This window comes from Xenopus tropicalis, chromosome 7 (genome assembly GCF_000004195.4).
Source record: "Xenopus tropicalis strain Nigerian chromosome 7, UCB_Xtro_10.0, whole genome shotgun sequence".
Lineage (NCBI taxonomy): Eukaryota > Metazoa > Chordata > Amphibia > Anura > Pipidae > Xenopus > Xenopus tropicalis.
Window position 1 is genome coordinate 94,661,613 of NC_030683.2, and position 234,302 is coordinate 94,895,914.

Genomic DNA, 234,302 nt, shown 5'->3' on the forward strand with positions numbered 1-234,302 from the left:
GTAGGAACCCCCGGCTCCAAATGAATCTCCCACACAGGAACAGTGCAGCCTTGGGCAGGAGCGTGGCACATAACACGGCATACATAGAGCATGTAACCATATACTAAGGGGTATATTTATCAAAATTCTAAAAAAACGTGAATGTTACCTTATTTATTAAAAAATGTATAAAAAAAAGTGATAGAAAAAAGAGTAAAAAAAATGTGAATACCTCAAATGGGTCGCAAAGTTCAAATAATTTTGCAAAACTTGCACAGCTCAAATTGACTTCTACATGACTCGCAAGCTTTTAGATACCATTGTACATCCTGTATGTGAGATGAACACAAAAGCAAATTTTAAGTTCCCTCCTATTCGAATGAATTACATTAAACCTTTAAGCTGAAGTCATATGGGGTTTTATCTTCTCTGTTTTCAGCAGGTAGAGGCAATATCATGTTATAGTTCTGCGAGGGTTCATTTTTTCAAAACCAGTCCCGACCCGTACCTGCAACCCGCAATTTGACCTGCATGATCCTGTTACCTAGCATATTGTCTATGCCCCAATATGCAAAGTTTGTAAATGATGCGCAGGTTACATGCATCAGTATGGGCACCATGCAGGTGTGTCAGGAGTGGTATCTCCATTTATGTACCATTCAGTCCATACACAAGGAATGCTGATGATGCAGAGCACAAAGGGAAACTTGTGACATTTGTTCAAAGGCAGGTGTAAAGTACAAGGCAGTACAAGCCTCAATCAGAATTAAAATAATATCTAGGGGCAGATTTATCAAAACACAAGTTTGAATCCCAAATGGGAAAAAATCAGATTGGAAACGAAAATGTCTGAAGATCGCAAATATCCCGAAAATGCTTATGAAAAAATTGTATTAGTCACGATAATATCGTATTTGCAATCCGAAAGTCACGGAATTTTCGTACCGAACGATTGTAAACAGCGGCAAAACCGGTCCAATTTTTGTCACGAAAGCGGTGAAAAAGTCACGCAAGGTACAAAAAAGTCACGGAAAATACGACTGGACCGATCGAATGAACGCTCGTAGTGTTCGTGGATAAGTAAATGTGCCCCATAGTCTTGCTAGGAATCACAATATTCAGGCCCTCTGGAATTTGTGAGTAAAAGGGTGGCTATATACTCTGTACTCAGCAAATGTTATTCTAAGTGCAGTTAACTGCATTTATAACTTGTCCAGGTTATATAATAAATTCTGGTGCGTTTGCAGCTCCTATCCAATCACAAATCACTTATTGTTAATAAGGTATATTTAAGGCCACAACTGCACAATATTGAGAGCAAGTCCCCTTATTTTTACCCACCCCACAATGCAGCATTTTGCCCATTCCCCCCCCCCCCCTCCATATTATAATGCAGGTATGCGATTGCTTATCCAGAAAAAAACATTATCCAGAAAGCTCCAAATTAGGGGAAGGCCATCTTCCATACACTCTATTTTAATGAAATAATTCACATTTAAAAAAACAATGATTTCCTTTTTCTCTGTGATAATAAAACATTACCTTGTACTTGATCCCAACTAAAATATAAAAATATAATTAATCCATATTGAAGACAAAACTGTTGGGTTTATTTAATGTGCAAATGAGTTTTTAGTAGATTTAAAGAAAACCCCAGGTCCAAAGCATTCTGGATAACAGGTCCATTACCTGTATAAAGCCATACACATTCCTCTAGCTTGTTAGTATTTAGCTGCACCACTGGATTAAATAATCAGACTACTGGATCTGATCTATCTCTCTAAATAGATCCACGGGTATAGCTGCACAACCTGGTGCTGTATGAGAGAAAACTACTAATTGAACACTGTGATAGTTAAACATTTCCAGTTCAGATTTATTCACATTATAACCAGGGCACTTGGGAATACTGACTTTTACCAAAAGCCAACATAATTATTTCTATCCAGTCCATGTTGCATGCAAGGCAGGGTGAGAAATGCTAAAAAGAGCACAATCCACCATGTTTTTGCACCTTGTCCTGTATGGAGCTTACAACAAACCCCATGTCATGGGGGAGATAATGATTCACTCCAGGCCTTTTTGAGACCTTATTTAATATAATTTCAAAAGGAATTCAGGCCAGAAACAATGGATCATTATCTCCCTCAGGACTTGTGTTTGGTTCACAGTTCTGCCTGTGTTACTAAATTAATTGCTGTACATCTTTGGACCAAAATGTAACATAGATGCTGGATGTTTCCAGTGTTCATGCACTACATCCAATGCTGCTCAGATTCTATATGCATCTATGCATGACCTGCGGCACTATCACCTTTGCTACTGATGTTTTCTCATCTGCACATCAAGGAATGGATAGGTACATTTTTTGCTCTGGACAAGTCAGCTATGATCCAGTCTAACAGATAGTCTAATAAAACAGCCGCTTGAGGTGGTTATAGTATCTGAATGTTTAAGTTACATTATACCTTAAGGGGCGTGACTGATGGGGAGATTAGTCGCGCCGCAACAAATCTACCATCCCACCAGCTAGAATGTAAATTGCCAGTGGGATGGCATATGCGGTGCAGGGATTTTCTGACATCGCTGAAGTTGCCTTGAGAGGAAATTTCAGTGGCTTCAGCAAATTGCGGCACCACATATGCCATCCCACTGGTGATTTACATTCTAGCCAGTGGGATGGCATTGCGGGGAGATTAGTCGCCCGCAACTACGGAGATTTGTCGTGGCGTGACTAATCTCACCATGTGTCACAGCCCTTAAGGGCAAAGACACATATGGTGATTAGTAGCCACAACTTGTTTAAAAGTCGCAGCGAATAATCTGCAAAGTGCAAACGGTATGCAATTATTTTCAGCCACTTGTATGGTAACCTACAGTATGGCGGGAAGGTCACCGTGACCGTCTTTTTTTAAAAATCGGGGTGACTAATCTCCCTATGTGTCCTTGCCCTTAGGCAGAGAGGCAGGCTGGGTAAGAGGTGGGGACAGGAAGTGAGAGTACTAGCATGAGAGAGAAAGCAGAGAAAAGAATTTAAACTGTACAAGGAATAAAGTTGAATTTCTATTTCAGGCTGTATGTGTGATTTATGCATTAAACACACACTGAATCACACAGACATAACAGTGGTCAAACATGCAAACAGAGTCAGGTAATATGGTCAAAATATACCAAGCTGCCCAATCAAAATCTATGCGTGTATGGCCATAGTTGCCCTTCTGGATTTGAACTCTACCTGTTCCCTGGTTTTCTCACTTCAACTCCTTCCTGTCACCTGTCTTCTCACCCTGGTTTGTACCCAGTTCTACTGGAACCCAGCCAGTAGTGAGCTCAGCCCAGCCTTGGTCTTTCCTATCACTATTGCTTAGCTCTCCTGTTAACTCCCAATGCACCCCGCCCCATATCATCCTTGGGCACTGTATTGTGCAAGGTGAAGTTGAAGAGATGTTGCTCTCTTTCATAAATCTGGGACACATACTTGTCATGACAGGTGCAAAGTGCAAAAAGCTTTGAGCTTTGCACTTGTTTTGCACAACCTTTACCCCATTGTTACTGAGCGCAGGTACTGATTGGGCACTTTAGCATTGGCAGTCATGCCCAAGGAGTTAGGAACGTGCTTACTACACTGTTATGCTCCAGTGAGGGTTCTGAGTGTAAACAACCCCAAGAACCCAGGACCATTTTTACATCTATTTTACATACAAAGGTGATAAAACACAAATAATAAAATGCATACTATCTGGGCATGCACTTATTACAGAACCCCAATTCTGCCAGAGGGTACAGTATGCAGACACTTCTTTTATAAGACAGTAAAGGGGAAACATGTTCAGGGCACTTTTGTTATGTTTGTATTAACCCGCTGATACATAGCCAATGAGTGGTTCTCACACCTGTCTGGGGAGCCATCAGTCACACTAGGTGTTATAAGTAACAAATGCATTTGTAACACGTTTGTGCTTTCTCATGCATATATATTGCATGCTCCCAGTTCATTCAAAATTCATTTACTTTGTACTTTGAGGGGGAGGTAGAAAGGCACTGACTTTGTGTTAATACCTTACTAGGCCTTGTTAATATAAATGGAACATTCACACTCTTTAGATATTACTCAGTAATTACAAAAATATCTATCTAGATACACCAGGGATCCCCAACCTTTCTTACTCGTGAGCCACAGTCAAATATAAAAAGACTTGGAGAGCAACACAAGCAACATAAAAGTTCATGGAGGAGCCAAATAAGGGCTAAGATTGGCTATTAGGGAGCCTCTATGCACACTATCAGCTTACAGGGGGCTTTATTTGGTAGGAAATCTTGTTTTTATTCAACCAAAACTTGCCCCCAAGTCAGGAATTCAAAAATAACTACCTGGTTTGGGGGCACTGAGAGCAACATCCAAGGGGTTAGTGAGCAACATGTTGCCCCTGAGCCACTGGTTGGGGATCACTGAGATACACAATGAAAAGATGCCTTTTAAGCACTGTGCATATATGACATTGCCTCTGCTCTGTCTTTTGTTTCTTCAGTAATTACCCTTTTCCAGAAGCCTTGCTTGGCCATGATAGCTATAAATGAGCAGAATTTGAGGTCTGTCATGTCCACCAGCTGGAACCCAGTAATCTGTGATAAGAGACCTAGCCGAGCATGAAAATCACAGAACCACCTGGAAACATGTGATTGCTTGGAGGGCAGAGGAAGGCCAGGGCTGCCTATGGTGTTATTTATAAACAATTCTTTGCAAAACACAATCATACTGGAATTGGTAGTAAATGAATGCAGATTACTTATTTAGAAATTACATCTTGTATAAAATAGCCTTAAGGGTTTTGTGCCTGACATGGGCACTATCACAGGCCTAAATTGTAAAACGCCTAAGGCTATACTGCAAAGAATTATCAGTAAATATCCACACCATAAGCTAAGAAATTCTGGCATATGTACTTGCACCTTAATGTATTTTTTGGTGAATTCCACATTTATTTATGAGCCTCACCTCATTATTTAGGGTTTGTAGGCTCTACCCAAGACCTAACCCAACTGGCAATATAAGTAAAAGAGTGTCAGCGAGTGTGTTAGTGTTGTACAACCTCCACTTTTTTTTCAATTAAGAAATCCTCTAAAATCAGGCTGCATTTATTACAGAATTGCTACTTTTTTAGCTGTCCCAGCTGTGCATCTTTACTAGGCCAATTTTTAAATATGGACATTTATTATTGTATTGTAAGACTGACCGTTTCGCATGTAGAATGATTAGTTATGAGCGTTTTTTTTTTGCCAGGCATGGATTCGCAATGAATTTCGGCATTTCGCCATTGGCAAAGTGTTTTGCGAAACTTACATGAAAATTCGCTGTGGACAAAATTTGCAGCGCGTAAAAAAAATTCAGTTGCAAATGCAATTGCACCAGTCAGGAAGATCTTCCTTTGCCACTTTTGTTATTGTTAGCAAATTGACTAAACATGAACAGATATTATAGTGAAATGTTCAAACCTCAATACTGTTGTTACCCAGCGTATAAGGATGGATGGTTTACTTAGATTGTTCATGGACACACACTACAAAATTCATATGAAACCTCTTCTCTAAGCACAATACCTGTCTTCTTATCGCTCACTAGCCCATAAGGGTCAATGGCCCCAAGAAGACTTAAAGGAGAACTAAACCCTAAAAGCAAATATGTGCAGAAATGCTGTATTTTATGTACTGAACTTACTGCACCAGCCTAAAGTTGCAGAATCTTGACAGTAAGAACCCAGGCCTTCAAAGCTTTGCACAGAAACAAAAAAAATGAATACCAACTGAAAAGTTCTGAAAAACTGGTCATTCTACAACATACTAAAAGGTAACTTAAAGGTGAACCACCCCTTTAAGCTTTGGTTCTCCTTTAATACAAGGACCATCAGTGGTAAATTACCTTGATTCTGAGTGTCTTGTGGAAAATAATAAAAATCATTGCCCTATTATTTTATTTTTGATGCAGTTTCATAAACGGTTTCCCTACCAATGATATGCCCAGTTATACAGAATTTCAAAACTTGCCAAAATCTATGTGTATGCCTATGTTTGTCCAGAGATACATACAACACATCAGCTTTCTGTTTATTGAGATGACAAGAGTACACAAATCCCCTCATTCTATCTCTCGTGTTTTAGTAAATGATCCGGCCCCCAATGTTCAGCATATGATTCTTGTGTTGTGTTTTAATGTTGCGCATTCACAAGCAGTTAAATAAACCCTGTTTCAATGAAAGCCTTTGTTCAAGATGCCTGACGTGATTGAGTTTGGGCCCACGCACTTTAATTTACCCGCTGTGCTGGGGAAACAAAGCAACTGCTCTGACAAGTGCCACCGCGGGCAGGGGTCAAAGTGATTACATTTCTCACAGTGCCGCACGCAGCTCACAGCGCCATTCCTAAATCCTCACACTTATCTGTCTATACCAGCACTGTACAGAAGAAATGTTTGTCTAAAACAGTTTGAGGAAGAAGAGGAGGTTTGTCTTCCCAATGTAGCGGTGCCTATAGTGCAACCCTGCAGCTGTAGTTACAGTGCAATATCCAGGCATGAAGAAATGTCATGGTACGCTGGGGGATGCATAATAGCATGAAAAAGCAGTTACACTGTCATAGTACAAGCAGCTTGTGATCTGCAGTTGTTTCCCGTGCACCCCATCAAACAGAATCAGGACAGGCCAATCGATTTGCCTTGAGGCACTTATATAATTTAGGTCACTCCCCCCACCCATATTCCATGACTAAGGGCGAAGACACACGGAGCTACTTATTAGTAGCTATTTGTTTTCGCCAGAAAATTATGGGGTGCTGTTGGTCCGAAGTACATTTTGTCTACAAAAATACATTCTATATACAAAGAACAATCCCCAGTACACAGAATGAATGTGTGGCCATATACACTGGTAACAAATATACAAAAGACATATTTCTGAGAATAAAATCAATTTTATGCACAAAAGGATATTATTATATTACAAACTCCTTTCTGTAAATTTTAACAAGAATTCTGTCTCACAAATGTATAACATCCATACAGCAGAACTAGTTTTTTTAAAGAATGAATTATGTAAAACAAAACTGAAGGTTAGTGGCGGATTTAACGATCTTTCGTGCGACCGATGGTCGCACGAAAGATCGCAAATCACCACTTGTGTGGCCACCTTAAATGTGCTTTGGACAAATGGCACCCCATAGAAAATACCCTGCCATAGACAATACTGAGCCTCTGCTAAAACACATGAAGAGACAATTATCAGTAAATGATCAGCATTGTCAATTTTAGTAGCTGTGACAAGTAACTACTACTAGTAGCTCAGTGTGTCTTTACCCTAAGACCTCACTGGACGTACTACCATACCCAACTTGAACCCTGACTTGGATTTGGAAATAACTACTAGAGAAACTAGATGTGACAGCTCGCCAGTAAAGGTCACTAGAAGAGTTACTGGCTCCTAAAACTGTTCTACACGGGTGTGGGGGGCCACACTGTGACCTTGGGGCCTCCAACGACTCCATTAAAAACCACCACAGTATCAAAGCACAATTTTATATGGATTGACCCGGGGAAAGGGATCAAGAAAACTTCATGGTTGATGATTGTATTTTGAGGGTTGAAAGGAATCAGGACCTTGTACTTGTAACAATGATATTTTCACTTTCACATTTGATTAGATTACATTTATTAGATTTTTAGACTTTAACTATCTACCTGGCAAAATGCATACAGTACCAACAAGTTTACTCTGCACTTACAAACGGGTTCTTGGTCACAAGTTGACCAGCCAGCAGCAGACATATTATGGTACTTTTTTAGCCCAATTTAGTAAAACACAAATATAAATAAAGGCCAAGTTCTGTTGTTCCAGGAATATGCTAAGCACAAGTAGCACGCAACAGCTGATGTACTGTGTCTGCTTACTACCCAGTGGTTCATATGAGACTGTTGGCTCGGTGGCCTCAAAGAGTCAAAAAGTGCAATGTTAGCAGAACAATAATGGGATGCTTTTTATAAAAGGATGGCTAACTACTGGGTGTTATTCAGTATTCACCCATACATGTCAGACCCCTCCATTCCTTCTGATCAAACAGATGTATTTTTGGTTAATGGGCTTCTGATGTTGCAGTTGACCTTACCCACAACACCCTAACAAAGTTACTCACATTTGAAGTGCATAATGGGGCTAGCCAACTAATGAGAGAAAGGAGGCTTCTCTGAAAGTTCCAGTGACCAGGGATAAACAAAGTCCTACAGTCAGGAGACTGTGGTGCCAGAATCTATTGGAAGTTTTTTGCTCCGTATATAACTAAGCATGAAGTTTTGGATGCTTGTAAAAATATTTCATACAGGTATGGTTGAACTGACACACCGGTTATATTGTAGTAAAATACAATGCCCTTTTTAATCCCTTGTATAGTTTTATGAAATTACAGTATGAAAGGGGTGGTTCACCTTCAAGTTAACTTTTAATAACTTATAAAATGTCCTAGACCTAGCAATGTTGCAGTTGGTCTTCATTATTTATTGTTTATAGTTCTTGACATTTGCTTTACTGTTCTATATCATTCCACTAATAGCTAAAAAACAATTGTTCTATGAGCTTACAATTTTATTATTGTTGTTACTTTGTATTCCTTATCTTTCTATTAAGGCCCCATGCTATTCATATTCCAGGCTCTGCCTGGTTGCTAGGGTAAACAAGGCACTAGCAACTTGATGGCTGGTAAATTTTTCAGTGGAGAGCTGCTGAACAAAAATCGAAATAACTGAAAAACAACAGATATTAAAAAAATGGAAACCATTTGCAAATTGTCTCAGAGTATCATTGTCTATATAACGTACTAAAAGTTACTTTAAAGGTGAACCACCCCTTTAAGAAGGGTGCTTTACAGAACCATATTGTTTTTATGTAAATATAATATTTATAAAAATTACTACATTATAGGGATCATTTACATTTACCTGACCAGAAGTGCAAGAGCACAAAGAGGTTCAAGAGTAAGGGGAGAAGCAGCTGCAGACGGAGCCTATAAGCAGAAAGGCAGTGTGCATGGTGCAGAAAATGTTGGATTTTGCTATTTATTGCACTTACAGCTATTGTGAGTGCTGGTTACTAACTAACACATTTTATTCTTTTCACTAAAGAGTTTGGCATTAGTTGTTTTTCCTATTGTACATTATGAGGATAGCTAACAACAGATCAGAGTATTGATTCAGCGTCATCTAAATGTACCTTTATTACCCTTTTTCATTTGAATTTCACTTAAATTGCTACACAAGTTTGGGAACTTCTAATCTGTAAGAGCCATGAGACCTCTGAATAGTCAAAGCCAACAAAAATGACATTCAAAGCATATACATTATGATACCAGGGAGGCTTGTATGCCTGAGCGGCTTCTATTACAAAAGTCTTAGAAGCCAAGTGCATAAAGAGGAAATGAAGCTGTGCGTGACCTCCAGAATTTCTCCAATTAACACGTGCTTAATAAGCTCTTGTGAAACAAGGTTAAAAAAAAGTTCAGTGCACCTCACCCTTGAAATTCCAAAAGAATCAGTCATGTATGTGTACTCCAATTGTGTTATTAATAATAAATGAAGACAAACTTTCTTTTTTTAATGTCAGTTTTGCTAATAATTAGTATAGAGTTTTTGCTAATAACATGTAGTATATATTCTTGTCCCACATTATGCCAAGGTGCCACATTACACAATGTTGTCTCTATAATATATTGTACTGTCAATATAAATGATGATGATAAAAAAGCAAAAGCATTGCTTATGTATCATATATAATAAATACAGGTATGACATTTGTTATCCCGACTCCATTTTATTCAAATAATTAAAATTTTTAAAAAATATTTTTTTTTCTCTGTAATAATAAAACAGTGCCTTGCATTTGATCCCAACTAATATAGAATTAATCTTTATTGGAGGCAGAACAATCCTATTGGTTTTTTTAATGTTTAAATGATTTTTTAGCAGAATGCCAAGGGTATTCTGGATAAGGGATCTTCCCGTAATTTGATTCTCCATATCTTAAGTCTGTTAAAAATCATTTAAATATTTAATAAACCCAATAGGCTTGTTCTGTCTCCAGTAAGGATTAATTATATCTTAGAATGATCTGCTTATAATGCAGTCTATGGGAGACGGCCTTTCGATAATTCGGAGCTTTCTGGATAACGGGTTTCCAGATAAGGGATCCCATACCTGTACATATAATACATCAGGTGAATGTATTACCCTGTGCTCACTGTTACACACATTTGGATCTAGCTTTGTTTGGGCTCACAAATTACTCCTATAGGTTTCATAGTTAACCTCTCCAGGCCACAATGTGTTAAATCCAAATTCCATGTTCGCTGTCCTTTCCTCTGTGGGTGTTACTATGAAATTCCATGAATCTGTGGACCAGCCCCCTTGCATTCTGCAGGCTGCTTAAACATCAAGACATTAGTGTGTGTATGTTTTTTTATTACTGCTTTGTCCCCTGAGTGCCCTAGAGATTCATTGATGTGTGAATATGAAGTTCTCAGCACCAAATTGTGTCTTGCAGATACCATCCGGGAAGAACCCTTTAATCTGTTGATACTGCACCTGACCATCTTGGTAGCATCCCTCATCCCTTATCCAAGTGCACTGGAATCTACTGAACAGAACTTAGTTGACCCACATCTGTCCTACACATTATCTGAATCTAAGTGGATAACTTTTCACTTCTTGGAAACACAAGGTCAAGGTTAACCAAAAAAAAAAACGATGGCAAATTCAGGATTCCAGCTACTTGGATATTTCCTTGCATTAGGAGGCTGGATTGGCATTATATCAACAACAGCTTTACCCCAGTGGAAGCAGTCATCGTATGCAGGGGATGCCATTATCACAGCGGTGGGACTGTATGAGGGGCTCTGGATGTCATGTGCCTCTCAAAGCACTGGGCAGGTACAGTGCAAAGTCTACGACTCCCTGCTTTCCCTGGAGGGTATGTACGGAAGTGGGCAATGCCTGCACACAGCATCAATGGCCTCTACTGCTATTATTGCACTAGCATATTAGGATGCATTTATTTATACACACATATATATATTTGCCATATATTTTATTTTTAAAAAAGAAAGAAAAGGTTTTGTTTTTTTAATCTCAGAATATTTTAGTATTGTTTAGTTGGTAAGTAACACAAATTCTAACAAGCGTACAATAATTAGCTTATTTTAGATTACAAACACACATTATTTTAACTTAATGACATTCCCATATTTCGGAGCATTCTGGATAAAGGGTTTCCAGATAGTTGTAGTTTCCGTTACTCTTACCCTTGGATCAATAGAATGGCTTTTCAGACAGTTGATTCTGTAAAACTTTTCTTGATGTTTCAGCTACAAGCATTCTCTGCCTCCATAAGAACCAAATATGGGTATGGGACCTGTTATCTAGAATGCTCAGGGCATGCCGTTTTCCCACAATTTGTTTTTGCCTCCAATAAGCTAAGTGTTAAATTATTTGATTAAAACATGGTCTATGGGAGATGCTATTCCCATTATTCAGAGCTTTCTGCATAACAGGTTTCCAGATAACAGATCCCATACCCATACTGCTATTATTTGTGCCTGATGACATTTAAAGAGTGACTGAATTTTTTAAAGGGCTCAGAGTATATGTCATATTATAAATAACCAGGGTGCTTAGTTATGGCATCATCAACTATATTAATTATGGCATGACATTACCTGTGTGTTATATTGCTGACAATTACATAGATATGTGTGTATCTGTGTGTGTTGTGTGTATCTATGTGTGAGTGTGTATCTATGTGTGTGTGTGTATCTATGTGTGAGTGTGTATCTATGTGTGTGTGTGTATCTCTGTGTGTATCTATGTATGTGTGTGTGTGTATCTATGTGTGAGTGTGTATCTCTGTGTGTATCTCTGTGTGTATCTCTGTGTGTATCTATGTGTGTGTGTGTATCTATGTGTGAGTGTGTATCTATGTGTGTGTGTGTAAGTATGTATTTGTTTTTGCTCTTGCAACTGAGTTACCTAGTCTATAATATGTCATCTGCACAAACCATCTTTTAACCAATATTAGTTATATTAGTTATTAAACAAGGACAAATATGGAAAGTATATTAAACCTTCATGGGTCTCCATGGATTTCAGTAGGTCCCATCATTGTGTTTTGAGTTGACTTTTTTACTTACTTTCCTTACACATAAAGAGGAAAAGTAAAGCTTGGTCATTAATGGGTGATGAGCATTTCTTTCATTGCTTTCTGTCCCTGGTGGGATTAGGGCTCTACTGCATGAGCAATTTGTAATCTTTACTATTCCAACATAAGCAGCTCAAGTGCAAGGTAAATCTATGGCAATGAAACAAGAGAAGGGAGGAAGGGAACAAAGAATCTGTTCTGGACAGAGATGAACCTTAATCTTCTGGCAGGGAATGTCACAGTAGCATTTTGTCACTACATGTCTGTGTTAATATTAGATGTACTATGCTGTACATGTATTTACCTTATGAATTTATATGTGAAGAAAACAAGATTACAGTAATATAAAAACAAATATTCCCTTACAGGGTGCATAGATTGAACTGAGAAGGCCAAGATCCCATGAATCATGGGAAATACTAAAGGCTTCTATATCACCATGGTACAACACAGTCCTTTTATCATTCACCATAGAGAAAGAATTTCATTCTTACTTATTGAAAAATAAGCACAAATACTTTTCATTTTTCAGGTACTTTAATTAAAGGGTCGTGTAAAAAAATGATTGGACATGAATGTGTTGTGGAAAGTTGCAGGCTGTGTGATACACTGAGCCACATTTGGTTACCATGATCCAAGTGCTGCTCCTCTCTGTCAGTCCCTGCACTGGCTAACTGCCACACACTAAGTTCACTTCAACATTCTTGTACTTACTTAAAACTACACAACAAGTTTGCACCATTATATGTCACCTCATTAATTGCAAAGTACCCCTAGACATAACATTTTTCTCTTTTATTCACATCATTACCCCTTTGCACTCCGGCACCCAGGACTTTTTGCATTTTGTATCCACCCTTTAGAATTCCCTACCCTGTCCCATTAGACATTTCCAGTGCTTCCATGCCCTTAAATACTCACCTAAAATCCACATCTTCATCCAGGCTTTAATGTAAACCATTAACAACTTGCTTAGCATTTACAACCCCCTTACTCTTCTCCAGAAAACACCTATTTCTACTGCATGTAGTTAGACATACAGAACCACTACTACCACAAAGTAATTACCCCCACCATACTGACTCACACTAATTCCCTTTTAGCTCTTTCAAGCAGGGTACTCCCCCACCACACCATGTTTTATGCAAATGCAACAATGTGTACATGTGTTCACTAAGATGTTATTGTTTGTACCCTGTGCTGCAGGAGACATTGGCAATATATAATAATATGAATAATGACCAAAGCCATGAAGAAAGGTAGGACCTTGTGTGTGGCATCAGACTAGACAAGGTGGCAAGAGACTCTAAAATGTCCCTGATAATCACCAATAGAAATCTCCAATGAGTAGGGTACGCAAAAGCAAACAAAAGTTTTCAGTTTGTCTACTATCCAAAATCCATCCTGAAAAAAATTGTGATAAATGATTGTAACCATTTGATAACACATAACAGAAGAGCATAGATGGCCATGTAAGTAAGTAACTAGTAAGAATTATAGGTACATTGATATACATATATATAAGTAATACCACATATTGTGCTTGATACCTGCCCACCCAAAACCAATGTCTTGTCTCACAAACTCTGCCCCATACACATTCTGCCCTCCTGTGATATAAGTGCATGTCTCTTGTGGTTCCATATGACAGCCCAGGACATGTGAGTGGTTTACAAAGTTACGTTTGTCCTTGTTGGGTAAATATTTATTTCCTGTTTGTAATGCAGTTGGCATTAGGCTCTAATGCGGTCATTGGCTAGAGGTTGCTTTTGCCACAGCCCCAAGACTGCTTTTATGCAGACACAAAGCAACAATGTTATAACCACAAGAGCTTTCACATTCAGCACTTTTAATGGATTTGCAAGTGGTTTAATACACATTCATTCTTGGACTTTTTGCTATACAGGTATAGGATCTGTTATATGGAAATCTGTTTTTCTGAAAGCTCTAAATAACAGGAAGGTCATTTCTACAGACTCCATTTTAATCAAATATTCCAAAATTTTAAAACATATTTCCTTTTTCTTTGTAGTAATAAAACATTACCTTGTACTTGATCCCAACTAAGATATAAACTCTTACTGGAGACAAAACCCTATTGGGTTTATTTAATGTATAAATGATTTTTTAACAGACTAAAGGTATGGAGATCCAAATTATGGAAAATCCCAGGTCACGAGCACTCTGGATAACAGGTCCCATACTTGTACTGATTCTTGTCTGGAAATGTGATTATCAGGTGTTCTTGGTAACACTGATGCCTTCAATCTTTAATGAGCGGATAGCCATGATACCCCACTAGATGAGTGGACTCACTTTATTTTAAAAGGATTGCTGCAAATTTAAAACCATTTTTACCACACATTTGTGCGTATTTGTGTTGCCCCAATTTCTAGTGGAATTATACTAAATAAATAATAACCCTATATTTTTTGCAGCTCAACTTATGAAAACTGATTTGTTAGACTAAACATCCAGTTCATGTAGAGTTATTTGTGCTGCTTCGTTGCTTCCTCCTCAGTTAGGTCTTAAAAAGTTCTCTCAGATCTCGACTGGCATCCACCTAAAAATTAAAATTCCAGTAAGAAAGTTCAAGCAGCTCTACAAGGGAGGAATTAGAAAAACAAAGAGATTATTTCAGATCTCGGCGTTCCCAGCTCTCAAACAAAGGAATGTAGTTTTCTGTAATGAAGAAAAATTCACAAATAAATTCTAGTATAATTCTCTAGTCCGTATCAGTAAGTGACTTGTGATTAACAAAGGCATCTTGTTAAAAGCAGTGCATGCTCAGAATATGATCTTGACTTGCTTATAAAAAGATATAGTGGCATCTTCTGGGCGATATTACAGCTGCTAAATATCTTGTAGGCTGCAAGGAAAACTGGCTGGTTTTCTAAGTACTAAATTACATTGATGACTACATTATATTGGTGCCAAGATGTGAAATATTAACTACTAATTAGTTAGTGTTTCCCAGCAAAGAGTAGCTGTGAATTACTTGGCCAATCAAGCATGATATTAATGCTGTTTGGCTCCCAATGCTTTTTCTTTAATTCCCTAACTTAAGTTTATCTACCCTTTATTATATTATTATATTCCCTTAATATATGAGGGCACATTATCTTTAGATCAAAAATGAGCCCTATGGTGTGTGTGTGCAGAACTTTCCTTTCTCAATTTTTACCACTTATACGTATGCCTGGCAGTTGTCATACTGCTTGCCATACCATAAATTAAACCACTGTTCCCCAACCAGTGGCTTGTGAGTAACATGTTGCTCCCCTGCCCCTTGGATGTTGCTCCCAGGGGCCTCAAAGCAGGTGGTTATTTTTGAATTTCTGGCTTGGAGACAAGTTTTGGTTGCATAAAACTTATTGCCACCCCAGGAACCTTTTTCATGCTTGTGTTGCTCCCCAACACTTTTTCCATTTAAATGTGGCTCGCGGGTATAAAAGGTTGGGGATCCCTGAATTAAACCATGAAGACATATCCTACTGTGTGTGCTGAACATTCATTTCCTACATCTATTGCACTTGCAGATATAACATGGGTACATTCTTCTAAGCCTAAGGCATTCTCCATTTATTGACTTAAGCAATCAGAATCTTTTATGAAAACATAAGAAATGGTTTTTTTTAATCTATGAGGAATGCTCCAGCCATACCATAAATGCATTAAAGGGGTTAACTTTTAGTTTTAGTAGAATGGCCAATTCTAAGTGACTTTTCTTATTTATTTATTTTTTTATAGTTTTTTAATTATTTTTCTTCTTCTAATTCTCCTATTCATATACCAGTATCTCATTCAAACCACCCCCTGGTTGCTATGGTAGTTTGGACCCTAGCAACCAGATAACTGCTGAAACTGCAAAATGGAAAAAATTGCAAATAAAAATGAAGACCAATTGCAAATTGTCCCAGAATATCACTCTCTACATCATGCAAAAAATTAACCAAAAGGTAAACAATCACTTTAATACAAAGAAAAAAGGCATATCCTGTGGAATTAATAAATTGTGCCTTTTAAAAAAAGAAATACATTTAAATCATAATTTATGGATTGTGAATATACTATTTGTAGAAAAAAAGTGTATGCTTGGTGGTGTATTGTATTATGAAATGCATTATCAAATAATAGTGAGGGCACACCTGTATGTATCAGGCAGAAAATCACTCCTATTCTCTGCCTTCTTCTATGTAGTCGGTAATCTAGGTACATTAGGTACTAGAGGCCAGTTAGAGGTGAGGAAAGGACTTATTTTATTAAGAGGTCTATGAAGTCATGGTTAGGCGCCAAATAAGTAGTACTGTATAACACTGAGGAGGTTGTAAGGGGCACGTGAGTAAATATGCCGGATGCCTTAGGTAAAGTACTGTTTTGTAGTACAGTCAAGACCCAGTTCATATGTAACCCTGCTAATAGAATGTTTAACATGTGAATGAGTGATCAGATATACTATGGTATCTTTTAAAAGATATTATTGATTATACAGGCATGCAGTTATTCTTGTCTTTTTCAAAGCACTATAGAACTCGCCCTTTATCACTTCTATTGGAGATGTTGGGGGTCCAGAAAGACTCAAAGCTACGAGTGTTTTTTTGTATTGCAAAATTCACACTGCAGTCAACTGACAAATAACATACAGCAATAATAAATCAAATAAGAATCATACAATATACACCGATGGAGGGATTGTAAACAAGGGAGTTTAAGGGCAATTATTCCAGTTCAGGCCAAAGAGGTTATTTAGATTGGGTAAAGTGTAACATAAGGTGCTGTTTTAGGAAATAAGATTATATTATTAGAGAAGAAGAATGACAGTAGACTGCCATTGGTAAATGCAGACAGGAAGAATGCTTATATATATATATATCAGAATTTGTACAGGGATTGGGATCTGGGGGAGATTTATAAGCAGCCTGCCCGATGGTACAACTGACTTTGCTATGACATAATTGTTTCATTACATTGTGGCCTTTAAATATGTGTTGTAGTGGATAACTACATAGAAATAGATGTTGGGCAGCACATAGCTATAGGTTTGGACAAAGCAAGAAAAATATTTATTAGTAATATTAATCTGAGCTTGTTAAACCAAAATGCTGCAGCAGGGTCGGACTGGGGGGTGCAGGGCCCACCGGGGCTCCCGCCCCAGGGGCCCTGCAGGTGCCCCAGCCGCGTCCCCTAACCCCCCTCCAGGGGCCCCCCTAACCCCCCCGCAGGGTCCCCACCTGACGTCCTCCCCGGGCGTGTCTAAATTGAACGCGTCAGGGGAGGAACAGTCAGTAGAGGGAGCACCGGCAAAGGTCGGACTGGGCCGCTGGGGCCCACTAGGGCCGGGGCCCACCGGGATTTTTCCCGGTGTCCCGGTGGCCCAGTCCGACCCTGTGCAGCAGTCCTAGATAATTTCTTCACCAGGAATTTTCTGTAGCCTTTTCTCACAGGATATGGGAAGTTTAATTGAGGGACAGTCGAAGAATTATTTTGAAATTGGGATCTGTAGTCCAGTAACAGCTGTAGTACTGCATACTGCATGCCAATGGTTTGGATTATTCATAAAGCTCTTAGAATCAACAAGAGCACACAATACATTTGTTTTGCAGATCTAATTTTACACAGCAGGTTCTGTTGAACTTACTGTTGGCAGTACTTTTGTTTCTGTACATATATGTCACCCAAGATCTCCTACTATTTCTTCAGTCTACTTTGGGGATCTGGCAATGTAAATCGTTTTTGAACCATTTTCTCAAAGCTGCTTGCAAATTAAAATCAAAACTCTTATAAACATTGACATCTTATTAGTTTTTTTTAAACTTTATCTTATCCTAAAATCTTAAGGTCCAATCTGGCACCATTACCAATTGATACATTGTTTTTAGACCATGCTGCTTTAGATTAGGGATGGCCAATCGCTACCTCCTCAGCTGCTGCTGCTGCACTGCAACTCTTATTATCTTGTTATTATTTTATATAACCCCTGGGATATCACAGAATTTTGATATAAAGGAAAATCATATTTGTACATGGATAGAGAACTGGCTGAAGGATAGATTACAAAGAGTGGTGGTAAATGGAACATTTTCTAATTGGACCAGTGTTGTTAGTGGAGTACCGCAGGGGTCAGTCCTTGGTCCTTTGCTTTTTAACTTGTTTGTTAATGACCTGGAGGTGGGCATAGAGAGTACTGTTTCTGTTTTTGCTGACAATGCTAAATGTGCAGGATGCTGCCATATTGCAGAGCAATTTGTTGACTAGGCAGCAAACTGGCAAATGACATACAAGGTTATGCATAAATGCAAGTTATACACTAAATGGTAGTGTGTTGGGGAGGGATCCATAATTAAGAAAGATCTGGGGATTTTTGTACATAACAAGTTGTCTAATGCCAGGCAGTGTCATTCCAGGGCTACTAAAGCAAATAAAGTGCTACCCATAAAAATGGGCTTTAAAACATAATGAAAACATTATTTTGCCTCTTCCTAGGTCTCTTTTAAGGCCTCACCTTAAGTACGCCGTGCAGTTTTGGGCTCCAGTAATTAAGAAGGATATTAATGAGCTGGAGAGAGTGCAGAGACTGCAACTAAACTGGTAAAGGGGATGGAAGATTTAAGCTATGAGGTTAGACTGTCACGGTTGGGGTTGTTTTCTCTGGAAAAAAGGTGCTTGCGAGGGGACATGATTACTCTGTACAAGTACATTAGAGGGGATTATAGGCAGATAGGGGGTGTTCTTTTTGCCATAAAAATTAGGCAGTGAGGTTGTGGAATGCCCTTACCAAGTGAAACAAGTGAACAAGCATAATATCCAAGGCTATCTTTAGATCTGAAGTTGCACTATTTTCAGCTTTGAGCCCATACGTGCCACATACTTGCATGCATATTGGCCATAAAACTGTTTAGTAGACCCCTGACATGTTTTATTTTATTATATAATAAATTATGTGAATTAAATGCAGCAAATTGCAATAACTTTAGGCAATTTTTAGAAATGTCATTAAAAGTGAACATGCAAAAGAATGTGCCAAGAAACATATGCACACATTTCATTTTGGGGGCCCTATAGATCACATACTTTGGTAAATCTATGCATATTGGGCATAAAACTGTTCAGTAGATGGAAATAGCAAAATGGCTTTACTTTAAAGTGTTGGTAGACAAGGCTTATTATAACAGTAGGTGGGGCTTATCATTTATGATGGGGCTTATTTTTTTCAGGCTATTATACACACAGTGCACATAGCCTCTCTTTACTTTTTTCACCCCCAATTCAAGCACTGGGGATTTAAAGTTCTATATGTGAGTGTATAGATAGGTAAGTATATATGTTTATATTTCTGCACTGGATTCGTTTGGAGGGGTTGAACTTGATGGACTTTGGTCTTTTTTCAACCCAAATCAACTATTTAACTATGTAACATCTTTAGAGGCACAGTTTACCAATTTGTACTTTAGACTGTAGACTCTGTCTTGTTGCCCTTACTGTGTGCAGTGTTATAGTGGTTACTGGTTATAAAATATTATTATTATTATGTATCTCACAGTCTAGAATATGTTGCTGTTTTTAATGCAAATATTTTGCTACCATCCACAGAATATCTTAATGTTTCTTTAGATGTAATATTATAAAATGTACTGTAAGTTCTTGGCAAATCTGCCGAGCAGTACAAAGCTGTGATGAACAAAGAGCTTATTCTAGGAACAAATATGAAACAAACAAGTCATCAACAAAAGTCCCTTATATTGTCTGGGCCGTTGATTAATGAAGAGAGACTTGTTTTCAGACTGTATTTATACATTGGGTTTTTTTTTTTCCATTTTACAGTAAAGGAATACCCCATTAATTTAATTAATTTACTTAATTTCAGATTTTATAAAGCTAGGTAAATTCCCCACCTTAAGACTAATGAGAGTGTGCAGTGATAGGAGGATCTCATTCACGCTAGTTATTACAAGCACAGGGCACCATCCAGCATCATTAGCATTTTTCTGCCGATAAAGAATACTTATTGTTTACATTAGCATAAAGGGAAAGTAAACCCTGATACAATAGTTATTTAACAGTCAACAGCAATGAGGATCCCAAATAGAGCTCAGAGATCTGCAGCAATTCTGCCAGGCAGGTATGCAGTGTGTAAATGAGCAAAAAATAGGTGCATTGAGTCTGTTTTTTGCACTTTGCAAATGCCTAGTAGATCGTAAATGACCCCTGTGGTAGTATTACTTTTGAGTGCCACATTTTGCCTGGGCACCACATGCCCTGCCCAATACCTTTTCTATCCGCTATTTCACTTTGACACTCACTGCTTCTAGAAAAAACATCTGTTTCCATTAGTTTAAAAAATCGCCACAATGATGTTGGACAGGGCATTGCTGCAAGAGTCTATTGCCATGCTTGTTCAATTATTTTTATTGAGTGTTCCAATAAAACATAGAAGAGTTTTACATAGAATCTTTAAGCAGAGTGATATAAATGAACATAAAGAGTAAGATTGCTGCTTCCAGAGTGGGCAGAGATAAAGGGAAAGAAAATGGTTGTGGTATTATTGGCAGCGCACATAAGGGAATGTAGCAATTTTAATTTTAATTTATAAAATTAATTACCCTCAAGGCAAATCGTGCCATCGCATATGCCATCCCACCGGTAATTGACATTCTAGCCGGTGGGATGGCATTTCGGGGAGATTAGTCACCCACAACAAGGGAGATTTGTCGTGCAGCAACTACTCTCCCCATGTGTCACAGCCCTTGAGTGAATTTCGGACATTTTCACCCTAATTGCATCTTGCCAACAAAGAAGATTTAATTGTGATAAAACATCTTTTCAAGAGGGAGTAGTATCTCTTTACCAAAACAGAAAAAAATATTTTCTAGTTACAGTGGAAAATGAAGAATTAAAAGTTTAAAAAATGAAATATTAAAGTATGTCAATATTATTATTGATATTAATTAATTGATTAATAATAACTATTTATATTAACATTATTAAAACTAGATTTAAGATGTCTTTCCAATACTACTACAGGAGACCCTCAATTAAGTAGACAGACTGGGGAAATTTTGAAACTTTTTCAAATTTTCAATTTAAGACAAATAAAACTTTCTATCATTAATCAGACCTTTTGAACTTTACGACAGCTCCAAATAAAGGGAAATAGATTTACAATTAAGTCATTACATTTTGGGTAAGAGGATAGTTTGCCAGAGCCAATTCTATTGCTGAGTGCACTGAGTGAACCAATTTAAAGTGTTAGACTTTCCAGATCTCGCAAAAGAGACATTTATTAAAGTTATGAATTGAGCTTACTAATTGAGCAGGGGGAATATCATGCTGAAAATAATTAGACCATTTAAGAGCTGAATCCTTGAGAGGGTGGGTTTGGTTTAAGATGAATACCACAACTTTTGGGATATAAGGTTAATATTTAAAGACTCAGGACTTTCCCCAAAACGAACAATAGCTTCAGCTAACCAATGATTGTGAAGAGTGAAAAGATTTTTATCTGAGACCCCTAGAGAATCACTTTTAACAAGAATGTATAAAAAAGGGTCTTTAGATTTTAGACCTAGCTGGCTCTTTAAATCAGCCCATTTAGTAAGGTGTCAGTTGCACGATCAACCAATAAGTCAGGGACCACTTTTCTTTGAAAAAGGGAAAAGAGGTTTATTGCCATGCACTTGTCCATGACATAAAGAGCTTACGTGGCCAGGTGTTATATTGTACTACAAAGTGGAAGAACATTCATGCCCTTTCTAAGTGTTCTTTATTTTGCATGTATGTAGGTGCAGTTTGTCCAGTTACCCAAACCAGGTTTAGTACAAGAATACACACACATTCATATTGGAATATCTGAATAGGATGTAGAATTACATAAGTATTACAGGAGAATGCAAACAGTATCCCATAAATCTACTTATCCTGTCTCTCTTTTTGCAGTTCACATCCAGACCACACGGGCACTCATGGTGGTCGCCATGCTCCTTGGATTTGTTGGTATTATAATCAGTGTGGTTGGAATGAAATGTACTAAAGTTGGTGATAACAACCCCATTACCAAGAGCAGAATTGCTGTCTCTGGCGGAGTACTGTTCCTGCTAGCAGGTAATTCATGCTTGGACTTCATTACAAAAAAAGTCAATATTTTATTGAAAGAATTCAAAATCTAGAATAAAATGATTTCAATACACATTATGCTAAGCTCATCTGGCCACACTCATGCACATACACAAACATGCTCATCAATCATACAGTATATATAAATTTAAACTGTGTTGTTTATTCCTTTCAGGTCTTTGTACCTTAATAGCAGTTTCATGGTATGCAACGCAAGTCACTCACGATTTTTTCAATCCCAACACTCCAGTAAATGCAAGGTAAGCAGAACCAGGGGATTTGAAAAGCTTGGATGCAATAAAACAAATATATAACTCATGTTATACAAGCTTCTTTATTTGAAGCAGTCTGGTTAGATGCCAGTCTAATGACCCTGCATGAAATAACATATAACTCCTGTATGCTCTAGGGCACCTGAACTTATGGGATTTTGTATTAAATACGATACAGTACAATGTGCATAGTGTGTTTGTATAACCACTGGTATGAGTGATAAAACAGAGATTTTAGAATGAGTTACATAACCCCTTTTTCACAATTCTCAGACGTAGCCCTCTTGTGGCAGTAGGTTTTCCAGTCCTGAAGCTGCCCACAAACATTTAAAGGAAATAATTTGATAAATGCTGTAGTATGGAACTCAGGAATAACATGGGTTTACTGATTTTTCTCTCAATCTGATAATCAGCTGACAGATAAAAGAGTGGACAACTCTATGTGGCACCCAAAAATGAGTCCCAGGGTTGATAAGGTCTGATGGGATCCCAAAAATCTCACTTACCAAAATAAAATCAGGGGCTACTAATCAGCCACTTATCTTGTAAGAGTTTTAATAACCTCACAGGGAGCACTCGGAGTTATATGGATACATACCTAAATACATTAGTCTCAGCAACTCTTGTGAAAAACAGTTTAAAATGAAATATTCTCTAGACCTGTGCTTATTACATGTACTGGGCCAATTACACCTTATACAGCATGTTGGGGGACAGGATTCAGTTAAAATGATGATGTCATATAGTAAAGTCTATGGAGCTTCTGAGCAGACTGAAGTCCATAAAAAATCCTTTGGAGGGCCACATATGGCCCATGGGCCTCCAGTTGGACAACTCTGCTCTAGACTATAGTATCTGCTAAAACTAATGTGCTTCCAATTTGTATATGAGATACATTTATAAGAGATAAAAACACCACTCCTCGAGCTGAACAGTAATAAAGCAAAGGACACTTTAAAAAACAAAATTGTGCTATAATTTATTGCACTGATCCAGGCACCATCCTGAACCACAAAAAAGAGGTTATATATTGTACACAACATTAGTATATTAGTATTAGTGCTACAATATTAGTACTTAGACTTAAACATCAGGCTTATATATAATTATTGCTGCTGTAAGTTTAACAACTGGTGCCACGGAACGTAGAATAGAGTGTCCACATCAAAAGAGAATAGTGTCAGCTGTGTCAATTTTATATATGCCTTTGGTGCTTGTATCCATGCCATAATTGTGTTTACAATGCAACACTGGTTATAGATCCATTATTCTTTTCTATAGTGCTCTACAGACCATAGTAAGTTGATGGTTGGCTACCTCATTGGTAGCCTGGGATTCAGCTCTCTAGTTCACATGACAGTGAGTGCATAAACAGATACATAAGCTGCTTGTCTGTCCTGAAAACCCAATCAAGTAACATTTTATATGTAGTATATTCTTGTTTTTCCTTAATAACATGATTCACCACTAGTGATCATCCATTCCAAACACAGGATATACGCCTCAGTACAGCTAGAATTAAAAAATTCCAGTAACTTTGAACAATGGTCTCCAGTACAGAATGATATTAGAATAGTTAGTGTTTACTTTCATGGAAAGCTGTAATTGGTTGATGGAACCAAGGGTTCCCTCTAACTGCTCATTTTCCCTTCATAATATCTAGTTCTCTAACTTTCAAACAAAGTCTTTACAAAAGGAACTAAGAAATAGCATCCTGAAATAAATATAGAAGTATTCAGGAATACAGAATGCTGAGAGCTGGTTTAGGGAAAGAGGGTGCTTCAGCCAGGTTTTAAGTCAACCCAAAATTATTATCAGCCTCCCCATGTCTAAATAATTTACAAATCCATAGGTTGTACTTAATGTTTGTGATACGCCACAGCAAATAAAGATTCCTCATTTGGGCCCAGCTAGTTTGCAGGGGCTGGCTACAGAGGACTACTCAAATCATAATATCCAAATAAGCACTCTCTTATAGAAAGGGGTTCCCCAAAAAACATCTGCTAAGAACTCAATAAAATTAGTCACTAAATGGTACATTGCTAATGTTGGAAGCTGCTTATCTGGCTTTATAGTTCCTCCATTAGACTCATACAGCAGCAGAGGTTCCAAGTTATACAACTTGAATAATCAATTTTATCATAACATTTTGGAACTTGTAGACCATCTAATTCTATTACAGACACCCACACTATTACAGAGAACCCAGCTTGTTCTTTCTCACTACTAAAGGTTTTTCATTGCTCGTCATTTTAACTTAAGATGAAAACTCAGAAGATGAATGCGCCATTAGAAACAATGCCTCTTTTAAATGGAATAGACATAGACACCATTTAAATGCAGCCAGTAAATCCACTTTGTTTCTCTAAATATTTCTGTTTTTATAATGGCTTTTTCTATTGTAGTACTAAATGTATAAACAATTGTTTTATTTCAGATATGAATTTGGCTCTGCACTGTTTGTTGGGTGGGCCTCTGCCAGCCTGACAATGTTGGGGGGATCATTCCTCTGTTGTTCCTGCCCCACCGAGGACAGAAGAGGACAGCAGTACTACAGACAGTCACAGCCTTCAGCTACAACCAGAGAGTACGTCTAGCTCGCAGTCCATCCCTAAACATTCTAAACATTATCATCTGCATGTGTTTGGAATAAGGCAATGTGATATTACTTTGGGGGTTTATATTCTGTTACTCAATAAAGTTCAGCTCATTAACCTTCTATTAACTTAGATCTAAGGTCAAAATATTAACCAGAGATTATCATAAATTGCCTAAATGCCATGTAGCATAACTTGTTCTAATGATGTTTCAATGTGTATTAATGTTGTTATGTTTCTAATCTGTCTCATGTATGGTCCTTTCTAACTCAGGGGTTTGAATTTTGAGCCTACACCAGGCGCTATCCCACCCTGACATGACAAGGTTGAGAATGTTGTTCTCCTATGTCATAAATTTGTGGCTCCCAAAGACACACAGGATAGAAATGCTAGAATGGAGCCTATGATATTTTGAATATCTTCTTTCAGAAACAGTATTTAATCCATTTCTCCTACAAACTATAGCAAACAACAGAAAGCTGATTAGTAAAATGATTGTCTTTTGCAAGCAAAAAACAAAATCCACCAATAAAAGACCAAAGGTATAGCAGTTAATGGACATGTAATAGGAAATCCTTTTAAATGTGACTTCCTACATATTCAGTTAAAACTGAGACAATTTTGAGTCCATCATGGCCTGATCCATAGATTTGGCTCTTGCTTGCCTACAAGAAACAGGGAAAGTGAACTGCTACTACACTTTTATAATGCAAATTTAGAGATAATGTTCATTTACAACAGTTTTGCCCTATGTCATAAAACTTTATGACTATGATGAACTTTTGAATAAGAAAAAACAGTTATGTCATGAGTGTTTTTAAGATTTGTCATAGCTCTCTGCTCTCTCTGTGCGTGTCAGAAACCATTATTTATGGCATAATGTAATCTCCACGTGGAATGGCCATACCTATTGTCCCCCTACTTAAAGAACACCAGCCTGATCCACCACAACTCTTCCCTGATCATCCCTAAATGTATTACATATCGTAGAGACTGTGGGGTTTTTTATGGTGCAGGAGGCTGAAGTGTTTCTCTCAGAACAGGAGCAGGAGGGCATACCCATGCAAACAGTGCAGCTAGAGCTGGAACTGGTGCCATAATTGGTATAAACCACAAACTACACTGGCAAAATAAGAACCAAAGGTGAAAATCTAAATGCAAGTATAAATGATTAGGTCAAGCAGAAATACATTAAAGGAGAACTAATGCTTAACTAAAGGAGTAGGCTAGAAATATTGCACAATATGATTTGGGTTTCTGTACCAGCCCAAGGCAACCCCAGCTCTTTAGCAGGGATGATCTGTGCCCCCAAAGATGCCCCAGTAGCCCCCCATCTTCTCTACTGATTCACTGCACATGCTCTGTGCTGCTGTCACTTACTGAGTTTAGGGACCCACTCACAATATACTGTATTTATAGAATATAAATGTCACAATATAAGGATGATTAGTAAATAATACAGATCAGTACTGCATGGCAGCTCTAAAACCAGTGCAGTTAGTATCAGAAATTAATAATCAGCCCTGTAGCTCTACTAATATTAATTGCCAACCTCATTTTCAGCTTGATAATTTGTTTCTCAGCAGCTGCCCAGAGCTCACTGAGCATGTGCATGTCACAGACACATGTAACAGATGGTGACCCCCTGTGACAACTTTGAAGTACTGGAACATTACTGCTATAGAGATGCTGAACCTTTAGGCTGGATCATTAAGTTCAGTAAATAAAACATGGAATTTCTAGCTAAATTCTTTTTAGGGTTTAGTTCTCCTTTAAAGTAAAATCCTACTGTTAGCAATATACATTACATTACATTACATGTTTATACATTTATTTATAAAGGTATTTCTATTAAAAAAAACAAAACAAAACCTTCACACTGTACGTGTCCATTTGTTGGTTCATACACATCTTTACATTCATCAACTTTTTTTTGCCCATTTGACAAGAAGGTTATTTTAGTGATATTTAAATTCACTGACCCTAAAGGAACTGTAACACTTCTCTTAACTACATGTAGAGCCCTTTATGCCCTTTACCCAGTTTTTCAGCCCATTTACCAGCTATTGGAATCTTGAGAGTATATCTAAATGGGAATTATCCTAATCTTGTCTTATAGCAACATACACTTGGTGCATATAATATAATGTGTAAACCCCCAAAACTCTGCATACAACTAGGGGAATGTAATAAACTAACTATCCTTGCACAAATACACTGATTCTGTTACCAAAGCCTACTGGGCTCTACTATGCCATTCCAGTTACAATACAGATTTCACTGCTTTGATGACCCATGTATCTTAAAATATTGTATTTACTTACCATAAATACATATCTTTATAAATATGTGAGCCTAATTCAATAAATAAACCATGAAGGATCCACTGAGTAATGCAGAGAATGAGAGTAAACATAATTTTCTGTTTGGGGAGTGCCATCCACTCTGCTCAAAAGACCCCGTATGTTTGACTGCCCTTTTAAAGCATAACTAAACCCTAAAAATAAATATGGCTTAAAATGCCATATTTTATATACTGAAGTTATTGCACCAGCCTAAAGTTTCAGCAAAGTGTTGGTCACATGCTCAGTGTGCTCTTAACTGCTGCTACAAAGCTAAGCTTAGGGGTCACAGCAAATTATCAAGCAGAAAATGAGGTTTGTTTGTCTTAAAAGCTGATGCTACAGGACTGGGTAATAATTTCTGATACAACTGCACTGGTTACAGAGCCACCATGCACTAATGATCTGTATTATTGACTAATCATCCTTATATTGTGACATTTATATTCTATATATAAAGTATATATATTATATATTGCTCAGTAAGTGACAGCAGCACAGAGCAAGTGCAGGGAATAAGCAGAAAAGAAGATGGGGGGCTACTGGGGCATCTTTGGGGGCACAGATCTTCCCTGCTAAAGGGCTGTGGTTGCTTTGGGCTGGTAGAGAAGCTCCAAACATAAAGTTCAACATTTCTAGTGTACTTCTTTAGTTAGGCTTTAGAGTTCTTTAGTTCACTTTAAGTACCAAAACTCATCTCTAAACCAGAGTTTTACTAATTGCAGGAAATTGAAATGTCAGTTTTTCCCACTATAGTTCATGGGTGTTGTCCGATAAAGCAGCATTTGTTGCAATACAGATAAATCTATAAACTGGATAAATCTCCTTTAGAAGGTTTCTACTAAAGAAGCTAACTATGGAAAGAATATACAAATGAAATAACATATTAACAAATTTTAATATATGGAATACACTAAAATCTGAAAATATGGATGAACCAGTAAACAGCTACACATATGTTTGGATTAACGGACAACAACCTCAAAACCTTAACTCATTAATAAAAGCAACATGGATCTAAAGGATAAAAAAAAATTTTTAGAACAAGAGAAAACTGTTAAAACATCACAAAAGAAATAAATGAGCTGTGAGGTAGAGCAATTCTTCATTACAAGGTTTCTCCTGTGATGTTTTCACATTCTCAGAGGAAATGATCAGCTCATGATATGCGTTAGTACAGTTGAATGCTCATAAATAATGAACCAGTCTAGTACAGAGTGAGCCCCTGTAATTCAATTAAAGGAACAGTATTTCCAAAAAATCACACTACCCAGCACAAAAAAACCCATTGTATTATATTTAGAGATCTGATAATAGGAACAGAAATGTGAAAAAAATGTTGCTCCAATTAAAAGTAAAAATGCAATTCATAGTAAAAAAAAATTCATTTTCGCTAATTCAATTAAATAAAGTAGGAAACAATTACCAACACTGTGGAACACTGCAGCTCCCAAATAGCTGAAGCATGAATATGTACTAGCCCCCTCATATCATTTAGGCCCATTCTATCGCCTGTGTTGTTTGTTTGGAAGATATCTTTTGCACTAGTGGAAAATACTTAGAATGGGGGTAGCTGCAAATGGCAAAGACTTCAGCACGAACATGATTTATTTGTGAAAATAAAGGCAAGTCCAATATAAAAAATACTCCAAAGCATTTGTAAATAAAATGTCTGAGCTGCTAGACATATATACAAAGGCACAGACAAATATTAGGTAGAAAGAAGTGTAATATGAATCAGTGGATATCTAGGGAGGGGAGGCAGGCCTTCCCTTTAAGATTTGTGACTGAAGTTCAGGCCCAGACAGGCATTAAAGACTGGCCCTGGCATTTAAGTACACAGAGACCCAAACAGCACCAGGAACAGCCCACTAAATAGTGACTGGCTAATGTATCTTATAGCAGCCCCTAGTCCACCATTTGTAGTGTCTGTTAGCCCCAAAATTCATATAGAATTGTCAGTTCCTTTTACTATCCCTTGTGGGTCTGCTAGTTTACATTTAAATTGTAAATATTCTAATTGACTGTAAGCACCAATAAGATATAGGGCCAGTTTAAATTTTCGGGGGTTGGCTTATTTACTAATTCAATTTCAAACTTTCCCATAGACTTCAATGTAGTTGTCATGCTATAGACCAGGGGTCCCCAAACTTTCTTAATTGTGAGCCACAGTCAAATGTAAAGAGATTTCACACAAGCATCATAAAATTACACGGAGGTGCCAAATAAGGGCTGTGATTGGCTATTAGGGAGCCTCTATGCACCCTATCAGCTTATAGGAGGCTTTAATTAGTAATAAATCTTGATTTTATTAAACCAAAAATTTTCCACCAAGTCAGGAATTCAAAAATAACACTGGGAGCAACATCCAAGGGGTTGGTGAGCAACACTGGTTGGGGATCACTGCTATACACCATGGAATAACATGATAGACAATATATTGTACCCAGTTTCTCTGGATTCGCCAAAACCCATACTGACAAACTCTGTCCTCAACAAATAAGTGTCCCATAAATATAATCTTTAAGCCATTCAACCTTTTGCACAATATTGGAAAATAATGCAACAATGAATGTCTTTGTGTGCCTCCCCCTGCCTTCATGTTATATTATACAGGAAAAAGCAAGAGCCAGTAATTACCCCTTTCTGACAGGAGACTGTGTACAAAAATAGATAATCAGTCTATCCCAAAGGGGCGGGCAGTATGGGAACATTCAGTCCTAATTAGCACCTTATTATGTTTATCCTCAACGACAGCAAACTGTTCCACGGATATATTTTAATAGAATCCTTTAATGCATATTTATTTTAACTGAGAGAGAATTAATCATATCAATCAGTCTCCTCGTTCTTATAATGAGCTTTTATAAAAGTGTGGAAAGCAATGTAGAAATATCAGCTATTTTTATTCCACTGTTTGTTTGTTGATCAGCCAAGCGCATGCATAGTATATAGTATAGCTAATAGCTGTGAGTAAAACTACTTGAGTAGTCTGCATAATGTAACTGCCCGGTTTCAACACTTGCACAGCTTTATTCCTGTTTATTTTAATGCATCTTGTTAATTTTAATTATTCCCTATTAAAAAGTAACTAAAACCCAAGTTGAAAATTTGTTTGAAACTTTAACGCAAGAAGCTCATGTATAAGATCAGATGTACCTTATCCCTATAGGAGAAAGGGCTGCCATCTGTTACCCAATGAAAAGGTCTTTAGCACTGCATGTATTGATGCCTATGTCCTTGCATTTTATTTGAACTTGTGGTTCTATACACTGTATAGGTATCTGTGAGGATAGAACCCGCTATGTGCTGGCACCTATGGTGGAGGTACATGGCCAAGACTGCAGCAAGTTGAATCAGGGGTGGGTGGGTTATTGGCACAAAGCTGCTGTGCCACCAGGCCCATGAAACAGCGCTATAACACCTAAAGGGTTATTTATCAACATACATATTTATTTCTGCAGTTCAAAGTTTTTTGCATTAATAATCATGGTTTTGAACTATGCTTTAAAACACATGAAATTTTGATATTAAATGAAAAAAAATGGTATCTGAAGGCTTGTGTTGAAGTCAATGAGAGCTGTCCTGTGCAAAATTTTAACTATTTAGTCAATTCGCATTTTTATGAAATGGAGGAATTCGTTTTTTAATAAATAAGATAACATTTGCTTTTTTTAAAAAAAATTGGGGTTATTCAAAATATAAAAATTGCACAATTACAAGTTTTGATATATAGGCCTCACATAGGCCTTAACAAAGCTCCCACAACATGTTTAACCAAATGGTTATCCTTTAATATATAATACTATAAACCCCTGAATTTTTCTAATTGCTTTTTAAGATCTTTTATATGCTATATTATGTTGCATGACAAAACACTGCAAGCATATTAAACACAACATTTTCTTGCCTGACATGTTATATAATAAATATTTCATATAAAATCCTCCTAAAGGTTTCTGAATAATTCTGGTTTTGTAATGTGCTCATTGTTTTATTTAGAATCACAAAAATGCCTGCCAAGAAAAAAGAAGAAACAAGCTAATTGTGGCAACTATCAGGATTAGACTAAACTTTCTTTGTCAAGAGACTTGGCTGCAGGAAGGACAACAAAGGAGGATTCAGCGGAACATTACAGATGAACTTTTGTAAATGTAACAGCAGCTTGTGATTAATAACAATGGTTTACGAAACAGCAGCACATTTTTGGTGTTCGGTCTCTCTAATTGGCAGCAGGAAGACGGACAGATATTTTCTCTACTGAGGCTTATTTTCAGTATGGAATTCCCCATACATTTCACCTTATCTGTTACTTTAGCTTTGCATCTGTGAATTTGAGAATTATAGATTTCTTAACCTACTAAATCTGCAAAGCTGCAAAATGCTTTGCCCTTAACTTTTTGGGTATCTGAGGAATTACTACAATTAGGTTTGGTTGACAACAGGGTTGGCCTGGCCTGCAGAAACACCAGTGGATTTAGGTTGGGCCTGGATTCAGTGAATTCCCATTAGTCCACCCTTAGGGGCACATTTACTAATCCACGAACGTCCAAAAAGCATCCGAATGCGTTTTATTCGTAATGATCGGTATTTTGCGATTTTTTCGTAAATTGTCACAACTTTTTCGTAGCTGTTATGACTTTTTCGTAAATTGTCGCGACTTTTTTGTAGCGTTAGGACTTTTTTGTAGCCATCGCGCCAAGTACGAAAGTTTCAGATTCATTCAAGCTTCAGCATCGTGACTTTCCTTGGGCCAGGTTGGAGCTGCAGAGTGCCATTGAGCCCTATGGGAGACTTTCCTTGGGCCGGGTTGGAGCTGCAGAGTGCCATTGAGCCCTATGGGAGACTTTCCTTCGGCCGGGTTGGAGCTGCAGAGTGCCATTGAGCCCTATGGGAGACTTTCCTTGGGCCGGGTTGGAGCTGCAGAGTGCCATTGAGCCCTATGGGAGACTTTCCTTGGGCCAGGTTGGAGCTGCAGAGTGCCATTGAGTCCTATGGGAGGCTTCCAAAATCATGCAAAGTCTGAAAGGTTACGAGCGCTCAATACGAAAAAGTCGCGACACTATACGAGCAAATCGTAACGGCTACGAAAAAGTCGCGACAATTTACGAAAAAGTCGTAACAGCGATGAAAAAAACGCAAAAATACGAAAAAGTTGCAAAATGTTCATTTCCAATCCAAATTTTTCCCATTCGGATTTGTGGATTAGTAAATCAGCCCCTTAGTGTGGACTGTTATATAAATCTATATCATTTGGAACATTATTTAATTGCTGTAAATGTGAGCCCAAGACGTCAGGTTCTCTGTGGGCGCTAGGAGAAGCAGTTCAGCACTGATAACATACAGCTTGTTTTACTGGAAATTGTATATAATAAATCTAGAGCTTGGGGGTTTGTATACATGTTTTTTTTTGTGACCATAACCCACTAACTAAAAAAATAACCTGTATAATAAAAACATATCTCTGAATATGAAATAAAAAAATAAATCCCTTTATCTGTTGATTTTCCATGAAAGAAACAAAAATATTATTGAGAAAATTGTTAGATTTCGTTTATTTAACTCTCGGTTTAAATGAAACTATTTTCTCACTCCAAATAAAATATACAGTAAACACACTTATTGTGAGATAATGTATTTGTCAGTGTTGCAGTAAGTTGACACATACAAACAAGTGTTCTACCAGCCACTCCTCCCCTTCCCCTTGCCCAATGCAACCTATACACTGTCACTATTATTAGGCATTGTATCAGGAACGCATTTTGTATCAGTCATTTGGTTGTATTTGCTTTTAAATCCACCCTGTTTTATACCATGTTCTCATTTCATGTAGTTTCCTCATTTCTTGTAATCAAGATTCCCATTTTGGGTTGGTCTGTACACCCTGCACTGGGATCTTTCTACTGGAAGCAGGATTTACTGCACAATGGTTTGCTCTGATTTTTAGGTGAGTCTCTTTCCAATATACATATGTTTTCAGATTTGTGTATGCTTTATGCACCGTCTCTCAATAATTTCTTCATTGCAAATTGCTGCCCTTATTGCAGTCCTCACAGTTATGTATTTACCAGCATGGATCTGCCCTTGTTGCAGGCAGCATTGTATGCAAACTGTTGCAATGGTGTACATAATGTGTCTGGGCCCCACAGCAAATTCATTTTAGGACCCACCAAAACTTTTGGAAGTTAATCTGTTTTACCAATATATATTGAATTGTTTGATTAAAACCTGACTGGGCCCTCTGCAACCACAAGTTTTCCTATTTTATATAGTGCAACACATTTCTGCAGCGCTTTTATAGTCCCTGCCAGAAAGGAGTCAATCTAAGGTCCCTATCACATTCACACACACTATAGTCAGGAGCCAATTAATCTCCCTGTATGTTTTTGGGGTGTGGAAGAAAACCCACACAGACATGGGAACAACATGCAAACTCCTTGCAGATAGTGCCAAAGTCAAGGGAGTCCATATTCATATCCCATTAACATTATGCCATTCTGCTATTTGTCTGACATGTATTTATATTTATTTTAAATATAATGCTACTTGAATGTATACACAGCATTCACACAATGCATTAACTGAATACCCAGTATTTATAACATTATACACCATAAACATTGTATGTACTGACTAATATTTCCATAAGAAATAAAATGTGCTGCTTTTATTGATTCCAAGAAGTCATTTATTTCCTAATTACAGGTATAGGATCTATTATCCAGAAACCTGTAATCCAGAAAGCTCCAAATTACAGGAAGACTCCATTTTAATCAAATAATTCAAAAGTTTTCCTTTTTCTCTGTAATAATAAAACAGAACCTTGTACTTGATCCCAACTAACACATAATTCATCCTTATTGGAGGTAAAACAATCTTATTGGGTTTATTTAATGTTTACACAACTTAAAGTTTGGTGATCCAAATTACAGAAGGATACCTTATCAAAAAAACTCCAGGTCCCTGCATTCTGGATAACAGGTCCCAGCATTCTGAATAACAGGTCCCATACCTGTACAACAATACACATTCCCTTTACTGTTGAACAAGTGCAGTCTCTTTCTACCCAACAACCCCACTCCCCATTATAGCAAAGATAAAAATCAGAGAAGACTGTACTGACCCTTTACACCAGTCAGAGCCAACGCTCCCCCAACCGTTATGCTCGTGATACAGAAATCAGGGTCCAAATAAATTCTTCTGTACTGAAAGGAAAGCCCCATCTGCATACAGTGGAATAAGGAGGTTTCCAGATTAATATTATGTAGCATCCATTATACTTGCACACAAAGCATCAATATGGATACCCACTAGCTCTTGTTTATGTCATATTGTGCCCAGCTTACAGTGGATATTTTTCATAATGGAGATGGCATCACAAGCATGCAGTGTCATTCGCTGTATTCACTTTTTGGCACAAGTCAGCTTCATGTATAGACATAAGCCACTAAGGGAGCTCTGATATTACTGGCAGTTCCAGGCTGCTGGTAATTGCAGCCAACAATGTATCAGTTGTATCTAATTTATACAAGGGTCCTTTCAGTGCTTCACATTGTTATTTTGTTTTCTATCAAAAACCAGCAAACTTGGTTCTGTGGTAGCCAAACCAGTGCTACGAATTCCAGAGGTGATATAATAATAACAAGCTATCCATTCCATGCTCTTTGCGTTCTAACAGCCCAATGATTACACTTAATTAATCAGGTTCTTCCCACATACAACTCTGCCTTGTGCTTGGCTCATCATTTTTCTGCAATGAAATTGAAGGAAAACAACACAGGCAGCTGTTTGTCAGGGCAGGCCCCCGATATAAAAAAATGATTTGCAAATTGCCATAAAACAGTGTTTTCTTGGCCCCTATAAGGAGTGCAACCATTCAATACTGTGCTGCTAATTTGTGCCAGTGGCATGGGGGTTTTTTTTAGAGCAGAACCCCCTTTGTACCCCTTTAAATGGATAACATTCAAATACGAGTATATATAATTGAGGTGTTTTCTGTATTTTAATGAGCACTATAATAAAACATGTTTTGCCTGAAAACAACCTACATCATGTAATGATGATATCATTATAATGCTCATCAATGGGGTACTGATTTAACTGGTCTGGGGAGACTGGCCCACCAGGATACCAGGAAAACTCCTGGTGGGCCCAGGTGTCAGGGGGCCCTCCTGCTTACTGAACCATTTGCCTTGAATCCATCCCTATACCATGGCCATTACTCTATATGAGAATAATCAGAAGAAATAGAGAAAAGATAGATAATAGTATTTAATAGAAATCTAAGGTTTCCTGGTGGGCCCTTGGCACCCCAGTCCGACACTGATTGGTGGGATAATGCAGGGGATCTGGAGAGGAAGGACGTGCAAGAAATAGCCTGGATTAGGCATAAAAACTGAAGGTGATGCCACCGGCACCCTCCCTGCAACCACACCCAGCAAAGTCTATTCAGGGAATTCTTTCTACTGAGCTTGACTAAAGGTGGCCATACACAATAAGATCGTAAAGCAAGTGTATCTTCTCCGGATATCCCCACCTATGGGTGGGCGATATTGGGTTAATTCTGTCATTTGGACATGGGGCAAAATGATCAAATTAGGAAGACATCTGTCCTTGTTTCGGGGAACATATTAACGAGCTGTTGCAGTCCCCATTCCAACAGAAAAATCGAACCTGTCCGATTGAGATCTGCCCAATTTTAGGCCAGATGTCAGTCGGGCAGGCCCGCCGTTCATGCCCATACACGGGCAGATAAGCTGCTAAATCTGACTAAAGGATCGATATCGGCAGCTAGAATCGGCCCATGTCTGGAGCATCATTACCACGCAGTGTTCCTATATCTCTGTGCCAGTATGCCTTAGAAGCCATTAAGTGAAGGCACCTGCAATCAAATGGCAGGCTTCCCAGCCTGTTTGACCAATATTGGTTTGGTTTCCCCTAGGTTAGCCTGATCACCAACATTTATGTGCTCTTATAGGCTGGAGTGTAATCTTGTTTACATTTTAGAGGCACCGCTGAGGTGTTGATTGGGAAGCTAGAGACAAAAGTGTGAATGGATTTGAGAATCCACAAAGTGTTCATCTATTGCAATGGAACTGGACCCCATATTAGTTGATAAAGTAGGACCAGTGAGTTAAAAGAGAACTAAACACTATAAACAAGTATATGTAGAAATGTTCTATTTAATATTCTGAGCTCACTGCACCAGCCTAAACATTCAGAATCCCATCCCTATAACAATAATGATTCCAGTCTTGTATTGAGACTTTTATATTCAATATATAAAGTATATTGTTTGTTGGTCCCTAAGCTCAGTATGTGCAGTGAATCAGCAGATGTTATGTTGATCTTAATGGTAATGAAAAATAAATTGAATGCTAGAAGGAATAAGCCTAGGGTTACGTTTGACAAGGAAAGTCAAAATCTATTAAGCACACTATTAAATAGTACTACTATTGCTGTGTAAAAACGCTATAATTCTGGCTTGCCTAGTGAAAGATTTACAGAGATACACCTGCTACATTCTACATACTTGTTTCAGTGAACGGCGCCACCATTTTGTCAGCACCCCCCCCCCCCCCCCCCGCTCAATCTCTCTCTGGTCCGCTCCCTCCTTGCCTCTCCCCCCACCAGCACCCGCTTTGTTTCGTCAGGACAGTACCCCCTCCGATCTTTCTCTCCGGTCCGCTCCCCCTTTGCCTCTCCCCCCACCAGCATCTTTCTTTAAAGGAGAAGGAAAGGCTAGTAAAGCTGCAGGCATACCTTCAGTTCTCTCAATAGTGCCCTTAAGTCTCCCCATATTTCACCTGTTCAGATGATCAGAAGCCAAACAGGAAGAAAAAAATGCTGAGCTGTGTAAAGAAAGTTCCCATAATGCCTCACTCCTGCACAGACACCCAGACCAGCTCCTCAGTAAGCGCATGGGCATTTAACATATGCTGTGAGCGTGCATTGAAGTAGACAAGCAGGAGCGCTCGCCCTCTGACGGCACCTCCGATTTGGGAATGATGCGCATGCGGAGTATAGAGCGATGAGGGAAAGGAAGTGGGCATCCCTTTTCCAAGATGGCGGCTCCATTCACTAAACTGATGAGAAAGTATGCTGCAAGTAAAACTCTGTTATTCTTGCATTAGTCGAGCCAAAAATAAAGCGTTTTTACTTAACAATAGTAGAACTATTGAAGGGTGTGCTTTATAGAGTTTGACTTTCCTTCTCTTTTAAGGACAGATATCACCTTCAAAATAACTTTAGTGTGATGTAGACAGTGATAGTCTGAAACAATGTGCATTTTTTAGTTTGTGTGGTTTTTAAGTTATTTAGCTTTTGTTCAGCAAAGGCCATTCTATAAGATACTAAAAGCTATCCTAAAGGTAGGTGAACTACCCCTTCAAGAGTAAATTAGTGATAGAAAGAGTTGAATACATCTTGGCCATTTGAGCACATGTTTATAGTTAAAGGAAAACTATACCCCTGAAAAATGTGGTTAAGAATTCATTCTGGGGGGTATAGTTTTTCTTTAAAGAAAACACTGTCAAAAACATGAGAGAAAACAAATCCGTGAGTACAATAATACCTGGAAATGAATTATGGTATCTTTTTGCAAACATGTGAATGACACAAGAGTTCTTGCAAGAAGTTTGTATGTTCTTCCTATGCTTGCCTGGGTTATGCACCAATTTCTAGCTTCCTCTGATAAAAAATATTTTTTATTATTAACTTTAATTTCTTTAATGTTTACTCTGCAAATTATAACCTAAAATGTAGTTATCTCCTAGGACATATTAATTCAGTATATATACAGTCAATCAACTAAACCTCATGGTCACTGGTCATTGAGTTCACTGGGAGACTACAAAGAGGTGTTGAGTAAAACTACTCTCAAAACAAGAATTGTTCTGGATCAATGGCTTTTCCCCGTTTTGGCCTAAGGATATTATTAAGAATCAGCAGTTCCTATACAGTGGAAGTCCAATGCTGTGACTTTTCTAACCCAGTGCAAGCTTGTTCCATTGCAGCCTTACTCCACTACTAAAATATCCAATCAGTAACTATGGCTTACTATATCAGAGCAAAACTGCACCACATTGCTGTGTTGCTTCATTCATGAGAGAAGGGAAATCATGAACTAAAACGGGCGTAAAAAAGCATAAGTCATAGAAAACAATCATTTGCTTTCATTATTCCAACTTCGCAGCTATTTCTTGCTTGGTTCCTGTGGGTTACAGCACTATATTGGTCATTTTTATTTTCAATTTTGCAATTTCCACGTCAGCAAAGCGGTCACATTTTATGTATAAGCCATAGAATTGCTGCTGCGGCAATGCAATGGCACAAACATCATGAATTCAGTCAATCATTTCAGAAGTTTATAACACTCTCTTTCCCCACTGAGTCTCCAAATTTTGTCACATGTACATGTACAAGTGCAAATTAGGCAGCTGTATGAGACTCGGAGATGGTGGATTGGAAACATGTTCTAGGAATAATTGGCTGCTGTATGGGCAATTCCTCTCTGACATAAAAAGAGATCCTCTGTGCTGTGTACCGCATGGATAAAAAATCTGCTGTGAGGTTCCGAGCACAGCGTTAGAGGGTGCAGGCCAGTATTGTTCTTCCTGACTGCCATAGGGCTATAAAGTGGAGTGCACAAGTCTAACTGCATGGGTGATTTTATATTTGCATAGGTGTATGTGTTTGTGAATGTGTGCGTAGGTGAGTGTATAAATGGAACTCAAGGGCAACCAGTGTTCAAGGCACAGAGTACATTTCCTTCTTTCTAACACAGCAGTTAGCCTGCATATAGAAACTTCATTTACTATATGGGCATGTTTCCAACTAGTTCTGCCAACATCCGCCATACTCTTATATGCAAACAAATGTTTTACTTCATACCGAGCTAATTCAGACAAAATCTTCTCACACAAAGAACCCACTTCTAAAACACCATTTGAAATGTACCCAAGAAGTGAGTGCGTCGGACCTGCATCTGTAGCTCTTCTATTAACACAAAAGGAAAAACAGAAAATGAAGTGCACCTACAATCATAAACTTTGAAGGCAATAGGACTGCTAGTACCATTGGTACAAGAACCAATGTCATAGCATTGTAGTTTTTAGATAGAATAATGTATTTCTGTATCATGTTATGGCATTCAGGAATATATTAGTGGGCTTAAGTACAGGAGGGTATGCTGCTAAGATGCCTGTGTAACAAATAAGTGTTTCATAATTTCATAACTACAAGTTGCAATTGACAAAATTCACTAATAATCTGTTGTTGTCTCGTAATTATTTTGTTTTGCAGAATATTTTATAAACTACTGCTTCACAGCTTTGTCTATTTCAGGTTACTGCTATATAGAACTTCACACTAAATATTTACATTCAGAGGTGTCTTTGAGTTTAGCCAAACAGCCATTCCATCCCATGCCTTGCAGCAATTAATCCAACATTTACAGATGCCAGCACATGTTATTTTGGACGTTGCACGCAATTTCCACACCATTACCATGTTAATTAGAATAGAAATCACACAGCAAAATGCAAAGCACATCTGACATGACTTGGAAAAGCTTAAAATAGTACAACGCGGATATTGGCTTCCACATCTGCCAATCCCTGGAAACTTTTCTTTTTTCCACGCAACTAATAGGTGGCTCGAGACCCACTGTTGGTCTTGCCGGATTAGTCTAGTTTTTCCCTATGTTGCCAATTTGACATTTTCTGTAACAAAGTCTATTATCACGGGTCTCTAGCTACTGTGAGGTCAAACGAATTAGTTTTCTGCCATCTCGCCCGCATGGAATAACGACAATGAGTCCTGTTCGCAGGAAAGGGAGGTAACTTAATACAATTCCTACTTTTTTTTAAGAATTTCAAAAAAAGAACTTTGTGGGGTACTTTCTGATATCATGTACATAACGTTTGATAACTATTAGTTATAGTTAGTTAGTTATAAATATTTTAATGTTAGTCTGTTTTACTATATTCTGGCTGCTGGGTTTTATAGAGATACACTTAAAGCTGTTTTGCACAGATGACTATGAGAACCAAGTTTTTTTTTTTACGATATTTGCTCTAAGAATTAGTACAATATTCTTATGTAAGAATATACTGAGTCATATCTATACAGAGCCTAAAATAATGTATAAGGCAAGATTTGGAACATAAAAACGAATGCAAAGCAGTGAGATTCCATTAAATTAAAGATGGGCTTGAACATAATAATCCCATAATAGATGATTACTTTATATTCTAAACCTCCTCTACATTCGTAAAAGAAAAGGTTGTTTTAATGATTCCCGTGGAAATTTTCCTTGCTAGATGATCATTATAAATAGTCCATTGGATTAATTATTAGCACAGTGTAAACCATTATTAAGAAAGGGATGTTTTATGGCAAGGATTTGAGAGGATATAAGAGGAATTAGTAAAACATTAAAGTAAAATGCAAAACAGAAGAAATGTATGAAACATTAGGTTCCCCTACTAGTACTTTACAAGCTCTATTTGCTATAGAAATATAGAGATATAAGTTAGTTATTATATTTAGTATATTAACAGCACTTTGCATTCACAGTTATTAGAATCAGTTGTAATTTATGTAATTTGTAGAATTTATGTAGTTTTATGTTGTGTTTTTTTTAGTCATGTTGTTGTTATTTATGTAGTTTTTAGAATTATTTTGTTATTTGACTTTTAAAGTGCTTTATGCAATATTTTGGTCATGTTGCGGTAAGCTTAAGCTCAGGTAGCATATACAGAATATATGATGAAAAGTAACTGCCATTTTATAATGAAAACTATTTCCCTCACCCAGTAAGAGATTATGCTACATGCTTGAAAATGTCAATTTCCTTATGTTTTGAGAAAAAGAATCATAGTATTCTGTAACTCAAAGCACCAAATGTAATTCCAAAATTGTCTATAACCCACTGAAAATGGGTACTGAGAATTGAATATATCTGCCATTTTACATGGGCATTTTACATGGGACCTGTTATCCAGAATGCTTTTGCCTGGGGTTTCCGGAGAAGGGATCCTTCTGTAATTTGGATCTCCATACCTTAAGTCAACTAAAAAAAAAAGTAAACATTAATTAAATCCAATTGTTTTATCTTTAGTAAGGATTAATTATCCCAACCTTAGTACAAGGTTCTGTTTCATTATAATTGAGAAAAAGGAAATAGTATTTAAAAATCTGAATTACTTTCTTAAAATCGAGTCTATGGAAGATGGCCTTTCTGTAATTCTGAGTAATTCTGAGCTTTCTGGATAAAGGCTTTCTGGATAAAAGATCCCATACCTGTACATATATATATATATATATATATATATATATATATATATATATATATATATATATATATTTAATTCAAGAATAAGAATAGTTTGTAGCTTTGTATTGACTCCATCCCATTCTCTGCAATAAACACATATGATAGTACCTACATCTCCTTTAAATTATTAAGGTCTAATTTTCAAGCAAAATAGTTTTGCCCCAAAATTACTAATGATACACATACATATATTTTATACATATTATACACATATTATTAAACAGAGTATTTATTAAGGGGTAGTTTACCTTAGAAATAACTTTTAGTGTAATGCATTTTTTTATTCTTCAATGTTCAGTTTCCAGTTTTAACTACTATCTGGTTTCTAGGGCTTATTAAACTTATGGGCCCAACAGTCCTATAGAAATCAGAATGGAAGGTCACAATGAGAGGGTCTGAAAAGAATGATAAGCAAATAAAAATAAAAGTTAGAATAAAGTCAAAAAATCCTTGCATCTAATGTCTAGAAATAGGCAGAATGGGATTGCTATTATTTCAAAATTCACAAAGAACAGTTGAATAGTTGTTGGGAATAGGTCCATCAGTAACATAGTTAATAGTAATAGTAACAAAGTTAATGTGGAGGTAAACTTCCCCCTTCATTTCTCAGACCTATAATGAATTAGAAACAAATTCATGCCCCAGGCTTTGAAAATATAGCATTGGCTTACTTAACAAGAATGAATATTAAAAAAAAGAAAGAAAACATGTAGAAGTAAAGTTTTTCAAGCTCTTGGCAGGTTACATTTCCCCCTGCAAATGTTTATTGTAAAGTATTTTTACAACTATACAGTGAAGTTTTCTGTCTGAAAAAAAATTAAAAATAAATATATGCTTCATATTTGTTGGCAAACAAAGCTCTGCTCCCAAAGAAGTCAGAATATATAATAAATGTATAAACTTATAGGGGCTGATTCATTAAATTTCGAATTACATTTGCGACAATTCGCATTAAATACGAAAATTTCTGATGTGTGCTAAGTTTGCGAAAAGTTGCGTCGTGCTTGTACGAAAATATCATGGTATGATCCGAAAGTTACGAAATTTTCGTATCCATACGAACTAAATGGTGCGAAAACCTTTCTGACTTTGAACCTTCAGTGCATGATTTTGGAAGCCTACTCAATGGCACTCTGCAGCTCCAACCTGGCGCAAGGCAAGTCACGATACGGAAGCTTGAATGAATCCGAAACTTTTGTACTCGTTGCGACAAATACGATTTTGTCGCAAAGTACGAAAAAGTCACACAAATTACGAAAAAATCGCAGACAATACTCACAGTTCTAAAACTTAGAAAATATACTCATTTTTAGTATTCTGACACAATTGTTCATTGATAAATGTGCCCCATAGTGTTTTTTCTTGGTAATTTATACAAATTTAGCTATTGACAGATTTGGTCTGTAGGTACCTACAGTAAATGCCTAGGATTCTGGGAGGGAATCTTCAATGTACATTTCATTGTAGCGGTTTTCCCAGCAATTGATATTAATATATTATTATTATATTATTATATTAATTAGCAGCGCTGCGTACATAAGTAGCGCTTTAAAAATACAGATTTACATACATACATATTCTATAGCACATGGGTTCCCAACCTTTCTTACTCGTGAGCCACAGTCAAATGTAAAAAGACTTGGAGAGCAACACAAGCATCATAAAAGTTCATGGAGGAGCCAAATAAGGGCTAAGATTGGCTATTAGGCAGCCTCTATGCACCCTATCAGCTTACAGGGGGCTTTATTTGGTAGTAAATCTTGTTTTTATTCAACCAAAACTTGCCACCAAGTCAGGAATTCAAAAATTACCTGGTTTGGGGGCACTGAGAGCAACATCCAAGGGGTTAGTGAGTAACATGTTGCCCCCAAACCACTGGTTGGGGATCACTGCTATAGCACTTTGGGAACTTACTATCTTAGGACCCTATCACATTCAGCTATGATCAAATTTATAAGGAACCAATGAACCTGCCTGTATGTTTTTTTCTGTGGAAAACCCCACACAGATGCAGGGATAACATACAAACTCCTTACAGGCAGGGCCCTGGCTGGAATCAAACCTAGGACTGCACCATTGCACCACCGTGCTGCCAATTCTTTTATATTGAAACAAAGAAATCTCTAAGAAGGATTTGTTGGCTATCCTGATACTATTGCACAGTTACAGCAACTGGTTGTGGCTGATAAATTCTGTTAGGGAAATGTTTTACTGATAGATGCTGTAACCTCAAATGTCCTTTTTGACTAGTACAGGGCAATAGTTAGTAATAGATATAGGCTATGGCATTTTGCATTAAAGCCTGGGAAATTTTGCCTCGCTTTCCTGGCTTGTAAATGCCATTAATAGTTCGTTCTGTTCCATGCCCTTATTTATGTCTGACCACCCAGAGATGTAAAGACAATGGCAATATTTACATTAGAAACATATAAAGATTAAATAGTTAATGTACCTTTAAAATACTAGGAGGATGTTTGTGACAGCTAACACAATTCCAGGCTTGTTATTTACTACCTTAAAGCTCCCAGGCATTAATGTTGGTTTGACTAATGGGCTCAATTCTGCATAAGAACAACTAATGATAAACTGGTAATGAACCTGGGCGATAATAAATCTTTAACTGTGCAATAAATTAAAATACAAGCTACAGAAAAATTACATATAATTATAGCCATCAGCCATTCATACCTGAATTCAGTTTAATCCGTAAACAGTATTTATTCCATAACTATTCTATAAATATAAACAGTAGTTTTACTACTACTTTAACTACTTTGGTATAATGGTGGTTTAAAATGCTTTATCACAATAATTCTAATACTCTAATTCTACATCACATCAGAGTGGCAGATTATTATACCTCTCAGCATTCTATAACTTTTTACCCAAAAATGTAGATCCTTAGAAAGTTTTTTGTATTCTCAGCTTCCTGTTCTGCAAAACAGGAAGTTCCTTCTGGTCTTCTTTTGTACTTAGGGCTACCAAAGAACTCATCAGTTTATCACCCTGATCTAAGCTAAGTAAACATTGCAAAAAAAGGTCCACAGCCTTGTGTTCTATCATTTAAAAAAAAATGCAAATCTCTCTTCTGGTAAAATATCTTAATAAAATTTAGGAATATTGTCTTATGCTATAAAAGATTAAGGTTATTAGTTTGTAGGATAGATTCCAGAACACAGTAAATCACTGAACTGATGACATAAGAAATTGCACCCTCTATGTGAGCCACACCACATCAACTCCATAAGAATTGGATAAGATCCCATATGGGAACTGGGGGTCTAAACACAGATACGACAGACAAGCAAACATATGTTGGCCTGTAAAGCCAAGCACTTTTGGGGAAACACTGATAGCACCTTAGCCTTCTATATAACTTAACCACTGCCTTATCTCCAGCCTGCGTTATGTATATCATTGTTATATCAGGTGCAATTATATAACTAGCATATTAGTAGCTTTCTTATTTAGTATTAAGGAAAATTCATTCAAATAAAAAAACTTGACTATTTTGAATTTGTTAGTTTACAAACTCAAAAAAAAAACTTTGAAAATCTCCAATTGAAAATATGGCTTGATTTGGAAGGAAAGTTACAGCAAAAGATGGAGACGCAGAAGTCAGTATTCTGATTCCAAACCTAGAGCTGGACACTCTGCAAGCGCAATGATATAACTAGCATATTAGTCGTTTTCTTGTTTTAGATATAATCAGGACAGGTCATGGTACAGCCCTTAGAATCTTACCCCAAGGACCAATTCATTAATCAGAGAAGCCCTAAATTGGAGTGGATAAATGGGTCCCACCATAACATACGGGGGGGCAGAGGTAATATTTAGGATCCCCTTTTTTTTTTCTTTTTCAGATAACGCTTCTTTATCACCTAAGGAAGGGACAGTCTCTTACCTGTTATTGGGAAGAGCCTACTTTTCCATGCAGAGCATATGTTGATATGCTTTACACTGAAACAGTTTTTTGATGAAAATGTACTAAACACAGCATTTTTTAGCAAAGTCAACAAAGTCACAAATACTAATAAACACAGTAGGGGTGATTCACAAAAATGCGTTAAAACGCGCGCTATTTACAGCGTTCGTTAAAAATTTTATCGCGTCTAAATTTTTGCGACTTAACGCACAATTCACTATAAGCATACTTGCGTTAATTTACGCGCGATGCTGCATGCATTATTTTAGTCGCGAAGACTATCTTCGTGCGGTATTAACTCAATGCGCGGTAACTAACGCGTGCGCTACTTTTTGCATGCACGCTAATTAATGCACACGCTGTATTTACCGCATGCGCGCTAATTAACGCACTTAATGCTTTATGTACTTTTGGAAATCATTCGTTCGTATTCTTTTCATTCGCTAATTACCGCATTGCATTAAAATTAACACATGCGGTTGCGCGCGAATTAACGCATGCGATGTGCGACTTAACGCATGCGGTAATACTGTTGTGAATCGCATGCTAATTTTCGTGTCTATTTTAACGCAAAAAAGCATGCGATATTAATTAACGCACTTGTGAATCAACCCTAATATATTTACTTTAAATAATATAATATATATAATGTATATTTGACCAGTCACCTCATAACTGTGATGGTAGATATGTGAACAACAAATTCCAGCAGTTCTAGCAAAGTGCTTTGGGCTGTTGCCTTCACACTGCAAAGCAATGCATCCCATACAAACATACAGATACATTAGTGGGCTTATTTATCAGTTTTCGAGTTTGTAAATTCGAGATTGTTTTTCTAATTCAAATAAACTCACAGTTTGAATGCTTGCTAACTTATTAATAAGGAAAACTCATTCAAATAACAAAACTTGAACACTTCGAATTTGTAACAAACTTGAAAAAAACTTGAAACACTCGAAAATCTTGAATTGAAACTCTGGCTTGACTTTGCCTAGAACACCTCCCACTGACTTCTACATGAACTCGCAAACTTTTAGGTGCCAAAGTTTTACATTCAAGTTTTTTTTATTTTTTTTCCAGACATTCAAGTTTTTGAACCATAATTCGAATTGTGAAACTTTTAGAAAAACTAAAACTGAAACATTGCTAAATCACCCTCTGGGAATGCTCTTACTATTTCTGGTTAAGGAGGACAAAATATATGTAAAACAGTAATAACTGAAATCTGACATGTACAGAAAGGAATACTGGCACAGAACAGTCTGTTGCTTCCATATAAGAGCCTCATAATTTCATTTGTGTTTCCCAATGTCTGATGTTCAGATAAAGGTTAAGAGAGAAAAATGATGGAACTGTTTTGCCTTGGGATCCTCAGTCAGATTTCATTTATTCTTAGATGAGAATATTATAATTCAATTTGCAAAGAATGTCCGTTTTGCTTAATACAGAAGTCTCATTTCATATCTGTGAGCTTGACAGTCAGGGAAGTGAGAATAATTTTATCTTATTAAAGGAATACTGTCATAGGAAAGCGCATCAGTTAATAGAGCTTCCCCAGCAGAATCCTGCATTGTAATCCAGTTTTCAAAAACACTAGCAGATTTTTTTATATTTAGTTTTGAAATTTCACATGGGGCTAGCCGTGTTCTTCATTTCCCTGGGTGCTACAGCCACGTGACCTGAACCCTGATAAACTTCAGTCACACTTTACTGCTGAGCTGCAAGTTGAAGTGATTTCACCCCCCTCCCAGCAGCCAATCAGAAGTAAACCTTTTTTTTCTACATTTAAAATTACTCTAAACAACCCCCAGAATAACATACCTTAGACCAGGGATGTTAAACTCAATCACACAGTCGCTGGCCAAATATTTTATTAAGATACTGTACAGTCAGGCACAGTCACAGTGCAGTCAGGTGATTGATGCTGCACGGTCAGGCACAGTCATCAGGGGCCACATAAAACAGCCAGAAGGGCCGTATTCAGCCCGCGGGCCTTGTGTTTGACACATGTGCCTTAGACCCTGCCTTTAGTCTGATCTGATTTCTGATTTAAAAGTTGAAATCTTCATCTCCTTTCCGCTTCTTCCTGGTACAGCGTGAAGCCCCACCCCCTCTTCCTGTTCAGCTCTTCTCATCTCTTCTCATCTACAGGATGACTACTGAGAGAGGAAAGGCATTCTGGGAATGCACAGTGAGCCAGGCAGTTGTGTACGGGCACAGAAAAAAAGCTTCTGGCTTCTGCTTCTCTGTGCATTCCCAGAAAGCTTCTTCTGTCAGGCATGCACAGGCCCTCCTCTTCGACTATCCTGTAGTCTAAGAGATGAGGAGAGCTGAACAGGAAGAGGGGCGGGGCTTTACACTTCACCAGGAAGAAAAGGAAAGGAGCTGAAGATTTCAACTTATAAATCAGAAACCAGATCAGACTGAATGCAGGGACTAAAGTATTTTATTCTGGGGTTTGTAATTTTTAAGATAGAAAAAAAAAGGTTTACTTCTTCTTTAAAAATACACCTCCCCCCCCCCCTCCTCTCTGGCATTCAATGCCCTTAAAGGGACAGTATACACTCTAAAACACCTTTGCTAAAAAGGATAGCACTAACTGATTTTTTTCACTGTTCCTCCTTGCTCCCCCTTCATTAAAAGGGTAAATAGTTTAGAGTTCCATATCTACCTTCACTTACATGCAGCCTTTGAGTGGCTCATTATCAGAGGGCTTTTCAGTGGCCGGGAAATTCAATTTTCTTTCATGAAAGAAAGCACAAAGTGAAACTCGTTTTATGTTTTTGTTTGATGATAAATGTTTTGCAAAGAACTGATTTTTCAAGAAATTCTGTACCCCTAGAATGAATACTTAACCAACAGATAGTTTATATAATATTAATGGGGGATTTAAAAATGTTCGAGCTTAATTTTTTTTCATGATTCAAGTTTTCTTGCACTAAAAAGACTCAGATTCTAATTATGGTACAAAAACTTGAATGTCTGGTATTTATTAAGTGCAAAAAACCTGACGAGTTTTCCTTATTAATAAATAAGCGAGCATTTGATATGCAAGTTTATTCAATTTAGTAACAAACTCGAGTTCACAAACTCAAAAAGTGATAAATAAGCCTATAAATGACCTATTAAAGTATCTCACCAAACTGGAATATATATATATCAGTAAATATTGCCCTTAAACATCCTTTCCCTTGATCCGCCATTTAGTGATGGGCTGTGTGCTCCCTCAGAGATCACATGACCAGAACTAATGCAGTTCTAACTGTAACGGAAGTAGGCGCCCCTTAATTTTTTAAATGGCAATTTCTATTTAGGATTACCTAATGGTACATACTTCTAATATTTTTATGAAAATGGTTTATTTAGATGAAGCGGGGTTTTCCATGTGCTGCATTACCTACATTGTTTGGGGGTATCGTTTCTTTTAAGTTATGATTGTTGTGTCATATAAGAACATTTACCCATCTGACCCGATAGGAAGAGCTCTTTTGTCATATACCTGCCTATTGACATGATAAAACACACACACACATATATATATATATATACATACAGTATATACATAAATAGTATATATTAGAGAATTTAGAGTCAAATGCTTATGATCAGTAGCTGATGCTGCAGCTTTTGTAGAAGTGGTTCTTTAATGTGTAAACAGATATTTGTGTTTTGGAGTCCTCCAGACTTGAGAATGATTGTTGTACTGCAGTTTATGGCTCTCTGCTTGGCTCTGGTCTCCACGTTATTCCTGATCGTGGCCACCTGGACAGACTGCTGGATGGTTAATGCCGATGACAGCTTAGAGGTGAGAAGAATCCCACAGAATTCTGTTTTTTTAAGAGCAGATCAAATACCTTGTGACAAAACTGAAACAAGCAACAAAAAATTCACATACATGTGTTCTGTTTCTCATGTGGCTGTCTGGCAGTTCATCTTGTATACTTAAAAATTGATGCGCCTTCAACGTCGCCCGTTCAAAATATTTTAACAGCCTTTGCGATATCAGTTGTCTCATCGATCCGCCATACAGGCACTGAATATCATACATAATGAGGTTTCATACGATGCTATTGGTGCATGTACGGCCGGCTTTAGAGTTGCTGAGATCCAATCAAACCAGTAACATGACATCATTGGTTTTAATTAAAAACTCTCTCTCTGGAAAATGTCCTGTCTGTTGTGAGAAAGTGTAAATAAATTGGCACATTTATTAATTTTCATACCTGCATAAATGAATTAGAATGTGTTTAAAACATCAAATTTTGGTAATAACTGATCTGTCTTTACTGCACTTTTGAATCATTTATTGCTCTTCAAATTTCAACTTTTTTAGGTCAGTCAGAAATGTCGTGGTCTGTGGTGGGAATGTGTGACCAATACACAGGATGGAATAAAAACATGTGACCAATATGATTCTATTTTAGCGGAGCACCCGTGTAAGTTTTTGAGAGTTAAAATCTTTGTGCAATATATCTTAGTGACAAAGTAAGGCAAAGTAAATTGTATATTTAGCACCCTAACAGCATATTATACGTATTTTGAAAGTGTACACGTAACAGCCAAACTAAAGGAAAGACAAAAGTATTTCTCTTTAATGCCTGAATGCCTTGGAGGACTGTATGAGGGGGACTGTATGAGGGGGACTGTATGAGGGGGCTGTATGAGGGGGACTGTATGAGGGGGACTGTATGAGGGGGACTGTATGAGGGGGACTGTATGAGGGGGACAGTATGAGGGGGACAGTATGAGGGGGACTGTATGAGGGGGACAGTATGAGGGGGGCTGTATGAGGGGGGCTGTATGAGGGGGACTGTATGAGGGGGACTGTATGAGGGGGACTGTATGAGGGGGCTGTATGAGGGGGACTGTATGAGGGGGACTGTATGAGGGGGACTGTATGAGGGGGACTGTATGAGGGGGACTGTATGAGGGGGACTGTATGAGGGGGCTGTATGAGAGGGTGGGCTCATTGATCACGCTTAGGGTCAACTTTACCTTTCGTTTATTAGGGTGTTACTTTTTTGCCAGAGATTAGAGAGAATGTCATTAAAGAGGTGGTTCACCTTTATGTTAACTTTTAGTATGTTATAGAATGGCCAATCGTTTGCAAATTTTCAGTTGGTCTTCGTTTTTATTTTACATAGTTTTTGAATTATCTGCCTTTTTATTCTGACTCTTTCCAGCTTACAAAAAAAGTCACCAACCCCAACAGGCAAATACAATTGCTCTGTGAGGTTCCAATTGTATTGTTATTGATACTTTTTATTACTTTCTATTCAGGCTGTCTCATATTCATATTTTAGTTTCTCATTTAAACCACTGCCTGGTTGCTAGTGTTATTTTAACCATAGCAATCAGATACCTGCTGAAATTCCAAACTGGAGAGCTGCTAAATTAGAAGCTTTTCAAATCATTGAAAAACCACAAAAAAATAGAAAGTGAAGATCATTTGCAAAATCAAGCTCTAACTCATACTAAAGGTACATTTTAAGGTAATTTACCTGCTGTAAAACCAACTGATGAATCTGAACATAACAGGCTCTAACAAAGGAGTGATATGATCACCTTGTATGAAACCCATGCACTTGACTCTCCCACTCACTATATGGCTTTTTTACAAGAGCAATAGAGTTCTGGAATTTTCTTCTAGACGTTTTGCTGGTATATTCTTGGCTATAGCTTTTGATACCTTTACACAGATTGGAAAGTGCAATGATGCAAAACCTCATCACAATTTTTTTACCCATAATGCAGCAGTTTTCCCATAACTCCTGCATAATAACAGGTGACCCCTAATAAATGTGCTATTGGCTGAATATTGAACTAGATTTCTGTAAGACAATTGGGTAAAGCACAATAGGCTGAGAAGGGGGTGAATGTTGAACAGGACCTTCCAGGCATGGGAATAGTTATAAGAGCTACATACACAAAGGGAAATGGTTATGGAAGGTTAGAAACCTGCAGTCCAGCCATGGCATGAAAAGAAGAGCCTCTATGCTACCAGTATAGTGGATGATCAATGGATTCCAAGCTGCAAGCAGAGATATTTGTAGGTAAAATAAAACATTCCCCCACATGTAATAACCAACCAAAAGCAACCAATAAGATGGGTGACCAGTAAATTCTTCCAGTTGATTGGTTACTATGGGTTGCTGCTCCTTGGCAAATGTAGTGCCTTTTATTAGATAACCCCTTATGCCTCATTTTATAATTACAATGGTTACTATATATATATATATACATGATACATTTTACACATGAATCTTGCATCAACCAAATTGTCTAGTTCCAAAGTTTATTTATACTTATCTCGTGTTTTCCATAGTAAAAATAGTGCTTACAAGAGCCCTGATGATCACAGCAGATATACTGGCAAGCTTTGCTCTAATAATACTGGTTCTAGGTCTCGATGCTGTCAAGTTCCTAAGATCAGAGCCCCATATCAAACTACGCATGTGTTATATGGCTGGCTTCATATTTGGCATTGGAGGTATGTACATAATCTGCATGTCTTGGTTTAACTGCATGGCCACTAAATATTACCAAGGAATTCTATGTGCCTAAAAGTCAACCCTCTACTGCTGATGTTTCTCCAAATTTAAATGTCAACTATATGTTTAATGTATCATTCTATTTGTTCAAACACCACACACAGTAGGGTGCATTCAACTACCCTGACACAACAAGCAAGGTGCACTTTTGGATACAATCACCATGTTTTTTTTCCCACTATGCACTGTGTTTTCCCCAGATTCCATGCGTCATTGCACATGCAAGTGGGTGCTGAACCAGAAGCAATTGCACTGTATCTGAATCTTGCATGCTATTTCTGATTCAGTAAAATGGACACGGCTACATATGTGCTTCTCTGTAAACTGGATGCCGTTTAGCAGAATATTTTTGCAGTCTGCCTGGCGTCAGTTCTGTTTTTCACTGTGCAAGTGACGTCCGTGCCCCATTCTTTAGGCACAAGTACACAGATGCAGCAATGCTCAGTTTGAAACTGAAGGCAGAAAGGACTGATCATGATTGCAACTATACAAATGTACTTTTAATGAAATAGTTTTAGGCGCAACTAACTGCAGGTAAAGTGCAGATTGCCCAATGTCTATTCAGACATAAATGAGCCCTAATGTGTTTCTGACCTCACTACTCTATCTATGTGTATAAGAATGACTGCTAACATCACAATCCCACTTTCTACACCTTTTGCTCTACCCTTGGTTTGAATATTGTATGATTTGTTGTAATCTTTATAAAAAACCATAGACAGCTCTGTCAGTGAAAAAAGACATTGCTTGCAATGATTCTCAATATGGTGGCACAATGGTTAGCACTGTATCCTTTCAGTGCCGGGGTTTTAGGGTTGATTTCAGCCAGGGAAGTATCTGCAAGGGGTTTGTATGTTTCCCCTGTGTCTGCATAGGTTTCTGGATACTCTGATTTCTTCTTACTCCAAAAACATATAGGCAACAGCACTATATTTAGGTTCTTACCTGAGCCCCCCAAACTGTGCATGCACATGGTGAACGTGACGTCACTTCCAGTTGAGTGTGAGATCAGTTCCATTAGTGACACTCTATAGTTGCCAAGGTACCTGGAGAGATGTTTTTCCCCTTAACCTGCCACCCTAGGCATGGGTCCTTGGATGCCTATATATAAATACAGCCATGACAGGCAAGCTGTGGTGTGCATATATTCTACCAAAATAGCTTCCCCTCAGACAATGCCCCCAGCCTATTCTACCAACCCCTCGGTCCAGCCCTGGCAGCAATCTCACCCCCACAGTCAAATCTCTGAGGAGCAGAGTATGTGGGACACCAGAGGAACAGTTATGTATGCAGGTTTTTATGAAGGTGTAGCCCTGCTATACTATACACAATAAACACTTTCTGAAATTGTTACTCTTCCTTTACCATTTACTCATTTGCTGTGAGCTACACTTTGTTTTATTGTCCTTTTTTCTGTTTTAATCAGGTATCCCAGGAATGATTGGCTCAGTGTGGTACGCAGTCGATGTGTATGTAGAAAGGGCGACTCTTGTATTACAGAATGTATTTCTTGGGATTCATTATGAGTTTGGCTGGTCTTGCTGGCTGGGAATGGCTGGTTCTACTGGCTGTTTTTTGGCTTCAATAGTTCTTACTTGCTGTCTTTATATCTTTAGAGGTTAGTAAAGTTCTAACTGCAGAATTCATTACTATTATTTTTTATGTATATAGCTCAGACATATTCCTCAGGACTTTACAGAGGTTGTACACCAGTCTTTGCAGGCTGGGCAACAGTGATACAGATTATTACTATTGCTATCTATTATATCCATTATAAACCCTACTGCTATTGTTATAGCTGCTATAAGTCAATTTGTTTGGTCCAATATGAACTCATTCTAGTTTTGTGGGTGCCCAGGTCAGAAGGTAAATTAATTCCTTGTGGGTAGGGTCGGGTAGCAGAGTGCATAGTGGCAGGTGCAGATCAGAAGGTCTGGGTCGGGCATGGGTCTGTCTGACTGGACCCACACAGAACTCTAGCGTGCACCTCTGCTTGGACACATATCTTTGCTTGAGATATATATATTTTTATATAGATACAAACTGCATCTTTAAAGGGGTGGTTCACCTTCAGGGTAACTTTTAGTATGTTATAGAATGGCCTATTCTTAGAAACATTTAAATTAGTTTTTATTTTTTCTAGTTTTTGAATTATTTGCCTTCATCTTCTGACTCTCTCCAACATTCAAATGGGGGTCACTGACCCCAGCACCCAAAAAACTGTTGCTTTCTGAAGCTATAATTTTATTGTTATTGTTACTTCTATTTCTATTTATGCCCTCTTCTATTGATATTCCTGTGTCTCTTTCTAACAACTGTCTGGTTGCTAGATTAAATTGGACCCAAGCGACCAAATAGCTGCTGAAATTCCAAACTGTAGAGCTGCTGAACAAAAACTAAATAAATCAGAAACCACAAATAATAAAAAGTGAACACCAATTGCAAATTGCCTCAGAATAGCACTCTCTGTATTAAGGTCCCCAAAAGTGTTGGGGAGCAACACAAGCATAAAAAAGTTCCAGAGGTGCCAAATAAGAGCTATGATTGGCTATTTGGTAGTCCCTATGTGGACTGGCAGCCTACAGAAGGCTCTGTTTGGCAGTACACCTGTTTTTTACGTAACCAAAACTTGCCTCCAGGGCAGGAACTGCTTTAAGTCCACTGGGAGCAACACCCAAGGGGTTGAGGAGCAACAAGTTGCTCACGAGCCACTGGTTGGGGATCACTGATCTACATCATACTAAAAGTTAATTTAAAGGCGAACAACCCCTTTATTGTGACATTGTCTGCCATTTTCAATGCCTATACTTGCAATGCTTTGTTGCTTCTCTTATTAACAGATCTTGGATCATATTCAAGGAACCAGCGATCCATTTATAAATATGGAAGAACTGCAACTGGCAAAATGTATGCCATGGACTCCAGAGTGTAATCTGCAAGAAGAAAAAGCTGATCATCTGCACTAAGTCTTCTAATGCAAACCTCCATCTTGTGTGTATGTGTGTATATTTATACCAGATGTGTACAAGTTGAAGGGTGTAAATACAGAATTTATGGTCGTCTGTATAGTTGTCTTTTATAGAGACTTGATGTGAAAGGTCGTTAATATTGTATCTCGCTTAACTGAATGCTGTTGCAAATGTATATTCATTTAAATGTTCTGGTATTAAATCTTTAAAAATGGATAAACCACTGCACTTTAATGGAATATTTTAGAGAAAGTTCTCAAAAATATCCAAGCCACTTTTATTCAAAGGAGCTCAATAATTCAAGCACATGCTGCTAATTTAAGAGGAAACACATATTTATAAATCTATACGTAAACATTTCCCATGACATGGCAGGAAATATGACACAATATTTAAAGGATGCTGGTTGTCAGCTCCCATGTTGCTTCATAATTTAGATGTGGAGGTGTAAGTGACTTGTGTACAGTCAGAGAGTGCTCAGAAAGCAGAACTATTAAAAATGGCTCCCAGCTACTGAAAGGCAGTAATAATAAAATGTGTCAAGCGTTGTCCTGCCTTGAAATATTCTCCCCATATCTTTGGGAATAGTGTTCTTTCTATAATCAGACACCACTGTAGAGTAAATACAGTTTCTGCATGACGACAACAGGATAACAGATTTAGTTTATAACAAGACATCTGTCCATTAAGTTCTCAACTGCAAAATACTCTGCAAGTCGAACCAGATAAAGGCACAGAAAAACCACCATCAGATCAGACATCTGTTCATACACACAGAGTAAGGAGTCTGTATGTGACCATTTCTAGGTACTGGAATATGGGATTGTAGGAGAGCCCTTATGTTTTGTATATTAGAATTGTATAGTACTCTTTTCTAATTAGCAACTAATTAGCAAAGGAAAAATTATGACTGTGTTGGGAGGGTTGACAATAGAATCAGCAATTAACAATAAGTGATAAGGCTAAAACCGTATGGGTCGAACGTTTCACAAATTGTGAGGCAACAGGCAAATTACATAAAGAAAAACTATACCCCAAACAATGTAGGTCTCTATAAAAATATACTGCATAAACAAGCTCATATGTAAAACCCTGCTTCATCTAAATAAACCATTTTCATAAAAATATACTTTTTACTAGTATGTGCTATTGGGTAATCCTAAATAGAAAATTTTAAGGATCATAGAATATACAGTGCACACAAACAAGCCAAGGCACACATACATGCTAGGCCCCATCAGCCAATTCATGGACAGAGATCTGTCTTTTGCTTCCACACTACAGTCAGAGCTGCATTATTTCTGATCAGGTGATCTCTGAGGGAGCACACAGCCAATCACTAAATGGTGGCTCAAGGCAAACGATGTAAAAGGGCAATATTTACTGATATATATATATTCCAGTTTGGTGAGATTCTTTAATAGGTCATTTAACATAATATAAACTATCTGTTGGTTATGTATTCATTCTGGGGGTATAGTTTTCCTTTACTATTAATGAAGATGATGAGGCTTAGTTTCTGGGGAAGCAAGTCTTAATAAAGCAGGGGGATTAATTAACCATATAATGACTTGAGCCACAGTACTACCATATTGTTTGAATTACAACTTCCTGTAGCAGATAGTTAAGGACCCAACCAGAAAATGCTGCACTGGATCGAATGAATTACCTTCCACTAATTACCTTAGGCAAAAAAGTTAAAAAGTATACAGTATACAGTTTATGGTAATATACAATAAACTGTCAAGTGTCTTGTCCCCCAGTAGATATTTCTAAAGGACAAAATATTAGAACAAGTAAGTAACAAAAAGCAACTGGTATTATTATATATAGAATAAGGAGGATCAAGTAACTAGTCCAATATAAATATGATATAAAGAACAATTGTTTTTCTTTTATTATTGCCCAGATTTAAAAAAGATTCATTTGAAATGAATGGACATTTGGTTTCTTTTTCAAGCCTGGCTGCTGTATTAAATATATAAAGTCTATAAGCCTAAAAAGCCTCATTACATACAACCACAGAGCAGTGTGGATGGTGCAATTTTAGGGTGCAAGTCACTGTGTTGCATCGACTGCAATTGTCAGCGCTGCCTCAAGGGTCCTGGCCGCCTGAGATGCGCAAGTTGATGCCGGGGGGGGGCTGCATTGCTAGTGCCAAGAGTGCAATAGCAAATTTCGGCTTTTTGAGTTACTAGGAGCTGCTTTTTATTTTTAGTTTCTCAACTCGCCTCATGGCAGCAGCATCCCTGGCAATTATGAGCACTGCAACAAAATGCTTGCTATTGCAAGTGTGTGTTTTCGCAGGTCAAGCACAATTGCTCCTAACATTTCACAGTAGCAACTGTGTCACTTTAAAAATTACTGCACAGCACTGCAAGCTTGTCTGAATTCAACAAGTTTAAAGAGACCACAGCTACATAGCTACTGGGAAATGTTAGGAGGAAATCAATTTGAAATTTACAGGGTATCTGGCATCTATAAAAGGCCAACAAGGTATTACCCTGTATTAAAAGAGGTATAGTTTCAATGGAAGAGGTGGCTATTCTTCTCTTTTAGAAAGAACTGGTAAGGTCCCAACTAGAATATGCTGAGTGGTTTTGGTTTCCAGTTCTTAAAAGGGATAAAAATAAAAGTACAATCTCAGTTATAAGGCTGGTCAAGTGGCTTTCCTTTATAATAGGAGATTTAGGGGAGGATAGACATCTATGTATAAGTATAAAAACTGCATCATTTACATGAGAGGAGGTTCCATCTTCAGATGCAAAAAGGATTACTTACATTGAGAGCTTTAAATTGAGAACATACAGTAAAACAAATGAACTCTTATAACAAAGTTGATCCAGGGACTGGTCCGATTGGCAACTTAAAGTCAGAAAGGATTTTGCAATTGCATGGTTTATCTCACATGCCTTTTCCTGGTCAACTAAAACTACCCAACAATTACATTTTTCTAATCTGGGGGGTCTCGCTTCTATATCCTACCTAATATAGGACAGGAATATTAGGACATCTGCCCTAAAATAATTTAAGCCTTTTACACCATTTACATCCAAGGTATAAAGGGGTATGACAAAAGCTGCTTTGTAGTTGGTCTCTTATTATGATTTTTCTCAAGGCATTTGTCAACAAAATCAATTTTTCAATTATTTTCCAAAAATCTTTGATGCAGAAATATAACTAATAAAAATTCTTATGTTGTGACTATAATATCTCTGACTTGTGAAAAACCTTACACCCGTAAAAGGCAGTTCATAAAATCAGAGCTCATCACCACAGCCATGTACACTGAATATCCCATAAGCCTCCCTGTTTAAGTTACTTTCTTTTCTAATTTCCTATGCCCCCTTCACTCTGGTTTCTTGTGTCTATGGAAATAACTCACTGTCTGTCCCATGTCAGTGTTGAAGGTGAACCAAAAATAATTTTTTTAATGACCTTCTTTTTTTTCAGTTGCTGTATGCCAAGAACAAAAAGAAAAATAAACTATTAAAACCTGCTGACTGCTGATTGTAGCATTGTGCATTGTGTAGCATGGCACCTGAATGCCCCTTGACCTTACGAGAAACTTCTTTATGTGCTATGCAACACACACATAATGAACATTTTTGGGGTATACTTACAATTGCAATGGCTGTGATTCCCAAAGACCCCATATCAGCGTAGAATTATGGAAAAAAATATACACAGGACATATAAAATAATTCCAGTCACAGAACATTCAGATAACGGCAAAAACTATATGACAACATTGGTTTGTATGAGAGAGGTATATGAGTGAGCAAAACATTGTAGGATTTCCTCATGTAGGTTATATATATTCTAAATAAAGGTGGCAACCGCTTTAAAAAGAAAAAAAGTAAGATAGATGACATCACTATACCTTATGGTCATATTCGGAGCTCTAACTCATATTCTGCACTTTTACTCATATTCGGAGCTCTTACTCATATTCTGCACTTTTACTCATATTCGGAGCTCTTACTCATATTCTGCACTTTTACTCATATTCTGCACTTTTACTCATATTCAGCACTCTTACGAAGGCAGACAAGTGCCTCTGGTGCCATATATAATGTTGTTCCTGCACTGCTATCACTCTTTTCTCCTGCTGTAGCAACTGAAATAGTAAGACAAAAGCATGAGTTAGAATGTTAATTTGCAAATTACAAAAACAATTTAATTATTTTATATATAGGCACATCCTAAAGAAAAAAGCTTTAAAAACTTTAGTGCAAGATTATAATTTTTGAAGGATTAAATGGGCAGAGAAAACCAAACAGTAAGACATATTTGCTTTACATTCACTTAAGCTTCACAACATCCATTCTTCATCCAAATTCTAAGAATCACTTACCTATTTTCGCATCTCTATATTTAGTCAGCGTTAGATTCTCAGGTTTCAGATCATGATGTATAATTTTTAGTTCTTGTAGGTAACAAAGGCCATGAGAAATGAATACAGAAAAAGTGAAAATAGAAACATATTTAATGCTCTTAAAGTAATAATATATACATTTTTTAAACAAATATTTAGAGTAGTAACGAGGAGGCTCACATGTGACATACCTGAATACTTCTCAGCAAATATGAGAAATCCATCTTTCTTCTAAGTAATAATACTGTTTTGTGCCTATTAGGTCATATACAGATCCACCAGTACACATTTCCATAGCAATCTACAACACAAAAAACATATGACGCATATAATTGTGTTTTACTGGGAAGCCTGGATATGGATTAACACACATTTGATGCAGGCATTCTTACTCCCCTCCCAGGGTTTTAAATCTATTTAATGTATAGAAGATATTATACTTGTATCTTGGAAATGAATGAATGTTTTTTTATGCAGTTATACTTTGAAGACCCAAACTCATAAAATAGCAGCAATTATGGGTATTCATTCATCAAAATGCGACTTTGCAAGCTATTGGTTGGCGTACAAACTTTTACTCTATCTAAATAAACACTTCCTTACCTATAAGCCTTCATTTTTTATTGTTCTCACAGTGGCATTATTGCAATATTCTCCGTCATAAAATTTGATAATATTCTCATGGTTAGAAGCCATTTGTAGAATTTCTATTTCAGGAAGGATTTCATTTCAAACAAAAGATACTAAGTTGAATAACCTGGTTGCATTTACCATTCTAGTAATAAAGAAATACAGCTTCTCTATGAAAATGACATAACATGATCAACTCTCTTTTGTTTACTTCTGAAATCCCGTTACACCAGGACATTTTCACCATTCTGTAATTCTTTTAATGTTTCAGCATGTGTTACATTTGGTAAACTCATGGCTGTATTTTACTGACTGGTTAAGACATTGAAACATAATGATAAATGTTTTTTTGATTCTACATAAAGTAGCAGCTTCTCTCCAGTTTGTGTTTTGATGGTCAGTTATATAAGTAGTTGCATGCTAATCTGGGATTTGCAAGTGCTCCTAGTGATATAATCATTATTTGGGTATAAAAAGGTGAAAATGCTTCAAATTATAATTACTGTATAATGACAGTAATAGTATCAAACAACATTTCATCTGTGTGCTTTATTATCTGTACGGCCACTTGTCTGTTCTGAATGTGATGCCATCCCTGTAACAAAAGTAGAGAAAGCAGGTCTGTGATGATTCTTAACGTCAGCGTGGTAAAGCAAACAGACCAACAAGTACATACAGGATCAGTTTATTCATCAACAAAGAAAACAGTTTTTTAACCATAAAGTTAGGTATGAAATCTGTTTTATATATATACAAAATGGCTTTGCTTTTGTAGTCAACAGAATTGAAAAAGTTTTCTCCCAAAAAATAAGCAAATTGGCAAGCTAGAATTCATTCAATCATATAAAACAATCGTGCCTCTACTAAAACAAAACTTTGAAACATATAAATTGCCCTATCCCTTTAAAAGTCAAAGAATCACATAATTATATTAAATTTCTGTGCTTATCACAATCATTTCTTCAATCGTTTCATCTTGTTTCTAAAGAAGAGTAAAAAAAAAGTTTATCACAAAAGAAATGAGCTTGTTTCTGGTAGAACGTTTCAATATATAGAGGGTACTATCCCTTACTCCTTATATGTATTTATAACATATAACAATATCTTCTTCAATTGTTTCTGTTTTCTGGTTGTTTTTAGAGAAGAATTAAAAAAGGTTTTATCACAAAAAAAATAGAAACTAGGCAAACTATAGTCCATTCAGTAAAATAAATAGAATTTGTCTCTGATAAAACAATCATTCTCAATTTAAGGATGGAACTGTCTTTTTAAAAGTAAAATAATATTTTATAGTATAATATTTCTCTCCTTAACACAATAATTTCTCTTAATACTCCTTGTAAGGAGTCTTTTCGTACTTTGGATCTCCATACCTTATGTCTACTAAGATTAATTTTAATTAACCCAATAGTATTGTTTTACCTTCAATGAGAATTAATTAAATCTTAGTTTGAATCAATTACAAGGTACTGTTTTATTATTACAGAGAAAAATGCATTTTTTTAAATTGTATTTATTTGATTAAAATGAAGCCTAAGGGAGACAGCCTTCTCAAAGTTTGGAATTTTCTGGATAAAGGGTTTTTGGATAACGGATCCCATATCTGCAATAGACTCTACAAGTTTTTAAATTACAAGTGTTTTTTTTGTCATTCTTTTTCATTATAGTAAATGACACTATTGTTTCTATTACTGTACACATAACACATTAATACAGATACTATAGGAATGCCGTGTTTTGAGAACAGCATGTTTCCCCATAACAGTATCCCTTTAATCAGAGCACGATAATAATGTTGTAATGAACACTAACAATAAGCAACATATCTGAAAACACTAAGAAATAAACAATCCAAAATATGTTTAATACATTTTATTTAATAACAATGTATTTCTGAACTTGGGAGCTGATCTATTAAGTGCCAGTGGTTTTTGCCAGGAAATAACAGTAATTCCTGCTCAGTAAAACAATAATCATTTTAGACTGAACAATGTATTTCTTTATCACAGCCAGAGCAGCGATATCACTTTGCTATATAGCAGAACTCCATTCTGTTCTCACAACTAATTAATATAAATTTTTCAAGTTGAAGTGCACACGCAATTTTGAATGATTTCATGCATTGGCCGACAGGGCTAGAACTAGGGGTAGGTAGAGGCACCTGCCTAGGGCACAACAGTGAGGGGGCACTAGGCAGGTACCTCTGTTGCCACCCCTAGTTCGGGATCTCTTACCCCGACATTAGATTTTGGATGGCGAACTTCTCTATTTATTTTACACAGCTTTTTACACCATGTTTTCGTCAAATTCATTTTACACCGCATAATAATAAGCCCCTTACTGTATTTCAAACCAACACAAAGCTAAAGATGAAAACTAGAGAACTGCCTATTAAACTCATGCCTGTGGTTATAGCATATATTTGCAGTTCATAAATAAGTGAGTGTAAGCGAAACTGTCAGGAGTGTTACTGACACAGTGGTGCCTGGGGAAACAATGCCACCATGAGGATGTGCCGGGACACCAATATGCAGGCACTACACACAAACAGTGGCTTAGGACTGAACCACACTGGAAAGGAATATTGGGACTCATTATCAGTGGTTTGTCCAATGTGCTGTTTTATTTCTGCATCCCAGGATGCATACCTTTACTGCAGGGGGGTCCCCAACCTTCCTTACTCGTGAGCCACAGTCAAATGTAAAAAGACTTGGAGAGCAACACAAACATCATAAAAGTCAATGTAGGGGCCAAATAAGGGCTAAGATTGGCTATTAGGCAGCCTCTATGCACACTATCAGCTTACAGGAGGCTTTATTTGGTAGCAAATTGTGTTTTTATTCAACCAAAACTTGTCAAGAATTCAAAAATAACTTCCTGGTTTTGGGGGCACTGAGAGCAACATCCAAGGGGTTGGTGAGCAACATGTTGCCCTGAGTCACTGGTTGGGGATAACTGCTTTACTGGCTGTGTGGGATAGCACACTTGGGTAGCATGCTTCACTTGTTGTGCATTCCTGCTTTCTTCCTGGGATAAAGGTAAAATAAGCGTTCTAAAAAAACATAATTTTTCTCTTTGTCTATTGAGGCATCTCCATCATCTCAAAGTTTTCTATTCTAGATTTTGTTTTTCTGAACAACTGATTAAGTAGTAGCTTGCAACATGCATCCTCTATTTCCCGTTTCCTTCCCATTGGTAAGAGTATATGGTATATTATATATGTATAGTGTAAGAAATCACATGTATTTTATAAGATTTACTGCCTACATGACATATTATATTTTTGAAGAAGAAACGTTGGTTAGTCAGTTTATACCTGTACAAAAATACAGTACTTCACTACAGCGGTGTACCAAGAGTATGCCAGACCCCCCAAAAATTTATCAGAGGGGCCTGGTGTGCACATGGTCCTAGCACCGCCACCCCCCTCCCTGCTCACACTAAACCTGCAACTGTGCCAGCTGCTGAACATTTGCAGCGGCCACGTAGAACTTCGCAGATTAGAGTGGCTATAGAAGAAACCAACCCTGTGGTTCAGGCCCCTCTGTCTCCCTGGTCCCCCGCGGGGTCTACTTCCTCTATAGTAACTCCATTGCTTCACTATGAAGCTTATTTACGAATGCAAGTTTAAATGTGGTCACAAAAAAAACAAAAGTAAATGTTGCGCATACTGCGGTATTTGCATCTAAACACATTCCTTCTGCACTGCTGCACTGAGGGTCCATATGTTCATCCAGAAAAATCATGAGCAAGTGCACTTACTGGTATAAAAAGAATCCCATAGAATCATACACTTACCCCCATATGTAATAAAAGGCACTAAGTTTGCCCAGGAGCAGTAACCTATAGCAACCAATAAGTTGTTAGTTTTCAAACTGGCTCCTTCTAAAAGCTCAGACTCAGGCACAATGCACTGAGATACACACCAATATTACAACTAAAAAATACATTTGTTGGTTCAAAAATAAAAGTTTTAATGGTAGAGTGAATTATTAGCTACGTATGTAAACAGTGTCATTAAAAAATAAAAAGTACCCCATAAAAATCATGACAGAATCCCTTTAAAGTACTTTAGATACTGGGGTCTTTTTTTCATCTTATTACAAGCTCTCACTGCAAAAAAACCCTTTCTGAATATGAAGTTGGAACATCTTCTAATACTTGTCGATAAAAAAATATTGTCCAGGGACAAGCCAGGGCCCTGGTGAACCATAGAGCTTCCCATCTGTATTGCCCGCAATTAGGGTTGCCGCCACTGTCTATTGCCTGCAATTAGGGATGCCACATTTGCTAAACCCAAACAAAAGGGGCTTGGCTGATGGAATTGTGGGTGGGGAATTGATGCTGGGAGGGCATGATGATATACGGGGTGGGGACAATGATGTTGGACAGGGTCAGGGGTGTTTTGGCAGCCTAGTAATTGCTGTTTCCTCCTCCTGCGCTTTGTTTATTTTTTGCGCCGGAGCGGGTATAAGGAGGGGCCACATCACTAGAGCACAATAGTGTCCTCTGAACAAGTAGAATCAAAATTCCAATTTAAAAACTAGAATTCCAGCTCTTGAAGTTACCAGGAGCTTTCTGCCCGGTGCGGCCACCTGAGGCAAGTTTTCAACTTGCCTAATGACAGTAGGGCCCCTGGGCAGGGTAATGATGCTGGGGCATCTATTATACATACTGGGGTGGTGTCTATTATACAGAAACCAGTAATCCAGAAAGCCCTAATATACAGCAATGCTTATTCACCCTTTTTTACTAATTTGCTTTTTCTGTAATAATAAAAAAATAACTGTACTTGAGCATGACTAAGCCAGTTGAGACAGACAGCTGAGAACCAAATAGTTCTAAGAAAAACTGAACTGTTATAGTCAAAACCAAACAGGTTGAAACCCCACCTGCAATAGTGTTCAGAAGTGAGGCATCACTGAGGCATAAGAAGTGCAAAATCTTTTGTGCTGCTCCCCTGGATCCTACTATGGAGTAACTTGTTCCTCACTGGAGCCTGCTTTATGTCACTTTGGAGAGAGTCAGCCATTGCTGGGATGTAGTATGGTAGCTTTAGTAACTGCTAATGTTGAAATGGGGGTTTAAATGATACAAGGGACTGATTTGGGGCCTGCAGATAAATGAAGGATAGCAATAAGCCCCTACGCTTGCATCAGCCTTTCCTGTGCCCACACCCAGAACCATTGTGTTGGCCTTAGTATGCATGTCATGCCTAAACACCTGGCCTAAGGCAATAGCTCTGGGTGCAGGCACAGTGAAAGGCTGATGACAGTATAGTTCATTCTCAGCCTCAATGGCATTAGCTTAAGGCTAGTGGCACATGGGGTTTAAACCCATAATTGCATACTCAAGCAGTTTCTGGCTGAAATATGCTGCGTGTGCCTGTAACCTAATCTCCCCGAGTTGCCTTCCCCTGCCATCCCACCGGCGAAAATGTAAGTCGCCGGCGGGATGGCACACGCGGCAGCGCAATTTCCCGAAATCGTTGAAAAAGACTCGCGAGTCATTGTTTTGGTTGTTTCTGGCAGGCTTAATGTCTGCAAACAGTGATTGTTGTTAATTATTTAACCAGCATGATAGGGTCAGCATTAAGCTTTTGTTTGTGCAATGTGCTATCAGCCCCAGTATAAAGTCTTTGGACTTGCACTGTTATTATTTTCATTTGTATTTCCTTTATAATATCTTTAGTTAGTTATCCTCCATTAACACATATGATTACATGTCAGCTAATTAAACTGAATATACAGTAACCTTTATGGAAACCTAACATAAAAGGACAACTGTAACTGTACAATTATTTTCCTTTTGCTTTGCCTGCTATCCCTGGCTTCTATAAGTGTCACTTCTACTGAACTGTAAGTCCCTTACAGAAACACGCAGAGGGAAAACTCTGGTGGGCTGCTAGATTCAATGCAGCCCAGGAAGCCTGTGTATGAATTTGGAATTATTTTTAGCTCACAGGTCCCCTTTTAATGATCAGTAAATCTGCCTCCATGTGAACGTAGCGTTAGGCACTATCAATCTATTGCAGCCACACGGATAAATGAGGCAGAGTATCATCCCCTACGCTGGCATTAGCCTTTCCCTGTGCCTGCACTCGGATCTACTGATTCAGCTGGGTACAGGCATACAAGTGGACAAGCAAAATGCAAGGCCAAAATCTGCACCTGGGCCAATGCAGGCACAGGGAAAGGCTGATGCCAGCGTAGGGGCTGATTCTCTCCATGTGGCATTAACCTCACAGTTACACCAGCAAAGGACAAAAGTAGATCTCCCAAAAAAGTTAGCGGATCTGGTAGAGATTCCGCAAACACCTGTAAGATTTTGCAGTACAAAAGGTCAAAGTAGATATTCCCTTTTGGGTAAAAAATCATTGGCACAAGGCAGTGCAATGCAGGGAGCCCCCGTGTTTATTTATATACAACATTTTGGGGGCATGCCCCTGCAGCCATCTGTTTAATACACTGTGTTTTTGAAGGGGAGTACATGTTCTCTATATTAAATTAGGAGCCAGGGTGTTCTGTGGCATAAATTATTAGGACTATTCTCCTTACAGGAGAACACAACTGACGCCTACACTCTGTTCAACACTTCAGCCAATATTTACATGGTATTTACCCAAAAGGAGCACTTAGCTATGCAAAAGCAACTTCCTGGGTCTTAGTAGGAACAATATTATGATAAAACGTAATTACTTTTTTTCTATCATCACCATGATATGATTTTTTTTTCAAAGGATGTGTAAACTCTATAAACAAATTCAGGTAAATATTTCTCAGAGCGCTCTTCTAAGCATTATACATGTTATTTTTTCTTTTTTGATTCCAAGTTCAGACATTTTAAACAATTGAAAACAAAAAAAATGTATAGCAACCGCGCTTCTTGTTTGTCAGTTTGGCCAAGTTTCTACGGGCAGGAAAGAACGAATTCCAAGAAAAGAAAGGAACACCACCTGGAACACACAGAAGGGCCACTCTGGCTCCAACTGGGCTGGTCCAAGACTGGTATTGGATAGATTCCTTCCAAGCAAATGGCAGGTTGCATGGCCACATTCAGGTGTGTCTCCATCAGTTAAAAAATGGCAGCAGAGAATATGCCCTGTGTTCCATGGGCCTTAGAGACTTGTGGCAGTTCAGTTAATGTAAATCCAGGCAAAACTGATAAATCCGGCATTGGTACAGGTTGCATTGGGAAATAACCATCAATATGCTATTTGCTTTTTTTTTGCCTAAGTTGACATATTTTGGGGGGGAGGGGGGTTCTCTTCTGGTGAAAATGCCCTGCAAAATGTTGTGCATACCAGTTTGTACTGTATAACTTCCAATTTAAGATTTTAATTAAAGGGTTGTATTTCCGTATTGAAATGTCAGTGTGCTTGTCTCCATTCTGTTGCATGTGGAAGGGGCTGCGAGAGGCTCATAGAATCCTACAACTGCAGCAGTTACTGTTATGAGTGGGAACTGGGAGCACAAAGATTTCAACAAACCCTAAAAAATGACATTAGGTGACCAAAGCAATTGGATGGAGATTGAAGAGTTCCGCAAGCTCTTTTTGGTGATCAGAACCCTTGCTTTAAACACTGTTACTGGCACAGCCATTTAAGTCAGACATGAAATAGCTGGCTGCCAGGCCACTCTTGTACACAAAATTCCAGTGTAAGTTTGTGACAGATCCAGTTGCGCTGATAAATAAAACCTATTATAAAAATTACGTTAATGTGCATGCCGAGAGCATTTTCGGGTAAACAGTTACCTACAAGAGCATTATTAAACGGGCTGTTCACTTTTGAGTTAACTTAGTATGTAGAAGAATAATTCATCAAAATAATGAAAAAAAATTACCAAAAAAATGAAGACCAATTGAAAAGCTGCTCAGAATTGGCATTTAGGATATATTACCTTCTTAGTTATACGAACTGCCAATGTTTCAGCACTTGTTTGGCTGTTTTTGCAATTCTGCCATTTGGATCTGCATTATTTATCTACTAAAAAAACATTTAAACATTAAACCCAATAGGATTGTTTTGCCTACAAATAAGAGAAAAAAACTGAGCTGATTAATAATAGCCTAGGGGAGATGACCTTCCTGTAATTCCGATTAATAGGTTCCCAGATAACTGATCCCATGCCAGTATCTGCAAGTAGGAAAAAAGCTGCACGGCTGATAACAGTGGGGCTGGGGTTGCCACCTGGCTGATATTTTACCATTAAGAGGGGTGATCTGAGAAACCTGGTAAAAGGGGGAAACCTTAACCCTCCTTCAGTCTAGAGATCTGCATAAGACTTTTAAAACTAGAGAGCTACAAATATCACTGAACAGAATCACATAAAACAGAGCTAATACAGACCTGCATTTTTTTTTTTCATACCATGCAGCATATACCTAAAATCAAATGAGCCAGTTTAAGGGCCCTAAAGGCTGAACCTTTTCAGCTTCCTATAAAATACACCTCATCCTGTACTCTATGCAACCAAGCAAGAAAAGAAGGTACCCAAGTTAATCTATGGCTTGCCAACTCTATCCCTTAGAGGAATGCTAATATCCATATGCCAAGGGGTAGCAACCAACTATAAAATTAATGTTTTGCTTTGAGAAAAATCCTACTAATGAAGCCGTAAAACAATGTTTGACATAGAAATCAATGAAATCTATTGAGGTTACACAGGTGCAACACATTGTTACAAAATGCCAGAGCCACCAGGGCAGAGAACAGAAAACGACTGGCAAACACTAATTCTAATAGCAGTTATATATACAAATAGGTAAACTATTGCAAATTTGTAATGTATTTTGCTAATTTGCTTAAAAATTCTTTATTTCCATTAATAAGTTACCTAATGTATACTGGTAGTCCCCAGCTTAAAGTGTATGTATAAAGAATGTATCAACCAATATAAAAATGTAAAAATGTGTCTGGAATTTCTTAGGACAGCAACAGATCCCAAAATTGGAGTAAATAAGATCCCTTAGACATAAGACTTTGTTTTGCTTCCCCCATCAAATGGGTACAGATGGAACTATGGCTAGATATTTAATATCTAGTACTAGAAAATACATATTCTCCTCAAATCTTACTTGAAATGATCTTCAAGCTGTGCTTTTCAGGTGTAGGAAAATCAGAGCATTTCTAACTGTACTAGCTAATTTTCAGGCAAAGCCTCCCATACCCATTGGTATAAAATGACTCAGATTGGAAGATCTACCAAGTGGACTTGTGCATTGTTACATGCACAGTTAAAGCTAGAACTAGATAAATACGGTTATTTAATGAAGAGGTTCATGTTTTCTATTGCTAGTAGCAAATACCAGAACCAGAAATGGCCTTGTATCTTTAACCAGCTCCGAATCCTATCAATATACTCAGGGCCAGGGGTGCATTATACAGTAAAGTGTCCAAAGTAAAATATGCCAGGATCACATGAAATAACCAAAGCCAGACAAGAGATATGTTGAGACCTTTATTAACAGATGCTTGCAGTTTGTTGACTCTTGAAAAAAATTAGGTGTACGCTTATTACAAATTAAAAATGAGGTTCTTAAAAATCTTAGTTTGACCAGATAGGAAACAATTTAAAAACCTTTGAAAGGTACATTGAGAAAAAATATGTTTTTAAAAAATTTTCATTCCCAAAAGGAGCTTTTAGAAAAAAAAACATAAAAACCATCTCTGCATTTACCCATGCAGGATGAAGTTATCTGGTCAAGAGCAAAAAGCAAGCACTTAAGGTCTTCAGTTCCAATTCTTTGTTCATTTCTTATTGCTGGAATTTCTGTCTTGACATTTTGATGACAAAAAACTGTAAGGAAAAAGAGTTGAATAAATTATTTCAATTAAAACCTTTACTATATGCAAAAATAAAAATAAGTGCTCAGAGAAAGGCACCGAAGTGATCAGAGCTTCACTGACCGCTGACCACTTTACACTTCTGCTTGACTTCAGCAGAGCATAAAACTTCTCTTCTAGTTCTGCATACATACTGCGTAGTTATGAATGTGATCCAGGTCTAAATAGGTCTGCACTAAACTTCTATGGAGAGAGATTCCTTTTGCTTTTCTTTTTATCATTCCTTTCATCATCTTCTGGGCTAGCATTCATCCAAGTAACAATTCTCTCTAATGCTATATACTGTGCCTGTTCATCCTTTTCTGTAACTGGGATTCTATCAGTCCATTTTTCAAAAGGTTCTCCAGCTTCCACATACACCAGAGGCACAGTTTAAGGCTTCCTAGTTTTGAAAGCCGACATCTCCAGTGTATTTTAAACATGCAAAATATTTGCAGAGCTACAGCCCTGGAATACAAAGAACATTCCCTATTCGGCCTCTATATTCAAAAGTTAAAAATTCAACAGGTTTAACAGAACTAAGGTAACAGACTTCAAGTCTGACCAATTATGGCTTTGCAGTCATCCTGCTTTCCAGATCATTCACTAACCCGGATGGTGGTAGAGTTGGTAAGCCGGTATTTACTCAGCCCCGCCCTGCTCAGCCTCGGGAGCGGACGTGTTCTCAGCTGATGTTTCGGCTGCCTTGGTCTCTTTACCATCTTGTGGTTTAGGGTTTTCTGGGCGTCTGCGTCTGTAGTTAAAGTTACGGCGATACCGACGTTGAGGTGCCTGCTGACTCTGGGTTTCATCCCCCTGATTTTCTTTGTCCTCTTCATTTCCTTCTTCTCTGGGTTGTCTCTGCCGTGGTGGTCCCCTGGAATCACAAAAAAGCAAAAAGACATGGTACATATAGTGTCTAAGGTTTTGACTGCAGCTTCAGTTAAGTATTTAAAAAAAAAAAAAAAAAGCCCCTAATAAGACCTCCTAATAAAGCTTTGAAATACCTGCGAAATCGTGGTCTGAAGCCTCTGTACATATTCTGTCGCACAGGTCTACCTTGATCACCTTGTGAAGAACCTTGACCATCTGATCCCTGGAAAAGGGGGTTATAATAAAACAAGTTCAAAAGCTAATCAAAATGTCTTGTCTAATTGTGAATGCTCCTAGTGGCAAACTGGTTTAGTCCTGTCTACTTCAAAAGTACAAACACACGGATTAAATTCACTGTGGCATGAAAACCACCTGGAAACCCAAAAAGAAAGATAGAAACACAGGACAGTCCTATTAAAGCAGCAACAAAACTGCAAGAACAAACTTCTATAAAATGCTACAACAATATGGGAAAAATATTTCTGCGTAGTATTCCAGTTGCAGAAAAAAAAAAAAAAAGGAAAATAACATCATTTAATGCTACCTGCTGCATCACCATTTAAAGTGAACTTTCCAAGGTAAAAATTTTATTACACTATTTCTAACCTTAGCTAGTAATTAAGTATACACAGATAAATACCTCTGCACCTTCTCCCTGAATAGGAGCATTTGAGTATTGTGGTCTGCGCCCATATGGTCTCCGCAAGTAGTATGGTGGAACACGTCTCCTGCGGTATGGACGTTGCTGATTTGAACCCCCCTCTCCTTCAGGTGCACTCTCATTCCCTTCTGTCTTCTCTCCACTTTCATTATTTTGGTAATTTTGCTGGTAGTTACGTGGAGGACCTCTGCGACGCTGATAGCGCCTGAAATGATTACGGTCTGCTGCATATTTGCTGCCTTGGACTGGAACACCCCCTGGACCAGTTACATTAGCTGCCTCTGCACCCTATACAAAAATAAACGCATTAATAATATGGTTTCAGAGGACATGTACAAAGTTACATAACCCCCCCCCCCCTGCCTCCTTTTATAATTTAATGGGTGGCCTATTTTCTGGGTTTATTTGTTTTTTTAAGCCATGAAAAACCTAAGTTATACAGTAGGCAGTTTCCAAACTCTAGATGGGGCTGTATGCAACTAACGTAACAGACTAAAAACAGACATAGGGATGTAGAAATGGTAACCAAAATGACCAAGTTTCAATGATTTAATATGATCAAGTGGCAGTATAAAATATTATGCTATTTCTGGTATAGGTTATATAGTTCAGAAATGTTGAAGACTAAAAATATACACTTGTAGCTTGTGTAAAACGTATCCTCGTACCCTTTTGATAGTCTTACCTTTTCACCCTCCACTACATCAAACTCAACAGTTTCACCATCTCCCACACTGCGAAGGTACTTCCTAGGGTTATTCTTCTTGATGGCAGTCTAAAAAAAATATATTTTTTTTTTTAAATAAAAAGACATTAAAAGAAATCTGAACAAATGCTGAAAACTGATTAAATCTGCTTTTGCTCTATCTAGTTCCATGGCAATATAAAAAGGTGTAGGAAAATGTCCTATCCAACTGTGGAACAGTCATGACTTTCTATTCAGTATGCATTCTTTTATTACACCAAGGCAATCCGCTTTGATCAACACTATACTCAAATACAAGTTACCATATTAGAAGTTATAGAATACATTTTCTATACTAGATTGGACTAGACATCTGTAAAAAAAACCCAGATAAGTGGAATACTTACTTGGTGTACAAACACATCTTCCTTGGTGTCATTCCTATAAGGATAAAAACAAAATGTTAACGACAAAAGGTAGAAATTTTCACAGCACAACAAAGCTAAACAAAACAAAAATAGATTAAAGGCTTGTACTGTGCAAATTAATTTATATGTATAGGTCAAACACTAAAGGCAACATAAGCACAAAAATAGGAATAATGCTGGAAAGGCATTTTTTCTACCAACCACAAAGCATTGCCTTTAGACAAAGAATGGGCAAATGAAAATATATTTCAACCAGCATCCTTTTTTTCTCCATAAAGCCCACATCATATAGCTCATTTCTGACATTTTAGGAAAGAAGCCATCTTATATAATTGTTTTTAACAAACCGATTTATTTGGTTTATGTGAAAAAAGTACATTTCCTTTCAAAAAGCAGAAAAATCTTAAGATACAGTCGAAAGGATAAGGGAAAGCTGAATTAAAGCATGCCAGCCCTGGCTACTGGGTGCAATTACTGTTTTTGTTGTGTATCTGAATTTCTACAACAGCGACAGGCAAAGATCATTTTCTTGGCACAGGCATTCATAGAAGTACAGCGCTGAAACCGGTAGGCAGTGCTACTTAGGAAGCAAGCAATACAGCAGCTCCCCATCTCTATAAAAACATTTTTAAACTATGCCTTCCCCAAGTGTTAAGTAATTTAAGTAACTTCTGGTATTGCTTAACCGCATATCCTGGAATATATACTTGCTAAACCATATTAAAACAAGCATTTATGGGAAGTACCACGTGCATGGCCCCGAAGGGTCAGGCAGGCTGTAACAAGTTTACCAAATTACTAATCTAAGTTGGGGCAGAAATATGAACTCACCTGTTAATGAAGCCGTAACCATTGCGCACATTAAACCATTTGACCGTACCCAAAACCTTGGTTGCTGAAAGAAAATAAAAAATCGTTAGTTTGGAGTGAGGCACAAGATCAATCTAATATGCACAATAGAGCAATCACTTTCTGGCAGCACAGTAGCACCATAAACACAGGGGGTGGGTGGTGGTTTGGAAAGCTAACTTTTACAAAAAAAAATAATTAGAAATTATAAATACTAGTTACATGCAACTTATTGATCAGCAGCCAGTGAGATACAAGCCAAAGCAATACATAAACACTGCTAGTTTAATGGCTATCTGGACATACAACTTCAATGGCTACTGGGCCAGGCACAGCTATACAGTAATTACATTGAGTAGGATGGATGGGGGTGGATGGGGGAAGAGGAACAAAAACAAAGCCCTATCCCATGGCCCTGGTAGCAACATTTCCTGAGGGAAAGTAATGCAACTGGTTGTGTGCATTCCCACTCACTGCTATATAAACACACGGAATTACAATTAAAGGCATCAGCAAACAAACATTGCTATTTGGGGCCATAAGAGTGTTGTCAATTCTTTTTTTCAAATGAAAAACTACAACTCCCAGAATCCCCGTTTATTGCCAAGCGCTATAAAGGCTGCTACTAAGCAAGCCGAGTGCAAAGATAGACTAAAATGGCTCTCATGCCCCTCCCGCTCAGGCCCAGGCGGTACGAGCAGCTCCGTGCCACAACTACTCACACACCACGTGGCTGGAGCCGGGCCAGAGCCGCAACCCGAGCAGCCGGGACACACGGAGCCGCCAATTCCCAGCGCCATCACGGCCCTCACACTCCCCCGTATGTTTGCAAAGCAAACGTGAGGCCAGAGGCGCTACTGGGGACCCAGCAAAGGCGCGGCGGCATACAAAAGAGGAGGTGGGGGGGGTGTAGGCCGCAGGCGGCGGCGGACATGTTACAGGCCCTATTCCTCTCAGGACACAGGAAGGGATGATGTCACGGCGCTGCGGGGGGGGGGGTGATGTCACGGCGCCGGGGGGGGCAGAGATCCGTCACCAACAACTCCGCGTGGCACGACACTCCACGTCGGTGTAACCGCCACTCACCCGCGCCCTATAGTAAAAGCGAAAACCGCTCCCTCACACTATAAATAAACAGATAACCGCGCCTGTTTGTGCAAATATCTAGTAATCGCCTTAACCAACGTGACTGCACAGGGGATGCTGGGAGTAGTAGTCATATTGAGCCTGACGCGCCAAATACCCAGCCCTGCCTGTGTCCGAGAGGCATCTCTCGTATGCTAATTCAATCGTACTTACCGATGACCTTCTTCTCCCCCACGGTGGCCGCCGGTTCCTGGCCGGCCTTGCCCTCCAATGCGACTGTCTGCTGCTGTTGTGTTTCAACCTCGCTGCTCATTGTGTCTTTGATGGTGTAAGTTGGCTGCTTTCGGAGGTGGTGACTCGGGCCGGCGGTTGGCTCGCTTTAACTTCCCCCCGGGGTGTTGATGGTAACTCAGGCCGGCGGTGGGGCTGCTGCCTTTCGAGCTCCCTGCTGTCCGCTCTCCGCTCCCGCTACCGATCGAACTGCCTGGCAATGGCCTTACAGACGGGTTAATCATCGCAGACATCCCGCCCTGGCTATTATCCTATTGGTCAATTGGCTTGTCAGTCTACGGGTTTAGTAAAAAACTCTGCAGTTGTATGGTCGAATGGCTTGTCAATCAAGAATCGACGCGCTCTGTTTGGATGTGTTCCTTCTGTAATCTTATTGGCTAAGGCAGATGTCAATAACAGGATTGGAGGGATTAGTCTCTGCCTCTAGCGTCTGCATTATTGGATGGGATGTAGCTGTTGAGCTCTAAGGCTGATATAAACAGTGATCAATAAAGTGTAAGGTGTGGGGGGTAGGATAAATGCAATAAACTATTGGGCAGGTACCTCAATATTTGACTTGTGTTTAGTTCAGCTGTTTCCCGGCACATCAGCCCTTATGAGCTGAAGGTAATGATACCAGATCACTCATATAAGGGGTTGTGCTTAGGCAACGGACTCTGTCTATTGTTATGGCGCTGAGTCCAAATCCAAGGTTTTATGGAAGTATGGCGTATTGCTTATTTCCTAATCCTCGGATTGTCTAACGGGCAGGCCCCCCCGACCTCATGTCTTGATTTCTGTTTGTTTCTTCGCAATGGTGTAATTTCTGCCTTATTGCTTATATTTTCCCAAATACATTACACAGCAGAGTATATTAGTGTTTTATAAATGGGCTTTAATAATAGCGGGAATAGTCACATCAGCAGTACACTTGCACAGCCTAACTTGCAGTATGCTCCATAGCTGCAATAACAGCATGCACATCGCAAATACTAATATAAATGTGATAGTTTAAGACACATTAAAATCTATCTCATATAATTTTAATAAAACTCCACAAAAGCAAATGAGAATTAAATAATATGAATTAGTCTTTCTGACTGGTTAGGTCAGATCAATAATGATGTATGAGCTGACAATTCATGGTTCAACACTGACTGATTACTGGTCTATTAAAGGAACAGTAACACCAAAAAATGAAAGTGTTTTAAAGTAATTGAAATATAATGTACTGTGGCCCTGCGCTGGTAAAACTGGGGTGTTTGCTTCAGAAACACTACTATAGTTTATATAAATAAGCTTCTGTGTAGCCATGGGGGCAGCCATTCAAGCTGGAGAAAAGGCACAGGCACATAGCCGATAACAGATAAGACACCATTGTATTCTACAGGATTTATCTGTTAGCTGCTATATAACCTGTGCCTTTTCTTCTTTTGAATGGCTGCCCCCATGGCTACACACCAGGGTTTATATAAACTCTAGTAATGTTTCTGAAGCAAACACACAACTTTTACCAGTGCAGGGCAGCAGTACATTATAGTTTAATTTCTTTGAAATATATACATTTTTTGGTGTTACTGTTCCTTTAATGGGCCGAGACAACCTCCGCAGCAAGGCACCAACTGCATCAGGCCATGGTCACAGTCCTCTCCTGCCAGGTCTTTATGTGTTATATGGACAAAACAAAATATTACTGTTATGTATTAAAATGCTGTCTTTTTTCTGCATTATGTTGACTATGTTTATTATAGGTTGTGTGTTGTTTGTGTTGAAGAGACATTTTGGGGGCCCCTTTATGGTCTGCCATGCTCCAGTGGGCCATGGGTTGGGCTTCTGCAGCAGACACAAGATGGCCTCCTATGATGTCAGAGGGTGGGCCAGATCAGGGTGTAAAGCAACACATGGGGGTACTCTGGGTGCACCTGTACAGCTAGTAAACTGAGAGAGAGGGAGGGAGAGACTGGGGACGGAGGGAGGGGAAGGCACCCTTAATGCCATGGTAAAATTATTATTATATTCCACAGCATGGTATAATAGATGGGTGTATACATTGATCACAAACAGATATACAACAGATACCTGATACAAGAGGTAAATAGAGAACTGCTCAATAGAGCTTACAAGTAACACGAGGTAATGGAAAAAGAGAGAAGGTAAAACAACAGGATCTGCTTAAAGAAGTTTCAAGACCAACAGTGGAAATGTGCAGTAAAAGAAAGAGGAAAATAAGCAGTGGACTGAAGTCAAACAGAAGGAAAGAGAGTAGAGAAAAGGGTAGAAAAGCACTAAACCAAGGGAGGGAAAGTATGTGGAAGAAAGAAGAAGAAATTTGGTAAATGAAAAAGTCAGCCACAATGCCTGACTGAGGAACTATACTAAATAAAGGGAACTAGGGGAGAACCGAGTAAATATTCTTCAAAAGCCATGCACCCCCTAAAAACCTGTTTTTAAACTATGGGGGAGAAGAACTTTCCTACATACATTCATTATACAATGCAAATAGTTTTAAAGCTATTAGTAAATGCTTTTGCAATTGAAAACATTGTTTATCCCTTTCTGTTCTGACTTTTGAAACAATGTTGCTGAAGTCACTTCTGTGAATAAGATAGCTTCTGCTACATTGTTTCAAGAGTCAGAATAGAAAGGGATAAACGCTGCTCTTAGTTGCAATAACATGTACTCATAATTTTAAAACGATTTATATTTTATAATAAATGTTCATTGTTTGAAGAGAATATAAATACCCAGGAAAATTCTGCTTTTAATAAGCAAGTGCATTTACAAATACTATATTGCAAATACACAAATTAGTTTAAAATGTCATTTGAAAAATGTAATTTTTTGCACTGGAAAGTTGCTAAGAATATGTTCTTTTATTAAGGAAAATTTTGGGGGGTGTACAACCCCTTTAATAATTTGTCTTTTTACTCATGACAATTACACAGCAAAGGAAGTCTGCAACTGGAGGAACTGCGAGCACTAGTAATACCTGTGTTGGGAATTCTGACCCACCTCCACCATAACCTGCCCCTTCTTAACCTGTGCCCAAAGCTGTTCAAGATTGAGAAGGGATTTCATGGCCGGCTATGGTGCCCCTGATAGGGACAGACTCTTTAAGCAACACTATCCTGCCATCAAAGGACTAAGTTATGCGAAGCCCAGCCTCAAAGTACAAACCTGTCAGTTGTGCACATACCCACCCACACCTAAACAGGACCCACAGCATGCAGATATGGGTCAAAGTGTAAAAGAACAAACTTTGAGGAGGAAACAGAAGCAGCGTCAAAAACCAAGGCAGTTTGAAAAGGGAGAAACCAAAACTTTGCATTCCATGTGCATCATGACATTCTCTAATGCCCTATTTAGGAAGCCCTGCCTGGTTAGTCTGAGAGCAAGAGTGAGACTCAGACCAGGATAATGACAGCTCCACACCCCACCGCATCTCTTCACTTTCTCTTTATTTGTCCCTGGTCATCTCTTTGGCTTTCTATCAAAGCTGCCACCTTTTCACATATACATGCACCTCTCGCAACTTTCATCCCAAATTCCTCCCTAGGGAACTCTCCCTGAGTCTCAAATATTATGTCCTGAAACACTGTTGGGGAAATTTACTAATCCACGAATCCCAAAAGGGAAAAATTCAGATTGGAAACAAAAATTTTGCCATCTTTTCGTTGCCGTTGCAACTTGTTTGTATTTGTCGCGACTTTATCGTATTTTGCATGACTATTTAGTCACTGTTGAGATTTTTTCATATCGAGCTATTGTAAACGGCGGAAAAACCAATCCGTTTTTTTCACTACGGCGCCGAAAAAGTCGCAAAAGTACCGATCATTACGAAAAAAACGCATTCAGACGCCTTCGGACCGTTCGTGTATATATATCCATAATGTTTCACTGTTAACCCAAGGAAATCCTGAATAACTTGTAGGCAATCTAGAACAAAGGTGAAGGTTTCACTCCAATTTGCCTCCTAAGTCTCCAATTTGCCTCAGAAGGGAAAATTACTTTCTGGCTCAAGAACTGCAACTGAAAGCAGGTTCCGTCTGCCCACAGCTCGCATTGATCTGCCATCCTGGATGAGCTGCACTACCTGAGCCATTTGTGTGGGTGCATGCCCAGGCGTTGTAGGGAGGCCATACAGGCACGTGGAGGCCACACACACTACTGAGCCTCATTTTGACTTGTTTTAAGGACATTACATCAAAGTTGGATCAGCCTGTAGTGTTTTTTTCCACTTTAATTTTGAGTGTGACTCAAACCAGACTTACATGGGTTGATAAAATCTGATTTCCATTGATAATTTTTGTGTGATTTTGTTGTCAGTACATGCAACTATGTAAAGAACGAAGCATTTAATAAGAATATATCATTCATTCAGATCTAGGATGTCTTATTTTTGTGTTCCCTTTATTTTTTTGAGCAGTGTATATAGATCTGTTTATGTGTGTGAAACATGTGGCTTGGGGTTTTTAGAGGAGATGAACTTGATGTACTTTTGTGTTTTTTAAACCCAACATAACTATGTAAGAGTAAAAAGACCGGATTCCTAAAGGGCACCTTTTGTAAAAAAAATGTTTTCTGCACTCCTGGTTAGGGGAAAACTTCCCAGAAGGGAGCCTCTGGTGCAGGCTCGTTTAGCAACACACATGCACATGATGAGTGAGTCCGGCTTGCCCATTATGCTCATGCTTCTTGATGTCACATGCATGTGCATAATGAGCAAAAGCTGGGGCACTATGCTTAGTATCCCAACATGGCCACCCCTACTTTGAGCTCCCTCCCAGTGCAGGTGACTTTTTAAAAAAAAAAAACAAAAAAAAACTATTCTTTCTACCTACCAGACCTCCAACAATAAAATATTTTTTTAAGATGGCCATTGCAGTGTTTGTAGTAATAACTAAAAATAAGTCACACCCCTCATTTCTTTGTATCTATCTATAAAAATGCATGAAATCTATAGGTTTTGTTTCTGAAATATTAACAGCTTTATTAGAGCGCTCCTTCATTCTCAGGATTTGTCTTTACTGCTGAAAACAGTCATGCTGCTTGGCAATTGGGTATTAATATTAACTAAAATGATCATTTAGTACTACCAGCTGCTGCGATCATGCTGGGACTCACAGCATATTGAGTGTAACTGCCTTTATATTTCTATTGATGTAAATCAATCACTGCTACATACTCTGTGGATTAACGCTGCACCGAATGGCCACAGTTTTTCATGAAGATTTTAGCATGCTAGTTTGATGAGCAGCAAAAATTTGCAACAGTGGACTACACTGCCCTGTGTTCTTAGTGACCACAAAAATATAAGTGGCTGGTTGAGGCCATCAGGCAAGTAATGAGGCAATATAGTAAGAGCCCAAAGTGTTATGGACCTTCTGCTAGTTTGTTGAAACATGAACTGGGCTAAAGTGTGGTTAAATAAAAAAAATAATGTAAGTACTTCAACAATTTTTATGCATTTATTTAGAAATAGTATGTTAAAAAAATTAAAAAAAAAAACTTTCAAAAATGAAAAGTGTTACTTGGCCTAGTAATTCCCAGGACTAGTACTTCCTGCATACCGGTATCATCAATAGAAGTCATATTTGGTGCCAGAATGAACAAGGTCTTAAAGTCAGTTGCACAGGATCCCCTGAGAACTAGAAAGGAGCAAATCATTTCCCTTTTTTCTAGTTACTAATGTCCAATTTTTCTTTCATACAAAACTGTGACACCCCAGAGGAACAGCAATAACAGGTCCACTGGCAAAAATGAGATTTATCCAAAAAAGTACACACTGATGAATATCTGAAAAAAAGAGAGAGAGATTACAGTAGGGAACACAGACCATTTTCTACAAATGTTCAATATTGAGCACTCTGCACAGAATGTGTTATATGTATATTTATTTTATTCACTGACAGTAGCTACAGATGATTTGATGATAAAGCCTCTTCCCAAGACTTCCAGTGCTCATATTTTATGACTGTAGTACAGGTATAGGATCGATTATTCAGAAAGCTTAAGACCTGGAGTTTTCCACATAAGGGATCTTTCCCAATTTGGATCTTGATACCTTAAGCCTGCTAGAAATCATTTAAGCATTAAATAAACCCAATAGGATTGGTTTGCCCCCAATAAGGATCAATTATATCTAAAGGTGGCCACACTTGGCGATTTGCGATCTTTCGTGCAAATGATTGCTTTGCCGAATCACTTCACTGAGCCTTAATGATTATTTTAAAGGGGTATTAATTTAAATAGCACCAGATCTGCACTTGTGATATTTTAATCATAATTTATGGCACTGATCACTTTACAGCATTTGCTGCACACTTTACTGCAATGGTCACTTTATGGCGTGTGATGCTCTAATGATAATTTATGGCACAGATCACTTTGCAGCATTAGTTTGCTGGTTCACTATGGATAAATATAACATCGAGCTGGTTAGCATGGTTGCCTTGAGAAAGGTCCCGATGGGGACGAAACGTAAAGTTAGCTGTTCATGGGTTTTTAATACACAATTGATCTTTTTGGAATATAACTCGGTGTTGCTAGTCTTTTTTTGTATAATTAAATCATTTACCTTGCACCCGAGGTAAGAGCTGAAGCAGAGTGCCACCCTGGGTTCGCAATCTTCATTGTCACCTAAACACAGCTCCTTACTCATGACCTGTCCCCAAGAACCACAGGTATATAAAATTATTCATATACAGTAGAAGCCCCATTTTAGGTTCTTCAGGGGACCAGAAAAAAATGGTGCAATATTTGGGAAAATGTAAAATCAGGGAATTTTATTATGTGTTATATAGTAGTGGCACCACAAAACAATGGTGCAAAATGCAGGAAAACTTAAAATCAGGGGATTCACTGTATATAAATATATATCCTGCTTCCTAGAATTGATTCTGAATTGCCAGTTTAAGGAACATTATACAGTGTGTAAATGATTTTAGAGCACTTTGTTTCCTGGTGATACTGGGCCTGTGAGCAGCCACATACGCACACACACCTGCCTGCCATAAAATGTGTCTGTTGCACTAACATTTTCACGGAAACCAGGTTTATCATTACCATATAAACTCACCTTTAGATCTTTTTTCTTACATTTCCCCGCACTGAGCAATCACAACCGGCAATTTGGGTTTGTTGTTGGGACCTGTGGGTACATTCTGGAACAAATGATACAAGCACATGACTGACTGTGCCAATATGCAAAATCTAGATAAATAACACTTTAGCAAATCAAAGCCAAAGTCTGCAACACTCTCCTATAAGCCAAACTATAACTGAAGCAAACATCAGCAGTAATAAAAAGTAGAAAGAAGTGCAAAGGACAGGAAATGGAATGTATAACTATTTAAAAACATACAGCATGTGCTATTTAAGACACAAGACAGTACTGCTTACAGTGTGTACTAAGGATTCCCTTTCTGCATATACATTTTTATACGCGGGCCAAATCCAGGATTAAGGTAGGGATTCGGATTCAGTCAAATCCTAAATATTAATCTGGACCTTTAATGTTGCCTGATTTGTGCTTCTATACCGGTGGCAAATGTTTATTATTTTATCAAAGATTTGGTAACTCCTTATAAAGTTATCAGAGAGCTGCCATATTGCTTGTCTGGCAGGCATTCTACAGATTTCATTACATTTAAAATGCAAATCTAGATAAAGTAGGGTTACCCATACCACACCTTAAGCTCTACCCCCACTGTAAAATAAAATTAAATTCTCCTTATAGATCATTTGCTTTTACTCTTTCTTGATTAGTCCAGCATACTCACTGGCTCAAGTCAGTTCGAAAGCTAACATTTTGCGGTTAAAAGGGGTTAAAGGATAATCGTAAAAAAAACACGATTTCACTCTGCACCTGTCAAGGTAGGCTAGTGCTGTACAAAGTGGTTTAATTAAATATTACCCATGTACCTGTGGCACTTTGTTTAATACATAGCGTGTGACCCATAGCTATGTGCTACAGATCCCAAACCTGCTGTCTGCCTGTATACTTCTTTAGAATTTCCTCCAATGAGACTTAAGGGAAGCTGAGGTCCTCAACATCACCAGGCTAACCAAACAGTCGCAATGGCCAGTAAGGGCCAGGACTGAGTTTATTGGTAGTCATCTGAATTTGAAACTAGTGATCTGCTGGCAGAATGGAAGCACCAAAGTCTGATAGGAAACTATTTCATTTCAAGAGAAATGCACAAAGTGTCTTCATGTTCTTAGAGTGCACCTATCACCCCCATATTGTTTCCCCACCAGCCTCGGGCCAGTGCTAGGCTGCCTGCTCAGGGAAGGGGCTCCAGGTGTGGGCAGCCATGCTGTGCCACAACTTGCCCATTATGCGCATGTTTGTGATGTTGGGGAGTCGCATTATGCACACGCATGCCAATCAACATGGCAGCGCGCACTGGGAGCTCCCTTCCAATTAGGGTAGCCTAGCACTGGCAGGGGCTTTTTTTTTTTTTTAAAAACCCAAAAAACTTATTGTTTCCCCTATCCGGAGTGTGGGCTCTATTTGCCTGCATCTCTAAGGGGGGGGGGGAAACAATTTGGGAATGATAGGTACCTTTTAATATTAGTAATGGGTGAGTGCAGAAGATCTCTTTTCTTTGTGATTCCAAGAGGATGCCTAATGAAATACTGGCTTATTCTAAGTTTACCCCTGGGAGGATGTTAGTTCAGTTGGTATTGCCCATGCTGCCTGACATTATCTGTAGCCAGCTTTATTCAAAGAGAATACATTAAAATAATTTTAGGAAATATAAAACTTATTTACTTCAATCTTACAGTTCATTTTTTAGGTGAACTTCCCTTTTAAAATGTTCTAACATGGATATATTCCAATGTTCCCAAGCACCGATGCCAATTAAGATAAGTAATCAGGTGCTGCTTTCATTTTGTTCACTGGCTGAAAAACATCACAGGCTGGGCTGGGCGAGTTTTAGAACAAAGAAAGAAACTGAGTTCTGCTGTGGGTACTTGATACTGTGTGATCTCTAACATTTTTTGAAAATCACCATCTATCCAATATTATTTAGGCAATTAATAAAATAAAATAATATACGGTGCCTGATTTTAACTTGGGCATTTGACACCTGTACTGGTGATCCATTTACATCCTCTCTAGTCACTAGTTGCAAATGAGCTGGGCATGTGTCTTTCCACTGAAACACAATAGTATGTGTCTGCTGTCCCAAAAAAATTAAGTGCAGTTACCTGTAGTGCCCGCCTAGCTGCAGGGTGCCCACCTTCAATGTTGGCTGCTGTCCTACAGTGCAAAGTGCTAAATTCTGCCAGCTCTCCCTGCACGGCCTGGGAAAGTGGCCAGAATAAGTGCAATAGCTGGCTGCTGTTAGAAGAAAGCTTTTGGTGGGGGGGGGAGGGGAATTTTCAGTACAGCAATATAAAAACCCAACTTATAGGCACATTACTTCTGTTTTTAGAGATATAATGCAACATAACATGTTTTTTTAAAATTTTTTAAAATTATATATTGCCTTTAAATGCACTGTCATGTTGCATATTGCACGTTGCATGATATATTACTGTACTGTAATAATAGTATAGAAGTAACAAGTAACACTGATGTTTGGGTCAAGAAATACTCAACCAGCACCTGACCCTAACCCTACCTGACCCGGCTTCTCCCTTCTGGGGAGAATGGGCAAACGCTAGCTTCAGAACCATTGCTGTAAGACCAACATGCACAATGCTGCTACTTATAGTTCTGTGACATCTCCACAGCCAAAATGTTCTTTTAACTGTAAAAATGGGTCATTTTAAGCAGTCTACTTTTCTGAAAAAGAAGATAAAATTGGTTTTGACTATATTCAGTAAAGTAAAATGAAAGATAAAATCACAGGGAGGAGCTAATTTGTTAGGTACCACCCCCAGTGCCTATAACTAGTCACTTGTGAACCTTGGCTGGCTTTCCACTTCTTGAAAATGAACTGGCCAATGGTCCATTCCGACAATCTTCTTGCCTGTTGCCAAGTATCTTTTGTATCGGTTAAAGCTGGGTGCGTGTGCAGTATCGTAAAGGTGCCCATACACCTTCACCTACGGGTGGGCGATATCGGGAGAATCCAGGCTAATTCGATCATTTGGCCCTGGGGCCAAACGATCGAATTATAACGACGGGTATAGGAAAAATTGGTCCAGGGACCGCATCAACGAGCCGATGCAGTCCCCAATCCGACTAGATTTTTTAAGCTGTCCGATCGAGATCTGGCCGATTTCAGGCCAGATATCGGTCGGCAGGCCCATCGGTAGTGCCCATACTCGGGCTGATTAGCTGCCGAATCGGACCGTGTATGGGTACATTAAGGTACCTACACCAACCCACGGTCACACAGGGAATATAAATGGGCACAGGGATTAAAATGGCTGTGGCACACTCTACAGCAAAGGACCCCAGGCTGCCTCATTTTTTAATTAGAAGGTAAAAGGTTTGTTATTGTGGTCACTGGGGGATGCATAATGAATTGGCAGCCAGTGATTTTACCTTCTGTTCTCCTTTAAAGGAAATAATAATAAATAAAGGTATGGCCCAAAACCTATATCAATATTTTTAAATCACCTCGAGAAAACAGATTGCTCATGAATTTTAAGTAAGAGAGTGATCTTGAGGGTCAGACTAGGTTAAAGTTCTTGTTGCTGATAAATCACCATTCCTTCGGACTAGAACAGTTACAAAAACTTGTTATTCGGATCAAAACAGGTATGTATTCAGTCAATCCACAGAACTGCCTAATGCCTTCTCCCATACACTTTCTGCTCCTCTGACAGTTATTTGACACTGCCCATAATTATGCACACAATCACAAGTAGCAGGGACAGCAATATTACTGTAATAGGCCATGCTAAAAGTTGCTAGGGGTGTCCCTTTCCAGCAAATAGGTAGGCCAGCTCTCACACTAAATTTCTAGGTTTCTTTACAGAGGTAAAAAGGGGGTTTATCCCTATTTGTGACACAAACTTCCAGAAAGCGCAAATATTAATATGCATTAATACATGGGTATAAGTTTGTACAGTATTTACACGCTATATAGATGGTGCTGATGCTGTTCTTGACAGTTGGAAATACCTCATGAAACAATGTTGCACCTCCCTCTCTGGTGTTTCAATAGAAATATGCAGAAGCAGTAGCGAATGCTCACAAACTCTTCTATGCCAACATATGATACTAGCATATATATCCATTTACAGAAAAGGGTATAATAGCCATTTATGGGCAGAATTGCACAACTGCTAGATCTTTTGTTCCAGTGCATCGGAGGAAGTCTTGATTCTTCCTCTGACTGGGGCTAAACATGACTGAGCAAGCTTAGTTTTATCCCATTGTAAACAAACTTCCTTGCCAGAAACTTAACCCTAGAGGAATTACAATGGTTATTTTTTCTGTTATAATCTACGTATATTCAGCCAAAGCATTGCTGTTAAACTACAGCTCCCAGCATCCACAAACAGCCAGGTCACACAAAAAACTGTTGATTAGCAACAAGCGGGTGGCTGAAGTTGGAACATCGCTGCTACAGAACTAGTACTAGAAATTGTGCTATCTTTTGCACGTTATCAAGACAGGTTATTTCAATACTAAAGTATTTTAATTTTTAGTTACTTACATTGGACAAGTGAACCTTTTGGCTTTATTGTTGTTATTCAAGCAGTCAAAATACATTTTTACTTTGGTAAAAACAAGAAAACAAGCAGGCAATTAACAAGTTCTCTCTATATTAAAAGGGTGTGGCCCTGGTATTTCCAGACACACCCAGCAATAAAGCATTCCAAAGTTATGAGATAATGGCACTATACTATACTCTTTCAGTTAAATAACACTTATAACACTTTCAATTTCTCCCAACAAAAACAAATTACCTCAATTTTTCTCATCACAAGAAGTCCATCGATTACTTTACCTGTAAATAAAATAGTCATCTTGATTGTTGTGGATGAAGCAAAAATATTTTTCTATCTATATAAATACATCGGGCAGGTTTTAAAATCCCATAGTGGTGAGGAGTGCATTGGCTCATGCGGTCTTCACCCCAATGGCTTGCATCCTATAAATGTGATCACTTTAATATCGCCCATCTCAAGGTGGGAATATTGGGAACTTGCTTATCAATATGTCCCCAAGGGAGGCTATTTATCATAGTTTGACAACTTATATTTTATATGTAATACAGGGCATATTACTATAGCCTGTCATGGTGTGGCCATCAAATTATTACTAGCCCAGAAAAGGATGCTACTATGAAACCTATTCCTAAGAAGAGTTGGAATGCTGAATTCAAAGTTGAATTTATATTTCAGATAGAGTTAAAAGAATAGTAACACCAAAAAATGAAAGTGTATTAAAGTAATTGTAATATAATGTAGTGTTACCCTGCAGTGGTAAAAGCTGCTTGTTTGCTTTAGAAAAATTAATATAGTTTATATAAGCAAAGCTGTGATATAGCCCAGGGGGGTAGTTTTTAAACTGAAATAAGACCATGGCTTAAGCCACATGGGGCTGATTCTCGGCCTATGGACAAACACAGGCTGAGAATCAGCCTCTACACTCCAATCAGCTTTTGGATGTGCCTGCAACCGGAGCCACTGCGTCAGCCCCTGTGCCGGTACATGGAGTGAATTTCGGTGCCGAAATGTACTGTTTGTATCTGTTATCTGCTGTAACCTGTGCCTTTTCTCCTTTTTAGGGCCGTGGCAGACAGGGAGATTAGTCGCCCGCGACAAATCTCCCCGTCTGCCACGGCCCTTATCCAGCTTAAATAGTTGCCCCCATGGCTACCCAACAGCTTATAGTAGAATTTCTGAAGCCAACACAATCTTTAGGTTGATTGTGGGCCTGCAGAAAAACGCAAAGCCCCTAAGCTGGCATCAGCCTTCTTTGTCTGCACCTGGAACCATTAAACTGAATTGGCCTGGTGCAGGCACAAATGGTGGATATCAGCAAAAAAACTCAAGAGTTTCCATTTCAAAGCTGATATCCACCGGTTGCACAGACAAGAAGGTGGCTGATGCCAGCGTAGGGTCCGATTCTCGGGCTGTGGAAAAATGCCGAGAATTAAACCCATGTGGCATAAGCCCTACCAGTGCAGGGCAACAGAACATTATTATATTTTAATTACTTTAAAACACTTGATTTTTTGGTGTCACTGTTCCTTTAACAATCAAATGAAGACAGTGTTACTGTATTCTTGCTAAAGTGTTACTCCACTGTTTTCAATGGACAGCAGCCCTATGCAACTTATGTCCCCAATATCCCCAGGCTACACAAGTTGTCTGGCCTAGACTTTTCACTTGCACTGTGCCTGAATGTGCAGATTGCCAAAAGGAGTGAAACAATCTGGACATACAATTTCATTTAGTAATGAGCCCCAAAGAAGCATAATGCTGAAAGGTAAGTGTAATTCATGGAGCAAAAATGTATTACTGTACTGAGCATCCATAAAGATACCCTCGGCACTGACACAAACTAATAGGGCAGACTTTCTGCTACAACTTTACTTTGGAAAATAACCAGCCATTGTTTTTGCTGGCTGTATCCTAAACTGCAGAACACTGGAATATCTTACAACATATCTGATCAAAAAGTCACATGTAGGATTGTCTCCCAGATGAACAAGCCTGGCAGGAGCAGCCTGAAATAACGAGCTACTTGGCTGCGAGCCTTGGATGTGTCCTAATGCTAGTGAAATATATTCTGTTAAAAACTCACCAAATACCACATGTTTTCCATCCAACCAATCGCACTTTGAGCATGTGATAAAAAACTGGCAGCCATTCGTCCCTGGGCCACTGTTAGCCTGTGGAGTACAACACAGTGTGTTTTATATTTAGTTTCTTGTATAGTTTGCAAACAAGAGAAACTGTGGACTTGCCAGTGATCTTCTTTTAGCTGTTTAATACAAAAGCCACTCTGTGGGGGTGTAATAAAAAAAAAAAAAAAAAAAAAAACAGCTTGGAAATATAAAGGTCAAGTGAATTATATCAGTGGGAATGGCATGCATGCAACCCTAGCTATAAATCTGTAGCAGGAGTACTTGTGCTTTGTAAGAGGCAAAACACACAGGAAGAGGGCTCTATTGACAATAAAGTTTATCCATGTTTTCTTACTTCTCATATGAGATGGGTATTCCCCCAAGAATATAGGGTATTCCCCCAAGAATATAGGGTATTCCTAGGTCTCTTGCAGAGGAACTCCCTGTGCTAAAATGTATCAGGCTGAGAGACTATGTGACTGCTAGAACAGAATTCTTTGTTATAAGGTGACCAGAATGCCAGTCATAAAATTCCCGTTTTGCTGCTTTTATAAAAGAAGGAGAGACAGGCAAATGTTTAGCATTTTTTGTTTAAGAGACACTTACATTGATTTTTTCATTATTATTTTTTAGAAACATTAATATCTGTTAACAGATTTTGCAGAAAGCGTTGCCAAAAGATTCTTCAAAATGAATGCAGCCCTCTCCTAGTTAAACAACAATAACTTGGAAAAGAGTGCCTCCATAACACTTGGGGCCAATTAACAGGGCAATAGTAACTGGGGCAATTAAAACTGAACTGACACAGCACAGAAATAGCTAGCTGGGTCAGTAGATGGAGCATGCCACACTTTAGTGAGCTAAATGGGCTGGACATGCCTTACAGTAGCATTGATACACAGAAGCTAAACCATGTCTGAAGTGCTTGGCTTGAAAAGAGTTAAAGAGTAAAACCACCCAAAAATGTTTATTTGCACAACAGAAGGTAATGTAACTATAAAAAAAAGTCCAATAACAACATTGTTTAATAGTTTTAGTTATTTGCAATTGAAAGCAGTATTCGATTATCCTTTTCTGTACCCTAGTTCTCACTCTTAAAACAATGCTTCTCCAGGTCTATTAATATGAACAACAGTATAAACTAATCACACATTTGTCTTCTGTTTTTAAACAATGCAAGTCCATTGAAAGCTTATTTGTGATCGACTGCAAATTTTTTTTCTCACTGTAGACTATTTACTTATTAATCAGTGCTTCATATATTACATCATGTACAAGAAAACAGATTTGTAATACATACCATGGATAAAAGTCCAGGTGTAGAATGTTTTTGTTTAAAGTTCTCATCTGCAAATGGACCTCTATATATGCTTGCAACTCCAGTGCCATCCCCCTGGAAAACATGCTTTTGTAAATATAAAGTAGAAGCAAATTCACATAATGTCCTTTTGCAATCGCCAAAAGGATTCCTTTGAATGTGACGAGATGTTCAAAAGAAAGATGCACAAAGGAATTATGCTGAGGAGGTGCTGTATATAATGACTGAGCATACACTATGCAGACCTCGACTGTGGGTTCTGGCAAAGGGGCTGCTGTAAGATACCAAAAATCATTATTTAGTGGGCTGGTGGGGGGCTGTTTGGGCCTTTGTGTACTTGAAATGGCAGGGCCTATTTTGAATCCCAGTCCAGACCTGACACTATGAGGCAGATTTATCAAAGTGTGAGTTTTGAGCTTAATACATACCCATCTTATATTGGTTCCTATGGGATTTTTAGAAGCTTATTTATTAAATGGGGTGTTCTAACTTTCACCCATTGATAAATACGCTTCTAAAAATCCCATAGGAATAATTAGAACATGGTTGAGATTTATGTATTAAGCTCTAAATTCACACTTTGATAAATCTACCCCCCTATGCACAACTGTGGGATTTAAACTGAACAATTTGCTTCTGTATAAACCAATAGTGACTACTGGTTGATAGCATCTGGCTATATAGTTATATGTTTTTGGGAGCTCACAGATAAATGCTACTTTACTATTCTATTTATCTGGTACACCCCTTAATTAGTTTTCTCATTTGCTTATTTTTTTACCATTATCGAAAACCTAAGTTCTGATAATTAAGTAGTTTAACTTTCCCTTTTTTGTGACCATTTCAAGGAGCAGCATCTTCAGTTTACAATTTGATACTTTAGTTTCTGGCATGGTTTTGCTGTTCCAGAATACTGGGTTGACCAGTACTCACAGGTTTACCAAGGGTGGGGTCAGGTCATAAAGATGAGCCCCAGGGTCAGGTGGATGGTCAAACTTCAAGCAGGGCCTCTTCAATTAATAGTGCGGACACCCTCCCACCCTATGTTGGCTGATATTTATGTGATCAGGGAGGAGTTAGGTCTGGTGCGGGTCACAAAGTAGAAGAGGACTTGGTTTGGATGCAAGTTGGGAAGTTCCAGGTTAAGGTCAGGCTGAACATTTTTGACTTGATCACTAGTATGAATAAAACAAATTAAATTAAAAAAAAAATATCCAGGAGGCAAAAATAATTGCACATAGAAAAGGTGGGTGAAGGTGCACTGCACCTGGAGATACATGGAGATTTGCAAGTGTTTTATCTTTTGTCCCTTAGTAAAGCAAGCCATAAAGGGATCCACCTTTTGCTTGGGCTGTTCCTTGGTACAGGCTGCCATTCTGCAAGTTAGTATAGGGGGTGGGAGGTCAGCAATCCCTAAATCTACTGGGACAGTGCAGGACCCAACACCAGATAAGTGTTCAAAATTAAAAAGGAGGGGTAAACTTTAGAATTTCCAATCTCTGAAACAAACTACACACCACTCTTTGTAACTATGTGTTTGCCAGCAAGTCCTGCTGAACAACACAAGATATCAGGTTCTATATTGGGAAGTGTTTATGGATAAATCTGTAAATGTCTAGACATGTTATTTCATATGAAATCAACTTCAGCTATTATGCTTCAATGTTTGCTAAGGGGGAACAAAAAAGTATAATGTTTATTAGGGCACTAATGGGCAAGCAAATTTTGGCTTGACTTGTGGGAGTTGTAATTCAACTTCTGGGGGGTTCATCACTGCCCTAGGTTTCCACTTTTTCTACTAGTATAGCAGTTTGTTTTAATTATGTATATATGAGTCAGAATTGTTCTCCCACTGTTTTTCATTACAGCATCCAGTAAAGGAAGCATTACACAAACAGGCAAAAAAAAAACAGCATTTCTTATTTTTTATTGTATGAAAAAGCTAATAGAACATGTTTTTGTAAGGCTATGGCAAATGTGTTTCAAATGGGATACCAACATGGATTCATGTAGGTAGCAACTTCCAGATTCTGGTATTTTAAACCTGTCTCCTCCACCTGACATTAGCGGTTGGATTAAACTGAGCCAGGTCAGAGTTAGGGATGCATAACTTGGGCCTGGGCCATTTACAGTTGGGCCTGTGTGGTACATTTTCTCAGTATTTTAATCACACCTTAAAAGTAATGTATAGCTTTAGAAGGGGATTCCCTTATACTAACAGGGATCATGCTGACTCACACGCAATAGCATTGCAAAGCACTTATTGGCCCTGTCCATAAACAAAGAACTTTGGTCTGACCACAAGTCCAGATGATAAGATCGCTGGGAACTTTCTTTGTGTGTAACACTTAGCACAGTTCCATAAACATCTCACGCACAACTGACATTTTAAACACAAAGGAAATGTTTCCATGAAACTTACGTTAACAAAGTCTCCACCCTGGATCATGAAATCCTTTATTACCCTGCACAGACAAATACAGGTAAGCATCAATGTGAGCCAGCTATACCAAGCAGTTCAGAATTCACTTTCAGGGGTAATACCTGGGCAATGCCCCCTGTTTCATACAACATACCAGTATACCATGAACAGCAAAAGATTTGTGCATGTGTGGCTAGTGTCTTCTATACATGCCCAATAATATGAACAAGAATCACAATGATTTTGGACTCTGTACCATCCTATATTGAATTATTTGGGGTTACAAATGTTTATGTATTTCTAAGACATCAAACAGGATATATAATAAACAGGTCACACCAACTGTTTATTGTGAGAAGCATTCACGAGTCATGTGGGCTGGGCAACATATCTTTTGTCAGGCACCATGCTGCATTGTGTATGGCATTCAGAGATATGTCAGTGCTTAGTAAACAGTGAGGCTAATGGTATACGTGGTGTTTTAGAAAACGCTGATTCAGCCTGTTAACAGTGTGCACATTTTGGGCAGAACATAATAAAGTGTGCATTTTCCAGACAAAATCTGCCCTCTGTGCATAGTGACAGATTCCATTCTGTAAATAAACAGAAATACAGGGGGCAAATCATTTTCTTCACTGGCATTTTTTCACTAGTATAGGAATCACTGTGTATGCCATTAGCCTTACACTTACAAGCTACTGAATGTTCTCTTAATTTTCCATTATTTTTAACCATGTACTTTAATACAGACCTGAATACTTCAAAACACCCATATAACATTATGCTGCATGTGCATGGTCGGAATGGCTCAGGCTGATTTTGACTATTCTAGCCATTTGTCTAAACCTGTATAGCAGGTTGGGGGCAGTTTTTACAGTCCAAACTCTTATTTGAATAATTCATCTGTTGATGCATTATGCCTGCGGTTGCATGGAATGAAGAAGATCCACAAAATTGAATAGTAAAAAGTGGCCATCCAAACAGTACCTATTAATTTAGTATTTGGGCCAATCAGTTAAGATAACATAGAAGATCAGCCAGTGTATGGCCACCTTAAAGTTGAATGTAACTTTAACAAAATGATTATGTGGAATCACCCCTTTCAAAGTTGTTTACACATGTATACACAGAAAGGTTGCTTATCACATGCCTATTTACAGAGCAACTATTTCCCAGAGCAGAATTATATTCTGAGCCAAAGCACCTCCATTAACATTCAGTAGAAGAGCTCCACTGGGCTGGAACTAAGAATCAGAAACACTGTGCACTCCATGACCTCCCTAAATAACAGGGTGCTTATTAGCATGCTCTCTTGGAAACTTGGCCAACAGCACCATCATCGAAAGCAATAGATAGTGCTCAAGACCATAGCTACATGTGCAGGTGAATGCCCTTTTTCATACTGAACCACAGAAACAAGCCATTTAAATTGTATTCCATCCCAAACATCAATGTTTTATTCACAGCACAAATGTGAATTTTAATTTAAATGTGAAATTAAATAATTTACCAATTAATGGGCAAGCTGGGGTAAAGAAAGGGAAATTGGGCAAGGTTAACACCTTCACAAAGCCTCTACTACTGCATACATGGCCTTCAAACTTGGCTCCCATACACCTGGATATGCCTCTATAAATAATAACCACTTGGTTAGTCAGTGTTGTGTGATAATACAGATGACAACTAATTACATTGCACTAAAGTTCCCATGAGGCTGCCTTTAGTTTGGGCCATTTTTATTACAGCAATCGGCATGCTGTTTGACAAAAGGATAACTTCACACAGGGTCATTTGCCAGAGTTTCTCTACTTCTTTTCTCAGGAGAATTTTCAAAGCTCAGTTCGCATTACAATGGCTAGAAATAACCCATGACTATGGTAGAGAAGCAATTACTGTCTGAATAACATGGGCAGGACATTTATAATGTAATGGAGAGGAATGGCTGTTGGTTATTACTGGAAGTTACACAAGACAATACACTGAGTTGCTGCAGAACATTTTCCTGAGAAAATAAACTCCACATGACATAATTTCAATATGGAGTGTAAGAGCAAATAACTAGCAAACACCAAAGCTCCATAGGCTTTTTTCAATTGCGGCTACTGTCAGATGATCAGGAACATCTGCTCAAATCTAAATAAAGGAGCGAGAGAAAGCACGGTCTAGGACTCCCAAAGCTGCTCCCTTTACAAGGTTAAGTATTCTTTTTACTTAAAGGACAATGAAAGGTTAATATAAATTAAAAGTAAGTCTAAATGCATTATTTTTAAGTACTTACTGCATATCTAAATTCCCAGATCCCTGCTTGCTTCTCTGAGATATGGTGCTGGCAGCCTACAACAGTGTGAAAACTCCAGTGACATCACTGAAATTTCTCTCCCCTTCCTGTAGGTGCCAGCGGCAGCCTTCCTATTCTCTGAGCATGTGTGTAACTTGATCCTGTCTCCTGTTCTGAGCTACACATGCCCACCAGCCAATCAGAAGCTGATCTGGCAGAGGGGAGGGAGGGAATGAAACACATGTGCAGTATGAAGCAAGGAGGGAGAGGAAGGTAGGAAACCTTTTTAGAGATGGCTGCCTGTTCTAGAAAATGTAAAGTGTGTGTGACTGAGTAAATATTTGATTAGGTGAGCCAAAAGTGTGGCGTTTTTACTAAAGAATAGGAGGACTATTGGGCAGTATGCTTTTTAAATTCTGACTTGCATTCTCCTTTAAACTCTGACATTAAATAAGGAAATAATACCTTCTCAAGTCTACTCCTATCGCTTCTAGAATAGAGTGAATCTAAAATAGAGTGAATCTGACGAACATGCAAAATTCCCAAATTTCAGTACTCCTCTGCTAAAAATGCACTAGCCCTGCTACTGGCTCACAGGAAAGATCCTGGGACAAGAAAGACGATGGCAAGGTGGAGCTCACTATAATGGTATCCAGGGCCAGTGTTTTTTCAATAAAAATAAGTGGGGTGCTATACTAGATAGCCACGCTACCATCTTCTTTCCTATCCTGAGCTGTGCCCATGCACAGTAGAGCTAAAGTTTTCAATTGTGCAGTTGCACCACCCAGGGCAACCTCAAGTTTTTGTTACTTCTTCTCTGATAGGTAGATAATTATTATACAGCCTCCTCCCTTCATCCTTTGTTGTGGCTGTTTTGTTAACTAGATTCCATTATGCAGAAGAATTAGTTGTGCACTGGTAACCTAATTATCTACTTCTCCAGAACCAAACATGGAGTAGCTTCAATTTCCATGTTTGCCCTGTTAAGCTTAAGGAATTAAAAAAAATAGATTTTTTGCAATTAAAACAGTGGGCAAAATTATATTTAGCACAAACCATATTCACTGAAATCATGTTGGACATGGGGTATACTGCATCTAAGCAATCGTAATATCAGGTACAAGTTGTCCCTTACATCAAAGTTGTAGATCAGGTTTATAAAAATATCCCTCTCTCATTTCTCTTGGGGTACCCCGCTGCTAAAGAGCCCCTGACTGGAGTACCCTCCTGCACTTTCCTTATGAAAACCCTACATAGGTCTGACCAACAAAGATAGTACAAGATACGCTTTTGAGAATTAGGTTTTTAATAGTAATAAAATGAGGGGCAAGATTTCACCCCCATAAGTTTGCACTGAAATTGCCTGATAATGGCAGAAAGGGGGAATTTTGGCACCAATTTTTTTTGGGAAGAGCTTCGTATGCAATTAACCTAAAAATTACAAAATAAGAATTTCTACCTACCTATGGAATGTGCTTCCTTTATAGCCTATGGGGACACCATCTTTCCTGCAAGAATAAAAAGAAAAGTTAAACCAATAAAGACAAATTAGGCAGGTTCACAGGGAAACTCTTTTTTCATACTATATTTTACTCTTTTACACTACATGAGTCTTTTGTCAATTCCAGGTAGTTTTCACCCACTAACGAGTGCATCTAAATGAATCTGTCATTAAAATAGAAGATGGTCTGCAGCAAGATGTGCAATGCAAATGGATTGTTAACAGTCTGCCCAAGTCTAGTTTGCATTGGATCAATGGGGCGCATGTGAAAAGATGGGGCTTCTATTCATGTATGCATTTGACCCTGCTGTATTTAAATGGTCTGCAACATATTACCATATTAATGGGCTAGCTACTTCAAATTAAAAAGTTACTTTGGCATTCACAGTCATCAGTCATTTTCTTGCTATTGCAAGATTTTTTTTTCAAGATTTTGTGTGCTTTATGGTCATGGCCATTGGGCTGTTTTGAACAGCAATAGTTGTAATAGCAGTCAAAATTCCCACTACCTAACAGGAGCGCTTTTCATTTACATAAATATCGCCCAGCACAGACAAGTATCAACCAAAAACATATTGCAAGAAAGAATTGCAGTATTCCCCATATTTATCAATGGGTAATGATATTTGGCATTAAAGGGGTGGTTCACCTTTAAGTTATCGTTTAGTATGTTATAGAATGGCTAATTCTAAGCAACTTTTTAATGGGTCATTTATGATTTATGTACTTCATTATTTTTTTTCCATAGTTCTTTAATTATTTGCCTTTTTTTCTGACTTTTTCCAACTTTCAAATGGAGGTCACTGACCCCAGCAGCCAAAAAACTATTGGTACTTTTTATAACTTGTTTTTCTATTGAGGTCCTCTCTCCTATTCATATTGCAGTCTCTCATTCACATCACTCCCTGGTTGCTAAGGTAATTTGAACCCTAGCAACTGTTTAGCAAAATCATGCATTAAGGGCTGAACCATCAGATAGGGGTAGAATTGCTATTGTTTCTACCTCTATATCCGATGATTCAGCCCTGAACGTCAATGGAGGGTATAAATAAACTCAGAACTAATTTGCAAATGCAATCTGCAGTAAATATTCTACTACCCTTAAAGCAGATGTCAGTATTACAGCACAGGTGCTAAAAATATCTGCGGTGCACTATTTAATATTTTAAAACAGTTATTGTCTTTCCTGTCAGGAAAGCTGCCATATTGCTTATTACGTTTAATTTCAATGTACTATTTTGAGTATTAGTTGATCTACAGAAAAAGTATTGTTGCTATTATATTCATAATCCCCCACCAAGCAGCCAATGGACAGTTTAGCTTCTTGCAGAATTTGCTACACAATGAATGAAAACAGAGAAGCACTGAAGCCAGTTTCTTAGAACTTAACTATGAGGATTTGTGGAAACAATTGTGCTTCAACATTTATTCCAGTCTACTCCCATTACTTAGATCAAACCCCCGATCGGGGCAAAAGAAGTACAGATACAAACCTAAATTCGCCAGTACAGAATTGCCTGAAATGAGAAATAAAGAATTATTTACAATTAGCAGATACTTTACCTAACGTAATCTGTTTGCACAACAATGCATTCCTGCATAGCACATAATGCATTAGTCTACAACAACTTCTTTTTGATATCAGAAATAGCCCCTTAGACTGATGCCACATGGGTTGATTCTGGCATCAGCTTTAAGCATCAGAAATGGGAAATTCATGAATTTACTTTATCCTCCATTTACTTTTACTTCTAAACACTAAAACTAAATCTCCTTCAGTGCAGGTGACAAATGCCCAAAGTTTCCTTACAACCAGCATTGATGTAAATTGCTGGTGAGAATATTAATGCCTGTGGGAAGGGACCTTTGGATGGTTTGAAAAAAAGAAACAAGGGGTGTAAAGTAGTGCTGTCAAATTCTTTTAGATGCAGAGGGCTGTATATTAAAGAACTTAGTTGTGATGAGAGAAACAAAACAGAAAGGAACTCTATGTGGATAATATATTATTAGTATAATTGTAAAGCTTTAAGCTATTTAAAAACTGTTTGCTAGATATAATACAGGTATAGGAACCATTATTTAGAAGTCCATTATCCAGAAAAATCAGAATTACAGGGAAAGCCATCTTCTATAAACTCCATTATAATCAAGTAAATCAAATGATATAAAGTGATTTCCCTTTTCTCTGTAATAATAAAACAGCACCTTGCACTTGATTCTAACTAAGATATAATTAATCCCTATTGAAGGCAAAACAATCCTATCAGTACTGTCTATTTTGTAGGCTCGACAGATAGCTGGCACATGGGGAGATGAGTCGCCCGCGGCAAAACTCCCTGTTCGCGGGCGACTAATCTCCCCGAGTTGCCTTCCCCTGCCATCCCATCGGCGACAATGTAAGCCGGCGGTGGGATGGCAGACGCGGCGAGGCGATTTCGGCAAATCGCCGAAAAAGACTCGCAAGTCTTTTTCAGCGATTTGCGCGAAATCGCGCCGCCGCATCTGCCATCCCGCCGGCGACTTACATGTTCGCCGGTGGGATGGCAGGGGAAGGCAACTCGGGGAGATTAGTCGCCCGCGAACAGGGAGTTTTGCCGCGGGCGACTAATCTCCCCGTGTGCCAGAGCCCTTAGTCTTACTGATCTAGTGAGACTAAAATAATGACAGCAAACATCTGATTGGTTGCTTTGGGTTATGGGCAGTTGCAAACTTTGTCAGTGTTGCTATATAACTACTCCAGAGTTTTGACAGCAAAAGTCATGCAACTTCACCTGAAGTTCTCTGCAGTTTTTGGTACAATATCTGCAAAAAGTTCCACCTTCATCCGGCCCACCTCCTGAAAAAGTAAATGGACATTAAATTAGTTTTTTTTGTGAAAAGACAATTAGCACATTGGTATTACAGTCATCATACCCTTCATGTTTTCCCAGAATATATGCCTTTCTTCACAGTTACACACAAGCAAACTAATTTGAAGTTGAATAGCATAAAATATAGCAATTACAAAACTTTAAAAGCTTACAAAATTAGGCCACCCAATGTTTTTAATATTCTGTATAACTTTAATTTAAATAAATGCAGAATAAATAGGTATAGCAACAGTTTGCTTGAAAGAACAACTTTTTCAAAGACACGGAATGGACAAATTAGCCCTCATGTTGACACATTTTCCAAAATGTCTAGTTTCCATGTTGACTTTTTTCCATACATTCTAAGGATAATATTCAGAGCTTTCCAAGATGATCTTTTTTCCCCTAATTGGTTTGATCAGCCGTCTGGTGGCTTTACAAGTTTTGTTTTGGGCTCTCTTTTGGGGTTCACGCCCAGTCTTCCTTGGGGGCAGGGTTCATGAATTGGGATGCCATGAGAATTTTAGAGTTCATATTTAGGGATTTTCTCAGGGCTTAGAGTGCATGTTTAGGACCATCAGTAAAGTTTTAGGGTTTAGAGATCGGAAAGAACAGTGGGGCCCATACACGTGGAATACAATTTAAATACATAATAATTTCTGCTATGAATATAAAAATCTGTCCTTCAGTCACAGTACACACTTAGCCTTCTTGCTAATACTACACTACACCATGCAGCCCCATTTGCTCAGCTGCAGTTTGTAGGTGGTGTTGCATGGCGAGATTCTTCTCAGTACGTAAGTATGGAATCATCATTTAATGCAGGGCTTTCTCAATGTATTATACTTAACACCGCGTGTTACCTGCCCCCCGATACTGATATCGAAGAATACGATGGGATTGTTAGCGTTGGAAGCCGGTACCGCCATTTCTATCTGGGGCAAAACCGGAAGAGAAGAGGCGGCGCTTCAATCCCAGAAGCGGCTTGCTTGTAGGCTGTATGCGCAGGCGCAGTGCATTGTTTTACACGCTTTATTCGCATGAAGTTGGTGGGCGATGCGATATGCCTGCGCTTCTAACCTTGCAGGGGATTATGGGAGAGTGGCAATAGCAGTACGTTTACGCGTGACTAAACCTGATTTACTCATTGACATATAAGCAGTACAGAGGTTTAGTTTTGGATGGAGTGGAGTTGTAGCATTCACATGTTCCGTGCAATTAAATTTATTTCTGTTGAAGCTATCCATATCTGTAAATATCCATGCTGTCTGCCTTGCTCTCACATCAAGCAGTGCTAATACAAGCGCCTCAGCGCTCCACACCGGAAACGTCTTTTTTTTTAGTTCCTATTTCAATGTGGCCTGATCACAGCCGTGATGCTGTGTGGGCGAGAGTGCGTTTATAACAGAGCTCTGCTTCTGTGTGGGTGTATGTGTGTATTTATGCAGTAGGTAGAATTATGGTTACCTGTGGCTGCTGCACATAGGGAACACACCAAATCCCCTCTGTATTCTGTGAGGAGAAGGGAGGTTTTATTGTTTGTATATCACTTCCCATAAAATCTCCCTCTCCACTGGCAGCTTTGTTGCTGTTTGGCCTTCAAAACTATTCCATAAATTCAAAGTACAGGGAAATCAGGTTTCCCAAGAAACTGATATGGGTATGAAACCTGGGCCCTAACAAATAAATTGACTGGGGAATAAAGTATATCTAAAACCTAAAAAGTTAATATAAATTTGTCAGTGTCCTCTTCTAGTCACATTTGCATTTTACATCAATTATTTTTTAAAGCTTTTAATCTGCTTATAAACAGCGCCGCCTACTGGTCAGCTCTTACAACCATACAGCTGAGTGAGTATACATTGAGAAGGAAAACAGATAACTGTTCTGATGTTAAGGTCCCCATACACAAGGCGATTTCACTCGTTGTGCGACGAACTATTATATCGACAAACGATCGTATGGCGACCGGGTTTCCATACGATATGCCATCCACAGGCAACGATAATTTGCAATTTTTACAATCGTACATCTACGTACGATCCAATGTCGTGGCGGAAGCGGTATTTATTTATTTATGTTCGTTGACTTCCGCTGCTGGCAATCATGACATGCGCAGAGAACAATCGTTCGAAGACAAATGTCTGACACTCACACCAACTGGCAGATTTTATCATTAAACGACTAAAATTTTTAAACCTGGCCGATCGATTTTGGGGACAATAATGTCGGGTCGATTAGTGGGCCGACGATCGTTCGCACACCATCAACTATACGATAACTTAACGATAGTATCGGATCGTTCGGGAATCGGTCGTTTGACAGTAAAAAATCGGGCCGTGTATGGGGGCCTTTACTCTGTTCAGGAAAGACATAAGAAAGATCATTTAAAGCTTCTGATATCTTTCCTGAGCAGAACAACATCAGGACAGTTCTCCGTTTTCCTTCTGAACATATATTTCCCACCGCACAGTGAGAGGAACTGACTTTTTTTTTTAGAGAATTATTGTAGGACTTGCACATTTCTTAAAAATACAAAAAAATAACATTTCTTTAAAAGATTTTATAGTTCATACCATGTATTGGAGAATGGTTTATGTAAAAAGAATACATTCTGGGTAAAAACAAAACTCTCATGAACAACTGGCATGAATACAAAGCAAAGGGAAATGGAAGCATTGGGTAGAACTGTCCCATGACATTGCATTCAGCCATTACATCATTTTTTAATTTTACTGTAACTCTGACACTTCATTAATTCTCTCTTTACATGTTCTAATATGTCTGCCATGAAACAACGTTCCGTTACTACAAACTGCAACCTAAATATATCCCCAGGCAATTTCTACATTCGCAACTATAAATGGTTGCTCAAGCTAGAACCTACTATGGAAGTTATTCTTTATCATCAACTCCAGTATTTATTTTGAACTCTACGTACTGCTGTGAATGCAAGTTGTTGCTAAGATCCTTTTATACACCAAGATTCAAGGGGGGGGGGGTGTCATATTTAAAGGAGACATATTGGATAAATGTGAAAAACCCTAATTTTGTAGGCAATTATGAATAATATACGGTGCTGGTTTCCCTTTGGGCTTAAAATTAATCCTCTCTGTAAAAATGGCCCCTTAATTGGAGCTCCCTATAGATCCTATCACTTCTCTGTCCGAGTTTGAAATGGAGAGTGGGCGTGTCTTAACGGTCCCTGCCAGAAGCACAGTAGGAGGGGGAGAGCCAATCACAGCCCTGCACTCACACAAGCAAAGACAGGCTTCAGTTCCCTATCAGGTCAGCCTAGCTGCTGATTGGTTCCTATCCTACAGTGCAGGGTACGGAGGGCCGCCGGCTCCACAGCTCATCCAGAGAATTCAGTCAGCAGGAAGTGGCACAGATGGGCGGGACTAGTGGGGTCTTTGTGGAATTTCTCAATAAATCAGCAGGAAACACAACTTTTTAAGAACAATCCTTCTATATCTAGAGGAGTACAATTCACTGGTACATTCATAATTTTTATAGGATATGTCTCCTTTAAAGGCCCTGGGTGCAAGTGCTAGAGTATTTAGGAGCTCAAAATTGTTCCCCTTTGTGCTCATTTAAGGGCACCTATTATTAGGTTCTGGCTAATAAAACCCACACTCCATTAGAAAAGTATTTTTGGCAATGAGCCTCCTCATGCAAGCGGTTTGCCTCCCACACCTTCAGTGGGGGGACGCAATTTTTTGGTGATAGATGCCCTTTAAGCATCCATATAAAAATCATAAGATTAAATCATAGGGCAGGAGGTAAGATGATCATACATGGGCAGATTAAAGCTGCTGATTCAGCCCCTTCAGACTAATTCAGCAGTTTATTCTTCTATGTAAGGGTCCCTCCAGGGGGCCAACCAGACCAATATCTGGCCAAAAATTGGTCAGATATTCATTGGGAAGGTTTGATTTTCCTGTTGGACCAAGGACCACATCTGTGATTTGATCTGTCCCTTGATCCAACTGCCTTCATAGCAGCAAATGGTGAAAGAGATGCTTGTTTGGCGACTTTGCCAAAAAAGTGGATCTTCATGTGTATGGCCAGCTTTAAAGAAGACTCTATATCACCTTGCACCCACTAGCCTTCTCTAACTTGCATCTCTGACAGGGCAAGATGGGGAGATCCCTACCGTGCCTTCCCCAAACACCCCCGTATGAATACAGCAATGGAGAGCACTGGTAACACTGGAGCACTGGTTACATTTTCGCCGGTGGGATGGCAGGTGATGGCAACTCGGGGAGACTAGTCGCCCGCGAACAGGGAGTTTTGTCGCGGGCGACTAATCTCCCCGTGTGCCAGAGCCCTTAAATGTATAATGAAGCAGTAGAATTCTTAATGAATCAGATAAAAGTGAGTGTAGGACTGACCAGACCAGGGATGACTTTGACGTAGTTGGCCAACTTGAAGTATATTTCATTATTTGGACAAACAGTCTCTGTTTTGCTTAAAGGGGAGGGCATTTTATCTAGTAGCTTAGTGCACAGAATGTCTTAATGTCCTATATATATTGATAATGGTTGAGTACAAAGGACCTTTTGTTTGTAGTTACCTGAAAAAATGGTGGTATGTGCCAGCTTTTTCTACTTTGTACCCTGCCCTGCACTTTGTAAATGAACTCTATTTAAAAACAAATTTAGAGTCTCTGTACTATGAAATAAAAATACCACGGAACATAATTTCAGAGCAGGATATTCAGTAAAAGAAGAGAATTTGACTGTGTATTTATGAAGTGTGATTTATATAAATGACTTAGGGGAGGGTATTATGAGTAATGTATCAGTGTTTGCAGATGACACAAAACTCTGCAGACCAGTCAATTCTATCCAGGATGTGACATCCCTGCAGCAGGATCTTCTGGCAATCTGGGCAGCTAAGTGGCAGATGAGATTTAATGTGGATAAATGTAAGGTCATGCACCTGGGATGTAAAAATATGCAAGCCACTTATACCCTTAATGGGACTGCACTAGGCAAATCCATAATGGAGAAGGACCTTGGAGTCCTTGTAGATAATAAACTTGGCTGTAGCAAGCAATGCCAGGCAGCAGCTGCAAGGGCAAACAAGGTTTTGAGCTGTATTAAAAGGGGTATAGATTCACGGGAGGAGGGGGTAATTCCTCCCCTTTACAGAGCACTGGTAAGGCCCCATCTAGAATATGCTGTTCAGTTTTGGTCTCCAGTGCTCAAACGGGACATTATTGAGTTAGAGAGGGTCCAGAGAAGGGCAACTAAGCTGGTAAAGGGTATGGAAAGTCTCAGTTATGGGGAAAGACTGGCCAAGTTGGGTCTGTTTACACTGGAGAAGAGGCACTTAAGGGGTGACATGATAACTATGTATAAATATATAAGGGGATCATATAATAACCTTTCTAATGTTTTATTTACCAGTAGGTCCTTCCAACAGACACGAGGACACCCACTCCGTTTAGAAGAAGGGAGGTTCCATTTAAATATTCGGAAAGGATTTTTTTTACTGTGAGAGCTGTGAAGTTGTGGAATTCCCTCCCCGAATCAGTTGTACCGGCTGATAGATTATATAGCTTTAAGAAGGGGCTGGATGGATTCTTAGCAAGTGAGGGAATACAGGGTTATGGGAGATAGCTCTCAGTACAAGTGAGAGAATACAGGGTTATGGGAGATAGCTCTCAGTACAAGTGAGGGAATACAGGGTTATGGGAGATAGCTCTCAGTACAAGTGAGGGAATACAGGGTTATGGGAGACAGCTCTTAGTACAAGTGAGGGAATACAGGGTTATGGGAGATAGCTCTTAGTACAAAGTTGATCCAGGGACTGGTCCGATTGCCATCTTGGAGTCAGGAAGGAATTTTTTCCCCTCTGCGGCAAATTAGAGAGGCTTCAGATGGGTTTTTTTTGCCTTCCTCTGGATCAGTAGTTAGGCAGGTTATATATAGGCATTATGGTTGAACGTGATGGACATATGTCTTTTTTCAACCCAACTTACTATGTTACTATGTTACTTATTCTAAAGCCTGAATGGCAGCTGGAAGAAATACTAGACTACACTGATACACAATACCAAGTAGCTGCTTAGTCTAGATCTCATGTTAAATTGATGATCTGCAAGAAACTGTGATTTATCCCGTTATTTCTCAATATAAAAGCTTTTAGGTTTCCATCCCACCTTTGCTATACTGAACTTGCTACTCCCTCCCTTTCTGTTGTGTAACAGCTGAGGATTTATCCGAGTCTGTTCCACATAGAATAATTAAAGGAACAGTAACACCAAAAAATGAAAGAGCTTTTAAGTAATAAAAATCTAATGCACTGTTGCCCTGCACTGGTACAGCTGGTGTGTTTGCTACAGTAACTCTACTATAATTTATATAATAAGCTGCTGTGTAGCCACGGGGGGCAGCCATTCAAGCTGGAAAAAAGGAGAAAAGGCACAGGTTACATAGCAGATAACAGATAAGTTCAGTAGAATACAATAGTGTTTTATCTGTTATCTGCTATGTGCCTGTGCCTTTTCTCCTTTGAATGGCTGCCCCCATGGCTACATAGCAACTTATTTATATAAATTATAGTAGACTTTCTGAAGTAAACACACAACTTTTACCAGTGCAGGGCAGCAGCACATTATATTTTAGTTACTTTTATACACTTTCATTTTTTGGTGTTACTGTTCCTTTAAGGGCAAATGGTGGCCCAATATCTTAACCTTTTTTAGAAAAACAAAACAGAACTCCCAACCCAACTATATGTTCATAGTTTGGAGGCACTGAGTGACCAATGGAACCAGATCTGGCTCAACACTCAAATTTTGGGACACAATCAGGTCTGGACTGGCAATCTGTGGGTCCTTGCAAATGCCAGAGTTGCTGCTGTAACATGCCACAGACAGTCACTATTTATTGGGCCGGTGGGGGGTGTTTGGCCTCTGTGTATTTGAAATTCCAGGGCCTATTTTGAGTCACAATATTGTCAGAGATGTCATAAAAGGTTCTACATTATACTGCCCTGTACCCCAGTGTCCCAAACCAGAAATACAAATAGGATTAACATAATTAATAAACTGGCCAATATAACAAAACACAGACAAATAATAAATGTATGCTCTTAGTTGTTGAAGCTACCTGCAAGTATAGTTGGCAAATGATATAGCCATCAGTATATTAATTATAAAACCAGCATCAGCAGTGTACAGAACACTGCTACCCCAGTCTCGCCAACTCAACTGAGAAACATTTATTTTCCAATACTACTTTCTTTTATAGGGTATTGTATTTCTTTTTAAAAGACTCGTTGTACTTGATATAACTGGTGAGAACACAGCCTGTTCTGTCTCATTCCACAGTAACAGCCAATACAAATGTCTTTTGTTACCAGTAATTTCATTTGGGATAAAGGATATTACATATAGTTTCGGTCAACAAGAACTGCATGCGAAGGTCCAGTGCCTACATAAAGCTCTCAGAGAAGTTTGGAAATTCAAGGATAAAGCAGTACTTAAGAAAGGTCTTTGAATAGCAATGTTGTTTATTTAACTAAAAATGGTTAGAGGTGCTGCACATTATGTTTTAGGCTTCTGTACCAGCCCAAGGCAACCACAGCCCTTTAGCAGGGAAGATCTGTGCCCCCAAAGATGCCCCAGTAGCCCCCCATCTTCTTTTCTGCTGATTCCCTGCACATGCTCTGTGCTGTTCTTAGTTACTGAGCTTAGGGGCCAACTCACAATATATACAATATATACAGAATATAAAAATGACTATGCAATGACAATTAGTAATTTGGCTGAATCTGAACCCTAATTTGTATATGAATATGCAAATTAGGGTAAAGAGGGGGAAAGAAAATCTGCAAACATAGCACATGAAAAAAAAAATTGGAGTTTCCTTAATCATGGTCACCTAAAGTGACATGATTTTAAGGGTTTAGATTCGGCTTGGCCAGGCACTTGGAGCTGCCTGGCCTCGGATTTGGATTTAGTGTATGCCTAGAAACCAGTGCAATTTGCATCAGAATGTAATAATCAGCCCTTTAGCTTCAGCTTATATAACAGGCAAACCTGATTTTCTACTTAAACGAGAAGGAAAGTCAAAGTCACTTGGGGGTGCCAAAATGTTAGGCTGACTTCAATAGCCTACCTTTTACCCTGGGCTGGCGCCCCTGTTCGGAGAGAACAGCACCAGCCCGGTGTAGCTGCCAGCGCTTCCTCCTTCCTGGTTCGCTGCATGCACATGCGCAGTAGAGTGAAAAGCCGAACTTTAACAGAGAAGTCGGCTTTTCACTCTACTGCGCATGCGCCTGTCCCGGACAAACAGCAGCAGCGCGAGTAGGAAGCACTCACTACAGGTACCCCAGGCTGGTGCTGTTCTCTCCTAACAGGGGCACCAGCCCGGGGTACAAGGTAAGCGATTAAAGTCACTTGGGGTGCCTAACATTTTGGCACCCCCAAGTGACTTTGCCTTTCCTTCTCCTTTAGTCATTTATGACGACCCCTAAGCTTTGCTTCTCAACAGATGCTCAACGCAGAATGTCATTGACACTACTTAACTTCTGAAACTATAGGTTGGTGCAGAAGTGCAGTGTATAAAATATGGCACTTCTAGCCATGATTGTTTTTAGGGCTTAGTTCTCTTTTAATTTAACCTGCAGCATGTTAATATTTCAATTTTGCTATTTGCCTTTCTATAAACTGATGCTATTAGCCTGCTAGACTTGTGCCCCAACAGCCAAACAGCAAACTGACTGATAGTAGGCTGAATGCAGTTTTAAACCAGAGAAGGCTAATGCGTGGCCCTCAGCATGTCAAGGCATCTGCTAGCAAGGAGGTGTCACGGCAATGATGCATGTCCAACGTTGTCTATATCCTAACACTACTGTGATTATCCTCAAACTCAAGGCATCTGCTAGCAAGGAAGTATCATGGCAATGATGCATGTCCATGGTTGCTATATCCTAACACTGTGTATCCTCAAACTCAAGGTAACTTTTTTTTCACAGATATTTTTTCAAGATATCCAGGAGTTTAATCCATCAACTTTTTATCCCTTGCCAGCTGCAGTTATGGGCCTGTTAGAAAATAAACTGTTAAATCTTAAACTATGAAACCTGTTATCCAGAAATCTGAGAATAACAGGAAGGTCATCTTCCATAGACTCCATTTTAATCAAATAATTTTCTCTGTAATAATAAAACAGTATTTTCTACTTGATCCCAACTAAGATAAAATTAATCCTTATTTGTGGCAAAACAATCCTATTGGGTTTATTTAAAGGGAAACTCCACCCACACACAACTTAAGCTCTTTGAAAAGTAAACATTTCAAGCAACTTTGCAATATACTGTTCATCAATTAAAAAATATGCAGTTACCTATGCCTGGCCTCCTGTTCTGCTGATCTGGCTTACTACTTTGAGACTCTGGGTTATGTAGTTCCTGAATGCTGTCTGTAAGCTGTGGAGAAGTTACAATTTATAACATCAGAGGTCCCTCCTCCCCTGCCAGGATGTCAAATGATACAGAAAGAGATTAAATGTTTTTCAGCTGGATTTCAGCATTTACAAATGGTACTTGTTAAAGGAACATATTACAGGAATAGGTATATTAGGGGTTTCTATGATTTTTTAGTAAAATAAAAGTATGGAGATCCACATTATGCAAAAGAACCCTTTTCCGGAAAACCCCAGGTCTCAAGCATGCTGGATAATAGGTCACATACCTTTACAATGTAATATTAAAAATACAATTTAACAAAACACAATATTTTTTTAAAATGTTTAATGTACTATTAGAAAACATAAAAACCTTAGTAAAATATTTAAATGTGTTTCTACCCAGTGATTGTTATCTACAGTATTTCCAATAGTGGTTTTTAGCTTTCTTTTAGTCATGTTAGCAGCAATTCATCAAGGCTGTAGAAGGCACCTAGAAATGTCCCAAAAGCCAGCCTGCACTATAAAACCTAGGGAAAGGTTTGCACAGTCTCGCTGAATGTCCCTTCATTCGGGGTTGGTTCTGGGGATGTAGCTGCAACCCCTGGGGAAGATACATTTAAATATCCAATATCTGAAGTGGGGGTAATGGAAAAAGAAAGTGACTCTTTGTAGTCCACAGGGTTCTGCATCTCAGTGCTTCCAATGGCTTTCAGTATCCCTGAAGGACTGGGGATTCCATTAGCTGAAAAACTAAAAAAAACTGTCAGTGAAAAAAACAAACCAACTATAAACAAGCATATATCAAAATGCATTACAAAATATCTTGGGGGCATGATAAGATTTCTGATATATTACTATTGTTTTAAATACTGTTGTGCCCTAGGTTGTACAGTCTATATTGCCAGCTGTCATCCAACAATTTCATGTGCTGTCAGGCAACACTTGATGCTGCAAGACAAATTGTACTTTACTTTCATCAGTTAAGTAAGAGAAGCCATCTTTATGTGAGTCTATTTTAAAGGCTTTGCCAACAAGATTCTGTCCAGAAAATACCAATTCAGTGAATTGGCACATATGAGTGGCCTAACTACCAGAAGGGCCAGAATACCGTAAGAAAGGAAGTGACTGGCACAATAACTGTAAAGCAAGTGGAGCTTAGCCCCTGCGTGTTTATTGAACGTGTGGCAGCTGCAAGCCCCGATCGCATTACACTCATTGTGCCAGTCACCTCCTTTCTTGTTCCTGTGAGGGTGCCGACCCTAGGCTGTGCACCGAGTTTACTACTGGAGGAGGCATGGGTGCGCTGGTGGAACTATCCAGAATACAGCAAGGACATTCCAAGTATGCGTTATAGAAATACTGGCATAATTATTCATGAAGCCGGGCCCTCTGATCCTACAATTCTATTCTGTAACCCTTGGTTGTTCATTTATTGTAAGACCCCAGTATAACCTGCGGGCACTATAAATTCTTTCCTATTTTTCTGGGTTATATTTTTTGCTGCATTTTGTCTATTGCTTCAGTTTTGCCAGTTGCACTTCCAGTAGTCCATCATTTATGCAACACGAGTGGTCTCAATTTCTACTGATCTTGACTTCCCTTTCTTATGTCTCATTACTATGAACATTTGTGCCCAAATGGTCTGTTTGTACTTCTGTATCTCTGCACTGCTCAGTCCTTCCTGCCTTTTATTCCGATCAGGCACTGCTGAAACAGGGAAACCCTGGTGCTACTAACACCACTGGAAAAGGCAGTAGCTCCAGGGTTCCTCTGCATGAGCACTGCATGCTTGCAGCTGCGATGATTTTGGTGAATCGCTGTAATTATCCCAAGTTCATTGCCCCCTTACGACCACAATGTCGCTGGAATTCTGAGAAAATGTTGCACTGTGGAAAAAAAACATGGTGATAACACTCAAAATGCACTTTGCTTACTGCACTTGCAGACATTCATGTGCCCTCATGTCTTTAGACTGCTTTCTTGGCCTAACCTTCATCTTTATTAATTATTCACTTAATCAGTCTAATTCAGGATTTATGCTAAATCCTAAGATAACATTCTAACCAAACCCATATCATAATTAATAGAGCTAACTGGATCTATACGGCTGCACTTATTTAGAAAATTATAGGAATTGGAATATCGATGACCTATGCCAAGGGTATTAAACATTTAACATGAAAAAAAGGAATACAACACATTCCTACTGTTAGATGAAACCTGTTCAACTTTTCCATAAATAGGCAACACTACACATGTGGAAAAGTGGTGTAGTGCTCACTAGAGAATTACAATTGGTGCCTTTTTGCAGCAAGAGAAGCGCCATTCAGGGATTAAAGTTACCCAAAATAATCGTTGGTGGGCTTGTATATTGGCACCCCAAAGGATTTACACGTGTCCTTTAATGCAGTAAAAGAACCAGAATACAGGGAAAATGGGAAGCATTTCTTACCTTCCTTTTGGCAGATGTAAAATATGTAATTCTGATGGTATCATGTTTGTAATTTCCTTTAAGGGAAAAAAGATAAAAAAAAAAAACTAGCATAAAGCACACAAAAATACCATACTTCTATTTGAAATCAAAAACCCAACCAGCAGGTTAACCCAGTATCTACCTGTTTGAAGGTGTTGCAATTTATTTACACATGGGGACAACTTAGGTCTGTTGCTATCATAAAACAAGCTGTGCCTTCCCATTATAATGTATGGGAAATGGGAATTGCACTATCTATAGCCCACTAGATCAAATACAGCAAGAGTATGCTGATCCTGATAGCATTATAGAGTTTGGTAGTTCCAATAGCAACTGTATGTCAGTTGGATCTCTATCCTACATATAATTTCATTACATTGGGGGTGCAACTGTCTGCCCAATCCCTCTAGCATCCAGTGCATTAGGAAACTTGATGCCACACTGTAGGCTTTTCCCTTATAATAAAACAGATGTTACAAGGTCAGGTCCTGTGTGACAATTGTTAGCCCCTTCTTAGAATTCAAATTTCTATATGGTGCTCTGAATAAATGTTACAACATTGAGCAAGCACTCTGCTTGCAGCAGTTATTTACAATATGCAATGACTTAAGGATCCAGACCTTTACCAATGCTTTTGTTTAAGCGAATAACAAATCCTACAACGACATTATGTTCTGCTTGAGATTTTTATTTCAAAACACTTTGCACTCAAAATAAGTTAAATGGGACCTTCCTCCTCATACATGTTGCCTTGTCCAGAAGAGGAGGCTTAGGTGCATCAGGGAAAGTAAATGCCCCGCAGGTGGTAATAGTACAGAGCATGAATCAAGGGAAGTTACAGGTAGTGAAAATAACCAGACTACATTGCTACTAAAGGACTAAGCAGCATGGTCCAAAACAGACCAAGGAAGTGATTATAAACACATAATGTTCAAGGAATACTAAAAGAAAGTGTGTTAGTCTGCTGAAAACTAAAGCCAGGGCAAAAGTCCATCTTTGAGCAGGACAATGATTACAAGGCTAAATAATATTGCGGCGGCTCAAGGTAGAAAACTGTGCAAAATAACCAGAAGCAATTCTGCCTAAAAGAATGTGCTGGGGTTTCTTCAAACTGCGTGCTAAGCTGGTATAAACATACCCCAAACAACTGACAGCTGTTATTGCTGCACAAAATATTATATGTGTGGATAATGAATACATTGAGTTCTTTTAAGACAACATAAAACAGTACCACTCTAATACCACTCTGTGGTAGGCCTTCTTATTAAGTAAAAGACGAGACTTAGTTAAGGGACTAAACAATTTTGGAAGGCCCTGTAAATGCTGCTTGAAGCCCTTGATGCAGTGACCTGCTTACCTCTATATTAAGAGCTTTTATTTTCTTTAATACTCGGTCCAGTGATGAGACTTGGTTATAAAGCTGAAGCAGACCTTCCTGTAATTCTCGGTTTTCTTCATCAAGTATATGTGCCCTATAAAAATGTTGGTGCATTATTTGTACATGTATAACCTGCATAAAAACACGTAAAAACCAAAATGCCAAGTACGTTTGTAGGGTTTATTGCAGCCTCTGAACACGTTTTATGGGACAAAACTGTTTTTTTTGTGTAGAAAGTTCTGGCTCTGACCCAAGTTTTAGCCAGGAGCCCATAACGCATGGTTCAGAACCACTATAGTGTCAGTTTATGGCCTATTATCATAGGACATGTTGATGGTATACTATAAGCAGGAAAAAATCTGTCTATGTAATTACAGCCATAAGCACTCACAGAAAAGCTACACTGAGTCCTCTATCAAAAGAAACACAGGAATTCTTGTTTCCTTTTTTGGTATCAGAAAAATCTTTCATTCCCAAGGCCAGAGTCTGAGCAGCTCTCTCCTCTCTCCCTTCTCCTGCTCCCCCCTCCATTAAGAATTCATAAAACTCACTCCCCCTCCCTTAGGAATGGATAATCTGAGCTACCAGCCTCTAGAGCTGCAAGCAGGAAGCTATAGACACCAAGCTAAAATGGCAGCTGCAATCAGAGAAAGCTTTTAGGGCTCTTTACTCAGGTATGATAACATTTTCTTCAGAATAAATATAGTGTTCTAGGTGGCACTAATGTGGTGAATCTAATGGCAGTAAAATGCCAAAATGACTTTCCTTCTCCTTTAAAAGTCACCTTTTGCACAAAAAATGTTTCTCCAACTAAAGGCATTGGCTAACAGAGCCTGCAACTATAGTCTTTTTTTGCAGAACAGCCTGATTGTGTGATACCTTTATTGGTTAACTGAAAATATTTACAGTGGTGGGACATTAAATTGTGAATGTTGTTTTAGGATAATGTAAATAAGATATACCATTTGTAGCTTGCCAGCGTTTTTATAATTAACTTATTGTTCCATATTAATGGACTAATGGAGGGTAGTGCTTTTCAAGAAAGGTCACATGTTCTTTATTTAATAATGTGCTAGTTATGCCAAGGCTTATTTACAAACACAAGTACAATTAAGGATGCATATCATATTTTTTTAACCTACAATACAACGTATTTTCCCAGAATTCCTTTGTAATAGTGAGCACCAGCAAATAGCATGCATAGCAACTACCATGTGGTTTACCAATGCAAATTCTAACCCTATACTTTGCACCTTCTATTAAATTGCGCAGAATTCAACTAAACAGATTGAATTTAAGGATGTGGCACATGAGATAAAACACATATGTATTAGTCCCAAATCAACCTATTTTTGAGATTAATGTTTATTATCTAATGTCTGATAACATCCTCACTTTTTACCTGTTCTGCGCTGATAACAAATCCCATTTGTGGTTTCTCTCCATTGCTTCATGTTCATTCATTTTCTGTAACAAAATCCTTTTTTCCTCATTGAGATGCTCATTTTCTGTTGTAATTTTGCTGATCCACTGCTGATCCTAAGGGAAATATATTAAAAATGCCTTAATATATTTTCTGCCATAAAATATCTAACTATGTTATAGAAATATCATTATTCAAAATGATTTGTTTCACATTCCCATAGGCATAACTATGCTGTAAAACATAAAGTACAAGCTCATAAATCATTTGCCCTAAGTCATGACCTTATTGCATAAAGCTTTGTACCCTTCTTCCGAGACAAAAGCTCTCTAGAAATAGAAATTCTCTAGAAATTGTCTGAACTCCTTGCATATATTGGGAAGTATGGTAACTCCTCTTCAAAATTACTCCTCCTCTTCAAGAAGTCTTCACACTGCAGGTGCTCATCTCTGCATCCCCCATACTTCAGCAACTTTGAGTACCCAAAATGGGATTTTTTTTTTGTCCATATGAATTTGTTGGTAACCCTTGCCTAATGGTTTAGCAAAGTTTTCCCTTTATTGCCAGTAGCTCTCCATCTTCTTTTCTGCTGATTTTATACACATACTCTGTGCTACTGTAAGTTACCGGAACTTATGGAAATGATACTTAGCTTATTAGGAATTAATTCAGATGCTAGTTAAATGGTAGCTCAGAAATTTGCAGACAGGACCTACAGATACCACTCTTTGCTCCTAGAATAAAATGCAAAGGGTTGCCTTTTTCGGGCTATATGGAACTGCCTACACATGGCAGGGCAGAATATCATTGGGGGAATTACTTGGGTCAGATACAGTATCACATACTATTCGCATTATTCAGGACCAGCAAGGCAGAAGCACCTAGGTAGTATTTAACTCTGACTCTAACCAAAGGCAGAGGTGCAAGGGACAAATGTTTTTATTGCAGACATGTTCATAGTAAAAATAAACATTTTCTTAACAGGTCATACATTTCTGTATGGGACCCTACTTATATTGAAGGGCACCAAGGTCTTACCACATACCTTTTCTGCTTGGCTTTTCAGAAATTTAATTTCCATTCCCAGCTGTTTAATGTACAGATCCATCTGATTCACTTCATTGATATGAATTTCCTTTGCATGGCTTAGTTTTGCTTTATGTCGCAGTTCCTTCTCGTGATATTTCCTAATGTAAAACCAGGAAAAGTTGGTACTTATTAATTAAGTTTGTTTATACATAATAATTACCCATATTCTCAAAAGTGACATTTGCTTACAAACTAACACACGACTAGCAATGTTTCTAAACTGGCTGCATTTGTAATATGCAAATGGTTACCATTTTTTTTCATGCTCAGAAATTCAGAATGTTAAGTAAAAAACATTACTTGTAGCATTCAATATTAAAGAAAAACTTTACCTTCAGAATGAATACTTAACCAACAGATAATTTATATCATAATAAGAGATCTATTAAAAGGTCACCTTTAAACAAAATTCCATAGTGTAACAGAAGGATCTATTATTGGCAAGTTTATGCTTATTAATTATTTTATATAATTTTTTATTTATTAACATTTCTATTCCAGCATGGTGGCTCAATGGTTAGCATTAGTGCCACAGCCGAGGTCCTAGGTTTAGTTTCATCCAGGTCACTACCTGAGAGGAGGTCATATTTTCCCTTGTTTGTCATGGCCATGTTTTCCATATGGGTGCCCGAGGGCCCATGCCTAGGGTGGCGGACTTTATGATGGGCCAGGATTTTGTACAACACTTGCCACTAAATCCAGAGACACAGCTGGGGCTGAGGGCAACTATATGTTCTCTGTACATAGCCTAAAACATGTGCACCAGTCAGGTAGGGGAGGATGATAGGGGCATGCCTAGCACAGTGCTGGATATAAATCTGGTGCTGGTGCTTCTATGAGTTTTCTCCTGCTACATTTCCTCCCACACTCCAAAAACATAATTAACTACATCAATATTGTATGTATTAGGGACATTAAAGCAATGTCACACATGGCTATTGCCAATGTTTTGCTTCGTTTTTAGCTCAGCGGACGGGAGGTAAAATGCTGGGTATTGTTCTTACGTTGACTTGCTGTTCAGGGAATTATTGCTTGGAAAAAAAGCAGTATGCCATTGTCTGAAGGTTGTAGCTTCACTGTGCAAGGACTAATGTATCATTTGGGAATAATGTATCATTTCTGTAAAGTGCTGTCGAATGTTGACACTATTTAAATAAAGGAAATACAAATACAGGTATGGGATCCTTTACCCAAAAACCCATTATCCAGAAAACTTCGAATTAGAGAATGGACATCCCATAGATTCTCATCTCCCATAACTAAGATGCATGAATCCACATTGGTGGCAAAACAATACTGTTGGGTTTATTTAATGTTGAAATGTTTTAACATACTTAAGGCATGGTGATACAAATTATGGAAAGATCCCAGGTTCCAAGCATTCCAGATAAAAGATCCTATACCTAACTTTTCCATCTTGCAACTGAATTTGCTATACCTGTATGGCTCTCATGGTCACTGGCCCCAGCAACTTAACAACAGATGTTCTTACTGTTTTTTTCATCATTGCTCATATTTTTATTCATAGCCTCTCATATTTAGATATTATTTAGATATTATTTTTATTATTTCCAAACTGCTGCCTGAATAAAGCCCCAGCAACCAGATAGTCTATTAGTAAATATACATGTTGAAAAAAACAATAAAAAAAAAAGGATTAGCTAAACAGTACATTTTAATACTACTAAAACATATACCACCATACTAAACGTTTTAATATAAACTAACTATGTGAAGTTAGAAAATGCCAAATTGCAGCATTACATCTATGTAGTAAAGTGTTGTCTAGCAACCAAACAATAAAGCATGGGCCTCAATTACCTAATATATTCATCCAGCTGTTTCAGAATATTCTCATATTCTTTGTGCAGCTGTTGCTTCTCCTGCTGCACGTGCAGAAGCTCCTCAGTCAGTTTCTGGTTTGTATTCTCAATCTGGATCCGCTAGTAGAAAGAGCACAGAACTACATAAACTCAGACAATATAAATCATTTTCACATGCTAAATAAAATCTATGAAAAATAATGCTGTTCGATGGAAAGAATCTCACAGCAGTGTTACAGCCAGAATAGACTGAACAAAAGGATAAAATAATTTACCATAACAAAAAGTATTAGAGATTCTGGCTTGTTTACTTTATGAAATGCAGAAATGAAGGAACCGCTTACAAATGTGCATTTCCCGGTTAGTTCCCTTCCTTGTTTGACCTTACTGTTGAGTGGTCAACCTCTCAGATAGTATTATGTCCAGCCAAGATCATTCCCATAGTCCTTGTGAGCTAATTTTGTACTGTATTTCTCTGTAGTTGCAATGCAGAATGCATTCTCAAAGCAGTTCTCTACATGTCCTTGGCAAAATCAGACCTGGTGTATGGTATGGTTTGCTCCCCTCTGTATCCAGGTTTCTCGTCCTGTAGTGACTTACTCGCTGCTTCCGTTGCACTTGCTTTTCTGCTTCCTCTCTGGCAGATCCTTAGCCAAAAGGTAGATACATTCTGATCAGCCTTCCCATATACAGTGGAGGAAATAATTATTTGACCCCTCACTGATTTTATAAGTTTGTCCAATGACAAAGAAATGAAAAGTCTCAGAACAGTATCATTTCAATGGTAGGTTTATTTTAACAGTGGCAGATAGCACATCAAAAGGAAAATCGAAAAAATAACTTTAAATAAAAGATAGCAACTGATTTGCATTTCATTGAGTGAAATAAGTTTTTGAACCCTCTAACAAAAAAAGACTTAATACTTAGTGGAAAAACCCTTGTTTGCAAGCACAGAGGTCAAACGTTTCTTGTAATTGATGACCAAGTTTGCGCACATTTTAGGAGGAATGTTGGTCCCACTCCTCTTTGCAGATCATCTCTAAATCCCTAAGGTTTCGAGGCTGTCTCTGTGCAACTCTGAGCTTGAGCTCCCTCCATAGGTTTTCTATTGGATTAAGGTCCGGAGACTGACTAGGCCACTCCATGACCTTAATGTGCTTCTTCTTGAGCCACTCCTTTGTTGCCTTTGCTGTATGTTTTGGGTTATTGTCGTGCTGGAACACCCATCCACGACCCATTTTCAGTTTCCTGGCAGAGAGAAGGAGGTTGTCGTTCAGGATTTCACGATACATGGCTCCGTCCATTTTCCCGTTAATGCGAATAAGTTGTCCTGTGCCCTTAGCAGAAAAACACCCCCAAAGCAAAATGTTTCCACCCCCATGCTTGACGGTGGGGATGGTGTTTTGGGGGTCATAGGCAGCATTTTTCTTCCTCCAAACACAGCGAGTTGAGTTAATGCCAAAGAGCTCTATTTTGGTCTCATCAGACCACAGCACCTTCTCCCAGTCACTCACAGAATCATTCAGGTGTTCATTGGCAAACTTCAGACGGGCCTGCACATGTGCCTTCTTGAGCAGGGGGACCTTTCGAGCCCTGCAGGATTTTAATCCATTGCGGTGTAATGTGTTTCCAATGGTTTTCTTGGTGACTGTGGTCCCTGCTAATTTGAGGTCATTAACTAACTCCTCCCGTGTAGTTCTAGGATGCTTTTTCACCTTTCTCAGAATCATTGACACCCCACGAGGTGAGATCTTGCGTGGAGCCCCAGAGCGAGGTCGATTGATGGTCATTTTGTGCTCCTTCCATTTTCGAACAATCGCACCAACAGTTGTCACCTTCTCTCCCAACTTCTTGCTAATGGTTTTGTAGCCCATTCCAGCCTTGTGCAGGTCTACAATTTTGTCTCTGACATCCTTGGACAGCTCTTTGGTCTTTCCCATGTTGGAGAGTTTGGAGTCTGCTTGATTGATTGATTCTGTGGACAAGTGTCTTTTATACAGGTGACTAGTTAAGACAGGTGTCCTTAATGAGGTTGACTAATTGAGTAGAAGTGTCTAACCACTCTGTGGGAGCCAGAACTCTTAATGGTTGGTAGGGGTTCAAAAACTTATTTCACTCAATGAAATGCAAATCAGTTGCTATCTTTTATTTAAAGTTATTTTTTCGATTTTCCTTTTGATGTGCTATCTGCCACTGTTAAAATAAACCTACCATTGAAATGATACTGTTCTGAGACTTTTCATTTCTTTGTCATTGGACAAACTTACAAAATCAGTGAGGGGTCAAATAATTATTTCCTCCACTGTATCTGCACCTGGAGCCAATGCATCAGCCCAGATACAGGCACACAGAGCAAATTCCAGCGCCAAAACAAGCAAGTATGCATTTCAGCACCAAAATATGGAGGGGAGTGAACCGTACCGTACATGGGGTCTGATTTTGGGTAGGGTTCTGCCAGAGAGGAAGCAGATATGCAAGTGCAATGGAAGCAGCGGGTAAGTCACTACAGGAAGAGAAACCTGGCCTGCATTTCTAAAAGTGCAGGGCTATAGCAGAAGCAGGCAAGACATTGCAGAATGATCTAGGAAGGAGCAGAAGTAGAAGGAGCAGGGCCGGAACTAGGGGTAGGCAGAGTAGGCGCCTGCCTAGGGCGCAATCACTGGGGGGGGGGCGCACGTTAAAGGGGAAAGAATTTTTTTTTTTTTTTAGTAGTAGTATTTGATTAGTTACCTTTGCCTTTAAAAAACCTCCGCCCCCAACCCCCCTCTGGCACAGTGTATAACTTGTAGTTGGGACCCAGAAGCACGCCTTACCCCTCTCCTTACCGGTGCTCACCCCTGTTGATGTTGGCGCTGTGCGCATGCGCAGAAGCAGTGGCGCGTCCTTACGCATGCGCGTCATTAAACAAGGGGACAGAAGCGCTGAGGGACAGAAGCTCTGGGGTGCTACGGTGTGTGCCGCGCTGTGCTGGGAAAACCTGAGGCCCGAGCAGGACCTGGCTGGGAGTTCTCTGATGCTGCAGGCTGCTGGTACAGGAAGGGGGCAATTCTTGATTGCTGCTGCTGGCACAGGTACATATGATTTGGGGGCAAAATATACAGATTGTGGACACAATTTGGATTGGCTGCCTGCTAGCATATATACAGATTGGGGGCAATTGGACAATATGAGGGATTGGCTGCTGCTGGCACAGGTACAGATGGGGGGCAATATGAGGGGTTGGCTGGGCTGCTGGCAGAGTACAGATGGGGGGGCAATATGAGGGGTTGGCTGGGCTGCTGGCACAGGTACAGATGGGGGGCAATATGAGGGGTTGGCTGGGTTGCTGGCACAGGTACAGATGGGGGGGGCAATATGAGGGGTTGGCTGGGCTGCTGGCACAGGTACAGATGGGGGTGCAATATGAGGGGTTGGCTGGGCTGCTGGCACAGGTACAGATGGGGGTGCAATATGAGGGGTTGGCTGGGCTGCTGGCACAGGTACAGATGGGGGTGCAATATGAGGGGTTGGCTGGGCTGCTGGCACAGGTACAGATGGGGGGCAATATGAGGGGTTGGCTGGGCTGCTGGCACAGTACAGATGGGGTCAATATGAGGGGTTGGCTGGGCTGCTGGCACAGGTACAGATGGGGGGCAATATGAGGGGTTGGCTGGGCTGCTGGAACAGTACAGATGGGGGGCAATATGAGGGGTTGGCTGGGCTGCTGGCACAGTACAGATGGGGGCAATATGAGGGGTTGGCTGGGCTGCTGGCACAGGTACAGATGGGGGGCAATATGAGGGGTTGGCTGCTGCTTTTCCAGGTACAGATGGGGGGCAATTGTATTATCTAAAATGCTTAAAAAAAGAGATAAAAAAAAATGAAACCATATAATGCGAAGGTGGGAAATTGTAATGCGGGGGGGGGGGGGGGGGGGGCGCTAATTGAAGCCCTTGCCTAGGGTGCCAAAATACCTTGGCCCGGCCCTGAGAAGGAGCAAATAGAACTTAGGAGGAAGGGAGAAGGTGAGATGTTACAGTGGAAGGAACAATACAAGAACTGTTTATGCAGGAGAAGGAGCAGGTACTATATGGGGCTACTCATATCTACCTATGAATATACCTACCTTGACCTAAAAGGGAAAACATTTTAGTATTTTAAGGAAAAAAAGCATAAGGGACATCAAGATACTGAGAGAGATATCCAAACAATAGTAAGCTAAGCCTCCCCAAACCTGCTTTGGCACCTTAAAAAAAACACCTCGCTCTGTTTCTGCACTGTCCAGGAAATCTTCTCCTGTTCCTGCAAGCTCCGGTTCTGCTGAAATCAGCTGTGGATTCCCCAATCAGAGCACAGCTTTCTTGACAGAAAGTAAAATTGACCAATCAAGGCACAGATACAGACAGGGCTCAGGAGATATTACAAACTGAAGGCAGTGCAGAAATGAAGCCTGAAAAGTATCCCACAGGTACTATACTATATATGTGCTAAAGGCTGAATCACTACCTGAAATTAAATTGTTTTTTGTCACCTGACGTCTATAATATACCTATCCCCTACCCTAACAGATCGATGGTAAGTTAACTCTTTCCCCCTGAAAAAGCTCATTGTGCTTTTATATATTTGTTGTTGTTGTTTTTTGCACTTACTATTTTTTTTTTACTTTTGTCATTGTTTTGTTCATTTCTAGTTAGTTACAGTTGAGCCAATGTTGTGTATCAGTGCCAGTGTTATAGTGCCAGGGCCTGAATATCTGCCATCCGTACCCACTGCTTCTCACTGTATATAATGTGCTCGTTTTGTAAATACAGACTGTGTCTCACTGTATGTAATGTGCTGGTTTCATAAATACTGACTGTGTCTCACTGTATATAATATGCTGGTCTCATAAAAAACAGACTGCTTCTCACTGTATATAATGTGCTGGTTTTGTAAATACAGACTGCATCTCACTGTATATAATGTGCTGGTTTCATAAATACAGACTGCGTCTCACTGTATATAATGTGCTGGTTATAGGTCAGTCTCTGTATGGCCCATCTTTAGCCTCCCCGAAAAAAAAGTCACGCTCCGCCTATGCTCTTAGTGCAGATAGGGAAGGGCTGCCCTTTATGCATTATTTTCTAGTGGTTTCCTCCATAGGATTTTTTTTTAAAAACGTTCTCTTCTTTGTGCTGAAGGGTGACTGCCTTTGAGCTGGAGGCTTAATCATTATGAAATGCAAAACATTAAAATTTAAATATATAATTCAAAGTAAAATGATTTAACATATCATTTATTTACTATAAACATATTAAGTTTAGTAATTGCCTGGTGTCGTTATTGTACCCATGCTGCCTGATATCCTCAGAGACAGGTACACGAGTTATATTCAGATTGCACCCCACTACAGCAGGACAGACTGCAGGCAAACATAGTCTGCAAAATACCAGAAATACTATTATGCTTTACATTTCATAAATCTTGAGCTTACACTACAAAAACTCACATTTAAACGAGAACGCTAGGTTAATGAAGTCAGATAAGTGAAGTATGCCAATGGGGTATATTTATCAAAGAGTCCCCTAGAGTGAAATTCTACAACCTTCCATTGATTTCTATGGGATTTTTGAAAGAGCATTTATCAATAAGTGAAAGTTCGTCTTTTGATAAATCCGCGTCTAAAAATACCATAGAATTGAACAGAGTGGAGGAATTTCACTCTAGAGGACGGTGGTTAGCTCTGACTTTTTGATAAATATACTCCAATGTCTGATGTGTATTCTATCCTCATGTCTTGAATAGAACTAATAACAATGTACCGTTAATGCAATTTTGATGAATTATTGATTAAAGGAGACATTTTATATAAAGTTTATATTCAGTTATAATATTCATCATCCCTCAAAATGTGAAATGATGCAGAAAGAAACATGTTTTGAAAGCATTTTACCTCCTCATTATATGAGAGCTGCAGAGACAACCTCTCACGTTAGAAGACAGAGCGAAATGAACGATGGGAGTGTCTCTTCAGTCCCCCACAGGAAGTGGTCACAGCACTGACTGACAGGAAGGGGGAAGAGGAGCGGTCATAGTGGGCAGGCAGAGCAGGAATGGACTGCCTGTGACATCGCAAAGCCCCGCCCACCCTATGCATATTCACTGCACTTTAAGTAGCCGTTGCTCTGTTACTGAAGTCTATCAGGGCTGGGGGCCCCAGCCACATACTGAAGAGTCTAAACCGAAAGCTTGCAAAAAGGCTGGGTATAGCACAGTTTTCAAGCAGTTATGGACATATTTGAACCCAAAGGTATTAACCCTTTAAGTGCCAGCCGAATTCGTCATTTCGGTTCCCCCCAGTGCCAGATGTTTTTCAAGCATTTTGTACTTATTCACTTTAACAATGTTTTTTGGTAGGAAAACCTCCATGAAACTAGGGAAATTATATATCGTTTTTTTCGTCACTAATTGGGCTTCGACATACATACCAAATTTTATAACTTTTCTGGAGATATGATGTGTATTTTGGGTGAAATATGTAAAAAAAAAAAAAAATTATGAAAAATTTCTATATATTTTGAGGTTTTTTTCCATAGAAAAGTTAATTTTACACAATTTTTTTTGTCGTTTGTAAAAGCCCTGATACTCCCAAGTCCAACGATACCAAATATGTGGTGGTACCCCACAGTTCCTGTCCAGAAGTAACCCCCAAACTAAAGCAATACTTAGTACAATATCACACCAGAACAAAGCGGAAAAGCACTTGTAACAGTTGATGCAGCATAACTTATATGTAAATCTAAAATATCCCCTCATGTTCGGTATCTTTGGAAACTACAGACCTTCAGGTTTCTCTCAAAAGCCAAATACTTTTTGTCAGTGCATTGTGCAATTTGGAGCTTTTTTTGACATTTTTTTTTTTCTAAAACGTAAACTTGGACGCATGATCAAATGTGGATTTGACAAAAAAAAAATCTCATAAAAATTTTCTAACAAAGGCAAATTTGAAAGACAAACTTCTCCTGAATAAAATGATGCCCCATATGTATGGGTGCACATAAAGACATGGGCACCAAACACTCCAAAGCAGGGGCAATGCATAAAGGCAATTACAGCTAAAAATGTGGGGGCTGCGCTCTATGTGCACTACCTGCAGTTTTTCAGTGTTACCCCCCCCTACCTGTGAAATAACCCCCACAAACTATATATTTCTGAAAAGTGCACACCTTCAGCTATTCAGAGACACCATTCTTCTCTTTCTACATGGAAAATTGTGGCTGCAGTCCCTTGCAGAAGTCAGCGCTTTGGTCAGAAATCAAGGAAAAACCAGATACAAACCTAGATTTTGGTCAGAAATCAAGGAAAAACCAGATAAAAAAACCTAGATTTCTCCCCAAAATCTCCATGGCAACTACCAAAAACTTACTAACCATCAATCTGCAAGTTCCCCTGAATAAAACGATACCCCATATGTATGGGTGCACATAAAGACGTGGCCACCAAATGCCCCAAAACAGGGGCAATGTATAAGGGCAATTTCAGTTGAAATTTTGGGGGCTGCGCTCTATGTGCACTACCTGCAGTTTTTCAGTGTTAACCCCCCCTACCTGTGAGATAACCCCCACAATCTATATATTTACGAAAAGTGCACACCTTCAGCTATTCAGAGACACCACTCTCCTCTTTCTACATGGAAAATTGTGGCCGCAGTCCCTTGCAGAAGTCAGCGCTTTGGTCAGAAATCAAGGAAAAACCAGATACAAACCTAGATTTTGGTCAGAAATCAAGGAAAAACCAGATACAAACCTAGATTTCTCCCCAAAATCCCCATGGCAACTACCAAAATCTTACTAACCATCAATCTGCAAGTTCCCCTGAATAAAACGATACCCCATATGTATGGGTGCACATAAAGACGTGGCCACCAAATGCCCCAAAACAGGGGCAATGCATAAGGGCAATTTCAGTTGAAATTTTGGGGGCTACGCTCTATGTGCACTACCTGCAGTTTTTCAGTGTTAACCCCCCCTACCTTTGAGATAACCCCCACAATCTATATATTTACAAAAAGTGCACACCTTCAGCTATTCAGAGACGCCACTCTTCTCTTTCTACATGGAAAATTGTGGCCGCAGTCCCTTGCAGAAGTCAGCACTTTGGTCAGAAATCAAGGAAAAACCAGATACAAACCTAGATTTCTCCCCAAAATCTCCATGGCAACTACCAAAATCTTACTAACAATCAATCTGCAAGTTCCCCTGAATAAAACGATACCCCATATGTATGGGTGCACATAAAGACGTGGCCACCAAATGCCCCAAAACAGGGGCAATGCATAAGGGCAATTTCAGTTGAAATTTTGGGGGCTGCGCTCTGTGCACTACCTGCAGTTTTTCAGTGTTAACCCCCCCTACCTGTGAAATAACCCCCAAAATCTATATATTTACGAAAAGTGCACACCTTCAGCTATTCAGAGACACCACTCTTCTCTTTCTACATGGAAAATTGTGGCTGCAGTCCCTTGCAGAAGTCAGCGCTTTGGTCAGAAATCAAGGAAAAACCAGATACAAACCTAGATTTTGGTCAGAAATCAAGGAAAAACCAGATAAAAAACCTAGATTTCTCCCCAAAATCTCCATGGCAACTACCAAAAACTTACTAAACCTCAATTTGCAAGTTCCCCTGAATAAAACGATACCCCATATGTATGGGTGCACATAAAGACGTGGCCACCAAATGCCCCAAAACAGGGGCAATGCATAAGGGCAATTTCAGTTGAAATTTTGGGGGCTGCGCTCTATGTGCACTACCTGCAGTTTTTCAGTGTTAACCCCCCCTACCTGTGGAATAACCCCCACAATCTATATATTTACGAAAAGTGCACACCTTCAGCTATTCAGAGACACCACTCTTCTCTTTCTACATGGAAAATTGTGGCCCCAGTCCCTTGCAGAAGTTAGCGCTTTGGTCAGAAATCAAGGAAAAACCAGATACAAACCTAGATTTCTCCCCAAAATCTCCATGGCAACTACCAAAAACTTACTAAACATCAATCTGCAAGTTCCCCTGAATAAAACGATACCCCATATGTATGGGTGCACATAAAGACGTGGCCACCAAATGCCCCCAAACAGGGGCAATACATAAGGGGGGGCTGTGCTCTATGTGCTCTACCTGCAGTTATATAGTCTAAACACCCCCATACCTGTGAAATAACCCCCGCAAACTATATATTTCCAAAAAGTGCACACCTTCAGCTATTCAGAGACACCACTCTTCTCTTTCTACATGGAAAATTGTGGCCGCAGTCCCTTGCAGAAGTCAGCGCTTTGGTCAGAAATCAAGGAAAAACCAGATACAAACCTAGATTTTGGTCAGAAATCAAGGAAAAACCAGATACAAACCTAGATTTCTCCCCAAAATCCCCATGGCAACTACCAAAATCTTACTAACCATCAATCTGCAAGTTCCCCTGAATAAAACGATACCCCATATGTATGGGTGCACATAAAGACGTGGCCACCAAATGCCCCAAAACAGGGGCAATGCATAAGGGCAATTTCAGTTGAAATTTTGGGGGCTACGCTCTATGTGCACTACCTGCAGTTTTTCAGTGTTAACCCCCCCTACCTTTGAGATAACCCCCACAATCTATATATTTACAAAAAGTGCACACCTTCAGCTATTCAGAGACGCCACTCTTCTCTTTCTACATGGAAAATTGTGGCCGCAGTCCCTTGCAGAAGTCAGCGCTTTGGTCAGAAATCAAGGAAAAACCAGATACAAACCTAGATTTCTCCCCAAAATCTCCATGGCAACTACCAAAATCTTACTAACAATCAATCTGCAAGTTCCCCTGAATAAAACGATACCCCATATGTATGGGTGCACATAAAGACGTGGCCACCAAATGCCCCAAAACAGGGGCAATGCATAAGGGCAATTTCAGTTGAAATTTTGGGGGCTGCGCTCTGTGCACTACCTGCAGTTTTTCAGTGTTAACCCCCCCTACCTGTGAAATAACCCCCAAAATCTATATATTTACGAAAAGTGCACACCTTCAGCTATTCAGAGACACCACTCTTCTCTTTCTACATGGAAAATTGTGGCTGCAGTCCCTTGCAGAAGTCAGCGCTTTGGTCAGAAATCAAGGAAAAACCAGATACAAACCTAGATTTTGGTCAGAAATCAAGGAAAAACCAGATAAAAAACCTAGATTTCTCCCCAAAATCTCCATGGCAACTACCAAAAACTTACTAAACCTCAATTTGCAAGTTCCCCTGAATAAAACGATACCCCATATGTATGGGTGCACATAAAGACGTGGCCACCAAATGCCCCAAAACAGGGGCAATGCATAAGGGCAATTTCAGTTGAAATTTTGGGGGCTGCGCTCTATGTGCACTACCTGCAGTTTTTCAGTGTTAACCCCCCCTACCTGTGGAATAACCCCCACAATCTATATATTTACGAAAAGTGCACACCTTCAGCTATTCAGAGACACCACTCTTCTCTTTCTACATGGAAAATTGTGGCCCCAGTCCCTTGCAGAAGTTAGCGCTTTGGTCAGAAATCAAGGAAAAACCAGATACAAACCTAGATTTCTCCCCAAAATCTCCATGGCAACTACCAAAAACTTACTAAACATCAATCTGCAAGTTCCCCTGAATAAAACGATACCTATGTCTGGTTGCACATAAGTACATGGCCGCCAAACCTGAAAATGCATAATATTGGGGCTGCACTCTATGCACCCCTTTTTTTTTGCCTGCACCCGAATGAATGGAATACGCTCGGGTGCAGGCACATGTAGCCGATATACGCATGAAAACGCGTGAGAATGCAAAGTCTCGCGTTTTCATGCGTATATCGGCTACATGTGCCTGCACCCGAGCGTATTCCATTCATTCGGGGTGCAGGCACAAGTAGCAGGCGTAGGGCTGAATTTTCGGCAAGCGTTTTTCCACTTGCTGAAAAAATCAGCCCTACGCCATGTGTGGCATCAGCCTAACCCTTGGCAATAGAAACTACCAGAACAATCTTAGCACCTCTGGACCTTTCTAGAACAACTAAAATCAAATGAAGTTAAAATGGAATAAAACCACTAAAAGCAATCAAAGAACAATAATTGCAATGAAATCGGTGGTCAGAGCCCTGGATCCACCAATGTCACTGCAAAAGCAACCTTTTTGGGGCACTAAATACACAATAAAGAACAATGCAAAGATAAAACACCATAAAATCAGTAAAATCCAATAAAACCACCTAAACCAACAGAAGAACAATAATTGCAATGAAATTGGTGGTCAGAGCCCTGGATCCACCAACGTCACTGCAAATTCAGCACCCAATAGCAATAAAAAAAGTTACAATACAATACAATAATAAAAAAACAGAAATCAATTATGAAAATGCCAAAAAAACACTAAAATGCAACCAAATAAATCAGATAATTATAGAGCAAGATCAGAAATAAAGTTTTAGTAAAAAAAAAAGACTGCCAAAGAAAGCAAAGAAAGAAAGAAAAGAAAAGAAAGATAGAAAAAAAAAAAGTGTAAGTGTGTGTGTAAGTGTCTGTGTGTGCTTGGGAAAGTTGTAAATAAGTGTGTATGTGTGCAAAAGTGTAATAATGACAAAGATAGAAGAAAAAATTGAAAAAAAAAAAAATTTTAGACAGTTGAGATAGAAATAAGCAAAATAAACAGTGGTAGAGAGTTGTAGTTCAGCTTACCCAAGGCAGGCAGGCGATCAGGGGCGACCAATCTGGCAGGAAGGCAGCAGGAAGGCAGCAGGGGAGCTCCATGAGGTCCGAAGTGCGCAGCAGGAATGAGGAGCCGACAGTAGGCGGCGCTATTTAAAGGGACAGCAGTGGACACGTCATCGTCGCGTGTCCACTGCTGTCATTGGCTGGCGACGCGATCGGGGGACCGGATCGGTAAGTATGTTGTTCTTTGCTCGTTGCCTAGGGGGTTGTGAAGGGTTTACAAGCGCTGCGCTGCTTTAAAAGCCAGCGCAGCGCTTGTAAACCTGATAGTGCTGTAGGACGTAGATTCGACGTCCTGTGGCACTTTGGTCCTTTGCTACCCAGGACGTAGAATCTACGTCCTATGGCACTAAAAAGGTTAAAATAAAAGCACTTACTTCTATTTTACATTATCTTGCATGGTTTAGTGCATTGTAAAGATTTATGGTATATGTCCCCTTTAAAACGGTGCATTAAAATGGTGGAGTAACCAGGTTCAGATATGTGAAAGGGCCACATTGATCTACGGGGTCATAAAACTTGTTAAAACCTTTATTTTTTATAGATTAGCGGCCTGAAATGTTGCATAAATGGAGATTAGTATGACAAAATGATTGGGCTGTGCACCACATGGCAACTTATAAAAAAAAAAAAAAAAAAAGATCAAATAGCATGAACTAAAGCATATATCAATATACTGGTGGAAAGAAATGTCACAGAAATATTTTATGCTCAACTGACCTCCTTTGCTGACACAGTTTGTACATCGTCCAAGTTAAGTAGCTGAGATTCTTGTTGATGAATTTTATGCTGAAGGGCAGAATTATTCCGAGTTAATACTGTCTCTTTGTCAAAAAGAATTCCCATTTGGTGCTTAAGATCTTGGCAGCTCTGTTCCAAAACTTTTCTGAAATGATATCAAAAGAAAATTTCTATGCAACACTGAAAAAACTATTTTAAAATATATTACAGTATTTAAGAAGTATGCACATACTAATGCAATTTTATTTAGATTTCATGGTGCATGGCTAGCTCACAGCATTAAATAAATATGTAATGACTGCAAAGAGTTTATCCCAATCTACTGTATGAATTAAAAATCTCAAGTTATCAGCACTGCTGACTGCATTTTCTTTGGTTTTAAAGGGTTAAAGCAGTTCCCATAGCATCAGCTTATTTAACCTTGGTTGACAATGTCACAATACCAGAGCTGCCACCAGGGAGGGGTCCAGTAAGGGACCAAGTGGCAGTGGGGGCGACCAAGAGACATGAAGACTTTATTTGTGGACTGGGAAGGATATTAGTGGATTGTTGTCTTATTTGTGAATATTACATGTAATAGGACGGGACCAGGCAGGGCCTTCTGCCCAGGTGGGAGTAATGGACTAATAACTGGGGCCCTTCAGAGGGGAGGGCCCTGATAAGTAGCATAGGGCACAAAGTTCTCTGGTGCTAACCTTCAGCCTCTTTCTTTGTTAGGCCTGTTTTATTCCTTCACTCTGTAAATACTAAATAAAATGTAAAATATCAAAACAGTGGACCTGTCCAATTACAGTTGGAAAAATTCTGTTGCAACAGACTAATAGGTGTTTTTTGATGGACAGCTGTAAGATGCAAATTTGTTTCCTTGGAGTGAAGCTGCTCCAAAATGTTTCCATGCTTAAATTACTGTAACTACAAACTGTGTACCTCAAAAAAGAAAAGCTTTGCATTTAATATACAGTTTAAACATCAGTTTACCGTTTTTTAAAAAAATAATTTTTGCCACAGTACAGGTTAAGTAGATAAAAACAACATGAAGGAGATATAAGGAACATCTACAAAGGCACCTTGATGCGCAAAAAATCAGGCCCCTTAGCCCTTAATCACTAAACACCTGTAACAGAGGCTGCAATCTGCACCTCATGTCGCATTTAAAATCAAATGCAGGTTGGAGAGAGCAGTGTCGGCAGGAAGTCATTACCATCTACAACAGAGCCTATAATGTAGTTCACCTTTAAATTAACTTTACTATTAAGTATTATGTATGCAATTGGTGTTAATATTTTATTTTGTAAGGCTTTTCAGTGAGTTAGCTTTTCAATGGAGTTAGCTTTTGCTTAGCAGCTCCCCATTTCAGTATTTCAGCAGCAATCTGGTTGCTAGGGTCTTATGTTTCTTAGCAACAAAGCATTGTTTAGATTAGAGACTGGAATATTAATAGGAGAGGGCCTGAATAGGTACATAAGTTAGTAAAGGTAACAGTAACAATAACATTGCAGCATCACAGAGCAATAGTTTTTTGGCTGACGGGGTCAGTGACCTCCATTTGGAAAGAGGCAGAAGAGCATAGCTAATAATTTATTTAAAATCTATATAAAAAAAAGTTATATCTGAGAGACTGATTTATTCAGTTTTTATTTACTTTATCTGATTTCCTATGGTGTAAAAGTTTACACACACTTTGCCTAGTATTTACTAGAATTACCTAATTGCTTAACTTGAATTAAGTGCTTAAGTAAACTTCTACATGGTAACATGATACCATTTAGGGGTTGTAAAAAATGAGTATGAACATCATTCTTTGTGAATTCTATGTGCCTTCCCCATCCCACCTCCCTCGCTAGAAACCTGCACTCTCTACAATGAAGGACATGTGACCATTTGTGTTTAGAATTTTGTGTTTGTGCTCAGACATACTAAAGCTTATTAAGGGCAATTTTGCATCAGGCAGTAACCGCAGCATTTAGGCACATTCCACCATATACAGGTAGACAATCTGAAAGCATATTAAGTAAAGTTAGGTGGCTGTACACGTTACAATTACGATCTTTTCCACAACCACTGATCGCAGGAAAGATCATTTGTCCATCCCACTAATGTTAAAGGAATACAGTCAAGGGAAAATGTTTTTTTTTTTTTCATTTTCAAAATGCATCAGTTAATAGAGCTTCTCCAGCAGAATCCTGCATTATAATCTGTTTTTCAAGAACACAAACAGATTTTTTTTTATATATTTCATTTAGAAATTTCACATGGGGCTAGCCATATTCTTCATTTCCCAGGGTGCCACAACCTTGTGACCTGTGCTCTGATAAACTTCAGTCACATTTTACTGCAAGTTGGAGTGATATCACCCCCCTCCCTTCCCCCCCCCCCCCCCCCCCCCAGCAGCCAATCAGCAGAACAATGGGAAGGTAGCAAGATAGCAGCTCCCAGTAGATATCAGAATAGCACTCAATAGTAAGAAGTCCAAGTCCAGCTCATGACTCCTCTAGTGACATGGGAGTAGGAGAAACAATAGGTTATCTGAGAGTAGTTCTACTGAAAAGCGCTGGCTCCTTCTGAAAGCTGAGACTCAGGCACAATGTATATTGGCCTACACACCAATATTACAGTTAAAAAAAAAATACATTTGTTGGTTCAGGAATAACATTTTTAAATGTTACAGTGAATTATTTGCTATGTAAACAATGTAATTTAGAAATAAAAAGTATACCATAAAAATCATGACAAAATCCCATTAAGAGCTGACTCATTAGATATGCATGTTAAAAACAAAGTAACTCTTGCCCCTATCTGACAATTCAATAATTTCTGACGCTGAGGAACCTTCAGAGGTGCCCGATCAAAATTTTCAGTCCTGCCCAACGAGATGGTATCCATGGCTTTTACCAATATCGGTCACCTTTTCTACCACCATACATGCAGAGATTATTGTATTTCGTATGATATCTATATACATTTAAGACCATGATTTAGACACTTCTGATATACAGTAAACCTGACCCACGGTATGGATAGACGCTTGTAAAAACCAAAATGTATGTACAAGCAGATGTGGCCTTGTGCATTTCGTGTTATACAAACACTTACTCAAAGGCTATTTATTATTATTATTATTATTAACATTTATTTATAAAGCGCCAACATATTCCACAGCGCTGTACAATAAGTGGGTTTCATACATTGGACATACAGAGTAACATATAAAGAGTATAAAAAAGACTAAGAGTTTTAATAACGGTTTGTGTATAACACAAAACGCACAAGGCATAAGTAAACTTTTACTTGGTTTTTACACGTCGTTTTGGAAGACTGCTCATTGAGTGTCTGCTCTATATCCATATGGTTAGTTCCGCACCCCTAGCTGCAGGCTCAGGGTGGTCCACCTGGCCTACTTCAGACTGTGGTGACTTTCTGACTTTCTTTTTAAACAAAACTTTTTTTCTCACCTAACCCATGGATCTAATTCCTGCCTAATCCTATGTGTAGTGAATAACTTTACTAGCATTTCTCCATACTATATGAGTCTGCAATATGATTATGAAATTTTTGGTTGACAAAACCACATGAATTTTGAACTAAACCAAGAGAGCTTATTTTCTTTTACCGTTTCAACTGTTCCTCTTGCAGTTTTGTCCTCAATGCCGTTTCATTTTCTCTGACATTTTTCATTTCTTCTTCTAAGTGTTTTCTTTCTGCTACCTGGGATTGTACAAGCTGCAGTTGGTGCTGAGAAGCTCTTAATTGCTGCTGCAGTTCTAATATCTAAAAATTAGAGTGTGAAAATAGCCATTAAATGCTGCATGAAGTACCAGCCAGCAAGAACTGAGCTCGAGGAACTATACACACTATACATTCATGTTTAATAGTTCAGCAGCATTTAAATATCAGAAAATAAAATACATTTTATAAGATTGTTCCTTTATCTCCCCCAGTGCTTCTGTGGAACTCATATACTAACCTAAAGTTAGGCGTGGCATGTTTTCAATGGATGAATAAAGATTAAGTTTTAAGAGAATATCCTGTTGTCCGGTGCGCTTGGATTCACCCTTCATAATTTTTGGATTTCTGCCTTGGCTACGGGTTCGGGGCCCTGAGCACCCGGACCACTACGGGACTACGGTGAGCTCCTTTATATCGCTTCTCAGACCTTTCTGTTGTATTTGAGCGACAGACCCGGGGTATGAACACCCGGGTCTCTACTTAATGTTTGGTACGGATTTCCAATTTTGATCGTTTGAGCCAGTCACTTAGATCAGAGTCTGGTTCTTAAATGAACATTAGTATTTATTTTTTGAGCAAGCATAAAAATTCTGTATTTGGTTTAATAAGTAGCTAATGAGTCTATGGGGCCGATTCACTAAAGTGCGTTAAAAGGAGCGTTATTTATAGCATATGTTAAAAATGTTATCGCTTCTTATTTTTTTGTGACTTAACACACGATTCACTAAAAGGACAGGTGTCATAATTTAGATGCGATGTTCTTTGCGTTATTTAACTTACAATGAGTGTTTTTCTTGCGTTATTTTCTGCCACGTGCATTATTTCCCCTGTGTGCGATATATTTCGCCGCATGCTATATTAGCGCACGATTTAACCCACGTAACCATTACTTTCGGAAAACTACTTTTCTGAAAAATATTATTTCCCTGAAAACTGGCGGCTGCATCACTCTAGGGCCAACACATACTTGAAAAAATCCCACTGCAAAGTCCATTTTGTGTTGCCAAAAGCTCAGGAACCACAATTTTCTTTAAGTACCGCCTGCCCCAAGTAGGTGTTAATTTTTGCACAGACTAATGCGATATTTAGCGCATTTAACGCTTCATATGTGTTTGTGAATCATGCGTACTAATTATCATAAGTATTATACCTATGCGAGAATTAACGCAATGCGAAGTAAATAACGCATGTGTTTTTTTGCACATGCAATATGTGTTTTGGACTTTGATGAATCAGTACTTATTTAACACAAAAAAGCATGCGATAAGCATTATCGCACTTTACTGAATCGGCCCCTATGTGTCTTTAACCTAACTGATGCAAGTCATGTGCCATGCTTTATATACCTCCAGCTTCAAATTCTAAAGATTAGTACATGTATAGGCCCTTTTATCTACAATGTTCTGCTTTTCAGGATAAGGAGTCTTTCTGTCATTTGGATCACCATACATTAAGTCTCTTAAGTCTACTAAATAATCATTTAAACATTAATTAAACCTAGATAATACCACTTTATAGAGAAACAAACGGCAAACATCCTAAAGCAGAAAGCATACTTTGTACTATGTGCAAATCACTCTGTTGGAGATGTGGATGCCTCACAGTTAAGTTGTTTTGCTTTAAAAAGCATTCTAGACCAGTGCTGTCCAACTTCTGTGGTACCGAGGGCTGGCATATTTCTGGCCTACATGGTGGAGGGCCGATAATGGAAGCCAGTTTTGACCACTCCCCTTTTTTAAACCGCACCCACTTCAAACTACACCCATGTTATTACAAGAGCTTTTAAGACCATCCCCACATTAATGGTGGCAACACAGCAAATACCCAATTGTTGGTGCTCACTGAAGGGATATCACCCTTCATTCATATGTGAAAGAATTATATTATGTCATATTAAGACATACACTTAAATCCATATGCCTCCTCCTCTTCTGTGGATAGCACAGCAACCACCAGCATATAATTACACACCTTAGGGACCATATAATGACTATTTCCAAATGCTAACAAACTCCCAGAACAAACCCCTGCCAGGTTCACCTCCCACAGGCAGCATAGGGCAGGGAGAGTAAGGCACACACAGGCAACATAAGAAAAGGCAGAGTATGACACATACGGCCAGCATAGGGCAGGCAGAGTATGGCACACACAGGCAACATAGGAATGGCAGAGTATGGCACACACAGGCAGCATAGGGCAGGCAGTGTATGGCACACACAGGCAGGGTAGGGCAGGCAGAGTATGGCACACACAGGCAGGGTAGGGCAGGCAGAGTATGGCACACATGGGCAGCATAGGGAAGGCAGAGTATGGCACACACAGGCAGCATAGAGCAGGCAGAGTACTGCTTGCCCTACCCTGCCTGTGTGTGCCATAATTTGCCTGCCCTCCCCTGCCTATGTGTGCTATACTATGCCTGCCCTCCCCTGCCTATGTGTGCCATACTATGCTTGCCCTCCCCTGCCTATGTGTGCCATACTATGCTTGCCCTCCCCTGCCTATGTGTGCCATACAATTCCTTCCCTCCCCTGCCTATGTGTGCCACACTATCCCTGCCCTATGGCACACACAGGCAGCATACAGAGACACAATGCTGGATGTGTCAGAGGGAATGTCTGAGGTGTGAACAGGTGAACAATGTGGGTGATTACAGCCTGAGCCTGAGGTGTGAACAATGCAGGGGGAAAACAATGAAGGCATTAAAAGGTGTGAACAGTACAGGGGATTACATGATTAAACAATACAGGGGGATTACAGCCTGAATCTGAGGTGTGAGCAATGCAGGGGGCCAGTTAATCTCAGTACTGATACCATTTAAATCTTACACAAAGGTAAGCCATCAAAGCAGCCTGACAGGTTGGGGGCCGCCAGTTGGACAGCCCTGTTCTAGACATTCTATTTATCTGTAGAATGTATCAAACTGAGCAGTAGATCAGAAATGTGATTGTCTGCTTTTTCCTGGAACAACTCCTTATACTGGAACATACCAGGACAAAATCAGACATGCCATGCAATCTCACGGAATATCTTGCAGTACCTAATTGGTAACAATATGGTTTGACAGGGTCCTTATGCAAATTCTCTATTCTCTGGGTATCCGGGATCAGGCTGCATCTTGGTTCTCTTCCTATCTCTCTAACTGCTTTTCTCTGTTGCTCTTTCTAACAAATCCTCTACCTCGGTTCAGATTAATGAGGGAGTGCCTCAGGGCTCTGTGCTTGGTCCTTTGCTGTTCTCCCTGTACACTCTCTTTAGGAGACCTTATTTCTTCTTTTAGTCTTAAATATCACTTATATGCAGATGACATCCAGATATATTTAGACACCCCTGCACTAACCACTGATGTTCAAACCCAGATTGCTAACTGCCTCCTGGCTATCTTCTCCTGGATGAACCAATGCCACCTCAAACTTAACCTAGCTAAAACAGAGCTCATGGTCTTCCTGCCCAAACCTAGCCCTTCTCTGCCTTTCACCATTACTATTGATGGCATGACCATCAACCCCGTTAATTCTGCACGCTGCCTTGGGGTTATCTTTGAGCAGTCACTCTCCGTCTCTAACCATATTAATAACACTGCTAAAACCTGCCGTTTTTTCCTCCGCAATATTGCCACGATATGCCCCTTTTTTCCCACAAGTAACAGCTAAAACACTAATACATGCCCTTATCCTTTCCTGCTTAGATTACTGCAATCTTCTACTAACCGGCCTCCCAGGCTCCCACCTCTCTCCCCTGCAATCAATCTTAAACTCTGCTGCCAGGATCCTCCTGCTCTATCCAAAGAGGGAACCTGTTCAGCCTCACTAAAGCTCTCTAGTGTGGTTACCTGTTAAGCAAAGAATAGCTTACAAAATCCTTCTGCTAACATTCAGAGCCCTTCACGCCTCTCCTCCTTCACTGGTCTCCCTGCATGTTCCTGGTCGTCTCCTCCGCTCCTCTCAGAGCCTCCGTCTTTTTACACCATCCACACCCACTGTGCTCTCTCGTCTTAAACCTTTCTATCTTGCTGCTCCTTACCTCTGGATTTCTATCCCTGAATCCCTCCGTAGGGAATACTCACTAACTCTCTTTAAGAAAAAGCTCAGCTGTTACCTTCTGGAGCACTAAAACATTATTTTGCCTAGTCCTGCGCTTAAGGGAAAATGCCCATACCTGGTGCACTCTTACATTCCAATTTGTGCCTGTATGTTACCCAACCACTTGGATTGTAAGCTCTATGGGGCAGGGATCTCCTTCCTACTGTGTCTCATACCACATGGCACTTATTACCTGTGCATTTATTTATATTTATTGTATTTATTTATTAAAACACTTGTCCTCCCTGTGTGTAATTTAGTTTTTTGTAAGATTGTACAGTGCTGCGTACCCTTGTGGCACTTAATAAATAAAGTTATACATACATTTCACAATAGGGGGTACATTTTTCTACTATATTTTGTAACTTTCTTGTATTTAGGCATTTCCCTCTTCCTTGCTTACCTTTTTTTCTGCTTCATGGGCTTGAGACTTCTCATGCTCAAGCTTTTCTTGCCAGTTGTTTTGCACTTTGGATATCTGGGTTTGCTTAAGTACCTCAAGTTCCATCTCTTTAATTCTCTGCTGCTTCATTTCTAGTTCATTTTCAAGTTTTAAACATGTTGCAGTTACATTAGCAAATTTCTGTTTGAGCTGGTTTAATTCTGCACTGACCTGTGGTTAAATAAGAAACAAATAAAATGAGCAATTTACTTAGCAATCTCATAATATATATTCAGAGGAATTCAGCCATAAATCTTTTTACTGCAACGCTGTGCAGGTTTTGTACCAGTTAAACTAAGCAGGAGGCATGAAGAATTAAACAAGCATTAAAGCATTATAATAATTTACCTTCAAAGAATGGTTGAATTAGAACACTACTGGGCCCCACAGCAAAATGTTTTTAAGCCCCACAAACCTTTGGGAATATAAAATAAATTCTTATGGCACCCAAGTCACTGAGGTCTACTTGCCCTATTGGTAAGCCCATGTAAATAAATGCTCAGGTAAAAGAATGTATCATTCAGTTACACAGAAAACAACCCCATGCTTGAGGTACTGAGCTATAGTATCTGCAATAATACAAATTATTTTGATGACAAACATCAGCAGCAATTCTGTGTTTGGCTTCGAAGCCATCTAAACTAACCATTATAACTATTCAGATATGAATATGTAGTGCAAAGTTTACGGATAAGGTAAAATACCCTAAGGTAACAGACTAGGAGGGAAGAGCATATATCTCTCTGGTATTCTGAAGATTGTGAATCTATAAATTAAAGTAAATTTGCTCTTCTGAACACTTTTGTTACTGATTTGTTTTTTGAGGTACAGGTTTGTGTTTAGATATTTAGATTTTGGCATGCTGCTCCTTTAGTGCTTAACTACCAAGGTTAATTTGTTATCCAGTCAGAAACTTCTGAACCTGTAAAATTTCCTCTTTAAACATGCATTTTTTGCTAGTCATAGCATTTAAAGCAATACAGACCCAGACTGGCAGTCTATGGATTCTGGCAACTGCCAGAGGTGCTGCTGTAAGACAGTCAGTATTTATTGGGCTGGTGGGGGTCTGTTTGGGCCTCTGTGAGCTTGAAATAGCATGGCTTATTTTAAATCCCAATCCAGGTCTGTTTGAATGCGCGGTAAACAAAAAGTCTATGCTTACTATGGGGGGCAGTGGTTGGTTCCTTGAAATACAGTAAAAAATACTGCACACCTTTTAGAAAAGCATTTGTAAACACTGTCCAAGTGCATTTGTTTCAGGTGCAGTATTCCTTCCCTCTAAATTGATATGCTCAGTTGTGGCAGCATAAAAGAAAGAATACCATAGTGTTGGCTTGCTCCAGACAGAAATGTTGCTTCTTGATATCCAGGTTTTTGTCCCTTTCATATCGTAGTTCTTTCTCTGCTGAGCTGCACAGATGCTGGGCTCTGTGTAGATCTTGGCGCAGCTGGCGGATTTCCTCATGTTGTTGTTGGATCAGAGTGTCTCCTGCTAAGAGCTGCCAAATGGAACAGAAACTGAGATTGTGAAGAGAATATTATTGACTCTCTAATAAACCACAGTCAATAACAAAACATAAAACTGCACCAAAATGCACACACCTGTGAAACTATAATATAAGATGCTTAGATAGGATGATTTATTTTGTATGATTTTGTTTCTTCATGGGTTTTATCAAATTATCATTTTAATTTGATAGTAAGTCAGAAATTTAATCCAGTTGTTTTCTCCAAAAACCCAGATTAAGTTCTGGAATCAGGTTTGGGTATTCAGTAATTTGTTCTAAATCATTTATAAACCTCATTTTAGCTCATGCTTCTCCATTGTAGAAATACATCTTTTTGTAATAAAGGGGATTGTGGAGACATAGGGACCCATAATGTGTCACCTGAGGCAAGCCTTTGAGTTCTGCATTCCTACACACCACAACAGTTGTTCAGCACCCTTGTTCTGTGGGCTTAGAGGGAAATGCTTAAGGGCGCAAGAGAAAGAGTGCCAGGCAGTGTGAATTGCTGGGAACACAGAAGGATATCCTGGGGAACATAAGGGCTCAAGCAAGAAACATGGGAGCTCTGTTTAATCTAACATGGTTGTCTCCCTTCTAAATCACGTTAACAACACTAATGTAAAGGTAGCAGTACTTACTTTTTATCACCAGAACCTTAAATAAGTTTGCATGTTGTTAGCAAATATAATTTTTTTTTCTATGCTATGTTAAGCCTATGCTGAACGATTTTTTCCAGATGCTTAAAATGAGGCACGTAAGAGCTCATACTGAAGTAAAAATAGCAGCAGGGCAGAGCTAAAGTGTAACCCTAAAAACACCAAGCCTGTCAGGCCACAAGCACCAGGTAACTATGGATAAAAGTCAGATTTAGAGACTCGGGAGACTTAAAGTAAATTACAAGTTGTGCAGCACATTATACAAGACATCACACGTTCAATCTTCTTATTTCTCATTAACATAAAACTTCAGCTTTCACTTGGCAATGAAATTCTGGCAGCTGCCACAGCCGGGGTACTTCAGTTTTGTCCAGTATGGACTAAATGAGTAAGTTAACATATGTTAAAAACCAGTGTATTGCGGTAAAGGAGCTATTATAAAAAGCCAAAACATTAATAGACTATGAAATATTCTAGTCATATTATAAGGAATGAATTATGCCTAATGTACAATTTTTTCATACTATGAACAAAGCAAAGTGAAGCCCTAGAACGACTTTCATCTGTGAAGCCTACAGTGAGCTGTCACAAATCACAGGCAGCTTATAAAGCAGCAGCAGCATCTCCTGCTGCATATTAACAGTGAAGCAGGGTGAACTAAGGATACGGCTAGAAAAGAATATATTTTTTCAGCGCAACATGAGACAGCTGGGGCTGCTGGTGATCCTTCTTAAAAATGAACTGCTCTTTTAAATATTCCTTCTCGGAAGTACAGGGAAGTATTTGTATGTAAGGGGAAGTCTCTTGCAGAATTCAGTGGTTTAGATGTAAGTTGAAAGGAAAAGGATCAGTGGCAATGTAAAGAACTGGGATCATCTAAGGACACAAAGAAGACTACATTCTTCCAGGCACCTAATAAAGGCGTATGTGAAACAGCTGTGCACATTGCTGGAAGCCTTCGAAGAAATAAATAGGACAAATTATAGAGAACAAAAAAAAAGTCTAGAGGTTATGTTTGCTTGTTCAGTTGTGTTTTTGTTTCATTATATAAATTTGCTCTAAAGGGAAAATAAACCCAATCCAACTAATTATTTTGCCTAAAAGTGAAAATTGAGCGTGCACAGTTAGGTTTCTTCATTTGTCAAAGTAGCCATGTGAGAGGATCTTTGTGCACTTTATTTGGCATGCAGGCCAATAATCTGATGACACAGGGAACCTGTGCACAACCTTTAGGAAAAAAACACATTGTAGTCCCATGCAGTCCCTGTCTGCCTTCCCAACTGACTGCACCCCATTTAAAAAGTAATCAGGGGGGGCAATCGCTTTAGCACCAAACATGGGCTAATAAGTACCAGGCTGAGCTGGCACAGGTCATTCTGATCATGAAGTCTATAACTGGGGGCTACCATTGTTTTCCTCTAAAGCAAAAACATTAATAGGGCAGTTTATGAAATGTAGCTAGCATAAACAAAGCTGAGTCATTTTAGCACATAGATTAGATACTCATTTAGTTACTCCGTGCTCCATTTTATACATTTACTTTAAAACCGGAAGTAAATCTAGTAGACCCCAGCCACATGGGTAGGTGGGTGTGCAGTGCGGCGTAGTGCTCGTGCTTATCTTGAAAGACAGTAATGCACTATCTATGCAAAGTGAGCACACGCCAGTGAAGTGTTTGACTAGCGATGCACCAAATCCACTTTTTTGGATTCGGACGAACCCCGAATCCTTTGTAAAAGATTTGGCTGAAAACCGAACTGAATCTGCATATGCAAATTACAGAAGGTTTAAAGGTCCATGTTTAGGTGCCAAAAAGTCACATGATTTTAAGGATTCAGATTCGGTTTAGCCAGGAGTGTGGATTTGGCCGAATCCAAATCCTGCCGAAAAAAGCCAAATCTTGGCCAAATCCCAAACAGAGTCATGGATTTGGTGCATTACTATATTTGTCTATTAAAATCTGACTCCAACTACTGCATTAAGAGAGAAAGATTGCTGATATGGAGACGGTTAAAAATAATTTGATTGATTTCACAAATGGTACAGAATATTTCATTATTTGCATATGGAAAGTGTCTTATTTCAATTAGAAAAAGCTTATATTAAAATTTCATTTTCAGCATAGTCCTTCTTTCAATTGTATATTTACTATATACTGTAAGTCAGTCTTTAAGCTCAGAAATGGACAGCAGGCTATAGTATTTGCTGTGGGGAGATTCAGGGAGCATCTTCAGAGGCACAAACCTCCACTGCTAAAGGGCTGTGGTGGCTTTATGCTGGCATGGAAGCCCAAAACTTAATGCATACCATTTCTAATTCTTTGTTAAGCTTCAGCTCTCCTTTAAGACATTCACACTTGCAGTAAAGTGTAAAGATCCTGGGGGATTTAAAAATAGACTTCATGGTAGTTGCCATATAAGCGGTTTTTTACCTTTTGGAAGCATGTATTGGCATATTTAACTAAAACAGGGGTCCCCAACCTTTCTTATTCGTGAGCATAGTTAAAAAGACCTGGGGAACAACACAAGCATCATAAAAGTTCATGGAGGTGCCAAATAAGGGCTGTGACTGGATAGCCCCTATGCAGACTATAAGCTCCTATGCAGCATGAGGCTTTGTTTGGTAGTACATCTTGTTTTTATTCAACCAAAATTTGCCACCAAGCCAGGAATTAAAAAATGAGCACTTGCTTTGGGGACACTGAGAGCAACTTCCAAGAGGCTGGTGAGCAACATGTTGCTCACAAGCCACTGGATGGGGATCACTGAACTAGAATGTTATACCACATACATTTGGAACAATTTCTTCTGCTCCATCTGCACAGATCTGTGGTCTAGGCACTTTTTCTTGCATATTCAGAATCTCTTGCTTTATCCGTGCATTCTCTTCTCGTTTGGTTTGAAGCTCCTGCCTTGTGGTGTTAACATCTTGTCGGAGATGGATATTCTCTTCCCAAAGTTTTTGATTCTCTCCCATCCCTTCATTTATCTTCTTCTGCAATATTTCAGATTTTTTTTTGCTTTCTGCTAGTGCGATGCTTTAAAATAAATGGAAGGAAAAATATCAGATGGAAAGAAATATTAACATACCTTGAAAACAACAAATTATTGTTTTTTTCCTGAGGCAGAATATAGGGTTAGTGACTGTTAAAACATCCAATTTCTTCCCAGGTTTTTACTAGGCTGCTTCCTTTTAAATGAGAACTAAACCCTAAAAATTAATATGGCTAGACATGCCATAAAGGTTCAACATCTCTGTGCACTGAGCAGCTGTTGAGAAACTAAGTTTTGGGGTTGTCGTATATTATCGAACAAAGAAAATGTTTGTCTGTCTTATAAGCTGATCCTAACGGGCTGATGATTAAAGTCTGATGCTAACAGTACTAGTTTTAGAGCTGCCATGCAGTAATTATTTGTGTTAATTACTAATCAGCCTCATATTGTGACATTTATATTCTATATATAGATAGAGTATATTGTGTGTCAGGGCCTAAGCTCAGTAAGTGACAGCAGCACAGAGCATGTGCAGTTGAGAAGATGGGGAGCTACTAGGGCATCTTTGGAGGCACAGATCTTCATTTCTAAAGTTCTGTGGTTGGCTTGGGCTGGTACAGAAGCACAATTTACAAAATTTAGGGCCTATATCTTTAATTAGGCTTTAGTTCTCCTTTAAGAAAAAAATGCATCAGCCTAGAGAGTAAAAATAATGGAGCACTGCACTACTATTTACTACTTACTTACCTTGCCAGGCATCTTTAACACAGACACCTGTGCATAAGAGTACATTTAGAAAATTTTACTCTACTGCAAATTTGCAAACCCAAGCCTGTTTTTTTTCAGAAAAAGAGCACTTAGGGAAAACATAGTAATTTAAAGGGGTAGTTCAGCTTTAAATTAACTTTTAGTATAATGTAGAGTGTGATATTCTGAGACAGTTTGCATATGTTTGTAATTTTTTATTTTTTCTGTTTTTTTGAGTAGGTTTTTGTTCTGTAACTCTTCAATTTGAAATTTCAGCAGCTATCTGGTTGCTAGGGTCCAATTTAACCTAGCAACCAGACATTAATTTGAAAGAGAGACAAGAACTTGAATAGAGGAGATAAGGATAAGTAATAAAAGGAAATATTAACAATAAAATTGTAGCCTCACAGAGCAATCGTATTTGGCTGCTGCGGTGAGTGGCACTTAATTCAAAAACTATAAAAAAATAAAAATATATTGATAAATAAGTTGCTAAGAATAGGCCATTCTATAACATACAAAAAGTTAACCTGAAGGTGACCCTTTAACATTTTGGCACCCCTTCCCCCCCACCAATGAATTAGCATTTCCTAATCTTTTTCCTAGAATTTTTCAATTTATCTTTTCAGGCCCTTTTCTGTTCATCTCACAGTCTGCCTTTTAAACCACTGCCTGGCTGCTAGGGAAGCAGGACCATAACAACTGAATATCAGCTTAAGTTCCAAACTGCAAAACTACATTACATATTTTTTTATAAAAAGGTACAAAGGGAAAACATGGAATGCCTTACAGTACCAATGTCTGCACCATTTTATAGTCACCCTCCCCTTACATTTTAATAATACACCACTACAAAAGCAGCACAGTTGCATTGAACAGTTAGATCTGAACATAGATAAATTATATGCTAGGTAAAAATGACAAGTGTTATTAAATAAATTTACCAGCCTTCAGGCTGATTACGTTACATGCAGGTCCTGTACATATCTGACTTCTGCAGACTGTATACAAGATCTGAGGCGATCCTCAGCAAACAAGCTTTCCAGCCTACTCAACTTGTATTTTAATACAGTAGAACCCAGACTTTGTTTTCTGCATTTAATACTATTTTGTTTTCCTGAAATTTATGTCGTTTTGACACAGTCCCCTGGGAAATGCAAAATCAGGGTTCTAATGTAATGCCACTTCTGCTAGGTTGCAGTTCAGAGGGGCTCCATTAAATAGCCTTTGCTTTTAGACAGCAATTGTATTTTTCATGCAGACTACATAGTGTGCTTGTAAGACTCCTAGACAGGTTTGCAGTCAGGGGGTGTAGAGACACCTGCACATTTCAGTATATAAAGTATATATGTTACCTCATAGCATACATCTCATTCTCAAGGCTCTCAATCTTCTCTTCTAACTGATGGCAAATTTGTTCTTTTTCCAAAAGCATAGCTGACATAGATGTCTGCTTCTCTTTTAACCATTTGCACTCATTGGTAAGAGATGAACTCTAAGAAATTAAAAAAGCAAAATGTTTAAGTTTTCTTGCATTTATCGCATAACCTCGAAAAATACTCAAGCAAAATACTTCTAAAAAATGTCCAAGCAATAATAATCAATGACTTATGGCAAGTAGGCAAAAACAATAGAACAACATAAAGTGCCTGTACTTACATCTATTAATAGGTCCAAAGTTAGCGACTGTATTTACTGGGGGTGCCTTACAAATAAAAGCCACCTCAACAAAAAACAACATTCTTCTCTTTTTGTTTTTAGGCAATTGATGCAGCAGAAGCCTAGACATTGGGGTCTCAGTGGATGCGATCTACTTAGACTTTGGTTAGGCATTTGATACAGTACAACACAGAAGGTTACTGCTTAAATCAGTGATCCCAAACTAGTGGTTCTATAGGCTGTCAGTTCACATAGGGGCTACCAAATAGCCAATTATAGCTCTTATTTGCACCTTCAGGAACTTTTTCCATACTTGTGTTGCTTCCCAACATTTTTTTCCATTTAAATGTGGCTCATGAGTATAAAAGGTTGGGGATCCCTGGCTTAAATTAAGGAATACTGACCTGAAACATAATGTTTATACTTGGATAGAGAACTGGCTGATGAATAAATAACAAAGAGTGGTGGTAAATGGAGAATTTTCTAATTGGACCAATGTTGTAGTTGGAGTACCTTAGGGGTCTGTCCTTGGTCCTTTGTTTTTTAACTTGTTATTAATGACCTAGATGTGGGTATTGAAAGTACTGTCTGTATCTTTACTGATGTTACTAAATTGTGCAAAGCCATCATTTTCAATTTAGTTAAATTGCTCTTCAGACTGGCAAATGAGGTTCAATGCTGATAAGAGCAAGGCTATGCACTTTGGTAGAAATAATAATCCCGGCAAATAAAGTACTGTCCTGCATAAAACAAGGGCATTAATTTGAGGGATGAAAACATAATTTTGCTTCTTTAGGACATACTGAAACCATTCTTGGTTCATTAATTATAATGTAAATAATAAAATGCTTTCAAATGTAAAGAAAAAACAAAATTAGAAGGAAAGAAAGAAAAGAAGTAAACTAAAGAGATCTTAAGAGGACTGTATTTTTCTCCTAATTTTGTTATAGTTTAACTACACCCTCACAAGATATCTTGATTCTGGGAATTGAAATTGTTAATTCTGAGTAGGTAAAATCTTTTCCCATGTTAAGAAAAAAATCTGTAATATTTCCAGCATGCTTTAAAGTACGCATACCTGGGAGTGCATTTTATACAGTGGAGCAAGTTGTGACATGAACAGACACATCACTTTTAGATGAACAGACAAACTGCTAATTTAAAAAGCTTCCTTTTTATTAAGCTTCTATATAATTAGACATATATTTTGATATGGATTTTATATAGAAATATAAATCATTTTTACAGAGAGTTTAAGCAAGGCACAGCAAAAACTAAAAACAACTTTCAAATCTGCCATTCTGAATAGTCAATCTCAATATGCAGAATTATTCAATAGAAGTACAGCAGCTTTTTCCAGTCAACTAGATGTTTACAGGCTGAACCCTTTTGTATGCAGAAGTGTCAATAATATGCTGAAATATAATTTTTCAGCACAATCAGACAGAAAGTGGCAAGATGAACTATATCCATCCTGTTTGCTATTCAGATATCGGACCCCTTATCCGGAAACGTCCGAATTACAGAAAGGCCATCTCAAATAGACTACATTTCAATCAAACAATTCACATTTTTAAAAATGGTTTCCTTTTTCTTTGTAATAATAAAACAGTACCTTGTACTCCATCCCAACAAAGATATAGAGCCAAAACCATCCTATTAATTACTGTTTAAATAATTTTTTTAGTAGACTTAAGGTAGGAGATCCAAATTACGGAAAGACCCCTTATCCAGAAAACTCCAGGTTCCGAGCATCCTGGATAATGGGCCCCATACCTGTACCAGTTTTAATAAAGGGACTAAGCAGCAATGGCAGATTAACAGCCAGTTTATGACATTCTTCAGCCACAGTGTGAATAAGTTACTTGCTCCATCTCTGAATACCTTCTGAATTCAGACATTTTATGACAGAAATAGAATATATATATAATAAATTGTATTTATTGTAAGACATCCTTCCAGCCCAGACTCCCCTTATCTGCAAGTTATCACCTTTCAAAAGTAGCATGACTATTTTAGGGTCACTGATTTTGCTAGACAGTGGTCGTCAGAAACAGCAATTTGTATTCACATGATTACAAATGTACATTCAGTAACATTGGTAACATTTATGTCAGGCAATCTGCTGAGGGATTCATTTTATACATTGTATAATAAGAAAAACAACCAGTTAATCTATAAATTTAGGAAATCTGACCTGCTGTAAATCCACTCCCTTTTTGATATGGTGTTCCATTACTTGGTCTTTCCCAGTTGCATCACTCTTTTCACGCAGTTTGGTCAGCTGGGCCTCTAAATTCATGATCTTTAAGAAAATAAAAGATATGCATTTTCATGGAACCAAACAAGTCTTCGGTGAATAAATGCCAGCTTTTTCTATACACCTTTCAGTCTCCGAGTAGCTATTGCTTCATTTTGAATTATAAAAGTGATGAGTGCATAAAAACACATGCTGTTAACTTATGAATTATTAATGTACTCAGAGTTCATTAAAGAATACAAACTTACATCTGTTCAACGATCTCTGTAGCAGTAGTAAACAAAAAGTGTAGTTTGATCTGACTTTAGTGTTTGCAGTTTCCAAGCAACCACATTCCATTTACTCCATTTGCAGGATCCCCCCTGGCCAGAGAAGTTTCTGCTGGCTGTCAGTTTGCTCCCTAGTGGAGGATCTGGAGTACTGCAAGCAGAATGCAACAAGCAGTGCCCAGTTTATTAACAATTCAGTACTCAGTGAAAGTCTGAACAGTAAAACATACCCATGATTAATACAAAGGTTAAAAAACAAATATGCAAATAACTTGTATATTCTGAGAATTTTATGTCTGAATGTGTTTGCATTACAGTATGTACACTGCCTTTTAGTACTTGAGGGACAGTTTGTAAAGATTGTCATACAATCTCAATGGATCATAGTTGGTCTGTCCACATAGGGAACAATGTCTGTCAATGCACAAAATGCTAAAGTGCCAAGCCTCCCTGTTACTTTAATTATCATTTCACCATCTATTTGGATCAGATAAAATTTTATCAGCAGTCAGTAATGGAAAGGATTTATTGATTGTTTTCAATCACAGGGTAGATTTCTCTTCCAGTGAAGATAGTGGAAGAATTAGAACATGTTACCCTTCTATTCATGGCACACAAAGCACTATACTGTTTTACAGCCACAAGGGTGAAGTTAAACACCTAGTAATAAAGTTTTTAGTTAAAGATGAGTATTATACAGTTTGGGACAATACTTACTGTTCTTTGTAAACCTTCAACTTCACATTCTAAATAACTGATTTGTTCCTTTGTTTGATTCTGAGTCTCTCCCAAAATAGATTCCAGCTCTTCGTTGCGCTCCACAGTTTCATCATACTTGCTCTGCAGCTTCTGTAGTTTATGAAGTAATGCTTTATTCTGACATTCTTTTTCTTCAATTTCAAGCTGATATCTGAATAACAGTAAATAATCTGCAGGTTTGGATTACAGTTTTTTTTAAACAGGTTCTAGTTCTGCAATGTAATTCTCCGAAATTCTCAGGTTGCAGTGACTAATCGCAGCGACTTCCCCTCCATAGGGTTCTGTGTCAGTCACTGCAACTAATCGCGTATGGTTTTTCACTGCGTCACGGCAACTAATCGCCACATTCAAAACTGATAAGAATAAGTGAGTAAGTCTTGTTATCCTTATCTTGCACACTACAGAGCTAAACAGAAGATGTCTACAGCATGAATGTGACCAGAGTACCATGTAATTAACAATCCAGCACGTATATATAATTTTAAGAAATGGGAGAACCACATCACATATTATTCACATATTATTCAATATTATTCAACTTGTATGGAAGAACTTTCATACTTTGATGAAACACAGACAATAGTGGCCTAGTGAGTATAATGTTTAAATGTCCGTTTGTCACAAAGGAAGCGTCCTTTTTATGTCAAAACTACATGGGAGAATTTGAGGGTCAGATTTTATGACCCACAAAATCTTGTCACACAACAGCACAATATTTTGTGGCAGCCAACAAAATCTGATCCCCACTGGTGTCATGCAAGTTGAATCAGATAGTCATATGGTGTATTTTGTTCATGCGTCTGCATCTGACAGTGTATTTCAGAGAAAAAAAGGTCTTTCCGACACCATCACATTTTATCTTGTCGAATACAGACGAAGCATGCATTGTTCCCTTCCGACAGGAGCATTGTGTCAGATGGCAAATGTACCATGTAGTTTACACATCATATTTTTTAATCAGTCCCATTTTTTTCCCCATGCAACTACATCCGATGCAATCTGTCTACCCAACACCATCCTACAGAACACTCATTTACATGGGGCACTTTTTTAGTAAATATTGCAAGGATATACGTATTCACTGCTACATATTTTAAAAGTAGCGTTCCATGTTAAAGGTGTGATCAAGTCAGCTTGTATTACAGCGGTGTCACTTTTACTTTATCTTTTAGTTTGTTACTTATTTTTTTTATTATTTTTTTACTTTTAGAACTGATCTTTTTCTTTGCAGGTCTTGCCTACTGATTTTTCATTTTGAATTCCAAACGGCTGCATTGTTGCTAGGTTAATAAAGTCCTAGCAACCAGAAAGCAATTGAAATTCCAAGCCAGAACTTTGCAGGAAAAAATTATATTTCATGAACCACAAAAATAAAAAAAAAATGTAAAAAACTAACCGCAGACTGGCTTACAATATGGATGTCTTTATCAAACTAAAAGTTAATAATAGGTAGGGCATATATAGAAAGCAGATACAGTATCAATCATATAAATCATTGTTTTTATGTACCTTGTATAACAGCAACAAGGGATTCACACTGCCCTTATAGGAATTAGCGCAGATTATTTTATGGCAACTTTATAACTTTAAAAGAGAGCATAAACTATAAAATCCACATTAGACTGCTATTAGTAATTCATACAGATGTCTACTGCACATTAGTAAAGAGACAGGCCAAGGTATTTTGCATCAGACTTGGCTGGATGTCTTGCAGCTAACTTTGATTCACTTTCTGTATTGATTATTTGGAATATCAACTTTTCTGCATCCAATGTACAACAAATATATGATAAAGCAATGCAAAAAAGTGTCAGTGCTATATAAATACCAGGAAATAAATAAATTAAATATATATGACTGTGACAAAAATGGGGGTTACTAGGGGCTGAAACAAGCACATGAATTATTACTAATGCAGGGCTGCTTCCTTCTGGGTTGGCACAGAAGTACACAAATACTACTCCCACACATAGCTTCTAAGGGCCTCTATTCACAGTACTTTTGCCCCCCTCCAAAAAATGCTATATGCATGCATGTACACCCCAAGAACCTATTCAATATTTTGGTGTTTGCCCAGGTTTAAAAGAAGAAAAAAAGATAGAAGACCGTAATGGGGCTTTCTCATCTAAATGAGAAAGTTAGGCCAGGGCAACTGCAGAGGGCTGCTTCTATAACAGTTAAAATCCCAAGCATTCTCAGTTTTGCTGAGATACTAAAATGTGTATTTTATAATAGTTGTAAATCAGAGTTTACAATTACCTAGTGAGTTTACCTTTTATGGAGAAATGTATTGTCCTGGGGGGTCTTTTCTTGATTGTGTTGAGATTTCTCTGCAGATTCACTCTTGCTTATTTCACTCTGTAAGGCAAGTACAGCAGGGTTACTCATACCCTCTATAAAATAAACCCTTTATAATTAGTTGCATCAACCATCAAGACTCCCTGTTTGCCTTCCACAGGTGTTTGTATATCTTTCTGTATAGATTAAAACATCTAGGGTAAAATATTTATTCATTTAAAGAGGTTATGTAAAAGCTACAGAGTTTTTTTTATGGATCAACAGTGCCAGGTGGGACACAAAGGCTGAACTTGAAGGTTGAGTGAACTGAAATTACTATGCAACAATGTAACATGATATACTTAGAACCAGAGCAACAAACACAATGTTAAAAAAATTATGTGCTTTTCCTCCTACTGCCACTAAAAATGCTACAACTGTCCTTCAATAGATATATTTAGGACAGCATAGCAATATGCTTGCTCTATAACATAACTGCTGTCCCTAACTTATTGCTTCAAATTAAATAAATTATACACAATGATCAAATAAACTTAAACTTGAATTTCTTTAAGTTTATTATATGACACATAAAATTAATTTCCAGTGATCATAAAAAAATATTTGCATTTTTGTCTCTGGCTAAATATTAAGAAGGAAACAATAAAGAGTGAGAAAGAAAGGAAAACTAATTGGTGACAAACTCATACTCTTCACAGTCACACAATGAAAAGGTTTCTAGGTCTTTTATACAAAATCACAAACCAATGACCAATACCATTCTGTTAAAAATTAATATTAAAATTATAGCAGAGCATAAAGTAGCCCCTTAGCAAATATCTAATACCACTATTAGTTCTGGCTCCACAGATATACAATGACAAGGAGCAGTAGTAATTGACAGTATATTCTGTTGCCAAGCCTTATATAGGCCCAAAAGAGGGCCTATATAATAATTAAACCCATGGAGAGGTAATAAATTAGACAGAATGTCAGTATTTTGCCTGAGCTGTATGAAGGGTTTGAGGGTAAGGCTACTTTTGGCTAATGTATAATGATAAATCTCTGCTGCTACAAAAATGCCTTACCACCGGCCTACGCATTGCTTCGGCTTTCCAAAGTCATACAAAGTTTCCTCCTGCAGGCAGCTTTGTGTGACTTCGGAAAACTGAAGTGATGTGTAGGCCTTTCCTCCGGTGATTCCCTTTGCTGCCAGTGAAAAAGCATTTCAGAGAGATTAGTCGTGGTAGAAGAGATTTATTGCAGCTGAATAATCTTTCTGTTGGATATTACCCAAAGCTCTTCCCAGATACTAAAAGCTATAACAAACTGAGCTACTTGTAGCAGAAAATACTCTGCCTTCGACAATACTGAGGATTGCCTCTGCTAAAACACATGTAGAGACAATTATTAGTATTGTCTATTTTGTAGCTGTGGCAAGTAGCTGGCTATGAGTAGCTCTGTGTGGCCCTAACAAACACACATACTTCCTCCGAGCTCTTTTTCCTTTCCGAATCCAGCAACTTAATACGACTGCGTAATGCTAAAATTTCTTTATCCAGTCTGCTGTTATGCTGTTTTGCCTTCTGCAGTTCCAGTAAATCTGAAAAAAAAAATAGTTTATTTTAATTCCAGTAAAAGTTAAATACCTATCTAGTATAACATTCCTTCGAAGCTTAGGCTGTCATCGAGGTTTCTCAGCTTGGCGCCATTTTGTGCCAAAAACTGTAAGCCACCCGTCAATGCACACATGGAATAAATTGTGGATAGAAAGTGATCACCTTTTCTCACCAAAATCCACTCCTTGTGGACAAGCAGATTACAATCCGTTGATGCACACACATTTGGAGTAGAGCGGTGTTGTTAGGAACTCCCAGGACCAGATTATGATTTCCTTGCATCCAAGGCAAGGACACCCCACCCTTGCACCTCTTTCCACCTGCCCTCCTGCTAGCACTTGTATTGCAAAGGGATTCAAAATAAAAAACTGGGGACTGGGCAGGCAGGAGACCATGTTCCTTCAATAAACATATTTAGGACAACATAGCGATATGTTTGCTCTATAACAAAGTTGTTGCTGGGCCTGCAGTTGTGTCTCTTGTGACTTCTTAGCAGCTGTCCTAACCTGGGCCACTACTATTGTCAGTGAGCCCCAGGTGGCTGCCTTGGAGGCATCCCATACCATTCCAAGTGGGGCAGACCCTGAGTCTATTTACTAGTGCTCCTTGTATGCCTTTTAAGTAATATATATCAAGCTGTTTGAGCCGCAAGCGCCACAACTTAAAATAGGAGTTGAAGGGGGGAGTGGTCCAATAAGGATTAAGGTAAGTATGACATTATTTTAACTAATGGAACTAACTAACTGCAAACTCCATTTGAGACATTTTTTGAGCATATATTAGTAATAAAAGAAAGGTGTGTAATATTGCATCCCATGTCATTCCTGTGCAATTTATGGTGCAACTGTCATAAAATGGTGTGCCAAAACCATAACAGTTTGAGCAACATATTTTATTTAATTTTTCAGTGCAACAGAAAGACACTTATGTAATGATCTACTCATAACTGCACATATGGACATATTTATATTTTACTGTAGAACAATACATAATGCTTGCGGAACATGTATTCTGCTGTAAGGATGTACATTCTGGGAATAGCTATATGTGCCTCCCCATGCCCCATCAGGCATAGGATAGTAAGTAGAGTAGAACTCTAAAAGACATAATTTGTTGTTGTATGGAAAATGGGGAAATGCAATGGGGTGCTTGCCATCATCTATGCTAGCCAATACCTTCTGCTGCTCTGTTATGTAGTTTTAATAAGTATATTACTGTATAACAGGCAGTAACATTACATTGTGCTGCTTACCATTTTCTTTAACCATTTTCTGTTCTTCCCTAAGCCCATAATTTTCCTGTTGTTTCTTCTGTAAAATGTGCTCTAAAAAAACAAATAAATACATTTTGCCCCTGGGACAAATTATTTTATTTTTTAATTATTTTATATTTACATGCTAGGAAAAAGAGAATTTAAGGGGGATATCTGAACCAAAACAATGTGCTTTCTTTTACATCACTCTGGGTGATGAACTTACAAAAGTACCAAATGATTATTGAACTGTACCATGATTATGGTGCAGACATTTTTGTAAATATATAGATTTTTCATAGGATACACTTAAAAATTACAGGCAATTAAACCCTATTTTCCTATACAACGAGATTATTTTACATACAATAATTACCAAGCTCAGTTATTTCCTTCTTTTTAATTAGCAGCTCTTCGGTCAGTTTGCGGATCTCATCATGTGCCATCTGTAGCCTGTGAGATGCTTCTTCTAAATCTCTTTCCAAACCTTCCTTTTTTTTCTTTTCTTTAGCAACCTCTTCTTCAAATGTCTATAGTACAGACCAAGTAAGTCTACATTATCATGCTGGGTTTGTTGGTAAAGCAACTGTTTTTTGCAATGCCCAATATTCTAATTTCAAATTTAGAAGTTAAAGCAGTATTTGTTTTTTGCTTCTACTGGTTCAAAATCTAGCTGACACTGCAGGCTCAGAACAAGGGGTAGGCAGGAGGGGCAGTGCCCAGGGCACAGTGGTAGGTGGGAACTAGTCAAATGCCTCTTTGGTCACCTACCTCTAGTCCGAGCCCTTGATAGAGCTCGTTTACATGCTCATTCATTTGCGCATCACAAAAAGAGCACTCATGCATATGAACAAACAAGCACGCAAGTGCACGGATACAATGGTAAGGGTGCTAAACAAGTAAATCTGGGCCACCATATGGATCTAACAAGCTTCATTCACACTGCACATACTGTAAATGTTTTTTCTGGTTGTAACTGTGTCTACTACTTTCTTCAATAACAAAAAAAAATCTGCTCAAACACACTCCTTCCTGCTTCCTGTAGAATGTTTAAAGGAACAGTAACACCAAAAAATTCAAGTGTATAAAATAAATTCCAATATAATGTACTGCTGCTCTGCACTGGTACAAACTGTGTTTGCCTCAGAAACACTACTATGGTTTATATAAAGAATGCAGCTGTGTAGCCATGGGGGCAGCCATTCAAAGGAGAAAGGCACTTAGCAGATAACAGATAAAACACTATTGTATTCTACAGAGCTTATCCATTATCTGCTATGTAACCTGTGCCTTTTCTCCTTTTTTCCAGCTTGAATGGCTGCCCCCGGGGCTACACAGCAGCTTATTTATATAAACTATAGTAGAGTTACTGTAGCAAACATACAACTTTTACCAGTGCAGGGCAACAGTACATTATATTTCTTTTACTTTAAAACTCTTTAATTTTTTGGTGTTACTGTTCCTTTAAGTGATCACATCAGTCCCTGCCCAAAGTCAGTTTTAGAAGGCCTATTATTCACATATGTTTTCTACTGTGGAAGGAAACTGGTGTAGTCAGAGGGAAAAAAAATGATCCAGCTGCCCTTGACAGAATTCAGCCTAGAGCCTCAGTTCTAAAAGGCAGTGATGCTAAAGGTAAAGTATAATTTTCAAAATTCCCCGGCACTAAATATCCGAGAATAATCCATAGCTCTGCACTCCTTATTGACAATGGCTTAGTAAGTAAAGAATATGATAACTCTGAAAAAAAGGATATTAGGTCCTCAGCATAACAAAGCAGCAATTTATTAAAGTGTAAGTATCCCCTAAACACTGGCTGTGGCTGTTATGTTAGAATAAGCCACCGTTATTTATTAGTTTAGTTCACATAAAGCAGACAAAAAGTCCTGCAGGGGACACTAATTAACCTCCAAGTATGGCTGCTTGGGTGGGATGCAATAACTTTAAATTCAGGAGGGTGTTAAACACTTCTACTGTATCTGCCTGAAACAGACTGTGAAATATGATTAAGGAGTGATATGTTAGCAAAGAATGAATCACATTAGTAAAGACTGGCAGATTTAAAGGCTCAGGTTTTCTTAGGGTCTAGAAACCCCAGATGGAGTATGGACTTTGTGGGTCAATTCAGAAATAACAATTTAAAATATACTGTCGGCTGGCTTGGGCACTCTTGATTAATTAGGGCTTGTTAACACATTCATCATGCATGATGAGGACAAGATTTGGTCCCCTGCTGACATTTCCACATGAGTTATCATCTGGCCAAACAACTAGATCAGCCACATCTAAGCCACCAGTTGGTCAAAGCAGATATTTTAGTCATTTGCAAACTATATTTAAACTAAACAAAGGCAAATGAACTTCAGATGACAGAAATGCACACATGAATGATACATACAGTATATAATATAGATTTTGCTTAACTGTGTAAGCTTTAGTGCAAGCACTGCCAACAACCAGTGGATCACAGTTAAGGTGGCCATACACTGGCAGATTTAAGCTGCCAATTTGAGTCCTTCTGATTCTGAAGTTTATCTGCCCATGTACAGGGATCCCCGATGGGCCTCCCCAGTTGATACCTGGCCAAAAAATTAGCAGGCAGGTTTGGTTTTCCTGTTGGATCAGGGACCGTATTGGCTTATTGATACGATCCTTGTTTTGAGACCTCCCATAGCCATTGTTGTAATTCGATCATTTGACCCTAGTGCCCAACAATCAAATTTGCCCAATATCAATATCAGGAGTAAAATCCATTCATTTGGCAACCTCACCAAACTAGCAGATTTTAATGTGTATAGCACTCTGTGTAGGGCACCAACTCCCAGGGGGCACCCAGTACCTCCGTTCCCTACTCAGAGTACGCAGTCTGCGCACCAACATACCAAGTCATCGTCAACAGCTCCTTCTCTCTTATGTGGCAGCGACAGGCCCTTTTATAAGGTTGCGCCCGTGCGTATGACATCACACGTCAGCGTTGAGGCGCAACCTTATAGAAGTGCCTGTTGCCGCAGCATAAGAGGGAAGGAGCCACCGAGGATGACTTGGTCTGTTGGGGGTACTTTCTATGAGGGCAATTGGGGGCACTGTGTGTGGGGGCTACTGTCTATGGGAGGTACTGTGTATGAGGCAATTTGGGGCACTGTTTATGGGGGCAATTGGGGCACTGTGTATGGGGGCATTGTTTATGGGGGCAATTGGGGCACTGTGTATGGGGGCACTTTCTATTGGGGGCACTTCCGTAATATTTGGGGGAGGGGGCACAAAAGTAAATTTCTGCTTACGGCACCCATTTGGCCAGCAGCGGCCCTGATAGCCACCTTTAGTCTTTTAGACATATGATCTGATCTGCCAATGCCTCTCTCTGGTTCATGTGCAGATGTGGGAAAAGGCAGCAGCTCCATTACACATCCATTCAGATATGTTTGTTTCAGTCACGTGCAGTTCAGTATTCTTTTGTTCAATACAACAGTCATATCAGATTGCAATGTATAAGGCATTCTGCTTGCACAGATATTAAGTATCAAGTAAAGTAAATACACATAATATGCCATATAAACTTCTGGTGCTTGATATACAATGAAAAATGTAACATATATATGAATTCTAAAATGCAAAGTGTATAAAAGCAGTAAATGAATATGTGAAGATAAGTAAATGGAGCACTAAGGGGCAGATTTACTAATCCGCAAATTCAAATCGGAAAATTTCTAAAGATCGCAAATATCCCGAAAATGGTTACGAAAAAATCGTATTAGTCACGATAATATAGTATTGGCGATCAGAAAGTCACAAAATTTTCGTAGCAAACCATTTTAAACAGCGGTAAAACCTTTCCAAACCTTTCCTTTTTCGCGCAAGCGTACGAAAAAGTCGTGCGGCGTACAAAAAAGTCGTGCTGTGTATGAAAAAGTCGTGCAGACGCCCGAAAAATTCGGCGAAAATACGCTCCAAGCGTTCGTGCTTTTGTAAATGTGCCCCTAAGTGTATCCACAAATTGAAGTTGCAAATTTGTCACATAAAAAAGGTATAGTCAAACTCATATATCTGTATGAAGAAAAGCAAATAAACAATACTAAATTGATATACTTGGTAGGCATGCAATTGTATGGGGTTAAGAAGTTCATATGACAGCTGCAATTTAAATAGCTCCAAAATATGCACAAATATGAGATGAAGTCTATGCAAACATTTGACGTAGAGCAGCAAGCATCTGTCTCAATCTTATACAGTTCCACTGTGCATACAAGAGGTTTTAAACTACAGACCATTGTGTATATTATTTATAAGTGCTCATGCATTGTGCGAATATACCTAAAGGGGTTGTTTACCTTTGAGTTACATTTTAGTATGAAGTAGAGAGTGATATTCTGAGGGAACTTGCAATTGGTCTTCATTTCTTATTATGTGCAGTTTTTTAGTTATTTCACTTTGTTTCAGCGGCTACCTGGTTGCTAGGGTCAAAATTACTTTAGCAACCAGGGAGAGGGTAAAACTGTAGCCTTACAGAGTAATCTTTTTTTTTTAGCTGCCGGGGTCAGAGACTCCCATTTAAAAGCTGCAAAGAGTTAGAAGAAGAAGGTAAATAGTTAAAAAACTATAAAAAATAATGAAGACCAACTGAAAAGTTGCTTAGAAATGGCCATTCTATAACACAGTAAACGTTAACTTAAAGGTGAACCACCCCTTTAAGGAGTAAAAAAGCAGTGCTGTGAAGTTAGTGAGTTAATTTCAGTTGATTGGTTTGTGGCATGTTAGGAGTGTTACTAAAGGTAGGGAAATGGAAACATACGGAACGATCAGCAGACAGTTTGTCTGCATTTTTATGGATTCCAAACAACTTCTTCCAAGGATTCTTAACAGGGAACAGCTGCGCCTTATGAAAGAAATTGTTTAAATAACATGAACACAAAAAGCATAATTAGACTCTACGGCATTTTTTAAAAAAATTGCAATTTGTTGTAAAGCCCTGAAATAATGTTTCCACCCTCCTCCTGCTTACAGCAGCTGCTATGTGGAGGACTGATGTCACTTTAAGACATCAGACAACTGAACATAAGACAACTGAAAATGATTGACATTCCCTGCATGGATACAAGCTAAGCTCTAGCAATTACCTTACTCAACAGAAACAGAAAATGTGTCTTGTCACCTGTTGCTGAACTACAGGACACAGCATCATCTGTGAGTAACAGTTGCAACATTTAGCATAATTAGCCTTCTTATAGCAGAACCACATACACTATGATTACTTACCTTGCTAAGGGTTTCCTTTGTGCGCTTCATAGTTTCTCGTTGTTGATAAAGTTCTTCCTCTAATGTCTTATGAATTTGTTCCAATTCTTCCTAAAACCATAAAGTTTGAAGATTAAGAAACATGGATGTGTGCACAATTTTGTAATGTAATTTTTTGTGCACCGTGTTTATAAAAGTGTCATTTGTATATTATATTCATTTTAGAAATGCATGTAAAGATGCCTTTGGAAGGAAACAGCGAGTGAGGTAGATTGGACTGGGCTAACAACTGCACAGAGCCACATAAAACACTCAGTAGCAGTATGCCACAAGACAAAAAATAAGGCACCATGTTTTTCAGTCCTGAAACCATGTATGTACTCTGCTGGGAAAACACTGGCAGAAACTATTGGTAATTTGCATGGGCCAAACAACCTGAATTTTAAACTGGCATTTAGATAAATAATGACAAACAAAAGAAATCATATGTAGCTGCAATGCTATTAATGAAGTGGCCAAGTCTGGAACCGTTTGCATTGTATATACCTAGATGGGTTGCAATGGACAGTTATGGCCATGAGTGCTTCATTGGGCTTATAAGTTTTTCATTGGTAAACCCATTCAGCCAACTATTTTTAGTACATACAACAAACATTATCAGACAACTCTTACTAAACATTTGCTCAACTGACCCACTGCACCTGTCTCTACAATGACTCCAGGGACAGGGTGTCAGTAAATTATAAAAAAAAAAAAAAAAAAAATCTCCATATGATCCAGGGACTGGTCCGATTGCCATCTTGGAGTCAGGAAGGAATTTTTTCCCCTCTGCGGCAAATTAGAGAGGCTTCAGATGGGGTTTTTTGCCTTCCTCTGGATCAACTAGTAGTTAGGCAGGTTATATATAGGCATTATGGTTGAACGTGATGGATGTCTTTTTTTTACCCAACTTACTATGTTACTACGTTACTATGGACAGTGTAGGAAACAAAATAGCAAAAACCATGTGTACGTGTACAGTGAGCAAAGTGCACTTTCAAGCACAATCCCCAGGTTTTATCCCCAATAATATAGTAACTGTGCATGTTCTTTGCTGCAAATTCAAAGCAGTTGCACCAAATATTTCTGTCTAGAGTCATTTCCAATGCAAGTGTAATGTGCACCCTATTCTTTTGCAACTGAACTGCACCAATTAAAGCAGGGTGGAAGTCCTGGAGCTACCACTTGGTCTGAAGGTGACAGCAGCTCCAGGTTTCAATTGCATAAATAGGTGCAACAGCTCTCAATTTAAAACAGAAGACAAGAAGCAAGTGCACCGAAGTGCAAGGAGCATATTTTTACACAAGTACCTTTTATAAAAAGGTTATACTAGCAACTGACTGCAAGGACTGCAACAGCACTTGTGGATAAACAGGCAGAACACATCTCAAAAATCTCTCATGTGCAAACAAAATTCTACAACATTTATATCATTCACAGGTTAAAATTAATACTTTTACTAGCTTTAATTTCTTATGCAGGACATAATTCTAATGCACTGGTTAAACTAATGTAAGGATGTCACCTTTGATGATTAAAGATCCTGGGATCTTTTTCTGAACTACAGACACAAAAAACACATACCTGTCGGTTTATACTGCTTAAGCTTTCCAAGTGGGAATCCATTTGATTTTCTAACATATCCAGTTTCTCCAATAAAGTTGCCCTTTCAACCAACAAATAGGCAACTTGCTCACTGGGGCTACTGTTGGCAATGTCATTTAAACCTTCTTGATCCAGCATTTCCTCCACTTCCTTCAGCTGTGATTCTAAAAATACAGTAAAGAAGCACAGTAAAACAGCAATGAACACACTTTTACGTCAATGTCCACCCCAATTTCTTTTTTAAATGTATAATTGATGTATGAAAGAAAATGGAAATAAGCCATTTTTAAATATACACTAATGAAAAATATTTTCAGTAATTTGTAAAGAAAAACATATTTGTTATTTCTTGAGCTAAACAGAGCAGAGTAAAACTGAAGCCACACTGTGTTTGGTTATTCTGAGGTAAATAATGAGATTACTAGTGGACAGATAATCCCCTTGCATAATGGACTCTCAAACCACACAAAAAAGAAGGGTGGAAGGATCATATAATGGCAATCAAATTATCTAGCTTGCAAGGACCAAACATGGAGTAGCTTTAAGGGCTCCGAACTCCCTTACACATGCAACTGTATAAGGAGCTGGATACCACCTTGTTTAACATGAGTGCATTGAATAGGGCTTGTTTTGACCATACTTTTTGTCTTTTTGTTTTATCTAAACAGGGCAAATCGAGTACTTAGGGCTCTGGCACACGGGGAGATTAGTCGCCCGCGGCAAAACTCCCTGTTCGCGGGCGACTAATCTCCACGAGTTGCCTTCCCCTGCCATCCCACCGGCGAACATGTAAGTCGCCGGCGGGATGGCAGACGCGGCGCGATTTCGTGCAAATCGCCGAAAAAGACTTTCCCGAAATCGCCCCGCCGCGGAGAGAACAGCACCAGCCCGGGGTACCTGCAGCGCTTCCTGCTTCGCGAGCGCGCGCATGCGCAGTACAGTGAAGAGCCGAACTTTAACAGAGAAGTCGGCTTTTCACTCTACTGCGCATGCGCCTATGTGTTAGTGTTAGCGAAACTCAGGCGGAAGGAGGAAGCGTATCGCTCCAGGTACCCCGGGCTGGTGCGGTTTTCTCCTAACAGGGGCACCAGCCTGGGATACGAGGTAAGCGATTAAAGTCACTAGGGGTGCTTAACATTTTAGCCTTTCCTTCTCCTTTAAAGAGACAAAAGGATAGAGGTCCCTGTCACGTAGATCTAAATGAGAGGGTAACTTACAGACAAAAATAGGAGGATAATAGTGCTGTAGGTTTCAGTGGGTGACACTGCTATATAAGTGCTAATTCCCAGATCACGTGCTGTGCGAGAGTGCTCCTAGGGGTAATTTTTATTTTAGTTCTGAAAAAACTGAGGGAGGATTCTCTCTGGAGGAAATCCGGGATAGCATTACAAATTTAAGGAGCAGCAAGGCAGAAATGTCTACGGTGGGAAACTGCAGTAGAAGTGGGAAATGCAACCAAGCAGTTGCTCAGAGGAGTGTATAAGTCCGCCAGGAACGTATGGAGACACAAAAGAAGAGATGCAGTAAGGTGCAAAGGAATGAAGGGCTCTGAAGGTTAAAGAAAGAGTTTGTAAGTTATACTTGTTTTTATGGGAAGCCATGATAAGGACTTAAAAATCTTGAAATCTGCACACTACCTTGTTGATTGTGCATTTCTGCTAATTCGGCCCTGAGTTGTATATTTTCTTTCTCAAAATCTGTAGTGAGTGCTTCCCTCTCTTCAGTAAGGCTCCGGATGTGAGCCACATAGCTCTCTACCTAGTGAGGAAAAACATTCATGTGCTTAGTTAATCAAGTAAAAAAGAATGGATGCATGCCAGAATTTCTACATTTATTTTAAAGATCTGTAAGATTTTGAATACAAAGACCTTAACCTACAATTGTTATGTAAAAACAAATGCAAGCCTAATATTAGAAAAGTGGTTATGTTTTTATGCTCCTTTGACGTCATCCCTTGGAAATCGGGGTTCTATTGTTATTAGTGATAATTGTGTGGTTGGGTGTTGTCACTTTCCCTGCAGCCCACTGTTTTTTGCTGTCCTTACCTCTTTCATTTCTTCTGCTTGTTGTTGACGAAGCTCCTCCAGCTCATTCCTTGTTGTGTGTAACTTGGTTTGAATCCCCTGGTACAGATTCCATAGAAATATTAAGCGTTCGTCAGCAGAAGCTGCAGATTGAAGTCCTTCATCTTTTAACTTGCCAAATATGTCTTCCAAATCCCAATGTGCCTTCATTTTGGAAAAAACACCAGGCATGGATTAAGTCACATAGACTACAGGGGGATAATAACACATAATATGAAAAGATAGTAAAGTAACATTCAATAAAGTTCCCAGACTGAAGGGTTGGACACCAGTCTATGGGACCACAAGTAATGCACAGGAGGTCCTAACTTTAAAATAATCAAAGTGAATTGATATTTACTAGTTTGTTCACTTTTAAATTGACTTTTGGTACTTTTGGTATGAAGCAAACATTGATATTAAGAGGCAATTTGCAACTGGTCTTAATTTTTTAAGTTTTTAAAAATTATCTGGCTTTTTGTTCATCAGCTCTTCAGTTTTGAATCAGAGTAGCATCTGGTTTCCAGGGTCCCATTTATTCTAGTAACCAGGCATGAAGTAGAGAAGAGACAGGAATATAAATAAGAGAGGACCCTAATTGAAGGATAAGTAATAAAAAGTAATATCAGCAATAAACTTTAGCCTCAAAGACCAACAGTTTTTTTGCTGGCGCGGTCAGTGACCCGATTTGAAAGTTGAAAAGAGGCAAAAGAAGAACTGCCCCTTTAAAATACTTTTGCAACTACAGTAAAGTGACTTCTATAAAGTAAATTATAAAAGGCTGAGCAATATGCTGACCCCCAAGGGTAGTGGGAAAATGAAATAATTCTTTTTGACGTCTCATTAATTTGCACCAGTGCAATTGCCACCAGTAACCACTGGTCTTCTATTACACCTTCAGTGCCCCACAGAATTCAAAGTCTTAAACTACTGTAGATACACATAAAGCAATCTTTTCTACCCTGGAACTGAATGGGCCCTAAATTCCACATAGTGATCTAAATAGCATCTTTATAGCCAACTTGTCAGATCAAGGCTATCTAGTTATGTATAGTGCCTGAAACCCACAGTAAACTGTTCATGGCTAAAAACAAAAATATAAAATAAAACCCAGGCCTCAATACATGTAATATGAAACGTACCCAGTAACCCAAACCCTTCACAAATTTAAACAATTGTTATATTTATATATATTTATGAAAGGAAAACCCATTTACTATCTGCCAATTTTTCCTTTTCTCAGTTACTTATACAGTTCTGTAAAATGTACACATAAAGCACGCATAACCTAAAATTAGAATTTGAAGCCACAGTCATAATTCCTGCCTGCAGCTCGACTGCTTTACTTTAGCTTGCTAAGCAACACATTACATTTCCAATTAAGGTAATGGCACTAGCTATTAGAAAATAGCAATATGGCAGAGAAGGCAAAATTGTGAATAAAAAGGCATTTGGCAATAGGTGTGATCTGACTTGAAAGGCTTAGCAATATTACAGTTTATGGTGACAGATGTACACTTAAACTAGAGAACCCAGCAGTTTTTAGAGGTCTTGTATGGAGTGGTGAAACCGGTACTCCGATTTAGTTTTTCTTGGTATCTGTATATATGATATTTGTTTATAGCTTTCCACCTGCATGAGACATTGTTGGTGTACAAAATTATGGGCTGCAGTACACCAATCCAGCTTCCCACTGCATACATTGAATTGGTGTAATTTTGCTAATCTGAGCAAACCTAAAATATTGATGTGCATGCAAGGTGGCCAAATATGAATACAGACTATGTAAAACAGCAGTAGGAACAACAACTTTCTAAATTTGCAAAGTTATTCAACTTTGGGCCTTATCGGCCACAAATAGGAAAGGTGCTAAACACCGTTTTGTTGGGCACTTTCCCCAAAGATATATTGTGTAAGGGTACAATACAGAAAGATCTCTTTGATACCTCATTCATCAGTATATCTAGACATAGCAGCACTTGAAATTAGAAAGAGGTTTAATTTATTTTAGTCTATTCTTTTTATCTTTGAATTAGCTTTAAGCATGACGCAAACAGTAAGAATATCTGCAGTTATCTGTCTTGACTTATGAATAGAAGAGCCCTGAATAGAAAGATATTTAATAAAAAGCAACAATAACAAAAAAAAAAAAAAGTAGTCTCACAAAATAATAGTTTTTCAGCTGCTGGGGTCAGGGACCCCTTTGTAAAGATGGAAAAAGGTTATAGAAGGCAGACAATAATTAAAAAAGGCTGTGAGGTTATGTCATTGCAGATACATTAGATCAGTGCTGTCCAACTTCTGTGGTACCGAGGGCCGGAATTTTTACATGGTGAAGGTTTTGACCACTCCCTTTTTTATGTGTATGGCACACACAGGCAGCATGGGGCAGGCAGAGTATGGCACACACAGGCATCATACAGCGACACAATGCTGGCACTGCTCCTACAGTCTGCAAAATAGCTATATATTAAAAACATTTTTAATTGCAGTACCACCTCAGTATATGTTCTTTTTATAGTGTGCAGGGTTTATTTGTGGGTTTCTACTCTCTACTGTAGAAACCCACTACTAAGTCCTACTGAGGTGTGAACAGGTGAACAATGTGGTTGGTTACAACCTGACTCTTAGGTGTGAACAATGCAGGGATTAAAAGGTGTGAACAACACAGGGGATTACATTTTTAAACAATACAGGGGGATTACAGACTGAATGTGAGGTGTGAACCATGCAGGGGGCCAGTTAATCTCAGTACTGATACCATTTAAAGTTTACACAAAAGATAAGCCATCAAAGCAGCCAGACAGGTGGGGGGGGCAACACAGAAGCGTTGCGGGCTGCCAGTTGGACAGCACTGCATTAAATAGTTTCAAGAAAGGGTTGGCTGCCTTTTAGCTATTAACAGAATACAAGGCTACTGATTTTAAAGGAGACATATAGGATAAACAAAAGAAACTCTAATCTTGTAGGTAATTATCAATAATATATGGTGCTGGTTTCACTTTGGTCTAAAAATGGATACTATCTGTAAAAATGGCCCCTTTATTGGAGATCCCTATATCCTTATATTATTATTATTATAATCCATGTTTCAAATGAGGGGTGGGTGTGCCAGAAGCACAGTAAGAGGTGAGTAGCCAGAAGCACAGTAGGAGGTGAGTAGCCAATCATAGCCTGCAGTCACACAGGCAAAAATAGGCTTCTAGTCCCTATCTGGTCAGCCTTGCTGCGGTTTGGTTCCCATCCTACAGTGTAGTGTGCTGCTACACAGCCTGGGGAAGAAGGCAGCAGAAAGTGGAACAGATGGGTGGTACTAATGGGGTTTTTATTGAAATGTTTAATGAATCAGCCGAAACTCTACTTTTGAAAGCACATTCCTTCTATATTTAGATGAGTTCAATTAATTGGCTCAATATTATTTTTTTTGCACAATATGCCCCCTTTAATACGCCTAAAACAAAGTTCACAGTGGGACTGGTATGATTAATTTTTGGATTTAGGAAGGAAGTATTTTTTCCTTTTAAGGCAAACTCAAGATAACATAAGATTTAGCCATATAAGTTAAACAGGGCACAGGGCAAATTGTTAAAATAACATATAAGATGTATGTAATTCAAAGGCTTAGGTCTTACACAGGAAGATAAGCAGGGGCCAAATACCATTGATTGCTTTCATATAAAATAGTAATATAAGTTGCCAAGGCATATATTATGGCTGAGAGTTGGATGCATATATACAAACTTTGATGTAAAAAAAAAATCCTTTATGGCATTTCGAGTCCTTTAAAATGGTATATGGTTAATAGGTTTGGTGAGCTTTAGTAATGATTTTTCTATTAAACTGGGTATTATTTATCCTTTATTCTGACACTCAAACAAATCTCTGTAGGAGAACCCACTCAATTTAAGAATTAAACTAATTAAACTAGACTACTGAAGAAAAATGACATTAATTTAACTACAAATAATATTGAGTAAAAACTAACTGCAAATTAACTGCAAACTATGTAATACTAAACATTAATTGCAAGCTTTCAATAGAAATTGCATTTACAAATAACTTTAAAACCACTCAAAATGTTTCATTAATTTACAATCAAAAGTTGCTTAAAATTAAGTTTCTTTTATTAAACAAAATGTTATTTTTTGACTTAGAGCACTAGAGATAACTGCCATAATCATATTGAAACCAATGAGTTTAAAACAGAAGCAAAGCCATACCTCATCCATTTTGGCTTCTTACTTCAGTGCTGATTTGCCCCCTCCGCCAAAATCAATGACAGCAGGTATTACTGAATACAGCCACTTTTTTCTTAAAACAATCCATAACAGGGTGCCTACACTGAGGTGGCGTCAATAGATGGACAGGAATAAATATAGGCGTTGCAAATGGGAAAGATGCTGGACGGTGCTGCATTGGGATGATATGACAAGGCCCTGCAAAGAAAATTTCAGCTCATTTACAGCCCTCATTTTCTTATTCCTAATTTAATAAGTCCCCATGAAATACAAAATCCTACCTCAAAATATTCACATTTTCGCACAACTGGATTACAGAAATAAACACCAACTATGAGCTGTCATACACCAGCTATGTGTTTATTGACATGAGAGGAGTAATTAGTATGACTCCTGTAGCACAAGCATAATGATAACCTGGTGTCATATTATTTACACCAAACCTAAGCTGCCATTAACCACTCCAGCCCTGTGTCACTCCATCCAATTTCACCATCTTTCTACTATCCAAAGTTTATCCTCCTATCCCCTTACTCTCATACATCATTCTGTACCCTTACTCTCATACATCATTCTATCCCCTTACTCTCATACATCATTCTATCCCCTTACTCTCATACATCATTCTATCCCCTTACTCTCATACATCATTCTATCCCCTTACTCTCATACATCATTCTATCCCCTTACTCTCATACATCATTCTATCCCCTTACTCTCATAGATCAGTTCAGTCCATACTATCATTGATGGTTCTATCACCTTACTTTTAAAGATCATGGAATCCCCTACTCTTATAGATTATTCTATACCCTTACTTTTTTAGACAAATCCCTGTTCTTATAAAACATTGTATCCCTTTACAGTCAAAGATAATTCTATATTCTTCCTCACATAGCCAATTCTTTTCTCTTACTATTCTAATCCCTACTCTCATAGATGATGTTATCCCCTTACTCTTACAGAAGGCACTACCAGGCAGCCCTTCCCCTACTCACCCTGGCACACTTACCTGACTTACACGCCCACTGTGCTGCCTGCCCCTGTGCCCTGGGAGCTCAGTAAGCGAGAGATCCGCCTGGTTGCCTTTTCCTTCCTATGATTTCCCCTTACAGGCAGCTCCATGCAGTTCCAGACATTACCTCAGCACAGCGGTGCTGACATATAGCTGTATCTATAAGCTTCTTTACTACCTCAAGCCCCAAGCCACATCTCTTTGCTCTCTTCAGGCTTCCCGCAGCAATAAATACTAACTCACTGCAGCCTAATGCCCCACAAGCTTCCCTTGTCACCGCTTCCTGCTCGCCCCACATGCACTCGCCAGCGCGGAAGATTTCCCTGTGCTTGCTAAGTGCCCCCGTTCCTGCTATGCTCCCATACTATGCACTACGCCTCTGTACCGCACTTTTACTTAATCGTAGGGCACTGCCTCCCCATTCTGTGGCTCCCTCCTACTCTCGGCGGTCGTCATAGCAACAGCGTAAGCGCAAGCAGCCAGACAAATTGGTGTAAGCGCAAAATATGTCCGACTGCAACTAATATCTCGCGAAAGTTCTGGTAAAGTTCATATAATAATAATTACCATTGCCAATTATTATATTACAATAATAATACCGCTGCAACCTTACGTGCTGCGTATCTACCCTATGACCCTATTACGGTGTTAGAAATGTTTTTAACGAGACGGTATTTTTGCCAAGTAAAACATGCTCCGGAACGTAGTGGTTCATTTGGTTTCAGAGGTCGGTATTTGGAGAGGGACAGGAAGTGGCTGGTGTTCCAAGCGTGCGGAGGGTTGGTGTACAGACAGCATGGGGAAGACTCGCAGGTATGGAGATCTGAGAAGGCTGGCATTTGCATGATTGCCTGAAAGATGGAATAATTACAGCGAAATCCAGCATAGTTCCGCCGGATGTTCTAGCATGCTGTATGGGTCGCACTCTGGGAACGGGAGGGCATGGATTTCTGTCCAACACCCCCCCTCCTATTCCCAGCGTGCGGGGAACCGATGTATATACTGAGAATAGCAAAGAGTTGTTTCCCATTTTGATTATCCCTTCTGTCCAACCGTAAAACCATTCTTGGAAATGCTGATGAGAGTATGTAGGTGTTAATGAGGAGGCGTCATTACATTATTTTGTGTTCTGAAGTGTGTTAAAGTATCTGTAAATATATATATATATATATATATATATATATACCATTCAGCAAGTACCCATGTACTGTACCCCCAAAATCTTTCAGCTTTGGAAAGCAGTGTTTAGTGCAGCTTATTAAGTGTCATAAGACATTCTGAACAATTTTTGATTGTTTTGTTCCATAAGGGCAAATTCTTTCTCACAGTTCATTAAGAACAACACTGTACAAATTGCTGCTTTATGCAAAGTCTTTGGGTTGGCCCAAGTGGCCCTTTCAAAACTGAAACCAGCCACACTGGTCAGAATGCAGTGGGTAGGAAGGTGGGCCTGTTGCATTCAGCCAAATCCTGCTAACAAACGCTTAGATTTGGCTGCATCAGTGCATGTTGTAGATGATATGATGCGTCGGGTATTTGGGGTCCTGTATTGAAGTTGCAGAGCATTGGATTGAGCTGGGACTGTACTGTATCTTTTAGGTACTAATACAAGTAGCCTCTGTGGCTGTCACAGTACATATGAAGGAGCAGACTTTACTCGTGCTTCTTAACCTTGCGTCCCCAGATGCTAAGGGACTTTGTTGACCAACATATGGGGAAACAAGGTTAACAAAGAGGGATTTGTTTATTTATTGATTAATAACTTACTGGAAGCAAATTATTATTGCAGGAGTCAAAGGTTCCAGAAACCAAAAGTAGGGGAGGATGTATATGATGAGTCCTTGGCAAAAGCGGACATCCCTTCCACTAAAGAGGTACAATGTCAAATGTATAAGAACAAATGTGTACACACCCATGTATGTGAACTATGATTACTGAAAAGTGACTTATGATTAATAAAAATAATAACACCACCGCTCATTAATGAAATCTGGATCATTAGAAAATCTCATAATCGTTTATTTGCCAGACTTTATGTACATATCATAAATGTCTCTAAATATGTTTGCTGTAATTCCAGTATTATTTGTGATTTTAGAGGATGGAAGGATAAATGGGCTGAAATAGGATGTTATTTCTCTTCTAACAGATATCTTCGGAATATTTCAATGATGAAATTGATAACTATCATGAAGAAAAATTCAAGGTATGTAACTTACTTGCTTTTCATGTGAGTGTATGTATGTAAGTATGTTGTGTAGTACATTTGTGTGTTATTGCCGTTTCATTTTGCAAATATGCAGATATTTCATGTAGTACATGGCTGCGCAGCTGGAGGGCTGTGGGACAGATGTGGCCCACCAGAGGATTTTTATAGCCCCCAGTCTGCTTAATGGCTCCATAGACTTTACTAGATGACATCATTTTAATTTAATCCGGCCCTTGACCATGCTATATAAGAAATAATTGTCCCATTACATTTAATAAGTTGGACAGCACTCAGTAGAATGTTCTTCCATTAAATATAAAGTGATATGCACAGTTTTTCCATTGTCTACTATAACTTCCCAGTCACAACCATTATACCTAATTCTTCCCAAAGTCTTCTCAATAAACACCAGATTAATTCTATAAATCCTGTGAGTGCGGATCTCTTTGCTGCCAGAATGATATCAATGTGTCAGTGTGGTCCTCACGTGATGGAATTTGCCAGATATCAGTGGGGATTGCCATCACAGGCCAATAACCTGCCAACTCAGTCAGGAGGGGCAGAGTTTGTAAGAATATATTTTGTGGTTATTAGATGGGAAGAAATTACACTTTTAATAATCTAGGCTTCTACCCTCCTCAGATGTGCAATCAGGTCCTCCACCATGAAATTCATTGCTGTGCACAACCACCAATACCTTTAATGTTATATACAAATAACAGCTCTTCCTTCTTGTTTCACTATAAGTTTCACTGCCTACTACGCTGACATATTCCTCGCTATTTCCTATTACACACATCTCCCAGCACCTTCACTCTAATGCTCAGCTTCCAGCAACAGTACCCTCCTTTCATTTACAGCATCATAGCTCTTGTGTATTATATACAGCAATTGTGTTGGATGTGTGTAATATGTATAGATGTATACATTTTCATCCTATGATATCTTCGGTTTTCATAATTTGGAACCATTTGTTATTTGCTGTCTTTTTATTTGAAATACTGTAAAATTAATTGGATTCTGAGACAAAACAGCTACCCAGAATCTGGGCATTATCGATTTTGTTATGTGTTGCAGAGCTTAGTGAAAAGAGGAGTGGAGTTTGACAGCGATGAAGAACAAATGGACAGTGAGGTATGTACATGGAGATTATAAATGGGTCAAGTGCACTGTACCAGTAAATGTAACCGAGCTGGACCCAATACATTACATTTTCAGCCCAAAACATTTAAGGTGAAGACAAATGGAGCTGCTTAGTAGCAGCTACTTGACACGGCTACTAAAAGCCAGAAAATACCCCAACGTTACTAAGAAATGCCACTGCTGAAACGCATTTAGAGACAGTTATCAGTAAATTATCAGCATTGTCTATTTTTTTGTAGCTGTGACAAGTAGCTGCTACTAGTAGCTCTGGGTGTGTTCAGAGTTAGGCCTATGTCAGTGCCAGTTTGACCACCACTGTGCTCAGGATAAAGCAGTAGTGTTTATAATAATCCCCCGCCCCCCAACTTGCCATAGAGATACATGTGAAATGCTCTGCCTATGGCTAATAATGACATTTGGACCACCTCTCAGAAATGTCAGCGCTAGCTTTCTGTGCGGTGATCCACTAGTGTGAATCACACTTGTTTGGCAAGCGATGACCGGCAAAAGGAGTTTTTTTTGTGGTTTTTTTTTTTTTTTTTTTAAATGCCCATATAGGAATGGCATATCAAGGCTAATTATTTAGAAATTTGTCATCTTTAAATGTTTAGCTGCAATAAAACAGTTATCACAGGATTTTATGTATTTAGGATGAGGTTATGCCTCTTGACATCCATGAAGAAGATGAGGATGATGACGATGGTGACCAGAGTTCGATGGAAAGTGACCTAGAAGAGCGTCGTAATGATGGTTGGACTTTATATTCCAGATTATTTGTACTCTGTATATTTGAATTATGGTCTTTTTTAAACATGCCCACAAACAAGATGGCTAGATTTTAAAACATTTATTTCATGAAATATCAGTATGAAAAAGCAGCACTTTATCCATACATCTATCTCTAAAACAAAACTGCGCTTAATTAGTGCAAAAAAATATTCATATTTACTACTAGTTGGCATGCTTCTTCCAGGAGTATTTAATATGGTTTGAAACAGTGATTGCTCTGGAGTGGAGGGTTATCCCCAGGTTTTCCTGGAGGGATGCCACTTGTAAAATGATTGGTTTCTCCATATTAATTGGCTGTTGCAGTGTAAGTCTTAGTACAATAATAACCTGTTGATAGTCAATGAACACCATTTGCTGTGTTATTTTTAGGTCTTCCGGATGAAATGGCATGGGGACAAAGGAAGAAGATATATTATGACACAGACTACGCAGAATACAGCACAAAAAGTATGTAAAGTTTTATCTTGACTAACTGGTATTCCCCTTTTGCCTGCACAAAGCACTACTCTAAAAAATTACATTTTTTTGAAAGGTGTATTTTATTGATTTTCATACAAACAAAAACATAAAATAACACATTTAACATTACAATAAAAAATTATGCTGGTCTTTCTTATTCAGGTCTATCTTTAAGGTTTGTTACAGACATTAGAGTAGGTACAACATTACAAAGTATGAGCGTGAGTCTGGCAGCAGTTACGGGATATTGAATCCATCATTCTACTGAGCTGAGGTGATCAAGATGTGGTAGAGGGAAGTGGGGAGACACCGGGGGTTTTACAGTGTACATGGGAGTGATATCCTCTAATTTCCCTCTAGGTCGCACCAAGGGCCCCAAACTCTATCAAATTTGTCGGGTGCGCCCCTGTTCTCATATGTGAGCTTATAGAGAGGAGCAACGGTATTCACTAGATTTTTCCAGGCTGTAACAGTAGGGAGGGTAGAGCCCATCCAGTGCATTGCAACAGTTTTTTTTGCATAGAACAGTAGTATTCTGTAACGTATCCGGGAGTTGTTTTGAGCAATTATACTGTCTAGGACTCCTAGCAAGCAGGTTTCAGGAGCAGTCACTGTAGGGAAGGCTAAGTTATCTGATAGATATTTAATTACTGCTGACCAGAATTTGGCGATGTGGGGGCATGACCAGATCATGTGAAAAAAGTTAGCTGGGTTTGCTGCACATCTTGGGCAGTTGGCAGTTGGGGTGCGGCCCATCTGGTGTAACCTTAGTGGTGTAATATATAGGTGGTGAAAGGTTTTGTACTGTATTAACCTATCTCTGGTAGATATAAGATAGTTGTACATTGTGTCTGTTGCCTCTTCCCAATCGTCTTGGGTGAGTGCTGGTATTTGCGAAGTCCACCATATTTGTGTGGTGTGAAAGGGTTTGGGGCCTGTTGAGAGTAGGTTCTGGTATAGAGTTGAGGTAATCTTTACTGGGCTAGTTTGTAGAGTAGCCTCCACTGCTAAGGAGGTGAGTTGGGGGGTGAGAGTGGCAAATTGGTCCCTGAACACTGATCGTAACTGCAAATATTTATAAAAGGGGAGAGTAGGTTGTTGAGCTTTCTCTCGGATTTGTGCATGTGTTGGGAAGGTTGAGTGTTCTGTGAGGTCTCCCAGATATTTAATGTTGTGGCGAGGCCAATATATGAAGTCGGGTAGCGACCTAAATTGTGGTAAGTATTGATTGCCCCAGAGTGGAAGTCTAGACGTAAGTAGGGGTGGCGGGTGTTTGAGCAGTGTAAGTGCTATGGTCCAGGCTTTATGCGGGATAGTTAGAGTTGTTGGTAGTGGGGCTGTATCCTTAAGATGTCGGTATGGAAAGTTGCTCAATCCTTCCAGGGAGCCAAGTATTGTTGCCTGAAGCTGCAGATTTGGGTTGTATGGGTCATGAATGAAGCACCAGTGTAGGTAGTGTATTTGTGAGGCTAAGAAGTAATGATAGAAGTGCGGGAGGGCAAGGCCTCCTTCAGCTAGAGGAGCGCATCGTTTTGTCCAGGCCATTCTGGGGGGTCGGTTATTCCAAATAAATGGTAGGATAATTTGGTTAAGTTTCTTAAAAAAGGTTTTAGGAATAAAAATTGGGGAATTGTGTAGTATGTATAGAAACTTGGGAAGATATATCATTTTTATTATATTTATGCGGCCCCAGAGTGAAAGTGGTAATTTGGACCATTGGGTCAGTCGGGTTTTGAGATCTGATAGTAAGGGGTCTAGGTTAAGTGATATGTAGTTAGTAGGATCTACAGTTATCCAGACTCCTAGATATTTAAATTGGTTGGCCCACTTTAAGGGTATATTGGGTATTACTGGCTGTGGTTGGAGAGGGTCTATGGGGCAAAGGATTGACTTATCCCAGTTGATCCGCAGACCGGAGAAGTGTCCAAATTTGTCCACTTGCTGCAGCAGAGAGGTCAGCGAATCCCTGGGATCTGCCAGGTATATTAATAAGTCATCTGCGTATAGTGATAATTTTTCTGTAATGGTACCATATGTAAGGCCTTTAATGCCCGGGGAGTTCCTGATCAGTATGGCTAGAGGTTCTATTGCTAGGGCAAATAATATTGGTGAGAGCGGACAGCCTTGACGGGTCCCTCTTTCCAGGGAAAATGAGGGAGATGTGATCCCATTTACTCTGACTCTTGCTGTGGGGTGTTGGTATAGTAGCTTGATCCACTTTAAAAATGTTTGGCCAAAGCCGAAGCCAGACAAGACCTCCCATAGGTATCCCCATTCAATTGAATCAAAGGCTTTGGCAGAGTCTAGGGAGGCAACAACTCTGGTGCCAATCTCTAAATGAGGGATTTGTAGATTGGTGAAGAGTCTTCTTAGGTTAATGTCAGTGGACCTCCCGGGCATAAAACCTGATTGGTCAGGATGCACCAGATCAGGAACCACCTTTTGGAGCCTCGCCGCCAGGATTTTGGCCAAGATTTTGGCATCTGTATTAATTAGAGAAATGGGGTGATATGAGGAGCAGAGGGATGGATCTTTGCCCGGCTTCGGAATGACCACTATTAGGGCCTCAGCAAAGGATGCAGGTAGTGCTTGATTGTCATAGGCATATCGTAAAGTTTCTAATAATTTGGTGGGAATGTATTCAGCTAGTGCCTTATACCAGTTGGTAGGTAACCCATCCGGACCTGGCGTTTTATTAGAGGGGAGGATGGCAATTGCGTCAGCAACCTCTTGCTTTGTGATTGGGGCATCTAAGTATGCCCTATCTGCTGGGGCTATTTTTGGAATGGGTATGCTTGTTAGGTATTGTGTTAGTTGCATCTTAGAGTAGGTAGTTGTAGTTGTGTATAAGTTTTTGTAGTAGGTGGCAAACTGTTGTGCAATGGTCTTGGGTTCTGTAGTGAGTGTGCCGTCTTCTTGACGAATGTGAGGTATCGCTGTGGAGTTGCTTTGGGGTTTGGAGAGGTAGGCTAGCAGTTTACTATTCTTGTCCCCCTGCTCAAAAATACGCTGATCTTGGTACAGTACTGCTTTTCTTGTTAGTGAAATAGTAGCCCGACTAAGGGAGTTCCTTGCAGATAGAAGCTGTTCATATGTGTGTTCTGTGGGGTTTTGGGCGTGTGTAGTTTCTGCTGCTATAAAGCTTTTTTCTGCCTCATTTAACTGTTCTTTTTTCTCATTTCTCGCTTGGGATATTACAGCTGTTAGTTCGCCCCTCATGACTGCCTTAGAGGCGTCCCAAAGCATTAATGGTGAAGCAGAATTATTGTTTAGTTCCCAATATTCTGTGTATGTTTTTTGATTTTGAATTGCAACTATATCATTTTTAAGCCACAGAGGACTCAGTCGCCATAACCTGTCTACCGGAGATGGGTTCCAGCGGAGGGAAAGGCTAAGTGGGGAGTGGTCTGACAGGGCTTGAGGTAGATATTGTATTGTGTCGACCATGGGCAATAAGTCTGCTGAGGCAAAGGCCAAATCAATTCTAGAGAGGGATTTGTGGGTAAGTGAGTGGCAGGAGAAAACTCTCGTTGTAGGGTTTTTCCATCTCCAGACCTCTGTAAGGTGGAGGGCGTCTGCCCATCCCGCAAGTCTGGTGGATGTATTGGGTTCTGTTTTGGATCTATCTAAGGAGGGATTCATGCAGTTATTAAAGTCACCCATGATAAGAAATGGACTTATTGGGAACTCTGCCAGTTTGGAAATAATCTGATCTAAAACGGACATTGCAAACGGCGGCGGCACATATATATTAATAATTGTTATGGGTTTATGGGCTAGGAGACCATGAAGAATCATGAATCTACCATAGTAATCTGTATGTAGTTTGATTAGTTCAAATGGCACCCCTTTGCGTATTAGTACTGAGACTCCTCTGGAATAGGAGGAATATGTAGAGTGATAGTGCCATCCCACCCAGGGTTTTTTGAGTGCTAGAATTTTTTGGCCCGTAAGGTGGGTCTCCTGGAGTAGGAGAATGGAGGGAGGGTATCTCTTTAAGTAAGTAAACATAAGGCTCCTTTTAAATTTTGAATTAAGCCCTCTTATATTCCAAGAGGTCACTGAAATTTTAGCCATATTGTGTTGTCTTTAGATTGGTGCCGCTGTGAGCGATGTCCGCCATTAGCTCGCATTTGTGAGGGAGCATCTTATAGAGTTGTAAGACCTGAATAGTGGTAATATAGACAAACAAAAAACATATCATCCCCAACCAAATTTCCCTAGCCCACCCTACCCACCTTCCCAACCTAGGCGGGTCTAATACCCAAAACTGTAATATGCTTATAGAAGCTTTAGTGAGCGTGTCCGCACTCATCTGAACATTATAGCAAAAACTTTAGAAAAAACAGGAATAACTAATATGTCTTCAAAAGGGGAGAGAAGAAAAAAATAAAAAAGGGGGGGGGGGGAATGAAGGGATAGCGAAAAGCTACCGCAGCATCAGAGCTCTGTAGTAAATCCAGACCAAAAGTATCGGCAGGAGTGTTTAAGGGATAAGGGCCACTGTGTAGACTGTATGGTATTGTTTAGGTATTGGTCGTTGTTAGATGGGGGTCTCCCCTCCCAAGACAGTCACCCAAAGAAAAAAGTTTTCTGGGATTCCTGGGTCTTTGAGTTGTGCTTTTAAGGGATCTTTGAAGCTGCAATCCCAGTAGTCTAGGGCGTTTAGAAACTCACAGGATGGGGGAGACTGTCAGGGGCGAGTACCCTCGGGTATCATCTGAAGTAGTCTGTCATCCGGAGCGTTTGTGGATGTTCAAGAGTAGTTGATTGCCTGCTCTTCAATCACGTGGTGGTGAACGCCTTGGGTTCCTATGGGTTAACCAGGCGTCAGCTTCCGCTGGGGAGTTGAAGAACTGCACTCGATCTCCATCTAGTACTCGGAGCCTTGCAGGGTATATCATTCCATAGGGAATGTGTGCTTCACGAAGGCGCCTTTTAATTGCTGTGAACGTAGCTCTTTGTTTCTGTATTGTTGGCGAAAAGTCTGGATACAGTGAGACTGTTGTTCCATTAAAGGTGATGGGACCCTTGAGCCTTGCAGCCTTTAGAGCAGCATCTCGGTCCCTATAGTTCAGCATACGTAGCAGGAATGGTCTTGGAGGGGCTCCAGGAGGATGTGGCTTGGTAGGGACCCTATGGGCTCTTTCAACTACAAACATGGTGGAGAAGATGTCGTTTCCTAGGGTTTGCTTGAGCCAGTTTTCAATGAAAGTTTCCGGCTTTTGGCCTTCCACTTTCTCAGGTAGGCCCACAATGCGCACATTATTCCTACGGAGTCTGTTTTCAAGATCCTCCGTTTTGTCTAGTGCTTGTTGAAGTTGTTGTTTAATGGTCGTGATGTTATTTGGAAGAGGGGAAACTGTGTCTTCTAATGAGGAGACTCTAGTTTCTACCTCCGTGGTACGTTCTCTGACATTCTGTAGATCATGGCGCAGGAGAGAGATGTCCACTTTAATCTCTTCCAATTGTGATGTTGTAGCGGTACGACTTTCAATTATTGCTGAGAGGAGTTCACTTGGTGATGGTTCTGGTGCCTCTGCTACCATTCCTGGTGATGGTGGAAGTGAGTTATTGGGTGAGATAGATTGGGAGCTCTGTGGTTCTGTACGAGCAAAGCGCTCCAATCGTGTGGCAGTTTCTGCCTTTTGTTTTTGAGAGTGTTTCCCCATTGTAGTGATAGGTATTATAGACAGTGGTCCGTTGTATATATTGGTAGTGCTGATGAATCTGTTTGGCAGAAATAATAAAGTAGGGTCGCTCTGTGCGCGGTGCTTTTATATCTTAAGGGTCAGTTCACCATCTCAGGGCTGGATCCCTTTTTAGTAGTTATTAGTTTCCAGTTGTCAGACTTAAGCCTAAGTAGTTTGGCTTCTATGAGGGTAAATTTGTTCTGCTGTTTGGCTTTGTTTTGTGCTCTATAGTAGTTCGTGTCAGACTGTCTGGCTGTCTGAGCCTTTGGTTGGGGCTTATCGTGGAGCTTGTTGTTGCCCTGGGTTAGGGTTAGTGAAGGGGCGCCCCCGGGGTTTACTCACCCTCCTCTTAATTTGCCGCTCCTGGAGGTTTTGGGCTGGTCCAAGGCGTAAGGACCCGCGTTCCGCGCCGCTGTGCCACTGTCGCGGGTAGGCCCTCAAAATTTAGTCCGCGGCTTCCGTGGCGCGGCTAGGCCGCCGACGGATTTTTGCTGCTGCGGCTTGCGGAGGCTTTCGAACGCGGCGGGTAGGTGAGGGAAGGCTGGGGGACCTTTTGGCTGTGGCGGGGGAAGTATTGTGCAGGGGTATCCCCTGTTTGTAATCGCTGGCACGGTCAGACCCCAGGAGCGCCAAAAAACGCGCCCTACTCCATTCGTGGCTGGACACGCCCTCCTAAAAAATTACATTTAAATATTTGAAAGGGAACTTACCCATTTAGTAACAGAACCATATAGTGGAGAATGTAGCAACCAAGGCAAAAAGTGTTGCAACCCCTACTCCACTGTCAAGCTGCAGTCACTATTTGTGGGTAGTGGTTTTATGGATAAGTATAGAATATAAAGGAACAGTAACACCAAAAATTAAAAGTATGGAAAGTGAAAGTAATTAAAATATAATATATATACACAGGTATGGGACCTGTTATCCAGAATGCTCAGGGCCTGGGGTTTTCCGGATAAGGGATCTTTCCGTAATTTGGATCTCCATAACTTAAGCCTGCTAAAAATAATTAAATATTAAATAAAACTAATAGGCTTGTTTTGCCTCCAATAAGGATTAATTATATTTTAGTTAGGATCAAGTACAAGGCACTGTTTTATTATTACAGAGAAAAAGGAAATCATTTTTAAAAATTTGACTTATTTGCTTATAATGGAGTCTATGGCAGATGGTCTTTCCGTAATTCTGAGCTTTCTGGATAACGGGTTTCCTAAGCATCTCCAATAACCTTTGCAGAAGTAAAGAAAAGTAAAGAAGAAATTGATGCTGAGGCAGAAGAAGAAGAGGAGGAAGCCCAAAATATCCAAAGGCGATTGGCAATAACCCTTAATGAAGAAGACTATGGCTTGGATTTTATTCAGGTACCTACCTATGTTTCTCTCATATAACTTTGGGGCACATAGGGACTGCAGGTAATCACCATATTTACTGGTAGTAAAGGATAATTGTTAATGTGCAGCCTGCAAAAACCCTACATGTACTGCTAACATAATGTTAAGTGAGTTTGGCACAACATTAAGTTTATCTGTTTAGTAATATTCTTATGTTCTGTGTATTGTGAAATTGGTAATTTTTAAAGAGCAATGCCCATACATTTTACTATGATATGTCCTGTATTTATGCAGGACAAGAGGGTAATGCTTTCTGCAATGCAATGCACCTTTAGCGCAATGCTACAAGTGTCACTGCAAGCTGTTCTTTTTGAACTACCTTAAATCCCAGATCTGCACGAGGGCTGCAAAGCTAATGTATCTTATTTTGCATGTGGCTTACCCAGAACCTCGATAAAGTGTTTTGTGTGCTATAAAGGCATAGTTTTTGTAATCTTAAGCAACTTTATTTATTTTGAAGAGTTTCCAGTTATTTTAATTGTTTATCAGCCAGTAATTGGTTTAAATGCCAGGACAGGGAGTAATCTGAGAATAGAACTGAACTCTAAGATAAGACCAAATTTAAATAATATCCTAATGAATAATCAGGTTTGCAGCAGTAGCAGATGGTGAAATAAAACTAAAAGTACATTGCAGGGCTAATTTTGTGATTTAAGATAATTTGAAAGGTGCCCCCATTCTGCAAGTGTAATCCCAGCATATGTGCCTGGTCAGCTTCAGTTTTTAGCAAAGTGAAATGTGTATATATGACAAACCATATCCCTTTTAAGATTAATTTACACATGGGGTATTTACTAGTTCTGAGAAAAATACAACCGAGAACTGCCTATTAAAAAAATCCAAGAGTTGCTTATGTTTCATGTGACCAGTAATCTTAAAATGTTTTTAGTCCTTGGAGGACTATTATCGCATGAAAATGCAGTAAACAGAGTCATCGGAATTTGTAAAATACCCAATGTTTCATAAGGTAAAGAAGTTATTATAGATGCTTTAATATGGTGTTTTTATCTAAAACTTTATTATTAGGAATTCGGAGAAAAGCAAAGTGAAGAGAAGCAATCAGAACAAAAAATTGTCAAAGACTTAAACAAAATGTCTGAAAAAGAGAAGAGAAAGCTGCTCAAGAAGGAATCCCCTGAGTTGCTGGAACTCATGCAAGATTTAAAACTTAAGGCAATGCAGACATGTTATCCTTTTTTATGTTATTACCTGTTCTTATGCCTTGTATCATAGAATCTGCTATCAGGATATGACATGCCAGCAGCATATATATGTATTCTACATGTACATTGTGAATTGACTGGCAATAAAATGGTTAAACAGGATAGATACTAAGACAAACTTTTTTTTTCTTTTTTTTTTATTAGTTGGCAGAAGTAAAAAATGAACTGGAGCCACTACTTAAACTGGTGAAAAATGGAACCATTCCTAAAGGAAAGGTAACAAATAAACATGATGCTGTGCAAAAATATTACTGTTTACCCGTCTAAGAACTCTGGGCCTGCTTGCAGAAATGCAGACATTATGCCTTTCTACTGTTCGGACCTCAGAGCACCTCTGGTATTTTCAGGCTGTGTAGTTTGCGGCCACCAGTAGATCGGAATCAGTGTGAATAGTGTGAATAATCATGTGTGAATAGCAGGGAGAAGAAGTGCGCAATAATTAAGACTTTTTTCTGTGGCATAAATATAAAGAAAGCAGGCTGCTTCCTCTGCAGTGAATCCCCAGCCAGTAGCTTGTGAGCAACATGTTGCTCACCAACCCCCATGGATGTTGCTCTCAGTGCCCCTAAACCAGGTAGTTTTATTTTTTTTTTGAATCCTTGACTTGGTGGCAAGTTTTGGTAGAATAAAAACAAGATTTACTACCAAATAAAGCCTCCTGTAAGCTGATAGTGTGTATAGAGGCTACCTAATAGCCATTCTTAGCTCTTATTTGGCACCTCCATGAACTTTTATGATGTTTGTATTTCTCTCCAAGTCTTTTTACATTTCACTGTGGCTCACAAGTAAGAAAGGTTGGGAACCCCTAAGCTATAGACACTGTAGTCAGTCTCTTCTGGCTTCAGGTACAAACATAATACTACAAATTTCACAGAAAATGTTGTATCTGTATGTCCTGGTCCTTAATGGAACAGCAGCAAGATATAGTGATGCCTTTACTTGTTGGGCATAAGTCCATAGTTTAGATGGTACTGGAGCACTTCCATGTCAGTTGTATGTTAACCCTTCCCCAGTTTTGTGCAAGAAGACCAAATTGTTAGAAATTGTTATATAACCTGGGGATCCCCAACCTTTTTTTTTTTTTTTTACACATAAGCCACACTCAGATGTAAAAAGTGTTGATGAGCCACACAAGCATGAAATCTTTGGGGATGCCAAATAAGGGCTGTGATTGGCTATTCAGTAGCCCCATAATATGGACTGCTAGCCTGCAGGAGGCTCTGCTTGCAATAAAAGTGTGTCTTTGTGCATCCAAAACTTGCCTCCAAGCTAGAAATATAAAAATGGGCACCTATTTTGAAGCCACTGGGAGCATCATCAGAGGGTGGGAAGGAGTGGTGAGCAAGATGTTGCTCGCAAGTCACTGGATGGGGATCAATGTAATGACTTAATAAAGATTTGCGTTTTTGCCTCTTTTCCAAAAGGCATTAACTATTTCCATTTGTTTTCTAGGGAAGTACATATCTTCAGACAAAATACCAGCTATATTTAAAGTAAGGAAACCTTCATGTCAGACGTAGGTAACCTAAGGCACTGTGGGTGTTGTGAAATGTAATCCCCCACTAAGAGCATTATGGGAGGTGCCATCTAACAGTATCTAAAGTGCTGCAGGTTGCATTCCCCCTTGCACCCTTCTAAAAGTTTGTTTTGTCTTCATTGTGAATTTGGTTATATTGCTCTTTTATTTGTAGTTACTGCACAAACATCAGCTATTACTTAATCCTGAAAGCCAAGAGAATCTCCATCCATGGTCATCCCGTAATAGAAAGGCTTGTAACTTATAGAAATGTAAGTAAAAGATAAACCAATTTGATTTTCAACTTTTTATTTTTTTAGTAAGCTGTAAGACTAGAAAAAGGCATGGAAAATATAATAAAAAGATAAGTGATTTATATAGTAAATAATGTACCCCCTGTTTAAAATATAAGGATATTACAATTCCGAGGTGACTTCTAATATCCTCATATTTTACAGTAGGGGTAACTTTATTATAATACACCAGTTTCAGTGAGTCATGTGACAGAAACTACATCTCTAAGCACTGTTTATAACTTATGACATCGCTAAGCTCCATTTATAAGAATATTTATGGGATATTTATGGCTCTTGTCTATTATATAGAGACCTATTAGCCTCATGCTAGTGCTAAATTAAAGACTTAACTTGTGTACAAATTGTTTTCTCAGTTCTGAGTCCTCTCCTAATGTATGTATCAGTTGATTTTGGTGTTTTGCAATAGAAAGTAAAAACACTTTCTGTATAAGGAACATTAAACATGTTCTGATGTGTTTTTTTTTTTTTTTTTTGGCATGAGCCCATTTTTTCTATCATGCCTGTACCCAAGGCACAGCGATGGGGTGCCATACACAGATGAGAAGCAACATGGATAAATTCACCAGCATTCAGAGAGGTGCTGCGGGTATAGGCAATATAGGGAAGAAGGGCTCTGTCAACTCCCCAGAAGGTGAAACCGTCAAAATCTTGCACGCCTAGTTAGTAATTCATTTAGATGCATGCTGTATAGCTGCACAGAAATCAGTTCAGTTTGCAGCATGCTTCTAAATTAATTAACTAATTAATTAAAGGGGTGAGGCAGCAACACTATGAGAACTGCACAGCTAAGGCTGGTGCCACACGTAGCGTATTTTCGGCAAGTGGAAAAAAGCATGCCGAGAATTCGCCACTTCTGCTTGTGCCTGTACCGGGAAGCACTGAATCTGCCTAGGTGCAGGCATATGCAGGCAATATCTGCCAACAAACACAAGACTTTGTGCTGGATATTGGCTACATGTGCCTGCACCTGTGCGGATTCAGTGCTTGGGGTACAGGCACAAGCAGAAGAAGAGTTTTTACACTTGCCGACAATACATTATATGAGGCATCAGCCTAACACTGATAAGAATTCGTTTAAAGTGCACCTATCACCCCCATATTGTATTCTCCATCGGAGGTACGGGCTATTAGAGCCCACACTCCGGTTGGGGGAAACAATAATTTTTCTTTAAAAAAAAAAAGAAATAGCCCCAGCCAGTGCTAGTCTCCCTGTGCTGGGAGGGAGCTCCCCGTGAGGGCAGCCGTGTTGTTTGGCGCACATAGGCATAATGAGCAAATCTTCCCCCACTTGCTTATTATGCACTTGCACCAGACGTAGTAGTGGTGAATTCACCTACATGACACACATGCACATAATGAACGAGTTTTGGTACTCATTTTGCGCTTGTGTGTGTGTCACAAAATGGCTGCTCACTCCTGGTATGAGTAGGCTGGCGCTGGCATGGATTTTTTTTTTTTTTTTTTTTTTTTTTTTTTTTTTTGGTTGGCAGGGATGGTTTCCTCCACTGGAGGTGCAGGCTAATAGAGGCCATACTCGGGTTGGGGGAAACAATTGGGTGTGGGGTAATAGGTGCCCTTTAAGCAGAAAAGCAATGTAATATACCAAGAGGAGTTGTTAAGTGGTAACCACTCTGCACCAAGCTTAACCTAATGTCTTCATGCATGTTATCCAACTGATTTAACACAACTGTTACTATATTCATAATGCATTATACAGTAAATTGTGCTTTTCTTGTAGTGATTGATTAATATTCTTTGTGTTTTATGTTTGAAGCTAATAAACGATTTGAATATTGTGGATCAAAGATTGTCCTCAGAAATCAAGCAACTTCTTACCCAAGATTTCAACGAAACTGAAGTGGGACAAAAAAATTCCTCCAGCTTACCAAAGACTTCTAAGAAAGCTGCCACAAAGGTGAGGGCAGCTAAATTGCTTTGGCAGAAAATGATGCTAAAAGACTCAGTGGGCCTACATTATACACTTTTAATGTCAAATGTGTTTCACTTGAAGGATTTTAACGCTACTAGGCAAACACTGTATAGATTCTGTATGATTTTCTCTCTGAAGGGCTGCAAGGACCTTTTTACAGTTGGCTACTTTAGAGTTTAAAACCCTAGCAACCAGGCAGGCTGGTCCTTTATGGTGGGAAGAAGTTAATTATAAATATTACTTTTTTTTTTATATTTTTCTGCACATGTTAAATTGTTTCTTTGAAGCAGAAGTTCTTTTTTTAGCTGCTTTGTTTAGCCAACTTTTATGTGTTGTCTAAGGCGTATTCCACATGGTATGAATTTTGGGCACTTTGTCTGCCATGGTCTGGCACAGAGATAAAGAATCCAATCACCACTTGCCACCTCCCATTGATTTCCTAGCACTGAACTCATTTGATGTATCATGGGCTTGTCTCAGGCACTCTGATGCTGTGCTAAAAAAAAAAAAAAAAGCAGAGATCAAAACACCTGCAATCTGCCCTGACCTGGGCTGCCCTCAGATCTAGTTCTAACCTCAGTTCTGTCTGCACACAAATGTCATGTACAAGATATTATTATATTGTATATAATGTTTGATTTCTATATCCTGGGGTTGCTGTCCCTTTTTCTTCATTCTATTGCTTTGTTATAGCGATTTTGCTAAATGCTGGCATCTTATGTGTGTTTTACAGAGACCTTTGCCTGACATACAGTATGATGAAGATTCTGACCTTGATGAGGAAGTTGCTCTAAAATACTATAAGGAAATGGAACAGAAATTGCTAGAGAAGAGGAATCGCGGAGAAGAAAATCTTGTGTAAGCAACTTTTTTAGCTTTCATATATACAAGGTTGTGTGTGACATAAGGCAAGGTGAACATATCAAGATGGGCCATTCCTGCAGGTGGCAGTAAATAGGCGCTTGCAGGAAAAGTTCCATGGGCTTTTACAGAGCACATGTAATTTCCAGGATCTGTGAACTCTAATTAGATGCTATGTAAATTAAGAATGTTTATGCCAGGGCCCCAAACATAATGAAAAATAAGTTGATAAAGAAAAAAAAAGTAGCAATTAAATGGAACCTCTCACTCTCTTATTGTAACAGAAAAGGACAACTGTTTAATTATGAGTAAAAAATGAAATGGGATAAAATTTAAAGATCTGACAATTGAACAATGTCTTAGATGATGTATAGGTTACTGCAGACTTGGTGCCATTTCTTAAATACTTTACTCTGTCTTTTCAGTACTGACCTTCCATCTGAGGAACTGGATCCAAATGCAAAAAGAGCTATCACTTATCAGGTAACGCCTCAGATTGCTATGCGTGTGACTGTTGTGTATCTACAGTTGTACAACACTGAGGCTGACTGGGAAACAGTACTTTTCATACTTAGCCTTGTCTGCATTTTGCAGCCCATTAGTATGACCCGTAGTGACCCCTTTGTGATACAGACACTCAATAGGAAACTTGTTTACCAGAGGTTAATAAATACTTGGTATTGATTTCACATTGTTATTGCTAGGTAAAATCAAGCAAAGTATTAGGCTTCACTTGTTAGTTTACTATCCAGTGTTCTTTGGAGAAGGACTAGCTATTTTACAGTTCATAGCCTGTCCTGTGTGCACACATGGGGTGGAAAGAGATCGAAACAGTGTTTTCTTCACTGGTGTTTTTCAACTTGTGCCATTAGCCTTATGTAGAGACCTATGTGAAAGCAAAATAGCAAAAGTTGTTTGACATTAGATTTATGTAGATTTTTTTAAGTGGGGGTACTGAAGATAATGATAAAATCATCATGTATTTAATGCCTATATCTAATCCAATGGTATAGTTCTACTTTCATGTATTTTGGTAATTGTGTTGTTTCAGATTGCAAAGAATAAAGGACTTACACCTAAAAGAAAGAAGCTGGACCGAAATCCCAGAGTTAAACACAGGGAAAAATTCCGACGTGCTAAAATTCGCAGAAAGGGCCAGGTATATCTATTTATTTGCTGGAGAAACTGAATATAATCCTTTTTTATGGGGGGGGTGAAAAAAAAAACAGACATTGCATCCTATAGTACTCATAGGTTTGGGGTGTTTATGTTTAAGACTTGGCTTACCAAACCTGTGACTAGCAATTTGAAATTCAGCATGTGTTGCAAAAGTTTACTAGGTTTAGCTTCTTTAACTTCAAGCATTTGTTTAATGCTTACCCCTACCTTCATCTTTAAGGTCCGTGAGGTGCGTAAAGAAGAAGCCAGATATTCTGGGGAATTGTCTGGAATTCGAGCTGGTGTCAAGAAAAGCATCAAACTTAAGTAAAGAGTTTCAAAGACACGCTACTCGTATATGTATAATAAAGTTTTATTTTTAATCATGTACTTTGGTCTTGTTTTTTTTTTGTTTGTTTTAGGGGAACATTACCAAATTCTTTACATTATGCCAAACAAAAGTTACTAAAAAAAAACCTACCTGTTAAGAAACAATATAATAATTAAAAATTAGTTGAATATCTCACACATACGTAGTGGCACAATTTGGAGCTTGGAGACAATGTCTTTCACTGCTATCTATAGATATATATAATAGATATCTACATGGGTGTCCATGGATGTTGTATTAGTATTCTTAAAAAAAAATCCCCCTCACCCCTGGTGAGGCCCTGAGGAGTGGCATGAAGGGTCTCGGACTGAAATTCAGTTAAGATGTCTGATGGGGAAGAAACGCAAAGCTAAAAATAAATACAAAAGTCCATGAAATTCAGCTTTTTACAACAATTTTATTAATAGTTCTCCTGAGAAAAGAAGCTAACAAAACCTGCTGTAAGGAAGCGTAGACACCACCCCATTACCCCGGTGCCAACAAGGCAAGTCATTTTACGTCAATAACCTTAAATAACCTTTACCTTTCTAGCAACTCACAGGCCAGGAATTCCATTATGCTGAAATATTCAATGTACCTTTCCCAGTACAATGTAATTCTTAGCAACTTTCCAATACACATTCAAGTGTTTCAGGTTATTTGTAGATGTAATTGCTGCTGGCTCAGCTTCCCTTGAGAAAGTTGGCAGCTTATTGGCTAGAAACAATTTTCTCCTTAATCAATATACAGTTGGAACGCATTCATACAGTGCTTTGCACATATCCCCCAAAATTTTTCTTTGAATTATAATTTTACTATTTGATTTTTAAAACATACTTAACACTTGAAGGTGCAAAATATTTTCATTAAGACACAAAAGTGAAAAATGGAGACATTTATTGGTTGCACAGGTATTCATCTAAGTCAATACATGGTAAAGTGGCCTTTCATCACAATTAAAGCTTCCAGCGTGGTAAGTCTCTTACCAGCTTTGCACATCTGTATCCTGCATTTCTTTTCCAATTTAATGCTCCAGCTGGTGAACTGCATTTTTCACTTTTACAGCTTGTTAGTTGGATTGAGATTTGGACTTTGATGGGGCCATTCAAACATACAGTGTAGCTTTAGCCAATGGAAGCTAATTTCCTCATAACACTCAAAATTGTATTTCCTCTAGCGCTACCCTGTATTTACCTCTGGTCACCTGTTCTCAATTATGACAATTTGCCAGTCCCTGATAATGAAAAGCATCCCTGCAACATAATGCTACAACTTCCATGCTTCTGAGAATGGTGTTTTCAAGGTGATAAGCAGTGTTTTTCTGAAACAGATAGCATTTTGCACTAATGAAAAAGGGGGTATATTTACTAAAGGGTGAAAGTGAAAATCTGGAGTAATTTTACCAATTTTACCAGTATATACATTTTTATTTAATATTAACATGGAAAGATCCAAGGGAGTGAATGCTTATGCGAGGCACTGTGTTGTCGAAAGACCAGGTAGAAAATTCCATTGCCTAAGGGCAGTAACAATTTTGAATGTGGTCCGCAGTAGACACCTTCATGGAATCAAATTATTGGTCTCAGAGGAAAGAAATATTAGATCAACTTTGTAGAGCCTGCTTTAGTTGCCAGTTGCCCGATAATGTGCCATACTCTTAGCTGCTAAAAATCAGATCATTCTCCACAATCAAGACACAGACCTATATTACATATTCATAAGAACATAGTCAACGCGCAGCCTCAACACTAGTGCTGGATTCCTCCATGTGACAATAAGATCCTATCTGGGCCCTTTTAATATCTAAAATACAGAAATGCAAGATTAATTTTCAGCTTTCCGCAAATTCCTATTGCATATGGCTTGCTCAGCATAACAGCATGTTTATTTTGCAAATAACAGACTAAGAAACATACTTTACATGTTCATAATGACATTTTCTTCATCTCTAATTTTTACAAGCAAGGTTTTTTTCATCAAGGTTTCCTATGAAACTAGTGTGACGTGCTACTAAATCCTTGATTATCTTTTCCTCTATTTCCACCCCAAGTGTCTCTTCCTGTTCAGACACAGAAAGGTTGGCCTCATCTGTGTTTGTTACAATCACAACATATGATCTCCGGGAATCCAGCACATTGGCAACAACTACCTGATGACTGTAAGTTGCCAGTGCTTTCCGTGCTCGCTCTATTAAGATGGAAGGATCCGTCTCCAGTTTAAATGAGATAACAAAAGCCTTTGGAGCCCAGTCTTTAACCAAAGGAGAAAGCATTTTTGGGACCATTTTCATTGTAATCTAGAAAAAGAAAATACAATATTTTTAATTCTTTTAGCCCTTTATTATTTGGAATATCATTTATTTTAGTATGCTTCTCAACACTTAAAAGTTAAAACAGACAAAACTCTGTCCTGCTTATTCAATTCTGGATACCCAAACCAGCCTATTTGATAGAATTATAACATGACCTGCTAGCCCTTGGTAAGACAAACTTGCCTTGACCCTTTGGCTGGTACTGATAATATGCAGTATTCCTACTCTACTTTTTTGTTTAGCTGCCCAACTCCCCCATACTAAGAAATATGGCTGTAAAACCATCTCATTGTTTAAAGGTACTTGGTTACAATTTCATAATTCATTTTGATTGGCTTTACAATATTCATCTTAATTGTTTACAAAGTATCATTTTAACAAAGCATTTCTCAGGCATAGGGGTCCACCCACAAAAGTCGTCTTATGTAACATTAATTCTTTTGGTAAATGGTCTAAATAAACTCCATACTATTACTTTTTAGATAAACTGACAAGTGGTGCCTATGCTATATGAAAATTGCTTCAGGATGACTAATTAAAAGATCAACTTTTCTGGTCAGATTGCCAAATCAGCAGGTTGATTTCCAATTTAGACACCCATATGATGGTTTTAATTGGGCTGATCTAAGCTCCTTGGGAAAAGGAATTGATCTTCTCGATAATGCCCGAAACCTACATGGGACAATACAGCCCTTGGATGATTTGATTGTCCATCCAATATTTAAAGGAGCCAGTGGGAAGAGATTTTTTTGCCTGACACAAACTAACAATATGTTCATAAATCGTCCACCAGCCTACGCAAGGGGAACTTCACACAATCATATGATTGGTCACTCTACCTGCAAGGGGCCACTGGAGGACTGGATTTTATGTTCAGGCATTTCTGAAGCAGGAATGTAGAAATCAGAAACAGCTGCAGCCAAATAGAACATAGCATTTGATCCTAGAAAAGAAAAAGGCAAATTGTTTGATATCACTGAACAGAGACTACATGGGCATTACTTTAAAAAGAAGTACTCTTAAAGGTTACTGCATGACTGCAGTCCCTAACTGATTGACTAAAGCAGTTACAGGTTAATAGTGTACTAGGGAAATTACTGAAACACGCTAAATCTGTTCCTATTTACTACACTGAGGTGAGTGGATTGTTTTTCATTATGTACTAAATGGCCCTAACTGGTCCTGATGTGGGCTTTTGCAAGCAGCAGATTGTTGCTGCTGCTAGTCTGCATTACCACAACCCATTTACCATATTTCTACATAATAACCCACCTAGTGACAGAGATTCTATCCCCAAAACTACAGAATAGTTAACCTAGAGACCTCTTTGCCATAGTTACAAAATAATTTTTAGGGGCACAACCCCAATACCCAGGGTAAGGGGTATAACCATAACCACTCCACTCCACTCCAACTGCAATATGAAATAGCATCTAGCAGGCCCAAACAGGCAATCTGTTGATTCTGGCAGATGTCAGAGGGGCTGCCATAAAGAAACACTATTTATTGGGGTATATTTTCAATCTCTTTCAGGACTTTCTAGGGGCACAGCCCCTCTCCTTAGTATAGAATAGCCCACCTAGAGGCAGAACTGTACAGCCCCCAGTGTTACAAATTATTTCCCCCCATTGTGGATTCTACCAAGGATCAGGTGCAGGGGGTGCCATGGCTTGTTGTGAAACACAGTAAGGATCGTGGGTTCTGGTAGGTGGCTGTCTCTGCCTTGCAGCACAACCTACCCAAGGAGCTGACAGCCTGTGCTGCCGCCTGCAGGAGGTGCAGATAGTCCGACAGAGTGTTGAACTCTACTGGGAGCAACCTGCCCGACTCCTTCATGCTGCCGTACTCCTGTAGAACGCGTACAATGCCCGGTAACTGCGACTGTTCCACCTGCACCTGGTGCCCGGACGAATCCGAGGAAGGCACCAGTCGCAGCGTGTCTAGCCAGTTGTGGGAAGTGTAGCGCCGGCTGTACGGATACATAGAGCGGTGCCGGTGTAGGAAGATGACCGCGTAGCCTGCCTGGAGAAAGTACTCGGCCGAGGCAGATCCCCGCCTGCCGCTACTGAAATTATCCAAGAAGCGCACGGTGCGCGACTCCAGGGGCACCTTAGTCCCACCCGATGTGATTAGAACTACCCTTGTGCCCCGGGAGCCGTGATCTCTGGCGAACTCCGCCATGGCCCCAGCCGCTTCCTTAATCCATGCCTGCGGAGGGGCAAAGTCCTGGCGAAGGGTCTGGGAGGATTCAGCCCCAGCCATGAATAGGGAGGACAGGGTCACACAGAGAGGTGTCCCGCAAAGGGTGCCGGCAGGGCGCTACTAACACCCAGGCCGAATATTTCCGGGTAGGTAAGCGGGGCGACGTAGCCATTTTTCAATTGGGCAACCTCCATGCCACTTATTATTATGTGCATATACTGTCTGCTCTCCTTCCGCTGCTGTTTAACTACAAGCCCCCAAATGCCCACTGACAATTAAAGCCGTAGTCCAACAGCCGCGGAGCCACAGGTTAGATGTTCCCGGGGAGCTTTATTAACTCCGTCCCGTAAATGACACGGATAGTTACGGAAGCTGGGAGGCAAACTCGTGAATATCACAATGCGCATGCGTAGATGTACTTGCAGGGTAAGATTCCAGCGTCCCTAGCAACGCAAGAACTTGCTGGAGAAGTGGATGAGCTGCTGTATCGCTACCTTTCTCATCCCATGGCCGCCATAAACCCTCTGTCTAACCCTAAAGGTGTAAAACTCGAGTGCGAGCTGTGCAATAGCCCGGCCCATCTCCAGTGCTCTGCCTGCAAAGTCACCTACTATTGGTAAGTCCAAGATCAAGGCATTGCGCCACACAACCTAGCTCAAATCGGAACTGGTGCTAAAATGCACAAGCGCAGTTGCCATCAGCTACAAATAGTGGTGAAGCAATAAAAGGGGGTGGGCTGGGGCTTGGATTGTGTCAGGGGTCCCTGGAAAGCACTGTGGGAACTATACATGGCAATGGCCCATGGGCATAGGCGGAGGGTGACTTTTTTGTTTGGGGAGGCTAAAGATGGGCCATACAGAGTCTGACCTACAGCTAATGTGAGACTTAGGGGCTGATTTACTAATCCACAAATTCGAATGGGAAAAAATCGGATTGGAAACGAACGTCTTGCGACTTTTTTGTACTTTTTGCGATTTTTTTCGTCGCCGTTACGACTTTATCGTAAATTGTCGCAACTTTTTCGTAGCTGTTATGACTTGCGCGACTTTTTCGTATTGAGCGCTCGTAACCGGCGGGCAAAACTTTCAGACTTTGCATGATTTTGGAAGCCTCCCATAGGACTCAATGGCACTCTGCAGCTCCAACCTGGCCCAAGGAAAGTCTCCCATAGGGCTCAATGGCACTCTGCAGCTCCAACCTGGCCCAAGGAAAGTCTCCCATAGGGCTCAATGGCACTCTGCAGCTCCAACCCGGCCCAAGGAAAGTCTCCCATAGGGCTCAATGGCACTCTGCAGCTCCAACCCAGCCCAAGGAAAGTCTCCCATAGGGCTCAATGGCACTCTGCAGCTCCAACCTGGCCCAAGGAAAGCCTCCCATAGGGCTCAATGGCACTCTGCAGCTCCAACCTGGCCCAAGGAAAGCCTCCCATAGGGCTCAATGGCACTCTGCAGCTCCAACCCGGCCCAAGGAAAGTCTCCCATAGGGCTCAATGGCACTCTGCAGCTCCAACCTGGCCCAAGGAAAGTCTCCCATAGGGCTCAATGGCACTCTGCAGCTCCAACCTGGCCCAAGGAAAGTCTCCCATAGGGCTCAATGGCACTCTGCAGCTCCAACCTGGCCCAAGGAAAGTCTCCCATAGGGCTCAATGGCACTCTGCAGCTCCAACCCGGCCCAAGGAAAGTCTCCCATAGGGCTCAATGGCACTCTGCAGCTCCAACCCGGCCCAAGGAAAGTCTCCCATAGGGCTCAATGGCACTCTGCAGCTCCAACCCGGCCCAAGGAAAGTCTCCCATAGGGCTCAATGGCACTCTGCAGCTCCAACCTGGCCCAAGAAAAGTCTCCCATAGGGCTCAATGGCACTCTGCAGCTCCCATAGGTCTCAATGGCACTCTGCAGCTCCAACCCGGCCCAAGGAAAGTCTCCCATAGGGCTCAATGGCACTCTGCAGCTCCAACCCGGCCCAAGGAAAGTCTCCCATAGGGCTCAATGGCACTCTGCAGCTCCAACCCGGCCCAAGGAAAGTCTCCCATAGGGCTCAATGGCACTCTGCAGCTCCAACCCGGCTCAAGGAAAGTCTCCCATAGGGCTCAATGGCACTCTGCAGCTCCAACCCGGCCCAAGGAAAGTCTCCCATAGGGCTCAATGGCACTCTGCAGCTCCAACCTGGCCCAAGGAAAGTCTCCCATAGGGCTCAATGGCACTCTGCAGCTCCAACCTGACCCAAGGAGAGTCTCCCATAGGGCTCAATGGCACTCTGCAGCTCCAACCCGGCCCAAGGAAAGTCTCCCATAGGGCTCAATGGCACTCTGCAGCTCCAACCTGACCCAAGGAGAGTCTCCCATAGGGCTCAATGGCACTCTGCAGCTCCAACCTGGCCCAAGAAAAGTCACGATACTGAAGCTTGAATGAATCCGAAACTTTCGTACTCGGCGCGAAGGCTACAAAAAAGTCTCGACAATTCGCGCAAGTCGTAACGCTACGAAAAAGTCGCGACATTTTGCGAAACAGTCGTAACGGCTACGAAAAAGTCACGTCAATTTACGAAAAAATCGCAAAATACCGATCATTACGAAAAAAACGCATTCGGACGCCTTCGGACCATTCGTGGATTAGTAAATCAGCCCCTTAGTGTATTCGCTGCTGGTGTAAAAAATGAACCTCCCAACTACCTCTTACGGTTCCCACCGACTCCCAGGGATACTGATGGATACTGCGCAAAAGTGCAGAGGGGAGTGTTTTTCTAACCCTAAAATGCTTAGGATGTAAAAGTATTCATACGTGCACTTCTGTGAGGGCTTCTCCATACATTTGTGTTTGTGATCAGTTAGCTTCAAGGGGTAGTTCACCTTTTTATTTGCAATTGGTCTTCATTTTGTAATTTTTGCAGTGGCCCCCACCAGCACATCTGAGTGGTACAGCTCTAGCAGGTTGTACTTTGCATGATTGGGTGAGAAGAATTGTGAAAAAGAAAGAATTTTATTGACTGGGGGATAAAAACACGTGCACAACTCCTGTTGGTGCCATGCTGTGACTGCTACGTCAGCGGTGCGTTCCACGGTCAAACACGCAGGCTGACCTCAGTAGCTTGGTTCCCTGGCCGTCCCTATATATATATACATACAAAATTAGGTTTATTTGTGAATTTGTTTCTTAGTGATTCAGATCATCAACAGGCTGACTGGGTCAGTATCCATGAGAAGATATGCCAGCTACTGATCCCTCTGCGTATAGCCCAGCCTTTCAGCAGCTCTGCAGAAGAAAGATCACATAGCTTGGAGCAGCTATTACTGAGAAAGGTTAGTGCATGAAACAGAGATGATAGGAATATCAAATGCATGTACAATATATCGGAGAACAATAATGATATTTAAAATGGGTAGTCAGGGTCACATCCCAGTGCTCAACTATAATAAAGCCACTGCAGCAATGGATCTACACTGCAACTGTGGTGCAAGAACTGTTTCCTTAGTTTGATTCCTGTATGGCTCATTAGATTAAAAGTATTGCTAGGCACAGTAGAAAAATCTGCAGTTATGTTAAAGGGGCCCAGCATTATACAAAAACTGGCAATGATTCACAACATGCACATTGTCCAAGGTTACTACCATGCACACCATTTTGCTTTATCAGAAGTTTTCAGCCAGTCTGTATGTTAGAGTGCAATTCTAAGTACTTTTGATATGCATTAATTTTATGCTGCTATCAGGCTATTTGTCTCAGCAGCTGCCATTCAGACCTGCTATGCAACCAGCCATAAGTTAACTGACAATGCACAAGGCACTGTTTAACAGATCTTGCCATAGAGGTAATACATGAGGTCCATGTCAGATTGCAAACATGACCCAGAATTGTGCTGCTGGGGGAAGCAGTAGTGTCAGCACAGATTATAAATTTATAGCAGTTATAGAGACAATTTGCAGAGTGGTATTTACTGGTCAGTTAATTCTACAGCCACCCAAACAACTGCCCTAAATGAGAGCTGCTTAGCCTAAAGTCTGATTTTAGCATTCTAAAATGGCTAATATCTCAGACACTTTTAAAAATGAAAAAAATGATGTAATTTGCAAGAGTACTAAACAAGCATGCTGATAAAGTTTATATCTGTTTTCTTTTTTGTTTAGGTCAGCTACATCAGAGTTATCCCTGGTATTGTTTATACTATGTTAGCTTTTTCTCTTATCAGAATCTAGAATTTCAGTGTTTTTATTTTAGGCCCAGGCAGTTTTTTTTCTAAGGGCTCTGGCACACGGGGAGATTAGTCGCCCGCGGCAAAACTCCCTGTTTGCGGGCGACTAATCTCCCCGAGTTGCCTTCCCCTGCCATCCCACCGGTGAACATGTAAGTCGCCGGCGGGATGGCACACGCGGTGGCGCGATTTCCCGAAATCGCCGAAAAAGCCTCCCCGTGTGCCAGAGCCCTTATACATACAAAGTGACATTGTGTGGACTGATACAAAAGGTAAATATATTGTATATAATTCTACTAGCCAGTGCATATTCCATGCCCCAACTATAATGGCATTTTTCCCCAAGACACACCAGTTCAATGGGAGCTGATTAGTTGTGATATATTGTAACGTATGAACTGTATATTTATGTAGGTTTTTGATGGAATTGTGTGTTTCATTTTTTTCCACTGATGAACAATCGGCTTTGTATTTCCTTTGACAGAAACATTTGATTGACCTTACCTTAAAGGAAGCCCAAAAGCACCTTTATGGGGGACGGCATGCAGATGTAATTCCAGCAGCCATGCATTCCCTTTCTTTCACCATTGATGTGTTTGGACTGGCAACAGTAGAGTTAGTGCCTGCATACCTTATCCTTGCTGAAGCTAACATTGGTATGTGGATGTGTTCTGGAAAAAGCCAGACAATGCTAAGTTCTGGCTAAAATATTGCTTTTATATTGCATAAAATAATGCTTTTTCAACACTCTCAAAAACACAAGATTCCAGGAATTACCGTATAAATCACAGAGACTCTTAAAGGGGAACTCCACCAAAACACAACTTGAGCTTTTTGAAAAGTAAACATAATTTCAAGCAACTTTGCAATATACATCAATTAAAAATTATGCAGCCTTTTCATGATCTTCAATTTAATTACGTGGTTTGGAAAAGTTACCTAACCTTAGTGCCTGTTCTCCTGCTGATCTGGCTGAATACTGAAACTTAAATAAAATGCAAAAGTAGTCAACTGGCCTTAGCCTGCCTTCAGCTTGCCTCCTTCAAATCCCATAATTCCCTTCACATGTGATATCAGTAAGGAAAGAAACATCATAGTGCAATGCCTTGTGGGTTATGTAGTTTCTCTATGCTGTTTGTAAGCTGATGAGAAGTTGTTACAATATGTAACATAAATGTTTTAGCCCCTCCTCCCCTGCCAGGATTCTTTTGTTTTGCAGCTGGATTTCTGCATATAAAATGGTATTTATTCATACTTTTAAGGAACATATTACAGTGATAGGTATATTAGGGATTTCTGTGTTGTGTGGGGCTCTTTACCACATTTTGGTTCAGAAGCCAGTGTTCCCCTTTAAAATAATTGCTAGTTCTTTTTGTGCTTATTCTAGACACAGTAACTTTGCATGGGTTCTATAAAGCACAAGAGATCATTTAGCCACCTAATGCAGTTATCTGTGAATGAAATTGTAGGTTCAGACCTACTGACGAGCCTACTGTAGTTGAGAAGATATTTAGGATTCGGGATAATGTGCTTAAAAATATCAACAGTATTTTATTTGTGTTCAGTATTAAAGGCATGGCCTGGCAAACCTAAATAGATAAAACAGAATAAACCTTAGTATGTCCAACACTTTCATTTTAAGTGTATGTTGTTAAGTGGGTGCTCTGTTTAGGTCATTTAATATGTATTTAGTTTTAAAGAGATAACATGGAACCCAAAACTGTAGTCAGAGTAAGTTTTCATCTTTTTAAGCTAGTGTAATACTGATTTTTTTGCCTTTTAGAATGGCCATATTTTGGATGCCACTGGCACTGTTATTGTGCTCTGAGCTGCTGTTAGGAAGCTGAGCTTAGGGGTCATTTAAAATCATCAAAACATTAGCAGAAAATTAATTTACATCAGCAACTGGTTGCTTGGGTTCTATTTTCATATAAGAGCCCCATTGTATGCTGTAGGCCTGTAGTGTTTGTGTACTCATCTTAAACTCCTACATAATTTGAAGTTAAAATTTCATTGTTATTATAAATACATTAAAGGAGAAGGAAAGGTTAATAAAGAGTTAATTTCAAGCTGCAGGCATACCTTCCGTTGTCTCAATAGTGCCCTTAAGTCTCCCCATATTTCTCCTGTTCAGATGATCAGAAGCCAAACAGGCTGAGTAAAAAAAGTTCCCATAATGCCTCACTCCTGCACAGACACCCAGACCATGTGATGTGAGACCATGGGGGGAAATCACAAAAGTGGTGATATTGAGACAAAATAAAAGTGGAGATAGATTTGTCGGATTTTCCATCGTATTCACAAACCTCTATCTCCACTTTTGTGAATTTGTCTTTTAAACAGACAGTTTAAAGATTTTGTCATTTTCCCGACATTTTTTTTAATGAATTTTAGCTCTTAGTAAATCTGTCCGTGCCATCAAACTCAGTCCCACATCTACATGAGCATTGGGATAAGGATTTTACCAGCAGGATTTTGCATTTAATGTGCCATTTGTCATTTCACTTAGTGGGCATTTCTTGAGGGGTAATTTTAGTTTGCCCAGGGAAAATATACATCATTTTTTTCAATCTGGGCTTTCAAATGTTTTCTATGTAATTCCACTTCTGTAACAAGATTTAAGGGTCTAAATACCTTCTTCTCTAGCCCCTACTCATTACTGGTCAGCAGCAATCCGGCCCCCACCCCAACATCCCTGGTGAATAGAGTTCCAACAGGACTAGGGCCCACTGGGTTTTTATTCAGTGCCCTGTTGGGCCAGTCCAACCCTGTACCCCAATATCACAGTTTGGGTGCCAGTGTGTATGTGCTGTTTGCTGATCACCAAGATGGCTGCTGGGAACAGGTGGGGACCAATGCTGTCAGGCAGCTCTGTAGTTCTGGACATGTTATGGGGGCACAGATAAGTTGGAGCAGTTGTGTCAGTGAAGTGATTAAAGAGGGGGCACTGCTACTAAAACTAAAAATTTGCCTGGGAGGCTTTATTTTCCTTTTAATAAAATTGTTTACAATATATTCACACAAAATGTTATTATTGCCTCATTGATTAAGCTAAAACTAGCATAATCATGCAAATGTGAGGTATATATTTTATATATAAGATATAAATTAAACTTTTTTTAAAGTGTTTTACTTGTTTATAAAATGTTAATGAGGCTTTTTGCACCTATTGTTTTAGGGTTAGACAGAAACTTGTTCCCTAACAATAGGCTGCTAATCCCGATTAATATGTTAATGATCCCCAATGGGGCCCCTACCTTAGGTGTGAAATGGAGACTGGGTGAAACAAAACAAAACAAAATAGCAGAGCTTAGAATTGGTCTGACATTTACACTGAGCTTTACACCATTTTGAAAATGTCGGGGAAAAATGTTGTTAACACGTCGTATAAATGTCGTTTAAACGACAAATTCACAAAAGTGTCTGTAAACTGTCTTTCTTTCACCAAAAACGGAAAAATGGCAGTTGAGTTAGAATTTAGGCGGATTTCTGTTTGTGAATCTGGAGAAAGTGTTTTCCACCAGTTTTTCCACCACTTTTACTCCAAAAAAGGGCTACCTCCACTTTTTTTAATTCCCCCCTAGGAGTCAGCTTCCTGCTGATTGGCTCAGATCTACATTCCTAAGGGGGGGAGAGTTCTTAGCATTCTTGAGGGAGGAGGGAGCAGGAGAGGGGAGAAAGAGAAAGCTGCGTGTCTCTGACACATGAATTACAGACACAAGAAATCTTTTCACAGAGAAGTCAGTGCAGCATTTCTGTGAGTGCTTATGGCTGTATTTACATAGACCTTTCTGATAAAGCTTACTTAGTTTTTACCTGTCCTTCTCCTTTAAAAACTATATTACCCAATCCAAATAGCCTAATGTGTTTCATGCTTAGCCAGCACTTAATCATAGGCTTAGCTTTTGTGTGTCTCTTGCAGTTCTGATAAGTTTCCCACATCTTCCTTTGCTAAGCCTTGTTTGATAAATGGACTTAGTCAAGAGTTTGCATCACTTGTGCTGTAAATAAAAAAAAAAATGGGAAAATGTTAAAGCACAAAATGCAGGAAACTGAAGTAAATAAATAAACAGACCTGCTCAAGTGTTTACAGCCTTTTTTTGGTAAACTAACATGCTTGTTCGCATCCCGGGTTAGGTCTTGGGCATCTCCCACAGGCAGAGGAATACCTTTCCCAGGCTTACTGGACTGTGCTAAAAACTACCGATTGCAGCAATGCTATCCGATCTAAATTGCATCGCAACCTGGGCCTTCTCTATTCTGCTAAAGGAGAATTTGAAGAGTCACTTCGCCATTTTTCCAATGACGTAAGTTGTGGATAGTACAAAGTTAGTACTGTTAAAAGTGATGCCTTATGCCAATGTTATTAATAGAAAAGGGAAGAAAGAATAAAATATTGGAAGGCTAAAGGCTTTTTCCAGAAAAGTTGCCAACCTTATACACATTTACACTAATGTTACACAGAAATTCCCTAAATGTATGTATATTAAAATAAAAAAATGCCCCTGCTATGAACATAATAAAGGTGCTCTGAATCCAGGATCCTGTTAGGGTTTCCGCATGCATGAGTGCAATCACAGCAGTACCCTTGCAAGGGGTATAAAGGACTCCTGAGTGGGGCCTGGAATGTGTTGCCATTATACACCATTAAAGAGCCATCTTTCTGTGAAACTGTCCTTACTACAAGAGAGAACCTGTATCAGCATAGTTGTATAGTATCTCCCTGTACAGGCTATTGTTAAACCTACAGAATATTTCTTTCTGGCTTAATTCAATTTGGAGCCCCATTCTGCTGACCTGCCCCCAAAGTATAGTGGTGCTTTAAAGAACAAAAACTTCACCCAACAACCACAGGCTTTTGTTTATCTTCTGTTATTTCAGGTGTACTTTGCGAGTGAAACGGCAGGAACTAATCACATGAGTGTCACAGGGGGATATTTTCATATGGCAAATATATTCTTCCGACAGAACAAGATGGACATTGCAGATTCTCTCTACACTGAAGTGAGTACATTCACAATGGCTTTGCACATATGTCTCACAGGTCATGCACATAACTTTTTTTTCATAGTATTACGTTGTACATTATAAATACATGTCATAAAAGAAATTTGAAACACAAATTATTTCCAAAATTGTAAAATAAACATAATTAAATGATAAGTGAAGGCTGACTCTCAGGAGGTGACAAATAGTTAGTGACCCAACAGTCATTATAATCGATAAACTTATACCAAAAGCTGGCACTTTTCATGGTAGTATTTACTATTTAGGCATCTGAGGGCCTGAGCCTAAGCTTGCAGTTGCCATATGGTTGCAAGGGGTACCAAAATGAAAGATAAGGAATTAAAATGAAACATAAGAAAACTAACAATAAAATTGAACCCACACTGTCAGTTTGTGGTTGGGTTGCTGGAGTCTGTGACTCACAAACCAGAAAGCATTGAAAGTTGCATGCTGGAAATGAAGAAGCTAATTAAAAAAAAGCACAAACTCAATAATGAGGACCAGTTTAAAAATTGCTTGGAATAGGTCCTATAACAATATATAAAAGCAGGAAGTGACTGAATTTAAAGCATTTTTTTTTCTTTTTAAAGGTAACAGACATATGGCATGCACACCTAAGCAAATTACTCAACGTCCACGTGAATGAATCTTCAAGGAGTATGTCTTCCCTTGAAAAGGATCAAGAAAATCTAGGTACAAGGCAGGTGCAGTTCATGGTACCATGCAGCCTTGGTTGAAAAAGAAAGAAAGATGAGGTGCTGTGGTTCTGTGGGTTAATGATATACATTTTAGCTCCTTTCATGAGATGCTTTGGAGAGCATACAGACGAAGACAAGAAATGCTATGCACTCAACCATGTCATATTAGGAGATTAACATAAAGCCAGTGAATATAATCACTTGAACAGTGTCCCTTGAGTGCCATGCTGCCTTTATTTCCATATGCTCCAAAGACCCTTTGTGCTGTCTCACATAGTGTGCACATGTAGTAGAGTAAAAAATCAAACTTTTGAAGTTAAAGTTGTTCTTTTTACTCTACTGCATATGCATGGTGTTCAGGACACCACAGAGGATTGCTGGGGTATCAATCACTCAAGAAATCATACTGAAGGCTGGTGCACTTAGCAGAAGGTTAGCAATTATATTTACTGGGGGTGCCTAATACTGTAGCACTCTTACTATGTTACACTTCATTGCCATGGATTAGTCAAAGGTACTGAAGTTTAGCCATAAAATCCTAGGCATTTTGTATCATACTCTGAGCACTTCTTGCTTGCCTGGAGTCTAAGGTTAGCAATTATATTCACTAGGGGTGATACTAATACTGTAGCACCCCCGTGAATATCACTTTAAACTACATTTGTTTGTCTATATATTGCAGTTTATTCAAAGCTGGAGAGCCACAGGCTGTAGATTTTCTTCCAAGATTGGTATGGAATGCTACCTGGTATTTCAGAAACGTACATAAAATATGTTACAGTTATACTGATCAACTACTTTTACATTTTATCCAATTAAAGGTGTTCTAAATGCAGAGCCACTGGAAAGAATGGGGAATTCAACTGCAAAAGATCTAGTTTTTTTTTATAAAAATAATACCTAAATTGGGCTTTTATTTTTTTTTTCTTGCTTTTGTTAGCAAGTAGCTAACTAACTAAGCCATATCTTGTGCCACAGATGAAAACCAAGAAGCAGAAGCCTTACAAATCCTCAGCGCTATATGTGACATAAGAGAGCAAGCTCCAAAGAAGGACCCAGCCAAGATAATGCATATACTTCACACTCTTACTATGTTGCACTTCATTGCCATGGATTGGCCAAAGGTAGTTAAGTCTAGCCATAAAAACCGATTGTGGGATTCAAGGCCATTTCCATATACAACATTCAAGATAATTACTGATCTAAAATAATATTTTTCTGCCACAGTTTAATTTTTTATGGACGCTTGACTTGAGAACATGTTAAGTACAGTGCTTCTTTTGCATAGTGCCTGTTTAATATAGTAGAACCCCAATTTTACCTATCCAGGGGATCATGCCAAAACAGTGTCAATTCTGCAAAACTGTAAAATCCTGTAAAAAAAATGCATGGAACTGGGAAAAAAATGCACCATAAAATCAGGGGTCAACTGTGTTGTTATTCTCTGCCTCTTTGACACATGAAGTGTGCAGTTTTTGTCAATGGGTGTGCAAGTCATTTTTCAGGCTCTAAAAAGGAAAAGCATCATTCACTGCTTGTGACTGGGCATTTGTGGGGATGGATGGGTTTGGGTGGATCATAAGTAGAGTTTTGACTTTATTGGGGAGTGGCTGAGTTGGATCAGGGGCATGGACATGCATGTGAAGGGCATTTTTGGTATCATTGGGGTCCCATTTATTTGTTGGCAGGTAACCAGTGAGCCAATAATTGGGGCTTCCTAGAGTAGGGTGACCAGATCACTTTAGAAAATTCAGGAACACATCTAATAACTGCATGTTGCATAAGTGCTGCATTGATTGCATTTACATATACAGATATAGGACCTTTTATCCAGAATGCTCAGGACTTGAGGTTTTCTGGATAAGGGATCTTTCCATAATTTAGGTCTCCATACTTTAAAGGAGAAGGAAAGGCAAAGTCACTTGGGGGTGCCAAAATGTTAGGCACCCCAAGTGACTTTAATCGATTACCTCGTAGCCCGGGGTACCTGGAGCGCAGCGCTTGCTCCTTCCTGCTTCCTTTCCAAAAATGCCAGTGGTCAGCACATGCGCAGTAGAGTGAAAAGCCGACTTTTCTGTTAAAGTTCCACTATTCACTCTACTGCGCATGCGCGCGCAGGGAACCCAGATGGAGGAAGCGCTGCAGGTACCCCGGGCTGGTGCTGTTTTCTCCGTACAGGGGCACCAGCCCGGGGTACGGGGTAAGCGATTAAAGTCACTTGGGGGTGCCTAACATTTTGGCACCCCCAAATGACTTTGCCTTTCTTTCTCCTTTAAGCCATTTAAACATTAAATAAACCCAACAGGACTGTTTTGCCTCCAATAAGGATTAATTCTGTCTTAGTTGGGATCAATACAACCTACTGTTTTATTATTACAGAGAAAAAGGAAACCATTTTTAAAAGATTTAGTTATTTGAGTAAAATATAGTATATGAGAGATGGCCATTCCGTAATTTGGAGCCCATTTCTGGGTAATGGGTTTCCAAATAACGGCTCCTATACCTGTAATTACAATCAGTGCAGCCCTTCTAGCTGGATTTTCTAGACATGTCCCTAAATTTTCAAGTGGTCTGGTCTCCCTATTCTGGGGGGAAGGGCCCTACTAACTTAGTAATATGGGGCCCCTCTGATTCCTAGTGGTGCAAATCTTTGCACCTTTATTATCTTTGCAGAAGGGGATTTTTTTCCTTAACAGTTTGCCATATAGTTTTGGCCCTCTGCTAGGTACAAGCGATGATAAAAACTAAGCACAAAGCTCACTAGCAAGATACAGCTTAAAATGTGTATTGTACAGGATTCCTGTTCTCCTTAGATAACTGTGACTTTCTTCCTTTAAGGCAGAAGAATTTGGCAAGAAGCTACTTCTAACAACACAGCAGCTACCGGAGGAAAAAATATCTGATGACATTGCAATCTTATTAAGGCTTATTGAATTAAAATGCACTGCTAAATAAGGGGACTGTACTTGCTGGAGTGCTAATCTCTCTGTCATCAGCCATATCACTGTTAAATCTACTATAACCACAACTAAACTAAAAATTCAGACAAATATTGGTATTCTTCTGTGTGAATTTACCCCAGCATTTTAAAAATGAATAATTCCTGGAAGGCAGGTCCCTAGATTGAGGGGCCCCACAACATGCTGGCCCATTTTGTTTTAAAAAATATATACTTTTCTTGCATAAACAATCCATCAGGCTGCTTATTAGTATTTAGAGTATTTTATTAGTAGGACACAGGACCACCATCAGGAATTACAAGACCCAATACTAATAAGTTAGCAGCGCCCCCCACCCCAGGGCAGTGCTTAATTATTAACACATTGGTCACTTGGACCCTTGGGAGGAGGGCCCTGCATACAAATACAATGGGGCTCCAATGAATAAAAAACTGGTCCATGCATGCATGACCCACCCCAATCAGAGCAGATAATGCCCAAACTCTGGCCACTTGGCTGCAAGCCCTTCCCCCTTTGTGACCCACTGATCCATGTCTCACAGGGGCCGGCACCTCTTAATGGAATGCTGTGAAACAGAAGACAGCCTATTAGTCCCAGAAAATATTTCAACAGAAGATCAAATATGCAACACTGCCTTAACAAAAACTCACAGGCAGTTTCATTTTGATGATTAATAAGTCACAGGTTAATTTCTCCATCTCAGTCATTCCTGGAGCCCAAAAAATGGTTGTCTCTACAAAGGTGCATCTTTCTTTATCCCACCATCCAGAAACAGGAAATTCCCTTGCACTGGCTGCTGCTAATACATAGAGTAAGAGAGAACAGGCCAGTGCCCTGTCTGTATTGTATATCTATAATTAATAGTATATCTGTGAATGAGATTTTGTGTAATTCAGCATCTGGATGAATCTACAGTTCCTCTGCGTTTGTCATCACCTTGCAGAAGGATCTGTCAAAAGTGTCCCACTGTGCTGGCCTATCTCAGATGGACTAATAACAAGTGTCATAGATGCCCCTTTTTATTAGCTAAACAACTTAAAAATCAAATGCACCAGACCTAGGTTTACTGGTCTGAAAAATAACAGTTTTATTATGTTCAGTGTGAAGATGAGTACATTTTTTTTTTGCATAAATTAGGCCTATGTTAAATCAAATTCTTCTGTATTTTCTTTATATATTTCTGATTTTATCCAGTGTATCAGCCCATTGCAGGCAAATTAACAAACCTTAAGCATTGTTTTTAGGTGGCTCTGTTCATCCTCTTCAGTAGGATTAACAAATGTTAACATTTGCTCCTTTCTATCAGATTGCTGAAGGATTAATGCCCCACACTCACCCAAGTCACAGTTGCCCCTCTCCTCCAGTCCCGTGTCAAGATTATTTTCTAGTGCCATGAATCCTCTTGACCCCATGGTGCAACCAGCACCACAGCTGCCATGCTTTATTAGGCCTTCGTAGCAGGATTACTAACACTGGGACCACAAAGGCCTCCTCCCTGTGACAGGAATAACCTGCAATGGCAAAGGTATACTTTATCAATTCCTTGAAGCAAGATTAAAATGTACTTACACCATGCAGCTGCCCCTCTCTATCACCCTCCCTCTGCAAGATGACTCCCCTGTGCCACAGTAGTACTATGAAAGAGGATTAATCCATGGTGCCACAGCTGTCAGCCTGTATCAGTGGTTTGAGGCAAATATAATTGTCCATACTACAACAAACTCTATCAGCCTGCTAGGATTCAATCTTACTTTATATTGTATGCTCGTTTGTGTGGATGCTCGTTTGTGTGGTCCAGTATTTATGATGGTTCCAACTATATTTGCTGTCCTGGTTAATTTTATTTACTGAAGTCTTTCATTAATACAATGTATATTTTTTGAGTCAATCCTAAGGCAGTTACTGCCAGTTCAGGCAATGTAATACACTGTATCCAGACAGCAAAAGCAAAGTATCCAGACAGCCCTTAGTTGAAGCACTCTCTGATTTTCAGATAGTCTCTGCAGTGTCAGCACAAGAACTTTTCATTAGGAGCATGAGTTATGTGTGGACGAGCAGCTTCTCACAAGCCTAATATTGCAGTGGCAAGTGTTGACTGGATTAGTGTAAAGCTTGAATTCCATTGGATTCTGGAGTGATGAATCCTGCTTCACTATGTTGCAGACAGATTTACGGATTCCTGTAGGACGCTATGTCCCTGAATGGGTACTGCTGACTGATGGAAGAGGACTCACAGTCTTTGGATTTTTTTATGGTTAGGCTAGGGCCCCTGGTTCCGATGAAAGTAAGCCTTAATGCTACAGGATATACTAACATTGTAGAAAAATCCATGCCTCCTAGTTTGTAGTCTGGAGAAGGTTCTTTTATTTGCAGAGATGGAAGTTTAGGAACATGTCTGGTCTCCACAAAACCTTGACCTCAACCCAAACTAAATGCCTGCAGGATGAATTGGAATGTTGACTAAACCCAGGCCTGATGATCCAACACTATGCATTACAGTTGAAGCAAAGCCCATTACCACTGGCCTGACCAGTGCTCATCTAGTGAAAGAAGACTATAAAGGAGAAATAACACTGTTATAGCTGCAAAGGGAGGACCAACATGATATTAATACCATTGATCTTAGAATGAGATAATGGGCAAGCAGAATGTTTTTTTCTGTAAAATGATAACCAAAGAAGGAAAACACTGAAAACGAGGCAAGCATTAGAATGAGCTCTTTAAAATCTCACATGAGCACCACAAATCACCTGCGTTTAACAACTGAAATTTTAGATCTGTTACTGTCCCTCTAACTTAATATAACCACAAATCCAAGAAGAAACCAAAGTGCCTTGTACCAGCAAGTTTATTTAGAAAGTAAGTTTTATACAGTTTATGCCCAAAACAGTAATTTATCCCCATTTCCCTTTAAGTTTAAATAAAAAAGCCATTTGGTGGCCTGAAGGTAACACATTCGTCTTCCATAAAAGAAGGTTGAATCTAATACATTACAGGCCAGTAGGATAAATGTGTGACATAATATTTTTTGTGTTTCCGTTTTGCCTTAGGCTAATGTCAGACGTGGCAATTGGAGCATATTTTTGGAAAGCCGAAAATAGCGCCACACACCTCCTATCTGCACCCGAATAAATGAAATACGCTCAGGTGCAGGCACATGTAGCCGATATCCGCCGAAGATATGAAGTCTCACATTTTTTGGCGGATATCGGCTACATGTGCCTGCACCCAAGCATGTTCATTTGTTCGGGTGCAGGCACAGGTAGGAGCGTATGGCGCTATTTTCAGCAAGTGATTTCTGGCTTTCCAAAAATATACGCCACGTCTGGCATTAGCCTTATGTAATATTATTTACACACGTGATTGCATTTGGTGACGTGCTTTGGCATTCAAGGAAGCAGCACAAATTGATGACTGACATTTTAACTCAGCTATAGTTTAATCACTATGCAAGATGTTCATGCCATATAACACATACAAAACACACAATGCTCTAATGTAACATAATGCTTTACATTAACTATTGTTAATACATTGGTTTTGTCCAGTCATCATTCAGTTCCAAAACAGTGTCATATACAATAAGAAATAAATCAGTTTCAGAATAGGGCTTTAGTTCCCTTATACAGACATTAAAGGGGACCTGTTACCCTAGGAAATAATTACAAATTGTTTTGTTTTTTGTTTGTCAAACAAAATAAACTTTACATACGCTATATAAATTATTTAAAATGAATTCACAATTACAAGAAGCAGGCAGGTGCCATTTTGTGGACAATTATTAAGGCAAGGTTTGTATCATGCCAAAATTTTGTTTATATGACAAAATGGGGGACCAGATTCACATGCCCATTTACTGTCTACACAATGAAATGGGGAGGAGGGAGGGACTGCTCAATGTAAAGTGAAAGTAATTCTCTGCCCACCTATATGTCCAAGGCAGGGGTCACCAACCTTTTATGCTTGTGAGCCACAGTTAAATGTAAAAAGACTTGAAGAGCAACACAAGCGAAGGCGAAGGAAGGAGCAGCAATCACTATGCGACGATCGATTGATCGGGTCTAGCTTTCCTACTGTATAGGAAGGAGTCAGGCTAGACTCGATCAATCGATCGTCGCATAGTGGATGCAGCTCCTTCCTTCGCCATATCTCCTTAGTTCAATTGACAGGAAGCCAAGTTTTAACAGGTATTTTCTTTTAAAGCATTCAAAATACTATGGGGTTTGCAGGATAGGGCAGTTATTGGTGCAGGGTAGAATAGCTTTTTCACTTAAAAAATTTTAGTGTTACTTTTCCTTTAAACAGTGTTTGCTGAAATGCTTAAGCAATGTACACTTCATTCCTGTTTAATTTTATTGTTATTTAATGCCTTAACAGTTTAATTTTAAGGAAAAAGCTGTCTGTACAGCTTTGTTTAAAAAAGCAGAAGCTAGAAAAAAAAATCCTTGAAGAGGTCAGGCGCACTCTCAATGATGTCACCTGGCAAAATGGCCGCCGGGTGACACGCAAAACAGAGCAGAAAAGAGGAGATTGAGGGAGCAGCACTTATGCCGTTTAAGTGGGGGTAAGGCGCCCTATCCATTAGAAGTGAAATTAAAATTAGGGTTGACATCTCCTTTAAAGCAGCCAATTAAATTCTGACAAACTGGCACTTTTAATAAGCCTAAAGACTTTGATATAGGTATTCTTTCTGCAGGAAATAAATTGTAAAATTGATAGTAAATGTGATAATATTACCCAGCTTAGTTCTTATAAATCAGCCACATAGTATTTATCCTTATGTTTGGTATGGGACTCACTGTATAAAAAACTGGGGCAAGGAGATGAAAGTGGAACAAAAGTCAAAGTTTAACCAGGGGGCCCCTAATACTGAGCACCCCCCTCTCTCTCCTCAACACCAGCAAAACAAAATCTTGGATAGTCCTGCTCCTCATACCAATCCTGAAAAGGGATGCACAGTGGAGTTGGTGGCCACCATAACTGGCCACTTGATCTCTGATCCTCCTTAACAAGAAGCATGTGGGCCTGAAAAAATTAATTTATTTCTTTAAGATCGCAATCACTATCAGGGAGCAAAGGACCAGAAGTCAAGTAGCAAGTCATGGTGGTCACTAACCCCACTGCACAATTCTGCATTTTGAGGATCAGTACAGAGAGTAGAGCTGCCCTGGGGATTTCTTTGTTGCTGTTGCTGGGGAAAGGGACCAGTACAGGGGATCCCTGGTTAATCACTGATCTTGATTCTGCTTACCAAGCAAGTACCACAAAGGCTTATTTTATTTGGTGAAAAGTCAACACAATGTTGTTGTTGGAATAATATTGCTTGTTAAATGTTATACTAGTGGGAAAACTATTCTTGGTTATGTGATTCATGCTTCATGCCTTTCTAGCGACAAAGCAGCAGACTTTGCCATTTGAGATCAAGCTTAATGCATCAACTCAACGAAATTGCTCTGTACAATTCCACATAGAGGAGAGACTTTTTTTAACAAATGTATGTTAGAAAAGTTGGTCTGGAATGAGAAAAATAACACAGATCCCTCATTAGTACATTTGAAATAAAAATATGTAAAGATCCAGTATGTAAATCAAATAATCTATATCTATCTTTAAAGGTGTTGAGCTCAGTTTTATTTCACCAATGAAACACCACTTTACAGAGCAAAGCTTTAAAGGCAAAGATCTTGAAACACCACACATTTGCATTCTGAATATCTGCTGCACTTTTCTTGCAAGATCTTTTGCAGAATGTATCCCTGTTAAAGCAGACAGTTTAATGCTAGACATAGCTATAGTAGCAGAGCGTTGTACCATGAACAGAAAAATGTAGAGCAAGTGATAACTTAAATTGGCTAACTAAGAAGATTACTAAATGCAAGTGTTCAGAATTGATTAGGTTTCTTAGGCATAAACAAGATACCAAAGCAGTCCCTGAATGTTTCCTTTTTGTAATCTGCTAAATTAGCCAATACAAAGTATCACTTATTGTATATTTCTCTAGAAATAGGTGCTAATCACAGTTGGTATGGGCATCATTAAAATAATGTCTTGGCTGGTCAGAGTTGTTGATTAATGAACCATAACTTACAGTAACACAGAGAGTTTTTGGGCTAAATTGATTAAGCCCCAGAAAAGTATTTTACTGTACTATACCATCATACTCCCCACCCCATTGTGCTCCGCACCCCAGTTTGCTTCTGTATGGTGTATGGCCAATATCAGCTCCAAAAATCTTGGTCTGCCATGTTATTAAAGGTAAAAAATTGTAGTGTATGTCTACATGCACCTGATGTACCTCTTTTCAAGGCTTATACTGCACCTTAAAATATTGCAAATGCTGAATTATTACAGAATTACCAGTGGCATACCAAGAACGCTCTGGGACCCCTGCAAAAAGTGTCGGACTGGGTCACTAGTGGCCCACCGGGGCTGCTACTTGAAGGGCCCCCTCTCACAATTTCCCCATCCGACATATGCAGCCCCAACCCGCCCCTCCCTGTTAGCAAGTGTGCCACATTGACAACTTTTGCTTCCTTATACCCAAATCTTTGAAAACAGCATAGGCTTCTCAGTTCCTGCCATGTACAGTACAGTGCAGTTTCTTGAAAATGACTGGGGAGATGTGATTCATGAAAAGCATGATTATTCCATAAAAACTCATAGTGGAATTGTTGGATGACATTCTCTGAGCAACATTGCCAGAAGCCCTGTAGGCCAATTACATGGTCAGGAGTTTTGTTGTAAGAGAGATTGTGTAACCTATACATATTTGGTATTGTTCGTGCATTTCTAGACTAAAAACATAAGGACCCCACAGCGTGCCGCCTAAAGCACTCTGTGGGGTCTGTAATATGGATATTCTGGGATCTTTACTTTAAATGTAATTTTTAAAGTAAAGGCTTTGTATTGAGTTTGGGATACTATTTTGATATGGACAATTCAAATCTAATTGCCATGTACAACAACACTGGTGATATTGGCTTACACACTATAATAAATATGACCTATGCAATTGGGTGTGCTTAGCGAGAACCTAGATCACAGATGTATAATTCTGTCGAGCAAGTTCCTTTACAACCACAAGTTTTGATTTTGATCAGTTTTATTCAAAGCCAAATGAACGTGATAAATCTGAAATGTCAGGTCTGCAGACATTTAATCTGAATACCATATCCATTTTTCATTATATCTTCTAGAAACACAATGCACCCTTAAATATGGTACAGGCCAATATATACTAAGCACCTTTTTATTATTTTTCCCATTATAACATAAACACATTTATGCTAACACTACATAATATTAATGCAGTTAAACCCCTCATGAAGTGACATTACAAGAACATTCTGCATATTACAAAACATACACATTTGAAATGACATAATGTTATAACAGATCAGTTGGATAAACGCCTTAATATCAACAGCCAATGCACTACAAGACCAAGGCAGTAATTACAAAAACTTCCAATATAACTAAGGAAGAAATACTGCCTATGGAAACTTTAGTGCTTCCTTTGGTAAATCTGTCTCTGTTGTTTTTATACATTAAAGACTTCTATTAATTGTCACATTCTTTTTCATGCATCTGATTCAAAATGCTAACTTGTTTTGATTCTAAATATATTTGTTCACACAGGCAAGTGCACCAAATCAGTCAGGACTATTGCTGAAAATTCTTTTGCATAGTTCTTTTGAAACAGACTACACCTTACTATGGTAGCATTTGTACTCGGAATTATACATTGTAAAGAGATTCTGACTGCCATCATAATGTTACAAAATATAAATACATGGTATCGTATGTTGGAAAAACAGAACTTTCATGAAGTTTCTCTACATATAAAGTTATTATTTATTAACTTTTAATTATTTATTATAGAGGGGGTTAACTGGAAATGATAAATCTGAAAATGCTTTGAAAAAACAGGAAAACTAAAGTACTTGAGCAGCACAGTGGCTCTGTGGATAGTACTGCTCCCTTGCACTATTTGACTCCAGCCAGGGCTGTTTGTATGTTTTCCACATGTCTACATGGGTTTCCTCCTACATCCTAAAAAATACAGGAAGGTTAATTGGCTCCTGAAAAAAAATGCCCCTACCATGTGTTAATGTCATAGGGACCTTGGAATGTAAACTCAAGTAGGACAGACACTAATATATAATCTCTGTAAAGTGTTGTGGAAATGTATGGGCACAATACCACGAAGTAAATAGAAATAAAATCATTAAATACAGGAAGGTTAATTGGCTCCTGAAAAAAATGCCCCTACTATGTGTTAATGTCATAGGGACCTTGGAATGTAAACTCAAGTAGGACAGACACTAATATATAATCTCTGTAAAGTGTTGTGGAAATGTATGGGCACAATACCATTAAGTAAATAGAAATAAAATCATTAAATAAGTACTTTTAAATATGACAGTTTCCTAGATCAATAGAGAGGGCACTGATATCATCATGTACCTCATTTTTTTTGAGGCCTCCATATCCACTTTGTAGCCAGATAATCCCCAATGCCTGCAGTCCTAATTGAGTCATCAGGGGAAATTGCATTTAACCACCAACATGGTTGCCTTTATGCACATAGGTACTGAAGGGTAGGCACAGCTACACTTTTATATACGTTTTATTTCCTGGCCAACACATTTCTGCACAGAGATGGTACATTATTCATCTCTCTCCCTGCCTCAGTGGAGCTTACAATCTAAGGCCCCTATCACATTCACACACACTAGGGACAGTTTTTTCAGAAGCCAAAAACCTTCCTGTAGTTTTTTGATTTTGGGAAGAAACCACAAGAAGTCCCAGAAGGAAACAGACATGAGAACATAGAAACTCTTTGCAGACAGTGCCCTGAATGGAATCAAACTCAGCACAGCAAGGCAGCAGTGCTACCCACAGAACCACTGTCCTGCTCTGCTAGTGTGTCTATATTTATATAGTTAGATATGCAATATTGCTTAACTTGGTTGAGGCATTCTCTGTTTTGCAGAAAATCTGCACACATTATATAGGTAACAAATGTGCCATCATAATTTAGATAAATTTAACCAAATAGAGTCCCTACATATAAATAGGGTATTTTACCCTCTTAACTATATTATGTAAGAGAGATCCCTTACTGGTAGGTGTGCCAGTTAAAGAGCCAATTTAGGGCATTAAGCGCATTGTGCAGAATGCTGGGACACTGTACTTAACGCATGACCTATATAGGCAATAAATACAGGGGACCCTTAGCTTGTTGCACCCATAGGTACAGCCTCTTTGCAGCACACAAGTGGCATGTAAACCTATGTTCGTGGGCCATCCATGTGCTGCCCCTTACATGGTAGGTAAAATCTTTGGCTGTTTGTGCACGATTCACAACCATGCATGCAGGGTAAAAAATTGCTGCTGGGCACTGCAGTGCTTTCTTCAGATATCACTGGGCCCCATATGATTGCCTGAACACACCTTGGCAAGTGCATGTTATAACCAGCATTGCTTGCCCACAGGATCCCCAGTGCAACTTATGGCTTTTTTAATCAATCATTTCTATGAGGCATGATGAATAAAATAAACAAAAAAAACAAAGCAAATTAGTGCTGTAATGCTGACATTCATATGTTAAAACAACTGATAAAAACTGATAACTGAGGAACATAGGAACATGTTGATGTCAAATGAGCAGATATCACCTGGACTTACATGATCCTAAAGGTTTAACTCACAACATGTGGGCACCTATCTTATGTCAAATGGCATCTGCTATAACATCACGTTAAAGTAACATTTCACAGGTCTCCAATAAAGATGTATCTGAACCCTGCTGGATGATATTGTTTTAAAGTGGGGCATTTGCTGGCATTATAGGCTGCATGTTTGTAACATATGCCCAAATACATCTGATCCTATGGTAGGGTGCCTTGAAAATAATTAAGATTGCAGAACACATCTGTTTTTTGCCTATTTTGAATATATATAGCCATCAGTGGCATAGGTGAGTTGACTGTATATATTAATAGGCATGTTTCTCTGAGCTTAGTACAGCTGCCCTACATCTAATGTGCACAGCATTGTGACTGACAGACAAGGCACCCCTTTCTGAAATCTACTTTTTACTTTAATCCTTGGGCTAAACCGCGCCGAAGCCCAATACTACAGGATCACACATAAACTGATATCATAATTTGGCCAAAGAAAATTTCACGTTTTTCCAGTAACAGCTATCAGCCTACAAGAGGCCTTTACATGCTCATTTGTATTCTGCAGCTAGGTGCAATGTAAAATAAACTGTATCCCATAAGTAACGTTTTTACTAATGACATACGAGTAAGCAGCATTTTAACAATATTTTAGTACTAGATAGGCTCATAACATACTACAATAATCCGTGTTTAGAACTGGGTGCCAGTACGATTTAGAATTGCATTCACTTACATAGGCAATGGAGAGGTAGATTACTTATGGATGTCATGGACACTATCTGCTAATACCGGGGAGCATGGCTTTGGCAAATTAAGAGAATCCCTGATTTCTTCAACATCGGCAGCACTCTCACTGCAACGTGATACATCATTAGTGCTACCAACACTTGCAGGGTGAGCACCAGCAGACCCATTTGATGTTGTTGCTTCAGTTTCCTGGGAGCTGGGTTCGGCAGGCAGCACAGCCTTCTCTTCTGATCTTCTACAAGGGAGGAGAGACAAGGCATACTCTGCAATAATGTCACCAAGATCTAATTTACACGCTTGGTCAAATTCGGTAAAGCCAACATTCGCATTTGCCTCACAAACCACAAAGGATCCATTATCCTGTAAAAGGAGGTCAATGCCACATATGTCCATACCCAGAATGGTGGATACTTGCATAGCTAGCAGTTTCCCTGGTTCACTGAGGGGGCACGGGACACCAACCCCACCTGTAACAACAAGAACATAGAGTCACGTTAGCATTTGAAAGCAAATGGGATTTTCAGAGCAGTTACTAGGGAGCATAATTGAGGTGCTTATTACTCTATATGGAACAGGTTTCTGCACCTCTTGAAGATGTTTCAAGGAAAATCACTACCAATTCTTTGAGACCTACATCTTTTTTTTTTGCATTCACTCACTCACTCATAGTTACATGTCCTGTATTAAAAAATGGTTATAACCCTCTTTCCTGACAATTTAGATCCTGCACATAACAAATAATATAGTTACCTAAGCTGCAGTTGCTTTGCATCCTGCCATCCGTGGAACAGCGCAACATCGACCCGACCACTTGTCCTCCAACTATCACCACGCGGACATCCTTCCCATGAGACTCCTTTACATACTTCTGAAAAAGGTAGGGTGCATCATGGCGCACCAAGTGGGATATATCTAACAGGTAATGCTTATCTCTGGCAAGAAACACTGCCTTTCCTATATAAATGAGAACATTACGGAAATCAGGTATCAATACACCCACTGTTTATTTGGCTGCAGTTATATATATACCATAAACCATTTCATTTTCAGATTAAACATAAAAGCCATTTTTAAAATAAAAACATGTATACCCGTAATAAAGTTATTTAAAATTTCAGCTGCCAAACATTACTTTCCCCACCTTTATGCCTGAGGCATAGAGAGGGGCAGGCAATTACTTTCACTTTCCATTCTACACTGCACTCTTCTCATTCCCACTCCCTCCTCACTGTCCCTTATTCTGCTACAGTGCTTGGTATTAATCCTTGGCACATCTTATCACCTAAAGTTTGAGGGTGGTGCAGTGAGTTTGTGTGGGTGTTGGTCTGCTAGTCTAACCTGTGTATAAGGTGGGTGGGAAAGTGTTCGACTCCCTTATAGCCACACCTTAAGTCAAATGTCCCAAAGCATAATTATTTTAGGAACCCCTAAACTTATGCAATGTTGGCAGAAAAAAATCAGTCAAAGTGACTTATGTAGTCCATTGTGATTGACAGGAAATGAAACAAAGCTTTTCTACCAAAGTGACCGTCACTGTTTGCATCCAAACATCAAAATTAAATGCATAATTAGCTGGGAACCATATAGACACTCACTTTAAAGATATACCAACACCATAAATTAAACCTTTTTGTCTTTGCATGCTATGTATAATTTTGCCATAAAGTATTTGCCCAATGCTTTTACATTAACTGTCTGATCCCCCATGTTCCTCTATGAGGGGGCTGCCATATTTGTGCAGCAGGAGTCCATTAGCATTAGATGCTATAACCGACAGTCAGGTTGGCAAAACATTCAGGTTTAGGAACTCCCAGTACTTACAAAAAAAGCAAAAACTATCAACATGACCAATAGGTAACTTTATTTAGTGTTACTATCACTTTAAGGCAATACTGTACTCAATACTGTATATTTTACAAACCCTCATGATATAAGAAAAAGTTAAAGGCTGTGGAGCTAAGATTAATTGCTTATTGGTTGCTATGGTTAACAGGATGGCTGCTTAATTGCTTCTGTAAAACACAAAACTACTTTTCTTCCTCTGCCAAACCACTGGTAAACCACACACTGCTGGTTCCTGGCCTTCCAATTTAAGGTAAAGGGAAGCTGCCAGAGGCGTAAGTATAGAGAAAGCTGACCCTGCAGGTCTGCCTCCTCTTCAAAGAGGACCCAACATCCCCAATGGCAATTCCACGTGTATCAAGCGCAAAGTCCTGAGGGCCCAGAAAGAATTTTTTTTACAGGGGGACCCAGGTCAGTAGACCTCTTCTTAATTGAAAAAAGACCATTTTTTCAAGTTGACGTCAGTAATGATTACCAGCGTAAGGTTCTTGGGATATCTTCAGAAGATTAAATCTAGATCAATAAATGGATGAATCTTTCTGGCAAGTCCAAAAAGAGATAATGTGCCCTCATTTGAAACATTCAGTGACAGGCAGTTTGCCACCCTATCAGAGGGATACCCCCTGCTAACATGCTTCTATGATATTGTTGCAGTTACACTGGGAGGCTACATTGCGGAACAGCTACACTGGCAGGTATCCTGCAAGCCCCTTAAGTTTAGCCCCTTGTTCAAAGATGTCAACCCCATGTCATTAGGGAAGTCATGTTAGCTTTTATGGTGAAGGTTTTTTAGAAGTTATATATTTAGAGGGTTATTTATTTAGAGCAAGTAAATGCAGAAGCATTAAGAACCACCCTATATGGCTTAATTCGGAATTAAAAAAGTTAATAGGAAAAGAGAAAAACATTTAAGTCATGGGACAGAAGCTGCATCTTAAGGAAAAGTTGAGGGTGCCACACTCTGGCCTCTGTTTCTGAAACTCTCACACTCACTTACATCTGGCACAGTACCTATGTATTGGAGCAAAGCTAATTTAATTCCTATATTTAAAAAGGGATTGCGATCTCAGCCTGTGGTGGGCAAGTTATTTAAAGGCTTGTTAAGGGATCACATTGAAAATTATGTTCTGGAGATTAGTATGAGCAGTAATCAGCATGGCTTTATTAAGGACAGGTCATGTCAGACCAATATTATTACTTTTTAAGATGAGGTGAGTAAGAAACTTGACAGTGGGGATGCAGTAGATGTGATCTATTTGGATTTTGTTAAAGCATTTGATAAAGTGTCCCACAAACAAACTGATTTCTGCTTACTAAAGTCTGTTGGGCTTAGTGAAGTAATTTGTGCTTGAATAGGAAACTGGCTGCAGGATCGGGTGCAGAGGGTGGTTGTTAATGATGCATTATCTATTTAGAGTAAGGTTCTCAATGGGGAGGGTAACTGGCAATCTGGGTGGCTAAGTGGCAGAATAACTAAAACTAGAATTTCTCTGGCCTTGAAACTCATATGAATTCAACTTGGTATTTTCTTCGAGCCAAAAAAATAAAAAAAAATTTGAGAACTTCATGAAATTTAAATGCCCGCTCATTTCTATGAATCCTCTTTATTTTCCCAAACAGGAAGTGCTCCAGTGGCCATCTTAGCACTCATTCTTGGAAAACAATAATGTGTTTAAGTTTCACTTGAAACTAGGTGAAATTGAAAACAATGATTGAACAATGGTGATTAATTTCCCCTTGAAAATGTGTGAAACAGAAAACAATGATTGGATTAACCCCTCCTTGAAAATGTGTGAAATAAAAAACAATGATGGCATTAACTTCCCCTTGAAAATGTGTAAAATAGAAAACAGAGTTGGCATTAACTTCCCCTTGAAAATGTGTGAAATAGAAAATAATGATGAGATTAACTTCCCCTTGAAAATATGTCAAGGACAGACTGTCACTGACCTGGTGTACTTTGTTCGTTTCTTGAATTTTCAAATTTTTAAAGAAAAAATGAAACAATTCTATACTGACAAAAAACAAATACATAAATATAGAAAAAAAACAAAGCATAAAAATTTTTTCGAACTTTTCTCAGAAAACCTTAGTAAATAGGCCCCATAATGTTGATAAATGTAAGGTCATACACCTGGGATGTAAAAATATACAATACCCTACAATACTGCACTAGGCAAATCCATAATGGAGAAGGACCTTGGAGTCCTTGTAGATAATAAACTTGGCTGTAGCAAGCAATGCCAGGCAGCAGCTGCAAGGGCAAACAAGGTTTTGAGCTGTATTAAAAGGGGTATAGATTCACGGGAGGAAGGGGTTATTCTTCCCCTTTACAGAGCGCTGGTAAGACCCCATTTAGAATATGCCTTTCAGTTTTGGTCTCCAGTGCTCAAACGGGACATTATTGAGTTAGAGAGGGTCCAGAGAAGGGCAACTAAGTTGGTAAAGGGTATGGAAAGTTTTGGGGAAAGGCTTGCCAAGTTGGGGCTTTTTACAATGGAGAAGAGGCTCTTAAGGAATTCTCTTCCTGAATCAGTTGTACTGGCTGATACATTATATAGCTTCAAGAAGGGGTTGGATGGCTTTTTAGCAAGTGAGGGAATACAGGGTTATGGGAGATAGCTCTTGATTCAAGTTGATCCAGGGACTGGTCCAGTTGCCATCTTGGAGTCAGAAAAGAATTTTCCCCTCTGTGGCAAACTGGAGAGGCTTCAGAAGCGTTTTTTTGCCTTCCTCTGGATCAACTAGCAGTTAGGAAGGTTATTTAGGCATAAAAGATTGAGCTTCATGGACATGTGTCTTTTTTAACCTAACTCACTATGTTATAAAAAATCAAGGACTGGATTATTACTCATTACCCCAGCACTATTCTCCCCTTAGTAAATGAGGACCTATATTTGCAATAGCTATAACCCTGCAGTCAATCTCATTAATAAAAGACAGGCTTTGTATCAGAGGATGGTTCTAACTATTCTAGGTCTATTTTGTAGAAATTAAAAGTAGACAATTGTACATGACAATGCATACAAACAATTTTCTGTTGAACGCTGCAACTCTACATTCAATAACAGATTAAATGATTTTAATAATGTACGGAGATCCAAATTACTGAAAGATCTCTTATCTAAAAAAAACCCAGGTCCCATGCCTTCCAGAAAATATTTTGAATATTTAATAAAATATGAATTACCTCGATGTCCTCTGGTATTTTTTACAACTACAGGATACCCTAAAGGTTCTGCTGCATCTATCATTTTCGAAAACTCGTCGTGGCCACCTACCAAGAGAGAAGGTTTAATGAGAAAATTATGCCTACTGAATAACAGTTACCTCGGTAATGTGGTCATTGGCCCAATTACAAATGCACTAATACCAAGCCAAGAATAAAAAAAAGCATACTCTACAGTTCTATCTGCAGTGAGATGCTGAATACAAGCATACTATAAATTTCCATAAAAACACTTTCTTGAATTAAACAGACAAAGAAAGAGGAATTGATAAAAAGTAGTCCCTGTGAAAAATGTATAATGAAGCACTAGAATTCTTAATTAATCAGATGAAAGTGATAGTTATACTGTAATATATTAAAAACAATTTTTTGGGAGGGGCATTTTTTTGTAGCTTAATTCCAGGTAACCAAGGCACCAATGCAATTACCATTTGGGTCAATGAAGGGGCAATAGCCTGCGCAGCCTGATTTCCAGCCTGAGTTGGAAATCACCTGGGAGGCAAAGAGCTTGCAATTACATCTTGTGCCATTTCCCTAAATAAGCTCCTGGCAGATGGGGAGGGATCCCAGCATGGCCCTGACTAAGCAGATTCAATATATGTTTATTAAAAATGCCCCCAAGGTTTAGGAGGGAGCCTAAAAAGATTTTCCTGTAGAGCCCAGTAATTTCTAGTTATGCTACGGCCTTCTGGGCCTATAAATGCAAATAGTTCCATTAGAATGCTTCTTCCCTTACAGGCCCTTCTATTCCTGCACATATCTGTATCTACTCACAGAAAGGAGGTTGGACAAAGTCAATACACAGTCAATACACTAATAATGCGGTTTTCTGGAAAATGAGTGGGGGATTGTGATTAAAATATGTGACTGTGATGTTGAGCGGGTGTACGGCAATGGGTGAGTAGGCAAAAAGTGGGCATGGCATAAATACATTTTGCAAGGCACACTTTGTGAGCTGCAGGCCCCTTCCTGTCCCCGGATTTCACTTTGGAAATCTGGTAACTTCCCAGTCCAAGTTCCTTAGCCATGGCTGGAAATACTACAGCCACTCCACTGCAAATGTGTCAAGCTGTTTTACAACACACATACCTACAGAGGCACATTGGTACTAGTATCCCTGCAACATACAGGGTTCTTAAACCAAAAAATTTGATGGAAACTTACCATAGGAGAAGGTGTCTGGTAAAGGTATGTCATGACCAGCTAATTCCTGAAATGTCCAGAACTTATTTATGCAGTTTAAAATGGCTTGAGGACGATTGACCAGGCGACAGCCCAGTTTCTCAAGATGCCTTAGTACAGTTATATCACTATCGGACTGCACGGTTGGCGTTGGCACCCGCACCAGTATCACCTGAGGGTAAGCAGTCACAGTCTTCTGGTTAATTTGCAAGCCTAAAAACAAAAGGTACAGGAAATGAAACCCTAAAATTAATAAACAAATAACATCAAGCAAAAACATAGAATATGGAGCTGCCCTTTGTATACACTATTATAATGACTCCATAACATTATTCAGGATCTGTTTTGTAGTGTGCCATCTTGTTCCAAGAAGAGGCAGCTGCCTAGGGCACAACGATTGGGGGGGCGCCAGGCATGAGCCTCTCCTGCCTACCCCTAGTCTGGTGCAGGGGCGATGTGGCGACCGGGTTGCCTAGGGTGCCTGGTCAGCTTGGCCCGCCCCTGACCCCCAGGTACATTTTCATGCTTGTGTTGCTTCCCAACCCCTTTTCATTTGAATGTGGCTCACGGGTAAAAAAAGGTTTGGGAACTCTGGTATAGAGTATAATTCTGAAAAAGATAATCCCTTCCTGTATTCAAGAAAGCATCACTCAGCTAGGTACCTCTATGCCAGCAGTCACATATAGTACAGTGCATTAAGCTGGGCAGCACAAACACTCAATGGCTTTCATAACTGCAGCAAACTATAATTACAGCAGTATTTCACTTAATTTTTTTGACATACTAATAGCTACATATGCATAAATAATACGAAAAGAATCACTGCACTTATACATTGCTGGGCAAACTGCGAGCTTCCACACAGTGACATCTAATGTGCTGAATCAATATATTCAAGATCATTTATGACAGAAGGAAAGCTCTAAACTAGGGCAACATGTCAGGAGAAATAATACTCCCTGTGCTTAGGAATCTGTGTTTCAGGCTTGGAATGCAATAAGTAGGCGCAGCTGTTTATACATTATCTAAATATTCAGGAAAAACATAACTGGGAGATAGCTGTATGTATAGGGTGCAGTAGGTTCTAGGGGGTGGGGAACTGGGCAGCCAAGCAAGGGGCAGATTCATTAAAGGCTGAAGGAAAAAAATTCTATCACCAGTGGGAAAAAAAATACAGATTTTTCAGCATTTATTATTTGTTTCTTGCGATTTCCCATTAATTAATCGTGTGAAAGGTGTTTTTGGTGTAAAATATTTCAGCAGCTTGAAAAACTCTCGTGACTTCTCACAAAGTACCTGAAAAATCTGAGCCATGGGCAGGGTGGAAAAAGTGCAAGAAAACTTTGATAACTGAGCCAGATTGCTAAAAGTGTAAAAAAATTAGACCTTTTCCTTAGGGTCTTTTAATATGCAGTTAAAAGTTATATTTATCACTCTGATGTCAAAGACCAACAAATATATAGTGAATAATGTACCACCTATTGTAAAATATATGAATATTATAAGCCACTGAGGAATTCCATGACACTATAAAGGCATGAGGCCATAGGCCTAGACATTTTATGGAACTCCAGGTTATGGAACTCCAGGGTGACTCTTAATAGCCTCACATTTTACTACAGGGGGCACATTATTTATTATAATACACAAGTTTCAATGAGTCATATGACAGAAATTACATCACTAAGCACAGATTATAATTGAAGACATTACTAATCACCTTTTTAAGGAAGGTAGTAAATAATCATTTATATAGTGTTAAAGGAGTCCTCCAACCAAAAACTGAATTGCCTAATGAAAAAAATATGTCATTCTAAGCAACATTTCAATACATATTGATTTCTAAAATGTCAATACTTTTGAATTTATTTGTAAATGTACTTGCTATTGAGATTATAATCTTTCTGTTCATGTTTTATAAATTCCTGTCTCTGACTTCTCACAAGGCAGCTGATTAATAGTCATTGAATGACCTACAGGAGACCACCTGACTTTTGCTACATTGTTTTATGAGTCAGACCCAGAGAACAGAAAGGGATAAACAAATGCTTCTTTTGGCTAAAAATACTTTTACAAATAACTTAAAATCTTTAAAACTCTTAGCAGTCCTCTGCTCAGCCCTGCACAAAAGTACAGTACAATACACTACAGTACAGTATTACTAATACTAAAGCTTGCTATGAATTTTTAAGGATTAACATGCAGAAGCTGAATGAAACTCAGGCCTTAACTAGACATAAGATAAAGATATGACACTTTAGCAAAGAATACACCTCAGCTACTTAGACCTATGGTATATAGTTTTTGGGTACAACACTACTGTAAAGTGCAGAAGACAGAGCCAACATCTATCTTTATCTGATTTTGACATATGGCCTTTTTCCTTGAAATCATAATGGACACAGTCAAAATCAGACCAGCCAGTAGTTGGTTTAAAGCAGGGATCCTCAAACTACGGCCCGTGGGCCCCCAAAGGTAATTTACCTGGCCCATGCTGCGTCCTCACCCCTGGCTACTACCTGTCTGCCTCATCGCGCTGACATGAGGACGCAGCAGGGAGCGGGAGGACGCAGTGTGGAGCGGGCCTTTGTTTGAGGAACGCAGCAGGGAGCTGGAGCAGGCTGTAGTTTGAGAACAAATTGGGGAGCAGGGGGGGGGAATCGTAGTTTGAGGACTATAATCCAGCCCCCCAACAGTCTAAGGGACCATGAACTGGCCCCCTGTTTAAAAAGTTTTAGGACCCCCTGTTTTAATGCCTCTCATATCCCAGATAAGCATAGAACACGTGTACATATATTTATTAACTAAACTGCTTTTGTCATAAACAAACCATATAGGTACATATCAGACAAGTTTAGCTATATTACCTTTGCCACCCCTGGAAACATAATATTTAAAAGTCATTTAAAACTTGTGTATATACCTATTTCCCTAGGAAGCCTAACAATTCTGAAGTCTCGAATTTCCACAAGACAAGAAAATGCTGAATGACAAACTGCTTTCCTTTTAGATTGGCCACAATGGATAGTCTAAAATCCTAGGAGAGTTCAGATAACCTATCTCTCCTACATGCCCCTCAAATGCATTTCACTTACTCAGCGTTTAAAATGACTAAGCAGTAAGAATACATTATCCCATTGTTGACACCTTTAGGAAAGCTTCAATATGACTATATGATCCAGTGAATAGGAAATGCATTCCTAAAATAGCTAATGTAGGGTTATAATCAGGAATGTTAGGAGTGTAGCCTGCTGCCTGAAAAGTGTGCAGATTGATCTCAGGGCAAGCAGAACGACGTAATCAATAGAAGTATTTTTGTACAGCATTAAGTACACCTTATATGATAGACCAGTAAAACTATTGCAGGACCCAATATTCTTATGCTATCTCTAGCACCTGTACACACTCTGGTAGCTTCAAGGAGATGTCCAGGATGGAACAAATATGTCCATTAGGGCAATGGCGCACAGAGCAAATTCAAAAACCACAGACTTGCCCTTATATTACATAGCCACTATTGAGTAATAAACACAGTGGCCTTAGTCAAAATCTCCTTCTGTACCACTGCCAAATACCTTGCTTGGTGTGCAGGTCTCAAGAAGCTTTTACAATGAACACAGTACTGTCTACAACTTCTTTTTGTGCCGTATGGATGGAAACTGTCTGAAATGTACAAAATATCTGTGCATATGTAGCCACCCTAACAAATTGTACTCCACAATCCTTGCACCTGTGCCAAAGCCCTCCATCTACTCAGTTCCAGACACATGCCCATGCAGCAAAATCACCCAGTGTTCCCAACTGACTACCCACCTTGTTCTTGCACTATAATTTCCATATGTTTACAAAAATATTTTATGGGGTTACATACATATTCCCCTTGTGCACTTGTATCACGAAGGATAACAGTAAAGGAGTGTAGATTTTTTTTTATACAATGCATCCGCACAATAACACATCAGCCACTTTTGGGTCTCTGGTAGCCACTAGAAGAGGTGTAACTATAAAGGATGCTTTCTCTCTAGCTGTATACAAGTCCCTCCTCTGGGTGCCTAAGAGCTACCTAAGAGCGAGCGGGCAGAGAGCAGGGGACACTAGAGAGGGGGAGTGCAGGTAGGGGTTGCAGTACATGCCTGGCCCCTCAAAAAATGTGTAAGCATAAGTGTCACACATCTTTCTCAAGATTCATTGTTGTGGCTACTATGTCAATACCCTCTTCAGTTACCAAGTGGCCAGTATGCCTGATGAACGTTGTGTATAGTACCACAACACACAATGGGCCCGATTCACTAAAGTCCGAAATAAGGAGTGCTATTTATAGCATGCGTTAAAAATCTTATCACTTCTTATTTTTCGCTCGATTCACTAAAAGGACACTTGTCATAATTAAGAAGCGATGTTCTTGGCGTTATTTATCTTGCGACGACATATTTTCAAGCAATATATTACGCAGCGCACAACATATTACGCAGCGTGCGATATTTTACGCTGTGAAAACACTGGAGCTACCACCAGGTCAGGAGGTGGCAGCAGCTCCAGGCCTCTCCTGCATCAATAGGCACTGCAACGCCTGATTCGTATTTAGATGCAAGTACCTTTAATGAAAGTGGTTTTATATGCTACTCGCTGTGGGGAAAAGAACAAGTTGCCCATTGCACTGGCGGATATAAATGAGCCCTATTAACTCAGTGTTAATTCATAGAAAGATGCAGGCATTTTGGGGCAGGCCAGTCTGTGAATGACTAGCTTCTAGTTATGCTGCATTTTTCTACTTCCAATAAAAAATTTAAATAACATTCCAAATCAGAGCATATAACTGATAAGACACTTCTGACAACAAAGGAGAGGAAAGGGACATAGGCGCAGCGCTGGTTTGTTATTTTAACCCCAGTAACATGCACAATTTCATACAGTGACAATAGGAAGCTCGTTACACAGAAGGTTCCCAGTGCAACAGACTCATGGCATACAGGATGCATATTTCATCTGGCAGAGAACCGCCTGAAACCTGCCAAGGAGCCTGTTGTTGGTATCAGACAGGCTAATGGTAGGCTGAGGCAGTTCTAGCTTCGGGGAAGATACCGATGGGCATTTTGATCTTGTTAATGTTGTAAGCTATGCATTATATGTAAACTTATTGTACAGCGCTGCGGAATATTTTGGCGCTTTATAATTAAATGTTAATGTAAAAGTTCCTTTATTCAACCACAGAGGCATAACTACAAGGGGGACAGTGGATATCAATGCACCAGGGCCCAATATCAAGGGAACACCTGGATACAAAGAATGAATTCCATCCAAATAAATGTTAAATAAGACCGCAATAAAAACTGGCAAATCTTCAGTAATATACATAGGGGTCAATGGATGTGAGTGGGTCTAGGATTAAGACTATAAAGGTGGCCATACACAAGATCCGCTCGCTTGGCGATTGCTACGGGTGGGCAATATCGGGCAAATGTAGGCTAATTTGTTTGTTTGGCCCTGGGGCCAAACGATCAAATTATAATGGCGGCAATGGGCGCAGTTGGTCCGGGGACAGCTTCAACGAGCCGATGCGGTCCCCAATCCGACTAAATCTTTTAACCTGCCCGAACCACTGGGGGGTGGTGGAAGTTGCAAAATTTGCACTAGGGCACATGGGTTACATCATAAACTTTTATTATGTCATACAATGGACAATTCTGAACACCTTTTGAAATGGTCTTATAATGGTCTTATAGTCTATAGTTTTTGAATTATTGCCTTCCTTTTCTAAATCTTTCAAGCTTCGCAATGGGGTCACTAAGTCTGGCAGCCCATAAACTATTGCTCTGTGAGGCTACAATGTTATTGTTATTGTAATTTTTATCCTTCTATTCAGGCCCTCTACTATTCATATTTCAGTCTCTCAATCAAACCACTGCCTGGCTGCTAAGGTAAATTTGACCCTAGCAACCAGGTAGCAGCTGATATTCCAAACTGGAGAACTGCTAAACAAAAAACTAAATTATTTAAAAAAATTATAATATAAATGCAAAATATAATAATTATATTACTAGATGTAAGTGTGGCAGGTGGAGGTAAGTGAGTTGAGTCACAGGGCCTTACTGAGCCCCTTCTATCTGAAGGCTCCCTCACTACCCCAGCACAGCCTGTCATCTTTTCTGCTGATTCACAGCACATTCTCTTGGCTGCAGTCAGTTGTGTGGGCTTAGGGACAAACTCGCAATATATTGTATATATAACTAAATATGTAGTTATATATGCATGAGCAATAAAAGGATTAGTAATTCATTCAGATTCATATAATATAGCAGCACAGAAACCAGTGCATTCTGCATCAGAACTGATAATAGAATAGTCAACCCTGTAGCTTCATTGGCACATGTAACCTCTCTGTTGATGGTCTAACAGGATAAGAATATGGAGAGCCGGTGGGTACAACTTTGAAGGCATCAATCATTACTGTTGCAAGGTTGCTAAAACTCTTTACTGGTACAGGTATTGGACCTGTTATTTACAATGCTTAGGACCTGGGGTTTTCCGTACTTTGAATTTCCATACCTTAAGTCTGCTAAAAAAATCATTTAACATTAAATAAACCCAATGATTTTTGTCTCCAGTAAGGATTAACTATATCTTAGTTGGGCCCAAGTACAAGGTACTGTTTTATCAATACAGAAAAAAATGGAAAACATTTTTTACATTTTTAATTATTTGATTAAAATTGAGTATATAAGAGATGGCCCTCCCGTAATTCAGAGTTTTGTGGATAACAATAGGTTCAGTATAATATACAGCATATCTAGTCATACTGTTTTTTTTAGGTTATAGTTTGCTTTAAATGCCCTGCTTAGCAGCAGTCATTTGTAGCTCTGCTATAGGTTTAAATTGTGCACTCACTGCAGCAAATACTATGGTTTCCTCTATGGTGTTAGGAACATGCTATAGCCTGAACAGGCAGCTAATCTCCATCGGAAGGACCTCAGCATGCTCTCTTTAACCCAGCAGTCCTCTTACTGTTTTAGCTAGACCTAACAAGCTTACCCTTGTCAACAGCCAATTAATAGATCTACACATCTCTGCAAATATAAATGTCATATATACATTTTTTACATTGCTTTTACAAAAAAAGCTACAACTGTATCCCTTTGCAGGGACACATCCAGCCCTTATGCCTCCAGCTGGACAACCCTGCCATAAAACCTTTAATTAAAAATGTTTTCACTATGTCTGCTTGATTATTACCATGATTCTATCAGTATCTCTAAGATCCAGGCGACATGAGTGTTACTGCAGTTTGCCTTATCTGATACAGCTACCTCAATGGGAAAAATGCTGCTTTGGCAGACCGAGGAAGGCATACCAACAGGAAAGCTCCAGTTATGCCACTTTTGATACTGTGGGAAGACAAAATGATTGATTGTTCTAATGTCAGAACCTTGAGTTACCCTAAACAGGCCTGGACTGGGATTCAAAAAAAGGCCTTAGCATTTCAAGTATACAGAGGCCCAAACAGCGCCCCACCTGCCCACTACATAGTGACTGTCAAACAGCAACTTGGCATTTGCCAGATTGCCAGTTCAGGCGTACCCTGAGACAAAAAAATGTGTTTGTTTGCTTAATTTGGACATTACACACTGGGCTGATTTGATTGCTTGCTAGGGGTCTATGTTCAGATCATACTGCAGGCCTAAGGAGACCTATCAAATGACAACTGCATTACAGTGCCATTATGGTCCTCACCCTACATCATCGTCCTCACCCTATATAACACTCCCCCAAATTTTTATACCCCTTTTGCAGATCTCTACTGGTATGCACTGGTGATTAGCAGGGGCAGACGCCCCCCTTCCCCCCCCCCCCCCCGCAACCTGTCCTAACCTTGCCCTGAGCAACATAAATCTTTTCACAGAATAGCCTGCGATAATACACGTCTCCTGCATCAAACCCTGGCACAGTAAACTTTTCACAGCAGCCAGTAAGAGTGCACACTTCTCCCAATACAGCATGTGTGGGAGGATTGGACTACAGGCGCTCATGCAATCCTATCCTCCTACATGCTCTAATGGGAAAAGTGTGCACTCTTAACTGCTGCTGTAAAAGGTTTATTGTGGGTTTAGACATGCATATTATTCTTAGCTATTCTATGAAAAATGTATGTTACGAGGGGCAAGGTTTTTAGATACATTACAGTCATCATTTGTGTTGCACTTCATTCAGAAAATAATTGTACAGAGGGCACAGAAATGGGAAAGTATTACCAAAAGACTCAAAATTCAGGAGAGTAGTATTTTGAAGAGAAAGTGGGAGTGAGGATATGGGAGTGGCACTAACCAGTGCCATTGCTGGCGCTGCTGCTACCTGAGAAAGCACCCCCGATGCCACTTAACTCTTTGGCATTGGAGTGGGTCAAAGAGAAACCCCATTGTTACTACAGAGAGCGTTATTGCTTTTTGCTGCCCCTGTTAACTGGCTGCCCACTGCCACCTGAGACAAGGTGAGAACCTTGCCTCATGGCAGGAGAGGCCCATTACCAACTACTATTTACGGTATATTATTTTTCGGGGTGCAGCGGCAGGATCCAGTACTGTCATTAAATGATATGACGGTGATGCCAATAGCCATATCACCCTTTGTATAATTTGCTGGAGATATAATTACCAATATACACATGCCTAATAATTTTTCCCAACACTGACAGATATGTTATGCACTTATGCTATATTTCTTGCTTGCCAAGTGCGTACTCAACTTTAGGTGAGTGGTATAAATTGTGGGTGTGGGCTGTTAAAAGTATGTGAGGCCCAATATAATAATAGTAACTGTCCATAGACACAGGAACAATCTGCTGCCACAATAATTTCTGCCAAGTGCAGAAACTGCATTCCCTTCATGACTTTACCAGTGCATTGTGGGTCATTCCCTATGACATCTGTGCAGCTATACTGCATTTTGAGTCTGGCTGAATGGAATGGAGCTTTGATGGGATTAAAATCCACATCTATAAAGACACTTGAGCACCAGAATATAAATTGTGAATTCTTAGGCAAATATTACTCTGGGCTAAATCACTGGGATGCTGCATAAAATATGACAATGTGACCCAACTGGGGTAAGGCACTTGAGTGAACATGAGCACAGACATTAGGGGTTCACTTCTTCACTTCTATAGGTGTTTGGAGTTTTCTTTAAATATTGTGTAGTACTGTATTTCACTCTGTATTTCACTTCTACTAAAAATGCCCCTTGATCGTGAACACTGTAATATGGATCGTCTGCATGATATCCTCATAGTGTTGTGTGAAAGATCCTTATAACACAATGGAGCTGGCAGGGACACTGGGTAGAGGATGATTAGTTCATATGAGGATGCTGGCACATTGCAGCTGACAACTTGCCTCTAAAAGACTTCTGGTGTAACCTAGACAAGAGGCTCCCAAATTCTGTATCTACCCCCACCCTAGGTAGACTCAAAGCAAAGACAAGGTGCCTCAGCCTAAAGGGCACATGATTGTTTGCTGTTCTGGCTCATCAAGACTATAGTTGGGTGGCTATTACAGCTATGTTTTAAACAGTTGTCATTTTGCCATGAGCTATGGGGGTAGGAGTGTAAACTCAAAAGATCTAAAGAAACCTCTGTATTAAACAAAGTGGTAGTAACTTACTTTACCTGCCTGAAAAATTCTGTGGAAACTACATAAATTAATAGTACTACATAAAGTACACATATTTAATGGGCCAGTTTGTTCTGCCCCTGTGTAGGAATAGTGCCCTACATCCCCTTCATTGCCACCATGAACCACAGGTGCTGCAGGCGCTTTAAAGGAACAGTAACACCAAAAAATGAAAGTGTATAAAAGTAACTAAAATATAATGTGCTGCTGCCCTGCACTGGTAAAAGTTGTGTGTTTACTTCAGAAAGTCTACTATAATTTATATAAATAAGTTGCTATGTAGCCATGGAGGCAGCCATTCAAAGGAGAAAAGGCACAGGCACAAAGCAGATAACAGATAAGTTCTGTAGAATACAATAGTGTTTTCTCTGTTATCTGCTATGTAACCTGTGCCTTTTCTCCTTTTTTCCAGCTTGAATGGCTGCCCCCATGGCTACACAGCAGCTTATTATATAAATTATAGTAGTGTTACTGTAGCAAACACACCAGTTTTACCAGTGCAGGGCAACAGTGCATTATATTTTTATTACTTTAAAGCTCTTTCATTTTTTGGTGTTACTGTTCCTTTAATAAATAATGTTTTGTAAAACATAATTTAATACATATCAACCAAATGTACTGCTGCACTGGCTGCATGGCTATATGTCCGCCCTATTCCAACACTGCAGAGACCTCCCCTCTGGACCATTAGCAGGAAGATGTTCCTCTGTACTGTACTCTACTGTATATGCCCTAGCAGTATAAGAATATGCATTTTTACGAAATAAAAACTTGACACTGCCTAATGCACTGCCTGCAGCCCAAGCCAAGGGACCCCAGATGGCTAAACTTACTGAAGAACTGACATTTGTCAGTCAACTTCATTTGTCTTCTGATACATCATTAAAGGATATCCAGAAGGGCAGCATGGTTTGTGAAAACAGCAATTTCCACACAAGAAGAGCAAGGAAACGGGACACAAGCCCACAATTGCACACACAAACTTTTCTTATCAAGATTTTAGCAACTGCAGAATATTGCTACTCTGTGTGCAGCATTTATAACTGAAAACAGGTTGCAATGTTATCTGTGTGTTTCTCTATGCATCTATAGATCATTAATCATCTATCTATCATTGTCTCATACTATTGATAGTATTCTCTTATATTTTAGACTCCTACCTTTTGTTGCTAAATAGCAGTCATGTTCTGGAGTGTAAAGAAGAGTTAAAATAATAAGATTTGGAAACCTAATGCAAAATAAATTAGCAGAATTCAACCTAAATATAATGCATTCACCTGTTGTCGCTGATGTTTCTTTTTTACCCAGACAGTACCCTATCACACAGGTTAGTACACATGCTTTATTTACAGCTGTGGCAGAACTACACTTCCCAGAATCCCCCGACAGCAGAAGTGTAGTTCAAGCACAACTAGTGAGATTTATATACCGACAAATGCCATGCTCCCAAGTTCCTTACCCAGCTTGCCATCAGTGACAGTAAGGGCAATCTGATCCATCAAGACAAAAGTGAAGTCCACCTTCTGATCTGCACAGCGCTTCTTCAGCGCCTCCAGGATGCGCATCTGCGGGTAATCCTCCTGGATGTGCCTGTCCGTGAGGAGCCACAGCTGGGAGCACATTGCCAATGACACACAGAACGCCCACTCGGCAGCGACAGATAAAGAAGCAGTCGCCAAGGTCAGTTACTTCCCGGCCTGTGTGGAGCACTAACCCCTCGCACTGCGATAACAATCCAGTCGCAATAAGCCAGTGTGGAGGTACAAGTGCGCCATGTATCGCGGGTTACAAACACCTTGCTTGCTGCACGGCAGTCAGTGTGCAACCCTTGGTGCAATTATACAATCAATAGGGGCGGACCCTGCCAAAATTCCATTTATAGCATATGATCATTTATTGGAGCATTTTTAGATGTTAAGATAAGCCAAGCGTCGGTGCCAGGGTGTTTACTGGCTGAGGGAAATACTCAATCTTATTATATGTACATTTAAAGGACAGCTTGGATCGCGGGGCTGCTGCCTCCTGAGCTCCATCCGTTACCTGCAGCCTGTCAGAGAAATCCCCAGCGCTGCGCTCTATACGGGCTAAGGTTTTCACACCAGCGATGAGAGTTGGGTTTATTGGCCAATGATCGGCCGGGAACAAGACAGCCAATCAGATTTAGGCAATGACAATCTTGAGACCCCGACCAGGCCAATCGGGAGGCTCGGATGCGAGTGAGGGTGCAGGAGATGCTCTCTGGGAACCAGCTCGGTCTGGATCCGGCTTGACCTGTTCGTGGCCACGTGTGTTAGCCAAGGGCTTTCATGTGACTGTTAGTAATTGCCCCGCAGCTGCTCGGGGGGCTTCAGGGGGGATTCGGGGATGCCAGTGGGATACACTAAGGGAGTGGGGCGTGTGCCTGAGAGCGAGTTGGCTGGCTGTCCGTGTTCTGAGCAAGGAGACTTGTATAGCTTGGGTAGTGCGTACCGCTCCTATGTACCAGGAGAAAGGAAGCGCTGCATCTACACTGGAAAGGAATAGCGGCTGGGGGCGACCGGGACGGGTTTGAGGTCGCTTAAGTATATTCCAGTAGTGTTATTGAAATCGGCAAAATCCTTCAGCTGTTTAACACTATTGCGCCATTATCTGAGGTCATACAGCCAACATGTACTGCAGCCACAATACAAAGTTCTCCAAACCCAAGGTTTTAAGTACATACCTTTAATCAGGGCCCTATCTGGGAAGGGGTGGGCATGACTACTGTCAGGGGTCTGGACCCATTGGTGGGCTAGTAAAACACATAAGGGCTGATTCACTAGTGCGATATAATGTGCGCTATTTATAGCGCGCGTTAAAAATTTTATCGTGTCTAGATTTTCGCAACTTATCGCACAATTCACTATAAGCATACTTGCGCTAATTTACGCGCGATATTGCATGCGTTATTTAACTCGCAAAGACTATTTTCGTGCGGTATTTGACGATACATGCGCTAATTAACACCCGCGTATAGTCGCCGCAAATAGATAGTAGCTGCATATGAATTGTCGCCACATATATATGGTAGCATATATATGGTAGCATATAATTAGTAGCTGCTTATAAATAGTAAATGCTAGTGATGAGCGAATCTGTTCCGTTTATCTTTAGCGAAAAATTCGCAATGTCGTGTGGGCAAAAAAATTGTTGCCCGCGACTATTTATATGCGGCTACAATTGATGAAATGTTTTGCCAGGCATGGATTTGCAGCAAATTTTTGGACGTGCGGCAAATTTCTCCATGCGTTTTGCCATTGGTGGATTGTTTTGCGAAACACATGAAAAAATTCGTAGTGGAAAAATTCGCCGCACGTCCCAAAATTCGCCGCGAATCCATGCCTGGTGAAACATTTCATCAATTGTAGCCGCATATAAATAGTCACGCGAATAAACGCACGCCATGTTAGCCATACATGCCAATACTTTCGTAAAATGACTGTATTAAAAATGACCATTTCCCTGCAAACTGGAGGCTGCATCACTCTAGGGCCAACACAGACTTGAATAAATAACACTGCAAAGTCCATATTTTATTGCCAAAAGCTCATTTACTGTACTTTTCTATAATTATCGCCTGCCTCAAGTAGGTGTTATTTTTCACATAGCCTAATGCGATATTTAGCTCGCCTAAGTGATTGTGAATCATGCATTAGTATTCTTTTCAGTGCGCTATTTAGTTAAAACTAACGCATGCGGTTGCTCGAAAAATAACGCATGTGATACGCGACTTAACGCACGCGGTAATACTGTAGTGAATCGCGTGCTAATTTTCGCGTCTAATTTAACGCAAAAAAGTGCGATAAAATTTATCGCACTTTAGTGAATCAGCCCTATAGCCTCAATTGTCCAGGTTTGCAATGCAAAGCGCTTG

At 39.2% G+C, this 234,302-nt stretch overlaps 9 protein-coding genes across 14 annotated transcripts; 4 read left to right on the forward strand and 5 right to left on the reverse strand.

Annotated features, from left to right (window-relative positions):
- The first annotated feature begins 10,457 nt into the window (after positions 1–10,457).
- On the forward strand, positions 10,458–32,112 carry cldn19 (claudin 19). The gene is made up of 5 exons (XM_002937034.5): positions 10,458–10,979; positions 22,137–22,301; positions 22,489–22,573; positions 25,023–25,172; positions 31,527–32,112. The coding sequence occupies exons 1-5, from the start codon at positions 10,757–10,759 to the stop codon at positions 31,567–31,569; spliced, it is 666 nt and encodes a 221-aa protein (XP_002937080.1). The 5' UTR covers positions 10,458–10,756; the 3' UTR covers positions 31,570–32,112.
- Positions 32,113–40,172: 8,060 nt separating this feature from the next.
- Positions 40,173–56,397, forward strand: LOC100492957 (claudin-16). 3 transcript variants are annotated; one of them, XM_031906460.1, is made up of 6 exons: positions 40,173–40,362; positions 49,463–49,592; positions 50,121–50,223; positions 52,113–52,277; positions 53,765–53,956; positions 55,179–56,397. In XM_031906460.1, the coding sequence occupies exons 1-6, from the start codon at positions 40,337–40,339 to the stop codon at positions 55,268–55,270; spliced, it is 708 nt and encodes a 235-aa protein (XP_031762320.1). In that variant the 5' UTR covers positions 40,173–40,336; the 3' UTR covers positions 55,271–56,397. The 3 variants fall into 3 exon arrangements, with proteins under 3 accessions (XP_031762320.1, XP_031762321.1, XP_017951494.1); XM_031906461.1 differs by having other exon boundaries at positions 40,174–40,362; positions 49,471–49,592; XM_018096005.2 differs by lacking the exon at positions 40,173–40,362 and having other exon boundaries at positions 48,997–49,592.
- A 13,366-nt stretch (positions 56,398–69,763) lies between these two features.
- Positions 69,764–75,191, reverse strand: ybx1 (Y-box binding protein 1). Its single transcript, NM_001016677.2, has 8 exons — positions 74,937–75,191; positions 73,620–73,683; positions 72,768–72,801; positions 72,361–72,450; positions 71,655–71,963; positions 71,149–71,237; positions 70,753–71,018; positions 69,764–70,115 (listed from the first exon to the last, which is right to left on the reverse strand). The coding sequence occupies exons 1-7, from the start codon at positions 75,034–75,036 to the stop codon at positions 70,784–70,786; spliced, it is 921 nt and encodes a 306-aa protein (NP_001016677.1). The 5' UTR covers positions 75,037–75,191; the 3' UTR covers positions 69,764–70,115; positions 70,753–70,783.
- Positions 75,192–80,442: 5,251 nt separating this feature from the next.
- Positions 80,443–100,059, reverse strand: ppih (peptidylprolyl isomerase H). The gene is given in 10 exon segments (NM_204035.1): positions 80,443–80,789; positions 82,072–82,156; positions 86,871–86,911; positions 88,717–88,804; positions 90,060–90,152; positions 92,500–92,542; positions 96,241–96,285; positions 97,772–97,795; positions 99,050–99,114; positions 99,991–100,059. Coding segments are annotated over 9 exon segments (534 nt in total). The 5' UTR covers positions 100,057–100,059; the 3' UTR covers positions 80,443–80,789; positions 82,072–82,087.
- An 8,819-nt stretch (positions 100,060–108,878) lies between these two features.
- On the reverse strand, positions 108,879–168,145 carry ccdc30 (coiled-coil domain containing 30). 2 transcript variants are annotated; one of them, XM_012952756.3, is made up of 25 exons: positions 167,637–168,145; positions 166,607–166,822; positions 162,369–162,551; positions 161,961–162,081; positions 160,303–160,487; positions 158,701–158,790; positions 158,237–158,320; positions 153,824–153,977; positions 153,448–153,519; positions 152,064–152,179; positions 150,572–150,657; positions 148,258–148,450; positions 147,209–147,316; positions 144,708–144,847; positions 142,403–142,649; positions 138,771–138,947; positions 137,410–137,619; positions 132,812–132,969; positions 129,181–129,346; positions 116,737–116,858; positions 114,872–115,013; positions 113,806–113,942; positions 112,383–112,497; positions 111,005–111,060; positions 108,879–109,302 (listed from the first exon to the last, which is right to left on the reverse strand). In XM_012952756.3, exons 2-25 carry the CDS (start codon positions 166,613–166,615, stop codon positions 109,080–109,082), a joined length of 3,294 nt encoding a protein of 1,097 aa, XP_012808210.2. In that variant the 5' UTR covers positions 166,616–166,822; positions 167,637–168,145; the 3' UTR covers positions 108,879–109,079. The 2 variants fall into 2 exon arrangements, with proteins under 2 accessions (XP_012808210.2, XP_031761415.1); XM_031905555.1 differs by lacking the exon at positions 153,448–153,519.
- A 170-nt stretch (positions 168,146–168,315) lies between these two features.
- Positions 168,316–186,718, forward strand: utp3 (UTP3, small subunit processome component). Of its 2 annotated transcripts, none has more exons than XM_012971526.1 (16): positions 168,316–168,452; positions 169,429–169,513; positions 169,789–169,845; positions 170,926–170,982; positions 171,642–171,741; positions 172,150–172,227; positions 179,169–179,293; positions 180,350–180,496; positions 180,691–180,762; positions 181,999–182,039; positions 182,238–182,334; positions 184,154–184,294; positions 185,043–185,167; positions 185,596–185,653; positions 186,222–186,329; positions 186,570–186,718. In XM_012971526.1, the coding sequence occupies exons 1-16, from the start codon at positions 168,331–168,333 to the stop codon at positions 186,657–186,659; spliced, it is 1,503 nt and encodes a 500-aa protein (XP_012826980.1). In that variant the 5' UTR covers positions 168,316–168,330; the 3' UTR covers positions 186,660–186,718.
- A 378-nt stretch (positions 186,719–187,096) lies between these two features.
- Positions 187,097–191,564, reverse strand: ppcs (phosphopantothenoylcysteine synthetase). 2 transcript variants are annotated; one of them, XM_018095442.2, is made up of 3 exons: positions 191,485–191,564; positions 189,849–189,952; positions 187,097–188,994 (listed from the first exon to the last, which is right to left on the reverse strand). In XM_018095442.2, the coding sequence occupies exons 2-3, from the start codon at positions 189,939–189,941 to the stop codon at positions 188,647–188,649; spliced, it is 441 nt and encodes a 146-aa protein (XP_017950931.1). In that variant the 5' UTR covers positions 189,942–189,952; positions 191,485–191,564; the 3' UTR covers positions 187,097–188,646.
- A 102-nt stretch (positions 191,565–191,666) lies between these two features.
- Positions 191,667–204,067, forward strand: zmynd12 (zinc finger MYND-type containing 12). The gene is given in 8 exon segments (NM_001011379.1): positions 191,667–191,827; positions 194,366–194,507; positions 195,882–196,053; positions 199,535–199,704; positions 200,279–200,401; positions 200,995–201,097; positions 202,081–202,226; positions 203,941–204,067. Coding segments are annotated over 8 exon segments (1,083 nt in total). The 5' UTR covers positions 191,667–191,717; the 3' UTR covers positions 204,058–204,067.
- A 1,331-nt stretch (positions 204,068–205,398) lies between these two features.
- rimkla (ribosomal modification protein rimK-like family member A) lies at positions 205,399–232,446 on the reverse strand (the record flags this gene model as incomplete). The annotated part of the gene is given in 7 exon segments (NM_001126982.1): positions 205,399–205,522; positions 205,524–205,573; positions 214,894–214,965; positions 215,249–215,452; positions 219,531–219,617; positions 220,734–220,964; positions 231,870–232,446. Coding segments are annotated over 7 exon segments (931 nt in total), but the record flags the coding sequence as incomplete, so codon positions are not given.
- Between the last annotated feature and the right edge of the window lie 1,856 nt (positions 232,447–234,302).

Excerpts from the sequence above, each read along its gene's own strand:
- cldn19 (XM_002937034.5), top strand. The coding sequence starts at position 10,757 with ATGGCAAATTCAGGATTCCAGCTACTTGGATATTTCCTTGCATTAGGA. Across the intron at positions 10,980-22,136 it reads CTCCCTGCTTTCCCTGGAGG|TTCACATCCAGACCACACGG; the intron begins GTATGTACGGAA and ends CTCTTTTTGCAG. Across the intron at positions 22,302-22,488 it reads AGTACTGTTCCTGCTAGCAG|GTCTTTGTACCTTAATAGCA; the intron begins GTAATTCATGCT and ends TATTCCTTTCAG.
- ybx1 (NM_001016677.2), bottom strand. The coding sequence starts at position 75,036 with ATGAGCAGCGAGGTTGAAACACAACAGCAGCAGACAGTCGCATTGGAG. Across the intron at positions 73,684-74,936 it reads GGGGGAGAAGAAGGTCATCG|CAACCAAGGTTTTGGGTACG; the intron begins GTAAGTACGATT and ends ATTTTCTTTCAG. Across the intron at positions 72,802-73,619 it reads GGTTACGGCTTCATTAACAG|GAATGACACCAAGGAAGATG; the intron begins GTGAGTTCATAT and ends TTATCCTTATAG.
- LOC100492957 (XM_018096005.2), top strand. The coding sequence starts at position 49,434 with ATGTGTAAACAGATATTTGTGTTTTGGAGTCCTCCAGACTTGAGAATG. Across the intron at positions 49,593-50,120 it reads ATGCCGATGACAGCTTAGAG|GTCAGTCAGAAATGTCGTGG; the intron begins GTGAGAAGAATC and ends CAACTTTTTTAG. Across the intron at positions 53,957-55,178 it reads CTGTCTTTATATCTTTAGAG|ATCTTGGATCATATTCAAGG; the intron begins GTTAGTAAAGTT and ends TCTTATTAACAG.
- utp3 (XM_012971526.1), top strand. The coding sequence starts at position 168,331 with ATGCTCCGGAACGTAGTGGTTCATTTGGTTTCAGAGGTCGGTATTTGG. Across the intron at positions 168,453-169,428 it reads AGCATGGGGAAGACTCGCAG|GAGTCAAAGGTTCCAGAAAC; the intron begins GTATGGAGATCT and ends TTATTATTGCAG. Across the intron at positions 182,040-182,237 it reads AAATACCAGCTATATTTAAA|TTACTGCACAAACATCAGCT; the intron begins GTAAGGAAACCT and ends TTTTATTTGTAG.
- ppcs (XM_018095442.2), bottom strand. The coding sequence starts at position 189,941 with ATGTTCTATTTGGCTGCAGCTGTTTCTGATTTCTACATTCCTGCTTCA. Across the intron at positions 188,995-189,848 it reads CCTCCAGTGGCCCCTTGCAG|ATTACAATGAAAATGGTCCC; the intron begins GTAGAGTGACCA and ends TTCTTTTTCTAG.
- ccdc30 (XM_012952756.3), bottom strand. Across the intron at positions 162,082-162,368 it reads AAGCAGAAGAAATGAAAGAG|GTAGAGAGCTATGTGGCTCA; the intron begins GTAAGGACAGCA and ends TTTCCTCACTAG. Across the intron at positions 116,859-129,180 it reads AAACTGTGTCAGCAAAGGAG|CGGATCCAGATTGAGAATAC; the intron begins GTCAGTTGAGCA and ends TCTTTCTACTAG.